This window comes from Rhopalosiphum maidis, chromosome 1, assembly GCF_003676215.2.
Source record: "Rhopalosiphum maidis isolate BTI-1 chromosome 1, ASM367621v3, whole genome shotgun sequence".
NCBI classification, from domain to species: Eukaryota; Metazoa; Arthropoda; class Insecta; order Hemiptera; family Aphididae; genus Rhopalosiphum; species Rhopalosiphum maidis.
The window spans coordinates 14,071,778-14,334,647 of NC_040877.1; the positions used below are offsets into that span (position 1 = coordinate 14,071,778).

General features: G+C 27.5%; 24 protein-coding genes, 1 long non-coding RNA gene and 1 pseudogene across 40 annotated transcripts; 12 read left to right on the forward strand and 14 right to left on the reverse strand.

Annotated features, from left to right (window-relative positions):
• The first annotated feature begins 42,861 nt into the window (after positions 1–42,861).
• Positions 42,862–46,822, forward strand: LOC113548022 (MAP kinase-interacting serine/threonine-protein kinase 1). Its single transcript, XM_026948660.1, has 5 exons — positions 42,862–43,809; positions 43,904–44,014; positions 45,351–45,707; positions 45,780–46,135; positions 46,197–46,822. Exons 1-5 carry the CDS (start codon positions 43,755–43,757, stop codon positions 46,665–46,667), a joined length of 1,350 nt encoding a protein of 449 aa, XP_026804461.1. The 5' UTR covers positions 42,862–43,754; the 3' UTR covers positions 46,668–46,822.
• A 13,913-nt stretch (positions 46,823–60,735) lies between these two features.
• Positions 60,736–62,221, reverse strand: LOC113547916 (radical S-adenosyl methionine domain-containing protein 2-like). Its single transcript, XM_026948506.1, has one exon. It carries the CDS (start codon positions 62,213–62,215, stop codon positions 61,160–61,162), a length of 1,056 nt encoding a protein of 351 aa, XP_026804307.1. The 5' UTR covers positions 62,216–62,221; the 3' UTR covers positions 60,736–61,159.
• Positions 62,222–66,253: 4,032 nt separating this feature from the next.
• Positions 66,254–68,239, reverse strand: LOC113549825. Its single transcript, XR_003404970.1, has 6 exons — positions 68,010–68,239; positions 67,789–67,941; positions 66,840–66,941; positions 66,751–66,762; positions 66,493–66,659; positions 66,254–66,417 (listed from the first exon to the last, which is right to left on the reverse strand). It is a non-coding gene; the product is annotated as an uncharacterized LOC113549825 (long non-coding RNA).
• Positions 68,240–83,262: 15,023 nt separating this feature from the next.
• Positions 83,263–85,942, forward strand: LOC113550717 (chromobox protein homolog 1-like). Its single transcript, XM_026952737.1, has 2 exons — positions 83,263–83,502; positions 84,820–85,942. The coding sequence occupies exons 1-2, from the start codon at positions 83,492–83,494 to the stop codon at positions 85,526–85,528; spliced, it is 720 nt and encodes a 239-aa protein (XP_026808538.1). The 5' UTR covers positions 83,263–83,491; the 3' UTR covers positions 85,529–85,942.
• A 791-nt stretch (positions 85,943–86,733) lies between these two features.
• On the reverse strand, positions 86,734–92,209 carry LOC113550716 (tetraspanin-5). 4 transcript variants are annotated; one of them, XM_026952733.1, is made up of 11 exons: positions 92,066–92,209; positions 91,615–91,757; positions 91,430–91,550; positions 91,295–91,368; positions 91,124–91,198; positions 90,942–91,040; positions 90,553–90,681; positions 90,421–90,471; positions 89,187–89,336; positions 88,902–89,030; positions 86,734–87,673 (listed from the first exon to the last, which is right to left on the reverse strand). In XM_026952733.1, the coding sequence occupies exons 2-11, from the start codon at positions 91,705–91,707 to the stop codon at positions 87,605–87,607; spliced, it is 990 nt and encodes a 329-aa protein (XP_026808534.1). In that variant the 5' UTR covers positions 91,708–91,757; positions 92,066–92,209; the 3' UTR covers positions 86,734–87,604. The 4 variants fall into 4 exon arrangements, with proteins under 4 accessions (XP_026808534.1, XP_026808533.1, XP_026808535.1 ...); XM_026952732.1 differs by having other exon boundaries at positions 86,735–87,673; positions 91,876–92,209; XM_026952734.1 differs by lacking the exon at positions 88,902–89,030 and having other exon boundaries at positions 86,735–87,673; positions 91,876–92,209.
• A 246-nt stretch (positions 92,210–92,455) lies between these two features.
• LOC113560960 (putative uncharacterized protein DDB_G0274405) lies at positions 92,456–96,784 on the forward strand. Of its 2 annotated transcripts, none has more exons than XM_026967102.1 (6): positions 92,456–92,786; positions 93,416–94,511; positions 94,577–94,707; positions 94,790–94,897; positions 95,658–96,229; positions 96,291–96,784. In XM_026967102.1, the coding sequence occupies exons 2-6, from the start codon at positions 93,442–93,444 to the stop codon at positions 96,390–96,392; spliced, it is 1,983 nt and encodes a 660-aa protein (XP_026822903.1). In that variant the 5' UTR covers positions 92,456–92,786; positions 93,416–93,441; the 3' UTR covers positions 96,393–96,784. The 2 variants fall into 2 exon arrangements, with proteins under 2 accessions (XP_026822903.1, XP_026822904.1); XM_026967103.1 differs by having other exon boundaries at positions 92,456–92,641.
• Positions 96,785–96,955: 171 nt separating this feature from the next.
• On the reverse strand, positions 96,956–99,993 carry LOC113548123 (zinc finger protein 84-like). The gene is made up of 2 exons (XM_026948812.1): positions 99,620–99,993; positions 96,956–98,928 (listed from the first exon to the last, which is right to left on the reverse strand). Exon 2 carries the CDS (start codon positions 98,904–98,906, stop codon positions 97,185–97,187), a length of 1,722 nt encoding a protein of 573 aa, XP_026804613.1. The 5' UTR covers positions 98,907–98,928; positions 99,620–99,993; the 3' UTR covers positions 96,956–97,184.
• A 2,963-nt stretch (positions 99,994–102,956) lies between these two features.
• LOC113557962 lies at positions 102,957–103,687 on the reverse strand. The gene is made up of 3 exons (XM_026963528.1): positions 103,297–103,687; positions 103,116–103,226; positions 102,957–103,043 (listed from the first exon to the last, which is right to left on the reverse strand). Exons 1-3 carry the CDS (start codon positions 103,402–103,404, stop codon positions 102,957–102,959), a joined length of 306 nt encoding a protein of 101 aa, XP_026819329.1. The 5' UTR covers positions 103,405–103,687.
• Positions 103,688–112,988: 9,301 nt separating this feature from the next.
• On the forward strand, positions 112,989–115,237 carry LOC113549588. The gene is made up of 2 exons (XM_026950965.1): positions 112,989–113,392; positions 114,035–115,237. Exons 1-2 carry the CDS (start codon positions 112,989–112,991, stop codon positions 114,747–114,749), a joined length of 1,119 nt encoding a protein of 372 aa, XP_026806766.1. The 3' UTR covers positions 114,750–115,237.
• Positions 115,238–115,955: 718 nt separating this feature from the next.
• LOC113558240 lies at positions 115,956–116,819 on the reverse strand (annotated as a pseudogene).
• Positions 116,820–123,131: 6,312 nt separating this feature from the next.
• On the reverse strand, positions 123,132–126,955 carry LOC113548981 (zinc finger CCHC domain-containing protein 4-like). Its single transcript, XM_026950106.1, has 9 exons — positions 126,462–126,955; positions 125,828–126,017; positions 125,101–125,254; positions 124,815–125,012; positions 124,524–124,746; positions 124,346–124,459; positions 124,113–124,270; positions 123,413–123,535; positions 123,132–123,255 (listed from the first exon to the last, which is right to left on the reverse strand). The coding sequence occupies exons 1-9, from the start codon at positions 126,532–126,534 to the stop codon at positions 123,175–123,177; spliced, it is 1,314 nt and encodes a 437-aa protein (XP_026805907.1). The 5' UTR covers positions 126,535–126,955; the 3' UTR covers positions 123,132–123,174.
• A 278-nt stretch (positions 126,956–127,233) lies between these two features.
• LOC113558319 (leucine-rich repeat and WD repeat-containing protein 1-like) lies at positions 127,234–127,857 on the forward strand. The gene is made up of 3 exons (XM_026963803.1): positions 127,234–127,484; positions 127,619–127,758; positions 127,818–127,857. The coding sequence occupies exons 1-3, from the start codon at positions 127,401–127,403 to the stop codon at positions 127,855–127,857; spliced, it is 264 nt and encodes an 87-aa protein (XP_026819604.1). The 5' UTR covers positions 127,234–127,400.
• An 881-nt stretch (positions 127,858–128,738) lies between these two features.
• On the reverse strand, positions 128,739–129,377 carry LOC113558399. Its single transcript, XM_026963874.1, has 2 exons — positions 128,944–129,377; positions 128,739–128,882 (listed from the first exon to the last, which is right to left on the reverse strand). The coding sequence occupies exons 1-2, from the start codon at positions 129,058–129,060 to the stop codon at positions 128,739–128,741; spliced, it is 261 nt and encodes an 86-aa protein (XP_026819675.1). The 5' UTR covers positions 129,061–129,377.
• Positions 129,378–130,719: 1,342 nt separating this feature from the next.
• On the forward strand, positions 130,720–154,004 carry LOC113550149 (acyl-CoA Delta(11) desaturase-like). Of its 5 annotated transcripts, none has more exons than XM_026951829.1 (6): positions 130,720–130,804; positions 149,583–149,779; positions 149,848–149,978; positions 152,486–152,691; positions 153,035–153,220; positions 153,307–154,004. In XM_026951829.1, the coding sequence occupies exons 2-6, from the start codon at positions 149,599–149,601 to the stop codon at positions 153,632–153,634; spliced, it is 1,032 nt and encodes a 343-aa protein (XP_026807630.1). In that variant the 5' UTR covers positions 130,720–130,804; positions 149,583–149,598; the 3' UTR covers positions 153,635–154,004. The 5 variants fall into 5 exon arrangements, with proteins under 5 accessions (XP_026807630.1, XP_026807629.1, XP_026807628.1 ...); XM_026951828.1 differs by lacking the exon at positions 130,720–130,804 and adding an exon at positions 134,949–135,138; XM_026951827.1 differs by lacking the exon at positions 130,720–130,804 and adding an exon at positions 145,590–145,721.
• Positions 154,005–155,092: 1,088 nt separating this feature from the next.
• LOC113550148 (acyl-CoA Delta(11) desaturase-like) lies at positions 155,093–157,708 on the reverse strand. Its single transcript, XM_026951824.1, has 6 exons — positions 156,962–157,708; positions 156,653–156,833; positions 156,128–156,258; positions 155,851–156,056; positions 155,575–155,760; positions 155,093–155,514 (listed from the first exon to the last, which is right to left on the reverse strand). Exons 1-6 carry the CDS (start codon positions 157,025–157,027, stop codon positions 155,184–155,186), a joined length of 1,101 nt encoding a protein of 366 aa, XP_026807625.1. The 5' UTR covers positions 157,028–157,708; the 3' UTR covers positions 155,093–155,183.
• Positions 157,709–167,056: 9,348 nt separating this feature from the next.
• Positions 167,057–170,514, forward strand: LOC113561250 (acyl-CoA Delta(11) desaturase). Of its 2 annotated transcripts, none has more exons than XM_026967564.1 (6): positions 167,057–167,301; positions 167,419–167,669; positions 167,756–167,886; positions 167,952–168,157; positions 168,214–168,396; positions 170,167–170,514. In XM_026967564.1, exons 2-6 carry the CDS (start codon positions 167,534–167,536, stop codon positions 170,483–170,485), a joined length of 975 nt encoding a protein of 324 aa, XP_026823365.1. In that variant the 5' UTR covers positions 167,057–167,301; positions 167,419–167,533; the 3' UTR covers positions 170,486–170,514. The 2 variants fall into 2 exon arrangements, with proteins under 2 accessions (XP_026823365.1, XP_026823364.1); XM_026967563.1 differs by having other exon boundaries at positions 167,058–167,286.
• A 7,469-nt stretch (positions 170,515–177,983) lies between these two features.
• Positions 177,984–180,403, forward strand: LOC113549191 (dynein assembly factor 1, axonemal-like). Its single transcript, XM_026950375.1, has 6 exons — positions 177,984–178,074; positions 178,222–178,443; positions 178,512–178,654; positions 178,761–178,859; positions 179,061–179,125; positions 179,218–180,403. The coding sequence occupies exons 1-6, from the start codon at positions 177,984–177,986 to the stop codon at positions 180,401–180,403; spliced, it is 1,806 nt and encodes a 601-aa protein (XP_026806176.1).
• Positions 180,404–180,678: 275 nt separating this feature from the next.
• On the reverse strand, positions 180,679–185,828 carry LOC113549194 (the record flags this gene model as incomplete). Its single annotated transcript, XM_026950379.1, has 8 exons — positions 180,679–180,789; positions 181,669–181,767; positions 182,191–182,617; positions 182,718–182,815; positions 182,902–182,994; positions 183,286–183,356; positions 183,529–183,585; positions 185,804–185,828. Coding segments are annotated over 8 exons (927 nt in total), but the record flags the coding sequence as incomplete, so codon positions are not given.
• On the forward strand, positions 184,974–189,512 carry LOC113549193 (neuroblastoma suppressor of tumorigenicity 1-like). The gene is made up of 7 exons (XM_026950377.1): positions 184,974–185,059; positions 187,693–187,848; positions 187,956–188,180; positions 188,729–188,877; positions 188,954–189,041; positions 189,163–189,237; positions 189,362–189,512. Exons 2-7 carry the CDS (start codon positions 187,723–187,725, stop codon positions 189,470–189,472), a joined length of 774 nt encoding a protein of 257 aa, XP_026806178.1. The 5' UTR covers positions 184,974–185,059; positions 187,693–187,722; the 3' UTR covers positions 189,473–189,512.
• A 38-nt stretch (positions 189,513–189,550) lies between these two features.
• LOC113549192 (SET domain-containing protein SmydA-8-like) lies at positions 189,551–193,623 on the reverse strand. Its single transcript, XM_026950376.1, has 6 exons — positions 193,603–193,623; positions 192,514–192,780; positions 191,406–191,977; positions 190,216–190,589; positions 189,934–190,040; positions 189,551–189,801 (listed from the first exon to the last, which is right to left on the reverse strand). The coding sequence occupies exons 1-6, from the start codon at positions 193,621–193,623 to the stop codon at positions 189,643–189,645; spliced, it is 1,500 nt and encodes a 499-aa protein (XP_026806177.1). The 3' UTR covers positions 189,551–189,642.
• Positions 193,624–198,056: 4,433 nt separating this feature from the next.
• LOC113547779 (integrator complex subunit 5) lies at positions 198,057–202,896 on the reverse strand. Of its 3 annotated transcripts, none has more exons than XM_026948270.1 (15): positions 202,757–202,896; positions 202,352–202,573; positions 202,042–202,210; positions 201,789–201,959; positions 201,569–201,705; positions 201,397–201,489; positions 201,200–201,326; positions 200,775–200,984; positions 200,550–200,708; positions 200,278–200,479; positions 199,798–200,051; positions 199,517–199,737; positions 199,173–199,448; positions 198,805–199,110; positions 198,486–198,719 (listed from the first exon to the last, which is right to left on the reverse strand). In XM_026948270.1, the coding sequence occupies exons 2-15, from the start codon at positions 202,568–202,570 to the stop codon at positions 198,486–198,488; spliced, it is 2,778 nt and encodes a 925-aa protein (XP_026804071.1). In that variant the 5' UTR covers positions 202,571–202,573; positions 202,757–202,896. The 3 variants fall into 3 exon arrangements, with proteins under 3 accessions (XP_026804073.1, XP_026804071.1, XP_026804072.1); XM_026948271.1 differs by having other exon boundaries at positions 202,644–202,766; XM_026948272.1 differs by lacking the exon at positions 202,757–202,896 and having other exon boundaries at positions 198,057–198,719; positions 202,352–202,570.
• A 4,486-nt stretch (positions 202,897–207,382) lies between these two features.
• Positions 207,383–211,188, reverse strand: LOC113548006 (exonuclease 3'-5' domain-containing protein 2). Of its 2 annotated transcripts, XM_026948635.1 has the most exons (9): positions 211,170–211,188; positions 209,412–209,496; positions 209,192–209,348; positions 208,796–209,107; positions 208,491–208,741; positions 208,217–208,413; positions 208,006–208,151; positions 207,747–207,931; positions 207,383–207,626 (listed from the first exon to the last, which is right to left on the reverse strand). In XM_026948635.1, exons 2-9 carry the CDS (start codon positions 209,486–209,488, stop codon positions 207,461–207,463), a joined length of 1,491 nt encoding a protein of 496 aa, XP_026804436.1. In that variant the 5' UTR covers positions 209,489–209,496; positions 211,170–211,188; the 3' UTR covers positions 207,383–207,460. The 2 variants fall into 2 exon arrangements, with proteins under 2 accessions (XP_026804436.1, XP_026804435.1); XM_026948634.1 differs by lacking the exon at positions 211,170–211,188 and having other exon boundaries at positions 209,412–209,745.
• A 1,608-nt stretch (positions 211,189–212,796) lies between these two features.
• On the forward strand, positions 212,797–230,862 carry LOC113547822 (serine/threonine-protein kinase Warts). 2 transcript variants are annotated; one of them, XM_026948340.1, is made up of 7 exons: positions 212,797–213,287; positions 215,669–216,166; positions 226,713–226,827; positions 226,929–228,657; positions 228,729–228,904; positions 228,962–229,251; positions 229,319–230,862. In XM_026948340.1, the coding sequence occupies exons 2-7, from the start codon at positions 215,873–215,875 to the stop codon at positions 229,748–229,750; spliced, it is 3,036 nt and encodes a 1,011-aa protein (XP_026804141.1). In that variant the 5' UTR covers positions 212,797–213,287; positions 215,669–215,872; the 3' UTR covers positions 229,751–230,862. The 2 variants fall into 2 exon arrangements, with proteins under 2 accessions (XP_026804141.1, XP_026804142.1); XM_026948341.1 differs by lacking the exon at positions 212,797–213,287 and adding an exon at positions 213,343–213,361.
• Positions 230,863–230,957: 95 nt separating this feature from the next.
• On the reverse strand, positions 230,958–231,401 carry LOC113549745 (small lysine-rich protein 1). The gene has a single exon (XM_026951203.1). It carries the CDS (start codon positions 231,216–231,218, stop codon positions 230,958–230,960), a length of 261 nt encoding a protein of 86 aa, XP_026807004.1. The 5' UTR covers positions 231,219–231,401.
• A 743-nt stretch (positions 231,402–232,144) lies between these two features.
• On the forward strand, positions 232,145–235,665 carry LOC113560289 (mitochondrial folate transporter/carrier). Of its 3 annotated transcripts, none has more exons than XM_026966062.1 (7): positions 232,145–232,436; positions 232,652–232,882; positions 232,956–233,106; positions 233,172–233,418; positions 233,846–233,959; positions 234,088–234,233; positions 235,249–235,665. In XM_026966062.1, the coding sequence occupies exons 2-7, from the start codon at positions 232,675–232,677 to the stop codon at positions 235,379–235,381; spliced, it is 999 nt and encodes a 332-aa protein (XP_026821863.1). In that variant the 5' UTR covers positions 232,145–232,436; positions 232,652–232,674; the 3' UTR covers positions 235,382–235,665. The 3 variants fall into 3 exon arrangements, with proteins under 3 accessions (XP_026821863.1, XP_026821865.1, XP_026821864.1); XM_026966064.1 differs by having other exon boundaries at positions 232,695–232,882; XM_026966063.1 differs by having other exon boundaries at positions 234,088–234,363; positions 235,249–235,359.
• A 9,073-nt stretch (positions 235,666–244,738) lies between these two features.
• LOC113558521 (NPC intracellular cholesterol transporter 1) lies at positions 244,739–259,613 on the forward strand. Its single transcript, XM_026964006.1, has 21 exons — positions 244,739–244,807; positions 248,667–248,826; positions 253,179–253,367; positions 253,563–253,710; positions 253,865–253,988; positions 254,055–254,229; positions 254,334–254,450; positions 254,584–254,801; positions 254,864–254,962; positions 255,055–255,242; positions 256,323–256,523; positions 256,593–256,881; positions 256,975–257,277; positions 257,391–257,609; positions 257,678–257,841; positions 257,908–258,169; positions 258,273–258,451; positions 258,518–258,749; positions 258,821–258,934; positions 259,171–259,333; positions 259,411–259,613. The coding sequence occupies exons 1-21, from the start codon at positions 244,739–244,741 to the stop codon at positions 259,500–259,502; spliced, it is 3,705 nt and encodes a 1,234-aa protein (XP_026819807.1). The 3' UTR covers positions 259,503–259,613.
• Positions 259,614–262,870: the final 3,257 nt, after the last annotated feature.

The window sequence follows — 262,870 nt, forward strand, 5'->3', positions numbered from 1 at the left end:
GCCTACAAAGTATTATTATTATGTTGTACTCTGTAGTAACGCGCGTAATTGACCTATAGCCACTTTGAACTGCTGCGCGCGGAGGGGGATTTGTTATTGTTTTGTTTTTTTCGTTTTTAAACACCCCTCTCCAGCACCGACGAAACAACCGTCTCTTTCAAGTTTCCTCACTCACAGCGTATTTTAATACGCGTATAATATATTATGTAATTACACCGACAACGTCCTGTGGGGTAACTAGTTTCGTATTTACGTCGTAGGTATTTCAACCGAATCTCATTCAGTACATAGTATAATACTTTAATATACTAATTCTATGTGGAAGGTAAGTGTTAGGCTGTAGGTACCTCAACTATAGTCTCCGGATCTTCTGGAGCGCAGTACACAATAACACAATAATGGCGACGATGATAATAATAATAATATTGCAAAGAATTGGTTGTAGAAAAAAAACACAAAATAGTCGTGGTCGTCACGGTTCGTATGCAATGAAGAAAACATATTATACAATACCTGTATACGGTTGTATGTGCATAAGAATATTACAAACGAAATCGTGACGGAAGGGAGCTAGAGAATCTGTCACGCGACTACCCCCTATATTATACTCTATGGTTGTACAGGAAATGTGGAAATCGGTATCCGGAAATCCCACTACAAAACGTCGGGTTGTATAATATATCATGTATTCATGCAATTAGCACGTCGGGTTCGAGTTTTAAAATTTATCTCAACTTGAATATGCAAATACCCTCGTGCTCAGTAAAAATATTACGACTTACGCACTATTTTCATCATTTATTACAAGGTGTCCAGTAAAGATAAAGCTCACGAACAGTTTATTGTATAGTTATTATAGGGCAAAATTTCCTTCTTTTGTTTTTTTTTTTTCATAGATTTTTGTTACTTCGATATTACTTATGTATACACTGAATATTATTGATACGGCGTGATTTAATTTTATTTTATAGAGCTCGACAAAAGTATAAATAATATTTAAATAAATCACGAATATGTTAAAATATTGTGAGAGAATATACGCGCGAATTATCGGTTAAATTATTTTGTGTAATTTTTATATTTTTTATTTTTTATCATTTGACGTGTACGAACCTATTTGTCTTGAGCCAATATAGTACCAAAGTATATACTATACATATACGAATATTACGAGGTGTTTTTTTTTTTTTTAGTTTCCACATAAGCAGTATAAAAATTACCTTGTGACAGGATTTAACTGTATATTGACCACATCGTCAAAATATAACATAAATAATATCGATTATGTGTAACCCGAAGCGTCCAAAAAACGAAACACTTTTGCCCCACTACCACACAGCGGAACGTAGGCAATAGCCAATATGTATAATATACACAATATGTATGATATATCATATTACCCGGATTCGATCGCGACCGTCGCAAAACCTTAGCGCTTATTGCTTAGTGCTTACGTTAAAATATGTATTTCATAACAGAGTAAAGTAAAACACCGCCGTTGTACTATCATCTAAGACTCGGGAGTGTATCACTGTATCATAATGTGTCATGCACACGCGATATAACATTATACGGTGCATTGTGCATTATAAACTGCTATATGTCTATGTACTAGGTACGTGTAATCGTGTAAAGTATCTCGTGGTACCTAAATATCGTGTGTACGTACGCGCGTATTGTCTAAGCGCAGACGTGTGGAATAACACTGTAAAAGCTTATTAATCCACGGAATGATATACGAGTGATATACCTACCTACAATTTTACACGACAAATTTAACTTCATTTTAACAATGACGTATCATATTTATACATCGACGATAGTAATATACATTTACTATAATATTTTGTGTGTTATTGTCTTTGTCACGTTCAGAATTTTATTATTGTAATAACACTATCGCCAAAGTAGATTATTACGAAATCGTCCTATTATCGAACACCTAATGATTAAGGTGTACCCAATTATCCATAAATAATGATTAGGGACCCAACTCGGTTCCCATCATAGTTCTTTCAATTTCTTTGTTTTGTTTAAAAGCACGTTCAATTTGTTATGTTTAGATTACCTTACGTATTATTATACATTTATATTACACTATCATAGCATCATAATTTTTTTGTGCGTAAGTAAAATACTTTATTATAGTCAAAACGCGACAACAATTTCGAGATTTTTATTAATTTTTAACTATCAAAATACAATTTTTCTGTCAAACTACGTATTCTATAGACATGGACTGACATTTATCGCAGGAGACGCAAGTACAATAATTGTGTACACCCTCCCCCACTCCAACATATTTTCCCAAAACATTAATTCCTTACAATATAAATGTTCACAAAAAAAAATGGTATTTATATATTATATAATATCATATTACTATTAAAAATGATAATGCATATATAATTATATATTAACATTTCTATAAATATTAAAAATAGTATTTAATATTAACAAATAGTGGGTACTTAACAAAATATTTGTTATAATTCTTATCGTTTTTTGATATTTGGTTTTAATTTTTTGAACTTCCCAATTTATTGAAGTTAAAAGGTCTTACTCTACGAAAATCATTAACATAGAATTTAGTTTCTCTTGTTTCATATAACTCCTGAGTTCTTTTTTTACAATATTTAATTTTGAAAATTATCGCTTGCAGAAAAAGCTAGTATCCGATATACTTACACAATTGGATAGTGCCTTGAGTACATAAGGAAAACTCACTGCTTGTTAAGTTTTGCAACCAATTATGAATTATTTTGGTTATTGTTCCTTTTTTTTTTAAATGTTCCAGGGCCATTAAACTGGCCTATTTAATTTATCTTTATTTAAGTTTAATTATCTTGATAAAATACCTATGTCTAATGTGGTATACTTAAATTTAATTTTATGTCCATCTAAGTCAATGATATGTTTTATAAGTTTCTTGACTTAATCTGACTTTGAGACTATTTATTAGATAATTTAAAACTGTATTAAATATAAAGTATTGCATTTCTTTTTATTGTTAAAGCTAAAATGTTGATTTCTATATAATTGTCAATTTTACAAGATATCTTTCTTTTATTAACAGACTTCAATATGTTGTAAGTCACATACTTTAAGATTTTTTTTATTAGAGATTCATGTTGATTATAATCTGTTTTCAAGTAATTAACAGATTTTTTAATACATGTATTAGAGAGATGGACCCCAAAAGATTAAAATCTGTTTCTGCATTTTAAAACTAACTTTACTCATTTCTGTTAAAATAAGTTTTATCATGTATACTGTATACAGTATAAAAATAAAATTATGAATATTATTTTTTTTACTTATTCCTAATTAATAATTCTTTATATTTAAAATTTAAAATTTCAAATATTGACACTGACTCGCAGGATGTGCAGCTGATCACACAACGGCCAGCACATTCCGTAGCCTATGACGTATGGAGTCTGAGTCGTGGATACTTATGAGAACCCCTTCGACTGAGACAATTTTCTAAAACCATCCCAAAGTCAAAGATTAAGTTCAGGCTTAACTACTCAAATAAAAATAGCGCCTACATCCAATAGCCATTATGTGATCTTATCGGAATATCGAATGTACATTGCTGTGATAACAGCCAATAGTGATAAAAATCTGTTCGCTGGAGATGAGCAGATGGTCTCCGTCACACATATATAAATTAATACAAAGTATATCATCATAAATGTCAATAATATCGTTGTCGTCTTTAGGAAAGATGCGCAACAGTGCGCATAATGGATCGAGTATTTACAATAGGCGTCTAATTATTGTTGTATTTATTTTATTTGACAGGTAATAAACGATAATATAATAAATGATGCGACAACTGTAACCAAATTATGTGTTATGATCGCGTCGCTGTACCAACATTAAGTTGTTTATACCGTCCGTCAGCCTTTCATATCACGCACAAATCTCGTCACCGGTATCCTACTCTGTGTATATACGAAAGTCCCACTTGTTAATTTAATATATATATATATATATATATATATATGCATGTATACGCGTATGCGGACATACGGTCGACGAATTTATCGTGCGCGTAATATTAAACAGTGCATTGTACGCGGTCCGACCTTGGATCCCGACAAATTGTTTATAATTTGAATAATCGGTACACATAATGCACTTACGTTTAAACAACAAATACTACATATTATATATTTATACACAATATATTATAATGTACAGTTGTCACAATAATATGTCGATTATATACGCGTGTATAAATTAAATATATATATATGAATACGAGTTCAAGTATACAATTACACCGACAGAGACTTGCCTTTGAACTGTTGTAAATATATACACTCAAACCGAAATACACCAATACCTTCGTATTTTATATTTGATAATTTTTTCTCCGGGCAAAGTCAAGTGATACAGGTAGTATATATACAGAATGATTCATCAAGCATGCTTGTCCAATTTTTTTTCAATTATATTTTATTTATCCAAATTCTAAATTTCTGTGATTTTTAATTACACTTATAAGATCCATAATTATTTTAAATAATCGAAATTTTGCACTCTGTGAAAAAAATTAACAAAAATATTTTTTTTTTAATGAGAACCTACTTTTCACTGTAAATTAGGTAATATCATTTTTTTTTTAAATTTAAATTTATCTAATTAAAAATTCAAACGATTAGTTTCTGTGTCATTAAAATGTATACATATATAATAGTGTTCAAAAGTGTTTTTTCAATGGGTACTATAAAATAAATACAATAATATTTAATTAAATTTGTGATTATAAAAATAGGAAAATATTTATAAAATATAAAACTTTAATAGATTAATCATTTATATTCATTTATATAATTTTAAAATCATCACAGTCTTCAAATCTTTCAAACTTATTATCATGGACCTATTATCTTTAGTATACAAATTCAAACAACTCAAATATACTCATTTAAATTTAATTTTGGATACATTTACATTATCAATAAAACCATTTACTTTATAATTACTTTATAGTAAAAAGGTTCGTTCTTATATGAAAAAAATAAGTTTGTATCATTACTTTGTAAAAATACCTTCTTATGACGTGAACAATCAGAACTTAATAAATTTATTATAAATTTATAAAATGGAAAAATAGAGATGTGCATGCATAGTGAAACACTCTGTATAATATACGAGTACTAGCATGACAATGAAAAACATATTATATATTCGAATGTAACATCGCAACATCTCGTAGATGGGTAGATTTGCTTCTAGATATGAAAATCGATTGTCTGAAATCTCAATGTATGAATAAAATTAACGCATGTGTTGTCAATACAGGAACATATTATACACAGAATATATTATTTACATTATAATTTATAATAAACATGGTGGAAATCGAGTGGGGAAGCTTACAAGGGCTTACAGGGGCTTAGACCCCGCAAATAATTTATTCGAGACTAAAGCCTAAATTATTATTTTAGATTCTCAGTTAAAGAATCTATTGATTTTACAATGATATTTATTTCTTTTTATAGATTCTGGACGGAAAGATGAATGCATAATGATTTTACAATGATGTGTTTTTTTTTATCTTAGTGATTGTATTACTTTTTGGTTCAAATGCTTCAATTATTTTCAACTAAATTTTCTTACCTAACAGGTGATTGAGGAATCAAATAAATAGTAAGTTCTTTAGGGAGTGAAAAGTAAAAATAATACTACAAAATTTCTTTGATCATCGGAAAAAATTTAAAAAAATTATAAGAATTTTTACGCTAAATCATTTTTTAACAAAATTGATTTTTCTTTATTTTTCTATGATTCAAATACAACTAACTGTACAATTTTTACCTAGTATTTATATTATTATTTTATAGACATAATATAATTTTTAAAATACTTTATCTCTTTTTGAGTTGTTTATTGACAATTACAATTTTAGATTTTTTTTTTAAATATCAAAAAAAAAAAAAATAGTTGGGTCTTTTGATGACTAAACTTTTAGTTCCGTAAAATATTTTATTGATTCTATTCAGTTTGGTCGGTTTTATAAGTTTTACTAACATAACAAAAAGTTCAATAAAAAAATAAAATATTGTAACGATATGATAGAATGAGGGTATAATAGGGAGGCCCTCGTGGATCTGTTTGCTACCAAATACTTATACCTCCTCAAATATTTTACAAGATCACCGCCCTTGATAATTTATAATAATGTAGTTTTATGACTACAATTACACTATATTTTATATTTCTATTACGTATGACTATTGCAGAAAATAGTTGACTTTAGGTAAATCGTCGAAATTATTATAACTTTAGTTTATGGATTATTCCTCGTAATCGCAATCGGAAGGCAACTCACAGACTCAGAAATGGCGAACCCAATAAGAGTACAATAACAAGATTAATATTTATATATATATGTTAATATTGTATATTTTTTGTCTTACATGATAATATACGTATTTAAATTCAACAGCAAAATAATAAAATCGACTTCACCTATTTTTATTTATTTTAAATACTTGTTAAATGTATATTCCATTGTGAAAAAAAAAACAATAAAATGGTAATTAGTGGTATACACTTCAAGACAGGGCGTATACGACTTTATTGCTTATAAATTAATTGTAGATCCTAACAAAGACATGGTTTAGTACAAACTACAAACGCACATGCATAATATATGACATGTATTTATGTAGTGTTCTGTGGGCGGACAATAGAGATTTGAATGACTGTAGGTACGTACTACGTATATATTGATCGCTGTGATTTAAAAAATCTTAACAATTTTAAACTGTTTATTAGCTAATTTAAAACAAATAAAGCATCTACCATCAGCTATAGAATTTGATATATTAGACAAAAGTATCAATATGTCCATATGTATTAATCTGATTTGTACAGTAACTATTAATGATATACCTACCTAAAAATGGAGAAATAGTATATATTATAAATAACTTAAAATCCATTTAAATATTTCAAAACAGCAAATTTATCGATTTTCTTCTATCTTGAATACTTTTAATGCGTAATAAAATCAACTAGAAAAAATTGACACATTCATTTCATCTTTTGTATTAATTTTTATAATTTAATATTATAATTTATAGATTAAATAAAATGCTATGTTTGAATTTATTTTTCGTCGTAAACAGGAAATATAGTATCATATCTGGACAATGCGCAGATATATGGCATATTATATAGGTATATAAAATATAGATGTATTTATTTACATGACAAAATTGTAAAACGTAAATAAGTTGATATATTATATGGAATCGTTACCTATAAATAGTTTATTATTAAATATTATGTATTTAATAATAATAAATTATAGACAATCATTGAGTGTTATTTATCTGTTTCCAATACCGAGAAATATAATTTTTGAATCCAAATATTGATTATTATGTCCAATGTGTGCGCAGGTAAATATTTTCTTGAACATTTAAAAGTTGATTTCTAATAAGAATGATATAATTAAAAATGAAAAATATTATACAGTACAAACTTTAACCAATTATTATATAATTTGGTTGTAAACAATGTAAACCAATAATATGCTGATAAGTTATACCAAACTGGTTATAACCTTTATAATATGTATGTATATCTCTTTAGATGACAGTATAGTCGTTTGTTTTTTAGATGTCAATAAAATATTAAAATGTAATCTTATCACTTATAGTTCTATAGGATTCGGTACACTAATTGTTTCGATGTTATAAATATTATAGGGCATATATATGGAGATTTTGCAATTATGTTTTTTTATACTTTTCGGATCAAATATTGAGATATGGCATGTTAGGGGTAGTGTTTCCTTTCACTAATCCTTGGTTGACTGATGTACCCTACAATGGGATTGCCGATTGGTAAAGGTAAAAAATCCCTCCCTAAACTTATAAATATAATATAAAAACAATATTATTTTGGAGAATCACAACAACTCATCTAGTTTGCGACATTTATCATCAACCTTACCTTATTTATGCTGTATTTAATACTGGTCAATGGTTTTTGTAAGATCTGAACGTCAATAATAATATAAATATAGTTTATTACTGGGGATATTAAGTTACACTAGTTACAGCAAACTTTTTTATAATATTTTAGAAACAATATTTTGCCAGTTTTAAACATAACGCTAAATTATAAATATTAGGTAGGTATACAATATTATACATTGATTATTTGGTATTTGGAAATATTTTAATCCTAAATTAATCTGTATGCAAGCTATATTTAATATAATATCATCATGGTTAAAATTAAGTTTGACTTTATACAATACTAATTAGTAATTATTATTATTTTCCTGATTTTACAGTATAAATATCTATATAATTATCTTGCTGTGCATGTATATATTATATAATTAAAACATTAAAATGAGAAAAACAACAGTCAACAAGTCCACACACGTCACTGTGACTCGAAAAATAAAACCAAGGATATTTTCAAATAAAAAAACAAGGTGATGTGTTTTTGTACACCTTTTTTATACTTGCAGTCAAAACAAACAACCCAATTTAGATATGGTTTAGTATTTCAATATTTGATTTATAATAATAAACCTTATCAATTCCCTATAGCCTATAAAGTTAAGCGATTCAGTGATATTTTTCTGAATAACAATCCATCGTCATTATAGAAACCTTAGTAAACAAACAGATGAAGAATATGTCGTAATATTACAATAAAAAATAAAAACAAACCAGCCTAATCATATTTTTTATTTATATTTAGAGTACTATAGTTACTGTTTACAGGTGATTAATTTAATAATAAAAAAAAATTATTATATAATTTTAACCTGCCAACAGCCTACTTATATATTATAATAAGCTAACACATCTGTCCTCTACGTACAAATATTTAACTTAAAATAATCATTAGACATAATTCAACCATATTAAATCACACATCTAACTTATTTTTATTTTTGTATAAATAACGCTCGTATTTTTTAAAATCTTAAATCGTAGTAGTAAATCTATCAATAACATTCGTCATTCGATATTGCAATTCACTTCTTTCCAGAAATAGCATTGTGTGATTATTATAACGCATATGCTGCAGGACGTCATGCATTGTTGGATACGTTTTAAATGAATTTAATTTATATTCCCGAAGGATCTTCCAGACGCTGAGCTTCTGCGCTAAGTACGCTAGTACATGCACGTTAGCTTAAACCTCGCTCTTAAAGTTTCGACAACCATCTCACAATTTTAAATAATTATCCTATACTAAATATAAATATTAAAGTCAACGGCAAAATGTGCATTTAATTTTACGAATTGTAATATCATTGATTTCATAATAAGTTAAATAAACTATAATAAAGTCGATCGGATAATATATAATATAATATTTTATAACATATTATCATGTACGTTGTACCTGCCTAATACCACTGGTCGCTTTATAATGTCAATCGATCACTACACCATATGGATTCAATGCTTAAAAATATATCAGCGCATTAATTGTTTTTCTCTAGTCAATATGACCTCTCCCAAAACAGTAAATTTTCCAATTAAGATCAATTCCTTCTAATGTGAAAGTTAATAACACAAAATCGATTAATCTCTTAATTAAAATTTGTTATGTCACTCGTGATTCAGAGAGAGAGATAAAAATAGTTCGCTGACATCCTCTCGAGATAACAAAACTAAAAGTTTAACCAAATTAGGTGATATTATAAAATATAAGCGAAAATTAGAAGGAACTCTTGAAATGCATTTATGGGCGTTGATCCAATTTTTAAAATACCTTTAAGTTAGTTTTGATACAAGTTTTTTAATACAAATTGAATCGGCATCAAAACTTCCATCCCAATGACGCAATTGCACGTATCAAAAAAAAATTCTAAGATTCGAAAACGCCAGAAGAGACGTTTTTTATTTGTCCTCGACATGATCGTACGCATAATATAGTAGGCAGTATCTATAGAATTATATATCCATGATTGTATAAATTTATTATCATGATAGTTTTTCATTAATAAATTTGGTTTTTATTTTTTTGTTTACAAACAGCTAGAAATATTATATTGAAATGTAAAAACTATTAATTTGTATTCAATGCATATAAAATACTGTTATACTTATGCGTTTTTTTTTATTAAATTTGTAATGAGTAAAGATGAATAAAAATTCATAAGTATGCAAAAAGTATATTATAATAAATAGATTTAAGATTTTAGATTTAGTAGTTTATTTTATGACCTTTGAACGAATCCTTGAAGCAAAAAATATGAGAATAATAGCACTTTTTTGTTTAGAAAGCATTAAATATATGCTTAAAATAAAAATTTTAATTTAGATATTAAAAAATTCAATTAATAAACATTTTTCTTACATTCAAGATATCGATAAACTAGCATAAGTATTAAACACAGATAATAGGTATACAATTAAATGAATAAGAATAATCTAATACCTAAATATTCTAAAATATAGTCTGTTTTATTATTTTAATTTTTAATAAATCAATCTCTACCATCTATAACGTCAAATATATAGGTAGTTGTTTTTTTTTAAATAAACGACTTGATATTGCTTTTATGGGCTTCGAACTCAATATTTAGAACGTAATATGTGTTTATGCCAAAAACCAACAAATAAAATTTGGTAAATAAACAAAGGAATGATTTTAAGTTTCTCCGACCACATAATATAGTTGTAGCTCAAAACCCATTTGATTCACAAAAATAAAATAATTTAGTTATTTTTCCCATCTTATTCAAATGTAAATTTGAAAAAAATCCAATAACTTTCATTGCTGATGTTATTCGTATTAAAATAACTTTTAAAAATAGACTATTTGTAAATACCTACAAATTAATGAAAAACAGTTAAATACCATCAAAAGTGAAATTTATATTCTAAATTGAAATATTTAATGCATTTATCAACGAAATTAATGATTGAAACTCATAACAGAACAATTTGATCAAATATCTAAGAAATTGTTTTTTCTTAGGTTTCGAAGAAACTAAGACAATTATTCTAAAAACTAATTATTATGCAGGATTTTAATGTTGATAATAATTAAAATGTAGTGGATATAAAATGTAGTATTATAATCACTTATAAATTATAATATTAGGTTATTTTTTTACTAAAATGTTTCATGACACTCGAAGCCCCTTTAAATGTCATAAATCGATTCAAATAGTTACATGTCTTTAAAAGGGATTTTATAACTTTTTCAACAGTCTCTTTAAGCACGAGGGAAAATTACAAATAACAGAAATAAAATTTAAAGAAATAAACCCGTGTCTCAGAGTTTAATAGGTACCTTTTAATTTTTAACTATAAGTTCAAAGAATAATTATTTTTTGAAACACTCCGTATCTGTATATTATTCAATTCGGATTTTTATTATTGTAAATAATAATATTTCGATATATTGAAATAGGAATAATAGGAACATAACTGCGCAAATAATTAATTTAATATATTTATCATTGTAGTTTTAATCATCCTCACATTTATTATGTCATTTCTCAAACAATCGTTTTAATAATAATAATTTGATCATTTATTATTAATTTAAATGTATATTTTATAACTTTTTTAATATACATTTTTTTTTTAATGTAAATAATATGACGTATTAATATAGTTTAATAATAAAATAATTATAATTTAAAATTTCCTAAAAAAAAGTATGTACATTTCGTGATGTGCTTTGATATTAATTTGAAAGCAAAAGGGATATACACACGCAATTTCAGTATATTTGAATATTCTACATTCAAAAAACTATTTGAAATAAAGCTTATTGATTTTAAGCAAGCCGCATTTTCGATAACACCTATTTTGTTTATAAGTTTTTATTTCATGGCGCGTACTAATATTAAAACATGTACTTTTTTTTATAAATTACAATGATTATTCTGAACAACATTGACATAGGTCGTGTATAACCTATAAAGTAACTGAAACATAATTTAAAATTTTATTTTATTTTAATGTTTACAAGTTTTTAAGTTTTTGAGAAATGTATTTATTAATTTATTTTCTAAGTGGAGCGATGGCTTGTATTTTCGCCGATGTAGCACTGTGGCGTCCTCTTAATACCATTTAATAGCAATACATATAAATATATAATAAAATATCCTAAGAAACATAAGCTGACGTCTGACAGACTTGGATCATCTCAAAATCATTTCGTATACAATTCAAATTAATACATCCAATTATAAAATAGTAGCCCCCACAGAGCGACTGGTCCTTTTTTTTTTTATTAAAATAATATAACACATATTAGTATACACTAATTACTAAAATAATATAATATATAGAATGAAGGAGAAATATTTGTTTAAGTATTAGGTATATTAGGTATATTATAACCCCTTTGTCTATTTTATAATTTAATAAAAAAACATAATATATATTACATTAACATTATATAATATATTTACGCAAAAATGTGGAAGTGGGTACGAAAAATCGTAGAATTTTATGATGTACACATTAGGTATAAATAATATATGCCAATGTTATAATATTTGAAATTAATTAAAAATTAACATTAAAAAAAATGATTATTAATTTTTCGGTGGTTTGAAATTATTTTGCCAACATCCTGCAGTAAAAATCATAAAGCTGATATAATGTTTAGTTAACACATTTCTGTCCATTATAGTGTCGACGACCAACGTATATTATAGTATAATAAGCGCATAATACTGAAGTGTATTATTAAAGTAGGGGTTATGAAACTTTCCCTCTCTCAATCTTTTGCTCTGAAACTGAGCTTATATAATATATTAAGTATAATATTTTTAAAATATTATAATAATCATAATACAAATCAAAAATCAATAATCATAGTTGTATCCGTATATATTATTCTTGTTATTTGTTATTAGTTTAATAGTTCGACATCCCTTATAATTTCCTAGACACGACGACACTAATAGTTTTCCGAAAATCCATGAAAAATACTTAAGCTAAATTTTGGAAATGTTAATTCTTCAATATGGATAAAGGTTTAAGGGCAGGAATGCAGGATATCACGTTATTATTGGGAAATATTGACATCTCAACTTTGCAAAAGCCATGCAATGTTACATGTTGCATGTTTAGTTAAGCGCTCTGTATAAATATATATTTCTGTTTAAATGACTACCTAACAAATATAAGGTATATCGAATATTATATTATAAGTACCAGTGTTCGATGATAATATAAGTTTTGAGTGTTTTTCGCCCTTCCCACCCGCTGTTATCTATATGAAGTGGTGTTTATGTTTACACGCTCAAGGATTGTTTTTTTTTTTTATTATTTGCGTTTCGAGGTTATGTGGATTTTTGCATCAATTATCAATTATTACTACAGTTATACTCGTACTTGTTAATTTTGTTTATTTTTTCAAAATCTTTTATGAATTTAAAAAAATATAATTGTCATACCTACCAGTTTACCTTCAAAAATTATCAAATTGTATTATATTGGATAATTATGTAAAGGCGTTTACTGCACTGGCACCGTTTTCAAAAAAAAAAAAAAAATTAAACAGTTATTTTATAATATTGTGATATGTACCATTGTACATATCGGTTATTATTTATAATTAAGACAGGAGTATCTAATGGTTGAACTAGATAATTCGTAAAGTAATTTGATTTTTAATCTTTTTTTCGCTAAATTTTTGTGTTCTATAACTCTCCAAGTTCATATAAAAATATCGTGATTTTAACACTATTATTATACCTAGTAACATCATAATGATCAATTTTTATAATCGTCTATAACACAAATAAAAATGTTCATATTCATTTTAATATGTAGGAGGTGCTTACAAGTAAAAGTCTATTTTAATATACTAGGTATATAGTTACTATTTTTAATACAAAATATTTTAAACTATACAAAACAAAATAATAACAGTAATTTCAAACTTAATAGAAAAAAGAAACTGCTTGTATTAGATTCTAACAAGTAACTAAATGTAATGGAAATCGAAATCATAGTAAATGCATTTTTTACTCCAATTATTATTAGAGCCTATCTATGTATTATATTACATTAGGCCGTATTTCAGCGGAAATTTTTAAGAGAGACGGCCTGAGTTACAGCTTTCGAACAGTTTCGACATAATGGAAGATAACCCCGAAAATAACTTAAAAATTAGAGGAATAATTGGTATATACAGATTTACTTATATATTAAAATTCTCAAATAAACATTAATCATTTTATAATTAGATATTGTACATTTGAACTATAATACTACAATTTAACATATTATAAATTATAAATTATAAGCATGGTTTAAATTTACTATAGTCACAACTTGCATACAAAAAATATAAAAAAATATTGTAAAAATTTAAATGAAGGAAATAATTTTTTATTACAATGTTCTTATAGTTATTACACGATAAACGATGGTTCTGAAAAATGGAATATTAGTTTTTCGACAACTTGCAATAATGTACTTTATATATGCCTACTATACTATACTTAGGTACTATATGGTATAGAATACATAAATATTATTGTGTAGAGTACTCAACATTGTTTTATGTATTTTTATAATAGACATTTTTTTAAAAACTGACAATTCTCCTGTGATATAGGTTGTCCTATAATATTACGATATAGGTAATAATTAATAATAAAATATTTAAGGTTTGCCTATTGTTTTTTTTTAGTTTTTTATATTTTACTAAACTTTTAAAATGATTATTTATGAACACAATTAAAATATAGACACAAGGATCATCAGCCCTATCTTATATTTTGTTCAAATATAGCAACAGCGTTAAAAAAATAAACATATCCAAAACATATTTTAACGATAATAACAACAATATAGTTTGCCACAATTCTAATAATTAACAATAGCTGCAGTGTATATCTACCTAATAATTAATAATCGATGTGTCTGAAATAAAATCAATGAATTAATACTATAGGTCTATAGCATACGTTTAATAGTAATAAAGTATATTCAACCTTTTAAAAACTATAATTATATGACAGTAACAATAATACAATATCAAATCGGTAGATTCTCTTTAGTGTAGCCTCTAGACTGTAATGAATACACTACACTTTAACTTCTTAATAATTTTGTATACAGACAATCAACAACTTAATTTATAACTGTAATATAGGATATGGAAAGTGAATGTATTTAAATTCAAGATATACATTTCAAATTATTTAATTATGATCAATATAATACATTAATAATCATAATTAAATAATCTCAAATGCTAGGTAAATAAATATGTAAATTAATTATTATTCAATAAATAATACTAAGAATATACTACACAATACACGCGTGTTTAATGAAAATATAAATAAATTTATTAAAAAACAAATTATAGAGTTCCCTTACTCTACACTACATGAACACTCATAAACTACATGTCTATCTCTAATATAGCAATTATTGTTCTTTATAATTAATTTTTTTTAATTTAACTAAACTAAATAAACTATTTTAATAGTTTATTTAACTATATAAATATTTTTAATACTAATTATTTGTATTAAGTTAAATTCATATTAAAATTTAAAAAGAATATAGAATATTTTCATATTTTTCTATTTGTTATTGTAATTCATTATGAAATTTAAAAAAACAGTGCATGACCTTGTTTTAAAGTGTAGCCTATAATTTTATTATCACTAATAAAAATACGCCAATTAATAAATTGTTTTTTAAACAACTGCAGTTTGCATCAATAACAAGTTTAAATCATAATATTAATTACAGTTTTTTTTTTTAATATTAAATTTTAGTGCTTTGTTTATGTTGAAGAATACTACACGGAAAATTCTATTGAACGAAAAATAAACTTGGAATAGAAGTTACCGAATAAATAAAAATTATTTTAAACTTACAGTAGTTTCATACTTTTTAAACAAACTAACATTTTCATCCACAAAATATTATAGTCTAAATGTAATAAATAAATATTACTTGATATAATAATTTAATACAAAAACAATATACCTACTATTGTTTTAAAATAAAAGAAGGAGCAACTGTCTGTTTATAAAAAGATAGTTATTATAAGTATACTTATTTATTTTAAAAGACATTTTCAAATATTATTATTATAACTGGTATCTAAAATTCAATTTAAATTTTATTGATTTATATAAATTATATTTTCCAGTTCCTAAATTAAAATAATTTTCTCAGTGTTTGAAATCGCTTATGCCTAAGGCCTTACATGTTACAAATATTAAATTTATTTTAACCTACACAATTACACGAGCCTAATCAATTTACATACATTTTACTACCATTCGTTGATTCCAACCATAAACCTCTTTTAGTTAATTGTTTTCAAATGTAAACATATAAATCGTTTTTCATACTTAAATATTCATAATTCAGATGTAATCAAATATGTAGGTATATTGATATTATATTATTATTGATACTTGATGAATAGTAAATTTTCCTGCTCAAATATATCTATTGGCTTACTAAACTATATTATCGATATTACTTAAAATATTACTATTGTAATTTGTAATATATTACATTTGAAATATCTTGCACCACAAAAAGCAACAACCAACGACAAAGACAAGAGTTTCCCGTTCCATGACTTTTAGAATATGTTTAAACGTATTCAACGAATTCGCTACTATAAATTGTATCTATTATATGTTATTATATAATAATGATCAGGTATGTATGTTTTGTCAAACCATCTCAAGTTTTCTCCGAAAAATATTATTCATGAAAGATTCATTCATAATAATATATATTAAGAATGCTTATTGTGGATAGTATATAATGTCGTAGACTTATTATTGTTTGCCTAGTATACACATATTCCTTACACAAACAAATTGATCTGTATATATTCGACTAGTTAATGTATTCATCGATTCCATTCATCAACAACTCCCAAACGTTTCGATAACGTAAACTTCCGTCTAATTTAAATTTAAATTATTCGGCAAGGTTAAAGGCATTACATTTTTTTACTGAAAAGTTTGAATAAGTTTTCAATTAAAAGGTTTTTGACAATGCCATGCGAATGTACGAATCGCGTTTTAAAATCATAAATTGGGTACTGACCAAACCGACTTACCCATACATAATAATACGGGCGACAGCATAGTCATTAAGATAATCACTATATCGCATTATAGCAATCATGTTTTTATGATATTTTTGATGTTCGATCCGTTACATTTCTGCCTATGTACGTACTGCTACACTATACGCGCGGCTAAATTTATAAAATGACATATAATACATTTAACCACGACAAGATTTTTTTTTTTTTATCAGAGTGTCATTTCGCTAGCATTTGTTTGATCCCACTATCCGATGAACAATAACGGTGAAGGAAGGACGCGCGTACCACAAACTTTCACTCGCATCGGCAAGGACGGCGACGGCGTGAACAGACCGTTGTTGTGAATTCGCTCTGCGAAACATAAAAATGTATCTATATGTATTCCCCTCGCCTACCTCACATCTAAGGTCGTTAACCTGTTAAATCAAATATGATTACACCGTATACGCTAGTGCAAGTAATTATTAATCACATCGATTCACGAGAGAAAATCGGTCAGTGTATATAATGTGTATAATATGTTACTATGTGTACACTATACACGTCATAATATGACAAATAATAAAATAATAACTAGAAATAATAACGCATTGCTAAAAACCATTAAATCAGCTGATAGTTTGATGTTACCATGTGGTACATAGTATGCGCAATATTGTTCACAAAATTCTATGATAAATATAAAAACGCGTCTCGCGTTCTCGTCAACACATTTTTATATACCAGCCGTAGGTACATATAAATATTCGAGATTTTTATACTTTCTATTAGTAGTGAAACAAAGAGTATAACGAAGACAAATATCCGCAATACGTTATAATATGGTTTAGGTATCGGTGAACAATTTACAAAATTAATATCCATGTATTATACGGTTTTAGTATTACCAAAATTAAACGGCAAAAGTTTACATGCATTTGAAAAGATACAAGTTACAGCAGAACAAGCCATTTGTATTTTATGATATAAAAATTAAGCTTTTGTTCGTTTTAAAAACATTATTTTTTAAAATTCTAATTATTATTAGGAATTTGTTTTTTTACATTACAGACATTTCCTTTTTAAAGTATTTATGTTAATATTTGATTATTTTCAATTGTAATTATATTGTATAGAATTTAATACTATATTTTATGTTATATTTTTTTTATTAAATAAGTAGTTAAATCCTAGTACTAAATACATTTTCTACAATATCGATAATATATTATTTTTTGAATTTTACTATATTCTTATTTCGTACAATCTCGCCCACAAGTGTCGGTGAACTCTAAAATACTGATTAATTATTTTATACCAATAACTAGAAGATCTAGATAATATTATCTAACATGTTTTTATGCATTATGCCATTTTTATAAATTATGATTATTGTTCAACAATTCATGATTAGATAGCAATATCGAAAGCTGATGTAGTTTTATTTTAAACTGTGCACAAATCTTATTGTAGATCTCAAATTATAATATTTTTAAAGTTTCTATTTTGTATTTCTTTAGAATTAATAAATAAATAATAAAAACGCTTATTTTTTTACATAAAATTTTACTATACCCGGCATAGTAAGAATACCGCATTATATTATTATAGGTTTTAGGTATTAGGTAAACGATATATTTACCGAGTATCAGCTCAATTAAGCTACTTTATTTAATCCCTTAACGAAGTTTAAAGTTTGCTCATATAATCATATCCCGATATCCACGCATACATATACAATGAGTATACCGAAACAAAATTGTTTATTTGAATAGAAACTTTTTGAGTATTTTGCAGTAAAGCATCAGCCACTGTTTTCCTCACATCCTCAAATTATACAACTTATAGTAGATATAATAACAAATATCAATCAATTATGGGAATGCATCTGTTTAAAATAGTTAATTAAAAAAAATTTATATCGTTACTTGTAGATAAAAATGAAGCAAAATCTATGTATATTAAAAATTTTAATGTATGTATCATAGATAACTAGGTATAGTATGTGTAGAATATCTTTAGTTGTTAGATGTCTTATAATTTTATATTAAAGATTTATACATTTTTCGAATTAGAAAAAAACTACTTATTAGTTGTATATTTTGTCACCGATTTTATGTGCGGTATTTCATTACTTTATAGAATATAAAATAAGATATTTTTTATTTGTTGTACATAATTTTTATATGTTCTAATGGTAAAAAAATGGCAAGAGGTTTGTAAACGGAATATTTCATATAATAAAATAAAAATTATATATGATACAAGATATATCTAATTATGGTGATTTTTTTGATATATTAAATCAAAAAATAAAACAATTTTACAAAATTATATTTTTAAAACGCTATATATATCAATTATAATTACAGTTTACTGTAAATAAATACTCCGTGTTATTGAAATACAATTTTGACAACAGAAATATTTCATTTTAATTAAAACTATATGGTTTTTCTTTTGACATACAACAATCTGTTGTCAAAAGTATTACAATATATAAGAAGTTGTAATGCATGCGATTTTCGGTGAATAATGGCAGATGGATAAAGGTATAAATCATATACTAATATGCTATTAAGTTGTCATTGGATAATTATTAAACATAACAAAATGAGTCAAAACCTTTGAATATAGGTTTTCGAAGAACTTTAAAATACCTTGAAAACCATATGTGGCAAATATATTAATAATTATTTGCTAGTATACGTTTACAATAAAATTCTCACATAGAGTCGGTTATATACTTATGGTTTTTAAGAAAAATAATTTTTTTTGAAGTGTTGAATTTGAGTATAATTTTTAAGTACATAGCCAAACTAGTATATAAAAATTATTTATTTTAATTATGAATCATATTATGTTTAATTTAGTTGTATAGAACACGTTTGAAGTATCTGAAATAGTAAATAAATTGTATTTAAGTTCAAAGCTTATAGAAGTTATTTTATATATTAAAAAGCAAACCTATAATTACGAATATTTTATAATGATTTATAACTAATTAAAATGTCTAATATCAAAATATTATTCAGATTTAAAATTTAAAATAATAGGTATAATTTTTAGAGCTTTAAAATGTTAAATATGAAGTTGATATTGTTACCAAACACTGAAAGAGACTTTTACTGAAGAATTCATCTTATATCCTCGACACGACAGATTCACCATAAAATATGAATATACATAGATAAAAAATATACATCCACTTATATTTATTTACACTATTCATCTTTTAAATAATAATTTTGTACCACTCACTAGTCACTTTCATTTTAAAGCAAAATATTATAAGTATCCTTCTTCAATGATTCTACTATTTCATATTTATATAGTTATCGATTTAAATTATACATAATATTATAAACTATTAAAATTTTTAAATAATTATAATAAAAATTTAAAACGTATTTTTTATAAGATATTTTAAACAATACCTATGTTTCTATTCAGAATCACGTTTCATCATGTACAAGGTTTTTATTAAATTCAATTTTGACATATCGTTTACAGTATAGTACCCAATGATGATAGATACACTTTAACCTACTATACAACAAGTAAAGTTCCCCAATTTTTAAATTTTTAAATTTCCTTTCCAAATCTCATACCTGAACCTGACTAATCAAATCAATTAAAGTATAATATACTCATATATAGGTAATAAAAATGGTTTGAAACTTAAATTAATAGTTATATTGTTAAATTATTACCTACATAATTTCGATTAATAACAAATTAAATACAATTAAACACACAATTACTATATAACCTGTTACGATGAACAATAAATACAATTTATAAAACAATCAAATTTATGTACAAATCTAAAACAGCTGTCTCAGAAGAATTATTGACATAAAAATGATAAAAGTCATTGGTTTATAGTAGGTGTTGTATTATTAAACTTTATTCTACTCTTTACTTGTAATCTTTATTGACCACTAATAATTGATTATCATACAAAATATTAATATATATATGTACTAAGTTATGCTTCAGTAATAAATTTTATCAATTTAACAATAATAAATAGCTTATAAATGTAGAACACAATATGAAAATAATCACTATTGATCTATGATAATTTTCGCGGTGATAATTGCAAACGAACACGGTGAATACATTTAAATTTTCTGCTATGAAAAAAATTGCAAATCTATAAGTTTATTCCTTTTTATATATAGTACGCATACGCATGATTTGAACCAAATGTAATTCAGCTTCACGAAAAGTGCGACTTTACTAAAATTTACATCTTTAGAGTTAAGACGCCTTCTCCTACGTTCCACCGAGCTTTTAATTTGCTATTTATAACCGTTGTATTAGTGTGGATGTGTGATAATAATGAAACTATCGTATGTGTTTATTGTATATACGCGGTGTCGGTGTGTATGATAATGTGTATTGTGTACTTATATATACTGTGCAAAGCCAGTGTGTAACCTTGGCGGAATAAAAATAAGAGTGTTCGGTTGTTCACTGCGTATATTTTATAATATTATTATACTACTATAGATACTCTGTCCTCCGTGAACCGGCATCCATAGTGTGGTTTTTACGAAATACGTACCTAACCTATAGCTAATCCGCAGTCGGCACTCGACGTATACGATTTCCTAGTGAAAAAATATTAGAAAAACGTGTATAGGTACCCACATAATATTATGATATTCGTAATAGCTAATTATAATATTATCTATGGTTTGAACAGACAAAAAATATATTTACCACAGTTTTGGTAGATAAGTAAAAAAACTGTTGAGAAATTAGGAGTTTCACGTGACATCCAAGAAATTGGCCAACATCTAGTTTAAAACTTAATTTTCTTGTAGCAATGTGACTATACTGATTTGCTAATTTTTAAAAACCAACTTGCAATTATTTGCTATTTTTGAAATGCCTTTAACGTCTCTATTGGCTAAAGTGGATAGGCCAAGTCCGTGTACTTTATCTTGAGTGTAAGACCCGTAGTCCTAAATGTGTCTGGAATAAGGCAAATACCCAAAATATTTAATTATCCATCAGATGAACACAGGAACATAAAGTTTACACGCAGTATATTTATAGGTAGGTATCTATAAATAATTATATAATATATAATAAATAATACACATATAATTATAATATCCCATGCTCTATATTTAATAAAGGTGGCGAAGCTCATGTGCCAACATTTTATAATCTACAAAATTTTAAATAAATCATATACAGCCAGTATTAAGTACATATAAATATTTTTTCCTAGGAGATTTTCAGTTGTTTATTGCTATTTTGTTAGTTTCAAATGTTTTGATGAAACACGAGCATTATTAACTTCATCCAACAATTTAATATTTCTCAATAATTATTAAAAATAATTGTTGGAAAATAAACTTTTACATATTATTATGTATGTTAAATTAAATATTAAGTTTATTATGAATAAGTCACTTTTGTTCCAAGTACACTATGTATATCTAGAAGTAGTTTATGACCTTATTATTATTATTATTATTAAATGCAATAATGCAAATAAAAATGAAAAAAAATATTTTTGAGTGCCGTGAGAATTTGGCAGACGTGCCACCTTCGGCATTCGTGCCAGTAGATCATAATCCCTGGCCTATAGATATGCTTCAATGAGCGATGTTTAAACGACGAATACCTACAATGAGATTTATGTTTTTTTATATTATATTATTTTTCACGATAATCTTCTATAACTATTTACGTATTGTTATTACTTTTGAAAATTTAAAACCATTACTTATTTTAAATGGACGTCAAACCATAATATATTTTTACCATAATTGTCTCACATACCCCTAATATAGAAAAAACAAGTTCACACAATTCAGTTAAATATTATTAATTGTAGAGATATAATTTTAGAATTAATACTATTGTATTTAAAGTTAGAAAAACAATATTATTAATAAAGCATTTTACTATGTGACCTTTTTTTATTATATTGAAATATGTAAAGAATTTTAATTTTAATTTGTTTATTTTCTTCCGTTTTTTATATAGGTACTATAGTTATATAATTATATTATCATATTTACATAATTTATGAATTATAAAATGATGATATTTATCCGTACTTGATGATTAAACAATTAAACGTTGATTAAACGCTGCAAGTACCAAAAATAATAAATTGTTAATTTTTTATAATTAATAAACCTTGACCTACCATCCAGGCATCCAGCTAAATTTGAATAGACAAAAAAATGATGGTATGATATTATGAGTTGTAAATTGTGAGCTTCCTTATGTACCTAAGTCTCACTAGTCTCAGTTAAAGTTACGTATTTTCAAACTGATGCGTATATAATTTGTGCCAAAAACTTCCAAAATATTTTTTGAAAAATAACTTAATATTATGACACTCAAGAGGATTTCAATTTTTGCCAAATTAAAGATACCATAAAATATTTAATTGAAAAACATTTCTAACAAATTCTAACAAAACAAAAAAAAGGAAGTCACTCTGCTGTGTATTAGGTTCCAAATATGCCTCGTCATTGTAATGGATTTGTTAAATTTAAATTCAATCGATAATAAAACAATTCTAAGCGGATATGGTCTGTATTTCTGAAAGCCATATTTTGTTATATAATATAGTTATATCACTATAAATAAATAATTTTTCTATTGTTAACACGATAGGTAGAACTTATTTTTTTCAAAAACAAATTGCATAATATGTTATAAAGTAACTAATATAAAATACATTATTAAATATATTAACTTCTAAATCAATATTGGTGTTATTTTGTTTAAGTATCCAAATTTGTCAACATTTGAACTTAATACTTAACCAATGTCTATCAAAAATGTTGTGCATGTATTTTTAAGAGTATTAAGTTTCTATAAGAACAGCTTATGATAAATTTTATAATATTGCATTTTTAAGCTTTTGCGACTGAGCTAAAAAAAATGTTATCAAGACTTACAAAAAAAAACTAAAAATTTTCAAATATCTAAGATCAGCACAAAACTATTTTAAAAATTATAAACTGTATAGTAAATTATAAAAATTATATTTTTACATATTTTTTTTCAGGATAGTTTAAAATTATGCTAATTTGCTACTAAAAACCACCATTTTAGTTAATACTTGAAGTATTTTTACTGTCCCAAAAGATGTTAATGTACATAGAAAAAAAATATACATCATTGTAAAACCAATACATACACATGCTCCAGCGTTTAAAATAACTATAGAAAACATTAAAACACGTAATTCACATTATCTGATGCAATTTAATATGTATTTTAAATAATGTTTCGGCTGATACTATCAATAAATTTGTATAAATTTTCAGCTTAATCTGTTATATCGTATTATAATCATGATATTATTATGGCAATGGCAGGTCATCTGAGTAAACATGTGATTTATAACATTATATTAATATTGAACCAGTATTTATATATTTCAAGGATAAAAGTATACCTACGTGACTTCGTTTTTGTATCTACAATTTCGTCGCTAAATTATGTAATCAACAAAAATGAACATTTTTAAAAGGTTGCATGTACCTAGATCATAAATAAATTAACTAGGTTATTTAACAACTATGACACTAAATGTTTAATATTATAATTACATTCGGATTGAAAATGAATTATTAAAATACAATAAATACATCTTAAACTAATTTTGTACTATACCTACCTCATCAATTATACCTATAATTCTAATATATTTAAATTATTTTTATAACAGCCATTTGCTTGTGAACATTTTATTTAAAAGATTATGTTATTCATACCTGAAAAATGCCCAACTATAATCAATTTTAATATTTTAATATTTTAACACTTGATAAACATTAGGTACGTAGGTGAACAGTAAAAAACATGAAAATACATCATTTTTAGGAATAAAATTATTTAAAATACGTTTATAATGTTATTTTTTATTTTATTAAAAATAATATATAAAACCAATAAATTTTATGTCGGCAATTTGGCATTAATTAGTATTTAAAAATTCAAATACAATCTTTAATTTGATATAACTAGTAATATTTTCACAAATGTCAAATAATAAACGTCAAATATTTTACATACTATGTTTGTTAATAGGTAATTCAAATCATACGTGTATACGTTATATTGGTCATTTTACTTTTGTCTTCAGTATTCAATAAGATTTAAATTTTAAAGTATTACTATACTATTGACGTCATTAAATAATTTTAATCATAATGTGACTTTATCAATGTTTAATATAAATTAATAAGCAACAAAGGTTACGACTTTATTTCAATACGTTTTGTATTAAATGAATTTTTTATTTATAATCTAGAAGCATGTTGTCCCAAAACGTGAACTTTAAAAGAAGGTCATTAAAAACCATTATAAAAGTATGTGAGGTTTGTGTTTGGGTACCGATCACTAATGATATATTTATAATTTATATGTATAATAAACAATAGTATCCATCATTAACAAAAAATGCACAATAAGTACATTTTAAAGTTTATGACGTACAGAAAATAATAATAATAAATTAACTTTATTAAGTCGTATTAATTTCATATTAAACTTAGACACTAGTTATATAAGTAGTTTTCTTAGCAATTTTCCAAAAGTAATAATAACATTCATAACCATCTGAATTGTTTATATACAGACAAGTTATAATCTTGGATTCTTAGGAGTTATTACTATAAACGTCATCACTCAACAATTAACAATGATAAAAAATAGTATATTTATATGATAAATGTTAGCATGAGCATTCGTGGTTGTGTCTCTAATCTCAGGGAATAGGTGTAATATAACTATAATAATTACCTAAGTAAAAATAATAAGGTCATGTATTTAATACTCAAATATCTAGTTGAACGTCAAAGTTTGATATTATGTGAATAATAATAAATATTCTGTATGTAAATAATTTAATATCTAACCTTTAATATTTAGCAAAAAATATTAAAGGTTCTGTTTAACTGATACAAATAATACTAGTTTAATTGAGACCTTCATAAATAACAATCTACAGATAAATTATATTTAAATGTACACATTAATATATTCTATCTATATTCTTTCTACTTTAACAAACTATCTCAAACGTTTTAAGATTTATTTAGTCAGTTATATCTAGAGTAGGTATGTCTTTATTTCTTATCGTATTAAGTATTAACTACCTACATTATTATTTATTAGATGCCTAACGCCGGAGTATAATAAATTGTTGTATATTATTGCCAGAATACTGGATAATAATGTTTATTAGTTTATAAAAAATTTTTGTATTTGTTATAAATTATACACAATCTATACCAGTAGACACAATAAGAGTATGATCTATGTGAAAAAAAAAACATGAACAATTTGAATGAAGAAGCCACCCATTGATGACACTTTGTCAAAGTTTATAAAATATAGATACATTTTTGTTATACATTTTTTTTTTATTTTTATTTTGCAAAAAGTTTTAATTGTATTATTTAAAAACGCGTCTGCAACATTCGTCGTTTAACTCAGCGTATACAACGAAAGAAATCAAATTTTTAAACAAATAAGCTAAAAAATAAAAACTATAGAAAATACTTGCAGGCTTAAGTTTATCAAAAAATAATTTATTTATGTATGAAATTTATTATATACCAGCGTAATTATCATACAAATAATTAAATACTATATTAATTATTGAGTATCGGGTAACTACTATAGTAAATTAAACCAAAAGAATTTTGAAATAATCATGGTTATATAATTATATTAAAAAAAAAAAATCGTTACTTCATAATATTACGTACTATTATAATAATCGTATATTTTTTATTTAAATTACGTACACCTAGTCGATACAATTACCTAAATTGTATAGGCTAATGGTTAATATAGTTGTAAACTTTTTTATTAATGATGATTGAATTAATTTAATTTAAATAAATATAAATTAAATATCTAACTAATAGCTTTGTTTATTCAATATTCTTATAAATCAGTGGTTCCCAGCCAGGGGAGGAATTCCCCCCAGGGAGAAATTTAGTGATGATAGAATTACGAAAATAATTATGTTATTTTACAATGTTTTTATTTCAATATTTTTTTCTTATACTTACTTATTATTATTACTTCGTAAGTTTATTTATAATACATTTTTAAAACGATGAAAATAATTAAAGTAAATAGTTATTAGTTGTATATTGTATGATATATAGTTATTTTGTATAATTTATTTGTAACGTTCACAAAAAAAAATTTCGCCTAAACTTTAATTAAAAAGGGGGGAATGAAATTTTAGTAAATTTACAAGGGGGCATAGAATGAAAAAAGTTGGAAACTATTGTTATAAATCATCATTTCAGAAACGATATACCAATGACAGAAAAAATAATAAAACATGAAAATTCCGCTTAAAAAAAATTAGTTTATTACGAAAAACTAATACATTTTTTAAAATATCAAAATTAAAATTTGATGATTTTTTCCTGTATTCAATAATTTTAAAATTAATATACCTAGCATCTAACAACAGTAAAAACTCAACTTAAATTTGTATACTTATTTTAAAATACCTAAATTTACCATATAATATTACTTCCAAAACAAATACAATAAGCACAAGATATCCATATTATCAGCTCTTCTAAATGTTTCAACTAAACCTACTTAATTGTTTATCAGTAAGTTGAAATAACAAAAGTAAGTAAAATTGTATTTATAAAAAAAAACATTGGGTGTGATTATGTCTCAATGATTAAAAATATAAAAATATACTAATACTACACAGCAAATATCAAATAAATGTATTGAAGTTAATACTAATATACGTATGTTTAGAACATGATAAAATATATTAAACTTACGTAAATTTCGTTAAAATGTATTGATCTTATAATAATTCAAATACAATTGCACAACGAATGCATCAACTATTGCAGCAGGTCTATTGAAAATAGTACGTTTAAAATGTTTGATAAATTTAATTATAATCGATTACAATATTTTAACTTTATGTTATAAGCTAACAATCAACTTGACACATAAATAAACTCGTAAGAATCAACTTGAACGCTATACCTAAACCTCACGACTAATACTTAATGATACAATTAAAAATAAATAATTATCAATAAACACATCAAAACAGAAACCCAGGAAATGGGCCACTCTTAACCTTTTTTTCAAAAAGGTATACGGTTATTAGGGCACTACTTTCAACAATTTTTATTATTGTACCCGGTAATTGGGCCAGATAGTAATGACAACCAATTTACATGATAAGTATTGCAACTATAGACGACAGATATATATTATTTAACCGTGGCAACTATAAAAAAAATCAAATATTATTATGTTTATTAATCAAGGGTCGAATTAAAAAAGTCAATAGAAACAGTTATAACAATTAATATTTATCTCTAGTGTCGATAAAATAACTAAAAACTAATTAGATTAGGTTACAACTTCATAGTTGTTCATAAAATAGTTCACATACTTCACACAATTTTATAATATTTTATTGCAAAAATGCATAAAACAACTTTGTAGTTATATGTTATATGTTAGCAGTAGATACAGTTCAAATTATTTATTATATAAACTTAAAATTAGGACAATTTATAAAGGTTAACAGTTATTTTTTCTTAAGTAATAATTGTCATTACTAATAAGTAAAAAGTATCTTTTAACCACTATACATTTTTACAAATAATATTGAAACATAAATATTACAAATATTTATATTTATAAAACAATTAAATAATTTAATCAATAATATTAAATATTAATCAATCACACTGTGTTCGTACAATATGTATTCCCTATTAATTATTTCAAAACTTAATTTAATCCATGAAGATTTTACACGTGTTCTATTTACTAATCATTTTCTAATACTTTTAAACGTAAATATAGGCTATAACCTTCAAAACATTATTGTTTTATGCACATATGTATTGTGTTTTTTTATTGACTATATAGACATTTTCTTGATTACATAACAAGTAACTTTAAAACTAACTTTCATACAGAGTACAGACATACAGCATGTCTGTAATCTGCAGTGGCGTATTTTGGGGGTGTGTTCACGGTGTCTGGATACCCCCCAAACCAAAAAAAAAATTCAATATTTAATGTCGATAAATTTTGAAGGGAATTTGGCAAACAATAATATGTGATATGTTATTAACTAGTTTAATATTATATTAAGTCATAAGCTAATTCGGAAGGAAAATAAATTTAGTTTTAAACAATGTACTTATTATCCTATTATATTTTTAATTATTTATATAACTGTTATTCTTGTAGCATCACTGGTATCGAATGTAACAAACAAAATATATAGTAATAATTAATAAATTATTGTGACCGATGATGTTAACTAATGTGTATTAATATGTCTTAATAATATTATATTATTATATTAAGTACCTATATTATATTATATTTGCTTTTATTTTTAAATTAAAATTATGTTTACAGTAGGTATTTTATACCTGTATGATTTAAATTACATAAAAATTACTATTTTTAATTGAATAAATAAAAAATGTTTCATTACAATATTTGATGAGTATATTATGAGCTGAGTGGTAGTAGATGTAAAACAGAAATATTGCAACCAATTAACAAATAAGTAAATACTTATATTATCTGGACAACCCCCCCCTCCCCCCCCAAAAAAAAAACATACAAAATACGCCACTGGTAATCTATATAACTATTGTAATTACTTGGCTAATATTAAGCTTATATCAAAATATTACGTATTAATAATTAATTAAAACAATCAAAAATTAAAAATTATCAATTTATAAAAAAATACTATAAAACCTTATACTCGTATTTAAAATTTAATTAATGTGTAAAAGATGATTAAAGTTGATTTAGAATAAAATGTATCTATTTGTCAATTTAACATGAAAATATTATCAACTTATTATTATAGTTTATTATAATTAATAATACTTAATTTTTATTTAATTTGTACCTACGAGTATATTAGGTACCTATACACCAAATACTTAGAGCAAAAATACATATTTCAATATTTGCAATACAATTTACAAGGAATTAAGTTAGTTGCAGAATTAATTCAAATATAATGGATTTACAATAGATATTAGATACCATTTGTTATGTGAGTATATAATCTTTATCTTTTATTGATTAAAAAAATTCACTATCTGTATCTGTTTGTTATAAGTTAAAACATAAGGAAAATTTTATATTAATCAGTAAATTACCATAGAATCTTACGAAAAAATCCAACATATTATTTATTTGTCACACAAATTTAATTAAATAAACATAAAACTATGTTTTTTCGAAATTGAAAAGCTGCATAGAAACAATAAGGAAGCTACTATTACGTACTCAATTTTTGCGCATTTTAAATTATTTATAGTTTTATCGGGCTTTATTAGACATTGTTGTTTTTAATTGTTTTTTGATATAAAATATCTTTAATATAGAAGAAACAATAAATTCAATGGTGACCTTTATTTATTCGTGGGTTCAATATCTAGTAGGTTTTTTAAATTGTTCATAGTTGAAAATTATTTTAAATCAAAATTATAAGTATTAAATATCGCATTTAATACATATTTATAATAATTGTAAACCAGTAAAATCTATTTTTATGTAAATACAAAAAATATTATAAAAATATTTTTTAAATTACATTGTGTAGGTAATAGATATATAATAAAAAAATATAACTTAAGTTATATCGAAGTGTTTCAAGATTTGTGATTAATATTTTTTAAACTACAACAAAATAACCAAAATCGTTTGAGTTTATGTTTGAATTACCAATTACATAAACATTTGAACTTCTAACACTTACAAAAAATATAATAATATGGTATTTTTTAACTACTGTAGCTTGTAAGTTACAAGTTACAATCTGCAACGTATAAATTATCAAGCATTTTGATCAATAAAATGAGTTATATAAATTGAAAAATGTCTGTATAGCTAAATAACTCAACAACAGCCAAAATATTCTTTACTGGTATACTGGTATATTATTGTAAATGTCTATTCTCAGGTATATTTCTTCAATAGGTATATCATGATTAGAAAATGCTAATATAAATATTTAGAAATATTTAAGTGTCTACAAATATTCCTTTTTAAATTACAAACAATTAAAAAAAAATGATTTTACTATAAACTGTTGCTGCATAAATATTTCCGTTTCCCTATATTTTTTTAAGTTACAACTTAATATCAACTTAAGTATCAAATTTTCTAACAGAAACCACCCTTAAAGTTGAATGTAAAACATATCACCATCATGAAGCCAATACTTTATAATCTAAAAAAATCTATTTAAAAAATATTTAATTCTATTTTTACAGATTAAAATAAATTATTATCATTATTATCATGTTTATGAACCATAGAAATTCAATTTTCTAATTTTTAATTTTAAAATAAATTATCGTTTTAATTTCTATAAGAATGTATAATTATAATTAATTGAATGATTAATTATTATTAATTAAAAATTATACAATTTATCCTATAAATTATCGAAACACGTGATTTTTAATGATTCAAAAACGGTTGAACCTATTAATTTTGCTGACATAAGTTGTCAATCATTAATTTAAATGACTGATATGTGGATAATTTTTCAGCTGGTTTAAAAAAAAATTATCTTAAACAAATAGATTTTTTGGAAAAACGTCAAACTTAAATCCCATTGTAATGCATTGATTTTTCCACCGCTCATTATAACATTGACAAATTGAAAAATTATTTTACAGTTAAAATTTAAATCATTACTAATAAGTCAAATAAGTCAAATAAATATAATATAAAATATCCTCAGAAATAAAGCCGTAACACTTGATCAGAATTATTTTTTGCATACAATTATTATTTTCATTTAATTCATATTTATTACATTTGCTTCTGTGACCTATATTAAATGACAAAATATGTTCAAGAACCTACTATACAGCAAAGCTAGTTCCATAACTTTTTTCTTGCTTATTTTTTATAAATCTGTCAATTTATCTACAAAAAAAAATGTATTATTATTATTATTCTGAAACAAATGACTTTTAAATAGGGCTGGTTTTTAGTCTCAAAAACAATAACTTTAAATTTATAAGAATTCTTCCAATCAATACCCACAATATAAGTTATCGACACTAAATTGTTTTGTATGATATTATTTTGCTAAAATATTAATTATTAGTCCATCTTTATCATTCAGCATTTTCGCCGACCAAGCGCGATAAATAACGTTTGGTTCAACAACGACGCAATATTTTAATATATTATCGATGTAAAATTATTAATTATCTAAAAAAATTATCGTAAAAATATTTTTCGCGCCGTTAACAGTAATTAAATATCAACAACAGACAGTAATAAATATTTGATACACGACCTGAGTCATCTGACACGGATACAACCTACTCATCAGACCTGCAATGAAAACAAAAGCGTATCACAATAACACATGTGCCTAATGTGTGGGTATTGTAATATCTATCGCAGTATCGCAGTATCGCACAGTAACCTATCATTGATACTGACACGTGTTGTCTTACAAACAAAAAATTTCCAATTTTTAAATGCTCATAATTTATAATAAAATTAGAATATCAAAAAAACCTTATGTAAGCCCTATATAATATACTAGACTTTATGATAATAGGTACTGATAAATGATACTACAAGTACAACATATTGTAATTAGAAATAATAAAGTTAATGCTTTAATGGATTATTCTGAATGTAAAATGTAATTTATTATGTTTTATATTTTTACGGAGACATTGCATACGAATACAATGTTCTCCTTAACTGTGGGTTTGTGGTATAGCGAAATTCTCTTTGCCCAAATACAATATTATTTATTTATTTGTTCCCAGTTTATTATATTGAATTTTATTAAAATATTATAGTAGTATATAAGCATTAAATTATATTTCTATAGCAATAGTCAAATGAAGTATCCTCGTGTTTAGTGTAAATATTTCGTACAAAAAATATTATATACCAATGGTGTATGTTAATATTGTTAATAGTTTAATACGCATATGGGCCAGGGGGAGCCTCATCCAACTCTCGACTGACTTTCAAAAATTTAGTCCTAGATTTGTCAAACTGTATACATCGATATTGTTCAGCAAGTATCGTGCATACTGTGCACTACACGTCAAAGTTGAAAAAATATGTGCGATTTTCGCAACGAGAAATGTATTTATAAATACCAATGCAATACTAAACGTCTTGAACTGTGGCGAGGACGAAAAATGTTGACGACCCCTGGCCGATAATATACGAATGTTCTAGAAGGCTTACAAAAACGTTCCGCACGGCGCGCGGCAATCGGCATGCGCCGATGCCGTATTCACCGCGCTACAGCGGCACCGCTGCGAGTCCATCTAAACAAAGTGACCCTAGTCCCTCTCCCTACTACCCTAAAACGGCTAAAACCCGAGGGTTGTATACACGCATCCCACTGACAGCAAAACCCTAGACCTACTCAACGTGTTTTTTCACGATTTCATTAATTCAATTCATTGTGTCGATTTTATTTCCGCATCGACATAGAAATAAATAAGGAATTTTGAAAATCCTCAAAAACGGTGTGCCATGCGTTTGGTTAAGGATTTTGGAATAATGAACCCTAACAATTTCGAATAAATGCTATTAAATGATTAATAATAATATTGATTTTAGAACATTTCCTAGAATCAATGATAATATCATCACGATGACTATAGTCTAAATTTCTATAATGTAAAATATTAGATTTGCCTAACCTAACATAATTGTACGCACTTCAATAAACACGTTGTTGAAATTATACTATGACGGATTTTCAACAAGATAAAATGCCCTGCATGGTGTGTAAGGTCCCCACAAGGGAGAGGGGGGTCAGGAAAACCCATGGTACTGGGGCCCGGACTTTCGAGGGGCCCGTCGTTCGTGCCGGGCTAATAATAATTACTTCAAAATATATTGGAAAAATGTTTTAAATACTTAAATTTTTTTCAAGATTCAAGTATAAATTATTTTAGGACTTTTGTAATTAACTCGAAAATCATATGCGAGATCTATAGCTTATGATCATATTCTAAATATTATGATATCACACCACTATTGATAACTTAAAAACAATTGATCGCCTATAAAATTTTTCCTTCTCTTTCCTTAACTAGTAACCAAAGTTGGTTTATTTATAAATGTATATACGTGGTATTTTTGTTCGTAATAATTTAGTTGTGTCATATTAATTGAATAATATTTTTCTAGATATAAATGTTAGTTTATATTTATATATTATATCGTTATGTTATATTATTGTCGTATATTTATTTTCTGAAACATGCAGTTCTACACATAGACATATTAGATATTAAAACATTTATTAATTTATTAATATGTCTATGATTCTTCATTGTCCCACAAAAATAGTGGTTATGTCTACGGTGTTCATCATAACTAATGTATAAATAAATATGATACGAACAAAATTTATAATCCGAAATGTAAGCAATATTTATATTTATACAATAACTGATAATTGGTTTCATTTTAGTTTTTACTACAACCGCGTATCATATAGGCACGTCATACGTTCGTAAAATCGTAAATATTATAATGTCTTCAATTTATAAGATACCTATAAATTTGTTGATATTTTATTTTTTAATTATATCTACTCCTATAATTTATACTTAAAACTAATATTTAAGGTTAAAGGTATATTCATGTCGAAAAATGTATTGTTATTTAAGAGAGGCCCGGATTTAGTTGTGTACCCGGGCCAAAAATATTATGTGGGGGGCCTGGTCGGTGTGGGTCGGTTGCATAGTTAATAGGTTGGTAAGATAAACCCTAGTAACCCAAAGGTAATAACCCTAATGGGCATTAGGCCACGATAAAAAATAAAAAATTCAAAAGCCATAATAATATTAAAACACAAATTACAATAATTTACACTTAAAATGTATAATGCGCAATAACACAATGCTGTAAATAAAATTCAAAAATGAATAACAGACGAAAATAAGTGAGACATTTTAATCTTGAAAATACTAGTTTATATCTTTTATAAAATAGTGATTACCGATAAATAAAATATTTTAGCATGATACCTAATACTTTTTTACGATTTTACATATTATATTATGATATATTTATACAACTTAATTTATTTTAAGTATACACACTAAAATGATCTAAACTAAAACGACAAACAAAAAATCTAAAACCTTTTCTTATATTAAGAACTCAAATGAAAATATACAAAAAAATAAATATCAAATAAAATAATTAGTTATTTAAATTGCTATAAAACACATTTAAACTAAAGCTAAATAATTCAAAATTGTTTCTAACTACTATGAAATTACACAAAAACAAAAAAATATTTTATAAACACTGACTACGCGTAGTACACCTCCGGTTAACAAAAATACGAAGTCGATATAACTTCCTCGTAGTCTACATCAGTGGACAGTGCAGTATCTAGGGGTGGCTGAAGGGGCTTCTGTCTAAGGAAAGTATAACAATACTTTCAGATTTATATAACAAATACATATTTATATTAAAATTATAATTTGTTTAAAAGTTACTGAAAGTCTAAAATGTTATATACCCACAGAATCGACATACCAATCGTAAGAAAGAACCGATCAATCTTTCCCCGTATAATAAGTTTTCAGCGCCACTCGGGGGGGCCCTTCACTCAAAGCAAAATCTTATACCACCGATCCGTAATTTAGCTACGGCTTACAACATCATTGAAATGAAAATAAATACTAGTAACACAGAATAAATAACAATAATATAATATAATAATTTGTTTTACTTGATAGTAACTTCAATTCGTAAGTAATCGCTTGGAGTAGGAAACGTATATTATAGTTTATCGATAGAAGAATAATAAAAGCGTGACAATATTACGTGTATTTAAGTTAAGAGCATGAATACAATTTTTAAAGTGTTCACAGTATATCCCTATATGAAAATTATAGTATTATAATTGCATGTGAAAATATAACCGTCTGGAATGACGGTGGTATTTGATTATTATTGTTAATATTGTGTTTACATTTTCCGTCTTAGAGAAAAACACTCTCCCCTCCCCCTGATCATCGAGACCACAAGCCGAGGCCCCAAAATTACTGATCTGTGCACACCACATTATCGAACAGAATACACACACTTTGATTGTCGTTATATAACACGCATCGTGTACGATACATGCTCTGTACGTGTGTTGTTTTTTTTTTCGGTTTTCTGTCTAACGTGTGAGCGTGGAGGGGGGAGCACCGGTGCGTGCGCAATCGCTGCTGCGTAGTTTCGGGTTGCCGGCCGGCCGGTCCGTCTGCCTGCCGGCGCTTACGCTCTACGTAGACGCCGGCTTGGCGGTTGCGTCGGCGGCGTAGGGAGCGCGGGACTGGACGACAGGTTCGGAATAATAACCACGACGAACAACGCCAAAACTAACTATATTAATAATATATTAATAGTAATGATTTCGGTAGCATAACAATATGCTATTCGACGTTTCGATAACAATAATTATTAGTATTTTATATAGGCACGCTGTTTTGTTGCCGTTTAATTTTTTTTTTCCACGACGACTGATAATTTTATATCGTTCGAACGCGGCAACACCGTCGCGACGACACCGCGTCGTGGTAACACGTGGTACGCGCGGCGATTACGTGTTGGTCAGGTGTGCCGCCGCCGTGCGCGCGACGCGGAGAAACGATCGCTGCGTTGGCCGCCCGGGCGACTAGAAAATAATATAATATAGATAGAAACAATAATAAATGATGAACGGTCTCGGTGTAATATTTTGTACAAGTGGCGAGTGTACAATTATTATACTATAGGTATTTTAGACAATATTATTATTATATAATGTCCTTACGACAGTATAGCACAGTACAATTAAGGGATCACAGATAAATAATAGAAAAAAAACAGCAACGCAATTTAATTTGTTCGCGTTTCAAAAGTAACGCGAGTATTTTTTTATAAAAAAACAACACCCATGTCTACATTAGTTTTTTCTGAGCCACTAGCAAGTAACAACTATACTTGTGTATCTCTTCAGTCCTCATTTATCATCGCAATTATGTTAGGTGTGTATCATTGGATCAATTTAATTTTATTAAAATGGTGTTAGTGGTAAACATGCGTAATAATAACAGACATGCTAGCAAAACAACAATATTGTATTAAGTCATTAAGATTAACTCAACAGAGTATTTGATAGTTTATACTTTACAATATTGTTATTTATCATCAATAAATGATCACAATATACCTCAATATAATATTATAATATTGTAGTATTTATAAAACAATTTTGAAATTTGATTGACGTACAAAAACGGTACCTACTCAAAAATAGGGATCGGATACAGCAAGAATGAACGAATACCCAACTTTTCTTTATATACTTAACTCGTTACGTTAAAATTTTACAATTTATTCGCCGACGACTGTTTATTTCAGTCGTTGCAATTAATCGTGTAATCGTTTACAAGTACAACAGACGCGCAATACAAGCTGCAAATTGCAATAGCAGTAAACGTGGTCGATAAAGTTAGAAAGAGAGGCCGTTTTCCGTTCGTACCGTATCGCAATTATTATTATTACCAATAGGTATTTAATGTATTTTATTATCGTGGTTAGTACATAAATGATTTTTAAAATCGATTTTAGTCGTTTTTGTGTTTATACGTACTTAATGTGTTTATGGCTCATCTACATTTCATAATTTTAATTTGTGGGAGGTAAATTAAATAATATCGACACGACGAAACGTTCTATTTCGGCAAATCGTCCTATTGCTTAACTCAACCGTCGCAGCGACGCAGCCCACAGATCGCGTCCTTACTATTGAATATATTATTACCATTTACCACGATAACTGCCGATAATTAGTGTTATAAATAAAACATCCAAATGTGAATCGACTGACCGTATCTATACATGGCTATATATTTATATAAATAAATATAATAATAATAACCTGATTTCGTAACTCTGAACCCATATTGAAAGCTATGTCGCCTACGTGTATAGGTATGCCACTAACCGACAGGTGTGGGTAATTTCTCTCGATATTCCGGTATCGGGTACAATATTTTGAACTTTCGATGTTCGAATGCAAACCATGTGCGAAAAAATTCCTCCTAGTCTATTTATACTACGCGTGTTCTAAGAATACGTCCAATGCAAGTCGCTTATATTTCAGCTTTATATGTAAAAAGCGGTCGATATTTTTTTAATGATATTGGCATAAACGCCTCTCCGAATTTTCAGAAACCGTGCAATTATAATTTGTACAATCAATTACGTAAAATAATAATACAATATAAATTATAATAATATTATGATACATGTACGATTAATAATTACACTCAACGTTAATTTTAAAACCAACAAATATATTTTTAATGGATTTGAACTTAATGATAATGATTTGTATTAATTTTAGGTATTTCAAAAAAATAACATAAGTTTTTAGATTTAAAGTTTATGTATTGATGTCTATAGATGCTGCCCATACTATATAGTAATATATATATAATAATATATATATATATAGTAATAAATAATAATATTTTTCAGCGATAAACCATTGTATGTACATTATTCACTTGATTATTAAATTATTATATTTTTCCATTAGATATTAATCCTATGATATCGATATTTATCAATGCGAGAAATTAAAGATTTCAAATTATTTAGTATATTATGTATTTATTAGTTTTTACTGTGTGTTTATACTTGAACGTCATACGGAGTTGTACAGTAACCCGTTATACCTCAAAGGTTACCTATATTTCGTTAGACACGACTTGAATCTGTAGTTATTTTATTAAATTGCTATACGAGGTCATCACAAAACATCAAATAATTTGTTCAATAAACCAACATTTGTGAATGCAACAATTTTAAATGACTGTATAAATATCCAAGGACTAGAATAACTTTTTTTATTTCAGAATAAAATAGATATCTAGTCTATATTACCTTTAAATACGAAAAATATAATCTATGATAAAATTTACTAAGGGCGTAATTTGAATATAAGAACAAAATATATAATGTGTTATATAGTATTAGGTACAGTTGTACACGTTTTTTATGCGTATACAATGTATACAAATTATATTATAATAATATAATATAATATATTATTATTATTATAATTATTATTATTTTGCATTTCCAAATTTTTACCATATTATAATATTCAGTTATATAACGTATTTTGCACAAATAAAATAATATTGTTTACTGATATCATATATTAGATAAATGTATTTTTCATTATGATTTATAACCCACTTAACTCAACATATTTTATTAAATTAAGTAGGTATTTATTTGTATTTATGAACAATCTAATTACTTACCAATTACTATTTATGTTTTATTAATTTTCTTCGAATTTTATTATTTTTAAAATTTCAAATTAAGTTTTTATAACTAAAACCAAAAATAAATAAATGTAAACCAATAGCTAACCTATATGAATTGATTATTGATTACTATGTATTATACATACGAATAAAAAATAATACAAAATATACACATATTAAACTTAATTATCGTGTTATATATACAATATATACGTTCTGTATAATACTATAATGTGATCATATAGAATTGCAATCAAAACAAATAAGTTACAATTACAAATAGTTATAATACCGCTATTATCCCTTAAAAACATTTAAAATTTAAAATTATTACACAACCATTAGTTTAAAAATATGGTATATTATCAAATAATACTTAACGCAAACTATTGAATATCAAAGTACCTAGCATTAAAACTCTGTATTTTTACTTGTTCTTTTAAGACCAACACATTTTATAATTAAGGTTTGTAAACCAAAAAGCTTAAAAATTCAGAATTTACTACAATATATAGGCATGATTACATAATATATGTATTTAACATTAAATACAATTTAAACTATTTTGTGTACTTGTACGAGTAAATCACTACACATTACGACTCGTGTTATAATATTACGTTATAAAAATGTAACACGTGTAGGTAATTTAATCATTTATATTTTATAATATTGCTTATTATTAATTAATAATAATATATAATTATTTATTATATACACTATAAATTGGCGTTTGACGATAACATTTTCCTTTGATTTAATAATTAAAATATTTAATAACAATACACAGTGATTAATAAAAAACCAATGCACAATACTACAATAGTTAAATAAAATAAAATAAAAATCAATTTAAATTTATGTTACAATGTATATTTATAATTACAATTTCTATCTAGTTTTAAGATAAATTTATATGTTTTTTTTCAAAAAATTCTTTTATCAAATGATCAAAGTTTAATTGTTTGTATTATAAGATAATATTTAATATACTATATGAATATAAATTTTATAAGCTAATAATTTCATATATGAACTAATAAATATCTACCGTCTACTATTGAGTTTTCATTGTTTTCAATTAGTCAAAATATACAATAAAACATTTAATTTTTGTAATATAAATGCATGCTCATTTATTTATTAAAAATAAAAATTTAATTTTAAAAATGTAAAATTAAAGAAGATAAAAATGTTTTTGAAAACAAAACTGCAGTGATGCAATTTATCAATGTATTTTAAATTATAATATACAGTTTCAAATGCTTTGAACGATCATGAACTCGTGTTGTGTATGAATAATATATGAAATACGCTAACAACTATATAATACAACTATAATACTACAATATTATAGTTAGTGGTTACCGTAGGTAGGTACTAGGTAGGTGGGTGAGTACTGAGTACACTATTAATAATGTGTAAGAGATACAATTCCGAATCATTCTTCGTTGTGATAAAAATATATACAACAAAATTAATACGACTAATACGAGTAAATACCTATGTATGTATTAGATATACTCGTATATGACAATGACAATGTTGTAATAGCATATTATACTAATTAGGAATGTCACTATGTAAACTCACTAAATTTTACGGGTAAAAGTAAATTCACGCAAATTTTTTATAATTGTTTTTACTCTACTAAAAACATTTTAAATGTTTTTCAAACATATAATAACAATTATTTAGAAACCTACTCACGTACTATTTCGATAGTCATAACTCATAAGAATACGAATACAGACGTACTGTATGGTTTTTTTACACCTTTTGAAAAGGTAAATGCTGTAAACAATAATATCATTACTCATTAAGTATTTATTTACATACGGTTTGAATTTTAGATAGTGGCGTATTTGAGGAGGGCTGATCAATTTTTGTAAAATATAATTTAAGATTTTTGTAGCAATTTTCATAGACCATAAAAAATTAAAATAATTTTTTCAATTTTCTTGATATTTTGAGGGGGCTGCAGCCTGCCTCCCCCTCATCCCTCCCCCTGGCTACGCCACTGATTTTAGAATATATTCAATATGTAATATTTTATTATTATACATTTTATACTACCTGTATCTTATATTTTAATATTTACTTATTCGTTTATGTAAAACCATAGTTATTTATTTTATCAGTTACAAATGTCATCAATTCATCATATATGGAATAAATTATAACCATTAATTTTAATATTCGTGTGACGCGTGAACAATTTTGGGAATAGGTTTTAGATAGGTAAAATTACAAAAAAATCATTTAAACATTTTTGAAATTTACCGAATTTTATGTAAATTTGACCGGTAAATTCCATGTCTTTACTACGACTGTTGACTAACACAGACTTACTATGTTATACTTTATATTGTTATGTATAGTGTCATATTATCATTATGTGTCATCCTCGTGCTAGACACGGTAATGTGTGGCATATACTACACAGTCCTAAAATTTATACGTTCAATAACAACACGCGTATAACGCCTATGCCGGGTTTCGTGTATTATAATATACAGTAGGTTGTATAAATGTAATGCGTAGTACGGCGGGCCCCAACCGAAGTCGTGTGCACATCTGAATGATGGCACCATAACATTAACAAAATTGGAGGGCGATATTTTTTTTTTCATCCATAACACTACAACGGGTTTACGCTCTGGACGCCGAGAACAGCATATTAATTATCAAATTATTTCACTCGGATTAGCTACAACATTTTAGAAATCACTAGACGCGGTAGACGCGCATACACGATGTTTTACGTGTACCATATATTATTTTAATCAGACTACGATTTATGGGAGCGTAAGAACATTACTAGTTATTACTGATTACTTATTACAGTAGTACAGTACCAATGACGACCAGCCCCTTTCCCTCACCGTGACTATCACGACCATAGTAATCGGAATAATAATAAAAAAAAAAACGATATAATACCTACGTCAGACGACGCGCTTACGAGGTGGTATTATAATTTTTTAATTTATTTAAATAATAAAAAAAAACCAATGCCGCGATGGGAGGGTAAAAGACGCTCTACGCCGCAGCAATATTACTACGGACACGTAATATTATTATTATTATTATTATCATCATCATCACTGTAATGTGTGTTCCCTCTCCGAAGATAAAAATGTGACGTCAACGCAATTGAAGACGAGTGAAAAGGAGAAAAAAAAAATTGAATAGAGTTCTCAGTCGGCCGAAAAACAACAATAAAAGCGACGGCGGCGGCGACGATGACGACGACGACGACGACCACCACAACGTCGAGCGTTTCCGTACGGCGCTGGGAACACGCGGCGGACAGAGGCGGTCGGTAGGTCGGTGTGTACGCCGCCTAAATAAAACGTGCCGGGGCCGCGGACCGGAGGGCGGGACGCGCGGTGTCGCGTATAAAAGGGGACGCGACGGTCGGCCGCGCCGGTAGTGTCGTCGTGCGCCGGTTTCCATCAACACTGCACAACAAGAGCGGTAAGCGCGTTTTGGTGTGTGTATGACGAGTGCGTGAGCGTGTGTGTGCGAGAGAGCGAACAACAACAACAACAGCAGCAGCAGCAGCAGCAGGCCGGTCCGCCGTTACCTTGTGGCGTGTTCAGTTCAGCCAGTCAGTCAGTCGAGAGTCGCGCCCGTGTCCGTTTCGCCGTTGGCTTTGAGCGTCTGTCCCGTTCGCGTTTGCATGTCTTGTGGTGTGTTGGCGTTCGCGCGGTGTGTAGTACAACAGCGACAGAAGACAAATTACATAACAGTCGTCTTAGCCGCAACCGTTTGTTGTTGTTGTCGTCGTGTACCGTCGGGAACGTGTGTCTGTGTAGTCAACAACTGTGTGCGACCGTAACAACGCTCCCGGGATCGAGCGAAATAATAGTAATAATATATTTTATATCGCCGGTCGTTCAAAAGTATTACACGTCGTCCTACGCGTCCCGGTTTTTGTAAATTATTCGTTATTTATTTAGTATTTCGATTTATTATCTTGTGCCCCGTATAAATACCGAGAAAAAACCCGCTGATAATTCGGGGAAAGAAAAAAAAAAGAAACAAGTTGATAAAAGATAATATTATATTTATAGTCATATTTGTTACACGGGCGAAGGAGCGTAATATTATACTACCAATTTTATTTTAATATTACGTTCGTCGACAGATAATATTATTAAGTGCTGTGATATATTGTTTTTTTTAAGTTTAAAATAAATATTTATTCGTTACTAAATTATTTTGTGATCGCGCCGTTAACAAACGTGTATACTATTCACTCCCATAAGTATTATCCACCGATCTTACGCAACGCCGTCATCAACCAAAATGGTCGAGAGTATCATTGAAGAAGAAACCCCCGGACAAACTGAGAGCACCCAAAGTAAGTATATTTTGCTCCTCGGTTACCATGCATAGAAGCACAATGTGTGTATTAAGATTTTAGTTCTAACGTGCATTCCAATTTTTATTGACAGATGTCCAAGATGAAAAAAAGAATGAATCGCTGTCGTTGAGAAAAGAAGAGGCTCGTAACAAGCGCAAGAAGAAGAAGATCACCAACAGCCTCGTGACATCTTGTTTCCAAGGTATGTATGCTCTATGATATGTTGGTATATTGTTCGTTATGATAAAAATTACTAAACAATATTTATTTTCTCAAAATGGTGTTAATTGTTTACCTGACAACCATTTGTAGGTCATTCTCTTTTAATAGTTTTTGTTACGGTTAATAAAACGACTGTACATTTGCCAACATTTTAACGCACAATGACTTGGCCAACCAGTGACTAACAAGAATAAGTTGCTGAGTTTGGTATTTCCTGTAATAAACACTTAATGCTTAAATTTCTATTATTTTTGTTGACGTCTGATTCAATTTGATATTTTGCTTTTATTATAATTTAGTACAAATTAATAAGCTATTAAAACTATACCTAATTGAAAAGTACTGAAGGTTAAAATGTCATCGTTATCTTATTGTTTCATACAGTATCATTTTCTTACTTAAATATTATGCATTTTAAAAATAGCACATTTTACTCCAGAAATAAAATAATATTTATCTTAGTCATTTTGGATTGTAGATTTTTTAAGATAAATAATAACAATAACTACCCAAGTTATTATAAATGTAAATTATCAAATCTTTAAACCTTTGTATTCTCCTGAATTTAATCTGTAATTAATGCGAGTTTAATAATAAGTAGTCAATACTTAATAATTTAATGATGAAATATTGTAATATCATAATATAATGTAAATTAATGATAACTAAATAATATTTTATTTGTTTCTAAACACCATAGCATTTTATATGATAAAAACATTTTTAACTTACAATTTCTATTTCAAAATAAAGAAAAATTATTCTGAAACTAAAATTGTTTAAGCTTTAAAATATAAAAATATATATATTATAATTTGATACAATTTTTTTTATTAAAATCTAATTTTTTTTCAAAACATTTATATTAAAAACACAGTACATTTAAATTTTTTTTTTATTAAACAGAAAATTCATTTTCATAGATATTACCCACGTGTTAATGATAAATAAGTTTTTTGTAACTATTAGATTAATAAAATTGAGTTAATCATAATACATTTATAAATATTATCAGCTGTTGGTTATTTATTATGTATAGAACAATTTATTTATTGATAAATACTTATATTTTATTATGTGATCAACATATTTCAGAGTGCGCATAAAATATTTAATCAAATAGGCATTCAAATTTATAAATTAATCTATGAACTGATAAAAAATACATTTTAAATTGTGTTAAGTACTTGATTCTTATAATATGGTTACTGCCAATTATCAATTCATTTTGTTTTCCCAGATTATATACCTAATTTATTAAATTTTGTTTGTTTATTATTAAATTATTAATAATGTATTATATTTTATTTATTTAGATGCTTATAAATTAACTGGCGAAGTGTTGGGTCAAGGTGCTTATGCATCTGTTCAAACATGCGTAAGTGTGTTAACTGGCTTAGAATTTGCTGTTAAAGTGATTGATAAAATTGCCGAACATGCTCGAGCACGTGTATTCCGGGAAGTTGAAACATTCTACCATTGCCAAGGCCACCCAAACATCATTCAAATGCTTGAATTCTTTGAGGCTGATGACAAATTTTACATGGTGTTTGAAAAGGTGGTAGGTGGACAACTACTTGATAGAATACAACAACGAAAGAGATTCACAGAATGTGAAGCTAGTCTTATTGTCAAAGATTTGGCGAGTGCATTAAATTTTCTACATCAAAAAGGTACTATATAAAATAATAATTTTTGTTTGATTTGTTAAATGTAATTAAATATAATTTTAATTTATTATACAGGCATAGCGCATCGTGATTTGAAACCTGAAAATATACTTTGTGTCGATCCTGTAGCGTTAACTCCTGTTAAGTTATGCGATTTTGATCTTGGATCTGGTATCAAGTTAAATCCAGTTGATGGCAGTGCAACGCCACAATTGTTGACTCCAGTAGGAAGTGCTGATTTCATGGCTCCTGAAGTAGTAGATGCATTTGTTGGGAGTCCAGACTCAAATTACCATTATTATGATAAGCGTTGTGACTTGTGGTCACTTGGAGTAGTGGCATACATACTACTTTGTGGCTATCCACCGTTTTATGGGAATTGTGGCTCCAATTGTGGATGGGAATCAGGAAATGCTTGTCCAGAATGTCAAGTAAGACTATCATAGAATGATGTTAAATAAACAAATTTTTAATGATTAATATTTGTTTTAGGGTTTGCTTTTTATTAGCATTCACGAGGGTCGTTATGAATTTCCAGACCGTGAATGGGCAGACATATCAAGTGAAGCCAAAGATTTGATCAGCAAATTGCTGGTTAAAGAAGCTAGTGCTCGTCCAAGTGCTGCTGAGGTCTTAAATCATCCATGGGTGTTCAGACTACAACAAGAAAAACCCAAAGATCACGAACTAAATACACCAGGTGTTATAAGACGCAACAATAGTGCTCGTGCTCTATCTACATTTGCAGAGTCTGCTATGTCGGCTAATCGAGTGTTCCTGCAGCATTTCAGTTTGTTTTCATCAACTGATGTACCTCTTGCTGCTGCTAAAAGACTTTCACCGCCATCGCATTCCATGATTGTACAGCGTAGGTCACTTGGTAAACCACAATGTTCCAACGAATCAACTGGTGGTAACCGAGCTCCTGCTCAATTACCAATCATTGCATCTCCTAGCGGCTAGAGTTTAACAGGCCACCTCCATTCATTACCTCTCCACTTTTTTATACTAATTAAAATCATTAGAAAACAAAAATTTGGAAATTATTTAAATACAAAATATGAATTGACAATTTTTTTTTTTTTTTTTTAACTAAATAGTCATGTATCTGGTTTTTTTTATAAAGACTAAAATATGCAATAAATATTATAAGATAACAACTTAATGTTTATGTTATAACATAATATATATAAATACAGACTTATTTTTGTACTTTGAAAAAGCTCATAGTCTTCAAAAAAAAAAAAGTAATAATTAAAATTTGTGATAATTCCAATGTTTGGCAACACGTTTTGTATTATGGTGCCATTAATATGTAAACTTTCGGGTATGGTTAACAAAATCAATAAGTTTGTTATTTTTTTTTTCTTATAGAAAACCAACAAGGTACCTATATTAATATATTATATAATTAGACATAGGTTAGTCCGCAAAATATGCGAACATTTACACCAAAACTAATGTCTTATCTAGAATATAGCTCATCAGGTGCCATTTGTTTTTTTTTTTTTTTTTGTTAGTAATGGTATAGAGAAAAAAAAGGCTGTCATGCATAGAGTTTAAGTTAAAAACTTTTGTGTATTTTTTTATGAGAAGTATGGAATGTTTTTTTAAGTAAATTATTTATACAAGCAATGCACGTTAAAAACTATTGTTAATAAAAAAAATTGATTTTTTTTAATATTGTGAAATAAAAACATATTTTTGAAAACCTTTTTACTTAATGCAAAATTGATTTTTTAAAAATTTATATACATAAATGTTTCATTGTGATACTATTGAATTTGAATACATGTCAGCAATTAATGTTAAAAAACTAAATATAAATCGAACCGTTATAATTCCAAAACTGAAAAACTGAAAATAAAACAATTTACAATTTAATTGATTTATGTCTAACTATTATATGAGTAGCTATTATTACTAAATCAAATATTGTCCTATTGGATAATTTTTAACTCATTGATTAGTTGTATTGAACACTATTTCAATCACCTTGTGATTGTAAATTATTGAAATAATAAACCGTATAACTAAATTATTTGTGTACCTTGACATCATATTACAAGAAGAACTTTGAGAAAGTTTGAGAATTAATTTTGATTTATCAAATTATTTAAATTTGACAATGGATAACATATAAGTTCAACTGAAAGTATGATAATATTAATGATGACGTGTCAAGTGATACAGTAAATGATTAGAGTATGAGCAGTCAAAATACATTGACTGATGTCAATCTCAATACATTTAATAATAGTTAAAAATGTATTGAAAATATAAAGGTTTAAATTATACTAAAGCAGTAAAAAAAATTTTTCTAAAAATATATCCTAATCCTAAATAAGATATATAATGAGCCTGTTTGCTTTTAATATATTAATTATATATAATTGCGCCTATGCGCTTAAATATTCTGAGCAGATGAACAGGTTAAAAAGTTAAAAAGCTATACCTACCTACTTCATTATAGTCGTATAATGTATGTGCATGCAGTCAAAATCGTTCTGTACAATTTATACCTAGTTCATTTTTTGCATAGAGCGCAGATTTAAGTCTTATTAAAATCTTATGTCATTCGATTTAAAAATTAATAATTACCTTTACCTATTTACCTACTGTTGTTGGTTCAGTTTTATTAGAATTAAAAATCAATCAAAAATGCTTAGTAGGTAGGTATACTTAACATGTGATATTGAAAAAAATCAATACACGATTGTTTAGACAATATTTTAATTGAATGGATACATTTTATGACAAACGTTCTGTTCAGAATTCTGAATAGCCTAAAATATCTGGGTAAGCACTTGCCAATATTTCCCATGGCTTTCCAGATTAAAATGATTTGCACTTTGCAATCATTATGAAAACAAAAACAAAGTGTTCAGATCTGGGCATCTACAAAAAAACCATTTTACAAATTAATAATAATTATTTATTATTTTACCGTAATATTGATTAATAAATAAGTTATCAACGTGAAATGACTTCCGATCAAGACAAAGTTATATTTTCATTTGTTCTTATTGTTATTTTTTTTTTTTTAATAAACAATATTCCGTTCTGTATATATTTTTTTTTCTGAATCGTAAATATTTCAATAAATAATGAAGAATATAGGTGCATTCAGAATGTATTATAGTTACTATCGGAAAACTTTCACTTAAACTGTATACATTATTCTTCTTTTTTTTTATTAATATTTAAATTTTTATGTTTCGTCAAAAAACTTGACTATTTAATTCAGTGATGGGCAAAGTACGGCCCGCGAAAGTATTTAATCCGGCCCGCCGAGGGTCGAGGGTCCATCGATATGGATAGTATATGGCCTGTATAGTATAGAAGTATAGTATTATATGATATAATTCTGGCCCTCCTCTAGAATTTCTTAAGCTTTGTGACCCCCCATTAAAAAAGTTTGCCCACCACTAATTTAATTGAACATCCCATATATATTTTTTCTTTTAGCAGTTTGAAAAAAAAACTTGAAAAATATTTCGTAGGTAATTAAAAAACAAAAGTATATATGGTTATTATATAATATTAAATATTTAACATTTACAGTTGTAAAGGTTTTAATGCCTAAGGGGAGAAAGGTTAAAGGAGGCTATACGTATATAAATTATAAACAAATTACAAAGGATGTGTACACATTTATAATTTTTTTTTTAAAGTGTTCTACTTTTATATTAAAGTTGTATTACGTATTTACGTACTAATTATAATATCTTCTTTCCTCACAAAATTTAAATTATATAGAGCGGCAAGAATACGTATATCCCCGGCTAGTTTTAGAGCCGAAAATATACGTTAGGTTTGTCTAACCTAACCTAGTAAAGTAGTAAAAATTGAAATTTTCGAAATTTCTTTTTTAGAAATATAAAGAATGCGGTACGGGCGCACGGCCATGAATATGCTAGCTTAATTTTGAAATTCACACTAATGCTCTACAAAATTATCTTTCGTAAAATGACTTAGAATAAAAAATATGTGGAAACGATCAGCAATAGATATAGACCCATATCGATTTTAAAAATTAACTTTTAAGAAATCTTTTTCTTAGCAAATATAAAGCACTCACCTTTACCGTAAACATACATGTCTAAATTTTAAAATTAGCAAGACATTCTTTCCCCTCAAAATTACACGGAGTGGACAGCAATACGTATTTCCAGTCCTATCACTCCTATCCAGTGGTGTATCCAAGATTTATTTTACGGAGATGTTTTAAAATTGAATAGACTTATGGTAGGAGGGGGCAAGTTCATCAATAACCTCTGCTCTATATATAGGTATATCTCTATGGATATCCATTAATGCTATGCCGTTCACTATTCAGCCCGTTTTCTCCAACGGTATTTCTCAAATAACTTAAGTCTATGGAGTGTTGGATAAGGAGCGTACACTCTCAGATGTAGTGCCAAGGATCTACCGATATAACCAATAGCCTGTGAATCGTAGGGAAAATAATAGAACTACAATTTATTATAAATGGTTATTTTTTGCACTTGTATAGAGAAAATTACACTGAGTAAGTTTAGAAATTAACTAGAAAGTTAGTAGATATAACAAAATAGGGGGGTGTTCAAACACCCATATCACCCCCTCCCCCCTAAAAACGCCCTTTCTCTTATCCTATAAATAATTAATAATTGCGCAAATGTATGTCATGAACTACTATATTTTCCGTATTATTATATGTGTGGATGTGTGGATGTGTGATGTGTCTTAGTGTCTATATATGCACACGTTAAGTATTATAGAGCACGTGCAATGGTTAATGGTAAAAAAACACTTATTAAATGTGGAAAACAGGTAGGTACCTACACAATATTATATAAATAAACTTGAGTGTATAAATGTATAATCACTTATCAGAAAATTGTTATTCAGTAGTTATTCCAAAAAACAACACTGTTTACGCTCGAAACATTTCTTACACAATTATTATACATTTAGTCATTTACAAATAACCCCTTAAAAATGATGTGTTCTGGTTATAAATAAAAAATTGGCAAACTGCAAACATGCGTGTGTGTCTGGCGGGCTACGGCGCTGAAATACATTTCGCAGAAGCAGATCGGCGGCAAAAATATGTACGATAGAACAACAAAAAATATGAATAACTTTAAATACCTGTCATGACTATTTAATCTAATCGCAATGATATTAATAAATGTATCATGGACCAGTAGTTCGTGTACTTATGACTTATCGACTTGTGCAGCTATGTAAGTACTGTAAGTATAATGTAAATTATTATACTTACTCGTATTATGATACAACAATAATTGTTGATCAACGATCCGTTAAAAAAAATGAATATAATACAAAATCATATTAGTTTTTATATCATACCATCAGGTGGTACGGGGGACGTCGTCCCTCCCCGTGTGTTAGCTATAATAAGTTGAATTTATTAGCAATATTAGCATTTTTAAACTTTTTAAATTTTGAGGATTTCCCACTTCCCTGGTGCGATGGCGGCGGCGGCAATGCGGAATCGGCGTATCCGGTGCGATGGCGTTTTAAAATAAATGATTACGGCCACGCCATCTAGCAAGTGAAGCGAGCGGCAGTCGTAGACGGTCGGTTCGCTCACGACAAAGAAAACGATTTCACGTAGACGGCGTTGCAGTTTTATAACACGCCCGGACGTACAAACCAAAAATGTATGGTTATAGAGTTCTACGCGTGGACGACATTAAACATAAACGCACGCGACCTACAAGACGCAAATAGACGACGACGGAGGGGATAGCTGATATTCAATGTCTTCCTGTGTGATAGTATTATGTTCCGCACACACGACACTCGAATTGATCAACAAACGAATGGTCCGAGTGGCGGCGCGCGATTAACATGCATTGTTTTGGCGCTCCAAAGTCCACGTCCCCGAGTCGCGTTGCCGTAAATCATTAAATCAATGTGATTAATTATAGCGGTTCGATAATAAAAATGATCAAATTAATAGATTTTATCGGAACGGTTGTTTGTATTTATTTGCTTATTGGTTTTGTGTACATTTCACAAAATAAATAACAGTCAAATGAGCCGCAATCAGTTTCTATTCCTGTGCGGCACGGCTGTTGTTTATTGAGGACATTTTTGCGCTGTTGGAAACACATTTTCGTGTTGATAACGTTATAATGATATTACCGGGCGAGGAGGTTGGTGAAATGGTTCGAAATGGTTTGATTTTTCAAAAACCACCTATTCCGTAATTCCGTGGGAATTACACGTATGTCAGTGGAGTGATTTTCAGATTTTAAACATTGCTCATTCAATTATTATACCAGTTATAGGTACTATTTTAAAGATTATTTTTCGGAAATGGATTACCTTTACCCATACGTGTTGCTTACATCGAACATAATAATATGGTTGCCAGCTTTTATGATTTCAACAAAAACTGGACACACCTATTGAAAACCTTTTTTCTTTTTTTTATTCTAAGCCGTTTGATATAACTTGGCAAATACATTTGACGTCCGATCGAAAGGTATAACTAAGGCACTATAAAGGTCTCTAGTGCTCTAGTATAACTGTACATGCACTAGACAGTGGTCAGGTACAACTGCCCTATGCCCGTACATCTGAAGTCTGAACTGTACAGGTAAAACCTTTCCCATGAACCTGTAGTATCCTGTACACGATGTAGGCAAAACCTGCATAAAACCTGTGCAGGTTTTACCTACATTGTGGTCCTGTACTATTCGGTATAATATACTATTTATATGTATATGCGGGCCTTAATTTCTTTCCATTCAATTCTACCGATAGTTATTTCACAAATCGTCGGCTACTCGAATCTACTCTTTATAATGGAATATTTGAAGTACAATATTAGATTGTATTGTAATTAAACGTATTAATTCAATTTTCTGTCGTTCTATACAATATTGTAGTTCATAAAATTGACTTATATATTCTATATTTCATAGTGAACACTGAACTGCAATAATAATAATTTATTGTTCCCACAAAACATATATCTAAATACAATTTGACGACCGTTTTTGCTGATCAAAATAACATAAAATTGAGGACATTTGAACATTTCGAATAAAATTGATTTACCTATAAAAGAAAAATGTTAAAATCTAACTTTAAATCCGTCCATATATTTTATAAACGAGTTAATAGCATTTAAATTATATTATTAAAATACCTAAAATCTCAGAATCTATTGAAAAGTAATATTATTTATTTTTTAAATAAAACAAGGGAGGGGGCTGATGGACCTTGAGTACAGAGGCCCGGCTATTTTAAAAGCTGGTGGGCCCATTGAAATTTATTTGTAATTTTTAAAAAGTTTTATATAGGCCCTGCCTATATTAAACGTTTGATTAACATCGATAATTTAATCTTATTTTAATATCATTCGATTAATAATACAAAAATATCTATTAGTTATTAGTACTTATAACAATTTATTTCGTGTGGAAATCAATCTGTTTGTTTTATTTATGGCTGACAATGATTTAATTTACATAGACATTCATAACAACAAGTGTGATTTTTCAAATATTTTCAAGTTTGCGGTTCAAAGAATAAATATTTCAATAAATATTTATGATTTGAAAACTATATTATACTTATGTAAATATACAATTATTGAATTATATCTTGACTCACACATGTAGCTTGTAGACACTATGTAAAGCGCTACACAAGTGTGTTACATTTTTCACTTAGCATAGATACATTTACCTAAAACCTATACACGGCCTGTCAGGCTAGCCATGAGCGCAACTAGGGTAAAATGTATGGGAGTGCTACAACCTATAGTACAACATGAGTGCCCCCCCCATTATTTATGATAAATAAAATTATTATACACAAAACAAAATTTAATATAGTATAGCATATAATATCATAATACTCATATATTGTTATAATAAATTCATTTTTCTGTTATTAGTTAATGCAAATTTCTTTAAAATGTTTTCAGTATTAAAATTATGTTATTAAATTCTCTTTCAATACATATTCAAGCTATATTTTTAAAACGATTTTGTTGCATTCTTGTTAGAAGCCAATTTTTTACTCTTCGCATTACAGAAAAAGATCTTTAACAGGCAATTGTTAACTGCAAGGATCTAACAGTTATGATCATTTTAAAATGTACAGTTTCAAAAAGATCATAACTTACTTAAAAATAATAATATCATTAAAAAGCTACGTGGAGCCCTGGATTATAATCCTACCTTTAAATTGTATAATAGGTATAGGTAAATTCACTCTAATATCAAAACTAACAGTACAATACTGAAACTGGTGAATGTAAATTTGCCATGTCGACATGTCGTACGTGTGTAAGACGGAGACAACACATGCGGGTACTACGTCCTCTAAAATATAAAACCTATTGATTCTACGTATTTGTGTATACTGTATGCCTTACAGCCTACAATAATAAACGCAATTGAAGTTTCCATTTATAATATTTTGATAAATTATCAATTTTACTGGTCAATACTCGTAAATTATTAATTATCAAATCAGAAATCTTACAAATATTATAAAAAAACAGTAAAGAAAATTTGGGAATGCTAAGCACTCCCAAGCTCCCCTCTAATTGCGCCCATGGGCCTAACTAGCTAGCTATAACAATTGTTATGCTGTAGAAATTCACATCACAGCGAAAAATGATTCCCAAATACAGTACTTGACTACTTCTAATACAATTTGTTCAGATTAGAATATAGCTGAAGAACATTTTAAAAAATATGCATATTTATCAGTACAGGCACGTATCCAGGAGGATTTGAGTGTTCAAACATCCTCCGAAATACTTTCAAAAAATACTTATTTTTCGACATAGCTATGTAAAATACAATTTCGAATTCGTTTTATTAATTATATTGTGTAAGATCTGACTAATGACGTTCATGTTCCACATAACACATGTATTTAGAATCCTTATACTTAATTAGTTTATATCCTTGCTGTTTACCGTATCTGTCCGAATTATATTTACAATTAATAAAATTCACCGTTTTAAATGTATAGTATAGTACGATGACTACGATGTTTCAACAATTTATTGATACATTATAAAATACGTATTTGGTATTTATAGCGCATACAAGTCGATTCATCGACCATGAACATGCTTATATAACTCTATGTCTCTATGTACAAAAACGAATCATCTGTTAAGTATACATAAATATTATACATTAAAGATTTTATCAGTCGACAGTCATTATTTCGTTAATTAGGTAATACATCATGAAATATTATATTCTTGAAAATATAAAAAAAAGAAGAAGCAATATTCTTTTGTATAAACAACGCATTTTATTAACATTTTTAACAAATAAAAAAAACCTGGCTTACTGACTCACGCAGAAAAATACATTTTCCGTCCCACGTTTAAGAATCAAAGGATCAAAGAATCGCCGTCTGATGTAATAGTATTATATTGCATGATAATGAATAGTTATAGTTGTACGAAAAATTTATGTTTAATACTTTTAGAAGGAAAGAAATGAAAGAATAATATGTTAGACGCGTACCTATTCTTCGTAACAATAACACTACAGTAATGAATAAACTGTGCGACAGAAACAAATATTATGCATTTCAACGCTATACACATAGTTGTCAATAGCAGCAGTAACCAGCAATAGATGTTTATAGTTATCGTAGCCGAAATACATTTGAATTCTAATAGAATAGAAGCTCGATTAATCGCCAGTATCAGGACTAGAGTCTTGACGGATAATCGAAAAGACGGTTTAACGAGAAACAAACATTTCTTTTAAACATACAGCATACATATTATCAATTATCAGTGGCGCCGATCCTTTTTTGAATCCTGTTTGAAGGAACCACTTACCCACCCACCAAAGCCTGATTAAAGGAGAGGGGTATAAGATATCTTCTCTACATCGTGCCTGCTTACTGCGTTAAATGTATTTTGCTTATCTGTTGTCTACTTCTTTGTATTTACTACTTAGTATTTACAAACTACAATTATATCAAATATATTTATCAAAAAAAATTACTCACGACCCATTAAAAAGTTTTAGGGTATTTACTCCACTTGCCATATGTGATCGGCGCCCACTGTCAATTATCATAATTTATTATACATGTATAATCAATGATATTATTTATCTATTTTTGAAATGAGATAATTCATTCTTACATATTTCCATAATCGTTTTTTTAGTTGGTAGTCAATTTAATTTACTCATTAATTATGTAAATCTATACTATATTAAGTAAATTAATAATAATAATAATAATATAAATAATAACCATTCAAACCATTATTACTTGATAACTTGGTATGGTATTACTATTCATACAACTCTCAAAATAGTTGATAAAGCAATATAAATAATGAAACTCATTTTTATTTTCATTATATATTCTAATATGAATTATAAGTTTAAATTTTTACATCACTATGAAATGTAATTAAATATAAATCTGTGTGCTGTCATATTGCCTAAAAACCTTTGTCAATAAAAGCATATTGACATTTCCTAAATAATATTCTTACCTTTAAATTTGATAATAGGTAAATTTACTCTAATATTAGGGCTATCATTAAACATTAAGTTGCTAAAATTAAATGTATGATTATATTATTATATTATATTATATTAAATATATATAGATGATGACAATAAATTAAGATTCAAAGTAACATATAATAGGTAATATAAGTATAAATGCTTGCTGATTATTGTTATTTATTTAAAGAAATAGAATTATTATGAAAGAACTTCCTAATTATAGATTTGATTTGAATAGAAATAATAATAGCTGTGTCTTATATTCTTATCGTTAAGTTAGCTGAACAGCGAAACTAGTTACCTAATTTTAAGTACCTATTACAATTATTGTGAAGTGAACCTTAAACTATACGAAATGGAAATAAGAACTTTAATTAGGTATGTATAAAATATTGTCAGTTTGAAATAGATACGTATTTATTATTTTATAATTGAAATCACTTTAATCACTAATGAGAAACAATACATTTTTATTGAATTATTATGTGAATTTACATATAAAATACCTGTTATCAAAAATTAAAAGCTTTTAATCTTAACTGGAAGAGTGCTTCACTAATAATTATATATTAAAAGATTGGCATAATAAAAATCAGCGTTCCAATCGAGATTGATTAAATAACGCAAGTCAGGTAACATACTAACATACTAATTTTTATTCTAAGAAATTAAAAAAAAATATTATTTGCTCTAACTTAGTCAATTTTCATTAAATTTTTTTTTAACTATTTAAAAAACATTTTTGAAATTTTTGAAAAAAAAAAATTTAAAACTAATGCCATTCAATCAGAATTTTCATACTCATTATACAGTAAAAAAAAAAAACCGCATTTAAATAAATTGATTTTCCACGGAGATACTAAGGATGATACGGGACTTTTGGGTCATACTATATTACTATATTATAACGGAATGTCGTCCCATCTTTTAAAACAGTAATATATTTTATTATTTTTACTACCTACCTAATTAATATTAGTCTTCTTTAAGTTTTGGTTCTATTTAATTTTACCCTTCATAGAAAACTTTTATATTTTTATACATCGTACCAACAACCGACAGATGACAATAATATACCAAAAAAAAAATTGAATTGTTTATAATAATTATTAAGGATTATGCTATTTTAGATTTATAGAATTCATAATTTTATTCGTATTAGGTGGGATTCTCTCGATTTGTTTACTTGCCACGTATCAAAAATTACAATAGTGGTACTATACTGAATACTAGTAGCAGTGGCGCCGATCCTTTTTTAAACCACAGGGGTAAACCCTGTTTGAGGGTACCACTTACCCACCCACTCGAGCCTGATTAAGGGAGGAGGGTATAAGATATCTTTTCTACATCGTGTCTGCTTAATGCATTAAATGCATTTTGCTTATCTGTTATCTACTTCTTTGTATTTACTACTAAGTATTTACAAACTACAATTATATCAAAAAAAATTACTCACAACCCATTAAAAAGTTCTGGGGTATTTACCCCACCCCACTTGCCATACGTGATCGGCGCCACTCACTAGTAGGTACGACACGACCACAATACCATATACGAGTCACAGACCCAATACATGTATCAGTGACCAAAATCTTAACAGTATAGTCTCAATAGGTAACTCCCTCCGCCCATGTGATGCTCGTCAGATTTATATCAATGAGGTAATAACAATAAATTGTTTGTACTTAACAACAGAGGTACCACATTATGCTATTATGTGTTTATGTCTTTATCGTTATAATATAGTATCCTTTCATCAGATATATGAATGTAATGCAAGCCACAACGCATTTTAAGTGAAGTAAAAATTACGAGGCACAACCGTTCGCGTTGTTCTTTTGTAAAATATTATTTTTTAACATAATTTTGTTGCATACTAAAATTAGATATTTTAAATAAGAATGGAATACATAATGAAAAAAAGTTATGGTCTAAATAACAAACAATACAAAAAAAGTAGAACCTTAACACACAAACCTATACAGTAGATATATAGATCTATAACCGACAACTGATAATAATGAATAAAATTCACTCACTGCAGCAGCACCTCTAAATAATGCTGAAAAAAAATAATTATCTAATATATTGATACATAACTCAAAAATACTTATCTACTAGTTATATCTTATATACTATTACAAATTACAATGTCTTGGTGTATTTTACTTCAAAGCATTACCGGACGAAACTATATTTATAATGCATAAACGTACTTTCAAGTATATGTTATACTAATAGCGCTTACCATACGTATCTACGAGTGTAGTCAGTCATATTATATATTCCAGTGGGTCTTTGGTCTTATTTTTGTATTACATTCATAGTTATATACTTATAAGGATCGCATAAGCGTAGGCGCATAGTCAAAACGTAACTTCACTACCTATCAATCTTAATGGTAAGACAATTGTTTGTTTTGTCATGAGTTTGTTTTAATTGTTCAGAAATTTGTTCAAAAATTAAAATATTGCAATTAACTCACCAGAAAACTATAAATGATGCTTATGTTATGTATTGTACGCATATTAAACATGAAATGAACATTGATGAATGGAGATACCTTCAAGGCTTCTAATTTTATAATAAGTCAATAATTCACTCTATTTTTAAAAATTACTACACAACATTTTAAATTTTAAATAGTAATTCGGTGTATTGTAGGTTTATAAGACGGAGACTACACACACGGATACGTGATAAATAAAATAAATAATACAATATTGAATACATACTTTGCATACGGAACCCATCCCTTTTATGTTATAGGGATACACCAATAAAATGTTAAACATAACTTTATTATTCAATGCAATATCATTTAACTATGGACTGAGTATGGAGTGAAATATAGAAGTATTTATTATAAAAATAATATACATACTCATAAAACTGTACTTATTGTATTCGTACACGTATGATAACATAAAGAATATAATTTGTATAATGCCACACAAAAATGCATTTATTATAAAAATATATCAATACATACATAGTAGGTAGCAGATCTAAATGTAAATAGTAGTCTATGGGTTTTTTAATAAATATTTAATAATAATAAATTGTATACCACATTTCTACCAAACACCTCAATTGGCTGATTGGAGCACAATCCTATAAACATTATAATGGGTACATTGCGTATCGATTATTAATTTAATTCGTCTGTGTAGTGTTAAAGCATAAGTTACAAGCGTTGAATGTATTGCGTTTACAACGATGTATTTTTTTTAATGCCTTAATATACATAAATATGTGATTAAAATTGTCTATTCAATCAATAAAAATTAACCAGTTTTTTATGATAAGCAATTATACATTATATTCAAATATTTTGTTCCTCCTCACTACAAATTGCATTAAGGACGCTTTTGCCTAGAAAACCTAATATGTCCGCATGCATATTATTACACCATAATGAAAATTGCCTGAAAAATATGTTTACTGAATTATAATTTTCGTGCTTATACGATTTTCCCAGTTATTTTTGTTTGTACATTTTTAATGTTTATTTTTTAACGATCAATTAAGCATAATATGATATAGCAGCCTTTTAAATGTATTTTCAATAATAACTAATCTGCTATTTAAATATATAATGTTATTATTTTATCGTAACAGTAACGGTTGAATTTAAGCTTGAAAAAAAAACACAGTGTAACACTATAACGACTTAAGATAAATTATGTTGTGATTGTCTGGTTCATTAGAGGTTTTCAATTGTTTAGTTATTTTGTCAGGAACAATTATTATAAAATAATCAAAGTATAAAATATTATATGATTCTCTAAGTTTAGTAGATAGGCGTCTTAAAACAATAAATACAACATGTAATTACTTTCCAGTTGGTATTTTTTTTTTAAGTATTTCTAATTTTAATCATGCGCGTAATATAACGAATGTAAATATTGAATAATAATCTTATACGAATGCAACTTTTTGAGATATTTTAATTTATAACATTCTTAGCGGTGTAAAAAAGTATCCATTTAGATTATACTCCTATAATAGTGAATACGAATTGCTAGACTGAATTTTATAAAGTATTTAAAATTCAGAACAATGAGATAATTATTATAGTATTCATCAATGTTTTCAATTTCAAATGACATTAACGTTTTTCAACAGTACAATTTTCAATAATTTATATCATATTTGTAATTTTTTTTTGCAACAATTAAAAATAGGGCTACACTTCTTACTCTCTTCGATTAATAATGTCGTGCAAAAGGTTTCTAGAAAACTAATTTAACTAGCACTCCGAGTGTAATTATTTAATTGTATGATTAAATGTTTTTACTTTAAAACATTAAATATATCAATAAATGAATGTTATAAAAAGTTAAAATATTATATGTATTTATTTTATGTAAATATATAATATAACAAAATTATTTGACACAGTAAAAATGTACTTCAAAAATTTAAAATTATTTATTGTTACTTATTAATTATAAATAAAATTATTGTTTACTGTAAGATATTACCCTATGTTTATAAATATTTTGTTAAACGTACTGGAATAGTATCTATAAAATATAAACATTTTTAAATTAAGACCAACTGTAATTGATATCGTTATACGCACTTAAATCCGCGAGGTTATTAATGTTTTTAATTATTGTACTCGTATATCAGTATCTCCTTCCGTCAATATATATACTTGTGAAAATTGGCATGATTTTTAAGCCTATCATATTTTATAAGACTGTTCTAAAGTATATATATAAATATATTATATTCCGAATGATTTAAACCGACTGACCGGTAGTGACTTGAAGAATGACACCACACAACAAATATAAAATTAAGCGCAGGATACAGATGCGCCTGTGCACGTGCATTGCATTAAGTGTATAATAATAATAATAATAATAATAAGATGAAGTGCAGCGGCGAGAGAAAAAAATATTTGGCCGATCACCACTCGAGCTCGGCTTCGGACAGTTGCTGTTTACTCCACACGTAAATGCCGCCCCGCTCCAGGAAAGCCTTTTCGTCGAAACCGGAACCGCGGAGCGCTTGCTGGACGCCAACGTCGAGCAGGGACGCGGACGGCTCCTTCTTGCCGTTGCGGCAGTTGAGAAACCGCATGTACTCGTCCAGGATCAGGTAGCTGTCCCGCATCGCGTCGTTGTTCTCCGGCACCAGCGTCCGGACCTCGGCGTGCCGGCGCAAGAACCCGTCGAACTGTTCGTCGGTGACGTAGAACCGGGCGGCGTCGCGCATCGCGCCCTCGCCCGCGTTCTCGCCCTCCAGCAACAGGCATTGGAACACCTTCCACCGGACCGGCCGCAGCCGTTCGATGTGTTCGGTGAACACCTCGTTCACGTTGTACGTGTTCACCACCGTGTTGATCTTGAACGCGATCTTGTACTGTCCGCACCACTCGCGCACCTCGTACAGCTTCGCCACGTGATCCGTTCGGCCGCCCTGCCGGCGGCCGATCTCCCGGTTCGTGTCGGCGTCGAACGAGTCGCACGACACGGCCAGCATGTCTACGTACTCGCCGTACCGGATCATCCATTTCTCCCGGATCAGGCTACCGTTGCTCACTATGGACACGCTGATGCCCGCCCACCGCAGCTCCGTCTTACAGTACCGGATGAGTTCGCCCATGAACCGGCCGCCGTCCCGGACGAACGGCTCGCCTCCCGAAAAGTTCAGCTTCTTCATGCCGGCCGCCGCCAGCATTTTCAGCCCGCGCTTCGCCTCGTCCAGCGACAGCACGAACGACGTCTTGGCCGTGTGAAAGCAAAAGCCGCAGCTGTAGTTGCACTGGCGCGTGAAGTGATAGTTTACGCTGAGCGGCACCGCGGGATCGGCCGCGCCCGCGTCCCCGTTGCACGCGACGGCCGGAGTCGCGACCACGGACGCCAAAGCCCGGCGCACCGCGGACGCCAAAGCCCGGCGCACCGCGTCCCACGTGTACCTCAGCGTGTTGACAAACTGCAGTTTCGACGCGACAAAGGCCATCGTACGTGCGTGTGGTTCGTCGCTGCAGTGAATGATCGAGAACGTTCTCGAGTGCAGCCGAACGCTGTACGAATACCATAGACCACAGTTCTCAATGATTGTCGTCGGCGTGAGAAGTAGTCGAGCAATGAGTGGGGAGCAGCGGCCGCAGATTAATCACGTTCTCACGGAACGATTTCATCGATGACGGCGGATGGAGAAAGGGAAAGGAAGGGTTCACCAGTAAAATTGTAAATACGTATACAATGAACAGTGGCGTATTTAGCATTTTGTCAAGGGGGGGGATATACGTTGGCAAATATATATTTCCTCGACAGGGTACAACCACTGTTTCTCAAAAATGTCAAACATTTATATACATTTTATCAATAAGTACCTATACATAAATGTATAAATCTGTTCTTTTGTTTTGAACATTTATTACTTATAGGTAATTATTTTTTTATAAAATGGAGTAAACTATGAGAATACAATATATATGTATAGTACATATTGATAAATATACAAATTTATACGAGTATGTAAGACGAAATCAGTAAAAAATAGTTTACCTGTCAGTGCTCCGAACTTAAGGGTCTCAGGGTCTCCTCAATGCATCTACTAAAGAAGGGCCCTTATTTTGGTACTTAACCCGGAGCCTAGGCCAAGTAAAGGCCGTTTAAAAAAATAGTTTGCCTAGGTGGAAGTTTGGTACTGGCACTAGCGCGAGTGTTCAACTATAATGAGTAGTGAATTATTATGCTGGATTAAAAATAAAATGTAAAACTCGTATTTTATTGTTCAAGATTGATTATTATTTCATACTTGTATTTCATTTAATTATTGGAATTTATTGTTTAGAATTCCTATTTATATATGCATGCATTCGCCCTGCAATTTGTTTTGAAACAGCGACCAAAAGCAAACGCTTATTATTAATCATGATAATAGCCGGATCGTCATTGACAATAATAACGATTTATGAATTAGGATACGAATTGTTTTCAATCATTTACATATTTAGGCATTTAGCAGTGTCGTTTATGGACTACGGGCATCAACCATAATATTTCCAAGTTCTTAATATATTAATATTCAATATTATAATAAAGTGTAGCGTTTTCAATAATTTTATTCTGTATTTCTATAATATACCTATGAAATTATTAAACCTACCAGTAAAAAAGAGACCGAGGGGGGGACCTATCCCCCCATATCCCTCCCACCGTAAATACGCCACTGACAATGAATAAGTGTAATTAAGTTATAGTAGTTCCTTCTTTAACGCCACCTGATGGGAAACTTGAGAAATGACTGCCAGCTGATTAGGAACATTTTGATATTTCTAACTTAAGCAACAATAATACCGTAGTTTTGTCAACACATCATCGTGGTATGAATGGAATGACTATATTATATTATATTATATTATATTATATACTATAGAATAGTTTATTTTAATTACGTTTAATATTCAGCTATATTTGAAAAAGATTTTTTTTTTCATATTGTTTTATTGGACTCAAAAATTTAAAAACTTTCAGATTCGAAGCAATAAATCAATAAATGCATTAGTTTTATGATGATGCACGACGTGTTTTTTACTTTTGTGCATGAAGGAACTTTTTGTAGAAAAAAGCTATTATTTTTATCTTTGAAGGTGTCTTGTGGTTTCAGGTAGAAAATTGGATCAAGTTGGTACTTTGGGGGCTTAATGGTAAAAATTCATGGTACATTTTTTTTTGTTATTTTAAAAAATTTAAAAAAAAAGGATTTTAACGCAAAATAAATTTTCGACAAAATTGACTTTATTTTTTACTCGAATACGAATAACTAATAAACTATATACTTGAAATTATCATCAAATATATAATATGTATCATATATATTATATTCTTTGTCTATTAAACATTTTGAGTATTTTTGAACTATTTATAGACATGAGAAATTTTCAATTTTTAATTTTTTTATGCCAACTTCCTCATAATAAGTTATTTATTTCTCAATTAAAATTATCAAAAATGTATAGTCATAATATATTTTTTTTATAAGCATTTAAAGTTTAATTTTAATAAAATTCATATATTTAGCGAAAATTGGCAAATTATTTTGTAGTTAGAAATTCATTTATAATTTTGTTTATACGGCTAAGATTTTATAATTTAATATAGGTATATCCCGTATATCAACCTAAATATAAAAATAAAATCTATATATATCCAATTTAGATTTTTAGAGCATTTTAAGTTAAAATAATTATTTCTCCTCAAACAGATTTTGATATTTTACTATATTAAAAAAAAAAATAACAGTAAATACTTAAAATTTTCACCAAATGATTATAAATATTATAATATTATCATTTTCATTATAGGTACGATAAAATTTTCAACATTTTTAAACTTATTAACCCATATTTATAGCAGAAGAAATTATTTTAAGTTTTGGTTTAATTTACTTAACGATAAAAAAATGTTGACTGGGTAAGAAAATCCAATACATCCCATAAAAATTGCTTTTATACATATCTGTATAAAAATATTGAAAATACATAATAACAATAAGCAAACTTTTTTTTATTTGCATTTGATATTATATAATATGTATTTTGACGAAATTACTTATCTAAACGATAAAGAACGATGTTAATTATTTAATTTTAACATCTTGAGAATTTAAGACTTTATATTCGTATTTATGAATTTACTATTAATTATTAAATTGCTCAACGTTTTTGATTTATTTTAAGATAATAATTATATTTTATACTATATGAACTTATTTTTACTCTCTTATGGTATTTACATAAATCTTGTATTATTCATTAATACTAAATATAAATAATTAATAAAGTAATAACCATTAATATTCAGGTTAATATTAATAAATATGGTTGTTTAGTTTTAGTATATTAATATAACAAAACTTATGAGTTTAAGAGTCCTGTCTTACAAATTGTTTATCTCCTCCCATAAAAAAAAATAATAATAAAAGTGAAAATTTCACTCTGAAATATTTATATATTTATGATGAAATATCAATTCTTAACACGAATGCGCAACAGATTTCGAAAAGTTCCGCTTTTTAAAAAAATAAATAAATAAACTAAGAAAATTGGAATGAGATTAACAGTTTTATTAAAGGCATTCGAGTCCTTATCATTTAATATTATACAATATATCTACATATTTATCTACATATACATTTTATAAATCTCTTCATTATACTTATCTATTATTATTTTAAAATAGCAATTCATGGCAGTATAGTCACAACAAACAATAAAATATGATATTTTAAATATTTGGTCATTGTATAACATTATCTATATAGCTGTTACTAGACCATAACCTTGATATTTAATTTAATGTTATTGGCTATTCTAAATATTTTAGGATTTATTTTTATAATAGTTAACTATAATTATAATTTTAAGAAATAATGTATAATTAGACAATTCAAAAAATCAAATGATATAATTGGATTTTATTTTAAGAAAATACTTATGGTATTTAGTATTTACTTACCTATTAATTGGTTATAAAATGAATATTTAATAGTATTGTTATTATTAAACAACAATAGTTAAAACTCAGGATTTGTATATAATATACGTAAATAATGGATATTTAAAAGTGCCAAGTAGGAAAACAATAACTTATGCATTTATCCAATAGACATAACATATTTAATAATTTTTGATTTTATTGGTTTTAGTTAATCAAGAAAATACATTTTTTTTATACTTTACATTACTACATTTTATTTTACAGAACATTACATACTTTATAAATTTAAAATGCATGAAATTACACCTTCTTATTGTACTTAATGTACTATTGTCTTTTATATATTATGAGAAAATAAATTATAAATTTAATTCTATTAAATTAACCAGACACAATCATCTATTTTTTTCTTTTATCGAGCTTTCACTGTGAATTTTTAGAATACAAAAGTATATCACTATCTGCAATAACACTAATAATTAAAAATCAAAATACTACACTAGATTATTTAACATACACAAACCTCTTCGTGTATTACACTTTACACGTATCAATAAATGTACTAATAACTAATACATAAAAAAAAACACTATTGATATGTTTATAAAATGATTTGCCTAAGAAATATAAAATAAATTAAATCTATAAACAAATAACTGTATTAGATAAAGAAACAGTGTCCAATTGAAACTGACAGTCGGTGGTGTTCATTGCCTAAAAATTATATAATTGTTAGAATTATAATTCTCGTTAACAAACATTTTAAACTCGAATTACTTATTTACTTACATCATCGTCCCGGGATTTGACTTATAGAACACAGTGGCCACATTTACAAATCCCAAAATTTGAGCCACTGTGTCGACGATAGGCTGTTCGCATTGTTTTTCTTCTATTGCTTACTCTTCTTTAGGCAGTGGTGGCAACGCCTGGTATCCGCCTTTCTGGCTCGGTGGCTAGAAAATAGAAATACATAAATTATTAAAAAATGCTCAACGTTCATTATCAAATAAATATGTAGTGGTGCACAGTGTGACCCTGACTTACACTGGTAACATCCTGAAACATAAATTATACGTTATTCCTTTTCATAATAATTAATATATATTAGTTAACATTTATTTTCATTTACTTACGTCAACGATTTTTATTTTTAGCAACTTTGCCCTAATGGACATTACGAACACGGTGTTTTGGTAATTCATTTGTTATTTGATTCTGATCAATTACTTTGAGTTCTAAAACAAATAAAAGTTATAATTTAATACTTGATCTTTTGCAAACCATATAATATAATGTGGTATAAGGCCGTATTCCTTCCGTGGTTAAGTTTCGATATTTAACTCTGAAAATGGTTGCTGGTGATAAATTTAATCTAGTTGATATTTTGAGTGGTCGAAAGTAAAAATTCTCCAATAGTTTTCATAATAAAAAATAATTGTGAAAAACGGAAAAAAAATAAGGAAAATCCTGATTTTTACATTGCATCAGTTTTTGACAAAATTAGTAGTATATCTTTGAATATTCACAGCACTTTTCAGCAGGAAGATTTAAAAAATGTGAGCGAGTAACTCTTCCTCAACACTATTATTTTTATGCTTAATACAAAATCATAATAATTCTAAATCTACATCTTACTCAAACTTGTTCACACCTTTTTCCAAAATTATCATAGTTTTGTATTGCACGGGAAAATAAATGGTGTTGAGTGGGATATACTACCTAAAATTTTTAAATTCTCCCTGCTGGAAAGTTCTGTGAACATATAATACAACACTAAAATTGATTTATTTATTTTATTAAAAGTCAAAAACGAAATAACAACAGAAATTTGAGATTATCACAATATTCACGAAGTGATATCATTATCGTTATCTAAACATAATAAAATTATTTCAAAATAATTTGACTCCTTTTTTTTAAATCAATTGAAAATTGTTAATTTACTTTTAAATATTTTTTAAATGTTAATAAAAATGTATTATTGAGTAAAAATACTTGAAAATTTAATACGAAGTTTTCAATAAACTATTTATCAATTAAAAATATAAAAAATGTATACAATATTATATTTAATTTACTTACGTCGGCTGCTTTTATTTTTGGTAACTTCGCTTCTCTGGACATTACGAATATTGTTTTGTGTCAATGTATCAGAATACACTTGAATACTGCAGTTTTAATAGACAGTATTTAATCTTGTATTTACTACATTCAGATTTTTCACTTCCATATTTTCTAAAACAAATAAAAATGATTAATATTAATTGATATACCTACAGTGGACCAAATAATAATAATAATACGGTATAAATGTATAATATACGGTCTTCCTTGGTAAGTTTCCATAAAAGAATATGCGTTACACAAACGTACCAACTGTACACGTCGTATCGGCTAAAAACGTATTAGTTAATATGCACATTAATATAAATATTATGGCGAGAGGGTTTTTAAATACTAATATACTATTATAGGTTACCAAAAACATTTGTAAATTTTAAACAGAGTGATAAATGTATTAATATACAATGAGTCTTCAAGAGTGGCTTGTCAAACTTTAAAGGTGCCTTAACTTAGTAAAAACCAACTATTTGTAAATAATTAATTAAAAGTAAAAATGTATAGAAGTATTTTTATCTGAATTGGAAAATATATTATTTTCTTTGTTTATTTTTATTGAAATTTAATTTGTAAGAGGCCACAAAATCTAAAATCTATAAATATTTATTTAATGGAAATATTAATTTAGTAATTTGGACGACGATCGACAAACTGCCGTCCGACAGATTCAATTGTAACATGTTATCGTTAAATGGACGGAGGGGGCAAGGGAGAATATACCGCGTATTATAGACACTATTAAAACTGAAACTGAGTTTATGATAATAATAATATATAATGTCGTGTCGCCTCACGACCTAACCTAACCTTTATTAATGAATAAAAAAAATTACCTTCATGCAAATTAATAATTTGTTTTTATATGTGAATAATTCAAACTGTGTTATTCGCGCGTAGAAGGATTCGCTTATACGACATGACTAATTATTTTTGGAACGCAATATATTTTCTAATTAGAACAAAAATGTAGCCATTCATCGATAAATCTATTTTTAATTAGTTCATTATAAGGTAGTAGGAAGTTGGTACTATAAATTTGAGGAAAATACGTCTATCGATCTGTGAGCAAGCCAGTTCTCAAAAAATTATGTCAGGGAAATTATCACATGCAAGTAATGAAGAGATAGTTTAAAGTATTAATTAGAATTAAAAAAATATTGATTAAATTTAAATAAAATTATATTAATTTTGTATAATAATTATTGTTGACACATCGATTCGTTTTTCTTCATGATTCCGAACCGCTACAATTGTTTCTTATTAATAATTATTTATTTTATTTGAATAAATACTCACGTAATTCAGTAATTACGTGGTCCAAACAGCACGGCAGTCGACGAAAAAATGAATGAGGAATCAGAAATTCAGAAATGACAAAACAAGACTGATAAACTGTTAATAGTGTAAACTACACAGATTTTAAAATAAACTACATAAGTTATCAATATGTTCGATGTTCGGCTCACGGTTTAAGACTTAAACTTCCTTTACATTGACCCAGTACATTTTTAATATTTACATTTTTTATAAATATAAGAATGTTTTAATTTAAAATAATTTCGATTGTTTTTAACCATTAATAATTTATTCAAAATTGTAAATATTAAAAATCTATCCGGTCAATGCACAGGAAATATTCTCCTTTATAAAATATATAATAGGTGACCTTTATCCAAAACTGAACCAAAGAGCCGTAACACTCGTAACTCGTAATAGTGGAAACACGGAATATCTTTGTTCCTATAATTATTATGTAGGAGATAGACAGAGAAAGAGGTCACAGAGTAAATAAATGTTGGTGTTACGGCCCCTTAATACAATAAATAAAATATATTTTATTTAAACCAAGTACGTTAGAATCGCTGATATCGCGTATTTATTAAAATCTATTCATTAAATACAATGAATAATAATTGTTATTTAATTTCATAATTATAAAAAAAAAATTCATATTATTTTGTTCCCATTTATGTATATAATAGTATAAGATTTTATGCGTTAGAAATTCTAATCACAATACATGCTCTTACAAAAAAATGACCGACACACCTAAACTAAATAGCAGTTTTAGTATCTATTCAATTATATATATTATATACTATTGGTACAGTTTGATTAATGATAAGGTTTATGCATGCATACTAAAATTAATGGTATAAAAACAAACATTTAGAACAAATATAGACAATATAGTTTGTACTTTTCGACATATTTTAGTATCAACTGTATTTGCACAATGCACAATAAGAAAACCTAATTTATACCTATTCGTATAATATAATATTAATATCTATATTTGTACCTGTGTAGTGTGTAAACTATGTTGTACATTAAATTTAGGTGTTTAAATTTAAAATTAGTAATATTAGTATTTTTAATAACGAGAAATATTCTGTTAGAAATGTTTGAATTGCTATATTTCAATATTTGATGTACTATGAATATTGAATGTTGTTTTATTTGAAGTTCGTTATCGACTTGTAAATATTCAGCTCATTCAGGTTACTATATAACATACAAGGCGTAAGACTTTTATTGAGTTTTATATACTTATCGTATAAAAACTTCATAATTTAAAAATTAAAATTAAATATAATAAGACCACTGATTATCGAGAGTGCCAAATGTTTTATATTTTTTTGGATTTAAACAAAATTTTCATGAATATGTAAGCATTGTAAGCGTACCTATTATACACACTACACAGTGCATAATACATTTTTTAAAATTGGAAAAGTAGGTCTACTGTATATTGATCTGCTCTATATACTATATAATAAATAAATAAATAATTTATAACTCTTGAGAATGACATCGAAAATAGAATGTCTTTATGTCGGAGAAACATACATGCAATTACTGCTAGTCAAAGTGTTAACTTTTAGTTCCATAACATGTACCTACTGTAAAACGGTTTATAATGTATAAATAGCTTCTAATTAGTTTAAAATATTTTGATGTTATAGTGTAATGACAAAAAGTATTAATTCTTTGTATCTTTTGAATTATATTAAATCGTTAGTGTCATAACTTTAAATGTACATAAAAAATGTATGTGACTTTCAGTTACTTTATTTTTTAAATTCCAATAAAAATAATTTATGAAAAATCCTCTATTAAATTGTAATGTCTAGCTGTTCAAATTAAAAATGTCATAAATTGAATAAAGCAGAAAGCCGAAAAGTTATATTTTGTTAAAAGCGCACAGGTTATAACTTATTAGTTATTACTGTTATTAGGTATGTAAAGCACTATTATTTTTACAACAGGATTTTTACGGTAAAATCCTTCAGTAAGCTGTATTATTTGAAGTAAGAAACTTTGTATTTTGGTAAAAATGTTAATGTTTGACCACAAACTAGGATAATATAGAGTACTGGACAAGAGGACAGATAACATTTCGCTAAAATCATGTACACCAGTGGAGAAACGAGAGGGTTTCACAGTAATATTATCTGCCAGTCAACCACATGAAAACAATGCCGTAGTTAGCTAGTTCTAGACTTCCAACTTTTGAGTTTCATCTATTATTGTAGAACTAGCGCTATTTGCTGGCTTGATCACTGATCGTCGATCGATGACGGGAGCGCTATTGATATAAAATGAGAAAAACCTGTAACTCCACACACTACCATTTTACCCACAATACTGTGAGTTGTGAGTACTTATGACCAATTCACGTTCACCATAATCTTAGTTCGTATGTTCGATAATATTATTTTATTCTGCGCCACTAAACAGTTTTCGATACTTATATTATTATTGTATTCATAACCATCCCGATCCCGTGTATAATAACGGCAGTACCGCACAATTTGTCAAAACTGGTTTTTCTATTGCATCCGCGTATATAGTTTATAAATACTACTAGTAAATATCAAAATAATTGTAGACACGCTAAAAATAATATAATATAATATTGGGAATGAAAATTATTTAATTTTATTAGAATTTTAAATTGTAGGATAATTTTCGATAAATTAAGTAATTTTATTTTCGACAAAAAAAATTTAATTGAAATCAGTATAATTATTAATAGTATAAGTAACTAATAAGTATATAATAAAAATTCTAAACAAAATCGTTGATTTTTGTGGGACTATTTTTATGATTATATTTATATTTTTCAGATTGGTGTGAAATTGAATAATTATAGTATTTGATTATAGGTTTAGACAGTATAGTATGAAGATGAATTCATCTAACCATTTTTGTAAATTATCTATATTCTATACTGCTAAACATAAATTCATATATCAATATTATGACTTTCTATTAAAATCAAACATAATTCGAATAATCAATAAAAAACAATCAAGTGACGTATTCGCGTATATTAACTTCGGTTATAGGTTATCAGTGGAAATCTAACCTATTACCTATACATAAATAAAAATAAACATTTTAAGAGATTTAAAATGTAAAAAAAAAACAAAAAGTATAGAATTAGGATTTAAATCATTTAAAAACTATCAAAACATTTCTCTACAAAATAACTTAAAATTATTGCAAAAAAATCGGAAATTTCATTGATTTTTTAAATCTTAGTGTGAAGTATTTAAAAATTATAACTTAAATTTATATATATATATATTTATACAATTATTGTTAAATGTTATTAAAACTAACTTAATTTTATGCGAATTTAATCTGTCTTAAAGAAATGTATTAAAAGTCTGGAATATCTAAATATTATAAAACAATGTAGGTACTTACAACTTATGTAGGTAACTAATCATAATGTTTTATTTTTACAATTTTTTTTTTTTTTTAATCTTTTGTTCTTGATAAACTCGATGATGATGAAACCAATGATATTATTTACATAAAAGCAAACCAACTAATGAACTAACTAAGCAGTATTCTTGGGATATTATATTATTATGTAAATATGTTTTTAACATAACATAAATATAAAATTATAAAACAAATTATAATATTTATAATACTGCAATGAATGGTCATAATAAAGAAGATAAATACTAAAATACATAATAATGTAGTCATCATAGGAACAATTATTATTTATGTTCCGTATTTTAAATGAAGAATAATTCAAATTCAATGCATTTTGTCAATAGTGAATAATACGAAATGAATACAGTACGCTAATAATAGTTCAAAAAAAGTTTGTTTGGCTTATTCCGCGGTGGCTAAGGCTATCGTGACCAGAAAGGTAAAGCGGTGCGTGACCAAGCTCGACAGCGGCCATGGTTGTGTCATTCGGGCTGACGTGTCGGAGACGATGCTCAAGTCCTAGATGCCAACCTACAACAAGTCGTACGCTCCACGACCGTCCACCTAGTCCAAGTTGCGGGCCAGCAGGACCCACCGACAACGCGTGTCCACATCTGCGTCTCGCGGCAACCACTCGTAGTGTTATGGCTGTATCAAGTATCCTTGCAGGTGGAGCGACGATAACGTCCAAACTTACATGGAGTTGATGAACGCGTAGGAGTTGCAGGATAAACTGCTTTCACGTACGAAAAATTCAAAGATGAATGCCAGAACGTCCGAAAAACACGATCTCAGTGTCCAGCATAAAAACCGCCATATTCGTTTAAAGCTGTTAAGTAAACGCAAGACGAAAATCGCGCCGGAGCAAAAGACTGGTAAGTCCATCACCGACGAAATCGCGGTGATAAGGAAGGTGGTCTATACAGTGCAAGGTATCTCTACTGTACACTATACAGTATAGGTGTCGTAGTACAAGGGTCACTATAACGGGTATCGTATTTTTGAATTCAATGATTTATTATATCGTTCCGTATACGAAAAACTATTCTGAACGGAGATACCTGAACAGTCAACCTATTATATTAATGAAATATATAATATTATTTCATGGTGTGTTTTTTTTTATATTCCTGTCGAAGTAATTTATTTTAATTTAATTTTTGCCGAAAACATTGCATTTATTATATTATTGATACTTAATTATTAATTATTATAATAGTATTTATTTATATCATATATTCATATTATATATTATATTAATATATTGTTATTAACTTTTGAGTTAATATTGTAAAACCTTAAACCTTATTGTAAAACAATGTGAATAGGTTCATGGTTTAAATATAGGCAATAGCTTTAAATTAATCTGCATATTTTGAAAATTGCCATTGTGTATAATATCTTACAGTACAATAAGGTTTCTCATAAGTTTTTCTTAACATAGTTAAAAATTATCGTAAATAGATTCATATACTTTATAGTCTCCATTTTTTTTTTTATAATAGGCAAAAATTTATTTTCTTACGAAATAATATGATGCGTATTATGCACGATTTGTTTTTGCGAAAATTAGTTCAATCCATAGATGGAATTTGAGTTTTAAATTTTGGGGGGTATTATAGTTTGCATGTATGTACTATATGTGCCATTTGAACTTAATTCTACTTAGTACTGTACTATAGGTAATCTGCATATTTTAAATAAAAATTGTCATTGTGTATATCTTACATATATAAAAATGGATGTTGGTTTATCCACGATCCGTCCTAGATTAACATAGACTCAGGAACTGTTGACCGATTTTCACGGTTTGTTTGCAAAATGGTTCGCGTTGTCCGGAAAACGTTTATAGCCATTGTTATTCTTCAATAGCCCATTGCGATCCTCAAAAGCATAGTTTTTATGTACCTATTGAAATAAATATAAACATAATTAGTCTTGTTGGTTTGTAGGCTACCTTGGTAACACAGATGAAAAAAACGATTATTAATAATTATTATCATAAATTAGTATTTAAATTAATATATATATATATATATATGTTTCGAATATAGATGCAATTTGTACTACAGCAAAATACAACTAATCTCTGTATGGGAGCCTCATTTCGTCTAGAATTATTGTTTATACATTCGCCTTACACTAAATGTTTAGCATTATAGGCAACTATATTGAACACTGATACATTTTTACACGCAATTAAGTACACAGGAACATGCAGCTAATAAAATAAATAATAATATTCATAAAAGTTTCAACTCTCTACAAAAATATAATTGAACTTAGTCAATATTTAAAATTCGAATTCATATACAATTAAATGCGCATAAAACTTATGAGGAATCTTCCATTAAATTTTTAAGCGTTTAGATACAGAGAAATTTGTTTATCGACAATAATTTAAATAAATACCTAGTTACCTATATCTTTTATTTGAATAAATATCTTGATAATTAATACAAGGTTTTTCATAAGTTTTTCTTACTACAGTTAAAAATTATAGTAAATAGATTCATAGTATTTATATTTTATAGTCTCCATTTTTTTTTTTTTTTTAATAGGCAAACATTTATTTTCTTATAAAATAATATGATGAATATTTACGATTTGCTTTTGCGAAAATAAGTTCAACCTACTGTTGTAGTACTGTATTATTATTAGCAGATGACACTGGAAAGTAGATAATAACAACATCAAATAATAATAATTAATGTAAGACTAGAAGTCTAAATACTAAAATCTAGTGATTATTATTTATTTCGCAATAAACAAAAAATTGTTTGGGGTGCACTTGGGTCCTGTATACCATGCGGTATTCTAGGATCATTCCATACAACTCCAAAATTGCTATCGTTATATTCGTATAAAGCGGGGTGGAAAAAAAAGATGGTCACTCTCATTCATCATTTTACTCGTACTCAACATACCTAGCTTGATGATAATATTTTATATTGCAATTAACAGATGGTTTTGATGCGAAACGTAAGATGCGGTACTAGCTCCACCAATAAGGTCCTTTGCACCGGCGTGATTTTTGTCCTGCGGTTTTTTTAAACGAATATGATGGTTTTTATGCAGGATACTGAAATCGTGTTTTTCGGAGTTCTAGCAATCATCTTTACATTTTTCGTACATGAGAGCAATTTATCCTGCACGTCCTTCACGCTAATCAAATCTATGTAAGTGTGGATGTTATCGTCGCTCAACAAGGGATACTGAAAACAGCCATAACGCAAGTGGTGACCACGTGACGCACATGTGGACAAACGTTGTTGGTGGGTCATATATATTATGTTATCAATGGTGTTCCCATTAATTTTTTTGAGAGTATACTATATCATCAAATACGCATGTATTACTATGGGTATACGCAGTATACCCATAATAATGAAAAAAAATCTTGAGAGTATATGGTGTATATGTAGTATACTTTATGGGAACACCCCTATTTGTAGAAGTTTCCAAACACCATACACTCTAAAAAGGCTCAAAATTAGTTTTATTTTCAAAAACCTGTCAACTAGTGACCGTGGGTCATAAAAGAGAAAAAAAATGTTACTTTTTTACGTATGAATATGTTTATATTGTTTCTGTAATGACTGCAACACACCTCATTGTAGATGTGAAGTTTCGACATTCAAAACCAACAAAACCTATTCCATAGCCCAAATAATGCATATAATGTATAGATACCTTACAAACTACAGTTAATTATAAGCGTTGTACTTCTTTTTTAATTAATTGCTTATATTATGGTATTGCCTATAACTACGGTCATGTCTTCATTGTACTTTATACATCATTTATAAATATTCCTATTATCCACACTCTTTTAAACGAGCTTCAGAATTACCTCTGTACAGGCTGTACATAATGCCACAGTATACCACCAACAACGCGGGAACGCTATAACTCTGATTACACTGAACCAAGAATATTGTTTCTCACTTTGCTCATTAAAATTTTAGAATCGTCAATCGTTGTTGACAATTAATGTCAGTGACGATTGGCTTTTGCGTTTATCGTAAATAGATGACGGTTAATGCTATAATGTGATACATCATATTTAATTTTATAAAACTATTTGATATCTATTATGAGCTTTAGTTTTTTATTTCAGCTATTTTTCGAGTTGGTACTGAATTTATGTAATAGTTATACTACATATATATTAGTACACAATTCGCTGTATTGCCAAGTCATTTATAATTAGATAAATGGATGCCCGTTAAAATGTCAAAAACAGAATTAAATAGGATTTTTAAAATATGAGAATATATAGTAAATTACTATTTAGGTATTTAAATATCATAATAGTTTTAGTTTTAATTACTTTATATTTATATTGAAGCTGGTGGGTAATACATTTTTTAATTTATAGGTAAAAACATATAGCAGGATGAGTTTGATTATTAAAAATAAAAATTTCTGGATTCTACTATTTTAGGAAGTACAATCATTGATTATAAATACAATTATATACAAATTTACAATCATTTAAAATCAATGGTAATGAATAATGATAAATACATGCATTGTTCTGCTAAAATAAAACTATAATTATACTTGGAACTCATTTTGCAATTTGGTACATCGGTGATCTTGTATCCGAAAATGTGGACCTCGAAGCCTAATTTATAAACTATAAATGTTATATTTTAAGTGATTCATTTGACATTTAACGACTCAATCGTCTCAATAGAAGTATTTTTAAGGATCACGAAAAATGAATATTTTTTGAAATTAACCTTCTTTACGCAGGGTAGTGAGGAAAAAAAAAGCGAACGGGCGGCCGTACGAACGCAAACACGGACATGTCGTTGTGCACAGCCGCGGATTGTCGTAGCTGTATTTTGTAAACATGGGTTGTGTCATTAAGCGACAGTATTTTTGGTTGGGTTATTAAACAAAGAATACTCAACAATAATATTAATGAGATAAATATTTAGATAAAAACGGAATGATCGTCCGAGATAATTTCATACGGTCGTCGGGGCGGCGGTGCGAAGCGTATCAGTACGTCATATACATAATATCACATAATAATAATAATAATATTACGTATTATAATTTCTTTTCTTTCTTTATTATCCTCATTACCCCATTCTATCCATGCCTTACTTTCTTTTTCACTCACTCAGTGAGTACCGTTCAAAAGAAGTTTAACTTCCCGCGCGCGTACTGGTAACACACACACGAGTTTTTGTTCGTATAGGGTTGCTCAGAGTTGCTATTGGTTACATAAAATAAAATAGTTATGATAATTGTATATAATTTTTAACCTATATTTGGTTAAAACTCAAAATTACCCAAATTTATTTCTGTGTTAAAATATGTGTAATTCACATTTAACAGAATTTAAAATAGGGTAAATTCACAGGCATTTAATTAATTCTGGACAACACTGTGCAGAATCAACTAGTTAATATTTTAATAATATTGGTTTCGTAAATTATCATTTTACTAGGGATTTTTCTCATACTACTCGCGGCTATTCTCTCCAAGTGAATTGTTATAACTTGATAAGTGCAACTAGTTTCAAATTTTTGTAGGGTGGCTATACTGTTACAGATGGGTAACTCAAATATTGTGCAATGTAAACAATTTCACAATAACTCAAGAGTAGTACCACACCCCAAGGGTTTCGGCCGATTCTGACAGACGCCGCCCGATTACAGTCGCCGATGGCCCGATATCGATGGGAATGTTATGGCTGGGGTTGGGATTTTATAGCATTTGCATATTTCTTATGAGATGCTTAAAAAAATAGCAGAGTAAGCTAAAAATTTTGTTTTGCTTTTTTTGCATATTTTCTGATTTTTAGTTTTTAGTGCTTTTTTTGGACTTTTTGAAACTTTTTTGCAATTTTACATGTTATTGAATCAAAATCAGTGGTATTTTATGAAATTATATTTTAGTAAACGTGTTTTTAAATTTTTTGTCAATCGAATTATTACGATAATTTCGTATTAGGTATTTGGTTCAAATCTTTTTTTCTGCTGATTTTGTCGGGTTTTTTGTCGATTACTACTTACTGCAATTATTAATCGCCGATTATCAATGAATGAGTGTTAAATGAGTTGTATATTCAATTTATTTTATACAGTCCACATTCGTCTTTTTTTATTTACAGCCCTTCAGGATTCTAATCAGAGTGACTAAATTATTGATATGAATAATTTGTAAGTGATTAAAACGTTATTAATTTTTTTGCATATTTTGTTGCATACTTTTAGCGCATATTTAGCGATATATAAGGTAATATTATAGAGCATATTTATGTAATTTTAAGTGCTATAAAATCCCAACTTTGGTAATGGCTGGGTGATGTACGGTAATGCACAAAACTGGCCGAATTTTATTCGGCCTTGGCGTGTCTTTTTGCTGGACAGAGAAAGCATGACAAAATATATTTATTTTTATTGAGTTTATTATACACTAATAATAATAACATTATATTCGGCCACAAAAAAAAAAGTTTAAGTTGATCCAAATAAACTTAACAAATTCCGGTACTGGTTTGTTCTAGTCCCGCCACAGCGAGTGTAAACTTTATAGCTCCGCCATCCATATAACAATTAATACATCGTATATATATGAAATAATGAGTTTATTTATTAATATTAATCTAATCATTCAATGATAGATAATATTATATTGATATAGTATAAAAAAATTAAAATTAAAAAATGGAATAATAATACTTTTAAAACAATGGTAAATTAAAAATGTATACAAATGTTTATAATGTTAAAAATTATGGTTTCTGTGATTCCTAAAATTCTGCTATATCTTTTAAAAGATGGTGTCCAAAGATCACTATTGTTTAGTTTTGATTGTCACATAAATTCCATCATGTAAGAGGCTAAAATTTTCTGTCAGTACATCTACGTTTTTTGTTGCCCCATTTGGCTACATCTTTCGACATTTTGTGTGTGGACTCCTGAATTAGGGTCCACGAAATTAAACCTATAGTTAACTTGATTGTCTTGATTATGTTGAAATCTAGGTTGTATCAAATTAGCATAAACTTTCCAGCTGTCAGAAAAAATTGTAGAACTATGACTAATATATCGGTTAATGATAAGTATCAATGTATCTATTTATTGTTGAATGGAGGGGGCTCTAAAGTTTTCACTCGCCGTGGTGGGGCTATAACAAACCAGTACCCAAATTCCAAGCAAATTTTACTTGAATAATTTGTTAGTAATTTTTGTATATTGTATTATAATAGACATATAGTTGCAGATGTAGAACAGTCAATAGTTGGTAAAAATGTGAAACAAAAATGATTGGCTTTTATGCAGAGTAAATACTAAAAACAGTCTAAACAATTATAATATGATGTTATCTTTTTACATTAGCGGCGCTGATTTAATTAATTCTGTATAGGTTTATTACAGATGACGACTCGAATAGGGTTATTCTCTTTTGGTTGGTATAGGTATGACGTATGAATGATAATGGGCGTCGTGTTTTTTTAATTAATATATCATAGATTTGTATGATTCAGAATTGGCTGTTTGTATTTTTAAACGATCTGAGATGGATTTACAATACAAACTGTCAACCCCAATAAGCTCAATTATGGCTTCACACGTTTTCGAAAATTCAATTACGCCATTTACAAAAATCTAGACTCAGCTCAAGTGTTTAAACACTTTTAGGCAAGTTTGAGTTTGGCCGCCCCTTACATGTATAAATACTATGAAAAATACTGATCTAGGCGTAGGCTTATGTCGTCTACCCCTTGAATCGGACCTGCTGAAAAATCGGTGATGGTGGTTTAATTTGACTGACGATATTACTGATATTAGGTGTTTCTGGAGTGTAAGATGCTTTCGAGTTAGAAACTGCAATAGTCGGGTTAACAGGTTCGGTTTGTACAAGCACTTCGTAGTGATTAGCCGTTATAAATTTTTATTATTTTTTATATTTAAAGTAGGTCCAGGAAAATTTGGTTTGGATGAATCTAAATGGTTTCTTTTATTGAATGTTTGTGTCTAAGGTATAACAGACATCCTAATTATTATATGTGTTATCATATTTGGGTGTAAATCTTGAATCTGAAGAGTTTATTATAGAATTATTTGTTTATTTGTTGCATTGTTAATTAGGCGATCTACCTGTATAATGTTGTTGATTTTAATTTAAATACGTTATGTTTACTATTTGCTTTCGACGATGTCAGTGTGTTGGGAGGTCACGGCATGTTATCTAAAAGGCAACAATCGCGTACTGATGTTCGTTTAGCGATAGTGTGACGGTCATTAAACACATATTTAAAAAATTTGTTTAACACACTTAAACCCTGCATATAATGCCTAGAGAAATTATTGTTTTTTTATTATTATAATCCAAGTAGTGAATCTTATAAATAATTACAATACTGTTTTTTTAAGACTGTCCTTGATTGAATTGTAATGTTTTCAAGAATATACGACTTTTAGATAAAAACTTAAAATACATATATATATATATATATCAATAAAATAATATTAATGCATGCGTGTTATCACGACGAATTACCGACAAAATATCACCGGTAAAATATAATAGCAATTATAATATAATGTATAAAACACAAATATGTAAGTAGTACAAATAAAATATGTGTACTAATTAATGTAAGTAAATATTAAATGTATTACCTTGACGGTATGTATATGCTAAAACAACATAATATATGTGAAGGATTTAACAATGAATTTGCTCATTTATTTTCTGATCAACATTCAACATCCTTTAATCCATAAATGTATAAATGATTTGATGTCTAACATCAACAGAACATAATAAATTAAATTAAAATAAGTCAAAGTAGGTATAGTAGAAGTAGAGAATCTAAATATCCCAAGAAATAAAAATAACAAGGCTATGGAAAAAGTAAAAAAAGTAGTTAGAGATTATCCAAATCGAGAGTGATTATATTCAAGGTACCAGCCACTACCAGATTATGATTAATATCATACATTCATATTTACATTAATTAGTAATATTAGTATACATATTTTATTTTTACTATTTACATCAATAGTATTTACTATTATACTATGTTCTGTGATACTATTATACTTATTATACATATTTCTTCATTATTTTTATCAATACTATATTATTTATATAATATACAGAATGTCCCGTGAGGATTTGCTCAAAGCGATATTACTTGAAATAAGGGAGATATCATAATTTTGATTTGTTAATAAGATTCACAGGGACAAGAACTACAAATATTTCATGATTTTATTTAATGGTTTGGTAAAAAAGTTAAAAAATATATTTTTTTATTAACTATTTAAAAAAAAATTGAAGATAGCCTTTTTGTAGAGTTCATTTTTCTGAAAATATTGACGTTTCAACATTTAAAATTTCATTTATCTCCTGGTTTTTAATATTTTTTCTACTTTCAAAAAGAACTGTTAATTATTTAATACGATAGTGGTATCATTGAATCAAACATATGGTCCGCGTGTTTGTGCTCGAGAACGCTTTCAGTGTGACTCGCAATAAACATATTATTTCATTGATTTAATGTAGTTGAAATTTTAAATAAAAATAAATAATTAATGTACACAATTTCAATACGTGTACCTTTGTTATACCTAGTATTAAATATGGTTATATTATAAATTATAATAATACTATTACAAGTATTTATAACCAATAGCACCACTACATGGTTTTAAATAATTCGCAGTTTTTCTCAGATACATTACTACATTAATCAGTGGCATATTCAGGATTTATTTTACGGGGGTGTTTTAAAATTTAATAGACTTATGGTAGACGAGGGGCTTTGCTCCCACACCCACCGTATTAGTGTATTACATTAACAAATACCATGTATTGATATAAATTATTACATTAATGAAAATTGATTATATTAAGACAGTATGTGTAAGATCTACAAATTGTATAAAACATTTATACTATAACTAAAATAATAACTTTTATCACATAAAAAAAAATAGTACACTATAATACTAAACCAACAACTACAACCTATAGTATTAAAAAAAACATGAAATTGAATAGATTGAACAGAATAAATATAATGACACATATTATAATGAATACTTATTTAAATTATAAGCGACGGCATTGGAGAGCAAGTTCATCAATAACCTCTGCTGTAAATAATATCTCTATGGATACCTATTCATTAATTCTAAGCCATTCAGCCTGTTTTCTCCAACGGTATTTCTTAAATAACTTTTAAGTCTACAGAGATTTGAAAAAGAGGGTTCATTCTTAGATGTAGTGACAAGGACCGTTGCCAATATGACCAATAGCCTGCTGTGAATTGTAGGAAAAATAATAGAACTAAAATTATGAATGGTTATTTCTTGCACTTCATGAACAAGCTTGGAGTTTGGTCAAATAAAACAAAATACAGCAGATGAGGGTGTTCTAATACCCATATCGACCCCCTAAATACGCCCTTGAGTTATTAGTAACATCATACCTAGGATATTTGAAGGTTTAGCTTATTATACATTATGTTGTATGCCTGTATTTATGCGTCAATGATAGGTAGTTTCCACAGTGCACGAAAACGAAATACGACTGTTATGCATATACATGTTAGTGTTAGACAGTCTAGCCAGTGGTCGTTGGCATGCATACCACTTTTTTCCCTTTTTGGCAACAGTTGTTGTTAGTACCTACCACCACTATCGTCAACGTTACTTATTCTCGTCCATTCAACGTCGTTGTTTAGTCGCTGTAGTTCTCAGTCGTCTGTTGTTCGATGGTTCGCGTTCGCTGTTAGTCTTAGGTGACTGTTAAAATACCGCATTGCCGCCATAGTAATCATTCCAGTGGTTAGTCCACGGTTTTCACTTTTTTTTTGTTCCCACCATTTGGTCGAATTATCTTGACGCCGTACGTTGATTTCTGGTGATTTCATTCACAAGTCTTCGATATGAATCCGAGGTGAGTAACAACTAATATATTATTATACACATGCATGCACCGGCCTCCAATATCTCAACAAATTTTACCCGCCGTTTTCATTGTTTGCACACGTTTTCCTACATCAACGGTGCGTGACCGAGATTTGTGACTCTTGCGCGAAATAAAATTATTATACAAATTATTATATTATTATATATTTTACGTATTCCATACACCATAGGTAATTTTGGCGATGCCGCCATCGTTCAATTTTATTGTGATTATTACAAAACGTATAAATAAAAATATTAAGTCACTTAAACCATGGTATTTGACGAATGATGGATGAGCAATGTTTCGATCGAGAGGCGCTCGACGGTGTTGGGTGTTTTGTCTTACTCTTGTCTGTGATGTCTTAAGCAGAATATGCAATACATACACATTACCGACGCCAACCTGTTTACGCGCGTCCATTGTATTCGTTGCCGCCCGCTCACAATGGTTTTCGGATTTATTTTACTTACGCTTTTTTTCGTTGGTGTCAACTTGCAGGATAGACCAATTGGTACACCGGTCGATTTTGATTATATTTAACTATCAAGCAATAATAAAAATTAATTTTTTTTTCCAAAATTGTTGTGACTTGGTTGTTTTCTAAACAGCGAGTTGCAAGTGTTGCAGCTAGTCGGAATGCATTCTTTGTTGGTTTTTAATAGATGTACACCTATTACGCATTTACGCGCATATTAGTTTTCATGTTTCCCCATTAGTAGTATGGTGGTTCTGCCTTCTTTTTATACACTACTTAACATTATAATAATTTTGTAGAATGGAAATTATCGAATTCCTGTTCATTTGAAAAACTTATTCTTACTATAATTAGATAAGGTATTTATTTTATTATATACAAATTTATGATTTTAATTTTTTTTTTTTTTTTTTTGATACTTATATATTAAGCATTGGTAACAAAAATGGTGTAATCAATAATCAAAAGCACATTATTTCATCCTTAGTATAAATTGTATCATATAATAATATTCATGATTTAAAATATTATGAGCACTTTAAAAAAAAAAAAAAACATTATTTTAATTGATTTAACAATGTTTGCTGTGGTTTATATTTTTCCATGTGTAATTAAATTGTTTTTTTTTTAACTGTTCTTAATGTTTTAAAATAAGAATATTTTATGTATAATTTCAACACTTGTATGGAATTATGCCTAGAAGTTATGCGTTTTAAAAAATTAAACTCACATGTTGGTCATGTGCAGCAAACATATTTAAAATAAATGATAAATCTGTTTTGATGTATTGTTATCAACATGTTAATATATTTTTATTTTTATTTCAGAAAAGAAAATGAAAAACGCGTAGATTCTAGTTCCGATGCCGAAGAACAAGAAGAGGAATATTCTGTAGAAAGGATTTTAGACAAGCGTACAAGAAATGGCAAGGTTGAATACTTTCTCAAGTGGAATGGTTACAATGATTCAGATAATACTTGGGAACCTGAAGAGAATCTGGATTGTGAGGAGTTGATTAAGGATTTTGAAGAAAAATTAAAACAAAAAGATAATAAGGATAAAAAAAAAAAGGATCAACCTGAGCGTGGTCGTAAACGCACACTATCTAATTCAACAGTTACGAGTTGTGCATCGTCAGATGCTGGTCCTTCTAAAGAACGTAGAAAGTCTTCTCCTTTACCAAAAAAGAAGGCTGCTGATAAAGCTGATAAGTCAGATAAATCTGACAAATCAGACAAGTCTGATGAAACCGAAGAAAATGATATTGAAAAGATTGATGATGGAGATACCAGTCTGTCAGAGGAAAAAGAAAACGATATTACTGATCCTGCCGCTCCACCTGAAAAAGTAGCAGAAAAAATTATTGGTGCTACTGATTCTAGTGGCCAGTTGATGTTTTTACTAAAGTGGAAAGGAATTGAAGAAGCTGATTTAATCGCAGCTAAAGAGGCCAATTTAATGTGCCCACAAATCGTTATTAAGTTCTACGAAGAAAGACTTACATGGCATGCTCCTGAAAATAAAAATGGCATTTAACTATTATCATTTGGAAAAGGATGACAAATGTTCAAAAAGGGACTTTTATTTTATATCGTATCTTATTGTAAATGTCTTCAATTATTTTATTTTATTATTATATGTGGCAGGTATGCCTTACAGATAAAATTATTAGTTCTTCAATTATTAAATATTTAAATGTTAGTAATTAAATACTTTCATAAAATGGTAATTTTTTTTTTATTTCAGTGATACAGTATAGTGTTCTCTTAAAATTTGTTTTTATATATCAGTTTATATTTTTAAAAAACTTATTGGTTTTGAAAAATTATATCTTAAATGCAAAAATATGTTAATTTAAGTTAATTTAGTTAGTATTTATTTGTTCAAATGTTGGGTTTAAACATTCAATACTTGTTTGATTTTAATAATTAAAAACATTTTTTCACCATATTTTACCTTTTATTATATACAGAACTATAGTACCATTTAAAATCATCTATTTTATTTGAATATGTTTTTTATTATACATCATATTTCTTTTATATTATCAAGTTCAACAATTTTATATAAATATTTTTACACATACAAGTTTCAATTATGTGTAAATTATAGATATGCTGCCACTTGAAAAAATAATTTTAATAACATCTAAGAAAATTGTGCAGAATTATTTAATTCATTATAAGCCCTTGAATTTGTCTCTTGAAAGTCCCATAAACATTAAAAAATACCTATATTGGAATAAGCTCAGCTATGTAACCTTTATTTTATGTTAATTTAATAATTCTAGTTTCTAAATTTAAATCTATGCATGTAGTTTTCCTTTAATTTGATGAAAATTAAAAATATTCAATTACTGTTAAGTAAGTTATTTGCTTACATGTATAAGTGTATAACTATTTACGAACAATATAATAAAGTTGTTTTATTATAAGATGCATTCAATTTATTTAGTAACAATCAAATAGCTTAATTTGTTGTATCATCTTTTTTAATAATAAATCGATTAAGCTTTTGAAATAAAAATTGGTGGGGTTGATTTTAAATTTCAACAGTATAAATATTGATAAAGAATCACGATACCATTATGGTATGTTGGATGTATAATTGCTTAGTTTATGTAACTGAAAGTAAAACAATATTAAAAAACTACAGATCATTTATTCATTGTAATAATATTTTTTAATTTTTTTTTTACAAAATAATGTATATTTATTATATTATGGAATGTAGATTAAATTTGTTAGTAGAGTTAGTAATACATGTGTTTAAATAATTATTAATTAGTATACTTGTGAAGTTAAGCATCATTCAATTTTAGATTATGTAAGTAGTACTAGTAGGAACTTAACTTAGAAAAATACATTGAAAATAAACTGCATATTAATACTACAATTTGTTTGGCACAAATCTAATACAATTTACATACCTTTATAAAATAATACTTTAAGATATTTTGAGCAAAATTAAAAATTAAATTGTATTACAATGACAAATTCCCCCCAAAAAAGAGATCTAAGTTTGGTAAATAAAGAAATAATACAGATATAACAAAAGGGTAGTTAATTTGGGTCACTACAAAATATATTTTTAAAAATGTTAAAAAGTTAGAAGGATAGATAACCAAGAAAAATGTTTATAGGGATAAAGAAACCGAATTGTAAAAATTTCAGTATCATTGCTGTGCGTTTACATTGTAGGTAATTTGATCACGGTCATTAACATGTGTATTTTACAAGAGAGTTCAAGATAAAATACATATTCATATATATATGAATAATTAGTATTTTTTTTAAATAATAAAGGTGTCTATAATCTAATTTAGTTTTGTGTGAGAGTGTGATGTAAAATAAGGTATTAATAATAATTTGTTATGAAAATGGTCAATCAAACTTAATCAAGAACCTAAAAATCAGATAAAAAATTCATGGAAGCATGTTCACACCACAGACTTCTAATTAGTATAGAAGTTTGCGGTTCACACTAAAGAGTTGGACTACAATCTTTTTTATCACTATTTTAGGTATGAAAAAATATTGACACGGTTAAAAACCTCTTAAAAAGTATATATATTTATAATCTTGTTTGTTCATGTCTTAAGATGAATTCCATCTAGTGCCACTTGCCTTTTTGTGCAAATATGTCAGCACGTAGATTTTGAGCAAAGCATATGCCTAAAATCTGAAATTAAAAAAAAATAACATTAACATGAAAATTAATTTAAAAATGAGAGTGCAATACATTGAACTTATAGTAAATTCAAAACATTTAAATAACATTTTGTCTAAAAACATGCATAAACTTGAAAATTTATATTATTTTTGTACCAAAATTACTATAATCAAATTTTTGCGCAAATAACTATACAATTAGTGAAATATCTAATAAAATTGATAAATTTAAAAGAAAGTCAAAACAAGCCTGAAATTTTTAAAGTAGAAACAAAAACTAACTATGAACTTTTTGTACAGTATTGTACACCTACAATTTATTTTGGGAATTTGTACATTTTCTAATTTCCCACTAGTCATTACATGTTATCTTAGATTTTAGAAAATGACAAACATATATGTTATTTATTATATTTAATAATTTATTATCATTTAAAAAATAATAGAATAATCCCTCCCTCCTGAAAATTGATCCTGAATACATGCTTGAGGCAAGAGATTTTGAAGTAATTTATGTTTAATTAAAACTAGAGAATAATAAAAAATGTAATGATTACATCACCACTGTCAATAATCAGAAAATTGATGAACAAAATTCTAGACAAATTTATATGGAGTATATCACCATTGATTATAGAATAGTCTATTATTTTATAAACAATGATATTACTTTCACTAACTGCACAGTGATTTAAATTTAACTCAAGTTAAAGAATGCAATTATTACAAACAAATCATATTATTAGAATGTCATAATGTGAGAGTACTTTATAATGTTTTGTTTGAATTAAAAAAAAAAATATATTATAAAACCATTAATTTTTATGATATAATTAATTTTTAGTCATAGGTGAAATTATTATTTTGTTACATTTTCAAATAAACTGTAAAACTATACATCCTTATCTTCATTTTCATAAAATTATAATATGTTTTTACTAATTTATAATTAAAAAAAACAAGTATTAAAGTGACATTTTTATTAACAGTGGTGTAGACTAACACTAAATTATTTAGTATATTCTCTGAGTCATAAATGTAATACAGGTATTTTAAGTGCCTTAGGAGTTAGGAATGTTTAATACAAGTACCATGTACATTATTTTATATTCAATAAGGAAATAAAATATTAATTTTAAGTGATTGAACAGTATTGTCTTACCTAATTTATCTTCAGTTATGTTATTTAAAGGATATATTGTTTTAATACTAAAACAATTTTAATTAATCTAACTCACCTTACAAAATGCTGATATAAGACAAACAGTAGCTATAAAAAGCATGTTTCTTTCTAACCATTCTTCTCCAGATTGCAAACATCCTTTTTCATTAATGATGAGATCCACTCGTTTTCCGACATCGTCGGTCTATATACAATGACACACAAGCAATGTAAAAAAAAAAAAATAATAAAAAAATAATACAAATTACTAAAAAAATGCAAAACTAAACATGCAAATAATAAATATACACCAAATATCAAAAACAGAGTACATGCCTAGTTAGTGAGAAATACCTAATACCTGTAATATGGTGACAGTCATAACTGTTGTTAAAACTCCAATAAAATTATCCTCAACCCATTCCTCAGCAGCCCGCATGCAACCTCTTTCATAGATATTTCTTTCACCTGTTTGCGTTGGTAAATTTAAGCTTGTCCATTTTTCAGCATACTATAATCGCCATAATACGATAGTATTAAGAGTTGTTAAATGTTAATAGTTATTAAAAGCTTTTATTTAATTATATTAGATCAGTGCCGCCAGTGTTAAAAAAATATTATAATAATGTATAAAAAAAGGAGTCATAGTTACTTAGGTAATATACTTATTAATTAATTACCTATCCAAAGACCCCCCTGCAATTCTCCCAATTTCAATCAATAGTGACCACTAGGGGCTAATTATTCATTGTTATACTTATTCCTATGTCATATTTATTTATCTTTATAGGTACTAATTCTGGATCCAAAGCCTAGCCCCAGTGGCCCAAGGTTGGTTTACTATCTATAAAATCTCAATATCTGCAATAGATAAATAAGATGATCGGCGCCACTGTTCTAAATTATATGTTTTTTTAGAAATGTATTAAGTATATTAATTGTATGATTCATATTAATTAGCAGGGTTTCAACTTAATCTAGTCAGGCACGGATACAAGGAGGGAACTATGAGTGACAACCCCCCTCAAATTTCCAAAAAATTGAATTATATATTATTATAACATTTACTTCAAACAATAATAAAAAATTATGTAATTGAGTTTTTATGTACATAATATTTTACAATATATACAACATATTGCAAATAATTCTAACTAGAAGTCGGTAATTTCTAATCATGCTGACTAACAATATGATGACACGAATCATCATTCTTGTCATAGTTACCAGTAGTTTTATTTTTATTTGTAACTTTGTAAGAGTATACGTTAGACGAGTATCTTCAAAAATGGTGGGCATACTTTATATTTTAATAAATATTTTGATAAATTAGTTTAAGTTATTGACAGGTTTTCAAAAACCAAAAAAAAAAATTAGATTTTGACTTATAATTTTGGATTTGTATATTTTTATGAGTACCTAATATTTTAAATTCAGTAATTTAAATAAAGTGTTTTATTTTAATGTAAAATAAATAGGTGACAATGTAGTTTAAAAGTTTTATTTTAATTCTATAACGTGGCATTCATAATATAAAAGCCCTCCACCATAAAACCCCTGGATCCGTACAAAAATATAAAAATATTTATACTTACAAATCCTTCTTTTCTCACATCATATCCACATTGTTTGTTTTCTACTATTTCCTACAAATAATTTTTGAATTAATTTAATAAGTGTATGGACTATAAGAGTTAAGATTGATATACTCATAAATAATAGCTTACATTTAGTTTACGTTTGCAACAAGAAAAAGGTACTCCACATGCTTCTCGACTACCAACTTTTTGTGAAGAGCAGTTAAAATAATTGTTTAAATCCCAATCTTCTGGACCTTTGATTCCACAACATTGTAACTAAAATTTAAAAAATAATACATATTATTTAATTATAATTTATCATGAATAAAGACAGACACAGATACAAAGTGGGGGGGGATATGGGGGCTGAAGCTCTTCCCTTAGGCACCCACTTAAAATATTTCAAAATTTAAACTTAATGCCTATACTTTTATGGGCTTGAAGTAATTTTTTTAAATAGTAACCCTCCCCTTATTTAATTTCTATATCTATGCCTGCATATAGATAATATAACCGTATAAAACAATATAAGATACCCAGTCTTCTTGTATCCAATCGATAAGATTTTGCTGATCAGGGTCTTCCCTGTAATGAACAATGAATGTTTGAAGTCCTTCAGTGGCTTGCGATTTAATCTATTTTTTATTAATTTATTATTATAATAGGTTTAAATATTTATATAAAACTAATTTGTTATAAAAGTAAAAAGTAAACTTACGGAATCTTTAAAAACAAATGTTAATACTCCTGCAGTTAACTCAAGTATCAAAATTACAGCTAAGAGAACTGCATACTAAAATAAAATAAAACTTATATTATTATTATAAATTGTAAATAAATAAAAACAAAATATGCAGCCATTTACTATACAATAATTTAAAATTCTTACACTTCCAAGTAAACACGTGTTTTCACGCAATGCTCCAATACAACCAGTGAAACCTATTATAAAAGTAATTCCACCTGAAAATATTCAAAATATTGTACGAAATCTGAATTCCTGTGAGATAAATGTATAACTTACCAATTAAAATTAATGCAAAAGCTGGATCTAGTGCTAAATGTGTGAGTTTACTGAGATTATTAAATGCATTTTTTTCTGTCCATGCCCAAACACCCACTGCCATCACAGATAAACCAAACATCTAAAATTGTAAAATTAAAATAATGAAACATGATTTTAAGAAAAAAGTTTCTTTTTAATCTTACCCAAAATAACACATTAAAGCTGAATATAATGTACTTTAGGCAACAACTAACTTCACTAACTTCTTCTCTTCTATATTTCTGTTGAACAGCCATATCGACCCACTTCGACTAGATTATGCAGATATGAATAAAAAAAACTACAACTGAAACATATACAGTTATACAGTTATGCATACATATTACCAGTTAATATAATACAAATTGTACATTGTTGTATACAATGGATATAAAATGTTTTTTTTATTGTGATGAATTATTTACCAAAAATGCACCAACTACTAATTTGTAGATTAAATAACCATTAGCAATTAAATGAAATGCACTGCAAGGCGATCAGGTTTAATGCTGACGAATTATTCATTTTAGTAAGCATTTATAAATATTTATTGAAATTAATGTACAACTGATTTAAGTTTTAAAAGAATCTAGAAAAAAGTTATTGGATTCATACATAGCGATTTGATGGTTGGCTACAAACAAAAGTAAACAGTAAACACTGGACCACTGACTGGACACGATATCAAGCTTCAAAGCAAGTTGAGAGCCACTCAACAGTCTCAACTTGCTATGTAGTGAGCTTGAGACTTGTGAGTTGGTTGTTTAATAATGATAAGAACAATACTAATTAATAATCATATTGTTATTGTGATTGTGTTTATGAGGTCGGAATCAGTGTGACCGTGCAAGTATATGCACCTATTTGACACGCGAAGTTGGTGAACTGGGAATTGATGTGATAACCACCACGTTTTAAGATAATGTCTCGGATCAAATAAAATTTATATATATTTATATATAAAAAAAACCGCGATAGTCACATAGATAATAGTGATAATACACAATGTCTGCTGATTGTGGTTCGTAAACACGTGCTTAGGTTTTCAATGCTTTTGTACATTTAAAAAATAATACTAATAATAGTAACAACACTACGAACTACGATTTCTACTGAGCCACTGAGGACTGAGTACCGACTACCGATTGTTAAAGCGATTGCCAGTCACAAATACACAATTTTAAATTCCAAGTTGGTTTTTTCTCCTGTTTGATATAAAAATAAAAAAAATTCACAAGTGATAAATTTAATACGCGTTTCTAAATTAATAATAAGGAACGGTGTATTTAAAAAACAACTACATGCATTGCACGGTGATTTTATTGTCAAGCTACTGGTATTTTTCCTTTAAATTACATTAATATAAATTTAAGTTTTAAATACTTTTAAAAAATATTCGATATTGCTATGTTTACAAAATTATTGTAGTATTCTTAACCAGGTTAAGTTAACCTTATATCTAGAAATAATTTCTTCAAAATTGGTTGTAAAGTTAGGTCATAAACTACATTAATGATATGGTACAAGCATTTTTTTCACATGATTATGAGTGAATAAATTTCTAGTGTATGGCGATAAAATTTACATATTTTCAATTTTGTATCCTGTTAGTAACCAATCAAACTTGTCGTCTGTTATGAGTTCTATTGTGATACAAACTGGTATTTATAGTTTACTAAGTTTGAGATTATCTTTTGATTTTTATTGGGATTGATTTTTAGATAAGTTATGCTTAAATATTTTAGTTTTTTAGTTTTTAGATTGAGTGATTAGTTTAAATTAGTATTATCTGATTATAATATTAATCTATACTAAACATTCAAAATTTGTTTTATGTACCTATATAAATCTTCATTTTTATGGTATGAAAAATATAGTTTACAAAAAAATATATTACCATTGTAGTTGTAACTAATGTTAATTAAATTTAAATATTAATAGTATTTTATTTGTATTTTATTTCAGAAATCTTTGAATTATATTCTTCCATTATGTATCGTCCAAATGGTCAATCAACTTACTCACCAAATGGACCCAATCAACAATCACAGTCATATCACTCTCCTAGATCTTTTCAGCAGCAACAGTTTGGTCCAAGATTTCAATCACCTCCACAACAGTTTACACCACCAGGATCTTTTTATCAACCTTCCCGACAACATCATGACCGTTCAATACCTGCATACCAAGTTCCTAATACTGCATTACCTCCACCTTTTTATCAACCTGCTAATTCCAATTTTGATCAAACAACAAAACCACTATATCAACATCCAGGCCAAAATCACTTACCAATTCAACATCCACCTCAGTCTGCTGGTCCTTGTTTCAACCAACTATCAGTACCTCCATTTAGAACACCTGGACCAACATATATACCTCCTATCCAAAATTTTAATCAACCTCCTCCTATTCAAAATTATAATAATTGTCCTCCAATTCAAAACTACAACCAACCTCCTCCAATCCAAAATTTTAACCATTCAATTACACCACCCCCATTTCAGCCTATACATTTAAATTGTAATCAACCAGTCGGCTCTTCATACCAGTCTCCAAGTCCTGGTATTAACACAACATCAAATAATTCATATCAACCTCAAGTACAGAATCCTGAATTGTTGAAACAACCATACAATTTACCAACAGATCAATGTTATCCACAACAGCAGTCTTCATTTAATTTACCTAGACATGAATTCAACCAAAGGCCTTCATTTAGGCCTTCAGGACAACAAAGATTTCCTTTTAATAAACAAAATCCAAGATTTCAACAATCGCAGCATGGTAATAGATTTCAATTTCAACCTAGACAGCAATATCAAAATTATCGCCCTAGACTAGGACCTCCTCCTAGTTTCAATAACCAGAGTAAAGGAAATTTTGTACCTAAAAAAGATAAAAATCAAGTGGCATGCGAATTAGGCGATTGTGACTTTGTGGGGCATGCTAGTGCTGTTAGAGAACATCAAAATATGCATCATCGATTAGGACTGCACAAAAAAGTGTTGTATAGTAATAACTCGGATGCTGTTAAAAATTGGATTGAGGAAAGAAAAAAGTGAGTATCATAGTTTATACTAGAACACAGTATGTTACAATATTTGTAACATATAATATTTGCAGAAAATGGCCAACTAAAGAAACCATTCAAACAAAAGCAGACGTAGAGGATGAAAAAAATAAAAGAGGGGAACGTATAGCAGATGAAGATTTCCATAGGTTTAATAATAAAAATAATAAATCTAACAATTCTGGTAAGTAATAAATTATCCATAATGATAAGGTAATGAAATTGTTTATTTCTGATTGTATAATTATTGTATGTTTTGCGTTTAGGAAATAAACGGTTTAATAATAGAAAACGACCTAAGTTTAATGGTGAATTTACAGAACCTGTTGAAGAACCAATGAACGGAAACTTAAAACGCTTTGCTGGAATAGTTGGTAATTTATTTTATATTTACAAACCTTGCATAAACAACTAAGATTACATTCTATTTAAGTTAAGAAACATAGTTTGCATCAATATTTTGTGTGATTAGACTATAGAGCATGATTAAACTAGGTCAGACATATAAATGTTTGACTTAGTGGAAAGGACGAATGGATGTTGCCTTACGTCAACCAAACAAAAATTGGTCACTGCCAACTTTTTTTTTTAACTTGATTAGAGTATAGACTTATAACTTTATTAATACTATTTAAGATGATTAATTAATATTCTAAAATAATGACCTAATTCACTACAAAAGTAATTAAATTAAATAAATATAAATAAGTAATATAAAATATTATTTTATTTATGTTTTAAGACAAACATTTTTAGTACATCAAGTTTTTTTTTTGGTTAATCTTGAAATTATACAAATTACTATAAATATTTTTTTTTATGTATATATTTATAAATAGAACAATATAGCGATATAATAATTCCAAAAATATTTCTAAGTTTTTGATTATTGATACTGACAGCAATATTAAAATGCAATTAATAAATTATGTATAGGATTGTTTTAAAAATGAAATTATGATATTTAAACTTTTTCTTCAATCAAATTTAAAATCTGTTTATAATTAGTTTCCTGGTTTTTATATTAAAGTATTGTAAGTCATTAATTTTATTTGCATAGCAATTTATCACTATCAATGTGTAAAACATGTAATATATTATATGTTAAATATTGTTTTATTTTTTTCCATGTAGGTATCATTAAGGATGAACAATTAGATGAGATCAATAAACCAGTTGCTTTAAAACTATTAGAGGAATATGATCAATCTAGTGATAATCAAAGTGACAACGAACCACCTGAAGAAATGCCTATAGTTAAAACATCAGGGTCATTAGAAAATAAAAATGTATTAGAACAAAATGAGAAACCATGTTCCACATCAGTAATAGAAGCTTTAATAGCAGAGAAAAATGAAGAACCAGGTTCTACTTCAATAACAGGGAAAAATGAAGAACCAGGTTCTACTCAAATAATAGAAGCTTTAACAACAGAAAAACAAAGTTCTATTTTAGTCACTGAAAACAAAGAAGTAGATTCCACTTTATTAATTGATCATGACAGTGAAGTAGTTAATACCAATAATACTGATGTGAAAATTGATATATGTTCTAAAATAAATGATAAATGTGAGAAAACCACTAATGAACGTGGTCAAAAGCGTAAGAACACTTCCAAAAAAGAATCTAAACCAGTCAAAAAAATGCCACCAATGAAGACACCACGAACTGAAGTTGTTGAAAGGAAGGGTGCCCTATTGGAAGCTGTAAGTTGATATTTAAATCTCACATGTATAATGTATTACAAAAATATTTTACTGATTTTAGTTGATGGGAGATTTAATGCGCAGTGAACGAAACACTATCACTCAGTGTATTTGTTACATCAGAAACAATATGAATCGTTTTTGTAAAATTCAAGTCTCTTAAGAATTAACATTTTATTCTCGTTTGTTTTTCTATTGAAGCAACAAACAAGAATAAAATAATATGTGTTTTATATGCAATATTATTATGAATTTATTTGTACTCGAATGTGGAGATTATTTGCGTAAAAACTACACTGGTAGTATTACTCTATAATATTATAATAATTATGTTTTAATATTTACATATTACAACATTATTGACCAAAAATCGCGTATTTGGATATTACAAAAAGTAAATCCGACCGTATCACAATAATTACAAAATATTGTAATTATATTGCCTTTTATATGTTTGACATCAATGTTTTGATTTTAAATAAATAAAATGTAATATGTTGGACAACATTTATAAGGTAAAAAAAAACCAATAAACGTATAATATAATACATTAACTCTTGGAACTTTGAATACTAAAACATAGTTTGATCTTGAAGTTATTTTATTAAATTTTTATGTGTATTATTGTACAAAAGAATTTATAAAAGAACATCACATTATAAATTATGAAAGTTATAAAAATGATATATTGTTAAATTTACTTATAAATAATAAAGTTTTATACAATTAAGAATACATTTTGAATTATAACTACATAACAATCATATAAATCAATAAATATTAAGATAACGTTTGTATAAATAAAAAGGATTCCCTTGATACATATCCCAGATTTAGATATTTCCTGGCTGAGGCAGTTAGGACTAGAATTAAAATGTGTATAAATATACACGTTAATTGGCTTTTTAATTGTTATACATATATGTTGATAAAAAATATTTTCATTAAACTGTCATCATTGATTTTCAACCTCTATATTAATATTATGTGTGGACATATGAATTGTTAAATTGTCTCTTCTAGAAAATAATTTCTTACACACCTCACATTGAAATGGTTTCTCCCCAGTGTGTATTCTTATATGACAATCAAGACCAGATCGTTGCGAAAACCTTTTTTGACACACATGACAAATGAATGGTTTTTCTCCAGTGTGCGTTCTCATATGTCTAATGAGATATTGTTTCATAGAAAATTGTTTTTCACAATAATCACAAACAAACTGTTTTTCTCCTGTATGAATTCTAATATGATTACTAAGTATATCTTTACGGCGAAATGATTCATTACAAAGCTCACAATTAAACGGTTTCTCACCAGTGTGAGTCCTTATGTGTGATATAAGGTGATGTTTTAATGAAAATAATTTCAGACATATTTCACATTTAAAAGGTTTTTCACCAGTGTGTATTCTATAATGAGTATCAAAATGGTATTTTCTTGTAAAAGATTTCTCACAAACTTTACATTTATATTTATCCATCTTATGATTAGTTATGTGAGCATCAAAACGATACTTATAGAAAAACGATTTCTTACAAATTGTACACGTATATGGTTGTTTTGTAGTATGACTTCTTATGTGAGAATCAAGATTTTGTTTATTAGAAAATAATTGCTGACACATGTGACATTTATATGGCTTTTCTTTAAACTCTACACTACAGAATGTTTCAAGGCATTTTACATCAGATTGAAATTCTTTAGTGTTATTCAGCATTTCATCATAGGGTTGATATGTTAACATGTTTGATTCAGGTATAAGAATCTTTGTCTCATTGTCAATACTTTCTATGTTATTTTCATATTTTATGTCAACGAGGTCTGTTGCTTCAATACATTTGTCATTGTCAAACATTTCTAAGTCAAAGTCAAGATTTTGATTAATGTTAATGTTGTTCACAATATTTGACTGAGGCTCGATTTGTTGACACAAATGACAAAAGTATTGTTTCTCTCCAGTGTATGTTTTCATAGAAAATTGTTTATGACATTTTACACAGGTTGAAAGTTGTTCACCTATGTGAGTTCTAACATGCTTGCTCAGAATGTCTTTGCGGGTAAATGATTCATTACACATGTCACAAGTGTAAGGCTTTTCACCCGTATGAGTTCTGATATGAGAAAGGAGATGATGTTTCATTGAAAATAATTTCTCACATAGTTCACATTTATATGGTTTTTCGCCTGTATGTGTTCTATTATGGATGCTAATATGATATTTACGCGTGAAAGATTTATCACAAATTTTACATTTATATTTTTGTTTTTCAACATTGTGACTTTGTATATGAGCATCGTATCGGTATTTATAATGAAATAATTTTTGACAAACAGTACATGTATAGGACTGTTTAATAGGCGATTGAATTTCAAGGTGAGTATTAAGATTTAGTTTATTTAAGGACATTTGTTGACTTTTTTTACATTTAAGTTTAAGTTTCTTTGATTTATCATTACTAACATCTAAATTATCTTTTTTCGATTTGTTGTGAGTGTCTGTTGGAATATATTTTTGATCACTATATGAATCTGATAGTATTACTTCATTCTCAGTAGTATTTAATCTAATATTTGTTTCATTGAAAAATAAACCATCAACAATAATATTTGATCCAAGTGTAATTTGTTGAATGCTGCATGTGTCCATTTTTGAAAGTTCTGTACAGGCAAGCATATTTCTTTTATACAAATAGCAACTGAAAATAAAAATATGGTAAATGATAAGTAATAACAAACTTAGATAATACTTATATATTAATTATTTATTTTTTTAACCATCAGTCAACAATTTAGTATAATAAGCACAAGTGATATACAAGATTTACAAAGACTTGGGTAGATTGCAAATTCATATAATGTTGATTAATTAAAATTATACACCCAAAGTACTTATAGGCTCTACTACATAACCTACATCTATATTTCAACTAACTACTAAGAAATGAAAATCAATAAAAGAAAAGGCAAAATTTCAGTTTACTCTAAATATTTCTATAAACTACTAGATGTGTGTCACGTAAATAAAATGTGTCTTTATTTTAAATCATTGGGTTTAATGGATCTATTTGTTTCTAAAAATCACAATTGTAATCAATGAAATTCTGTTATTATATCAAATTGTTCAATGTTCAACGGCCCATTCCCTGTTTATCATTATAATTAATAATGTTTTCTAACAATAAATTAACTATTTTAATGAAAAGTAATAACCCAAAGCGGATTAAAAGGGGTAACAATGTTTTGAAGTGTTGTGAGAAAAAAGTAGCAGTCATGTAAGATCTAAGGTCGGTTTCAAATAGGTATATCAATAATATGATCTGCAATAAACAAACAAAACAAACAAACAAACGCTCACACACAAAATGTACATGATACACGGGTACTTACTCTCAAGTCTCAGCTTAATGTGATTAGATTACCTACAGATGTGAGTGTTATTTCTAGTGATGGCACATAGGAAAAACGAAATGGATAACCAACGGACCCATGTATGAAATTAGTTGGATTTTTTTCGTAAAATCATTTACATTTTAAGAAACAAGACAAACGTAGTCCGTAGTTGTAACCCAGTCGGACGGGTAAAATCGAAACGACTTGCATTACCGACTACCGTCGCCGTACACCGTTCTAGTTTTCACTTTTCAACTACAGAATTAACAGATGACGGAAAATTAATCGTAGGTAAACACTAGACAGGTAGGTTACCCACAATGGTCATAATAATAATAATAATAATAATAATAATAGAGGACATAGCGGTAGCCGCGGGTGGGCTGGTTGGTGGTTTTAAGGTGGGAAGCGGGTGGATGCCGTTCGTACTGCCGTGTTGGGCGCTAGCTTCACAACTCACACAACTCAAGTCTCAACTTACTTTATTATCGTTATCAGTTCTATGTCCGTAGTAAACAGTGTTATCACTTATCCATCGTGGTATAAGGCATAATATTATATATATATTCATAATTCATAGCTAAGTATATATAATATGTATATTATTTATAATAATAATGATATTGTCTATGAAATAAAGTCACGTTTAAACGCCATCTAGGTTTCACCACCGTTGTTTGTCAGTCGGCTCGTTTTTCCCATAGAGTGTAGTTACCCATAGTTTTTTTTTAGGTATCCTGAAATAATAATTTGTAGGCAATAGGCATTAAAGTAGCCACTGCTCATTAGCTGTCATTCAGTCATCGTTACTACTAGACATATAAATACAACCAGTGTGCTTAGTAATCAGTACGGGCAGTAGGTACTTTACTAATTTGTAGTGAAGACGTGAATGTGATTCGTGAATGTTTAATTAAAATACTATTATTCTTTTAAAAATAATATCTTTGTGATTATGTGTATAATAATACTTTTGGGAAGACGTTTCAACAACTAACAAGACTTGCAAGGTGTTGATGAGTAACTAAATGAAGGTACATCGTTTTTGTGGTCGATCATTTTTTCCAGTAAGATACCTGCATCTTTCTAGGATGGCTTAAAATGTAAAAATGAAATCAGTTACCCGTACAAGTGCACGATTTTCTGAACACTGATACCGAAAATTCATATCAGACGTTATGTTTATTTCAGACCTTCTATCCCGTGGGGTGGGGTATCGTACATTTTCAGGGGGGTATGCTTTAAGATTTTAAGAATAAATAATAAAGAAATGTAAAAATATCGTACACATCGGTTTCACAAATTTCGAAGAAGAATTAATACAATTTAAAAGCATTGTAAAAAATTTTCCATCAGAAGGAAAATTATCATTTCCTTCATTACATAAATTAATTATTACATCGTCTTTAGCAACATCGTGTTTCCAAATTTAGAAATAATGTTAAGAATTATTTGTTCTCTTCCTTCTTCAAATACAAGTGGTGAAAAATCGTTTTCTGTATTAAAACGTGCTAAAAATTATTTGCGATTATCTTTAATCCACGAAAAAATGTCAAATTTGTCAATATTATGTATTGAATCTGATATGGTTAAAGACATGAAGTGGGTAGAATTAAAACATCAATTTGCTACAACGAAATCCAAAAAAATAAATATTTAAATATCTATGAAATAATTTAATTTTTTTTTTCAATTATTATAAATCATAAGACAATTATAAACGATTTTGACTACATTGTAAATTTACATTATTATTATTATTTAACTTATTAATGTTTACTTGTATTGTATTTTCAATTAGAGTTAAATCTCTTTTTAAAAATTATTTATATATGTGTATTTAATATTTATGAATAGGTAAAATATACTACCAAAAAATTTGTGTAGAAACTAACATATATAGGTACCTGGTTTTTACCGTGTAGGAACGTATGTAATTATTTATCTACTACTCTCGTGTAGAAACTTACTATTTCCCGTTAGCAGTGTAAGCATAGACTTATTAACTAGTTTACTTTATAGTTAATAGGTGTATGGGTGTCAGGGCCATCATCAGAATTTGCGAGGCCCAGGGCAAAAATACTTCTAACACCTTTTTGTTGAACTTACATCGTTATTTTGATATAATTTTTGATATTTACCAATAAAACATACAATTTAAATGCTACGAAAATTAAACAATTTTTAAAACTAATTTTACTACTTTTTTCAAACGCGAAGCCCCAAATTTAAGCAAAATGCGCGAGGCCCTGGGCTTGGGCCCTGTTCATCCCCAAACTTACATGTATGGAAGATAAATAAGTAAAATTAAAATATTAACATATTTTTTAGTTAAACCGTGAATATATTATTATATATTAAATAATTATATCGTTGATCGCACAACTATTTAAATGTCCAGTAGTAAGAAACTAAATTGAATTTTTGTATAGGAATATTTACTTTAAATGTATAGTATTATATATTTATATATTTAAGAGGTATATCTTCGTAATTTGATTATTGAATAATAAATATAAGGTATTCATTTGCAAAATAACTGTTTGATATTTTACTATAGTCGTAAAATCAACGATTAAATAACTAATAAGTTTTACACGTTGAATCGTGTGATAATTTAATTAACAACTTACCTACGCTACACACATGCATGTATACAAAAAAAAAAATTCGGGGGGTTTACTAAATGTAGCAATACAAATTGGGTCGCAACATAATAAAACAATTTTTTTCCTCATTATTAGAAAATAATTCGCGGGTTGGGGGGTTGACCCCCCAGTATACGTGATTGGCTACACGCAAAATACAGGGTGGTTCTTATTTTAACATAATCATTGTATCATAACAAGCTCCTTTCATATTATTAACCTGTTTTGAAAATGTATTTGTAAAATATATATTTTATATTTCCTCTTATTTTATTTCACTCTTATTAATTTTTTATTACTTGTGAGTTGTGATGCACAGTGATAATCCATTTGACTCAAAATGCTAACGTTTTTTAAAATATGTTTTTATTTAATTTTAAGTCGTTATAAAACAACATTTTTGGAAAAATATATATTTTTACTATTTTTTAATATTATAATTTGTTATTCTCTTGAATGTTAACAAAGTACGTGCATTTTTAATTTCGTAAACCATAAAATAATAATATATTTATGTTAAAATTGGTTTTAATTGGTATTATCTTAAATTTATAAATTAATATTATTCAATTATTGGTATCCCGAAATAAAATATTTAAAAAAAATTTAATTAGATTAGGCTGTATACGAGTTGATTCTCGGGTACCTGTTTACCTACACCAATGCCGTTGTTGATTTCGGGTTCATTATATATTTTTTTCAATATTTAGACAAATATTCAGCATATTAACGTAATCCAAGAGTATTTTAAATATGAATATTGTTGTAGGCTCCTATATAGGTTTAAAATTTAACTTGTTTTTACTGTATAGTCAGTTTGTTAATAAAAGTGAGTACTGATATACCAAATTGGCTCCTCGTTCCCGATCACATTTCCTCTGTATTGCTTCAGTTCTTTTTTTAATTTCTCGCATTTTCGCTTCATTAATCACTTTTTGATCTATTAAAACATCAATCTAAAAAACATAAAATAATAACTATAGTTACTACCAATATTTTAATAAATAGTTCTTATACGTATACAACTTGAAAAACAGATGGATATGGCATATAAAATTCAAACCGAAGTTGACTGTGGTATGATTCAGCACCGTTAGTCGTTCTTTTTGTTCCATTAGGTTCTTCAGCCCACATTGAAGGAGGAAATTGTTCCGTGTTAATATAATTTTCAACTTTTCAAGTACATAATTAGCAAACGCCGTGCATTTTGTATGTTTCGGAGCTTCAGATAGGCTATATTTTTATTGGCTTTTCATAAACATTTTCAATTGCTTTAAGTTTAATGGCTGTACGAATTTTTTTTAGTTCTTTTTTTGTTCATTATTGTCTTCATCATGTTGATGATCTTTTATATTACTGCGAACTAAAACCGTTTTTTCATTGTGGATGATAATAGTTTAACCATATATTTTTCATATACACCGCCAAACAATATCACCCGAACTTTTATTAATTCTAAAATAACGAAAGTTATAGTTGTCAAAATGAATGGAACTATTTTCACGATTTATTTGTAAATACTTTAAAAATTATTTTGATTTGATTTTAAAAATCACGTGCGATGGTTTAAACACTGAAAGACGACTAAAAACTCACTACAAATGTGTACACTGTAGATACCATCTTTTACAGATAACGTTTAATAACGTCATTATAGATTATTGTCGATAAGCGCGATAATCGTCCAAAATATATGTGTGCGATACTGGAATATCCAGTATTTTAAAATCTGTGTACGGTTTTGTCCCATGTGTATTTTACGAGTTTGTGCGGTAATGGGTGACGCTCCAATAGACCTAGTATAATATGTACATAATGTCTCATGACATACCTATACTCTATAGTGTATACACCAATTAATTTTGATCAGTTTAGATCGACTTAATTTTTAGTGAAAAGTAGATTATTCAATTATTTATACAAATTCTGAAATTGTACAAGATAGAATGCCAAGTGCCCGAATGACCAACAATTGTTATTACTTAATATGATGTTAGTGTAATGACTGTAATCACTAAACTGAAAATGCGTTATTTTTTTCGATTTGTTTGAAGAGTTGATGAGTCATACTCTTTTGTTATGCACTTTACTCGCACTGTATTTACAAATTTTTCTAAATAACGTATACTTTAAATATTATAATATACAAAAAGTGGTTTCATTGCATTCTATTATTTGAAAAAAGTAAGAGGGCTAAGCCGTCGAGGGTCAGAAATTTAGAATACTATAAAACCGTCACTTGTCGTTTAGTTGTTACTAATTAATTGCTTGTGGTTATAAATATTTTGGCACACTGTCACAATGGCAAATTTCTCTGTTCTCTTAGAGAATATAATTTGAGCCAACTTATGCGTATAAATGTATAATATGTACTGCCTATTATAATGGCAAAATTAAAAGTCATAATGAAGTTATATCATTATGTGACAGACTGACAGCGCGCAAAAAAATGTAGTACAAAACTTTGCAGTACTATTTCACTTATTAATAACCTATATTGGCTATATTAACTGGACGACGGTGATAATCGAAACTAATTACATTAAATTTATCAGAAAATATATGTATAATGTATCTATACATGTTTTGTATTTGTATGTAGGTACTTTAGTACTTAACTTGTTGGTTATACGACTTATACACTGTTTATCTATAATTTATGTGTGTACATCACACGCTAAACTGTATATGATCAACTTATATGTATAGATCACTATTAGTGGTCTAATCCTTTTACAAATAAATTGTGATAAATGTTTTTATTGTTGTTTTTGTTTTTATTCAATATACTTGTGTGTAGTTATATTGAAATTCTTACAACCTAACCTCTGTCATATAGCTGTTTATTCAATTGATGTCTGGCAAGAAATTTGTTTTGTAAGTTATTGTTATTTTATATTTATCGTTGGAAATATATAAGTATTAATAAAATTATAAATTTGTTTATACAAACCATTTATTGTAAAAATATAATAACTACAACAGTAGATAGAAGTGAGCAATACTAAAAATTGCAGACTGTTTTTTATTATTTATATTTAAAAAAAAATAGCAAATTATTCAAATAGTTACCGAGTTAATTTGTAATACAATTTTATTATTATTATTTTTTTGTGGGGGTGAGGGCGGCGTGCTTGACCGCAATTATCCTAATCAATCTTCATAAGATGAATTATCAATAAATTCTGCTGAGTTTAGGCTTTTAAAAATTAAAGGGTTAAAGTTTCGATTGTCCTCCTCCTAACTGACATCATTATAGTTATATATTCATTATTTATGTATAACTATTTCTAACCCTTCGCTGTATTCAAGGACGTTTAAGGCTGTTTTGTATTACCGGAAATTGAATACAAGGGCCCAGAACGAAATGATTTCAAACATTTTTTGATCGCTTTGCTCGCAGTACATTTACAAAACAAGTCTATATAATTCTTACTCTGATATTATTTTATTTTAATATAAAACTATTCAATCATAATTATTAATACACTAATTTTTTTTTTAATACATCACTTTATGTAGCCACCTTAACAATAATATCATTAGGGTTAATTTTAGTTAACATTTGTTTTTCAATACTCATTAACATTAAACTTTTTAAATGCTCATGTGACATTGAATGTCTTAAATAGTTTTTTACATACTCAAGAAAAAAAATCCAATTATTTTATTGCACTTTTTTTTTTTTTTTTTATTATTATTAGAAAATTTACAATCTGTATTACATGACACAATAAGTAAAATGGATGACTGATATAACACTATATACATAATAAAATACACATGAAGCACATGATGAGGGAAATCATCCAGCGATGGTACCCTCTAGTAATTTATTTTTTCTTCATTAATTAATTTAATAGATCACGACACCAATTTCTTTTAAGTTGACGTGGAGGGTTGTCAGGAAGATTATGTGATGCTAGGTGAATGACTAAAGGATTGAAGTGATGTTGCAGTTTGGAGTGAAATCTGTTGTAGTATAATTTAGCTAGTTGGTTGACTGTTGGAATTCTTAAATCGTTGTGCAGGGTTTCATTTGTTACGTACCAAGGAGCCGAGGCTATTAACCTGAGAGTGATGGACTGGGAAGCTTGGATAGTGCGGACTTGAGAAGGTTTGGCACATCCCCAGATTTGCATACCGTACGCCCAGATGGGTCTGAGTAGAGATTTGTACAATGTGGACTTTGTGTGTATTGACAGTTTGGATTTAAGAATCGGCCTGAGTAGATGAAGGCGGTGGTTTAGGATTTTACGTTTGGACTTGAGATGAGGTTCCCATGTCAATCTTTTGTCTAGTAAAATTCCCAAGTATTTTACCTGGTTCGATGAAGGAATCTCGACTCCTTGAAGTTGGAGCGAGGGGAGATTGTGTTTACGCAGAGTAAATGGCACTTGGAAAGATTTATCGGGATTTATTAGAATTTTCCACTTGGTTCCCCAGGTGTTTATTAAATTGAGGTGATTTTGGAGATAGTTTGAAGATAGAATAGGGTCTGAATTGGAGGACAGTATAGCAGTATCATTTGCATAAGTTGCAATGGTTGTGTTATCTGTTTTCGGAATATCTGATGTATATATGTTGAATAAATCGGGTGATAAGTCACTTCCTTGTGGAACACCGGCAGAGATTAGAAAGTAGGAGGATATTGAGTCGCCCTGTCGAACTGCAAATGTACGATCATAGAGGTAGGATTGGATTATTAGATAGTAGGGAGCTGGGAGGAATAATTTTAACTTGTATAGGAGGCCCTCGTGCCACACTCTATCGAAGGCTTGGGCCACATCTAGAAAAACTCCTGGGCAGTATTCTTTATTTTCGAACGAAGTTTGAATTTTATCAGTAATTCTATGTATTTGATGTACTGTCGAGTGGGATGTCCTGAAACCAAATTGTGTGTCTGGTATTATATTGTTTGAATGAATGAGTGGTCTAATTCTTTTAAGGATAATTTTCTCGAACAATTTGGCTAAAACTGGTAGTAGACTTATAGGTCTAAAGGATGACGGTAAGTGTTTGGGTTTACCAGGTTTATGTATAAGTATTACTATAGAAAATTTCCAGATTTGGGGGAAGTGAGAGAGTCTTAACATGGAATTGTAAATAAATGTGAGAAGTAATAGAGTTTTATTGGGTAAGTGTTGTAATAATTTGTTTGTAATTAAGTCATATCCAGGTGACTTCCTTGGCTTTAGTTTGCTAATTAAGTATTTGATTTCATTTGGGGTTGTGTGTTTAGCTGGGAGAGACATTGGTAAAGGACTATTAAGAAATCTTGTAATGTTGTCGAGGTGTGCGGATTCGGGATTAACATTAGAATGTGGTGTAAATATATTTGAGAGATGGGTTCCAAAAAGTTCCGCTTTGTCTTTGTCAGAGATCGCTAGCTCTCCATTTGGACCACTGAGCGGTGTAGCTTGTTCTTTGATTTTGAGTATATTTTTGGTAGTTCTCCATAGAGAGCCGTCATTGGAATTTAGTGATTGAAATTTTTCTTGGAAAAAGTTGGATTTGTGTTTTGAAATGAGTTTTTTGATCAAATTTGATAGATTATTTAATAGCCGTTTATCAGAAGGCAGGTTGGATCTTTGCCACAACGAGCGAACCCTTCTTTTTTTTACTATTAATTTTTGGATTTGGGGAGGAAGGATATTATCCTTTGAGTTTTCGGGTGTATTTTTGACATACGATGCATTATAAACGGCGGTTTGAATTGAGGTCGTTAGGTTTTGCGCGGCTTCATCGATTTGTTCGGTTGATTTGAGTGAGATTTTTAGGTTAGTGGCATTTTCTAGATTTTTTGAAAAGGAACTCCAATTGACTGGTCCTTTCGCTAAGGAAAGACGGGGAGGATTGTAGTAAATCTCACAATTCAAATTGAGAAGAACTGGACTATGGTCACATGCTGGATCTGCTAGATTTTTTATGGAATGAGTAATGTGTCTCGGGATTGTGGTTAGAAAATAATCTAAAATATCGGGGTGCCGATTTTGGTGGGAAGGCTAGTAAGAAGGTCCTAGAGGAGATATGAATGTTATTCTTGTGTTCAGTATAATATTTTGAAGCAACCGACCCCTAGTGTTATCGGTTCGACAGCCCCATTGCGAGTGTTTGGCATTGAGGTCACCGCCTATAAGAAATGAGCGGTCAAGTGAGTTCAGAAACTGGGAGAGATGTTCAGGTGATATTGCAGGCCTTGGAGGACAATAAACTGCGGTTATAGTTGTGGGGATATGATTCAGAGTAATTAGGATGTTTGTGGCTTGAATAGTGTTAGTTTTGTAATTCAGTAACGGTTGACATTGTATTTTTTTTGAAATTATAATGGCCGAGCCCCCATGAGCAGAGTCATCAGGGTGGTCGGCTCGATAAATGTTGTACCCGGGGAAAAAGTTTTTAGAAGTTGAAGTGCAGTGAGTTTCTGCGATAAGTGCAATGTCTATATGTTTTTCAGTGAATAGGTTGAGCAGTTCGGGTTCATGACGTTTAAGACCGTTTGCGTTCCAAAGAAAAATTCTAAGGGAGTTTACGTTCGCTTGTTTATTTAACATCTTTTAGGACTAGTTTATTTATGACAGTAGTGAGAAGTTGGATTAAAGGATTTATTACTAATTTTAATTCTGATAAGAATGAGGAAAATTGAGAGGTTAGATTGTTATCGGGTTGAGTATTAAACATATTTGAATTGTAATGATTTTTTTTGTAGTAATTTGATTTGTCTTTGCTATCTTGTGGGTGAGACACGTTTGTCGGAAGGCTTGGGAATTCCTTGGTATTATTTAAATTGAGATTGGGTTGACCAGAGAGTGTTCCATCGCTAGTGGTTTTACCCCCATTTACATTATAATTTAAATTAACATTTTGTTTAGTTGTAGCTTTGGAATTATTGTAAAGTTTCTGTAAGTCTTTGTGAACGGAACATCCGCGGTAGTTCGCCGGATGACTTCCTCCACAGAGAGCACACGTTGGAGATTGATCACGTTGGTGCAAGATGAAGATGTGTGAAATTCAGCGCAGCGGACGCAGCGAGGTGAGTGTGAGCAATAGCTTTTGGAGTGGCCGTATTTCTGGCAGTTTTGGCATTGAATTACATCCCGACGTTTATGTGGTTCTTCGATTCGAACTTTGGTGTGAAGAATGGATGTTACTTGGAATATTTCTTTGTTAATCTCAGCAGGTTCAAGATCGACAAAGAGGAGAGGCAAATTTTTTTTTGTTGTTTTGTGACGGATATTAGCAACTTGACGCACTGTGAAGCCAATTTCTTGAATGGCGATTTCGACCTCATTTAAAGAGATGGAAGGATGAATATTACGTACAACAACACGAAAAGCTTTGTTCTCACGTTGTTGATAGGTATGATACTCGGCTTTATTTTCAATTAAATACTTTATCACAGCTCTATAAGAGTCGGAGTTTTTAGTCAGGATTTTTAAATCATTAGTGGATGATTTGAATAAGAAATTTTCAGCACCAAGCAATTTGAGAAAATCGTTGCGAAGCGCAACAAAATCAAGTACGCCATGAACCATAATTGGCGGTGGAGATGGTGGAGGTTTGGCGGGTTCACTAATGTCGTCTGATACTTCATTTGATGGATTTTGAGATGGGAACGCTATCTCTGGGTTGTCCTCAACTGCAAGGCAGGAGTATCTATTTGTTGTTAAAAATATACTTTTTTGGGTCGTCTTAGCTATTTTGCTTGTGGAAAATTCGCCAGAGGATGAAAGATTCCTACTGGTTTTACTAGACTTTTTGTTGGTAACGTCTATGTCCATGTCAGAATTTTCGAACACATCACTTGATGCACTCTGTATACGACTGGACGACGCAGAGTTTGTTTTATTTTTATTTGAGATTTTATTCTTCGAATCAGTAGTATTTGTATTATTATTGCGGTTCATTGTGCGTGTTATCGTTATCGCGACTTTGGTTAGATTAGATAAATAGCTGCCGCCGGCAACGCCGGGGAGCGTGGACGACAATTAATTACGTAGATACCGTTTAGACGTAGTATAGTAATTATATTACCAGTTTTTGGATGATTTGGGCTTGAGAGGTTGAAATACCGTGGCGATGACAGCAGTGGTAAACACAGGCCGATATCCGGATTTTTTTGACACCATTCACAATTAAATTGGTTAGGTTGGACTTGAGAAACAAAAGAAACTGCGTGCATGGATAACTGATACGTGTGTTGCGGACAACAGTCACGGAGCGAATGTCTGTGATTTCTAAAAACCTTTCATTGGGGGTCCATGTTCTACAAAATGTTAAGAACCGCTGATATAGAGTGATTATATAAGTTTTATTTAAAATATTCTAAATTGTACTTTTTTTCTGGAACTTTTTACTACCATCCTGTGCTAGGTACACTTGCCCCTTTTTACACATCTTTACTAACTTTTATATGTAATAAATGTAATAGAATTTGAAAAATGACTTTTACGACTAAGTTTTGTATAATTTAGAAATAACTTATCCTGATTACATAAAATTTTATTAACCAATTTTAAATTTCATACTATTACATAAGTGATGGTAAATCAAAACAAATATTTTTATTGTTGCATTTTAGAAAACTTTTTCAAAACCGTCATAATCGTAGAGAAGAAATTGAAGCTCAACTGCGTAGAGCACAAATTGAAGATCAGTATAGCACTGAAGATTCTAGTACTGAAGATGAGTTATCTGAAGGTGAATCAGAAGACGAAGTGATTCATGATGAGTCAATGGGTAGTGAATTAGAAGAAGTAATAAATGAAGATGAATCAGAAGAAGAATATGATGAATCTGAAAAGGAAGATGATGAATCAGAAAAAGAAGAAAGTGAATTAAAAGAAGAAGATGAAGATGAATTAGTAGAAGAAGAAGTTGATGAAGAAGAGTACAATTTGAGTTTAAGTAAAAATAGCTTAACTAATGGCTGTGGTAGTCACAATAAATCTAATAATATGTCTTTGAATTCAATAGAAGTTACAGTTGATGATAGGTAAAAAATGTTAAACATTGATTTTTTTTTACGATAAATTAAAATTTTAATTTTTTTCTAGTGAAATATCTGATATCTATGATAAATCTGATATATTTTTGAAAACTAATCTGAATTCTTTATAATGTCTACTTGAGATTGGTCAGTTCACATTTTAAGATTTCTGATTTATATTCTGAATAATTAACGTTTGAAAATGCTGAAATTTTAAAATATTCAAACTAAATTTTTAGTTGTTAAGGGGGTGAAATTGAAGAAATAGATTGACCGATCTCAAGTAGATATAATAACAAATTCAAATCAGTTTAAAAAGTATTATCGCATTACTACATCGATTAGTATGATGGAATAAAAATTGGATGTTTTGGCTAAAATAACTGTCCGCCACCCATCTCCTTAAATATTATATTATATCACAGGACACAGATTACATATTAGATTTAATCCATGATTAATTATTATATTGTATAAAAATTAAATCATATTAATCTGAAGTGAAGTTTGATGTTTTAACATGAACAATTTTGCTTATACATTAATTTAGTTGTTCTTAATATTTATACTATATCCAACGGAAAAACGCGCTACGGCCTGATAATAATAGGATTTCTGTGCATACCCCCACTCGACCAAATTTGATTCGATGTCCGAGATGTCGAGATAAGTTCAACTTTAGTGAGGTATCATGTGCAGCTTATTGACTTGAAAAAAATGTAATAGTTTATCAACGCAATTAAATTTAAATAAGTATAAATATTATATAAATGACAAACAAAATCGTATTAAAATTTCATGCGGCGCCTTGGGTATATGATATTGATACATGCGTGCGTATATTTTTAATGGGTACCGTCACATTTATAATTATAATATTATTCTACCGCAGAATAGATAAATTAGTTTAATCTACTCTGTGATTCTATTTTAGTTTTTAATCATACGTATGTATTTCTGATAATATATTACCTATCCGGTAAGGAGACGATTAAAGTCTAGAGAAGCGAAAGCCAATACACTATAGCTTATAGGCATGAGAATAAATGAATAATGACATTTTCAAAATATTATTTAGACTAATTTTAATAAGCTGCTTACGCCATATTTAATCGACACTTGCATTTTCACACCATAATACACGATATGTCGATATATCTATATCTGTCTATAATAAATTAATAACTAATTATTAAATAACAATAACAATCAACAAAATAATATGAAATAATACTATAATTACTATCATACCTATACAGTTTATTTCATGTATTTTGAAATAATAAGTTCAATCCACTGTATAAATAATGGAAAAATGAATAATTAATTATTATAGCATAATATAATTAAATAGCAATAGTGCAATTTCCCTGACTTTTAGCATACCGTGAGCATTATCAAAATAAAAGGTTCATAAGTATATTATAGTTATTTTTAATTTATTATTTATTTTTACTATGAAAATATTAAAAAAAAAAAAAATATTCAAAGGTCGGATTCACTAAATTTGGTGTTTATACATGAAAAAGTTTTGATTTTTTTTTTCCATGATAATTATGTGTAATGTAATATTATATATTGTGCTTTCTATAATACTGGTTTATAAAAAATACAAATGTCCCTAACAATATTCAAAACAAATAAACATATTTTATAATTGTTTAAAAAAATTTGAAATAATATTCATTATAAATCGTATATTTGTTCAGTGTACATTATTTCAATATCAATGTATCACAATATGATTCAAGCTGTGATTTTTTTAATTTCGATCACTGCAGTTGCGTCGATTAATGTCGGTACAGCGTTATACAATCACGTCGATAATATGTACGATACGCAGTGGACTAAAATAGATATGTTGATGTTGCACAGTCGGATGCTAATTGAAAATTTAATCCCTAAAAACGTAATTGACGGAAATACATTCCTCGGCTACACAAAGTTAATCATCAAAACATCGGAGACAATCGCCAATGACCAGACCAGAAGAATCGCCATGATTTCGGTGGCTGATGCGATTGGGGGATACTTGCACGGGGTTATGCTACCGCGTGTAAACCAAGAGTATTATAAAGGGCACGAAAGCTATAAAGTCACCAATGAGCTGCACGCGTTGTTACGGAAAATCAAGTGAGTGATATACGCAGATAAATTATAATGTTATGTACTTAATTATACGAGTAAATACCATTCATCATAATTTATTTTTACAGTCTCGTTTAGCCCATATTTCTAGATGTATATAATTTATTGGGTATAGCTATATGTATAGTCGTCAGTGTCGGAACCTTGGTAGGCCAGGTATGAGGAACTACGCTTTAAAATAAATTGCTACCTACTTATAATTAATTTGGTGCATTGATTGTTTTTTTTCAATATTTGAAAAAAATGAAGGTTGATTTAAAAAAGAAAAAATTTTAGAGATAAAACTGAGTTTTTTAAGTTAAACGGATAAGTGGGTATTTTCTTAAAATAAGTACATTTTTCCTTGACCATCATTGAATATTTTTAATAATTTATACGTATAATGTAGGTATACGTTACAAAGCTAGAAAATCTACCCAGGTCATCGAACTTAAAAATAAAATAAAAATAAAAGAACGTCCCTAAAATAAATGGTCTATTTTACCCCCTTATCACCACTCGCCAGTTAAATACATCGCGGTACTGAAGTATAACTGGTGACAGTATAGTCCGTTTAGAAAGGTCTTGGATCGTTATGGTCCGGTTTTTACATGTCGTTACATAAAGAACGTGCGTGTTTTCGCCCAGGTTCATTTTGGACACGGACGGACGTGGTTGGATGACGCCCGTAGACACGGGACGGTCGATCACGACCACCGCCGACGAGGACGACGACCTCATCGACGAGGAGACAGATAACCCGTGCGCGGCACTACTGCTATCCGGCGTACCGTCTGATGACGGACGACCGGCCGCCGTACCGATGCCGGCGTTCGACGACAACTTGAATCCGGGTTCGTTGGCGTTTCCGTTCACTGTCGGCAAGCGGCTGTTCGCCGTGGACAGGCCGTGGACGGCGTCCGACGACCGCCGTCCGCTGCTCGTCCGGTATTACCGGCTGGCCGCCGGCTGCACGTCGTCGGCGCCGGACCAGTTCCGAGCGGACTTAAATCGTTGGCTGGACGAAGTGGTGGTGCCGCTCTTGGCGAACCGCCGGCGGTGGTATCCAGTCCTGGCCGGTGCGTCTCGCGTCGTCCTGGCCGCGGCCAAGGCAGCCAGCAATGGCACTGCGCCTGTGGATGGCCGACCAAAATGCGGGGCGGCGGCGTGGACAACGACTACTGCAGCGGCGTCTACCAACGACAACGATATGATGCGCAGGTCGTGTGACGACGGCCCCGACAGCCGAGTACCCAACTCGAACGTTCCGCTAGCTGTGATTCTTGTGTCGTTGGTGCTCGTCTGGATAGTGTACGCCTGTGTATTCGGAAAGAAACAACAATCGCAGACCTTCACTGTATAATCGTATTGTATTATATCATATAATATGGCGATTCTTCGGGTCTCAAAGCTTTCGTACCCCTTGTAATATTCATGGTTCACATGCGGTAGCATCACTCCATGCCCATATCCCCCAATCGCGTCAGCCACAGAAACCATGGCGATTCTTCGGGTCTGGTCACTGACGGTTGTCTCCGATGTTTTAATGACGATCAACTTTATGTAGTTGAGGAATGCATTTCCGTCGACTACGCTTCTGGGGATTAAATTCTCAATCAACATCCGACTGTGCAACATCAACATATCTCTTTTAGTCCACTGCGTATCGTACATATTATCGACGTGGTTGAATAAAACTGTACCGACGTTAAGCTACGCTTGAATTATATTGCCCCTGTATCACCACAAATTCGTACTATTAGTAAGATACATTACCAGTCATGCTTAGGATGAAGAATGTGTAAATATGTACTGTGTATTGTAATGTGTTATGTGTTTTGTTGTATAAATAAAAGCTGTTGAAAATAAAATAAAAAAATCATTATTTATTTATTTATTACCGATTTATTTGGATATTATGTGTTTTGGCTATGAAATGTTTAACCAGTAGTTTATTGTTATAATAAAAAGCCATAAAGGTGTTATTACAGTGACGCTTAAAATATGTTCGTATTTGATTGTTTCCAGCTTGTATTTTTATAGTAGGTAAGACGCATAGCGAATCTGTGACACCATTTATGTAGGTATATATTTTATATTATATTGTAAACAATCTGTATCAATCTGTATAGACGTATAGTAGGTGTTAAAATATGGTATTATATAACTTGATCTTTTCTACGCTAAAATTGTATACAATGGTTAATAATGATCTATAGTTAATTAAAAATGTAGGTAAGTTAAAATTAAATGAATACAATACATTAACATAACAATAACATCATAGGTACTATTACAATTTAGATTTATAATGATGAGATGCAGTTTTGATAGATTGCATCATCGTAGTATTTTAATTTTTTAATGAATAACAAAATAATGGTTTTTAAGTATTGTTGGCGTATTTTTTTAGGTTATTAAAGGATTATTAGTGCTGTTTAATTTTAAATGAATGTTGGACTTTGTTGAATTGTTATATTAATTTATCGTTGTCAGTGTATTTCCATTATATTTTTGTTACTACAGTTATATGAATAATACATAAATTGTATTAACTAAATAATTATAGTTAACATAAGTTTTAATATGAAAAACGGTCTGTTGTGTTTTTGTTTTTGACGATGACAAATTCATTAACTTCTATGTTTTCGTAATGCAAACACTGACCAACTTCATGATCCACTTGGCAGTGTGGCAGTCTTTATTGTATTTTGATTTGAAGCAGTATTTATATTGCTGACCGATTGAAAATGTTCATCCTAATACACTGGTAGTGTGGTAGTTTTCGAAAATATAGTATAACATTTCATTTTTCAAATTTTTGCCTTCCTATGTCTTTAATATTTTCGTAATAATGAATTTGAAGCATTTGTGACTCTAATGACATATTCTGGAAAACATAATTAACTTTATGCTACTAAGGCTGAATCGTGTAAAATTATATTTGTTAAATGATAAACTTTGATTGAACTTTCGATGTTTTGAAACAAATTGTCGGTAATACCTCTAACTGTTAACCAGTCTAATTTGTCTAGACCACAATCAATATGCGGGATAGCTAGTTTTTTAACACCATGTTCTACAATAAGATCACGTAATTTTGTAATGGCCATAGTTATTGAACAATTGTTTGCTGATTTAAAATACTTGAAAATGTAATACAAAGTTCCTTATAAGTTGGTCTTATAGCAATTTAAAAATGATCAACGAAAATGTTTAGGTACAATTTTTTCTTAGTATTAACATTTGAAGTTCAAATATTGACCAAATAAAGATGGGGTATGTATGTAACATTTTTTTTTTTTTTTTTTTTTAATGAAATTATATAGATTAAATATTTTAATTCTTTGTTTATATCAAGGAAAATTAAGTTCTAAATTATATTTGGTGGTTGTTACATAACAGATTTATTCGATTCTACTTCTTTCATCATTAGGACTTTAGGAAATAGAATTCAATTAGTATCATTAGGATATGTATCATATATATTATATATTACTTAAGGAGCTAATTATTATTTGTTTATTTTATAATAAAAAACATATTATATTATTACAGTGAAACCTCTACATAGTGGAAATTTGCGAGAAATTACTAAATGTGCACTATAGGAAGACGCTATAGAGAATCGGTTATAGTATACATAATATACATACATTGAAATTGGTATATATTGAAATAATAGTTTATTTATGATATATATATGTATAATATGTATGTAGTAAAAAGTGGGTATAAAAATGTTTTATACTTACAATTAAAAAATTTTTTTTTGCGTGTATTTGTTCTGCTCTTTATAATGAATTTGTAAATTGGCTATCATTGATAATAAAATCTCATCTTACCTAACACATAACCAAACCATTTGTTATATTTCAAATAGGAAAACCATTAAGATAAGATTAAATATGAACAAAATGCATAAAATATAAATATAGTATTTTTATTATTTAAACATTTTCAATATGCACAAATATTGTATCCATTTATGAGAGGTTTTATTTTGGTACCAGTTTTTAGTGTCCATGTCCATTATTAGAGGTTTCATTGTATATTTATTTCAGTTACCTATGTAAATTAATTATTTATTTTTGTTACATTAAAAAAAAACAAAATTGTACCCAACCGGAGAGTTAAATGATTTACCTTTTACATCAAAATTAATAATAAATGTATAAATATAGATACACTTGCAAGTATGAGATACCTAACTAAAATGATGTTTCTGTTTTCTTTAAAACTAGGTTTCATATAAATAAAAAGTCAAGTTTTTGTTAAAAAATAAAAAAATTACTTTAAATATGATTGTTTTGTTGTTTACAAATTCAAAATCCTAAAATATGTTTGAAGCTTACAACACAGGGACCTAAACTGGCCAAATCTTTTTCTTTGATGAGGTTGGATTTTCAATGGTGCCCTTCACCTTTCTGAAAAAAGATTAATCAATGAATTAGAAGTACCTTTTTAGTATTTTAACATAATGATAATATCTATATATTATTGTTTAGATTCACACATATCAAGTATAAAATATAAAATATATGTTTGATAGGTACTTATGTTTAATATATATGCTTATTTGAATTAATCAAATCAAAATCATTAAATATAACATTTAGGTATTAGGTGTTATGTATATATTTATTATTATTAATGTTATGTTAGGTGAACTTAGAATTAATGTTATAGGTGTATTATAAGATTAAGAATTAATGTTTTATTTACTAAAAATATTTATTATTCATGATAAAAACATAATTTTGCTGAAAACCAAACACAATATTATTATTATTAAGAATTTGTTGTTTTATTTATTTGTCTTAATTATTTTATTATAATAATGCTAATGTATATTTAGTAAGTTTAATTCAAAGAGCCTAAAAAATATCAAAATATATACATGTGGTGTACTAATGGTAAATAATATGTTAATTTGAATAAATAAAATAAACATTGAATAACGGTTAGGATCAGTGGTGTTCCCATTAATTTTTTTAAGAGTATACAGTATACTTTATCATCAAATATAAACATTTAATACAATAATAATATTTTCTTATGGTCTATAGGAATAAAGCCGGTAAAGAGCGTGTCAGTAATATGGAAAAAAAAATTGAGAGCAGTATACCTATAATATTGAAAAAAAATCTTGCGAGTAAATGGCGTATATGTAGTATACTCTATGGAACACCCCTGGTTAGGATTAATGATAATAATATGTTAATTATAAATATATTTATTAGGCATGTAGTTGTTTATTAATGTTATAAAATAAATATTAAATAAACTTATTTGAATTAAGGTTATAAAATAATATAAAGTATATAAATATCATACCCATATATAGCATCATACCCGGGTTTACACGGCCTTTGATTCGTACCCATTTTTTTTGCACGTAAACAAACTGTAATAAATTATAATTAAATGTTTTAATTTTGGTGCATTATATTAACTAAAGTTGAATAAATCATTTAACTTACTAATTTTTTTTGTTTGCTGCGGCTGCGGCTGTGGCTGGTACATTATTGCAGGCAACTCCAAATCGTATGGTGCTGTAGGCCTGTACATCTAAAATAATTTATTACATTAATAAAAAAAAAACCCAGGAAGCAGATATCGAGTGGAAATGTACTAACAAAAGTCTGGCAAAAGAAAATCCGGTATGTTTATTATATACAGTCGAGTATCGATAACTCAAAGTTGAAGGGAGATAAAAATTTGTTTCAAGATATCTAATTCGAATTTACATTGATTTCTATATAATTTATATTTCTAGGGGAATAAAAATAAATTTGAATTGTCAAGTCACTAAGAATATACTAAGAATATATACATATATTATACGATAATTATCTAAAGCATATAGTAGAATGTAGAATATATATAATATAGAAAATTGTTACCTAACTTATCTAATTATTACTATTTATAAATATTTATCTAACTAAATCTCAACATAATAATCTTGAAAAATGGTTTTAAAAAACTTAAAAATAGAGGTAACTATGTAAGCAATATTTAATCTAGTAATCGACTACGCTCATTGGTATTCGAAAGAGGATTTTCTAGTAGTTGCTTTCAAAATTATGCATGGCTTGTATAATTATATATTATATATATAAACATATTATGTAGTATTGTAGTTTTTATCTCGATGCTACATTTTATTTTTGACTATTGTTACCAGTTGTTTACATTTGGCAGTGAGAAATGAGAATTAAGAAGATACAAGGACAGTCACTGGGTTTTGTAATTGGAAAAAGGTAAGTAACCATATATAATATACTTACAACTAAAGTAATCAATGTGAAAAAATATTAATTATAAAGATGTTTATTTTTAGCTTACAAATAAAATTAAAAATTATTCATTAACAATAATTCATTTAACTTGTATGAGTAGGATGAATGCTTAAAATCTTCCAAAAAATCTGGTTGAGTTATGTGTCAAATTTCTATTAGGTACCCAAAATACGAGTAGTCAAAAACAAAAATATGAGAAATATATAATAAAACAGAAAATTGATATAACTTTATTTTTAGCTAAGCAAGGAATTGTATGATTTTTTTTTTATAATAGATAAACGCATATTTATTTGTTTGATTAATTATTTGTCTATTTTAATTCAGATAATTTTAAAAATGCATGTAAGCTTGTCGCCAAATGTAATTTAAATTTTGATTCATTATACAGCATAGAAATTTTACATACTAGCTGGATGATACAAATTAAATTAATTTGTGAAGAACATACTAAAACAACCATCATTAATGAAGTAAAATCTACAGGGATTGTGGCAATAATGGTTGATGAAGTTAGGTAGGTAATTAAATAGCAATATAGTTAAATACCTAAATTAAATGTTATAATGTTATCATAATATTTTATATTTAGGTCATATAAAGAAGAACAGTTATCAATAATATGTATAAGATGTATGTTTAGATGTCTGTAAACGTTTCTTGTCTTTTATTGAGGTTTCAAGTAGCCAAAAGGCAATTGGTATTGTTGCTTCTATACTTATATTTTTAGAACAATCAAGTATGAAATAATTGAAACATGTTAAGGTAATAGCCTAATCATATAGCAGGGCTAGTGTTATGTCGGTCCTGCATAGTGGTGTACAAATTTTAATGAAAGAGTATTATCCTTATGTCATATTTTATGTACCATTGATTGAATTTAATTGTAGTAGATGCTTGTAAAAGTATAAAATAAGTTATTTCTTAAAAAAACTTAATATATTTAATTTGTATGACATTTCAGAATACAAGAAATATGTTTAATGTATTGGAATCAATTTATATATATTTTTTTTCATCCTAAAAACAAATAATATAATAATATATTTATATAGTGTTGGACTAGGCCACCGGGCCAGTATATTTAAAAATGAAAATATCCCTCGATTTGCTATGCAACACCACCCCAAGTAAGCCTAGTCAACTTACATAAATCAAATTTTTAAGAATGATGGTCCAAAAACAAATTGGGGAAAAACATTTGTTTTTAAATTATTGCCACATGAAGTTCACGATTATACGTGTTCGCACAATGCTTTATTTACTCATTATACACGGAGTACAATATATAAAAATTAAAAAAGAAAAGGGAATAAATATCAATATACAATAATGTACTGATAACAGTGTCCTATTGGGTATTGAGTTATTTAACATATTTACAACATCAAAGTGTTATAACTCAAAAACTAAATTTGACCGCTCAATTCTGATTGCATCATTGTTCTCAGCGTAAAAAACCTCATCAATGAGGTAGAAAAAAATTAGAAAACTGCGTGGGCGCTAAACTAAATTTATACCAAAACATTTTAAATCTAACCTACATTTCTCTACGGTCGTCGTTCAATGTGTCCTTTAAACTATAATTTAAACCTTAGAACCGGTTGGCTGTTCAACTTGGAATTTAAAAATAAATGTATATTGCTTTTTTTAATCGTAACCTCGAATTTTAATTTATCTTTAATCGTGGTTGTAACCACGATCTCTACTTAGAAGATAACTTTAAGACCGCGATAGTAATGAAGAGCGGGAAAAATTATATTTTAAACGAATAATATATTTGGTTGTAATTTATTCGAATGGGCGGAATGATTTTCAAATTTTCAAATTGAAACTAATAATTTTATTATTTTTTAGTCATAAATTATTTAAATAATTAAATTTTAAACGAATTATGTTATTCAATAGTATAAATTATTTGTACTCACTATTAATAATATTATACACAAAAATAAACATACAGTACTATAGAAAAATAAATTAATTGTAACTAGTTACAATTTGTAAGTATCCATTTTGGGTACAGTTGTTGCATTTAAAAATTAAAAATATAGTAGATAACTGGTTAGCATTATATTTAATTAAATTGAAAAAATACCTAATTTAAAGTTAAACGTACAACTTGACTAACAAATAAATAATAAGTTATCAATAGTAAGTTAGCATTTCATTATATTGTAATATAAATTTAATACATACCGTTGTCAAATTAATATTCAACTGCAAAGATGACAGTAAATATCTACGTTAAATAATGTTGAGCTCTTATTCAATATTAATTAAAATGAATAGATTAAAAAAGAAAAACATTAATACTTTTAAAAAATATTAAATATATATATGAAAATCAATGAAATATTTCAAAATACAAAATAAGTTTACAAATTTGCAATGTTTGCTTTTTGAATTATTGATATTTTAACTCACTATTTTCCAATATGTACTGTAAATTTAAAAAGTGAATTCATTATTAACCGTAACAGTACCTTGGTTATTTTTTTAGATTTAATAGGTAACCCATCTATCACATATTTCATGTCATCATTATTCATCAGTCGAGTTGTCTTAATCTGTGGTTGAAATCATTTAAGATAACACCCAGTATTGATTTAAATAAATTGTGCTTAATGCTTAAATACTCCATACTCCATCTATATTATTTTCTTATGTCCTTGTTTTTAGATTTTTTAATACAACTTTACCTCAGGCCGATCATAATCATTTATTATTTTATAAAAATAAAGCCATCAAAAATAAATTTGTTTTAATAATTTCAATTTTAAAAATATTAAATGAATATCTCAAAAAAAAAAAAAAAAACACATGGGTAGATAAACTTAAAGAAACCAACAGATTCTTTTATATAGTATTACAATCATCAATTCTGTTATTATCTGAAATATATTGATTTATTTATATATGTTTTCTTTTCCCCTAAATACTCTTGTAATTTTCTTATATATTTAAAATGTAATTGGAATTTATTTATTCTATATTAAACAATATTATTATTATTATTATAACACAACCAAATTATAGATCACCAATGTACTATAAGTAATAATTGGCTATTTGTACTATGTATTCGAGTTCAAAGTAGTTCAAGTGAGTGGTAGAAAAATGAAATGAAATGCTATTCTGTGAGAACCCCTCGGTCATTCATAACTCAATTCGAGCTTTTGTATTCCAAGTTATATTTAAATTTTATTTCTAAAGATGTTGACATGAATGAGATCAAAACACTAATGGCGCTGAATGAAACAATATTAACTACAAATAATAATTAATTAATCAGGGAATTTTCTATACTTGACAATTGACTAAACCCAACTTGTATTGGAAATTTTTAGTATTTACTAGGTATTTAAGACTCTATTTCTGTTAATTTAGCATCCAAATTGAATTCTTAATAAAATATATAGTTATATTTATTCTAAATAATTTAATTAAATATAAACAGTATTTAATACATATTTTAATAATTTAATCCATAACATTATATTTTTTTATGCTTTTGCCCTTTGACAACATATGCTTTTTACGTGATTTGTCCTTCATTTTACCCTATAACAAACAAATATAGTTAAAATAAAAATATATTAAGTTGATTAAAAAAAAATTGGGGATAATATCATATCAGCTGAGAAAATGTGTATACTGCACAACAAGGTAAATTTACCATTTGTAAACATTTTTAAATAATTAAAACAATTATACTAACCTTAGTCGGAAATCTCATACAACTGTGCTCTATTAAACAGCATTTGTTACATTGTTTGCAATGTTTCCATGTTCTTTTCACACACTTCTTACATAAATTACAGTGTATGTATTCACGACCATTCTGCAAAATTAATGATTTAAATAAGTATAGATGTCATAGATTATATTAAATGAATAACAAAAATGATTATACACTTAGTTAATTAATCTAATCTTCCCTAGGAAGACTGTTTTACTATTTTTTCACAATAGAATAAAAATAAAAAAATAACTTTTCTGTCATACCATTTTTTTGTTTGCTATTAATTAATAATTAATCAGTATCTTAAAAATAAAAACACTATGACATATTTTTTTTAAGAATTGTCAACATTTGGTGAAGATATTGTGAATACTGTATAAATTTGTTCTTCACAAAACCTTTTATAATACGATTTTTTAACTTTAATATTTTTGAAATTTATTCTTAAGGTTATCAAAATTAATACATTATATTAGCACAAATTATGAACATATAAACTAATAAAAAATATCCACGGAAAAAAACATTTAAATACCAATATTCTTAAATTTATTTTGAATCTAAGAAAATGAACTATTTTCTTGATTATAACACTATTCAAAAGTTTAAAATACACAATGAGTATTTCAAGAAAATATAAATTTAACTTTTTTTATATTAATAAAAATACATTTACCTTTGATGTACAACTATTGCACTTGTAACAGTGTACATTTTCTGAGCAAACCCATCGATTACATAGATCACAAAATCTATAATTTTTTTCAACTGGTAAAGATATCTTGCATTGATCTACATTAGTGAATATTCTAATTGGAGATCCTTTATTTCTACCTAATTATAAAATAAAATAAATGCATTTTAGTATTACAGAAAAAAACAACTTAACAACTTTAAAAAAATACAAACCAGAACTATTAAACTTTTTATGATTTATGTAGTCAATTTTATAACCTATCATTGACATCCCAGGCAAGCAGTTGACTACAAAACGTTCCATAAAATAAGGTAACACTAGAAACTCTGAAAATTAATTTATCTATTTAAAATCAATTTAAATTCAACGAGAAAGATCAAATATACTTACTTGATAATATGCTTTTGTTGTTTTTTTTCCTAATTTGATCAAGTCTTTCTAGTGTATATGCTAATGGTTCAAGTCTGCCGCCAAATGGAGGGTCAATGAATACAGCAGTAGAATCTCCTTGGGTCAAAATATCTTCCAACACAAAATCTGTGTCACATTCTTCAAGTATATGACAGTTATACATATTAAACCATCTGAAATGGTCAGTATCATAAAATTGCAACTGAAAAAAATATAAGTATAAACTTTTTATAGTTAAGTCAAATAACAAACAAATATTATTTCACATACATATCTATGATCAATGTCAAGTAAAACACTATTCATCTCGGGTACATCAAATAATATTTTTTCATGTATTGTGGGAGCACCGATACAAATAATATTAGTTGTACCAACAGAACGAAACATTTTGACTAACATTTCAATAGTGTTTTCAGTAAAGAAATACTGAGATTCACTTTTTGATTCTTGTAATGGTCTAAACAATTAAAATAATGTTCACATATTTAAAATCACAATAATCATTAACACAATATAAAAATTAAAATATTTATAATTATAATAACATTAGTACCTGTGAAGGGTGAGATAGTTTTAAATCATTTATATTTTCTACTAACAATTCACAATGGTCCGAATGCAAATCTTGTTGAGTTTTAGAAAATAATTCACCACATTTTGGACAGAAACATCTTTCTTCTGGGGTTAATTTTTTTATATGATCATACCTAAAATATTCAAAACAGTTAGTTATAAAAAATTTTATATTCTACTTATATTATATAAGATAACTAAAACTTCATTTTCTACAGTCATTTTTGAAGTTTAAGATCTTCCAGCTTCTTAAAAAAAATATTGATTTTTTACTGATAAATATTTAAATTAAATAAACATGACTCTTTTTAGACACATTATTAATTGTAAAATATTATACATTTTATAATAGATTTTTTTTATAAAAGAGGTGAAAACAAATATCATGGTGATTTGAATAACCCTAAAAACCTCTAATAATCCAGAAAACACTGTGTTTGAATTTGTCTGGACTATGTAATACCATTGTCTACCTCAAACAATAATTCTAAGATGTCTCATTGAGTTTGATAATTATATTTAACTATATACATAGTCACAACACTTTTATATAATAGTATGATACATAGATTTTTAGTTCAAAATCTATTGCAAAATAGGTAGATAAGAAATGTTAACTGTTATTAACAACCTAATAAAAGTAACATTAAAATCATATTTGTATGAAAAAAATGTTAAAAATAATTAAGTAAATTAATGATTTTTACCTGGATTGTAATTTATATCTTATCATTTTTGTAACAATGAGATCTCTTTCATATTGTTCCATATATTTTTGTCCAATTGTTTCAATTTGATTTTCCCACACAAAAAAAGAACATTTTTTTCTATCTCTATATGCTGAGCAAGAGTAAAACTTTTTATTGTCAGATCCTCGAGAAAACAACAATGTTGGTCCTTAAAATAAAAAAATAAAAGTTATTATATATAGTCAATTAATGATAACTAATTCCTAATTATATTACAGAACAAATTGTCACCTTAAATTAAAAAAAAAAAATAGAAAATTTTAAATTTAGTTTATAAGTTTGTAATTATAACAGACAATTCGGTATTAGTTAAATTACTGTTAATAGATTATGAATCAATAACTATAAATATTTGGTATTTGCTATTAGTATTTGATTATTTATTCCATATTCTATACAGCTTAAAATAATGCGTTTACTGCAACTATTTTATTCCCACCTTTGTAAGTCACATAATACTCAAATTGTATGCAAAACGGACATGAATTAGTTGTCAAACTTTTGACAACCGACTGGAATTACTGGAATACATGACCACTATGACTCATTCACACCACAATATCAATAAATAATAACAAACAACAATAATTACCGTGAGAGCAATAGGGATGTGTGCTCAAATTTTCCATGTGAACGGCCACTGTTTTAATGTACTCCTCCACCATGTTTGCGTAGGCTGGCAGAATAAATGGCGGTTAATGCTAAACTTTGTAGTTGGTCAAACGGTAATTATTCAAAGGTATTATAAAATAGAAGTTAGTTCGCAAACAAAATCTAATAATATGAACACTGCACAACCGACACTGAATACTTGATTGGTTGACTGACAAATTGACGAGTGAGTACTGGCTATGCTATGGTATTATCCACTGGGCACCGAAGTGCTTCTAGGCCAGTATTGACCACAGTAGAAAAGCGGCACTTGTGGTAGCCGTCAAACACTATAGTGTGCCACTACAGCACAGCATAGACAGTGACTTATGGCAGTATATGACACCAAAATGTAGCTTCATGTATTATTAAAGTTAGTGAAGACTAAATAATGAGTAACGAGTGACGACTCCACGAGTGAATGAACGATTACTGATAATATTATTTATTGTACCGCAATGTGATAGTACTATGTACAGCTGCTGTGGTCTCGCCGGCTTGCTTTTGCAATCAAGTGATAATAACGAAAAGAGTTTAGATGTGAAAATGGAGGGAAATTCAGCAAATCATGAAATCAAAATTTGTCATAATATAATATTATACCTATATCATTACTATTTACTGTTATAGTAAATATCATATTAAGAACTCATAACTATAATAATATATTTTACAGTATTTGAAACGTATTAACTATAGCACTCATTTCTGCCGAGTAACTTACTACTTAATATACTACTTTATTAATGATATTTTAATCCGCAGTGTTTGATTCGCTTGAACCGTTCCGAATTTCAGAATTATTCCCTGGTGAGCCGGGTGATATTTACACTGCATCAATCGTCCATTTTCTAGTCTGTCTGTCTGTCACCCCTCTATTATGAGTAAATGTGAATTTGTTGTGCACTATTTCCTCAGATGTCATTCAAGGACCGACAATGATTCAGCAGACGTGTCCACACAGGTAACATTAATGGGTAATAATTAATAAGTAATAATTGATTGAACTTTTGTTATTTAGCACAGTCCTACAACACTCAGGACACAATAATTTTGTTGTACATGATGTATTAATGTATAGTTTTCTGTTGGTTAAAGGTGTGGTATGCTGCTTTTGATCCGTCTAAAAAGTCTTACTTGGTTGCCACTTGCGGTGGAAATAAGGTCTGTGTTATCGATGTGAAGACTGGAGTGGTCCAGTATAGATGTATAGTATTATATATTTATATATTTAAGAGGTATATCTTCGTAATTTGATTATTGAATAATAAATATAAGGTATTCATTTGCAAAATAGCTGTTTGATATTTTACTATAGTCGTAAAATCAACGATTAAATAACTAATAAGTTTTACACGTTGAATCGTGTGATAATTTAATTAACAACTTACCTACGCTACACACATGCATGTATACAAAAAAAAAAATTCGGGGGGTTTACCAAATGTAGCAATACAAATTGGGTCGTAACATAATAAAACAATTTTTTTCCTCATTATTAGAAAATAATTCGCGGGTTGGGGGGTTGACCCCCCAGTAAACGTGATTGGCTACACGCAAAATACAGGGTGGTTCTTATTTTAACATAATCATTGTATCATAACAAGCTCCTTTCATATTATTAACCTGTTTTGAAAATGTATTTGTAAAATATATATTTTATATTTCCTCTTATTTTATTTCACTCTTATTAATTTTTTATTACTTGTGAGTTGTGATGCACAGTGATGATCCATTTGACTCAAAATGCTAACGTTTTTTAAAATATGTTTTTATTTAATTTTAAGTCGTTATAAAACAACATTTTTGGAAAAATATATATTTTTACTATTTTTTAATATTATAATTTGTTATTCTCTTGAATGTTAACAAAGTACATGCATTTTTAATTTCGTAAACCATAAAATAATAATATATTTATGTTAAAATTGGTTTTAATTGGTATTATCTTAAATTTATAAATTAATATTATTCAATTATTGGTATCCTGAAATAAAATATTTAAAAAAAATTTAATTAGATTAGGCTGTATAGGAGTTGATTCTCGGGTACCTGTTTACCTACACCAATGCCGTTGTTGATTTCGGGTTCATTATATATTTTTTTCAATATTTAGACAAATATTCAGCATATTAACGTAATCCAAGAGTATTTTAAATATGAATATTGTTGTAGGCACCTATATAGGTTTAAAATTTAACTTGTTTTTACTGTATAGTCAGTTTGTTAATAAAAGTGAGTACTGATATACCAAATTGGCTCCTCGTTCCCGATCACATTTCCTCTGTATTGCTTCAGTTCTTTTTTTAATTTCTCGCATTTTCGCTTCATTAATCACTTTTTGATCTATTAAAACATCAATCTAAAAAACATAAAATAATAACTATAGTTACTACCAATATTTTAATAAATAGTTCTTATACGTATACAACTTGAAAAACAGATGGATATGGCATATAAAATTCAAACCGAAGTTGACTGTGGTATGATTCAGCACCGTTAGTCGTTCTTTTTGTACCATTAGGTTCTTCAGCCCACATTGAAGGAGGAAATTGTTCCGTGTTAATATAATTTTCAACTTTTCAAGTACATAATTAGCAAACGCCGTGCATTTTGTATGTTTCGGAGCTTCAGATAGGCTATATTTTTATTGGCTTTTCATAAACATTTTCAATTGCTTTAAGTTTAATGGCTGTACGAATTTTTTTTTAGTTCTTTTTTTGTTCATCATTGTCTTCATCATGTTGATGATCTTTTATATTACTGCGAACTAAAACCGTTTTTTCATTGTGGATGATAATAGTTTAACTATATATTTTTCATATACACCGCCAAACAATATCACCCGAACTTTTATTAATTCTAAAATAACGAAAGTTATAGTTGTCAAAATGAATGGAACTATTTTCACGATTTATTTGTAAATACTTTAAAAATTATTTTGATTTGATTTTAAAAATCACGTGCGATGGTTTAAACACTGAAAGACGACTAAAAACTCACTACAAATGTGTACACTGTAGATACCATCTTTTACAGATAACGTTTAATAACGTCATTATAGATTATTGTCGATAAGCGCGATAATCGTCCAAAATATATGTGTGCGATACTGGAATATCCAGTATTTTAAAATCTGTGTACGGTTTTGTCCCATGTGTATTTTACGAGTTTGTGCGGTAATGGGTGACGCTCCAATAGACCTAGTATAATATGTACATAATGTCTCATGACATACCTATACTCTATAGTGTATACACCAATTAATTTTGATCAGTTTAGATCGACTTAATTTTTAGTGAAAAGTAGATTATTCAATTATTTATACAAATTCTGAAATTGTACAAGATAGAATGCCAAGTGCCCGAATGACCAACAATTGTTATTACTTAATATGATGTTAGTGTAATGACTGTAATCACTAAACTGAAAATGCGTTATTTTTTTCGATTTGTTTGAAGAGTTGATGAGTCATACTCTTTTGTTATGCACTTTACTCGCACTGTATTTACAAATTTTTCTAAATAACGTATACTTTAAATATTATAATATACAAAAAGTGGTTTCATTGCATTCTATTATTTGAAAAAAGTAAGAGGGCTAAGCCGTCGAGGGTCAGAAATTTAGAATACTATAAAACCGTCACTTGTCGTTTAGTTGTTACTAATTAATTGCTTGTGGTTATAAATATTTTGGCACACTGTCACAATGGCAAATTTCTCTGTTCTCTTAGAGAATATAATTTGAGCCAACTTATGCGTATAAATGTATAATATGTACTGCCTATTATAATGGCAAAATTAAAAGTCATAATGAAGTTATATCATTATGTGACAGACTGACAGCGCGCAAAAAAATGTAGTACAAAACTTTGCAGTACTATTTCACTTATTAATAACCTATATTGGCTATATTAACTGGACGACGGTGATAATCGAAACTAATTACATTAAATTTATCAGAAAATATATGTATAATGTATCTATACATGTTTTGTATTTGTATGTAGGTACTTTAGTACTTAACTTGTTGGTTATACGACTTATACACTGTTTATCTATAATTTATGTGTGTACATCACACGCTAAACTGTATATGATCAACTTATATGTATAGATCACTATTAGTGGTCTAATCCTTTTACAAATAAATTGTGATAAATGTTTTTATTGTTGTTTTTGTTTTTATTCAATATACTTGTGTGTAGCTATATTGAAATTCTTACAACCTAACCTCTGTCATATAGCTGTTTATTCAATTGATGTCTGGCAAGAAATTTGTTTTGTAAGTTATTGTTATTTTATATTTATCGTTGGAAATATATAAGTATTAATAAAATTATAAATTTGTTTATACAAACCATTTATTGTAAAAATATAATAACTACAACAGTAGATAGAAGTGAGCAATACTAAAAATTGCAGACTGTTTTTTATTATTTATATTTAAAAAAAAATAGCAAATTATTCAAATAGTTACCGAGTTAATTTGTAATACAATTTTATTATTATTATTTTTTTGTGGGGGTGAGGGCGGCGTGCTTGACCGCAATTATCCTAATCAATCTTCATAAGATGAATTATCAATAAATTCTGCTGAGTTTAGGCTTTTAAAAATTAAAGGGTTAAAGTTTCGATTGTCCTCCTCCTAACTGACATCATTATAGTTATATATTCATTATTTATGTATAACTATTTCTAACCCTTCGCTGTATTCAAGGACGTTTAAGGCTGTTTTGTATTACCGGAAATTGAATACAAGGGCCCAGAACGAAATGATTTCAAACATTTTTTGATCGCTTTGCTCGCAGTACATTTACAAAACAAGTCTATATAATTCTTACTCTGATATTATTTTATTTTAATATAAAACTATTCAATCATAATTATTAATACACTAATTTTTTTTTTAATACATCACTTTATGTAGCCACCTTAACAATAATATCATTAGGGTTAATTTTAGTTAACATTTGTTTTTCAATACTCATTAACATTAAACTTTTTAAATGCTCATGTGACATTGAATGTCTTAAATAATTTTTTACATACTCAAGAAAAAAAAATCCAATTATTTTATTGCACTTAGAAGTGCTCGGCATTAAAATATCATTCTTGTTATTTTTTCTTTTCTGAGCACCGGTGCACCACTCATACATACGAATCATACGATACATTATAATAGTTAATAGTAATATAATTAATTATCCATAATGTACATAGAAAACGGGCATCGGCCAATTGCGCCTAAAACAAAATGTTCGTTTAGGGTCAGTATACCAATTGTGCTTGTATAATATATACTAAAATGCTTGCAAATTAAAATTTATTTGTTGATCAATTGATTACTGATTTAAATGACTGGGTATTTTGCAGTAACAGTATCGGGAATTTTATGAAATGAGTTACAGTGGAACCTTGATAACTCGAAAATTCGAAAATTCGACTTATAGAGGTTCCATTGTATAATGCAATATAACTTTAACTGAACTGGTATTTAATTTTGAATAATTAACAATCAAAAAATAACTTGTACAATGCGAAAAAAATTATTTATTAATTTATTTTACTTATTATTATAGGGCATAAGGTCCAAGGTGCAATTATGTATTAATACTATAATACAATACATATAATAAATAATCGGTTAGTGTTATCATTTATTATACAATAATAATAATAATCATTAAATATAATAATTATAAGTTATAATTTATAACTAGGGCCAATACTTGTATGCATTTGCATATTTTTATTGGTTGGTCAAAAAAATAGCTAGTTTATACCAAAATTTGTTTCATAACCTAAATATGATGTACACGAAATTTTATTTTGCATATTTTTGCATTTTTTGGCCATATTCTAGAATTTAGTATATTTTTGCAGCATATTATTTAAGATCTTAATAATTCGTTAAAGACTCAATTAAACTAATATAGAAACTGCGTGAAGTAAAATATGTGAAGTTAGTAGTACAAATGGCACAGATATTGATAAAAAATGTGAAGATGTTTTTAAAAAAAATAATGGTTTTCATATTCTTACGAAAATTTCTAAAGTAGGTATTATCCGGTGATATCTCCATGGTAGAAGGTATCCTAGAACATTTAATAAGATAAATATACGCACCTATTACATCCGTTGATGTAGAACGTTCTTTTTCACGCTACAAAAATTTGTTAACGGGCAATCGGCACTCAAAGCTGTTTGAAAACTCATCCAATTCATTAATTGTTCAATGCAATAAGATCAAGAAAAAATTAAAATGTTTATCATTTGATTAATGTTTTTGTTTAACTTATTATTTATTAATTATTACTTTAATTTTAATTTTTAATATTTTTTAATAGCACACATTTTTGTAAATCATTGGCAATAATTGCATTATAGTATAATACATTAAAAAAAAATTAATCATTTAATCATTTTTACGATAACATTTTTTTTAGAGCATATTTAAGGGCATATTTTATAATTTTTAGAGTAAACTCAATAACTGTATACATATTTTATAGATTTTTAGGGCATATAATTGTTGGCCTTATTTATAACTAACTAATATAATATTTTCCTTAGGTATTGTAAAATGTTTAGAGCGCAATTGGTAAACTGCCTAGAAAACATACTAAATATGTCTTTATATGTACACAATGTAATGTATTATTAACGTAAATGCAAAAGTATTTATTACATTTTTAATTATAAGCCTAATACCAATAAAATAAACTTAATAAACTGTTTCCAAATTGATATAGTTCGATATTATTATTATATTATTCCCGATAGGCTTATCTGCCCCTGGCTAAATTTTAATATTTTTTAAATTAATATGATAAAATAATATCTCAGATTTTCACCTATATAATACACATTGCATAGTATATGTGCTTCAAATGGACATCCTAAGAGGCAAAGATAAATAATTTAAAAAAATATCATCACATATAAAATACACGTTGAAAATTGTCCATTATTACAAAGTACAAGACATTAGGTAACTAGAGAGCTAGTTATTATCAGAAATATTCATCTTACTCTTTAAACGTTTATATATCTAATATTATTAAACTATTAAAACTAATACATTTCTTTAATTTTAAATATTGTATTTGTTAATCATGATGATGAATTGTTTGAACAGATGTTTAGATTGGTTACTAATGTCAATGATATTTATAATTATAATTGATTTATAATGATTGAACAAATATTATAGTTGAAATAACCGGATGTCCATACTATAATATGTTCATAAATTAAAAATTAAACTGTGTATCTAAAAAGATACACAATATAGGTATCAATAAATAGAGTAAGTTACACTGCTGTAGTTCATTATTTAATATTTCGATGTATGCATATCACTTTTATATATTATTAACTTAAGTCTCTAAAACTAAGTGATACATTAATTTTATTAATAACATATTTTTTAAATATATATATTATATTCTAATATATTGTATAATTCAATAACTAAAATATTATATTTTTATTAAACTACTTTTTTTTTCAATCGTCTAATTTAAATACTCAAATAAATAAAATAATAATACAGTACCTATTTAATATGTATTTATAAAATAAATAAATGTAACGAATATAATATTATACAAAGGGGTATCTTGGGTAAAATGTAATAGGAATACTGGTTAGTAGTCTGAATTTTTTCTCCAAAACTCTGCTCCTGATCAATGATTATTATCACAAATAGACATGATTAATAAATTATGAGTTATGCAATTATCATGTTATATTATATAAAAACAACGTATAAGTTTTTTTATTCGTGTTATTTACCAAAAACAAAAATCCTAGATTTAAGTTAGTAGATTTAAATTCTAAACAAGTACATGGAAATTTTGAATAAAATTATTGTTTTTTACGTTACCTACTGGCTACTAGTTAGGTCACTACAGTGCCGTACAGCTAGGATATTTTTTATTGGGGGGGGGGGCACTTCATTTTTTTTTTAATTTATGCAATGCTAGAATATGAATAAATGCTATACTTAATACTTATCACCTATTACTTTTGTAAATAAATTGTTTACTACACGTCTACTTTTTTATGATTACTATTATGTTATAACAAACTATGGTTCCAATACATTTAACATATAACAATGTATTAATATTATTGTAATTGTAAACCTAAACCATAGATTAATGTGTTAGCCAATATAACTATATTAATATCATTTATCGTTATCATGGATTTTCCTTGAATTAAATATATATATATATATATTAATGATATAACTTATAAAAATATCTTTGGCTCTGTGTAAGATACTAGTACACTGTGGCTAAAAAAAAAAGATTTCGGGGGCACGTGCTCCCAGTGCCCCCACCCCTTGACTACGGCATTGGGTCACAATATTATAATCACCAATCATAGTATAGTCAGTTCTCGTGTGAACACCCGTTGATTCACACCACGGCTGTCATTATTTATATTACTCTCATGTTTATTCAATTGTTGATAATCTTAATAATCTTGATGCAATTTTAATGTAATCCATATAAATCTTCGTGCATAATTTAGAGTTTAGATCATACAACAACTCTGTGTTTACCAAGTAGAGTTATACAGGCCTTTGAAACTAATCGAAAGAAAGTAAGTGATATATTATTTGTTACTAAAATGAAAACTATGACATTACTATATTCTTTTTTATCAATATATCTATAGATATAAGAAATATACGCATACAAATTTGGAGTTGTTTTAACTACAACGTTTGTCAATGTTTTACAAATTCGAACGTCGATTTTGAGCTAAGGCTGTCTTGTAGTTGAATTGACATCAATGTCGGGATTAAATTCATATGTAAAATGTACCAAGAATTTGAGAAATTATTGACTATTATCGGGGTTATTTTAACATTAAGACAAGTTACACATACAAAAAACTGTGAAGTTGTTTTAACCACTGAATAAGTCAATTCCATCATGCGATCGTTAAATTTCGCTTGAGACTTAAGGAGTGTTGATTTAACTATGCTATGTAGTTAATAGTAACTACTCGGACTTGGTTTAACTTATCTATATGTTAGCTAAAATAACTAAAAGTTTCAGTTCAACTATATCACTAATGTTATCTCAACTATTTTAAGGAGTTAAAATCAATTTTATTTTGTACATTTAAAGCAAAAATTAAAGGAGCCCGGGGGTACGTATTTAAACTACAGAAGGGGGTGTTATCTAATGTTTCCTAACCTAACGCCTAACTTACTGAGCCACTACCTAATTTACTTACGCAAATGGAAACACTGTTATCTAAGTATAGACATATTTACAATATTTATCTATGTAACTAAGATATTATAAAAAACATTTTGTAATTGACTACTAAGGTAAAATAAAATTAATTGTTTCTCAATGTATAATAGGCACCTTAAATTGTATCGTTAGCAACACGAATAATTGAGATATATACAGGATACAAAACGAACGTGTGATAAAACTTGTCTAAATTATAATTCTTATACCTACTTATTTGACATAATTGTTGACGGGCTTAGTAAATATTTTGACATTTATTGAAAAATATATAACTATTAAAATAGTATAATATTATAATTAATGATATACCATATACGTAATTAGTAAAAATAACTTTCAAACCATAGCAGTCAAATCAGCTATAGATGGCTTTTCACAACAGCGTTCGTTGATATTTATGTTAAGTGTAAAAATAATTCAGAATAACTCATAAACTTGTAGTCATTTTACCATAGCATGGAGTTAAAACAACTATCCCATTCCTATGTAAAAATAACGTCATAAACTCATAAATTATAATGGAATAACATTTTTTTTATTTAAATAACTTTGGAGTTAAATCAACACTTTTTTGGTCTTATAAAGTTTTATCTACTGACTACTTATTATTGGAATAGTTAAAATAATGTGATTATTCATCTGTAAAATTTACTATTTCTTTATGTTTAAAATGATGTTCGGTGCTGTTAAATTAAAGTTATTTTGGTAATCAAATATACTAACTATGGTAGTTATAATTAAATTATTATAATATTATAGATTGACTCTTATACATATTTTATACCAACACACGAGAGTTTGTTTGTTTGAAACAATAAAGTTTCTTAACTTATGCTTAATTATAGTTATGATAATTCATAATAATTGTCAAGCGATGACTCCCCAAAAAGTGTTATCATGAGTAGAACTAACTATTAACTTGACATTTTACTTTTAACTCCCATATTTATTGTAGATTTAACTCCGAAATGTCTATGTGTATTTTGTGTATTATGTGTGTTTTGTATACAAAATTAAAATTTTAAAAGGTGCTTAATAAGTCATGAGTCTAGGGTTTGGAAGTTAATGACCTTAAAAACATAAAAAAATAACCTTATAAAAATGCAAATATGACATAAAAATAACAAAAAATGTACCTTAAAAAACGACCTAAAAAATTTACAAATATTTGTTTTAAATTAGTAAAAATAAATTTTTTTTAAAATTGTACTCTTTTTTACTATAAAATTCTGTATACATTTATCAAAGCTTACAAATTACTCAAAATATTAAATAAAAATGACAAAAAAATGTCCCTAAAAATTATATAAAAAAATTACAAATATAGTAGACGTAGACGAGCATTAACCGACATTTTAATTTTCGATATTTTGAAAATATTACGAAAAAATAATAAAATTTAGGTACAATAATATCCACTACAACACAACAACGACGACTGTAATGGGTAAGATAAAATAGGATAGTTACCAATCTTAGTCCGTGGTAATTTCAAGGTTTTAAGTAAGTTATCGGCATAATGGCAATCGACAAGAAACAGTAAGAAGTGAACTAATTTGAAATCAGTAAAATTTACTGAAAATGTGGGAAAATGACCTAAACATTTCAAAAAATGATTTAAAAAGTAATAAACTTCAAAAAATGCAAAATAAAAATTAGTTCATCAGATTCACATGTTAATGAAACATATTTGTAGCCAGGAGAGCATTGTCTAAAAAGTTCCAAAAAAAAATGCAAATTGCATCAACTTCTGAGCCTTAGCTCATGAAGTCATAACATAGGTACAAGAGAAAAAACCCTGTAGATGTATCCATATCGCGGCATTTTCAACTAATATGTAATTAATAATTTAATAATTTGAGATATAATATCATAATCGTTTGGATTAAATAAACAAACAGCAAATAAAAAAACTTTTATATGCGAAAGTGTATTTAATTACATTATAATACATTAGATCGTCTAACTACATATATAGGCCCAACTAAAGTTCAATTATTGGGGGTGCTGAGGACAAATAAATCCGTGAAGATTATTTCCCCAACACTCCTAAACACCATTTCAATATTTATTTTTAAATGTATCTTAAATATACATACACAGGCTAATATTTTATTATATTATAAACAGAAACATAACCATTTTTTTTTTAAATCATAATATCATGAATGTCTATAAGAGGACGTCGCACCCGCATGTGTTGTCTCTGTAGTCTTACACACGTACGACATAGTACATTTTCGTTCACCAGTTTCAATAGTGTGCTTTTAGTTTTAATATTAGAGTGAATTGACTTATTATCAAACTTTTAGATAAGAACATTATATGTGTTCTCTTGTTGGATTTTTACGATATTTTAATTTTTAAGTGAATTATGAGCATTTTAAAGTATTTATATTTTTAATTTAATTATCAATAATAAACGGCTACTTAAAAGTAAAAAATTAAATAACTTAATAAAATTTAAAATTTATAGTGATATTAATTATATGGAAATTTAATGAAAAAATAGTTGTAATTTATGGATTTTATCATTGATGGAGTTAACGTGTTTTTTAGATCAAAATAAAAGTATTGGTGAAATTTATACATGTTGTAAATCGAACCCAAAATCGAATACCTGTAATCGGTGAAATTTACAATTGTCCACATTTTAGGTGCATAAGTCAGTATATCATCAAAAAAAAATGCCCGAGTGGGAAATGTCCGTAGTCCGTACTTATAGCATTTTTTGACAATTATTGACAGCTTAAGTTTTTTTTCATAGATCTAAATTCCCCTCCTTGTCACATAAAAGTTACACTACTGATTTATTGAGTAAAATAATAATTAATTAATTTTTATCCTTACATTTTAATTTTTTGTAAACTAATAAAATAATATTTAATTATGATGATTATTTTTGAAATTATATTATTACTACCTGAATTTTTTCTTATTAATGTTAAATCGTATGTTGTCAAAGTGTCTACGTCTTGTGTAAGGTGGCTATGAATAATTTTACTCGGCTTCTCATTAATATCATCAACAACTTTACGTTTCACTTAATTACTTATAGTCTGTCTGTTTAATGTTTCATCACTATCTTTTTGTGGTTTTTATGATTTAAAACTTTTTTAATAATTACGTTATTATTTAAATGAATATATGCTGTATACATTTTTTAGTACAGCAATATCGATCATTATTATTTTTTAAATTTTTTTTGAAAACTAAATTTATAACCATCGATTACAAATAAAGTGTGATTTTTTTCACTCAAAATTTCATTCGACATTATAAATAAATAAAACAGAAGAATTATTATATTGGAACGTTCTTGGCGGTAGTAAAGCGACGACTAAGGTGTACTTATTAGTATCTACATTATACTGTGATTATATTTTATCAGTCAATATTAAATTATCTAGAATTTGAAAAACCCAGGCCGCAACTCATCTGTACCCAAAATAAACTCGGGCCGCAATTCGAATTAGACCTTTTTTGTAGTTATCTTCTGGACGCAACTAGTAATATGCAGCCATGAGTCAATATATTATATGCGTGTGGGTGTAATACCCAATACAATACGTTCATTTTAATTAGGTATTTTAAGTATTTGTGTTTAATCACTCACGAGCCTATGTAGTTCAAACTTAATTTACTTGTGTTTTCTATTACGAACAATTCAATAATTTATTGAATTTATTAAAGATGCACAACATAACTTGACATTATACATACTTAAAATGTAATACTGTAGTGGAAATATGTACATAATATAGTATATTTTGTACACGATAATACGGGATCAACATTCAAACATGTCACTCCTAACCGATTTTAAAAATCCGATAAAAAATATAACGTTTTCTATTTTTACCTCTTATATCTATTTTAACCTCCTTAGGAGTTGAATTTCACAAGAAATAATGAACATCTCCTACCTTTATACTTTCTACTTACCAAATTTCAGCTTCATAGGTCAAGTAAATTTTGAGATTTAATGTTTAATTGAAAATACTACTTTTTTATATATATATATATATAGAGAGAGAGAGAGAGAGATATAGATAGATAATAATTAAAAGCTATAGTACGCTATAATGGGGTCTAGGACTTTTCGGCGATAAAGACAAAATACAAGCAAAAGTGTTATTTAATAACATAAATGCAGGAATTTATTTAGAAAAAAAAAATTTCTAAAAAATAATAATAATAAAATAAACTAATATAGATTTAAAAAAAAACCAGTTTAAAAATGTTAGAATTTTAGTCAATATTTTATTTTAATACTATATTATTAGATATTACCCCGATCTTGATACATTTGGTAATATAATTTTTAACATATCTATCGACTATTTAAAATAAATTTGTCCATGTCTCTAACTTTTTTTTAACTTTTTCCATGAACTATTACCCGTAACCAAATGTTCGTACTGTGTACTGTGTTCCTGCTTGTAATTTATTAATTTAACACAAACTGGTTTTTTTTTTTAAATTTATAGTATTTAATTTTATTATTTTTTTTTTTTAGAAGTTATTTTTATCTAAATAAATTCATGCATTTATTCTGTTTGAAATGTTATTAAACTAACTTAACCAACCATAGATATTTAATTTTCGCTTTAGCTTGTATTTTGTTTTTATCGCCGAATTGGCAGCTCCGAAAAGCCCATTCTCGCCTTCCTCATGTAAAACATAGCAAAATAGCAAAAATTATTTAGCGTGGGATAATTGCAGTAATAGCACTCAAACTGAAGTGATAGTTAAGACTCCAAATTGATACACAATATAGTTGAGAACATTATCTGTGAATATCATTTTTATTTTTTTTATTTTTTATAGTTCCGATATCGAAAAAATAAAAACCATATTTCACAGTCAAAATTTTCTTTTTTTATGTGGTAACCTTCTCAGTTAAGTATTTCCCATGAAGAACAGTTTTTACCATGTTTTGCATTTGTAAGACGGAGACAACACATGCAAGTGTAGCGTCCTTAAAAGAATAAATGCAATATTTTTGTTAAAAATTATATTCATCTACCGATTGGTGAAACTCAAGAGCGCAAATTGTCTATTTTTTTTGATAGACTAAAAGTGCAAAAATAAATTGCATTAGATGATACAAAATTGTAACCGTTGGCCGTTACACTATATAGTCTATAATAGTTTCACAAGCAACAATTTATAATTGTATTGAAGTGCTTAAAGAACACTAGGTAGAAGTTTACTTAAAAATTCAGTCAAATAGACGAAAAATTACAAATCACAGCTCTAAAGTCAACTCTAATATAAAAGCATGAAATTTGACGAACTTGTACATAGAAAAAAAATTTCCAGATTGGACTACTTAAAAACTGTGGACTTCAAAGTTCAAACTTAATTTTAGGGTACTCATTATAATAATACTAATAATTATAACCACTAATATGTTTTTTTAATTTTAAATTGTTTAACTCATTTTAATATCATGATTATAAAAGCTGAATTAATAACTATACGATTTTAAAATTGTATATGGGTACGTTATTATTTCATAATAGGATTGTTGTAAAATGTATAACGTGTGACTACGAACTTTCAACCCCTATTTCAACCAATTTAAGTCTTTTTTCTGTACGACGAAATTAGCTTATGTCTTTTCAAAGGTCTATTTTTGTATCAAATTTCATATATTCATTACAGTTGGTTCAGAGATTTTGGCGTTAAAGTGTAACAAACATGCAGTTATTTTTGCATTTATAATAATATATAGTAGGGATTCATAAATTCATTTGATAACGTAATACTATTTGTGTTATATAATCGAATCGTATTTGATGAATACCTGATTCTTTTTTCATTTAATAAATAAATACGTAGCAGTATTCCTAAAAATGTATAAATCTTACAAAATTATAGGTATTCATTTATTGTGGCTTACATAATATATTAATATGGTTATGTTTATTATTATTTATTAATAATACATCATTGATTATATAAAAAAAAAATTATTATTAATTTATAAATATTTTTTTTAATGTATCTATATGTATACAATTAATTACAGTCTAAAAAAGTGTATTTAATTACGGTGTGTGAATATTCTATGTATACTCTTTTCACATACGTGAGCATATACGTTAATTCATTCTTATCCATATCAGTATACTACGCTAAAAATTAATTGTACACATGTTTATGCTATAATTATTTTATCATCGATATACGCATAATGTAAGTTTTAATTTAAAAGACAACATAATATTACAATTATAATTTAAAGTAGTTGAATTATAATATCATTTTGGCAATTACATAAGATTGATTTTACGAGCTAATTATAATAAATGATTGTAATTATTATTTATTGCTATTGTGGAGTAATACAATTATAAACGTCACATATAATATTTTTAGTTATTTAAATTCAACACAACAATTAAACGTTTTAAATTTTACCTCATTTTTTTTTTTAGAATTCTTTCTAAAGTCGTAAATAATTAGCTACTAATATCAATCATAATATAGTTATTAGTAGTACCTAAATTTACATCTATCATTTAATAATTAACATTTAAAAATATATTTATTAAGTATAATAACAACTCGTTATCACAATAATAAATACCTAAAATTTTGTTGTGGGTATACCTACTGTAAAACGAAATAAAAATTTAAAAATTAGAGTAGTATTACTGTTTTTTTTTTTTACTTAATAATAAGTTTATTTTTTAAATAGATACAATATTATAATATTTATCTACTATATCTAATGATACTACTATATGCAATGGTTTAATACTTTTGTTTGGTGAAGGTTATGATAAAATTAATTGCCTACATCAAATGACCCAGTATGCTGCTAAGTTATTTTTGAAGGGATGACATTGAACTTATAGTGAGTAGTAACAACTAAAATAACAAAGTAGCTAGGTACAATACTACAATGTATATTTTTTACAAACGTCTAAAATAGCCAACAACAGTTACGTAATACACTATAATACCAATATATTTTAGATTCTATGTATATCGATAATAATTAATAAGTGATTCAAAAACGGTATTATAAGTAGTATTATTGCAATAATGCAATATCACATCATCTTATATTGTTATAAATCGAAAATATATTTATAGTAGATAACTTATTAAGTATAAGATATGTGATATATGAGTTTCGCTCAGAATCTAAAAGATTTAAAATAAACAAATTAATTATAAGTAGAAACAGCTAGAATATTAGTAAATCAGAAAATACTAAATAGTATAACTACCTATTGATTACTTAAGTACGGTGTACTAGGTATATAAGTTAAAAGTACGTAAATATATACACACGTTATTGGTGTAAGGCTGGGATTTATATGTAAATACATATTTTTACTGTGACTTGATAAATTAATTTAAGTGAGTGATAAATTCGTTTCAAGGGATTTCCAATGAAATTAACTATATTTTATTTTACATATTTTGCTAAAAGTACATGTTTTTACATATTTCTCAATAATTCCATTTTGTCCTACATATTTTGACAATTTGTTCATTTACGATTTTTTAATAATTATTAATTATGTACGATTGTATTTTTCAATACAAACAATTTGCCATATTTCCAAAAGTACAAAATAGTAACAAAATAATACCAATTATTGAACTTAATCTACGGTAAATATAACTTACTCCTTCAGACATAGTCATAATGCAATACTATTTGTCTATCCAATAACATCAGTGGAAGCCGAAAGATCATTTAGTCGGTATAAGGCAATTTTACGACCAAATCAAAGATCTTTTGAATTTAAAAATTCAAAAATGGCTGTTATCATAGATTGTAATCAAGATAATTTAAATTTTTATTTTTTTTCAGCTTTTTTTATTTATATTTTATAATTTGTAACAACTTATTTTAAATAATTTTACTATTTAAAATATAATTTGTTTCATTAGAAACTCATATGGATATAATATTATAATGTATAATTAAATATTAATAAATATATCATATTAGTAAAATACATATTTTGATATTTTTAGCATATATTTATATACATAATTTGCTAACGTAAATACATCTTTTGGTTTTATAAATACATATAAATCCGAGCCCTAGTGATAAGTTTAGAGAATATAATAAGTAACAACTAATAATCATCATAGATACATTAATATATGACGTAATATTTTCATTTTTCTCAGCAACATACTCTTTTTATTCATTCGATTTTGATATAAATCTATATACATTATTGTGTTATACTATAATACATTATATTTATTAAAATAAATTATTATATTATAGGTACATGCTTACATAATAAGTGCCTATATGATTAAAATAAGTCAAGATTAAGTATAAATGTGTAATATATATAATATATATGTATGTTATCGTTATATGCATTATTTAATTGACTTGTAACCTTTTAACCCTTAAAAATAATGTAAAATAAAAGGATATTTTCTAAGGTTATTGTTTTACGGTTCATAAAAGTAAATATAATTTTTCTATATTTTAACAAGTAAATACTGTAATTTAAACTTGAAATTCTTTGTAATTTTTAAAATAATTTTTAGGTAAAACTTTAATTAAAAACTATTTATAAATAACTGTCGTACTCAAAAAATAACAGTCAGATTAATATTGTAGACTATATTAATGTCAATTGACGTAATCGAGTGTTTAATGCGTTATAGTATATTGTGTATACGTAAACAGCCAATACAAATTTTCTCAATATTTACTAGTTCAAATAAACAGTATATACCTAATATATTATTAATGTCACTATGTTATTTTATAGTGGGTTAATTTCAACAAAACTACGAATAGAAATGTTAAAATACTGTTTTTCATTCATAATGAAATATCCAAAAATACTTTGGTTTTCATAACTCGTTACAATTATTTTCATTTTCAAAATTTTAAGATTAACAATTACAATGTAGAGGTTTCTTCATATTTATATATTTATACAAAAACATCCTCGATCGGTCAAGTGCGAAAAGGTAATAATGGTAATATACTAATATAGTCTATATTTCCAAACTTTGTGTTACGTGTTGCCGTAATGAGAGAGAATAATTAATTTTACTCGCGTAAAAAATATATTATTTTGTAAAAGCGACGCGGTGGTTGCTAATTATCTTAGGGTTTTAGTATCACAGAACGTGTATAGTATTTACAGTTGAAATGATGAATTCTGAAGGCAGTTCTTATAATTGAATAGATCGAGAAAAAAGTGTCCTTGAACATGGCCACATCGGTCGAGTAAGTGTAGCAGGCTATCAGCTGTAAATTGTAATATGTTTATGATTGGTTATTTTATGATCGCCTGTTTTATTGATTTATAATCCGTGTTCATCTTACGTCAACTCATTTTGGTGCTATAAATTATAATAATAGTACCTATTCATAGGCGGATAGGCCATTTTTGGCCTACCGGGAAATTTTAAATAGGACCCCCACATGAAAAAACAAGTCTAAAAAGGGCCCCATTACCGAAATACGAAGGGGGCCCACCGGGCATTTCCCGGTGTCCCGGTAGGCCTATTCGCCCATGTACCTATTTCCATACAACAAAAAGTTGCACAAAATGTATTATATTATATTGGTACTTATATAGTATCTATATGTTTAAATGTTATAGGACTTTGCCACTTCGGAGTGCATGTGTTTGTAGGTACACATGATAGGTAACGGAGAAAAAATTAGATTGTTAGTTACACATAGATAACTTGGCTAAAGTATCATTGTTGTATTTAGATTAATCATTGTTTACATTTCATAGCACAGGTATAACACCTGCACTTTGTAGGAGTGTCTCTTTATAATAGACTGTTATTACTATATTATTACTTATAGTTACGGTTGTTATGGCGTATGTGCGACCGTTCAATTGATCATTATGAAAGAACTAAGAAATCGTGTACCACCGTAGCTTCGTAAGTTCAACTATAATATAATTGTCTTTGCCAAAAAGTACGTGACATTATTATATTATAAATACATATTATAACTTAAGCTGAGAAATCGGAATAATAACCTAACGCGTATTATAATACCGTTTTTACGAAACGTAAAATAATTCGAACATTTTCCCTTACCCGTTACCGTAATTTACCGATATGCATTGACGTAATAATTATAATAAAACTTAATGATGGTACGGTAAACAATATGCCAATAATATGTAATAACATAATGTGTCATATTGTGTGCCTACTGCCTACGTTCGCTCGTACGCCTGTTAGTTTTGCTATCGCGTCACGCCGCCGACAATGGCCAATCAAACTTCATAGTAGGTACCTATATTTTATACGTAATAACGTCGATATTCATTTATATTATACTAGCTATATTCCCAGGATTCGTTCGTGCACAATTTTAACCTAAAATACAATTATTTATATAATATATACTATAATTTTTATAGTTTAATAACTTTGTAAAAAATAGTTGTAAAATTATTCAAATGGGTGACGTAGGGATAATTGGGGAAGTATTTGGATTTTTTATGAAAAAATTAAATTGTATCGTCAAAAACTTTGTACAAAAAAAGGCCTGTTTTTTTTTTTATAAAAATATATTTACAACACAATTATATTTACGCGTTTGAAATGATTGTATTTTATGCTCAGACGCTCAGTACGTGTAAGACATAATTAGTGTGTGCGCGTGACATACACCTTTCAGGAAAACACGTCCAGCAATTCACAAGACTCCAGTAATATCGCTATGACATGACTGCATCTCCCCTCCTCCACAAACACAAATTATGATTTTCACACATACTTTAAATTTTAACATCACTATAATTCACAATGAATTAAGCGAACAAATTCTCAACTGTATTCAAAGTTCAAGTTCAAACAAGATATCATAATATAATAATAATGTGTGTGGGGCTTAGGGGCAATTGTGAACCCCATCCGCAATTTATATGGGTACGTCTACGCGATTACAAGATCGGTCATCTCGGCCAGAATGTCGCACCGAAGTCCGCAACGTGAAGAAAAATCGCTAAAAGCCTGTCGATTCGCCACCGATTGCGACGATGTCACATAAAAACAAAAATCGCGCTCATTATTTTCGGCCAGCAGATGAGTCACAGTCATCGTCGCGACGGCGTCGGCGCACCCACCGACTCAACCACCGGCACACCGCTTGATTTTGAATACAACCGGGCGCCGGGTGGCGCATTTGGCGCAAATAATTCGTTCGGCCGCTACCGGCGGCAGCACAAGCGGCCCAAACTGTATCGGTTCTCCCGGCAGAATTATTAAATCCGTATCGCACGGAGGGATCCGATGCCGCCGCCGCGACTCGGGACCGCCTCGCCCGGCCTCGGTACGATATCGCTGTATCAGCAGTACGAGTTTTCTCGCGTCTTCCGTCGGTAGCGCCCCCATTTGCGTTTGCGACGTCGCCGCCGCCGCCAAATTGCATTCGTGGTCTTTCAACCGTCCGTCCATCGTACCGTTTTAACATTGTCGTTTAATTCTGATTTTCTCTCGACCGTTATCGTTCCACCCAAGTCCGCGAATAGGTGTACCCGCTGTCCGGCCGGCAAGATATCCGGACGTCTGGCCCGGTGGTGTCCCGTCGCGTGCACCCCGTCCCCAACGGGAAATCTGTCGTTGTCGTCGTCGTGTGATGAACGTCGTCGTTGTCCAGTCGTAGGGTGTACATTGTTACAGGTATGTACAGACGTGTTTATGACGTTTACGTGTATCGCGCGAGCAAAACCCTCGCCGTCCACCGGCCGGTGAGCGAGCGAGCTCGTGCGCGCGCGCGCGCACCCGGCCGTCCGACCGACCGACCGTACACGTGACACGGAGGTCTGTTGTAGCCGCCCGCCCGCCGCTGTAGAGCCTACAACAAGTGTTCAACCGCTGCCGCCGTCACCGCTTGTGCGACTCTCGTGTTGCGACCTTGGGCACGTGTTGTTCGCCGAAATGGCAACGGCGTTCGTGTCGAGTGTGTTGCGGTGGCGGCGGTCTTCGTCGTAGGTGCCCACTCGTTGTGTCGTTGTCACGATAAGAAAATAAAAAATGTATAATGGTTATCTAATTTCTTTGACTTTTCTCACCCTAATCGCCCCTCGGCGCAGAATAAATTTCGAACTGTCGACGTTTTTCTTCTATTTATTTATTTTTAATCGTTCCTTCGGGTTGATTCGTTTGCGCCACCCCACCCCATCACTTATCCACCAATCGACATTTCCGTACGTCGTGCGCTCTGCGAGCGTACCCGCGTAGAATTCATCCATTCGAATTTTGAATTCTCACCGAATGAATATTATAGTTATGTTTAGATTTTGTGGTGAGAGTGAGCGGTGTTCGTAGTCCGTTTCTCGATAACCACCTGCAGTTACTAATTCCCGCGCAACGGAATGATAATAATAATAACTATAAGCCTTATATATTTTATAAATTGAAGGGGGGTCGAAGTGCTAAAATCTTTTGATAGCGAAATAAGGGGGAGGGGGTTAGAGTCATCGTCTCACAGCTATAATACTATTGCATAAATTTGTTTTCAATGTTTTCATAAAGTATAATAGCCAATAGGTATTTTTATATTTGTGCAACAAACATTAAGTACCTAGACAATATTATTCAAAGTACACTTTTATCTAAATAATTTGGAGTGGGCTTCAAACAATTATAGTACAGAGCTTAAATTCTTAACCTTTATTATAAGACCAACAAAATGTGTAGCCCACACATAGTCTAATCTTTGCTGATCTAATATTATTTTGTCACTTCTTAGACGCTATTATAGTTGGTTATTGTTATAAACAAAATCAGAACTTATTGTTATCACTCATATATTTTATTGTGATTATTTGTCCAATTCTCGATTATTTTCAAAATTCATGAATTCACGAAATTGACATTGTAGAAAAAAGTTGTCAAGAACCATATATATTTTGCCAAACTTGGTTTTAGTCATAAAATTGTTCAATTTTTTTTATAAAAAAAGCAGTAATGGAGACTTTTTTCACAATTGTGACAGTTTACAATTGAATATTTCTTATATGTTAATACAATAATATGTGATTTATTTAATATAGATATCAGCATGACATTCTGTCACGTCATAGATGTTATATAATTAATAATTAGTTTTATCTAAAACCTATTATACTTCTCAGAATATATTTTTAAATACGATGATTTGTTAAATATTAAAGTTACCAAGCAGCAATTATTTTTTATTTAAAATAATCATAATAAATTAATATTTAATGAAAAAAAAAGAATTAAATTCTGACATATATATTAATAAATAATGTTATTAAAACCTTTGATATTTATTTTGGTTAAAAATTATTTTATAAATCTAAATAATATACGCGTAGACATTTTTTTCTTTGTATTTCTTTGTAATAACTAACTTATAACTAAATAAATATACAAAATAAATACATACAGTATGGTTCACGAGTTCAGGATGTAAGACTGTTAGTTTACAATTAAATATTTAAAATATTGAGATATTAATTGTCAATAAATGTTAAACTTTGTTCTTATATATTGTAAGTTGTGTAGTTTATACTTCAGTAACTAGCATACTAATATACTAGTGACTAGGTAGTTATTTAAATAAATTAATAAAAATATTTTAAATGCATATTTAATTTTAATGTAATATGGACTAAAAAATTCCATAAGAATATTAATTTATAATCTGATATAAAATACTACTTAACCTATCTACTATTCAGTTTGATATACATTTTTTTTTATATAATATACATTATGTTTGGTTTTATTTTGATTCAAATTTAGTATTATTTACAGATAATAAAATCAAACTATGGACGAATCCAAAGAAATTACCTATAATGGGACAACACATCTTACCCAACCAAATAGTAAACGACATCATCAAGCAATTGTATGGCGCAATGTCATGTTGTTTGGTTACCTTCATTTGGCTGCTCTTTATGGTGTGCTACTAATGTTTACCTCTGCTAAAATTGCCACAACTATTTTTGGTATGTTTAACAACTTACATATTAAATATAACCTATTAAAATATTTATGTTTATTTTTTTTTATTTAGCAATATTGATGTATCAAGTATCTTCAATTGGCATTACAGCTGGAGCTCATAGACTTTGGTCACATCGGGCGTATAAAGCCAAATGGCCATTGCGTGTGATATTAATTATATTCAATACAATAGCTTTTCAGGTATTTTTTGTTGTTATTATTATTATTTATTAACCATTACTTATTTTAAATAAGTATTGAAAATAATAATTGAGTTATGTTTTACTCATGAAATTTGTTTTGATTTAAATCATTTTTGTCCCACTGATCTGAAATCTGAATTTATATAATTTGTTTTTCTCCTAAGTTACAAACTGTATATTTTAATAAGTAGAAGACCTACACAATTAAAAAAAAAAAAAATACAAATAAAATTATTATTTAATATATTTGTTAAAATATGCTGTGACAAGTATAATACCTATAAATTAAATATACTCAACTTTACACAACATGGTGCTATATAAACCTGGTTTTAATCTGGAAATATATTATGTATTGATGTTAAATATTAATCATTTTAATTTTGTTTGAAACATTATATAAATATGCTTTATTTGGCTAATTTTATATGTGTACTCAATATAATTAAAAGATTAAAATAATTTACATAATTTAAATAAAATATTAGTTGTTAACTTATATTTATAACATTAACAAAGCAGTTTATTATTTTATTGAGTTTAATGATGAACTTATTTACAATTTCAATGAATAATACTACATTATTTTTAGTGCAATTTGATAGATTTGGTGTATCAGGACCCAAATTGAATACAATGATTATTTATGGTTTTACTTCCATACATTAATTTAGACTAATTGATTTTATAAAAAATATTTAATTAAATTTGAGATATCTTTATCTGCTTTAAAAAACTGAAGGTACTATTGTCTGTAATAAAATAACATTTTAACCATCGACATCTGGTTGTAAGTAATTTTCTCATTTTAATTAAGTTTTGGTTTTTATTATCTTACTTAAACCTGTATTAAATCCCTAATCATTTTTAACTACCATTTAGTTATAAACCTATGTTTTTTTTATTCAAATTATCTTATTATTTAATTGGAAATAAAATAAAATATAAATATACGATTCATATATTATACATTGTAATATGTTAAACAATTTATTCATTGTTTTGTGGTTTTTGCTAAAAAATCCTTCAAATTACATTATTAAAGTATCTTGTGTAAACCTAGGTTATTAGGTTATATTATAAATTTTACATTTATGATACTATATTATTTATCTTCAGTTCATTAAGTTTAAAATATAAATAAAACAATTCTTTTTCATCTTTTAATTCATTTCTTTTAGACTGTATTTTATGTCGGTGAAAGTGCTCATCTTTATCAGATTAGGCACAGAATATGGAATATTTAAATATAAGTATGTCCTCTTAAGCATTTTTAGTAATAGATGAGTGAATTAGAGCCAATAGTTTAATTTCTAAATTACTCACGTATAAAACGTGTCTTATACTTATTGCATTTATTTTAATATTTTATTACCTTTAGTAATAGTACTTATACACAAATTAATACAATTATCATCCATTATGGTTACTATTTTAATAATATATCTTTCATGTATATATTGCTTTTTATAATATTAATATTTTAATTGGAAACTGATTGCTTCTGTTATAGTTAAAGCATTTATGTAAATGTTATTTATATGCTTACTTTAATTGTTTGTTGACATCTTTTGTCAAATAAATATTTCTTGCAGTAAATAACAAAAGATTAAAATAATAACCATTTGATGAATCTCATTGCTTTTGTATAGATAGTTTCAGAGAGTGTATTTTTTTATCAAAAAATTATACCTATTATTTATAAAATATTTAATTTTTTAGTGAACAGATATTACAAAAAAAGATGTTCTTATGATAGCACAATCTTTAATCTAACACATATAGTTGTTATATCAATAGTCTTTTAGTAAAAATTTGTTGAAGACAAACAACAAAAATTCAAAAGCATTTTTACGCTATAACAGTGATTCTCAATCTTTTTAGTCTTTGACTCATCATAATTTCATATTTCTGAAAATCCTTTTATGATACTAACTATTTTATATATAGCAATTCCCAGATTGAGGATCACTGCTCTATAAATCATAACAAAAAAATATATATATATATATATATATTAATTTAAATCTATACTTTTCAAAGGGTTAATAATTAATGTTTGTTTTGTTTCTTTTAATTACAATTAATTATTATATATTAAATAAAATATTTACATACCTACATTAAAAATCTACAAATCAAAGAAAGTAGATCATATCTTTAGCAAGTACATTCTTTTTTTTTTAAATTAAGTTGTATATATAACTTACTACGGTTAACTATTATAATTCAAATAAATATTATTAATTTTGTTAATTTTTTTTTTAATGTAGTTAGATTATTTAAATAATATTTGTACAATAGTTTTTCTCAATTGTAACATTTTACTACATTTATTATTTTGCTTTATGTAATTTTTTGATTTTAGAATAGGTTATATTTATAATATAATAAATATTATAATTTATAAAACTATCTGTAGTTATTAGTTATTCACAAATATTTTATTAAATTATGTATATCATGGGAATTTATTTTGGTTTTAACAATATGCTTATATTTTAGAACCATGTGTATGAATGGGCTCGTGACCATAGACTACACCACAAGTACAGTGAAACAAATGCAGACCCGCATAATGCAAACCGAGGATTTTTTTTTTCTCATGTTGGTTGGTTGTTATGCCGTAAACACCCAGAAATTTTGGAAAAAGGACGTGGTATTGATATGACTGATTTACTAGCTGATCCAATTGTTTCTTTCCAAAAAAAGTAATGTTTTTATTAAAATTTAACTATTATACAATTATTATTAACTTACTTTGTATAAGCACTGCTAATATTAATCATCAAACATTTATAATGCATAAATTATCATATTATTGATCTATTTTGATATATATCTGTAATTATAATAATTTGTTTACTTAAAATTATTGAATTTTGAAAAAAAGAGTGGACAGTACTGTGTAATCAAAAATTATTTTTATGTAATATAAGTACGTATTATGTACTTGTAAGTTAATCTTTTATGTTTAATATGTTTATAACTTGGGGCAGCAGCAGCCTATATTTTCAAACATGAATATTAATTATTATTAATTATAAATTACAGATATTACAAGTTCCTGATGCCGTTGTTGTGCTTTATATTACCTACAATGCTACCTGTATATTGTTGGGGCGAAAGTTGGGCAAATTCTTGGTTTGTGGCCACTATGTTTCGATATACTTTCTCGCTTAATGTCACATGGTTAGTAAATAGTGCTGCACATATGTGGGGTGGAAGACCATATGACAGGTAATGATTAAGTTATTATTGTAATTTAATAACTAATGAGGTGACATTGAACTTTATGTAAATTAATCTTTTATTATTTATTTTAGGTTTATAAATCCTTCTGAAAATATAGCTGTAGCTTTATTGGCATTGGGAGAGGGTTGGCACAACTACCACCATGTATTCCCGTGGGATTACAAGGCGGCAGAATTGGGTGATTATAAACTCAATATGACAACTGCATTCATTGATTTCTTTGCAAAAATTGGATGGGCATATGACCTGAAAACCGTATCAGCCGATACTGTACGTAAACGTGTGGAACGTACTGGAATAAGTGGACGAGCAGATACTCAATTATCATGGGGTTGGGACGACAAAGATTTGCCACAATCTGATCGCGAAGCTGCTACAATTATTAACAAGCAAGGATGAATGAATTAAACTAAATTATGTATTTTAAATTTGTATTATGTATCAGTTAACTGTAATCTGAGTGCCACCGTGTGTATTATGTTGTATATATTAATATTATGTTTACCACGATTAAAGTTTATTTGTTTATACATAATCATTATGGTTTATATTTTATAGCCATACATCGTAGTATTAATGTATTATATGGTAACAATATCTGATATCTTTTTTTATGGACTAAAATTTAATTTGTTTGTTGTCAACACATTCATCACCAAGAAGATAATGGCTCATTTTAAATTCACGACAATTGCATTGTTTATTAGACATGTTTTAAGTTTCACCATTTGTAATTATTAATAATTGTCTCTAAATTGTATTATTTTTATGACAATGTGACAATTATTTAAATTATTTATATACACTAATATAGCGTGTCCTATACAAAAACCCATCAGTAGAATATTGGAGTAAATTTTTAATGTTTAATAAGATATGAATTACTCATCACATTTAATTACATCCTGTATATTATGATAATACTTAATTGGTTAAACCGTCCTTAATCTTTATAAGTAAAACATTTTATTTATCATGATTTAAAACAATCTATTATAGATATTTTAACTGTGATGGAAATTAAAATTATTTAAAATATAATATTTAAATATAAATAATTATTAGGCTTAAATCTTACAAACTTTTTTTTCTAATTACAAAGAAAATACATATTATTATTGATATAAACATATTAAAATTAATATTCATAATATACAGTAAAACCTTGATAAGACGAAATCGCTTGGGACCATGCAATTTTTCCATTTTGACAAGGTTCAAATAAATGAAATTTGAAAAAAAGCACCAAAGAAATTTTCCGTATTACCGGGGTTTCCAATTTACCGAAGTTTTACTGTAATAAAAAAAAAAAAATATGACAATCATATCGGATCTTGAGGTCTGGTAATGTTACATTATAATTGTTGTTTAAAACCGACTCGTATGTATAGTGTTTCTATAATTTAAATTTATCTAGTTGTTTTTGGTAAATATGTATTACTAATTATATTTACGCCCAAACACTAAAGAACAATCACCGCTTTTCTGAATAGAAACATCTAGTTTTAGTCTTCTGTTACAAATCAACAATATTTCTAGAAGTCATATACCTTAACTATACTTAATTTTATATTATAATTTTTTTGGAGACCATCACGATAATTTAAGTGTAGTGATGGTTACTTGATGCTCAGATATGGGCAATAATAATCATTATTGAGTTCACACTTAACAGGATAAATTGAAATAAACACTAGTAATAATACATATAATTTAAACGCACTTTGTGTTTATTTTTACTTAAAAAAAACACAATTTTATACACATACAATTTTAATATTAATGTGATTAAAGTAACTTAAAAAGTCATTTATAATATAAAAAGAGATTTGAAATATACGTATATAATTAATATAAATACAATAATATAAATTGAAAATTATAAGTTACATTTTATAATAATAAAGGCTAGGCGCCAGAAGGTATAAAAATAACTTGACTATTTTTTTTAATCATCTTTCTTATTAATGACAGTTGTTAATTTTCGATCTTCAATTGAAATGTTAGAATCATCCCATCCCCAAATTCCATCTCCATCAGGATGTGAACCATCTCCTGTCCTGTTGGCTCGTTTTAAAACCATATCATTTGAGACAGTTTTCATATCATATGCCCAACCAATAAGTGAGAAAAAGTCTATAAATGCAGTAGTCAAATTTGCTCTGTAATTTCCAAGTTCAGCCGCTTTGTAATCCCATGGAAAAACATGATGATAATTGTGCCATCCTTCGCCTAAAGCTCCAAGGGACACAGATAGATTTTCAGACGGATTAATGGATCTAAAAAGTTAGAAAAATAATAAATATAGATACAAATAGAAGCAAGTATTAATAACTTACGCATCATAGGGACGTTTACCCCAGATATGAGCAGCACTGTTGACTAACCATGTCATGTTTAAAGTGAAAATATAACGTAGCATCGTTGAAGTAAAAAATGCATTAACATAGCTTTCGTTCCAAAAATAAACAGGAATTACTGTGGGAAGGATAAAGCAAAACAATAATAGTAATGGAACATAAAATCTGAAACATATAAGTTTTGAATTTTTGATTATTACAAATTACACGATTATTATTTAGTCATAAATGCAACTATTAAGAATTGGATCTTACGTTTTTTGAAACATAACAATAGAATCCTTTTTTAAATCTGACATATCAATTTTTAAACATTTATCATAATAATCTGGGTGTCTACGAACTACAAGCCATCCAACATGTGAGAAAAAAAATCCTCTCTTAGCATTATGTGGATCTGAATTTGTATCTGTGTATTTGTGATGAATTCGGTGATCCATACACCACTCGTAAATATGATTCTAAAAATTAAAAATAAACAAATAATTATGATAGGTAATTTTTTTTATTTTTCCATTAAATTTATATTAACCTCAAATGCCATGGTACTCATCAACATTAAAATAAATCGTAAAGGCCATTTTGCTTTGTATGACTTATGTGACCATAAACGATGAAGTCCAGCAGTTACACCTAATCCTGATAATATCCATGAAAATAATCCTAAACAATATAATTAAAATATATTATTATAATAACTAAAAATATAAATTGTAAGTATTATGCAATCTACTTGTAATTTATATAATATAAACTTAAATCATTAAATTGCCAAAAATTTTGAATATAAATAATATTTACAGATAGTAATTCATTATATTTGTAATATCTTAAGTTAAATTTAAGTGTAATACGTTTTTAAATTACAGTATAAAAAACAATATAATGCTTCATTTATATTAAATAGTACAAAAACTTAAATGGAAATATTGAAAAAAAAATTTCAATTTAAATAAAATAATTATTTAAAATTTTAAAATTAGGACAAAAAAAAATTAAGTTAGAACCTAATAATTAAAAAGTTTGAAAATTAGTATTTATAAAAATATAAACATACCAAATATTGTTGTGAGTAATGATGTTGATGTAAATGCTAAGTATAATCCATAAATAGCTGACAAATGACCAGCAACAAAGAATAATACAATTCCCCATATAATATTAATTTTTACTGGTTCGAGAGAACTCAAATCATTCACCCTGTCTTGTTTATTTTTGTCTACTGAATTGAGATCGGTCTAAAAAAAAAAACAAGTATTATAAAACTATTCAACATAGAACAGAAAAACAACTATAACACGTTGAATAAATCAACCCAGGTGCAATTTTCAAAAATATAATATTAAGTTTCTTCTAAGCAATTTACCTCCATCATCGTGTTAGCCGCGGAGTCCACGTCTGCGGGGGCTACCATATCTCCGGCAGTGTTCATCCTCTCACTGGTTGCGGTGAATTTACCTGAACTAATGATCAGTTGAGTACCGCAATTGATTTTATATACCTTAAGGAAGTTCGAAAATTCAGATTATGGTCAGGTCAAAGGTGGTTGTCGGCAGACAAAATGCATCTTTGGAACGCAGACGAAAATATAAACAAGATTATTAAGACTACAGTGCAGCTGTCTTAGTCCAAACATCACAACTGGTCTCGCGTTTTCGTGAAATACGCAGTGAGTCACTAACTCACATTATTATACTATATTGTATTTATAAAATATGTGACGCATTTTCTTTAGCGTTCAGTCCAATATAATAATTACACCGGTACCACGCTTTACTAATAATTAGCTTTCTATACAAATGTTTATTTAGGCAATTTTCGTTATTCTCTTGGCCTCGTGTGGAATTTGGAATAAAAAATATTTGCATAAGTGCCTTAATTGTGACTACATCAATAATATTCATATTATACTTTATTATGTAACTAGTAGGTATAATTGTTATAGTACTTGTTATATTATCGGCGAACACACTTCTTTGAGATTCGAGTCCGCGAATCGTATTTAGACAATATAATTCGTAGTTCGTAGTCATAATTTATGGCTGTATACGACACAATATGAAAACAATTTTTATTTTATTTCTATAGAAGTATTTATGGTAGTATGGTACGAGTGTACAACAGCTAACAATGATAAAATGGTACCGACTACCGGGCACCGGCGACCGGAATACCGGATGGCGGACCTGTAGTTGTTGACGCCTCGCAATCATAACCATTGTTAAAGATTTAATATAATTTAAAGTTTGTGCCGTGAAGTAACCGAATACGTTGGTATCAATGCAGCGGCGATTCGGCAAATACAGTTATCTGAAATCCTGTATTTTAAATTTTTTGATTTTCGTAAATAGGTTTTAATAAATTGTACTTGTTTCTACTTTCTATCATACATATTTTTTAATCCTGTTTTGTGAAAATTCCTAAATTCGTATTGAACTGGGGAAGAAATTTGAAATATCTATGATGATAACTTATTTAAACCATGAACATTTTTTTTATATTATGATGGAAGATAGTTTAATAATTGTGTATCTATGGTAATATAATATTATTACAGCTCTATCGCTCTGGAGAACAGTTTTGTACTAAAGCAACCTTAGAGTTTGAAATAAAAGGGTTTGTTTATACAATACAAAAAATAGCATTAAAAGCTTATGTTGTAATAAATATTCATTGTCTTGAGAGTTGAGGTCTGTAAATGTACCTATAACGTTTCCTATTAATTTTTTTTTTGATTTTCTCATTAGATAATTTAAGAAATTAATTCGAAAAAATTTGTCATATTCACTTCAAAGTTCAAATTATTAGTTATATTTTATAAATATTGTTCGCCATCCAAATGTAAGGTATATTTATTATTTAAATTAATCCAAGCATATTTGGTAATAAATATTATGCTATATTATGTTTAAGCGCAAACTCGAACTAATTCTTAAAGAACAATCACCACTTAATTATTTATTTTTTAATTAACAATTATTTACCAGTCTTTGATTGCAAAGGAACCACTTCTGTAGCCTGTAGTTAAGGGACAATTATTATTTTTTTTTTATAAATATATAATTGTAATACAATTTATTTAATTATCTTAATGACAATATTTAATAAGTGTGGTGATGATTACAGTTGATGCACATATTATAGAGCCGTAAAGCTGTAAGTAAAGAAATTATCATGTTTACATTTAAAGTTTAAGGGAACATCAGACCCGCATTGTAGTATTTATCAACACATAGACAACCAAGACCGTAACTGCGGGGAGGGTTCAGGGGTTCGAACCCTCCTCCCCCGACATTTTTAAAAGTAGAAACATTTTAGTGGTGAATATAGCTTATTGACTATAAAATTGTAGTATTTATATTTAAAAAAAAATGTTGGGCCCCCATCCGACATTTTTTTTCAGTTACGGCCTTGTAGACATCATAGGTACCAAAATACCTTTATTTAACTTAAAAGTATAAACATTATTATTTTTTTTTTTTTTATTATTAAAAAAAATAACCCTCGGCAACATGGCCATTGGGATAATGTACATTTTTTTTTTTAAAAGGTGTTACATAATAAAAAAGCTTAAATAATAATACATGTCTAAATTATATGAGAAATTATAATGATATATATAAAGGAAGTTAAATAAGTTTGTCCAATCCTGTTTCTTGGAGAAATACGAATATGTCCGGTGATTGGAGAACTGGCCCCAGTATGTCGTATAAGTCGCTGGATAGGTGGTTCCGATTTCTTGCGTCGAGGTATGCAAGACATTCCGTGAGAATATGTCTTACGGTTAATTTGGTCCCGCATGTCCTACACACGGGAGGCTCATCTCGGGACATTAGGTAACCATGTGTTATTCTAGTGTGGCCTATTCTTAGTCTGTTGATGATAGTTTCCTTTTTCTTATCAGGAAAAGAGTTAGGCCAGCGAAGAACGGTTGATTTAATTTCGTTCAGTTTTGTTTTTTTGTAACATTATTATTGTCTTGTAAGTTTTTTTAATATTTTAATTTCTAAGCGAGTAGTGAGGATTTTAAAATTTTCATATTTTTCTCACTCATAACTTACTTAAAAATTATGATATTGTAAAATAATAATGAGAGAACACACATATTGTTCTTATTTTTTAATTTAATAATAAGAAAATTTACTATACTTTTTAATCGAAACTCAAAATTTATTTTTTTATAAATTAAAAATATTGATACTATTTTAACAAAATATAAATGATTAACGTCATAGATTTTTTTTTGGACTGTTGTAGTGTTAAAAGTCTGCTGCATTTGCCACTTTTATATTGTCTACAAAAAAAAAAAAAAATTAAATATATAAAAATGAATAATTGAGTAGATTAAATTAATTGACGATATATAAATATTTTATTTTATATATCTACCTAGACTAATTAAAAAAGTTTAGAGAATCTTATAGTAATAATGATTTAATATTATATGACATAGGTGTTCACGATAAATTGTTATTAACAATGATCGTATACTATCATACGAAACACAATTTGAAAAAGGTATTTTTTTCCTAAACAGCTATATTTTCAAACGTTTAACCGTAATACAGTAACAATAGTAAAGTTATATATACATAATATTATTATTATATTATGTAATAATTAAAATTTTCTATTCCTAATTATTTAACAACTAAGGTGTAAAATATTAATTTGTAAAAAAAATAATAAATTAAACATTATATATGTAATATACTAATGTCTAATATGTTCAACCCCTTGACTGCTGCAATAAAATATAGGGAATAATTTACAAATTTTCACGATTTTAATGAATTTTGTAAAAATTTTAATTAAACGCTTATAAAAAATGTTGTCTTTGATATTTTTAATTGAGAATTTAATAACTTACGAGGAGCTTTGTATTCAGTTTTCAATCAGCATTTTTTCCTACCAAATAATTTTTAGTTGACATTTATATAAAAAAAAAAAACTAAATAAATGAAAAAACATCTATATTACAAATAGACAATACTTCAAAAATAGTTGAATTATTTTAAAAGTGTTATCGTAAATAAAAAACAACAATAAAAACATTTAGTGAAAATTTCAAATATCTACTATAATTCCTTTTTGAGTAAATAAAACAAAATCGATTTTATCAACAATTTTTTTCTCGATTATAAAAAAGTATTATTTTACCTCTTTAAAGTACTTACTTAAGAATATTCAGTTTGCTATCCAAAACCATTCTCGAAGTTGAGAATTGAAGCACTTTATCGACTGTTTAATGATGTATGAATAGAAATTATAGAGATGATAATCGAATGAATATTATATTATAATTTATACAGTATTTGCCCAAATTAATATCTTTTTTATTTATATTTTTCTATGATATGAGTTTTGTATTACAACATTTTTTAATGCTATTAAGTTACTTTACTTGATTATTTAAGTATGTTTTCGTATATTTATAATTTGTAAGTTATCAGTAGGTGTGTTTTGTGCTGTTTTAAGGTCAAATGAATATCAATAGACTTTAACTGCCATATGATGACTGATGCTACTTGCTGCAATACCTACTTACATAATTTGTAATAAATATCATAAAATGTTATATGAATATAATAACTAGATATCAAATTTTTAAACAAAATCATGATGTAGTTATATATCATTATCAGTTTAAAAGGTGGTAGTCTATTTCATTTTCAAAACATTCAAATTTAATTAATAATAATAGGTTAATTTATAACTAGGAATAAAAAGTACAATAGCCATTAATTATTATTATATAAAAAAAAATTACAACTTTATCTGAGAATTTATAGTGGATGAAATATTCATTTAAAATATTACAAATACCTATTAATAAATTTGTATTGCATGTAAGTGGATACGTATCTTGTTTAATGTACAATATGGAGTTCACACTATCTAAAATAGTGTAACTAGGTATTACTTAATTATAGATTGATTTTTAAATTTATGCAATTTGTAATCGTCAAATTTATCGTAATTTTCTTTTTTTTATACACGATCCTCTGTGCAAAATTCAATCTCTGAGATGTAACATAGAGATCCCAATGAGTTATGAGAGGTTGTGTTTTTGTGCTCAATGACCACCCAAAGATGTAGTTGGCACGCTTAATGCCCAGTTTTGCGAAGTTACTGCATGCGATGTCGCATGCCAATGTTCTATGTTACATCACATTGTAACTTTCATATGTAGTCAGGTTGAGACTACCCATTTTCATCGCACTGACTTCGCATAGAGTGAACATATAAAATGAATGTCAATATTTAAAAAACAAAAATATAATAAATAAAAAAATATTTTTCCATTATGATTTTAGAGAACCATAACATTGTACATAAGTAAATCTGAACTTAGATTGAAAAAAATATTTCCCTTTTCTCAAGATTTTTATAGTATTATTAATTATTACATTTCATATTTTTTTTTTTAACTGTTATAGTTTTTTGTCAATTAAACTGACAGTTTAATTTCTGAATGTAGGCAAGATTTAATTGCTAATTAATCAAAATATATTATATGTATATTTAATATTTATATTATACATAACTATCTCATAATTCAATAATTATGATTTAAGCTTTAAGCTGCATAAATATACAAGTACAATTAGTTATTACTATAGGCACATAGTAATATAAAATAAAATTATACATTTACGCGGTATGTTAAACAAGGATAGACACACCGAAAGTATTCGCTATCTCTTTTTAACACGCTCGGGAAACACTGCATGGTGAGCGTTCCAGTTATCATAATATAGTTCAATGCGCCTAACCTACTGGGACATGCTACTGAGATACATTCATGATGGCATTGTAGAGTATTTAGAGTGTTAAGATTCGTATAATGTAATCAGTATCGGACTGCCTCAAAAATATCTACCGTGCATTTTAGTTTGAAAGGCCCTCATTTTATACACTTAAAGTCACACTACATTTTGTAGAATGGTTGAAAGGTAACTTTTTAAATTGATCTTTATTGACAACTGTAGCTTTATTCTCAATCAATCTGTGGACTTTGTTGTTCTCTGTAGTATAGAAAAGTATCTTCAAATACTTATTATATACCTAGGTCCTATAATACGCATTCTAAATACATTTGAAAAAAGTATTTAGACACAGTAGGTATATAGGTAGGTTCTAAATATATTCTGTTTTCAAATAATTTTTTCTAATGTATTTTTTATATTTGTATATTTTTTTAAAGTTAGACAGACTATCTATAAAGTTTTTGAAACCATACATTTTATGATAATAATAAATAAAAGAAATAGGTAGGTAGGTAGGTAAATATATAATTAAATTTTGTTCGAAAACGTTAGTTACAACCTGATTTACTTTAGTTATCTATTTATATATTTAAAATTCATTTTTCTTTCGGATTTTTGTGATGCTTATGCGACTTCTTGGAGAGATATAATGATTAATATTAAACTATGTAACTTCTATATAAAGTCACACAAATATTATCTCAGAGATTTTTTATCGCGAGTTCTTTGGGACTTCAAAAATTATTTATAATCATCTGTAGTCTATTTAACGGTATATAGAAGTTCAAATGTGCACTGACGTTTTTTACCACTTGGTGACTTCGCATGGATGTGAACCTCGCATTATTACACATAGGGGAGTTTACTGCATGCACATTTTTAGCAATGTATCGACGTAGTATTATTTATAATTTTTTGTTAGTTTGCTTCTTATAAGTTTTATCGATTATCAGTAAAAGTAATACAATTTCAGTTGGAATATAAACTGTCTTAGATTGTATGATTCAAATGCCATAGCCAGATGATATTATATATTCATACAGGAAAAGAATTATTTTAATATTATTTATTATTATCTGTGAAAACCTCTATATAATAAATAGCAAATATTATGTACGTTACAAATATGCAATTATATACAATTATTATCTAATAAACATTTTTTTATTCCAATGTAATTTTAATTTTAAGTGTATAATACGGAACATTAGAGTATTGTACCTGATGAACCTTTACAATACATTTATAAACAACAATTTCCTATTTTTATTTGTTTCATTTTAATTGAGTTTTATGCATTATAAGAAATTACAATTGACTTGTTTACTAATAAATAAATTAGGTATATTAAATTGCAGTTGTGGTTTTGGTTGTATTTTTTTAGTGAAACGACTTATGAATCATTCCCTCTACCTTTATAACAAAAATTAAACTTTACAATAATGGAATTTAAAAACACAAAAATAAATATAATATATATATGTATAAATAATATACATAAATAACAATAACAATATTATATGTTTTGTTGTTTAACGTGCTTCAGATTCTAGCTGATCATAATACCACATTTATTTTTAGTACACAGAGCCACAGGGGCGCGATGTAAAACGAGCCTCGCAGTGATCATTGTGCATGCGAAATTCTGCTTATTTAACAGTATAGCTTACATTCGCGTGGGTATGTAATTTATGTACACAAGTACAAACTTAGAGGTGACGTTAAACGGTTGCCGCTGTCTGAAATATCAGCGTTTGTTTACGTTATAATTATTTCGTAAATTATTTCTTATCTGTATATCGCTATTTTTGGTAATAAACATGGAATTATATACAATATAATAAAAATGATAATTCATATTATTAAGATATTTTGATGATCAAAGTTTAATTGGTAATAAGATGAAACAAAAATGTTGATATAATTCGTAATTTGTAATTAGTATTTATATACTACAGACTACAGTCTACAATATTAATACTGACGTTTGAAAATGCAGTGTTATATCTAGGGAGTAGGGTCATTGGGAGAATATTTTAGATAGGTCACTGTAATCGATGCGTTAAATTTGAATTAAAATGATAAATATTAGTAAACAATACTCAGCGGTAACACACGTCACTGTGCCAGTATATATGATATTCATATAGATTTTTATAATTGAATTATAAAACTATTAGTAATTAATAATTATAGTATTATTGTTATATAAGTCTTATAAGTTTATATCAACATTATCAACGTTCTTTAGAACAGCGTGAATAGGTTTGTGGAATAAATATTTTAAAATTAAATTTTATATTGAAAATAATAATAATAATAATGTAGATAATGGTAATAGTGCAAAGTCCCTATGAATAATATTTTAGATTCTGGGTGAAGCGTTAACCACTATTAATGTACTAATTTTAAAACGATGTTTTTTCTCTTATAACATTTTTATAGTAGAAAAAATATTCATACTTGGGATACCTAAATAAAATGTTAAGATTAACAATACTGAAATAAACATAAACTGGTAATAATGACAATGGTGTACTGGTGGTGAACTTTGATTAACAGACAACAGTTGTCCCTTTATATATTATAATATTATATGACTAGTACATTTATATATTATTCTAGTATTGTATTTAAATATAAAATAATATAATATATAGTAATCACTGACTATACTACTCGATACTAGTGAGTAATGTAAAGAACAATAATTTTATTCAGATCCTTCACAGTTTTGTTAAAAAATTTAAAACTTAAATTAAGAATATTGTCACCTCTCAAGTCTCAGTAATAATAATAATCGCGATTACTATAATGCTTACCAAGTATACATGAGTCATGTGGGACAAGCTTTAATCTGTATTGCTTTATTTATAATCTAACACTATTTTTGTTAAATGAAACAAACGTTGTTGCATAAAAGCAATTAATTTTTTTTTTCAAATGACGATAATTATTCTGTTACTTTATTTACACATAATAAACTTGTCAATACAGTTAATAGGAAAAAACATTGTGTAAAATATTACATGCGGATTTAGAAAAAGCTGCACATATTGCAGTTTTTGAGAGTTTTCAGCTGTATAAAATAGTATGTTGTAAATTCCATTTAGCAATTCCATTTCTAAATATAATTTTTATATTCGTGTGATATACAAAGATATACAAATTTACAAAAAAAAAAATAAAAATATTTTAATTGTTTTTTGAAAAAAATTCAAAAATTCAAGAAAATGCGAAAAGGTGTCATGATCAACTGGTTGGCCACCCCTGCAATAGTCAATTGTATACCCCCCACCCACTTATTCACAAAGTTATTAAAATATTAATGGAAATTCAAGTCAATACTGATTCAAAAATTAGTTCATTAAAAAAAATAAAGAAATACCCGTAAACACGTAATATTAAAAAAAAAATTATATGAAAAAAATATACTTTGATTATAAATTAAATAAATTAATTTAAATTGATATTTTAACATATTTAATGCAAACGTGTACCAATATATAATAAATATATATGTACTATTTGAACTTATTTTTAATATGTATTATTTTAAGAACTAAATTGTAAAAATATTATTGTAATTGCAATTAAAATTATTTTTTTTTTAATTAAAAAAATTTTAAATAACGATAGCTTATTAATCATTAGGAAGCTATGTTAAATTAAATAATTCAAACAGCATTTTTAAGCTCGCCAGTTTATGATACCAGAATATGATAAGACAGAGATTCCTAAATCTTATAAAGGTAAAGGAAAATTTTAATTTTAGGAATAATTTTCCACCTTCACTAATGACCAATACTGTGGATTTAATGTATTTGAATGTTATTTTTATTTTTCAGAGTATATTTTGCCTGTTTTCAATGCAAAAATATATACATACATTTAACATTTGTTTAGTGCATTAAATGCACAGCCCTGCTAATAACCAAATCGAAAATTTGGAGGTACGTATGGGGCTTATGTATACCTTATATGTGGGTAAATTTCTTTAGAAAAATGTTTTCTATCTATAAGGATATTGTTCATATATTATAGTTGTATTATAACACATGCAAAGTAAAATTCAGACTTTGATGTTAACGATTAATTAACATACATCGATTGCTTTCATTAAAAGGCGTAAAATTTTAATGAGTTCATTAGAATTCCAAATACGTTAATTATCAAATAACGATTGTCGATTCAACATTATATTTTATTGTTATACATTGTTAAATTCGTATGGCATCGGTAGGCTGTGGCTTTTTTCGTCGCGTGAATATTGTTATATAGAAACGCTTAATTACATTAGTGCAATAATATCATTTTTCGTCATATCGACTTAAAACTACAAATGCACTAATAAATACATAATGTTTGTGTACAAATAATAACACTACTTACATATACAAACCAAAACTGGATCTCTATGTAACAATAATTGCAATGAAAAGGTACTGTGCAGTTTTAAGTTAATATCTGTGCTTGTACTTTTATCTTTTATAATTACTTGTTGTAATAGCATTATGAACATATTTTTTTAGAAATGTAAGACTAAGACTAACGGGTAAATATTATGTATAATTTTATGTACAGTATAGTGTACAGTACAGGATTTCCGGAATACATTGATTTCATTTATTATTACAGTCGTTTGGTTAATCATTATCACTCGACAACGTAGGTACATAGGTAATATGCGCATTATTTGGATAAACTATTGTTTAACCTAAATAACAAGTACAATAAATGAAATAAGCACGCATAATAATTATTATGCGACAAACGTAGACGCCATACTATAAATCTATTCTATCAAATCATATGTATGTAAAGCCAACAGGTCGACGAATACGATTGACCTTCAAAAGGTGCATACGTTCGTACAGTCGTTCGCCGGACTTCGACGAAGAGTTTTTCAACATCAAGACAAGTACGTTTATTTATGGTAAATCAATAAATTATACTCTATACAAATAACGCATAACATTTGGGACATGATATATTTTATAGATATCAATTTTTGTAATAAATTTAATTATACCAAATTTTAATTTTTTTGCAGAAATGCGTAGCTGAATTCATAAATGAAACACATCGATCTCAATATATATTTTAAATAAACGGACGTTCATAAATAAAAATTTTAAAATCTGTCAATTTGGTTAAACTTATTTATAATGACGGACAAGGACATAAAAATACCGAGAGAAACGCGATGGCCAAGTGTTCTTTATTATTTATACCTTCATTTTTCTGCTTTGGTCGGACTTTACCTCGCAGTTTTTCAAGCTAAATGGACTACTATATTGTATAGTAATTATTCATATTTTTATTTATTCACTACTAGTATACTACTTATGATACCTATTTTAAAAAGTAAATTGTAATTATTTTTATAGCAATATGTCTTATCCACGTGTCTGTCCTTGGCTTAACTGCCGGAGCTCATCGATTATGGGCACATATAAGTTTCAAAGCCAGTATCGTACTCAAAGTATTCTTAGCATTTGCACAGACCTTGATATGTCAAGTATATGCAAATCATCAAAGAGTTTTAGAGTATAAAATATCCTAATACAATAATATTATTTTCAGGGATCACTTTACGACTGGGTGTTAGAACACCGATTGCATCATGAGCATTTTGGTACAGAAAAAGATCCATTTAACCCAAATCGAGGATTTTTCTATGCATATTTTACAAACAAATTTGTCACAAGTCATCCTGACCACGAGAAAATTTTAAAAACTATCGACACTAAAGATTTAGAGCAAGATCCTATTGTAATGTGGCAAAAAAGGTAAACCTTTTCCATTTAATTTTCATTAATTATTCAATTTTTATGTTTCACTTTAGACTTTACTGGTTGTTAGCTCCATTGTTGTTGATGGTCACTGTGTTTTTGCCATCTCAACTCTGGGATGAGTCACTTCTTTGTTCAATTTTCATTGTTGGATTCTTTAGAGTTACAGTATCGTTACATTACAGTTGGATTTTAAATGCGGCTACGATCATTTGGGGACTAGAACCACTTAACAAGTAATTTTTTAAATACATTTCGTTCTAATATTATATTAAAAAAAGCTAAAAAACTATTTTGATAAATCTACTCATTTACCTAATTTATTAAAATATAAATAGTTAAAATTCATATAATATCGTATGTAATATTTATACATAAGGTATAGAATTTATAACTTTTAAGTTACAACTGTAAACATTTTACCTAACTATAAAAAAAATAGTAATAATAGGTGTATAGTAAATTATCTTAGAGTTAGTGAGAACTTTGTCCTTGGGTTAGAATTCTTGAGGAACTGCGTAAAAATTATAAATAATTATTTGCATATTACTTAATCACATTTTATTTTTCAATTATTTTTTTTAGAACTTTTAAACTAAATGTATGCAAATAGTATACAATTTATTTTTTAAGTACTTCTGTTGCTTATAAAATATACTTTTTACACTACTAGCAACGGTCACTAAAACAGAAAGAGATTTTTAATAAGCTTGGAAACTAATTAAAAACATAACAAAGAGCTTTGACTGTTAAAGACATCATAATTACCTTGGTATCTTAACAACTGAAAATAAGCTTGCTTTAACTAGTTCGATCAAATTACTTAAAATGTACATAGAAAAAGCTAAGAAAAACATTCAGTCTGTATATCTGTACCTATATATTTTAATCAAATAGAATTATTATATATATATTTTTACTAGACTGTTGTCTGTTATTATACTTGTAATAATAACATCTAATGTATGTTTTATTTAAATATAATATCGAATAAAACTACTTCAGTTACAAGTAAGATAAATAAATAAGTATAAATCATCTTTAATAGATAGTAAATCATATAATTATGCCTGGTATAGAAATATTTTAAGTTTTACAAATGTTTTATCTAATTTTTTTATGTGAAAAATATATGTATAAATTAGGGTTTCAATTCGTTATAGTATAGGGCCTACATTGTACATAGTATTGGGGGCGGGAGTTGAGAACTAATAATTAATGAGCAATGTTCATTATTATTTGTAAATATATTTAAATATTTACTATCGCATTGGTGTTATAAGAAGAAAATATTATTTACTAACTTAAATTCAAAACATAATTTCAAAGAGGGTTATAAATAAATGTAAGTAATTAAATTAAATATGTAAACTATTTTAACATTATAATATATAATTTTATTATTAAAAAATAAGAAACAAATATTTGTTTCATTTATATAAAATATATTGTTTTTATACGTTCGGAGAGATTTTAGCTAAATATTATTTTTCTTTCGACGATTATGGTTAGGAAGACATGACGGGGCATGTGTGTTGCTAAAATTCCTAGATGGTCACCCATCCGGGATCTATAGTAACCATATAGAATATTATATTAATAAGTCAAATAAGTGTATAATTTTCACAAGAATAGTAAAATTTTTTATTATAAACAATATTTCCCAACCAACATATAAAATATAGGTAATAATATATAATTTTTAAAATTATAAAATTAATTTTATAAGTTAAAAATATAAGTTTATTAATTATAAATTATAAAGTATTTATGTTAACTGTTGACTAAAAAGTTATACCGATAAAAATCTTATGATAATGTCCAGCAAAAAAACTTAAGTGGTTATTGGTTTAAAATGTTTAAATAATTCGATGTACTATCTATGCATTATCGCTTAAAATCTTTTAATAAGTATTAAGAAAACTTTTATCAATATTATTTGAGTTAATGAAAAATATACGGTTAAACTAATTAGATTTTAATTACAATAATTTTGTTCGATTCAGGTATTCCATTCAAACAAACTTGGTATTTGTCATAAATAAAAGCCTTTGGCCTCAATACCATTACACTTTACCGTGGGATTATCAATGTGGTGAATACGGTAATTATAACCACGGGTGCATCACGGCTCACATAAGAGTGTGGGCGGCATTACGATTAGTGACAAATCTGAGAACAATAGATTCCAATGGAATGAGAAAAGCTATGATTGAAGCAGCTAGCACAGGACTAAAATTCAACCAATGTGCAGAAAAATATGCGTTTGATCCAAATCTTCTCAAAATAAAATGTGAATTAGATTTAGAAAGGATACCTTCTTGATTTCAATTAATAAATATTATTATACTTTATCATTTGTACATCTATAATAATCCTAATTATCACAAAAACGTAATTAAATGATGTATTTTCATAGGTTAAGAAAAGTGTACCTATTTGCTACCATTGATTATAAAAATTCTAATTTATAAATAAGGATGATTCATTGTCAGTAAAACTTATTAAATAATATTGAGTAAAATAATAACTATAATCTATAATTAATGGTATTAAGTAGGTACTGACCTATGTGATTCTGAACAAAACAATTGTTGTAAATTAGTTTTGATAATAATATAATATATGTTACTAATATTGTGTAACACCATAGCTTGAGAGCTGAGTATTTTTATTAACATATAAAAAAAATAAATTTCCTGTTTTTCTATAGTTAACATTGCATGAATTAAGAAATTGCACATGAATGCATCATGATGTTTAATCAAAATCATTTTGCAGTATACCTGTCTAATAAATAATAATACAATTTAATCATCAAATTAAATGCATAATATTTGAAATAATGAATTGTGAAAATATGATATTAATATATTATTATTATTTATTGTTATTATATTATATATGCATGTAAATATTTAAAGGTAGGAATACTAAATTTAATAAATACCTGTTTAGATATTAGGATTCTTATATTTCATTGATACGGATAACGGGATAATATGTATAGAATTATATTATAATACTATAAGACGTTAAATTATAAATTACAATAATAATTTTATCAAATAATGATAAATCAGTGAACATTAAATTATATAATAATAAATATAAACTTAATTTCTAACAACTATTGTCCTTACAAATATATTATTTTTTTATTCATAGAATTATATTTAGGTTTTCGATATAATTGATTTAATATCATAGGCTATTATGTATATGATTTTATTTTAGTACAAACTATTAGAAATAGTTAAGTATTTAAAAATTCACCGTATATTATATCTGCATTTCAGTACTCCAAATTTGAATAAAAATATACTTTAAATCAAAATCTATCTTTACATGACCAATCACACAACAACCAAGAAAATAATTCGTATTTATAGTAACAATTTATATTTGGGTATACTACAAGTTAGTATTTCGAAGTAAGTAATGATAAATTAACAATAATTAATAATTTATGATTATATGAACCACAGTAAAATATTAGCCATGAATCATAAAATGTATAGATAACTTATATCTATATTGTACAATATTATAGATACTCTATAAATTCTATAAAATTTACACTTAATGATAATACACTAATATTGCTTATTTAATGCTTATACAGCATCAACGAAGTGTAAGTATTATTGTATTAACAAATAGTTATTGCTTAATAATTGTTTAATATTGCATTCAAATTTTTAAATTATTACTATAGAATATTGTAATTGCCGTTATTATGATAAGTATTTACTATTTAGATATGTTTACTGCGGAATTCGTTTAAAAGTAATTGTAGTTATTACAAATTACAATAATACGATTGAGATAACATTACATAATATTTTATATTGGTAATGGTTAATCGACCATTAAATTTAGATTAATTATTTTAATTATTGTATCTACTCAATTACTATCTAACCTATACGCACGAATAACAGAATATTTGCATACTGACGAAAAAAATAATAAAATATACAATAAATCAGATTTTACATTGCAGTATAATTTTTAAATTGCATTACTCACTAAAATTATATGTTTTTGGTAACTTAATAAAATTATAACCATACAAGTTTGGAGAACACTATAACTGTATAGAAATCAAGAAAAATATCAAAACTATATAAGTTCCTACTACCTAGATAGATTTAATTCGTAAAAAATACAGTTTGTTTTCGTTCAAAAGCTATTAATTTACGAGCATGACACAGAAATTAAAGAGTTCAAGTAATATTCATGTACGTGGTACACAGATATAATATGATTCAGATGAAACTACTAATTAATTATATTATTTAGAATTATCTATTGACCTTTAACTAAACTTTTTATCGATGTTTAACGATGATCATTTTCGTTTTTATTTTCAAGATCAACTAATTAAATTGTAAATACTTCCATTACACGTTTTTTTTAATTAAATAAAGACGATAGTATTCTGTTAAATTGTTTTGATACAAGTAATAGCTAATATATATGTATATTCTTATATATATATATTATATATTATACCTTTATTGTATGACGTCCTATACATTATACTTAATCAAAATATATTGTTGTTAAATCAGTATTAAACTATATAAAAGGGTTAAAAAAACGAAAAAAAGTACGAAAACATAATTTCTACCTATTTTATGAAAACGTAAGATTATTATAGCGTTTCTTTAAATATTATTTTGTTGGAATTGTGAAGGCAGTATTGTTATATTCTGTGGTAGAATGGTTTAAAATATTTAAATATAGTATATAATAATATACATATATTATATAAATTGAATTTTTTTTCGTTACATTTAATATGTCAATAAAATAAGTATTGGAAACACTTTCGTGAAAAATATTCGAGCATTACCATTTTTACAAATACATAGGTTAATAAAATATCCATTATCTATTCTAAATATATTATTAATATATATTCTTTGGAAAACTGCTTATAACTTATTCAAGTTAATATAGTTATACTTTCACATTTCCCATCGATAAGTCGAATGTGAAATTACAGGAATTTCAAAAATATAGTCAAAATATTTTGAAAATTGAAAATGATATCGTAAATAAAAAACAATACTATAAACATTTTGTGAAAAATTCAAATAACTATACGGTTATTTGTTTTTGAGTTACACAAAAAAATTGGTACTAGATATTTTGTGTTTAACCTCTCTAAAGTCAATCTACTAATTGGATCCAATTTTATATTCTAATAAACAACCCACATTTTTGAAAATTCAAGCATTTAATCGACAACTTATGTACTCATCCCCAAAAAAAAACCATGTGATTAAATCAATACATTCATTTGAACATTTAGAATCTAAAATATGTAAAACTAAGAAGTTTCTTCAATCTGTAATTTCTGTGCTACATATTATTGTATTAATTAAGCTTTTCTTCATATTGTTCAAACAACTCACTTGAATAAAGAATTTTAATAAAAAATATATATTATATATTTACTTCTACATTTTTATCCTATGTATTTGTTGGCAGCTCAATATTTTTTTTTATTTAAATAACTAGGTACCTAACAGTTTTTATTTTTACCGAAATAGTTTTATAATTTATAATAATATACATGCATTATTTATCTACATTATTATAAATTATGTTTATGTTTATGTTTAACAAAATTGTGTTTTTCGCCTATCCCTCTCTTGGAGTAAAATATTCTCAGTGTATTTCAAAACGATTGGGACAAGCAAAATAAATTACATAACAACACATTTATTTAAATTTTAGGACTAATTTTATTCTATATCAAGAATCATGATTAATAATCCTATGTGGTTCAATGTACGAGGTAGTAGATAATTACATAATATAAGTTAATAATTATTAATATGATACAATACATTTGATATTTACGATATTGAAAGTTTTATTTAATGATTTTTTTAAATTTAGAGTTGCTTACCTGTCTATCCCTCGGTGATATCATTTCAGTTTTTTTAATAACAGTGCCAAAATTCAAAAATTTATCTTTCTATTTATTATAGCACCTAAATACATTATGTATACAATATGTGGATAGAATAAGTTATACATTTAATATTTTGATAAATTAAAAAAATGGAAAATTTGAAGTTAAAAATAATTTTTGTTATGCTTACCAATATTATAAATCTTTATATAATAAATATATGTCTTATTATACCTCTGTGTATAATATATTATACGCACTATTGTTTTTAACGACCATCGTTTGAATATTTTAGGAAAGTTCAATAATTTAAGACAAAGGAAAAAATAGGAGTGCCAATGTACACCTTCCCCTCCAAATGTCACCCTTGTTCATTTTAAATCAATTAGATAGATACTATACTTTCATTATTTATTATTTTTGTCTTCGATATCGATACAATTATGGACTATGATAAATTATGATGTTTGTGAAATGTTATCTATTCAATATAAAATTATATGCTACTGGTAATAGTGTAATTCAATAATTGTACAAAAAAAAATATGTTTAAGTACTTTTGAATGCAGGATATAATAATTTTTGTTTTGATTTCAAATTATTCATTGTGATGAATATGGAGTAGAAGTTGGAAGAAGGCATAATCTCCACGTAATTTTTGTTAATAATATTATTGGGAACTTCAGTCCAACTTTTTCCAAAAAATAAAAATGCCAACTATTTGTATATTTCACCCATGTTCATTGCAAAATTACTTTAAAAATATTTTTATAAATAAATTAACAGATGTTTAATTTTTAGAAAACCATCGTTATAAGTTTTAACCATACAAACCTACGCATTATAATATATTTATAAACTACGTAACTATGTACGTTGTTGTTTAATGAATATTATTTTCTATAGAAACGGATATGTTTCATTTACCAGCTACCTATGATATTATCACTTATCAGTTATCACTATGGATACAGACGTAGCTTGTAGTTATTATCGACTAAAATATAAAGTTCACTCTCAATTCTAGAAATTAACTGAATTTAAAAAGTACTGTGAAAATAACACAAGCAAAAATCATAGGTATTTTAGGAAAAATGGAAAAAATTGATGAAATGAAAGATGGTTTTCATAAAAATCTTGCGCCTGGGTACGTTACAAAGTCGTTCATATTATATTGTATTATATTGTATTGTATTTGATTGTGATTAAACTATTAGATTACTATAAAAGACCATAAAAATAACTTGCTAAATCAACGAACTTATAAATTGCACATTGACATTGCGGTTTTTATAATAATAAACGCTATTAGTTATTACCTACGTGGCTATGTAATATCCGGTGATTATTTTTATCACGAATCACTTATTATTTCAAAAACTGTTAATATTTTTTTAAACATTTCTTTTATAATATGATTTACAGTCGAAAAAAAGCAACGATTTTTAAATTATTTTTTTTTTTAATGTATGTTGCTATTCAAAAAAGTAAAAATTAAAAATAATGATAAAAAATATATATAAAATAAAATGTTTATTTTGACTGTAAATTGTCGGAAAAATATTTTCTAAAACTTTAATGGTTTTTGAAATAATGAGTGTTTTGTGATAAAAGAACTTCCCTGTAGATATATTATATATAATAATATTCTACTCGTGAGCTTTTTTTAGTACATACAGGTGTGTTGTGTTGTTTTACAATTTCATGAATTAGACCATCGTGAAAAACACAAGTACTCCTCACCACCCACCCTTTTTTAAGTATGCGTAGTTATGATAACTGTAAAATGTAAATAGTATATTAGATACCTATTAATGATATAATATAATATACTTTTAGTGTAACACTTATTATCTTATAGCAACAGCTGTAAATTTGTACAAATAAAAAAATAATAATTTATATCTATATACTATTATATAAGGAGAAGTCGTTTTTTGGCGTTGTTAGGGATATCTCTGGATCTACTGAACTGATTTTAAAAATTCTTTTACTAATAGAAAACCACATTCTTTGTGAGTGTCACAGGCATAAATTTAGTCCGATAAAGTTAATTATTAATTACAAAATTAATATAATTAAAATAAACGTGTAAATTGTATACATGTATAGGGCACGGCGGCCCGTGGATTTTCGTGGCAACCTGACCTTTTTTTTTTTAAAAAAAAAACGAAAGAAATATAAACATACACATAAATATTTATGTGTATGGACTATAGAAAGAATGAATTACTTAAAAGTACAATTTAAAAATACCTAACTAATATATCTACATAAAAATTTGGTGTACGACAGGTATGATGTTCTTGATGCATTCCAAAACTGCTCAACTGATTTTGATGAAATTATGATCAATGTGTGTAATTTTGTTTCCGTCATAAGAGAGGATAATTTTTATCCCGATTAATGATCTCAATATTATATTACCTCTTTATTATGTAATTAGGGCTGTGCGATTATTTGAATAATAGATTGTTTTTAAATGATACATATAATCGGTTAATCGATCGAAAAAATGCAATGCTGGGGCGGGACAGTTATGTTAAGTTGATATATCGGAAATATCATCTATACATCAAGTCAGAAAATCAAAAATAGTTTTTATCCTTAAATGTTAGTATTAGGCAACCAAACCTAACTTGGATGCATTTTTTACGGGCAATAAAGTACACGGGGACAGCTAGTATCTTATAAAATAAAGCTGTAGTTATACAAATATTTTCTATAGTTATTAATTTTATCAACTTAATAATTTTAAATAACTATAGACCCTATATAAATATATAATACTATTCAAACAATTAAATACCCATATCTTTACTCAGTTGGAGCTTAATTTAATCTTGCCCTCTATCTGTATATAGTCTGCAAATAGTGCACAACCACTATTGATGCTATGATAGCATATATTTTATAAATTATATAGGTAAGTAATATGTAGAGTTAATGTGTGTATGTGTTATACTATACTACATTTATACAATTTACTATATTAGTAGAAGTATTACTGCATTTACTATTTAGTTATTATTTTCTATTGAAAAATTATATCTTTGGACTGACAATATACGTAATTATATAATCATATTTACTTATAGTTATATTATAAATAATTTATGATTGTATGTATTAAAAATTAATATATTTCATTATTATTAAATTTTTATTATACTAATCCATGTATTAAATATTTTAATAATAATAAAAAAAGATATTTAATATTATATTAAAAAAGTGTTAGAGAATCGCAATACAATTATTGGAATAAGAATGTAAGATGATGGTACACAGTGTGTCCCACAAGTTTTGAGACTATGCTTCTAAATCTATAATATACTAACCTAATCTATCTTAATGAGATTCTGAGTTGTTAGTATAACTTTGGTACACACTGCAGCAATTAACAGCCAGATTCCGATAAAAAAATTGGTTCCGATGATCAGCCACCTCCCGTACTCCCTAGATTTTAATCCACCTGACTATTTTCATTTTCCAAAACTAAATATGAAGTTGAAAGGAAATTATTTTGCAACTATTGAAGAAATTCTAGAAGCCGTAATGAGGAAGTTGAACACAATTCTAAAAGAAGAATTTTCAAGGGCTATGGAAAAATTGAAAGAACGTCCCACAATAAGTGTATACGATGTAACGGGATTAATTTGAATAAAAAATGTATTGAAAAAATGTTTGCAATTTTTTGCACGTTCTGTAACCACGTTCTCAAAACTTATTGGACGCACTGTTTAAATATATATACTAGCATAATACTACAATGGCTATGATATACTATATCTAGGAATGTATAGTTTACCCTAAATGGAACTATAATTTAATTTTTATTCTAAGTCAAAATATTAATCAACAAAATTGGATACAAATGTGATTTTCAGAATGACGAAAGAAAGGCTCAGAGAAATATGCAAGCAAAATAAATTGTACATTATCCCTCGTCACAATGATGTTTTATATCTCCATTTTAAAGGTGTGTCAAAAATATGCGTATATTGCGTAGTTCTATCTAAATGCATTATAATAATTATTTGAACTGAGAGTTCTGCTTAAATCTTAAAGAAATCTACAGATTAGTTATGTGTAACTAATTAATATACCTATCGAATGTTATTTCAAGGATTTTCAAAGATTGAAAACTTGGAAGAATATACTGGGCTAAAATGTCTGTGGATAGAAAATAATTGCCTTACAAACATTTCTGGACTCGAAAATCAAACAGAGCTTGTCGGTTTGTACATGCACAACAACGCCATCTCCAAAATCGAAAATCTTGATTGCTTGATTAAACTTAACACGTTAAATTTGAGCCATAATTTTGTTAAAATTATTGAAAACTTAGGTATGTACTGCAACAGTTTTGTTTAATTAAAAAAAATTGATTATTATTCATTTTTAAATAAATTTTAGATCACTTGCGGGACCTTAATTCGTTGATTATGTCTCACAACAAACTTTCTACAGCGAGCGATATTGCTCATTTGGCCAGCTGTAAAACCTTGTCTATACTTGATCTTTCATATAACTACTTAGACGATCCAGAAATCGTCGATGTAAGTTGATATCTATAGCTAACTACTAAGTACTAAGTATTAACTTTTTATAGCGGGTAATAGGTATGTATAATTTTCGTTACATTTTTGTTTGTAAATTTTATAGGTATTTACTAACATGGAATCTTTGCGTGTTTTGTCTTTAACTGGAAATAGTGTGATTTCAAAAATAAAAAATTATCGAAAAACATTAACTGTAAAATGTGTAAGTCTTAAAGTTATGTTAAAAACTAAATAGTATATCATTCTACTTGTTTGTAGTGGTACTACTCCATGTCTCCATGTTTTTTATGTTTTTGTCATAATAATAAACGTTTTCATGCTTATATCGTCTTTTGTTATTTAAAATAAATAAAATTTTGTATATTTTATATAAGTAAGTCAAATATTGTGTTTATTTTTACAGAAAGAACTTCGTAATCTGGACGAAAGACCAATATTCAAAAAGGACCGTTTGTGCGCAGAAGCTTGGTGAGAATTGATTATAATTTTAGTTGATAGAAATTCCCTATACCGAAGTAACCTATTTAGATAGGTAGTGAAATACATTTTTATATTTTAAGGAGTACGGGCGGGATCGAAGCGGAACAAGCCATGAGAACCAAATTAAACCAAGACGAACAAAAAGTTATTTCGGATTCCGTACGTGCGATAATGAGTATGCGTCGAAATAGGAATGTACAAATTACTCCATCGGCCTCTGGGGACAGCGGCTATCAGGAAGGTGTCGACGGGAGAGATTCTACGGACAGCCTGATCGTGTCTAAAGACTATTACGACGAATGCGATTCTTCGGACGACGATTCTGCCGACGATGGATCGCCCACCAAAGCCGCACTTCCGTTGGTATGCGAAATCGTCGATAATAACAACGGCGGAGATGACTCTACCGACAATTTTTTGACACGCGATAACAGTACCGATAACGATGGTTTAAGCGATCTTGAAAGTGATGTAGTAGATCGTCAGTGTGATCGAATAGAAGAATCGAGTACTTGCACTGCCACAGTAGACAATGGCAGCGGAAGCCAAGAAGACATCGATGGTTGCTATCCCTCGATTATCGGTATTGTAAACGATAGTAACGAATCTGCAGAACGATTGGACGAAAAATGCGAACACTCCGTTGACAGTAAAGTCGACACGTTTGATAGCGAAGTGGTGAATATCGCCGTAGCAAACAATACTGAACCATCTCTCAAACAGTGTACCGATGACCTTTTAAGTTCAAACGATTCGACCGATTTGGTCATTGAACGTACCAAAAACGAGTTTGCTTCTGTAGAGACAATTCACGTCAATGCCGAAATAAATTCAGACGAAAATGAAAAATGTGTAAAGACAAATTTGGATTTCAACGATGACAAAAATAGTAACGAAAACTACAATAATAATAACGTAATAAATAATCATTATCGAAGTTTCGGTGGATCAATCGAAATTAACAAAACATTAACGGTTAACATCAACAAAAATTCTGAAACATTTAAAAGCAATTTAAAAAAAGGCATCGAAGGTTTACCTACATTATGTTCGGAGCAAAGTATTAACACTTCGCAAATTTTATGCGCAAAAAAGCTGTATACCCTTGATATAATTGATCATAATAGTGCCGAAGAAGAATCGGGTTCATCTACAACCTGCAAATCTGATCAAAATCAAATTCAAGAAACTTCAATTCGACTTCCATGGCTGTTACCATCTCAAACTACAGAAGAAGAGTATTATATTAAAAAAAGTTCTGAATAAAATAATCACAAGCTGAAGAAAAATATGCAAATTTTTTTTTATAGTTTATTACAATTATATATTGGTTCTAGAGCTTTGATTAATTTTGTGGTTACTAAAATATTTTATTTGTATATGGTTATCTCATGCTGCGTATATAATGAACACTGACTTATTGCTATACCTACTTACCTACCTAGCTATTACTTAAAAGTGCAAGTCTTGTGATTTCAATATTATGAGTTGTTGTTAAACTTTATTATTTAAAAAATTCAATCAACAGAAAAATTTGTTTTCCTCGTCAACATTGTCTACATGTTACTTTAACAATTTTAAATGCAAATCAATCGTCATAGTCTTGATCTTCCTTCATTTCCAATGATTCCGTGAATTTCTTTCAATTGTTTCTATAAATTAGGTTCATTATTATTATTATTATTTTAATGAAACTGTATCAATATAATAAATATTTATTAGAAATATAATAAGAATGATATGTACGGTTATACATATCTATTAATATGTGACATTTTTTAAAAGAAAGTAAAAATTTTAACTTTTATATCCAACAGTTTAAAAAAAGACATTATACATAGGTAGGTACCTACCTACAGTTGTCTGTGAGGAATTACCCATTGCAATATCCCCTAAAATAATGAAGATACCTATCATAATTTTTTTTTTTTTTTATGAGACTTATAGGGATAAGGACTAAAAGAATTTCATATTATAATTAACGTTTTGATAAAAAAGTTAAAAAATAATTTTTTATATAATTATTTAAAAAAAATCAAAGACTACCATTTAGTAAAGTTTATTTTTTTGAAATATTTATTTTTCAACCTTTTATTTTCATTAATCTCGTGATTTTAATATTTTTTCTAGTTTTGAGAAAAATTGTGAATTATTTATTACCATCTAAGTGCCAGTGTTATCAAACACTGGGCCCGTATAATAATATAACTAAAAAAATAACGATGTTAATAAAAATAAAATGTTCAGAAAAATAAACTTCACAAAATAACTCTTCAATTTTTATGAAAATAATTAAATAAAAAAATTATTTTTTTAACTTTTTACCAAAACATTAAATTAAATTGAAATATGAAATACTTTTACTTGAAGTCCTTGTTCCTGTGAGTTTTTTTAAGAAAACTTAACTATCATATCTTCATTACTTCAGAAGATATTACAATGGGTAAATTCTCACAGGACACCTTTGTATTATATATTATTATATAATAATTATAACACAATAACACATAGTATTCATAGATATTACTCACAACTAATATTAAAACAATTTCTTTTTGGTTCTCGTTTGGCACTAATAACTGATTATTTTCATTCTCCAATTGTTTTATGTACGATAAGATCATTGATAACTGTAACATTATAGTAATTTTGATACTTTAATACCAAGTAGATACTTATTAATTTTTTCGATATTTATTGCTACCATTTGGACATACTATTTGATAAGTTTATATAATAGTACGTATACTGTATATTGAAATGTATTGGATGTGCAATTGTATGTTATAAATTATAATTTATGCGTCGCAAACTTGCAAAATTATTGTTTTTATGTAATTAAAAAAAAATTATTAGTTTTCAAAAAATTCAACTGTAGATTAAGACAATTAATTAAGCAACCGTGTTGTCCGCCTATTACATAATATTAACTTACATACAAATATATTATACAATAACGAATTTAATATAGACAAAAAGTGTGCAAATTGCATCATCATTATATCGATTTTCGACGTCAGTTAATAATAAATGTAAATTATAATATCGTATACCATATCGGAAATGTACTTTTCGACGCGTTTTAGTAATTTCTGATAGAAATCAATGCTAAGCTGTTGATCGGCGGTGCGCTTTTCCAACTCATCGACTTCTTTCGTTTTAATATCCACGTACGCATTTAACTGGTCGATTTCACTCGTGTGGTTACTGGTCTGCTCGGTAAAGTGCCATTGATTTTCGGTTATTTGCAAATTATACTGGTTTTTCATATACTCGGACAACTCCATTATCTCCGTCATGATTTTTTTATTGTCACACGCCTCTTCAATAGCGGCCTCCAAACCGTTTACTATCACTTTGAATCGGTTGATGTGACTATGGATTCCCGCCATTTTGTCAAATATGGTTTTAAAACATACATTATTTTCCAATTCTTTTTTTATTTTTCTGTTGCGTATTTCTTCCATTTCATTTTTAACTCTATATTTAAATAAAGGCAATGAAAACTTAATAATTTAAATAATTATTAAATTTATATGAATCAGATAGGAGATGCATTTATTGGTACTATTGTATATACTTGTCCGTTTCAACTTTGATCTGTGTTATCTGATTATTTCTAAACTTGTATCTGTTGGTAATTAAATGAACTTTATTCGTAATGAACTCGTTTTGTATCTAAAAATATTGTTTATTATAAAATATCTATTATTTGTTCTATAAACTTAACGAAACCCAAGGATGACACGTGCGCAGTAAATAACCTTTAAACCTTCGAACTCTTTTTCGATCGTTTCTAATTGTATTTCATTCTCGTGGTTCAATTTTAGTCCGTCGCCACCATCGACCATTGTCCACTACATAACGACAGAAAAATAAAATAAAAACACACGAACAAAAATATATTTAAAGTGTTGCACAATTATTCTGCAGAGTAGTTTAAAATCTATATAGTTTCCTGTTCCTATGTATACTTTCTATATAAGTTTTAAAAGTATTTTATAACAATATCAAACAATAAATTAAATTCAGATTTTCGTTGTACAGATAAAGCGAGTAGGTAAGTAAGTTTAACATCGATATTTATTTTATGATATTCGACTAATCTAAATTGAAATCTATATGAATTTATAGAACAGTTTTCGTACCGGCACTTCTTTTAAAGCATCTGGAACATCACTAATATCAGCGATTTTTCCGTTATCGTAAAGCTCTTTCACTAAAACAAGTAATAAAATACAGAATATATTATTATAATAATTATAGTATTACCTAATATTTAATAATGTATAATATTAGTCGTATAGATAATTACATAAACATAAATCAGTTTTAAGTCCACAAACTTATATAATAATTTATAATAAATAATATTTAAACGGAAAGTTTACTTTTAGTTTTATTGAGACAATCATCTGATTCGTCAGAATTTTCTGTATATTTTTCAGCTATAGAAACACTTAACATTTTTGTATTAAAAATATGTGTTTTTTTGTGTATTATTCGTTTCTTTATCACAGAAGTTGAAATTCTAATAAAATAAATATTCAGTAAAGAAATAATTATAGATACAGGTAAAATTATTTAAAAATGTATACTAAAATAGAACAATAAATATTAAATATATTTTAAATTGTAATCATAAATGATAATCACAACCATCAGGTTAATGCTACGTAAGTTGCTTCGTTATTAAAATAATTTTTAAGTATTATTCTCAATGTTTTTAAAAGGTAACAATGTAGAACATAAAATAAATATACATTTGCAAACATATCGTTTATTTCTTACCATTGACAGATCTATACAGTTACAAATAACAGTGGTTCATCAAACAGTAAGAACATAAACTGTATTTATTCAAATTCAAAAGTAAATATTTATAAATTACATTTTATTATTTTATTGATATGAATTTTCGTCGTTATATAACCACAATCGTGTATATTCTAAACAGATAATATGTATTTACATTTAACTGCATCAATAATTCTAAGAAAAAACCCGAATCTCTTTGACATTTATTACTTAGAAATCTCAATCGATGCTCTACGCACTTAAGTCTCTATGGGATTGTAAATAGATATTACGTCATTTACGTCATTTACTGTATAAATTATGCAATGATGATGTATATCATCTAAAATAATTCAAATTCATTAAAATAAACAATATTTTGTCAAAAGGAGTGTGCCTTTTTTATATGAGATAATATATATATACGAATTATAATAACGATCAAATAATACTTATATAAGCTGACATTAAAAAAAAAAAATGTATAAATATTAATATCGAAAATTGCGCGTTAAGTATACCTACCTAATAAAAATTACTATTATATGTGTTAAAACCAGCTTTCCTCAGTAAAGACTATTATTAATGTCTTATATAATAATACAATTACATGCATAATATATTATAATTTTAACATAAGTAGGTATGGGTTCAAAATAGTATAGTACTGTATTATAAAACTTCTTACATGTACTTATACTACCTACTTAACTATATATAATAACGTTTCTCAGATGTTTTTTATTTTACTTGTAAGTTCTGGGTTCATATGCATAAATTATGCGTATAAGGTAAAATTATGTATAAATATAATTTTGATAATTCTGCAGATTCTGGTAAATTTGACAATAATTGCACATTTAGATCATATTGTTTAATCTTATTGTTAATTCTCCATGTACAGGATGTACATGTATTTATATTTATATAATAAAATAATGAATATTAAAATGGTAATGAAATTAGCAGCAGGTCACTCGGTTAGCAACATGTTTAGTAGTTATATACCCCCACTGTTCAGCAACAGAAGTTTTTTTTACGTGTAGACAAGGAAATGATGGCGATTCAGCCAGTTTGTGAACTCAATTGAGCTGGTGTATAGTTCTCGGAAAATTAGTGTTTTTCGTAAGTATATACAATATTATTAATTAATGTTATAAAATTTAAATTATGTAGGCATCAGATGTTGCTTTTATTTTATTTTAAGACAATAATATTTATTAGGATTAATATATATATATTATTAATTATAATGCATAGTAACATACTTAAAATATGTATTTAATTCACATAATTTTTATTACTTAATTACTTATAAACTAATAATAATATTTATTAAACTTTAATTTTTCAATCTAAAGTGAAATTTGTCTCTGTCAACATATTTTTTTTAAATTTATTTTCAAGTTGCAACAAAATACCTATAATATAAAAATCTGAATTAATGTATCTAAAATAGAAAAAAAAGTCGTTAGTAATATTATTTATACAACGATACCAAATTATTTTTTGTACGCTTTATTATTTTAATTTATTACTATTTTTTTTATAATTTCATGTAATTCTTATGAGCAATCATATTTTTATAAGAAAAATTTAAATACTTAAAAATATATATATATTATACTTGTTTAAAATAGGATAATATTTAAAAATTTACATATTGTCAATTTGAAGTATAGGTATAACAATCGATCATAATATTTTAATATAAAGTGAAATATTTTAACAAAAAATTCATATTCCTATTTTTAATAATGTGGTAATGTATCTAATAATTTAAATTTTTGATAACTAGCTGTTAGTTATTAGCTGGAGTATGGACGAAATAAAGATATCTTGCTCGTTATTCAATTTTTTTTCATATACAAATTGGATTATTTATTACTATTTTTTCATTCATTTTTACTTAATATCGACTTATATAATATATCTATTAGACGTCAACGACAGATCCAAAAGAGGAGGGGACTAAGCTTCAGAGATCAACCATATACATTATACATACATGATCTTATTTTATCATAGAATTGTATAGACGTATAGATTAATATAGATTAATTATTTAATTATTTATGTACATAAATTATTGTTAAATAATAATAAGCGCAAGTGATAGGTTTGAGGTTTATTTAAAAATGTACAAAATTATTTGCGTGACGTTGTTTATCCCCTGCTCTACATCTATCATTTGAGATCCATGATTGGTAGATGTACATTAAGTATCTAACCAAATTTTTTTTCACTTTAAAACTGTAAAAATATTTCTATTAATGAACACGCTTAAAATTGCTTTATACTTTCGTGAAAATATAAATAAATGCATACGTATAAGAAAAAATATTATTGTCCAATGTTTCCGTCTAGACGACTCGACAAAACGTTGATTTTTTTTTTGTTGCGATTTTGGATTATTATCACTCTAAGTTCCTAAGATACAGCTAGGAGTGGGTATATAATATGTGCACGACGCTGTCGTTGAAATAACACGGTTTAAATAAATATGCCCAGGAGTAACGATTAATCATTGGTAAGATTAAAATCGTGTATGCTAATCAGTAAGCAAACCGGTTGGTCTGTGCTTATGACGGTAAACAGTGCCGGGGGAGCTTAAACCGTGTCCGTCACCTTTCCTCCGGTCGTAATTAGTTGCAATCGTCATGAATGGAACAATTTCTCGAGAAAAGACTGGACGGTTGCCAAAAGTAGATTTACTCCAGGTCGATGATCCCCGGCATAACCGGCTTGTATATATTTTTATTAATTCGTTTCGAGTGTGAAATAATTATGTAAAATAAAAGCAAATTTCCGTTTGTATGGACATCATAATTATAATGTACCTTGTATATACTTACCTAAACCTACACGCGTTTTTTAAATATTTAAATATTGCTGTGATATTCGATGCTGGGCTTTGCCGCAAATATCACAAGTCGTTTAGATCGATTCCGTGAGCCGTAGTAGTATTTTATTTATAATAAGTATATAATGTTTACACATATATATACACACGGTGTCTATACATAATATATATATACCTAGTGTCGAGATTCGGTTCATTCATTGGACCTCCCGTTCTCGCAATTAATATTATCCTACCTCAACCTAAGGCACGTCGTTTTCCTCGTGGCTACCTGCCAAAATATTATGTGAATGATACGATGTAGCAGTCTTCCGATGCACTATACTCGTAACTATATAGATGAATGATAATCTATACGGGAAACTGTAAGAATGTGAGGTTGTATTCGCGAGGTATCGTCTTGTATGTTGATATCGAATGGTGGTTTGTATACTTATTATAATAAATTACCTAATAATATAATGAATTAAATTTTGACTAATGACCTAGAAGTAGACGCGCCTATAAATGTATAATAATAATAAAAAATTAAAATTGTTACGATAACATGAAACATTTTATGGAAACTTTCACGGTATATAATATACATACAATGTATATATATATATATACTTTCAAGCGGCCGAGGACTGCAAAAGAGCAGATGGTAATCTATCGGTAAATAGTAATAAAGATAATATCATAAATGGTTACATGCTGTTACCACAAACAGCTTCACGTGCATTGAATCTCACGGTTTATATACTATTCAAATTTTTGCTCGGTATAGATAATATTATATAAATAAGCAGTTAGCTGTGATCTACATTTTGCAGCAATACACGAACCGCATTAATTATGCAATCAAAACCAAACACCATAAATTAATTTTGAATTTTTTGTTTTTATTTGGCAGGTATATTTAAAAAGATAAATCGTTTTTCAAATGATTCCGAATTCTTTAAATGTCAAAGTTATCATCATGAATTATTTGCTGTATACATTTGCATTGGTGTTTGGCGTACGAGTGTCTGAAGCCGGGTCGACAAATTATACTCTCAGACGACACAAGGTGCGTAGGGTACCGTGTAACAACTATACCTATACACGAATTGACGCCAAATTTTTATAATAAATAACAGTACTTGGCCTGCGAACGATACAATTATTAAATTATAGGTCCACAATATAGTTTTGTATCCTGACAAGCATTCGTGGTGCACGAGCACGCCCATTAAACAAGTTATATCCGACATCGATTGCGATCCCGTAGAGATTGACAACCTCGTTTGCTTGGGTGCTTGTTTCAGTTATTCCATACCAAGAACGATTCCGACCAACAACGGCGATGAAGTTAACTCATATTGTGACTCGTGCCAACCTGTAAACACACTATGGATTCCTGTTAGTATGACGAGCAACATGATAATTATTATATAACCATACAGGCAATATGCAGTAGGCAGTACGTACTTTCTGTTGCAATATAACATGTACCATTACTGTTTATAGGGTCATGTTTTAACTACTCATTATTTCAACAACTATAAATGTTTTTAAAAATTTTCTAAAGTAAAATAAAACTGTAGCTAGTAGTTTAAGTAGTAAAAATAAGTATAAAGTTATTAGTATTTACAGTTTAAATGAGTGCGCGAGTTGTAATAGTAGACCAACATTTTTCGGGGTAGGTTATACGTACTATACTTTAACCCACTCAGTTAAATTTTAATAACATTTAAATTATAAGGTAAAAATGATTATAGCTTCTCGTTTTTAATCCAATTATTATGTATCAAAAAAATATAATGTTTTGGAATACTAAATTAAAAATTGACTTTAATATTAAAAAAATTATAACTAGTTCTGCCCGGTGCCTGTGTTCATACACTATATTTATTACCCCCGATGAACTCGTCATTTGTTATCTATTATTATAACCTATATGGCTGTAGGTAAAACTGAAGTGCAGCGACGGATTGAATCACACGAAACGCGTACAGCTGATCAAAGAGTGCCGGTGTTCGTCCTGTAGCCGACACTGGGAACTGGAAAATCCACCGACGGACATCGTTGACGATGGACCATCCATACAGACATCGAGGTGAGCTAGTTGGGCGATTGCCGTTTGTTATAACTATATACCGATTAACTCAATGATCAGTAATAGAATGATTCAGATATATGCAACTGATGAAACTTGAACAAAACGAAAATGCCGAAGACGAACAGAACTCTACGGACGCGGTTTCGAGTGCTGTGGATGACGTTAGTACATTATATATTATATTATTAGTTATTGCAGTAAAAAGTTGAAAATCAGATAATACACGATTCTTCACTTGCGTGTTGGCAATTATTAATGTATCGTTATCACGTGGGTGTTTAGATACTTGACGCTGTAAACTTGACTAGACTGGCTTACGAGAAAAATATTTGGATCCGAGGTCCGCATCATTCGAAGGTGAGTGTAAAACGAAACAAATACATTTAGGTATTGTACTTGAACCTGATATTAAATAAATAAGTGTATTATATATAGTACGTAGCTACTATTATGATTACTTATAACAAACTCGGGTTTTCAGGTGTTATTAAGAAAAGAAAATATGATGAGCGCGCCGAACGTCGCGGCCAATGACGACATTGCCCAACAATATTTGGGAGAAGACACTGTCGATAAGAATAATAAACTTTAACACGGATTTTTAGCTATTTTATATAATTATATAGTTTTATTTTATTATTTGAATCGAATAATCAATTATAAATATAATAATAAATAATATTATTTATGTTGAATTTACAATAATATCATGCAATTTTGATGTTTAAAAAAGTCTCTTTAAAAATCTTCAAAAAACAATCATTACATGGGTACACTGCCAATCGATTCGTGTAATTTTTTTAGCAATAAGTCCAAATCTATCGCATTTTGTTTGCACTGGGCAGCCATTTGACCTTCGGGTAATTCTTTGGGTTCGTATTTCAACAAATTGTCAGCTTGTTCCAGATAAAACTTGGACCTCTGTAGAAAAAATAAATACATTAAGACTATATGATATTTAATATTAATATACATTATATGTAGTATGACCTATGCATAATAATTTATTATAAATCGCGCGTGGTCAAAACCCGAACTCGCACAAAAACTCACCAATAGAGCCTCCATTACGACATTGGTGTCTTGCTGGGATCTCCTGGCGTCTTCTGCCATTATGGCGTGCAACTCGAACATCAGGGCGCCCCGTATTCGGCATTCGGCTATCGATTCAAAAACAATAATACTGATTAATAAGCAGATACTTATAATATATATATATATATATATATATACTTAAAAAAATTATTCTTTTACTTGTACTTATACTTTCTACTCTTGTACAACAACGATATATACAACCTATAATAGTACTTAAAAACAATTTTCAAATCTCACCAGGAAACAACACGTCCGCTACTTTCAAGACTTTTAGACACAGTTCTCGCTTGTGACTTAGTTGTTCCGTGGACAGCGTGTCCAGTGGATGCCCTTCCAGCTGCCCGTAGAGTTGCGCCAGATTCAGACGGACTTCAGTGAAGTAATAGTGGTTGGGGTGCAAGTTTCCGGCCGATACGTAGTGGTCAAGAAACATACAACAATGATTCGGGTCGCGGCGGTTCATCGCTGCCATATCTCGGCCCACGTGGGACAGCGTGAGTTCGATCTGGTTCGGATCTGCAACCGTGGAGCAAAAGTTGCATGACCATTCGACGTCGAACGGGTCGTCGGTAGACGGATGTACATTTGGCAACGCGTAGCCCATACAGTCCCTGAAAAGGCAAATGCTTATAATATATTATATGCTTGTAATGCCCATGATATATTTTACATATTAACGATACAATCGCTTAAAAAGTATACAGATACTTATTTATATATACATATCACATACATAATATTATCGATAGCAAAAGAAAATGATCTTATTTAAATCGTATTTTACACATAATTGTTTATCATGGTGATGTTTTTTAAAATATTTATCATTTTTCAGTTATTTAGTTAGCGCTTATTTGTTTACCTATATGATAGTGTGTGTTTAAACTTTAAACAATCAGAAGTCAAGTCATTACACTCGTGGTTCTGAAATTTAGTGCATATATAAGTAATCGTATACAAGAGAATGAGCACCTAGAAACCACGTTTTAAAATTTTGAATCTTAAAGAAAGGCTTACACATGATTTATTTTGTAATAACTGTAATATATTCATTATTTATTCGTCGACTTACAAAAAACAAATAAAAAAATTTGTTTTTATAAGATTGCCCAATGCCCACTGGTCATAGAAATTAAAATGTGATTGGTATTTTAGACCTGTATTTCATTATTTTGGTAAAAAAATAACCTAAATAACGATGTTAAAAACCTGTGTCGCTTACATTTAATAGAGTTTAAGAAGGTGTAAACCTACGGTCATTTAATTTGTCCATGCAACGCCGTGCAGGATAAGCTAGTGTTCTGCAATAATTTATAAACCCTCTATGTATCGATTACAATGTATTATAATGTATATGTATGTATACCATATAAGTATTATCAATCCGACGAATGTTGGGTTATTAGATCGGTTATAAATAAACTCACTCAGTTGCGCACTTGACTCCGCTAAAGTACGTTCCGAGTTCCGTGGGGTCGGAACACCTGGGACACTTGCAGACGAAGAACTTCGTGTCAGCGAGATGGGCAAGCCGCTGCGCGGTGCCCCAAAGTACATCCGTGTACGATATGGACAGGTGTCCGCCACTCTCGACGGCCGCGGCCGCGGTCCTGATCAACAGATGACCGTCGCGCGTGAACGTCTTGGAGCAGTTAGGCACACAGCTGTGCTCCAGCATCGATCCTGTGTCGTAGATGGCCACGTACGGAGGATCGGTGAGAGGCACTTCGTGCCCGTTGACCTGCACGATCCCGCACACCCGTAGTATCTCTTCGACCGGCCACTCTTCCGGGTCCAGTTTGAAAAACCTACGCAAGTAGTCCGCAATCCATACGCGGTCCGCCTCGTATTTGGACCCGCCGCGACGACTGGCGCAGTGTGATTCCAGTTTGGTCAACTTGGCCCAGACTTCCGGGTTGTTGTGCTTCTGGTACAGGCACCGGATCACCGTGATCGACTGATAGCTGGGATGCGGATTCGTGAAGTCTTTGATCTCCACCTACAGCGGGACAGTTTACACGTATATTGACAGAGACATATTTTAGAGGCGTTGGAATACCCGCGGGGGCATTGGCTTCGGGCGCACGTTCCAAGAGGTTGTCAAAATCTTGAGATATCGCAGAATAGTGATTGTACGTATGATATTGTCATGATGATATAGCATAGATTTTTTCGTGATAATTATTATGATATAATAACTCATATACAGATATAATATGCGATTCACACCGTTTTCTTTTTACAGCTTACACGTACGCGCTTCTTTATGTGTTATTTGCTGATTGTTATCTACTATTATTGTTCCGCACGTTTTTTAGTCGTAAAAACTAAAAAATATTTAAATTTATTTTTAAACGGATCTTCAATCGTATTAACACATAGGCTATAGGCATACTATATACAAAATAGAAAAACGTAAAGATGTTGTTGATGAATTTATTTCTAATTCAGAACGGTGAATTTCTGCTGTTTTACCTAATCCCACCGACAGTATAAAACGTGTCCTACACATCACGTATAATATCCCATACTCACCTTCTGTTTCCTCCGCAACACGGTCCAGTCACATTCGGCCTTGTGCCATTCGTCGTCCGAACACTTGCTGTCCGAGCACATCGGCCAACCACACCGTTCGCACATCACCGCCGAGTCGGCGGTAATCGATTTCAGGCATCCCAGACATACGGGCCCGGTGACCTGCGATGGGCCACGAATCAGCGGCCGCTCGACCAGCGCCACTTGCCACGCGGCCAAGTCCACGTTGGCGGCCACATATCTACCGACCGTAGGGTCTTCCGCCACCTAAGTATAACCACGACGATATTAATCGTGGGTGACAAAATAATGACTTTTTAACCGCATTTGCAATTATTCGAATCTCGATTTTTATAATCACCTATCGAGAGGTATACACTTCTAAAATATTCTAACATCTTTTTATGGGGTTCAAGCGTTTAAGCCGCAAATATAAAATGTCCTTTGAAATATTTTAAGAATACAAAGAGACCAAACTTCGCGGAATCGAAAACTACCTATATTTGTTTAAATTTCGATTTGGCCTGATGTCGTTTCCGAAACAATTGACCAAATTTTAAACGAAAATTAGTTAAAAAATTGGAGTCATATTACACTAAAGAATAAAAAAATATTTAAAAAATCACAATTCAGCCATGTCCAAAAAATCACTCCATACAAATATTATTGTGCAGACGATTTGAAATATTTGGCTTGTTGGTATTGTCTCACGTACAGTCATACTCTCCTTATAAGTATAACCTTATGTATACCAAGGTATAAACTATAAGTTATAACTAGGTATTACTAGGTAGGTATAACTGTATGTTAATAAAAAAAAAAGTTAAAATAAGAATCTCAGATAGGGGTTCATGCCGTTCATGGCTTTTTGAGGATTAATTGATTTAATCTGAGTATGGCGAAAATTTATATGGAAGTATTTTACGAACGACACACAAGAGCTTATAAAATAATCTTATTTAGGTAGGCGGCGTTTTCTATTCGGTATGGTGTCAGCAAGGTAACGAGATATAGATGATACCTATTATACGGCTATAACTACTTTGTTTTAATAAACACAATAATATTATAAATCTCGTGTTCTCTTACCTTAATCAATTGTTTAACCATGGTGGTAGTGCAGATGGTTGCGGCTTACTAGAACGTACGAACACGGTGCATATCGCATCTAGACATACATTTATAAATAGAAATATATGGAACGCCATTATACGAGAAAATTGTGGCGGGAGAACGTGTATTATATTATAAGTATTTAAAAATAGGATTGATCCAAACAAAATTGGATCACGACGCCGAATGCAATATGATGATTATATAAGTATCGTGGACTTAAGAAATTGTCTGTTAGGTATTCTACCACTTAAACCCATACTACAATCATAAGCAGGTACGACACCAGAATTTTATAGGGGTTGGTTAAAGGCAAGTATAATTTTAATATAATTTCAAAATAAATTGTTGAGTTTTGAAAGCTGAATTTTTATTATTTGGAAACGATTAGATTTAATATTATAATTTATATACTTTATTTATTTTAGTTAATGATCATGAATTTACTAGAATAATAATTCAATAAAATTCACATTCTGTATAATGATTTATTAGATATATTATTATATCATCTATAATTTTAGTGCAACACCTTATACAGCTAATGGCGAATATATAGGTACACCCTGCCTACTTTATAATTAACAGTCGTAATAGAGATGATCATGTTGAAGTGTAATACAAATTGAGATGTAAAAATAATAAATACTATAATACCTTGTATCTGGTGATTGTCGTGAAAGAAAGGTGAGGACGGAGAAGAGAATGAATACCACTTGATGATAAGTAGGAATGGGACCAAAATCAACCTTTATCGTTTCGATCAAAGCCATTGTAGTCGTTTTAAAATTAAATTGTCGATAGTTTGTAAATTGTTAATAATAATTAATACACCATAATTTTTACTAAAAAATTGTATGTTTGTGAATTTTACGCCTACTTCTGAATATTGATTTTTAATTACTTAAAAATTATTTTAGGTTAAATTATTAGTAAGTGAAATGTTTTCTAATAACGTTTTTAAAATATTTTTTTTTTATGTAGTCACGTAAATATTTTCAGCAGTTTTTTGTTTATGTTAATTATAATTGTGAAGCTGGTCAGTGTTTAAAATATATTTTTTATTCGTCACTTTAGAATTGGACTGAATGAGTAAAGTACGCCAATAAGTTTCATATTTTCATTTGTTCTTACATTTTTCGAAATTAAATTGTACTTATATTTATTAAAAACCACTATGCCTTTATGTCGCTTTCTTTTTATTAATATAAGCAATATAGCTATAGTTAAGATGTCAAGAAATATTGACTTAAGCAAATATTTTAAAATAAAATTGTCAAAACTCGAAACTTGATTACTAGCGACAACTAACTTATACGTCATGTACAGTGGCGTACTCACGGGGGGGTTCATGGGGTTTGAACCCCCTCCCATTGGCCGTATTTTTTTTTTTAATTATTTCATATGCGTATCACAATATGATATTTTTTATCAAAAATATCACGATTATTGATTAAATTAATATAATGAATAAAAGTAAAATTAATAATTGATTATTGATTTTATTGATTATAATATAGTAGTTAATACTTCATTAGTAACCAGTACTACGATTGTCAACACACGTTTTAATTTAATAATTTGGTTTTATTGTGTATTGTGAATTAAATGATTTTGTTACACTTTCTATTTTAGACTCTGAACGGAGTGATGAATGTATTGATTCCACAAAGATGTGTGTTTTTTTTTTTATTTTTGTGTCGGTCATCACGTTTTGGAGTAGAAATAATGCTTGGACTTTTGACTTCAGCCTCTTTTTGAAAAGGAGAACTCATCTAGTTGGTACTTTGTAGGGGAGGGGGAGTCAAAAGTAAAAAATTTGCAGTAGTTTTTAAAAGCGTCAAAACCCTGAAAAAATAACGGAAAAACGGGAATTTTTACGCATAACCACTTTTCGACAAAATCGATTTTTTGATTTTGCTGTAATTCAAAAACAAATCATTGTAAATACTTGAAATTTACACCAAATACATTAGCGTTATCTAATTACGATTACATTTTCAAAACATTTAGAATTTTTTTAAACTGTTTATAAACCATTGAAATTTTTGATTTTTCTAAATTTTTTTTCTTAAAATACCGATTAAAAAAATTTGGCTTTCCAAAAAATCTTTAAAATTTAATACAAGGTTTATTACAAATTATACTTATGGTAATAAAAAAAAAAATAAAAAATCGTTGGTCACAATTTTTGTTTATAAGCATTTAAAGTTCAAATGTTTACGAAATATATCAAATCCGTGAAAATTTGCAAGGAATTTAGAAGTTGAATATTCATACAATTTTTGTGATTTATACCTAAGGTTAAAAACCAAATACAAGGTTATCTTTAAGTTTTTCATCAAGTGTAAAAAACATTCCAGCATCAATACAGAAAAATTTTTATGAGCGTATGAAATTTAATTTTTTACGAAATCGCGTAAAATAACGATTTATTACAATTTAAATATAGGTACCTAATAATATAATATATCCTACTAATAATCATTGACAGTCCAATCATCTCCGTTCAGAATCGTTTTTCGTATACAATGATACCTACTCTGCATCTTTACTATACAGTAGAGTGATACTCACTTGCCTACTTTTTTTTTATATTTTATACCTAACTATTATCAATAATTTCTTTAATTCTACTAAATATAAAGTATTTTCTGCTTTTTAGTATTTTAAAAATCACAATAAACACGAATACCATAGAGCATCTTTAATTAAAGGTGAAAATTTTTCAAAACTATTTTTAACTAATAAACCAAGTATAATTGATCTTTTGGATGATGACAGGGTAACCTACCTATAATAATATAATAAATATGAAACTTTAATGATCTAATTCTAATATAATTTGATAATATTTAGAATAAAACAGAAAAGCAAAATAGGTTGATGCTAATACCCATTATTGAATGTGTCATGCTATGTGGTAGACAAGGGCTTGCTTTACGTGGTCATAGAGACTCTGGTCCTATTTTTTTTTAAAGTCAGTATTTTAAGAAGATAACCTACACTATTAGAAACTTTTTATTATAATGTGATGCTAATAAATAAATAATTTTTTTAAATAGAACAAAATTTGTAATTATTATGACTACGGGGGGTGTGAGGGCAGAGCCCCCCACTTTTGTATTTTAGTAAATTTTCAGAGCCCCCCTCATTGAAAATTCCTGAAAACGCCAATGGTCATATAAGTAATAAAGTAACTATATTAATGAAAATTTCGTCATAATTATCGACTATCATATCATTAATTTAATAGCGAGATATAACGGTATATATAGGAAGAATGAAAATAATGTGATTGCAAATTCGCAACATTCGCAATTTCAAGTCTCTAAAATATTGTATTTAGCATTTAGCCTCCTCGTGATTTTCTCTAGATAACGATAAATGAAACTCAAATAGGTATTATTTAAAAACTATTGCCTACTTAAGAGGACGTCATACCCGCTGTGTTGTCTCTGTCTTACGAATGTAAGACAGCAAATTTGCATTCAGCAGAATCAATTTACATATTGGCTATTATCAAGCTAAAGATAATAAAATTATCTAGGGCACCTCATAGGCTTTTATTGATATTTTAATTTTTAAGCGAGTTACAAACATTTTAAAGTTTTAATATTTTACATAACTATAACTTAAGTAAACATTAAGATATCAATCAAAATTAAAAGCCTATGAGATACCCTAAATAATATTATTACCTTTGAGTTTAATAATAGGTAAATTGAATCTAATATTAAAGCTAACAGCATAAAATTGATTTTGCTAAACGAAAATTTGCTATGTTTTACATTTGTAAGACGAAGATAACACATGCGTGTATGACGTTCTTTTAATTTTAAGTCGACTAAAATTTTTAGCCAAAACGGGAAAAGTTGATTTTGGGCAAAAGAGACTACACCCGGTAGTAGCTAGGTCGTTAGGTGAAACAATATTTAACAACGAATAAAATGAATCTAATTATTTTAAAATTAAGTGTTTTTTTTTAATTATATGTCTAAACAATTTAAAGTAAAAAAAAAAAAATGCTTTGATTTAAAATTTCAATATCTTTTGATAGAAAAGAAAATATTTGGGAAATCAAAATTAAAAATTCTAGTTGCTTTTTAAAATAATAAAAAAATAAACATTTTTTTGAACAAGTGAAAATATTTACACAAAATCAGTATTTAACAAAATCAATTTTCCTGTAATTAAAAATAAAAATTACTATACTTGAATTTTTCACCAAATGTTTATATAAGAATTTTCTATAAAATCATACATGGTATAATACAAGGTTTCTTGTAAGTTGTAATAAGCCTATTTATCCCACAAAGCTATTCACAGAAAATCGGTATGAACTCAAAAGTATTGTAATAGTAATAGTAATAATAAAAAATGATATAAATATATACTATTATATAGTTAAATATTAAAAATACAATTAATGTTTTTGACAAAAATTAATTTAATCTTCTGTATTACTAATAGTAAAATAAATTGATATAGTAGCAATATAATTAATAAGCCATAAAATGTAATTAGGAACATAGCCTATTGGCCAATTGTCTTCGCTCAGAATTGTTTTTCTTACAATGATTTATTATTGAATTTAAATTTAACAATTTCATTACAATAACTTACTCAATGAAAAGTTACACTCCACACACTAAAGCAGTTATCTACTTTACCCCTTTTCAAATATAAGTCATAATTTTCTAAAATTTTTATATTAAATAATTATATACAGTTGTCACTATAGAAAGATGTAACAATATAAAAATGTTATAATATTATTAATCATTGACAAGTAAAAAAGCTTTTATATAATACAGGTATACATAATGCACAAATAGTAGTTTGATATATAGTAATTATTACGTTTCTGTAGGTTGTTGTTTATTATTAGTAAATAATCTAGCATATAAATCACCAAATTGTGATATATTTTCAATCATAGTGAGCCTTAAAGAATCCGAGTATGGTTTTGGCACAATGACAGCTGTTGTATCCCTCCACATACCGCCAATATTATTTCGTAAAAAAAGAGCTGGTGCAGGAATATGATCTCTAGTGTATGTCCAAACGCAATCACGTAATACTATCAGTATCTATGATTTTAAACAATAATTAATGCTTATATGATACTAATAAACTTAATAATATATTATTATATAATTAATAATAATGTTTTACTTGTTGTGGTGTGAGTTCTGGAACAATAACACCTAAGACATCTAAAGGTTTAGGTAAAAGTTGACCTAGTGACATAGTGTTTAATAGTTTCACAGTATCATCTAATAATTGCCGATTGTCCTTGGACTTTCCTTTAGTATGGTTAACTGCCCCCCAATGGTTTATCAAACATGCACAGACAGCTCGTAACAGAACTGAACAATAGCAAAGTGCTGGGCGATGACCAGCCAATATTCCAAGTATCGTCCATAATATTGGTTTAGTAGTGATTGTGTGGTAAATATGAACATCTCTTTCTATAGTAACCTAAAAAGTGAAAAATAAAGGTATTAATTATTATCCAATACTATCAATTTTAATTATTTTACTTTTGTAAAATCTTCATCAGGCCAGGGCAAACCATTGTACATTACATCTGGTGATACAAACTGAACAACTAATAGTGCCAAAGATACTACTGTGTCCAATGTTGGTTCGAATGAATAACATTCATCAGACGAATAACAAGACCGTAAAAATGAAACAAGACGCTGTTCATTAAAACGTACACTTTTAGCATCAAAAACAGGTGTTTTATATTTTGGATGCAATTCATCTTTGTCAAATTTAATACCAATTTTTTCACCAAATATTGAATTGTATTCCTTTATACAATAGAAAAAAACCAATAATAATACAACCAAAATTCAATTAAAAAATTATAATTGTATACCTGTTGAAGGAATGATCCCATTAATGAAGTTTTTTCAAGCGGCTGAATTATATAATCATTACGTCGATTATCAGGCATGACAAATAACAATGAAAATGGTTCTTTCAGTACACCATCCAAAATATATTTCATAGCAGCTGTTCTAGCTATTGATGACCGATAACTAACAGTATTGACAAATTTATTCATTCGGAGACATGCTTTCAGCTTAAACATCTCATCTGCAATAACATTATAATACAATGTAAATAATAACATATCACAAGAAGTTGTAAACAAACCTTTTTCTTTAAATAGACAAGTGAAGAAATATAATACAGCTGCTTTTACACAATATAAAACTTTTGGTACAGACATTTCTTTCATGCATAACTTTGCAGCAATTTTAGATAATATCGATGACAATAAATGAGCATTCTGCATATCTCCACTGTGACAACATTCAATCATTGATCGGCAAATCTTGTCCAAATGAGAGACTACAGCTAATGAAACACCATATAGTGAAATACCCTCTGGTGGATCAGATTCCAAACTGAAATTAGAGTTAGAGTACTTTTCTATTACATAAGATAAACACTCAAGACTACCTCTATTATTGCAACTACCGCAATCTTAATAATATCCATTAGATAACAAGATTGTGATGATTCACAAAACAAGGTATTCTTGTTTAACAGGAAAATACCAAAGTTAGTTGTATAAAAGTTAAATGATATACTAATACATTGGTATGATGCAATAACTATATTATAATTTACCTGAGTAAAGTATTTATGTTATTCCAAACATTAGACAAAGAAACATCAGTTTTAACCAGAGCGTAAACTAAGCCACCATCAAAATGAGCCATGTTGACACCAAACGATAGAATTTCGACTAGTGTCTCCAGTTGTGTGCTGTTTTCACATTCAATTAACATTGTTGCTATGTATGGTAACAAACACTCTTGGTCCCTAATTGCTAAAATAAAATACATTTTGGTATAAAGAATTTAAGAACAATCATTTAGAACTATATTAGCATTACTAACCAATACAACTTAAGAGCCTTGCAGCTGGCTGAGCAACATCTACATTTGTTGATAATAAATATAATTTGACTGTATGTAAGTTTGTTACAAGTGCTTTAACTATGGGAGGTGTAGTGCGGTTTGTTCTCAGTGAATATTCAAGTTCAGCAAGAAACAATTCTTTATATAAAATACAAATAATGATTAAAATTAATTCACTAATAATATAATATTAATTATCAATACCAAATAATGTCTGGGCACCAGTTTTTAGAGTTTTTAATTTTGGATCTTCACAATCAATTAATTGAAATATTAAATTTAACACATGCTTGATTCCTCGATCAGCATTTAATAATACTTGTACCATAATATCCAACAAACTGCATTTTTCATCAAAATATTTTTTCCACTGTGGATATAATGGTAATAATTTATTTAATACCTCTGGAGTGACTGAAACAATTTATTGAATACATAATAATCAACCGTAGTAATATGATCCAAAAGGCACAAAACTACGAAAGTATTATATAATTAAAACACATTGAACAAAAAATTATATTTTGTGTTGGTACAATAAATTCTACTGACAATAATGTATTTTAATAATTTTGTAATCATACATAATCTTATATTTATTTATAAAAAGGTAATAATTAAACACATACTTTGAGTTAAATTTTCACATAACATTGACTTAAGTAATGTTGAAGAGCACATAGCCATGTGTAAAAGAAAAGGAACTATAGCAACATTTTCAACAGTCATTTTTTGGTGTTCTTCTCCAAGACTTAGCTACATATAAAAATAATTTATTGTTTAAATAAGTTAAATACTAAAATTCAATAATCTAGTGTCAACAAACCTTGAATAATTCGAACACAACATCTTTTATGTTGTTAAAGTATGTTATCGAAAGATGATCAAGAATTCTAATAAATGAATTTAGCTTCTCAGTCTGAACAAAAAAAAAATTTTTATTTTATAACATATCAATTACATTAAAATAGAATATTAAAGTTATATGTATAATTTACATGTTTGAATTTCTTAGTAGTGCACATCTCTTTAATACCACATAGCAACATATCCATAATGACTAATGATGGGAAACTATCGCCAATTTGAGCTAATACCCATTCAAAACTTGAACTTTTATACCCTAACATAGTTTCTAAAATAATAAATATTAAATTTTAAATTATTCAATATAAAAATAATTATTATGTATTAAAAAAACAATTTATAAATGCTTACCTATCATGGAATCAACTGATCGTTCTCCTTCTGCTTTCATCATTTTAGCAATTGTTTTGTTATTAATATCTACTAGAATATAAGCAACTGAACACTGGGACCAAAATCGAAGCATATCTCCCAAAGGCATTCTAGCAAATTCATGCATATTGTAGTGTTTGGATATTTTTCCTAAGTAATCATAATTATATTTAATTTTGTGTTCATGATCAAAATTATTTTATCAATTAAATATTATATATTTAATACTTACCTAACAACTTATAAGACCAATGTAGTACAACAGGAGCCCAAACCAAATGATCTTCTTCAACTAGCCTCAAAAGAACATCTCTTATATTGGTCACATTTTCAATGATTTCTGGTGGTATGATTGGAGGCTCAAGTCGAGATGATGTACTTGACGATTCAACCCACGATGGCTATACGAAAATGTTCTTATAAGTATATTGTATACCAGCAATGTTGTTATGCCATGGGTAATTTTTTTATATATATATTAATATTTGTTGTTTTAAACAATTTAACTACAATGTTATTTACAATCAATATAAACATAATACCTGAACTTTAAGTTGTTTTAAATATGTAGAAATAGCATAATCAAAAAACTTTCCATAATACTCAAAAACAGCATCCTGTGCAGCTGGTAGTAGTTTGAGTAATTCCATTGCACAAGTAATTTGAGAAGTTTGAACATTGATAAAAGGTTGTTTAGTTTCACTGAGAAACACTGCTAATTTAGCAAACTGATCTTCTTGATGTTTCTTCATCTCCATCATGATCTATTATTTGAAATAAAAAAGGAATACAAAAAATGTACCAGAAAAATATAGTAAGAACCAAATATCATACAATTTTAATTCACTACAACACTTCATAAATAATTTATGTAGTTTTACCATCAATAAAGAAATAGCGTAGTTAAATGTTGTAATATTTAAACAAATAAGAGAACTTAAATTTACCTATTTAGTCTATGTTTTACTAGTGTATTACAACCTAAAAGTCTTGATAATTAAATTATGATTTATATCTGTAAATTGTAATTATTAATTACAAGACAATATATACTATGTAGTAATAATAGTATTAATATTATTAGTATTTTATTTTTTATATTACTTGTGTTTTAATTTTAAAGGGTACTTTAAATTTTTAAGTTCTAACTACATTTTTTGATAACACATATCGGAAATTTAGAACCATTGGACCACTACTTTTTGTTCCATAAGATAATTGCTCTAAAGTCAACTAGTTCGAATTCAATAAATATCCAAATGTACATTTATTACAACGTTTATTTGTTCTAAAATTCCAATTAACCAAATGTTCTACAGTCTATTTATTCTAATGTTAGTTTATACCAAATTTTTATTAATATGTAATAATATAATATTACAATAAAATAATAATTAATAATATACATATTATAATATTATTATTACTTATTATATATTATTATATTTTTTAACTTTGGAACAACTGTTCTTTAGAATCAGTATCACGATTAAAAGTTAGTCTTCGTCTAAAACTAATAGCACACTGTTGAAAACTTGAAACTAATGAACAAAAATGCATACGACTTGATTAATTTTAACCTTTCCAGTTTCCCGTTTGGCCCAGATACCCGTTTCGATATAAAAGTAATTTTAATTGTTTTTAAATAAAGTTGATAAGTAATGGTTTACAAATTTACAATACATTATTATTTTTTGTAAAAATTAATCGCGAAAGTTTATAAAAAATTCATGTTTAATTATATAACAAATTTATTTTTTAAGAATTTTTAGTCGACAAAATAAAAATTCTCAAATTAAATAGTCAATGATTATAAAATTATTTCATGCTCATCCCTCATAATTATTAAAAATAGATAAAAATGCTAGAAATAAATGGCAAAACTTTATGAAAAAAATTATGGTTTATCTAAAAGAAGATATAATATTAAATTTTAAAGGTAATTTAATTATTAACGTTTTTAATATTTATGTAATAATAATGATCACTTATTTTACTATTTGTATTCTATAAAGTATAAACTGTATAGGTATATATTACAAAATTATACTTAAGCTTATTAATATATTATACTATTTTTCAAAAAACTTTTTGATGAATGGATGATTTTTATATGTTAGTCAATTTTACATTTATTGTTTTATATGTATAAGAATTATTTTAACTTATTTTCTCATATTTTACAATAATAAATACTTATTGTATTTGTATTATTTTTTTTACATTGTATAAAAATAAAGTTAACTGGGAGACATTTAAATATTTAATGACACCTAATGACCTAATTTACGACTTTAAAAAATGCACTAATTATTAGTTATAACTTATAAATTATAATACAAATTAAAAATTATTATTGTTTACTAAAAATTATTAATAATAAGCAATACACAATATATGAATATAATATATTATTATTTTTAATACGTTTTTTGTTATATTCTTGTTTTTCCTTTATTTTTTCTTCTTTTTTTTTGAAATTTCAACGCAATTCATTTTGATATAAGTTTCTGTCTTAATGCCTGATGGCATTATGCATAATATTCAATCAATTTATGATTGGTAAAAAAATCAAAAATTCAGAATAGAAGTTTTTTATTAACACACAACTATACAAGTGAAATGATTCAGTCAATTTTATTCAGCTTTAAACATTAAACGCAAATACTATGCATATGTTTGAATGTTTCATTTTTTTTAATATGTAAACTCCACCATAATTATTATAATTGACCATCATGCCATTAATTTGATAACGAGATAAAAAGGTACCTATGTGTAATATATTATTGTTATTGGAAGATTGTATTATAGAACATTATAGTATAGTGGCATCTAGCGGTCGGGTATAGTCATCCATTATCGTTAAATTTAGAATTAACGATCGTTTAATCTACCACGCGATAGTTCCAGTAGTACGTAAAGCTTTATATATTATCAGTCGGCTATGTATCGTCGTGGGGGCTTGTTAGATTGCTGAAGAAGCAGTACCGCGTTGAAATGGATGAGAGGGACGCCGCCATGTGTGTTGGGTCCTTGCCTCGGCAGCTGACGGAAATCCACTAAGTATCTTGCAGTGCCACCCGTATATTTTTTTTGAAAATTGTATATATTTTAAAAAACAATTTTGACCGTTTTTTCAATATATTTTAAAAATTAAAACCATTATTCTTTTAAAAACAACATTAAACTTTTACTTAATTATCATTAATAATAAATTATTTATGGATCTCATATCAAATTTTCAATCATTTTAATTCAATTTTAGCTCATCTTTTTTAATAAAAAATTATCAACATACGTATGGTACTTTTAAATAAAAAAAACTAGATATGAACAGTCTAGGAATATCTATCTTCTGTATAAAAGATATCATGCACTCGTGTATAATTCGTAAATCGACAAAATGTTAATTCATAGAAGCAATTCACAGTGGACACTGGTTAATATTCCGCATTAAAGACCTCACGATTTAAGCCCCCTCTAAGGACCGAAATACTTGACTACCCGTAACTATCTACAAGTCAATATACATTGCAAGTATGAGGGATATTTATTTCTGTTTTACTCTAATAGTACATTAATACCCAGAATTTTAACGTTCTTATTATCATTTTCTGTCCGGATCCAGTTTCTTCGACGAAAGTGTCTTTCTATTAAACACTTGTTGTAAATTTGTAACAGTTTTTAGTTGTCACTCCACTATCATTAAACATTTTTCGTTAATGATTTCGTCTATGAATGCAAAAATATTATTCCTAAGTGATTCAGCTAATTTGATTAAGTAGTTCTTTCTGTTCAATCATTGAATGTTCTGTATTGTCAGATAGCCAAAATTTTCTCAGTCTCACTAAGGATTTTCGGGAAAAATTTTATTATTAATGATTTAAAATTTAGCATTCTGGTTTAGGCTGAGTGTAGCTCCCAGTCAGTTTATAATCTATTTATTAGATCAAAGATATGTTTTGTGAACGTTCATTGTTAACTTGTCTGTTTAACAGTGACAGTGAGTATTCAAATCTCATTTTAGTCATATGATCCTGTATTACAACTTATAGTAAGAAGCACATAAACGGTATTTTCTACAGACTCATTGAAAAGTCTGAAATTCTTCTTTCACAAGCAAAGTTACTTTATCACTAACAACTTAACAAGAACTACAGATTAATGATACATAGAAAACAATTATTTTAGCTTTGCAATAGTGTGAAACAAGTGTAGAATTTAAAATAAAAACTTCATGGTTTATACCACTCGGAATGAACATTAATAACCTTCATAAACAAATATCATAACCAATAATCCCCTTTTAATGTATTTACAAAAATGTAAAAACAAAAAACCTTGCCTCTACCCTTCAATTATTTTTCACAAATGTTATATTAATTTATGAACAATCAAATTCTGTATAATTTTTCATTTATACTACATACATCAAGAACAGATTAATAGTAAATAAAAATATAGCAATTAGCAATTTAATTTAATTGAAACTAAAATTATGTAATTTTTACTGCCTTTAACATAGTTTAAGAGTCTTTGTTTTATCACCCAATATATTTTAATAGACCTTGAATTAATTGTTTTTATTTTATATAACTTGTCATTATTAATTTAAGTATTTTAATATTATCTTTGAAAATATCAAGATAAAATCTTTTCCAAATCAGCAATATACACTTACATTACCGTACAAGCATAATTTATATTTTTAGCGATTCATTGTCCCAATGCTTAATTCAATAATTTACACTTAAACATTTTAGACTTTAAATGCTCTGTAACATTAACATCATTATGTTTAGAACTTTTTTCTACATTAGCTTATGCGTATTGAGATTTACAAAAATCTTAAAAAATAACATACAAATAGGTACCTTGAAATTTAAAGTACTAAAATAAATATACAATAACACAATAAAAGGTAAATATATCCAAGTAGGCAAAGTATAAAATAGTAATATGTATGTTTCTGTTTCATGCTATGATAATTTGTAGTACATTTCAGTATAATGATACTCCTCGACTAGTACAGGTGATAACATTAAAAAAAATATGAATTTGTTCACTATATATCATATTTATCTATTTTCAATGTATAAATAAATAGTAACAATATAAAAATTATAAAGATTTAATAAGGTACTACATAAAACATTTGGATAACCCTTACCTATTCCAACTAAAATGTGTATACTAAAAAAAATAAAATTCATTATAAAATTATTTTATTAATTTAATTAAAACATATAACTTGACTTTTTATTTAAGAATGTATTATAATTTAAAATGAACAAAATTGAAGAAAATAAAGACAAGATTTACAATGAAGAATCCCCCATTGAAGACACTTGGAGTTAATAATAAATAATAATATATAATTATTTAGTTATCTCAGTGGGTAGATATCTTTTTATGTCATGATAATCAAAATTACTAATTAATATAATAGTATAAGTAGAAAAGGTGTGAGCTTATATGAGAAACAAAAATTGGGAAGATAAGTAGCTGAATTATCTTTTGCATATTTCTTATATAAAAAAATAATCTAAAAAAATAAACTGTAAAACCAATTAAAATGTAAAATAATACAATTTATATTTTTTTATATTTAAATTATTAACATTATCTTCAGTTTTGTATAATTTCTTTTACCCGTCATAATGAACTGACCATAAAGGAGGTAAATGTTTTGGTTTCATTGTATCAAGGAAATGCTGTCTCCACATTGCTTTAAATTCACTTATTGCATTTCGTTCCAAAAAATGTTTTACTACTTTTTCTGCAGCACTGTTATGTTGGCAGTCATTTTCATACCTTAAACACCATCAATTTAATAAGTTTTTATGAAATATATATTTAATTTAATTTTTCAAGACTTTCAAGGTTCTCAATAAAAATGTATTTATTAAATAATTAAATTATTCTAAAACTGACTTTAAGGATTTGATGGTAAGTAAAGATTCAAGAAATGTATCAAACACTCGATTCGGCTTCATATTATACGTTTCTGCAATTTCTAGTCTTAATTCATTCGCTATTTTATCTGGTATTGAATGTCGAGATTTTAGAAGAGTTTTAGCAAGACTTTTTGATCTCATTATTTTTACATATGTTGGAATCTAAAATAAATAAATATATTGAGTTTCCAACATTTTTTAGTGTTTAAAAACAATTTTTGGTTTAATAAAATTACTTTTTGGTTTTCATGAGGATTTAGTTCTTCTATTTGGCAAATATTAAATATTTTTTTACGAATTATTAAATCAAAAGCATTTGATTTAATATGACACCAATAACACAATAGCAATGTATCATGAGGTATATGGCTTTTGTGTTCAGCTAAAACAAAAATTTTACTCATGTCAGATTTAAAACTAACAATACAATTTGAAAATAATACATACTTGGCATGTGTCGAACAAATTCCTTTGGTATGATACTTTTCTTACGGAAATGTTCAGAACGACCACAAACTGTGCAAATATTTTCTCGAGGTAGAACTGAAAAATTGTCTTTTTTATTTTTCAAATCAGCTGGAAAGTTAAGACGTATAGTTTTTGGATCATCATTAATCAATTTAGCTAAACCTTGAGATATATACCTATATAGAATAATGCAAAAGGTATAAATATCAACTGTACACAATGACTTCTTATAATAATTACTACTATACTTAACCAATCAACTTTTTTATGACTACAGGTTGACATCACAGTTCCATCAACATTTTCTATCAAACAATTATCATATACTTGAGCAGATTTTATTGTTGAAGTTGAATATGATCGAACATTAGATTTTTGTTTAAATTTAGTGTTTCCATTAGTTCGAACATTTTGATATGGTAGATCTTTATAATTTGAGTAAAATTCAGTAACGGTATCCCATTTTTGTTTGTCTGATAAGAGTAACCAGTTCCACCATGATATCTATTTAAAATAAACATACATGCATTGTTTTAAATATTGTTTAATATAAATTACTTTTTTATTTCTCAGTTGCTCAAAAATCTTGACAGCTACATAAGCATCCAATGCCGCATATTCAGTTTGTCGATCATTCAATTCTTCAGCTTCCCAATCACTAGCTCGAACATGCCAATCCTTATCTAATTTACATCCCAGCAATTTATCTGCAAGAGCTGCCAAACTTCTTTCTTCTAAACAACATTCTTTAGCTAAATATCTTAAATCAATGCATCCAGATACATTTATATTGTAATCACTCATCAGTAAATGAGCATCATCCAAAATAGCAACACCGACTTTAATTATATTTGAGTTGCTCAGAATGTCCTAAGTAAGTATTTAATTATATTGATCAATTAGGTATAATGAGAAATATAAATGTTATTGTACAGGATAAAATATTATACCTACAGATAAAGATGATGGAATAGTTTTCAACTTAGACAATCTAATCAAAGAACACATTCCATTGTTGTCAGAAATTTGTAACAACGCCACAGGATGACGAATTCCATTTTGTGTCACCCACTCACAATCTAGTCCAAGAATTGGCAGGTAAGTGATTGATCTAATTATGAATTTTTATTAAATAAATAGGTAATATAATTAGTTAGGTAATGTTAAGACTTACTTTTCAAATTTGACGGCTATCTGTTCACATTGTTCAACGGTATCCACAATATCAATTTGTCGAGCTCGCAATTTCATATATGATCCTAGTAATGGTACTTTTGTAATTATTTTGATCATTATTAATTTAATTACAGAAAAGAACATTTTCACAGTTACATGGCTATAAGCCCATAACTATTTGAATTAATAAAAGTTGGTAAATTAAAATTTGCTTTGCAGATGGCTGAAGCCTAAAATTCTGATACCAATAGATAAGTATATTATAAAAAAGTAGCATGAGCTATGAAAGCTGATGAATACCAATATCAACCATCAATATTTTTATTTTTAACGGTTATCATAGAAATATCTTGTGTTATGATAGTATAAATACACCTTGTCACCTTGATACGGACAATTATGATAATAATATTACAATATGTTCTGAATTATGTAGGTAGTCATCAGGGAGTACGGACCAAGATGGTTGACCGTTGTAAGTGGTATTTACTATTCATTATAGGTATTACAATTATTATATTTTATTTTTATAATTTTATTTCATCCTTTGACTTTAAGCCATCACCTATGGACCTATGGTAGCTGGTAGATACTCAATGGTAGTCATGACTCACAAATGTAACTTACAAAAAGTCACAATAAGAACCAATTGAACACGATAAAACAATTGTTTTTGTCATTTTTTTGACAACTAAAAATTACTTAATTTGAATGCCAGCTTAAAGCATTGAAAAATAACATTTTTTCGTTCAGTCGACAATAAATGATTTTTTTCTGTAAAGCTGCTGTCCAGATTAATATACATAAAACAATCATGAAAGTTTTGAAACGTTTTGACTTTTGGTAAATATATCAAATACTAGCTGATATATACCAATATAGGTGGGTTATTCTTATTCATCCTGTGATGCCATGCTGGTCTATGAAACAATTTGGCAAACCTAGATAAGGGCGCCGTATCTTTTTTACGGTCATACCTAGAAGACGTGAGCATTGAGCATCAATTTATACAATTTAGTACAATCGGTAGATATATGCGAGATGAAAACAATAAGCAATTTGGTTGCGTGGGCCACCCATTAGTGATACTTGACTATGAGTTAATTTAATTAGGAGAGACCATCTCCGTTTAAGCCTATGGTGAGAATTTCCTGGGAGTGCAAGGATATATAACCCTTTTATTAATGGATCATCGTGATTTTTAATCTAGAAAAAAACTACTGCATGTTTGTTCCTCAATTGTTTTAATTCTTAGGTCATGAACCATGGTATTATAGTAAATTGCCTGGTTATAGGGCGGATAATTTGTAATCTGGCAAAGTGTGATGTTTTGGAACGACTGAATTTTATTTAAGTTCGAATTCTTAGCCGAGCCCCTAAGTTAAATCCGAATAATCCCATACGTCTATAATGGTATATTCGGTTGCCTCAAAAACAGATTTTTGTACCAAACTGAGAATGCTAGGCTCAAACGCCTCAAACCACTCGACACTATGATGTGATTGATGAAAATGTTTTTTATTAGTGACCAAAATAATTTGCTTTGACTTTTTTTATTTTAGTTCGTTAAATGGAATGGATACATTATAATTTATATTATAAAATCGTATTGTTGCTTAAAAGTTATAACGAATAACTTTTTGTGCAGGTATTAATCAATTAATATATTAATTATACGTACAGTATTAGGTATATTGGGTGTTCATTAATTTATACGACATAATATTGTTATAAATTATTATCATGTCGTTTTTACCTATTACCTATATGAATTGCGCGCGGCCGCTTGGTGTTGCCGTGACGACGCCACCACGAGATGGGCTCAACTGTTGCGCCAGGGCTTATCGCGATTGCGACGGCGGTCACGTGCGTTTCGCCATTAGCCGGCGGCAAGACCGCGCCGAAATTTCGCCATTTCGAGTGACGGCGGTGGCGATTGTGAGATGTTCGCGCTCGGTCTAGTTTAAAAAATAAGATATTAATATATACCTCTGTATATATTTCTTTTACCTCTCTCCCGTATATTTTATTTCCCAGTTTCTCACTGGTCGCGCTCTCATCAATAAACACTACACACGTATAAATATATAATACATTAATATAATATTAAATTTGTATACCTACTACTATTATGCATATAAATTTATTATAATATTTATATTCATAAGATATGTTCTGGGGCCGAGTGCGTTTGTATGGATGTGCGCGTGTGTTCGCGTTGTCGTTGTGTACGAACGCAGACTTAGAGACGGGAGCAATGCATACGAGTATATACGACTATATACGAGAGCCGAGAGGTTGCACAATATAATAATAATAATATTTCGTATATATCGTACGTTGGTTTCACGTCAACATTCCCGTCGCAGCCGCCGGCATTCCGAACATTCCTCGACATACATATACATATTATAATACGAGGCGGAGCTCGCGCCGTAACAAAACATTTTAATATATTATAATATATATATATACGAACGTTCGTACGGCGACGATCCGAGCGAGCTATCGTCCGAGTGCATAATAATAATAATGATAATAATCGTAATACCGTGGTGATACACTGATACACACTTATAGCGGATCGGACTCGACGGACTCGAGATCCGGTTCTCTAGAGCCAGTAATCGCACAACGAACTAAAATAAATATTATAGGTATTGCATTGGATGTGTAAGACGATATTATTTCTATTATTATCATTATTAGGAATCATAGCATACGCGAATACACAACATTATACCCAAATCTATACATAATAAGGTAATGTCACGGTGAGACTGTATCTGGCCAGGATTCCATTATCTCAAGTCTTAGGTTTAGCCGTTTAAGTATGTAGTACCATAATATTTGATCAGTAAACACTAAACGGTAGTTCCCGTCCCTTATTGCAGGTGCTCAGGAGAAGTAATTACTAATTCCCAGATGGGCCAGATGAAATCGAGAAAAATAATTACGTTTTCGCGTAGTAATAATATATATGGTCGTGTGTACACCCTACCTGGGCTACCTGCCTACTCAAAAAACAAAAAATGTTTTTTTTTTTCATTTTTCCATTATTTTGTTCACTACGTTTGAGCGTTTTTAAATGGATTGTTAACCGTTTCGATTTGAAAATAAAAAAAATACGCGCCTCTCTTAGTCGAAAATTTTCCGACTCCCGTTCGTGGTTCGGGACTCGTAGCAGTCGTAGCCCGTAGGCGACACCGTCATACCGACGCTGCGGGTACGTACACGCCGCACGGTGCACCACTCACCATACACACACACACACACACACACACACACTCGCTCAGCCGCTGACATCGCCGTATGATATTGTTGTTGTTGGATTTTTTTTTTTTTGGTAATAAAAATACGAATTTATTAATATATTAAAACGATAAAGAAAATACCGAAAAAGGTCGGGACGTGAGAAATGAACAGAAAAATATGAAAGAAGATTTATTTACGATCGTTCTTGTGTATTTGTGTTAATTAACCGTGCAGTTATTTTTCGACTAGTTTTAATTATCTCCCGTTGGTGGGGGGGACATCGGAATGTTGTAGCAATATGGCGGCGGCCATGATAATGGCACATTCGACAACGTAGACTCTTTGTTTTCGTTTCTCGATAATAGTGTTTTATAATACTTTTTATTTTTTTCGTCGCACCCGCGCCCGCCAATTCCACGCCCGACGATTGCCTTTGCGCGAGTCCCGCTCGTGTGTGTTTCATCCCGTGGAAAAGCCGATCCGCATTCGTTCTAAATGTGCGAAAAGTGTCGCGAGTTCTCTGTTCATCGTCCAAAGGCTGCATTGGTGGGTACGTGCACTGAACACGGACACCGAAGACCCTCCAATGACGGGTTAACGATACGCTACCGGTCCTGAGGTCAGTACCTACACGACAATTCGTAGACGGGTACCAATTTTAAGGGTCCGTACATGACGGGGTGTCCTGCTATGGTAATTTGTGCTATTCCCATTTTGTCTTGAGTCACAGTAGGTCCATCTGATATTTCAAAAGTATTAGGTACTTGTTACTATCATTAGCCTTATGCGATTTATAGATTTATGTCATACAGTTGACAAATGCATGCATCAATGGTATACATTAGAAAACATTGATGGTCAATTGACAAGCATCTTATTTATCGATCAAATTTTGTGAATGTTCTTATGATTAATTGGGAAAGGAAATTTAATATTGTATATTGGATAGGTCTTTAGTATCAATTATAATATATCTGTATGTAGTTAATTTTTGTTTGTATTAATTTGTATACGTTTTTTTAAGTTTTTTGTTTTCATTTGTACGTTGAGTCTTCGTATATTTATTGAATTTAAAAATTATATATACATTATTATCTACTCAACTTATTAAGTGTTTTTCTTATCCTGTCATCATAAATTTGATAAATGCAATTAAAACATTTATAATGTCATGTGGAAGATCACCACCAGTTAGTGGTGTTGTAAGCATTAATGAATTACCTAACTTGTATATATACTAAAAATTACTACGAGCAGAATCAATAATATTTAAATCAACATGAGAATCAATATTATTTCAAGTGATATTTAAAAATAATAGTTTTTGATTTTGAATTTGAAATTTACTAATTGAATACATTTTACCCTCAATTTTACCCTTGTAAAATATATTGTTACCTACTAGGTACATTTATTAAAAATTTTAAGTGGGAGATATTTTTTAAATTATTTAAAACAAAATATTCAAAAATTGAAGAGAAATAAAATCATTTATACATAAGTTGTGTTCTTGCAAATTGCAATAGGTCTTTAACATAAATTATTTTTTCATTGTCAAAATATATGTTGCTGTTATCATGAAAATTAATTATTTATGAAATAAATTTAAGTTTATGAATTCAGATATTACTACATATTATGTTTATAATATTTTTTATGGTATGGTCATTGAGATAGTTGGTAATTAATAATTAGTCTGTTATAAGTGTGTTATTTTAGGTATCTTGTCTACTTATTTATTTATACCTATAGGTACTTAAGTATAGGTATGTTACATATTATTACCATAATATTGATTGTATAAAACTCAGTGTTACTATTGTTTAATCACTAGTATCACTTAGTGGTATAATCTATTATTTAATATTAATATCACTAAAATATTAAAAGATCAACATTTTAATTTCTTTATTTTATGCAATAATTGAATTTATCAAATATTTAAATCAAATTTTGTTATTAAGAATTTAATATAATTTTGAATTGTGTTGTTTTATTTAATTATTACAAATTATCATGTTAATAAAATATTAAGTGGTAGTAATAGACAAAAGTATCTTTTACTTATCATTGAATTTATCAATAAATTAACAATATTATATAATTTAATGCTATCCCTGATGAATTCTATATAAAAAATATTATATTAAATATTTTTATTGATTAATTTTACTATTTAAACGATATATACCTAAAATAATTAATTTATTTTTTATAGAATTTTAATTTCATATTTCATTAAAATCATATATTCAAATAATTAATTTTATATTAAAAAAATAGTAACTCACTTAATTAAGATGTTTTTATACAGAATTTTATATATATTGAATATTTTTTAGGTAATACCTATATCAAACAAAATATTTTAACTGCAAGATATGTTCAATTTTTAAATATTATAAATATTATTTTATTATTGCTTAAAAAGTAGTAAAATATAACTTGATATTTAAAGCAACAAATGAGAAATAAGAAAGTATAGGTATTTAACTATTTTACTTAAATACATTTTTATAGATTAATTACATTCAAGAGTTAATACTTAAAATATTAATCCTGACTTATTTCTGGTTTTAATTCTAGAATACATTATTACAATTATTAGTAGGGTATGTAATTATTATGTTTTGAGATACTTAAATATAGTTTTAGTTTGTAAGGGATTTGAATATAATATTCTTGATTTTTCTCTTGGTTTGGTTGCATGGGGCTCTTAGATTTGAAGATAAAAAATTAATAATTTACTAATAGGTGTATAAACTACTTTTTTTTACCTACTTAAATAATTTTTTACATTTTTTTGTTTTAATGACACAATTTTAATCTTATAGAGTACAAGTTGTACTTATTTATTTTTTAATTGGAAGTTTGCTTCTATTATATAATGTTATATTATTATGAATATTATGAAAAATTATATTTTAGAAAAAGGCATTCTTGAAAATTGTATTATTTAAAACTCCAGCAGTTACTTTTATAATTGTTTTTATATTTCAGGTGTTTATTTTCAACTGTAAAGATTTGGATTTTTTACTTTTAATTAAGCAACTTCAGTTGCTTGTATCAACCATGTGATTGCTATATAAGTTGATCTATATACCAACACATGTTGTGTTCAAAATTGCCATGTGTGTGAGTGCGTAGTCTGTGTGTCCTCGGCCCCCAGTTAGTCATGGGCCGCCCGAGGAAGCCGTCGCCAGCATGAACTCTGCGGCGCCTGCATCGGGCAAACCATCTACCCGATCATCATCTTCGGGCTACCGCCAAAAGGCATTGGCAGAAATCCGCAATTCATTATTGCCCTTTGCAAATATTGGTGGCTGCGACAGCAGCGCTGCCAGCTGCGTGTCAAGCATTTCAAGTGCTTCAGGATCAGCCACCTCTGGCATTGGGTCTGTATCTGGCCTTAGTTCTCTTTCGAATAACTGTGTCGACAAAGAGCTTAACGCATTACGGCAGACACTTACTCAATTGATTGCAATGGGGTACACTGAAGTAAGAATTATTTGAATTATTAATTTAATACTTTAAAAGAAATTTTATTAAAAATTACTAAGAAATATAATATTATCATTAATTTATAACAAGCATAGCTATATGTTAAAATGAATATATTAAATCTATTCAATTTATTGAATAATATTTAAATCTATTTAAAGATTTGAACAAGTTATAGATGTATATTATTTATATTATTGCATATCTATATTAAATCGTTTTAGTGAGTCATCGATAAATAAATTTTATTTTGGAACATGATTACTGAATAGTTTAATATTGCTGATCATAATTTAAATATAAAATCTAAACAATAAAGCTCAAACTTTATCACATTTAAAAGTGACTAAAATGTATTTTGTTATTGCTCTAAAAATATCTTTAAATTGTATTAAAAATGTCCTGTTTATTAAATATACAATAAAATTGAATTTAAAAATATAATTTAAGTTTATTAAACAATAGTTTAAAAGAATATGTTCTATAGCAAATTTAATAAAAAAATTATCTTAATTGTCTGTTACATTGTATTAAGAATAATTTTTTCAAGTTTTTGAAAAAAAATCTCTGTGGTACATTATAACCCATCTTTTTCCTTTCAAAATATCACAACTTAAATATTTTTAAAAATTTTAAATCTATAATTTTTGTTTTTGTGTTACAACTTAGTATGTTGTATGTGCATCAATTATTAAATTATATTTATTATATTATACAACATAGTATGAGACAAGTTGCCACCAAATGTCACTGCTTGTTACAAAAAATGAATCCTCCAACAAGATGTGACTAAAAAATATTTAAAGATATTACTATAAAAAGTAAAATTTACAAAAGCAATAAATTTTGAGTCTTACTATTTAATATTTTCTGAAAATAATCGTTTTAAAATGTTTCTAAATTAATTAAAATCGGTTAACTGAATATAGTTTGTACAAAAAATAAACCACCACAAGTTATATTTTAATTTATAATAGAAATAATTAAACAATAGACATTTTTTTATTTTAGTTTTATGATATAATATTCTAGTACTAATTATTCGAGTAATTATTAGAATTAGTAAAAAGTTATAATATTATAATTATATTATTTACTACATAATGTTTATATTTAAGCATTATTTAATATTTGAATAAATAACATTTTAATGTTTAAATAGGTACTATAATTTTTAATTTGTTTATGAATTATGTGTATAATCATTTTGAAAACGATATTGACAATGTTACTGATCTAGTTATTTATATTTTTAACTATATCATACCACTCAGTAATTTTTTCTCACTCTGTATAGTATAATATACCATGAAATAGCTGTATCTATTGTTTAGCTACATGTATTACAGATTTTATATAATTAATTTTCGTTTAACATAGTAGGTATCTTTTATTAGGTATTATTGTTTATTTATTGTAAAACTATTAATTAAATAGTTATTGGCTATTTCTAATAAGATCACATAGTGCACTGTACAACATTTCAAGAAAAGACCAGTTGTCATTATTTGTAATAAAAAGGGTTCAGATTTAAAAGCTATATAATTAATAAAAAAGCATTTAAAATGTGAAAAAAAGTATTTATTTAAAAACAAAAAGCATTTACAAAATTAATTAAAAAATTAAATAGTTTGTTTATTGTATATTTTAACTAGTTTGTATTAAAAAACAAATGTGGACTGATGAACAATTTTGAATCTAGTATATCAACGCATTATGAACATATTTTAATCTATAGATAAGTAGTATGGATACTTTTATAAACATTAAATTAACTGGCCACTCGATAAAGTATTTAGCGATATCAATAAATATCACCAATAAAGGAACCCATTAAAAATAATTGACAAGCTTCAATGTACCGTCTTCAGAAGATTTTATCGTTTTGTATCGTTAAAACGCATGTTATGTATAAATAAACTAGTAAATCAATTGAAAATTAAACACAAAAGAAGCATTTATAATCAAAAATTAATATTAAGTAAAAAAGACAAAAAAAAAATGTATTCATTGTCTTAAATAATAAATGACACATTTTTATATAAAAATTATTTTTCTATTATTATTATTATTATAAAACAGGTTTTGTCTTCAAATCCGAACCTTAGTAATAAATAATAATATTATAAATGGTCTTTATGATTTAATATTTATAGTATCTAACAACAACCAAGTTGTTATTAAAAATAAAATTTTCTTGTGATAGAATGGCTATAGTTTGTCTCTCGAAAGAAAGATACCATTTTGTGTGTATGTTGACTAAGTTACAAATCAGTTGTGCTTATAGACGTGCGCACAGGGGGTACCAAGTGTGCCCAGGCACTCCACGACATGTAATTGGGGGCCCCAAAATTTAAGTTCTATAACATATATGGATCCATATTTTAACTAATGTTACTAGAATAAAATAATTATTTTTTCTAAAATAGGTTAGGTATTACCAAATCTTAAGGGACAAAAAGTTTTTTTTCATTATAGTGAGTTTTCTTAGTAACAAGGGTTTTGTAAAAGAACAACATTTTACTGATACAAAAATTATACTTAAATATATTTTATTATTCATCGTTTTTTTATTTTTTTATTTTATTTTACATATGCAACAATTATTAAAAATAGTCTGTCATTTTTGTTTGAACATGTTTGAAACTTTTCTATGAATTTTGTCTATATCCTGGGATTAGTTAGTATCATGTTTGTGAAATAATAAATATTTTTGTAATATATTAATTTGTTATGGAAAATGAACTAATAACCAACCATTATTAAGAACATTTTACATTATAAAAGAGTTTTGTTATAGAGTTTTAACTGTAATTTAAACTGTAGATAAGAGAATTTACTATCATTGTTAATTGTTGTATTCTATTCATCTAAACTATATAATAAATACCTGATTTAATAAATAAAACTATTCATTAATTTATACGTGATAATTTTAGGAAAGTATTCTGTTTCAAATTATGAAGTTACTAATATGGTTGTGATTTTAAAATTAAAAGATGATATTGATTTCACCAGGATTAAAAACATTTGTCAGTATGGCCTGAATTATAAAAATAGGAGCATAGAAAAACTTATTCGGGAGATCCTTACTGACTTATTAAATTAAATCAACAGATACTTAATTTAATCGGTGGTTAAATCTAATCTAGTTTTAAAACTTTTTTGAATACCATGTTTATAAATAAATTAGGCACACATGTATTGTATAAATATTAAATATATATCTAATATTTTAAAAAACTATTTCCTATGTTGAAAAAATATTAACATTATCCTATAACTCATAACAAAGCATAAGTAAAGTAAAACTAGTCAAAAACTATTGAAAATTAAATTAAATTGCTTAACAAAAACAAAAAGTATTTTTTAGAAAAATAAGTAAAAATTTATTTTAAAATTATTCATTCAAATATTATTATAACATTTTTGTGTCTTAAATAAACGCTTAAATCTTTTAACCATAATTCCTTGGTAAAATTATATCTTAAATATTAAATTTAGGTACCAATCTGGGTACCAATAAAATAACAAGATAAAACATAATATTAGAAATCACACTGATTCTTTCATTTTAATTCTTTTGAGAAAATATCTTAAAGGCGAGGTTAAAGGTTAATGGAGTTTCATTAATAATTGAATTAATATTATTAAATTATGTTATTTTTAATATGTAATAGTCATAAACCATCCAACCTTTTCAGACATTTGTATTCTTTTTTGAGCAGAAAACAATCTTTAATTTGTGTAAGGCATGTATAAGTATAATTAAGTTTGAACATCAGACTTAACAAATACTAATTTTGAGCAAATATTGTAATTGTACACTTAGATCTTAATACTGTATAATAAGTTGTAGACTGATATATGATTATAAAAAGTTAAGATTTTGAATTAGTGGAAGGGTTCAACAACATAAAAATTTGCTGGGAGGCCAATAGGGTGTCACTATTGTGATATTTTTTAATATTATAGCAGGCATATTACTAATAAATATTTAACAGTTATAGGTAATTGTATTAACAAAATTTCCTAAAAACTTCCTTTTTTAATTTTAATAGGAACCAGTAATTTAATTAGTCTTATTATCATTATATACCCTTATTTTGTCTCAGTCTTACTAATGCAGAACTTGGTAATTCTTATGTTCAAAATAATCTTTGTTATTTTTAATATTAAAGTAAATTGATTTATTGGCTACTAGCTGTCCCTGTACATTTCGTTGCTCGTACAAAATGCATCCATGTTAAGTTTGGTTGCCTAATGCTAATATTTAGCATGAGAATAAAAACTATTTTTGGTTTTCTGATTTGGTTTGTAGATGATATTTTCAACATATGAACTTTACATGACTGTCCTGCCCAGCATCGCATTTTTTTAACCGATTATGTATCATTCGTTAAAAATAATCTATTATTCAATTATTATTTTTATTATTATTATTATTTATTTCTATTATTTATCGCATAGGATTAAACATAATAAAGATGTAATATATTGAGGTCATTATTTCGGATAAAAACTATCCTATCTTATGACGGAGACAAAATTACAACACTTTGATCATAATTTTATCAAAATCAGTTGAGTAGTTTTGTAATGCATCGAGAACGTATAATGTCGCACCCCAAATTTTTATATAGCGATATATCTATATTTATATATATATCTAAAATTCCAGTCGACAGTCGACCCTAAATAATAATTTTATAATTTTATGACCACAAAGGAAAAACATATTCTCATTTCTTATAACTTTATCAAAAGTTTGGCCTACCCTGGAATCTAAAGTAATCTATTTACTTTTTTTTTTTTTTTAGTTACCTATTTATTTATCTATTTAGTAATTCACTCATCAACGCCCAGACCGAACCGCTGGGTCTAGAGACTTGAAATTTTGTACAGAGGTTCCTTAAGCAATGTAAGGGCGCATTAAGAATGACTTTTTCAAAATTCGACCTTTAAAGGGGTAAAGGAGGTTTTTAATATAGCTATATAAAATTAAACATATAGTATCTTTTAATTGTTTAATAACTGTTATTTCTAAAAATATGTCTAATTATTTTAGATAATGTTTTTTTTTGTTTTGATTTAATTTTTTTGAATTAATTTTGTAATTAATAATTAACTTTATCGGATTAAATTTATGCCTATGACACTCACAAAGAATGTGGCTTTCTATTGGTAAAAGAATTTTCAAAATCGGTTCAGTAGATCCAAAGATTACCTCTAATATCGTCAAAAAACGACTTCTCTTTATATAATAGTTTAGAATGCTTAGATTATCAAATTTAAAGATACGTATAGGCCACGGGTATGTTTTTAAATTTTAAATTTACATTGCTCAGAATTTGCTTTTAAATTAAAATATAAAAAAATAATAGGTTATTAGGTCAATTCACTCTTGATATTAAAAATAACATGAGTTAAATGGATTATATTTTAGTATATTATTACGTTTGTAAAATAGAAGCCGCATGCGGGTATCATTATCACATCATTAATATTAACTAATAATCCAATATTCTAAAAATAAATTTCCTTATTTATTTCCCCGTCTATTTTTGACAGAGTGATTAAATAATAATTTTACAGTATTATATTATTATTAAAGTTTTTATCGTTATTTTATTATTTAATGTTTTATGAATCATGATACTAACTACAGCTTTCATCTAGTCATATGTAGAAATCATACAAAACCACCAAAGGAAAAATTAGAGCCTTACATTATATAGTATATAATATTCTATATGCTGTATACTAGATACGAGTTTACCTCATCAATGAGTTAGTCTTCTTTTTCTCGGCTTAATTATTTTTTAAGGGTTTATTCGTCACAATAATATCGTGATATGTACCACTTTTATCTGTCTCGAACAATTGCATTTCATTCGTCTATTCCCATTGTTTTCAAATTCTCCGTCAATTCCCTTTTTCTGAATAGTCAACGTGATTTTTTTCCTAGAAGTTCCCAATTGAAAACTGCTCTTCATTGTCTCCTCTTTGGATATCACCTTACCGTTGAAATCTGATGAAGCTTGTTACTGTACTAAGTCCACTATATTTACTGCAGTTCCCTATTCGCCAACTTTCTATCTTTGTTGAACACATGAGCTATAGTTTTTTTACCGATTACCGAACTGTAGTTAACTGCATATAGTTAATATATTTTAGAAATAATTGTCGATATGACAAAGATATAAATTTTTTTATCGGAAATTATTAAAACATATATCAAATGTCTATTAATAGCGAGATTAATAGTTAAAAGGTACAGAATATTTTGAAAATTATACCATGTATAAAAAATGCTAATGTATTGAAAATTTCTTCAGTTATTCGCTTTTGAATTACAACAAATTAAAAAAATATTTTTTTATCAAAAACTACATTTGCATAAAAATTCCCGGTTTTCTATTTTTTTTATCATTTATTAAGTAAAAGTACTAAGATATTTTACTTTGACTCTTCAAAGTACCATCTAGATTCGCAATTTCAAGTTGAATATTGAAATATTTTTCTACAGTAAAAAGTAATTATAAAATCAACAACATTTCTCTTTCCGTACAGGATTTAAAATTCTAATTATTTACACTATGAATTAATTATATGAAAATATTACTAAAATAAATCAATTACCTATTAGTACTTATAAGTTATAAGGTTCTAAAATTTAACATTTAAAGTATATGGATTTTAACAAGATCAAAATATTTTATCTTCTGACTCAAAATTAGTAACTTATAGTCTAAATAATATAAAAAATAAAAAATAAATATATGCTTAATAATTTGTTATATTATATAACTTATGCAATCATTGAATAATTCCTATCTTTTTTTATAATTTGTATTTTGTTGATTTTTATTTTTCATATAATATTTATCAATAAATACTGATTTTTTGCTTTGAACTAAAACATTAAGAGGTCTAACACCTAATAATTATTTATTTAGTCGAAAAAATATATACATATATATATATACATTTCCAGTTTGTTTGTTTTAACTTAAAAATGTAGGAATGTAGAAAGTAACCTAACCTAATCTACGAATTTACCAATTCATATAATAGATATTAGTTTTATGGATTCATTCTATCTTTCATTACTTTAGTAACCACTGTCGCATGATTGCATAGACATATGTATCTGGAATGTAAGATCTTATTAAAAGGTGTAAGTGACCTTGTCCCAATCCTCTGGGGTGATGTCTGCCTTTCGAACATAAAAATATTTGAACGAATCATAATCTTAAGAAATAATTTTCTAAATCCTTAAAAAGTTATAGCAATATGTTTTTAATTTATTTAGCAAGTATTATCTCACATAAATTATTTTTTTATTTCGCTGCATTTTAAGATACAATTAACAATATTTGTATACTTATACTTATTTGATACATCTAACATCTAAGCACAAAAATATTTGGAATCATGTTTTTTTTTTAATATAAAATATTTAAGTATACTGAAGTAATGAAAATGGTAAAATATAAACTTGATTGAAAATTATTGTAATTTATATAAATGCATTACTAATTGTGCACTTGGTGAAAAATGCAAATGTATAAACCCCGTTAAGAGTTTAAGATTAAACAGGTTTAATGAATTTTTATATTGTAAAATAAAAATAAAACATTAGATTATAGCTTAGATTGTTTATGTATATTAAGGAACCCCGGTAAGGTAATTATATTCCCATGAATTTGTACTTTGTATAAAAGTATGTATATAGTATTATCCTTGTTATTCTTATGATTGATCGAGTAAGAAAGATATACGAAACCGGTCCGTGTAATTGCAAAAGTATAGACACGTTTTTCGAGTTTAATTACATTTAATTAAAAAAATATATCTCTGTGTGTGTGTGTGTGTGTGTGTGTGTGTGAAATTGGGTATTTTTATATGTATTTTTAGTTCTAGATTAGAGCTGCTTATTATTTATTATTACGCGACATGTGCTGAAATGATACGGGAAAAATAATTCTGATTTAAATTGAAATTAATTTTTTTTTAGATCAAGTAGAGGGACCAACCCAATATTAGCGTGCTACTTTCACTAGACATCATTATATATTCATTAATACTTTTGGTTAACTCGATGAACAAACCCCATCTTGATGCTAAAATAAGGCCAGTTTAAATTATTGTTCTCATCAAATTCTAATTGTAACTGTATGGGTTTAAATTAAAAAAATATATCATGATTGATAATAATATCATTTAGTAATTTCGACACAAATGCGTTTGAAAACTTGGAACACCGCTTTGGAATATCGGTTGTAATATTATTTTATTAATTTTAAACTTCTTAGAAACTTTATTGGATAACACCTATTTATAACTAATGATATTTTTATCTCTTAATTACCTATTGTCTTTCCTATATTTTTTATGTTCAATATAAAAGATATAATCAATTTTAAAAAACCTTTTATTTTGAACAAAAAATATTACACTGGTAATATTTAACTTTAAATACTATATATTATAAATAATATTTGTTTATTCCTTTGATCTCGTATACATTTTGGAGAAATGTGATCGCGCACGTTTATAGTTCTAAATATCAGATGTTAAGCCGTGGTCACACGATGAGAATTATTTGGTATAATAATACAGGGTGATTATTTTATCATTGTATACTCATTATTTCAAAAAGTATTCATGTTATTGAAAACATTTTTTTACATGGTTCAAGTTGTTAAAAAACAACGTTTTTATTAAAAAGTTATATTCTTAAATATATTTTTTTAAATTTTTTACTTTTTTGAATGACAGCATAGTTTTAATTTTATATTCCAAAGCAGAATAATTTTATGAGTATTTTGATACATAAAAATCGAATTTAGGACGAGTTGTTTGTGAGTTATACATATTTAAAGTTTTGATTCGTTGAGTGGAAGTGGTACGGGCGGGGTACCCTGCAAAATGTTTGTCCATTATTCCGCTTGTCTAAACTTTAAATACGCATAACTCACAAACTACTCGTCCTAAATTCGATTTTTATGTATCAAAATACTCATAAAATTATTCTGCTTTGGAATATAAAATTAAAATTATGTTGTCATTCAAAAAAGTAAAAAACTTAAAAAAAATATAAGGATAAAAAATATTTAAAAATATAATTTTTAATAAGAACGTTGTTTTTTAACAACTTGAACCATGTAAAAAAATGTTTCCAAAAAAATGAATACTTTTTGAAATAATGAGTGTCTTGTGCTAAAAGAATCGCCCTGTATAACTGTGTAATAATTACTGTTACACTGTAATGTATTTTTTTCATACGTTTAATGTCTGTGGTGAGTAAATTGTGATAGAACTATAGAAGGTAAAAAACTGGTAAAATACAAAAAAAAATGTTAACACATGCAATTATACTACCCAAATTATTAACTGCAATAGTAAAAAGTTAGCATGGTGTGTTAACTGATTATAATTATTAAATTAATTATCATGCATGATAATATGATATGCACACTTCATGCATGAAAATTAAGTAAAATTTACAGCACGGACATAATATATACTAGTCCGTAGTTTTTTGTTTATTTTGTAACCAATGATAATAACATATATAAACATTTTACATTTTAAAATAAGGTTATCCATCCCTATTAAGCTATTGCCAGTGTTGGGTAAACATAGTGCTTATGTTAGTATTAGTTCTTATCGCATTTTCATTGTGTGACTGTTGCTTAACATGATATTAATTGATATTAATATTTTTTCTTCATCTCAAAATATTTACTTTTTTATGTAAGATTTCTAAACAAACAATTTTTATGGTCAAATTTGAATGTTTAAAATTGTTTTTATTTTTATTTTAATGCTAAATATTACTTCATATTGTAGTAACAACGTCTCGTTTATATTTTACAAGGTGGTTATTAATAATAGTTTGGTTTACAATTTAAAATATATCCTATGCTTAAATTTTTTTTTTTTAATAATAATTTAAATAGTATCAAAAAAGCATTGTTGTAACTTTTATGTATGGTAGTGTAATTAAGATTAATTATGCAACAGAAACCTATTTTAATCAGGCATGAAGCAGTTTCCTATTTTAGGTATGACATTCTATAGCCTAAAATAGTAATAAAAAAAATAATCAGCTGTCTGTTAATTTTATTTAACATAATAAGAATAGTTGATAGTGTATGATACAAGAGCAAGGTAAAATAATGCTTAGCCGTTACAATTAAAATTTCTGTTATAAAGTTATTCCAAGAAAATATGAAGTATTACTTAACTTTTAGTTAATAAACTATAATTTAATGTTTATAAGACATTTTGTATCAGCTGCTTACTGAATAATTAAATAATCAGTTAAACTTTTAAATATTTATTAATTATTTAAAAATAATTTAAAAAAATAAAAAAGTTTTTTTATTGTAAGTTATAGAAATTAATTTAAATTAAAAACTATGTCACATTTTTTGTTTACCTTAGATTGGTTCCATTATACTTTTTAATTTTGGTATTATATATTATATTTATTTCATTTAACTAATTATTATTATTATTTATTTTTTTTTAGGAAGCATCATTAAGAGCACTTAAAGTATCTGGAGGACGGTGTGAAGGAGCTCTAGATTTTCTAGCTAAACAACAGCAATGTGATTTGTCTAATGGATGCAGCAAATCTTCATCTGGTAATTATTATTATATTTTTATATTTTTTTATGAGCATAATAAATAATATTATAATTTATAATATCTAATATTTAGTTATATGCATATTATTATTTTACAGGATTATGTAGTAGTAATAAATTGATCAGAAAATCAAGTTTAGAAAGAAGTGGAGTTGGTCCAAGGAGTAGTCCTGGTCAAGATAGTGGTGCAGGAAGCTCAAGGTCAGATAGCCCAAGACAACCTGATCTAGTCATCCACTCTCATCCACCTTTATCTCGTCAATATTCTCCTTCTGCATATTCAGAAACTCCTCCACCACCTCCACCTAGAAATAATAGTACCCCACCACCTCCTCATGTACCAACACACATGCAACAGTTGCTTAAGCGCATGTCACCAGCTCCTGCTGTTCCTTCACGGCCACCAGCACCTACGCCAGGAACTTCATGTAGTTCTAATCAAAGAGGTACTTCACCAATGGTTGTTCAAAATGGTCCACAAGCACAGCAACAATTATCTCAACAGATGCAAGCCTTAAGTATGACTACTGCTGAACCCCCGCCTCCTTATCCAATAGTTGGAGCTCCACCACCACCACCCTCATACTCTGTTTCAATTCAAGAATACCGAAAATCACCGTCTTCTGGAGTGTTTTCAAATGCAGGGTCATCCAGTCCTGTATCTGGATCAACAAATGGAAGTATGTCATCTTTAACTCGACCTACACCATTGCAAGCTTGGGGAGCTAGACAAACTAAGACTCAGTCACCAATTATAATGCAGTCTGTACGAAGTACTTTAGTCCAAAAACCTATACTTCAAACTGCTGTTGCACCGCAAGCTCCAGTACCTACTTCTCCATCCCCAGTTCCACCTCCATCTTATGCATCATCTATTCAACATAAACAACAAGCTCAAAAAGCAGTTCAACAACCTCAACAAGCGTCATTGTCTTCACCCCCATCAGTTGTGCCAACAACTGAACCTCCTAGCTATGCAAGTACTATGCAAGCGCTGGCTGCCCAACGAGTAATTACTAATCCATTGCCACCACCACCACCGTATGCTGAGGATCATCAACATAGGAAGCCTACTCCTCCATTACCGCCTATTCCATCATCATCTGTTGCTAAAAACAAAATGATGAATTGCATTAATTATCATCATCCTTTTAATAATAATAATAATAATAATAATAATGGCATTACCAATGGACATGATGATGAAGATGATAGTCAGTCGAAAATAGATCACCAGTCTCCTATTCCAGAGCGAAAACTTATTAGTAAAGAGAAAGAAGAAGAAAGACGGGAATGTAAAGTAAAAAATTATTCTCCTCAAGCATTTAAATTCTTTATGGAACAACATGTAGAAAATGTTATAAAGTCACATAAACAAAGAGTGTTTAGACGTGTTCAGCTTGAGACCGAAATGGCTAAAATAGGTTTGAGTGATGAAGCTCAGTGTCAAATGAGAAAAATGTTATCCCAAAAAGAATCAAATTACATACGTCTTAAACGAGCAAAAATGGACAAATCAATGTTCACAAAAATCAAACCGATTGGAGTTGGTGCTTTTGGTGAAGTTACATTAGTTAGGAAAATTGATACAAACCATTTATATGCCATGAAAACATTAAAAAAAGCACATGTACTTAAGCGTAATCAAGTTGCCCATGTAAAAGCTGAAAGAGATATACTAGCAGAAGCTGATAATGAGTGGGTTGTTAAACTATATTATTCGTTTCAAGATAAAGATCATTTATACTTTGTTATGGATTATATACCTGGTGGAGATTTGATGTCATTGCTAATCAAATTGGGAATATTTGAAGAACATTTGGCAAGGTGAGTTGCTTTATTTTAATTTACTATGTTTTATTTTATACTTATTAACTAAATAATAAAAATGTTTTTAGGTTTTATATTGCTGAATTGACTTGTGCTGTAGAGAGTGTACATAAAATGGGTTTCATCCATCGAGACATCAAGCCAGATAATATATTGATTGACAGAGATGGTCACATCAAACTAACTGACTTTGGATTATGCACTGGATTCAGATGGACTCATAATTCAAAATATTATCAAGATGGTAAATATTTTTCATATATTAAAAAATCAAAATTCTTATTAACCATGAATATTTTAGGTGAGCACTGTAGACAAGACTCCATGGGTGGTGGTGAAGAATGGAGTGTAAATGGTGCAGAATGTCGATGTCACCAGTTAAAACCTTTAGAGAGGCGACGTCGACGAGAACATCAAAGGTGTGAAGCCCATTCATTGGTTGGAACACCGAACTATATAGCCCCTGAAGTATTACTTCGAACCGGCTACACACAATTATGTGATTGGTGGAGTGTTGGAGTCATCCTTTATGAAATGTTGGTCGGATCGCCTCCATTTCTTGCTAACACCCCTGCAGAGACTCAATACAAGGTACATAAATCATTTTTTACTAATTATGAAGTGATAATTTACAATTATTTGAATTCATTTGTTGCAGGTTATACATTGGGAAAATACTCTACAAATACCAACATCTGCTAATCTATCACCGGAAGGTGCTGATCTTATACTAAAGTTATGTACTAGTAAAGAAAACCGCTTAGGTAAGAATGCTGATGAAATCAAAAATCATCCATTCTTCCAAGAAATAGATTTTGAAAGAGGAATGAGACGTCATAATCCTCCACATGTACCACGCATTCAGTTTTCAACTGATACATCTAACTTTGATCCTATCGATCCAGAACGTCTTCAGAACTCGGATTCTTCTGATCCTGATAATAGGAGTTCTGATTCTGATGGTAACCGTCCATTCCATGGATTCTTTGAGTTTACCTTTAGACGTTTTTTTGATGATGGCGGTGGACCATCTTTCCATACTAGAATTAGTTTGGATGATAATGATGGACAAGGCGCTGTATATGTTTGATCTTAGTAAATTCTGTGATGGTTAAATTTTGGTATATGTGGGGACATTAATGAATGCTCAATTAAAGCCATTTTAATAGTTTAAATAAAGCATTCATAGTGTATAAGTAAAGAAATAAATTTATAAAAATGTCATTAATATAAAATCCAATTTTTTTAATCATGATGAAAACTAGAAATAAGGTGATAAATAAAAAAAAAATAAAATAATAGAATAATGTTCATTAAACAATAAGATATGCCACATATTGTACTGAGTATAGCTTGTTTTCAGCTTTTCTATTGCAACACAATTATTTGTGGCAAAAAGCTCAGTTTGAGGTGTTAACCTCCCTTAGAACATAAGCTTTATTTAGTTACCAAAATTGTCTTTGTATTTTAATATTTTAGTTCCCTGCTATTCATAAATTAATACCCTTTTCCAAATTCTAACTCCCCTTTTTTCCTGTTGTATTTATATCTTTTAAAATTAAACTATTTTTAAGTTTATTTTAGGATTTAATGTGTTTCATCATTCATCTTATTATTATTATCTTTAGAAAAATGAACCAATTATGGGCTGTGCAAAATGACAGGGATTAAATTACTGAGCTTAAAAACGAATTTAACTTATATTTATATAAATTTATATATTTAAACAAAATTATCATCTTTCTATGCAGTTACCAAATTTATTTAAAAAAAAAAAAAATAATAATAACTAATTTTTTTGTAATTTTAAATAACTTAAGATACCTGCTCTCTTTATTTCTCTCTGATTATTATTAATACTACTACTATTATAATTATTATTATTATTATTATTTTTGTTTGTTTGTTTTAATGATCTAGTTGAATTTGCTCATTTCAATAATGTTTCGGCGTCATTTTAGTTGACTTGTCTGTGATAAACAATTATTTAGAGAAAATAAAATCTAAAAACAATTCGGCCAAAATGACGCCAGGCTTGTTTATTACAGATCTGCTTAGTGTTTTTTTTTTTTATTATTATTATTTATAAGTAATATTGAATTCATTGTATTATATTACTCATGTGTATTGTACAAGTTGATTTAAAGTTATACTTTTGTCACAGTGTATATTTTTATTATTATTTTTTTTTTTTTTTTAGGAAAAGTGATATGTAAACATAAATGTAATGTATATTTTTTTATTACAAAAAGTCAATAACATATTTTTATTGCATTTTTACTGATCCATTTTTATTCTTATTTGCCCTTTTTGCCACCTTTCTTTTTCTTCTTCTTTTGTGCCTGTGGCCATGGAAAGCCTCGACATTTCAGTAGATCTTGTACATTGTGACATGTATGGTAAGCATTATCCATAGCACATTCATTGAACACATCCACCAAGTTTCTTGATTTTTTACCCTCTTTCCGTGTTTTTATTGTTGTTGGTGTCTGCTTCTTTGATTTTTTGTCATCTTTAGAATTTATTTCTTTTTTCTTTTCACTTCCTTGTTTACTCATCTTTTTCTAAAATTCATTCAGTTTAACATCTAGTGTATAGTGTTTACATTTAAGTTAAACTATTCATTTTAAATTAGCTGTTAGTTCATATCCTGTATAAAATTATTGATCAAACATCTAGTTCCATAGAAACCATATTGCTTCACATCAGGGCACGACGTATAAAATCAATAATGAAGGCCCTCACCTACTCACCTAATAATATTCTTATTACCCTAAGTTTAATGGATATCTAAATCAAAATATTTTTAAAAGGTTAATATTTTTTGAGCTATGGTTAGAATAATAAAACTGCAGTAGTGCAGTATAAATTTACACCAGTGTCCAATTACTTTGAGCCACAGCACTGACCAACTTGGTACTAAGGAGTAACAATGTAAAATAACATATTTACTTTTTATTTAGGCAATTCTGACCATTCATTTTTTAAGAAGTACTCCAGATTTATATAGATAACTTTTACTTAACAATTTAAGTATGTATAACTAAAACTTAGCTTAAGAAGACGTTATACCCGCATGTGTTGTCTGTCTTACTAACATATACATCGTGGCAAATTTGCGCTAAGCAGAACACACTTTGTAAATTTACCCATCATTAAATTTAAAGGTAAGAATATTATCCAAAAAATGTCATATGCATTTATTAATATTTGATATTATCATTTAAAAGTTAGTTATAGCCAGGGACTTAGATATATATCTTAATCCGTGGTTATAGCTATGTAAAATACTACATTTACAACTTAAAAATTAACATAACTCACTTTAATATTAATTCTATAGTTGTACCATAGTACAACATTAATGTGCTATGCTTATATTGTGGAAACCGCTGTTAACCCGCATTGCCAACAGATAAATTGGGGAAATTGTATGATCTGAAAGTACGGTTGCACTGGTGTCGCTGGCCTTGTGATAAAAATAATCTGACGAAATCAATTTTCTCTTTTGTTCCCTCTAATAAAAGTTAAAACGTCTTTCTTAAGTCTATTCGGTGTGCGGTTAAGTTTCGTGTTCGATTAATAAATTCGTTTCTGAAGCTCTTCAATTAGAATAATGTGGACGTCATTCAAACCAGAAAGTTTTTTCGATCGGTAGAACACAAGAACTGGTGGAAGGCATCGAGTACCTTCACCCTATACTTCAACGTACACGACATGTCGTCGAACAAAATCCTATGTGATAGTCAATTGTGATAAATACCTAATATCTATAAGTTAGTTAATTTAATTATTTACGATATATATTTATTTTGTTAATATATATTATGCATTAGTATATATTATGTATATAAATAAACATATTCCATTAATTAAGTGTTTGAAGAGTTTAATTTAATTTAGTACACAGTAGTTTTTTTTTTTATCAATTTATTTCTTTATTATACAACTATTCTATACAATTTCTTGAATCGTCCGTGTGTATTAAAAGTTTGGCCGTATAGCGGTGTGACAATGAACGTTCTTGGCTCTAGAACAGCAACAACAGTCAATCGTGTACCTGATATGGGACAACCAACCAAGCCGCTGACTAACAGTCCACCAGTAACAAAATCAATGTTTCCACATGTAAAATTAGAACATTTGGTGGCTGGCTTTTCAGGCGGTGTCGCATCTACACTCATACTTCATCCCCTAGATTTATTGAAAATTCGATTTGCTGGTAAGTAATTGATATTATTTTCATCACTATTCAATTTAAACTTAAATCTATTAATATGTATTATGTCTTATAGTCAATGATGGAAGAAATGCAATACCAAATTATGCTGGATTGGGAAATGCTGTCACTACAATATTTAGACAAGAAGGAATTAAAGGACTTTATAAAGGAGTTACACCAAATGTTTGGGGATCAGGAAGCGCATGGGGTTTTTATTTCCTATTGTAAACAAATGTAGTATTATTAATTAAAATAAGTATAACTAAAAGTCTACAATTTGTATTTTTAGTTACAATTCAATTAAAGCTTGGATTCAAGGTGACAATACTAAAAAACCTTTGGGTCCAGCATTACATATGACTGCTGCAGCAGAAGCAGGAATTCTCACATTAATGATAACCAATCCTGTATGGGTAGTCAAGACTCGTTTGTGTTTGCAGTTTGATAAGCCCATTGACCCAAGCAAGTCGTACAGTGGCATGTGGGATGCATTTCGCAAGATCTATGGTGCCGAGGGTGTACGAGGCCTGTACAAGGTATTCTATAATACCTGACAGTTTGATTGATGAATGAATTAAAAAATATTTGTTGTGTGGGCTAGATTTATATAATTTGTTCTTTGTACATTTCATTTAAATTAAAGATAAAAAAACATTAGATAAAATTTAATATTAAAGTCATGGAAGTAATATAAAAGAAAAATTAAAAAAAAATTGAAAACTAGGGAATTATTTAAAAAAATGAAGGTAAATTGTATAATGCATACTCACTGTTTATTTTAAATTTTTTAAATACATATTTTAAATAAACTTCCAAAGTACATTTTAATTTATAATCTAATTCCACACGCTTTGATTAATGACGGGTATATTATTTTTGTTTTGGTTTAAGTAATAAATAATAAATAGGTGTAATAGATACCCTTTCCCAAAAAAAAGTAGTTGGTCATATACATTATTGTAGGGCTTTGTTCCTGGCATGTTTGGAGTATCTCATGGTGCCCTGCAGTTCATGACTTACGAGGAGATGAAGACTTTTTATAATGAATACAGAAGATTACCAATTGATGCTAAACTGGTAAGTTATAAATACAAGGTGATTGATTTAACATAAGTAGCTTAAATTTAAGTGTCTGTTAAATCAATCACGATGAATACTAAAATTGTAAATATTTTTTACTAATTACATTAAATTATCTATCATAGGAAACATCCGAATACATTGTATTTGCAGCGTTTTCAAAATTAATCGCAGCTGGTTTAACATATCCATACCAAGTAATTCGTGCGAGACTGCAAGATCAACATCGTGAATATCGAGGCACTTGGCATTGTATAACCCAAACATGGAGGTACGAAGGTGCTGGTGGATTCTATAAGGGATTATCGCCTTATTTATTACATGTGCTTCCAAATATTTGTCTTGTGTTGTTGATTTATGAGAAATTTACAAACACTTAATATTCTATTACATCAATATGAGTAAATATAAACAAAACCTATCAGTCCTGTGTTAGTTTTTTGATTCCAAGTATTTTTATTTTATTTATATTTAGTATTAATAAAATGTTTTATTCTTTTTGTTAAAAATAAAATTATTTGCGATATAAATAGGTATATATTATACACATCAATTGTGCAATATTCAAAATTATAATTCAAAAATTAATGACAGCTGAATAAGTTAATAAAAATTAACAATTATCAGTCTACATTTATTTCAATTTGATTTTTATTCACATAACATGATTATTGCCTTTTGACAAACTTGCCCCTGTCAAAACTATTTTTCTTGTAGACAGAATTATACTATGACAATACTCCTCTTAGTTGTATGTGTATTAATAGATATAATGTAATATATGTTATATTTCTTTGTTTTCAATATTTTTATTTCTTAACTATTAATCCTAGTCGCTCAAATTTATTTCACAATTGGTATTTTTAATTTTGTTTTGTTTTTAATATATTATACAATTTCAACAATGTGATGAAGTAGTATTATTTTAATTTTTTACCGTATTATGATAAAGTAATATTTTCCGAAAGTTAGTTTTTAAAGTTTGTTCTGTCGTCGCGATACACTGATAATTGCAGTTAAAATAAACTAAGTTTTAATATTTTTATTGTTTCATTTAATTTGGTTTACGTTAAAGAAATATTTTGTATAAATATATTCTTTTATATCATGTTCATTGTTATTAAACATGTAAAATATAGATCACGTGATTAATATATTTGTAGTTCGTTTTAACATGTCATTTAACAGTGTGTTGCGGTGCTGCCAGTAGCATAACAAAAAACTTGGTAAGATATTTTTGATTATGTATTAAATGTATTGATTTCAATAATTTTATTTTCTTTCAGGTATGAAAGCGTACGAGGATTTTATAAAGGAATTGGGCCTAATCTGTTGAGAGTTATACCGGCAACCATCATCACATTTGCAGTGTTTGAAAACTTATCTTCATATTTAATTAAGTTAAATAGCATACCTTAAATAGATAAATTTATTTTAAAATAGTTATGAGTTATTACCATACATTTTGTGATGATTTATTTTATAAGCCTCCTTAATAATACCAAACAATGTATACTAAATTAAGTTGGTAATTAGTAATTGTTGACAACTATAGTACTTTTTTTTTTTTTTGTGATTGAAATTGCCATGATAGGAGAGGTACTTCACCCTCGAGGGCCGTCCGTCTCTTCTATACTACTATAATACTTAATAATGTTAGTTTCAATTATATGTTTGAGTAAATTTACTTGAATTATAAAATTTGAGCAGTCTATTTAATCTACCTATTTATTCTATATCATACAATTTATTGAGTTTTTAATTCCTGATAAAATGTTACGTTACATTAGTCATTTAAAATAAAAAATGTTATTCATTTAATATTATAATTTATATAATATTGTATAATGTGATGTTTATAGTATATTCAATGCATTAATTTTGTTTTGGATTAGGTTATGTTAAGTCTAATAGTTTTATAAGTTTATAACCCTAGTGCATTGCAATATCTTTGTTCTTGTTACTACCAAACAATCAAGTTATTAAGACTATTTATTTTGGACAAAGTATGCGTATTGTTGCTTGTGTTATTAAGACTGTATTTATTTTGGACAAGGTATGTTTATTGTTGATTGTGTTATTAAGATGAGTTTTATAACTTAGGCGACTGGTGTTTATTTTCTTTTTAGCTAAAATACTGAAGTCAAATTTTTATTTAAAATATAAAAAAAAACCATACCAATATAAAATTATTATACTTTATAATAGTATTGCATACTTATGAAATAATGAATGTCTATCAAGAATTTCAAGATTGCAATAGCACTCTTACATAATATGCTATAATTTAAGATGTTTTCTTGATATGTGGAGTCTTTATTATTAATTATTTTATCTGGCATATAATCAGACCTAATCAGATCAATGATTTGTTAGGGTTAGATGCTGATAAAGTATGTGTCCTCGTCTGTCTATTCATAGTGAAGTAAGTGAATTGTTAAAACTAAATTCCTGTTAAGAAATCATGATATATTTTTATGCACGGGAAGGAATAGCATTAATTATAATATGTTGTTAGCTTTAATTTTTATAGTGAATTGACTTATTATCAAAGTTAAACATAAGATTAGTAAGCACATATAATATTTTTACCTTTATTAATAGGTCAATTCACTGTAATATTAAATCTAATAACAGACATTAGTTCAGCTGAATGTAAATTTTCTTTGTGTATGTTTATGTGATGGAGAAAACCAGAAAACACGTGTTGGAGGAAGGGTAGCGTTCTCTTAAATACTTATTGTCTTTCTAAAAAACTATGGAAGCTTCATAAAATTAAATCTTTAATAAATCTACGTAAATTTAAATTGTATAATATCTATACTACTTTAGTTACTACAGATTACTGCAGTGTTGGCTAGTGACATAACAAAAGTAACGACTATATTTGTATTTTATTACATTATTAGTTTTAGAATTGTTCCTACATATCTAATAAAAATATAATGGAATAATTTCTTTTAAAAAACTAATATTTATAGAGCGTCGTAGGTACCTACTATATCAGGGGTGGCTAAACCGCGGCTCGTGTCATAGACTTTTGCGGCTGGTATCTTATCGTAACATTCTTTTAATATGAATTTATGTATGACCTTTTATTCGACATTTTGGCTCTTCCATATTTATTAATATATTTAGTAGCTCACGAGTCTCTTCTCGCTGGCCACCCTTATACTATATTCGTAAATAACATTACCTGCTAGTTGCTTGGCTTCTTAGAAATAATAAAAATAAATAAAAATAGAAGCAAACATTTGGATTCATATTCGTATCGATAAAATGTATATCGAGCAATAAAAAAAATACCAAACTGAACAAATCTCTAGATTTGATTATGTACAAATTATGGCATTGAAAAATCAATAAATAATAAAAACATAAATATTAAATTATAAACATTATAAAATATAAATACACTTATCTTACATTTTAAAAAGAGTTGTAAGCCAAAATATTAAATAGCTAAATAAATAATAATAAGTAATAAAATATTTTCGGGCTTCAATAAGTAAGTTCACCTTCTCATGGTACGCATGCACCTTGGGTAACTGAATGAATTCGGAGACGTACTTAGACTACGTTAAAATATTACTATTTTTCTTGGGACGCACTCAAAACATGAAATAAGGATCATTTTGGTGACGGACGCACTCTCAAAACTCCCTTTCTATTTTAGCGCATTAGTGCATTACCGTTTACTCGTTTTGAGTATTGTGAATTAAAAAAATAAATAATAATATTATAAATGTTTGTAATATATTAATGTGGGTACAGTGTACAATTTATATTAATATTTATTTATTTATATATATAATTAAGTTTAACTTGTCACAATTCAGTTGTCAGTGGTTAATAAATTATAATTTTTAATTAATTTCTCTCGAAAGTCTTAGAACATTAGTCCAAGTGGTTCAACAACGAATGGTCTACAATTATTACCTACAAACTAAATGTATAATTTATGATATGTAGTTATTTCTTTTTTAAATAATATATAGGTATGAATACATAATTGTAATGAAATTTGTTATGGGCACCTGCTATTTGTGCGGATATAAGATCTTGGAACCTTCCATTAAATATACCTAAAAATCTCTAACTTTAATACCAATAATACCTATGGATGGAATTATGGAAAGTAAATAGGCGTTTCATTGTACGTATTGTAGATTAAGTACAGAGCCGTGCCGTTAAGATGTGGCGCAAAATTAAAAATATTCGCCTCCTATTTTATTTATCATTATGCAGTTCAATTTTTTGGCATCCTAGCTCCCCCCCCCCTCACGGCACGGCTCTAACTAAGTAGTAATTACTTCTGAAAATCTAGAAATAAAAAAAGAAAAATCAGAATCTAAAAATTCTGATGTTTGTCTTACATTTTCCGGCGACCCTTTGTCTAGAAAACGGGTTGTAACATTTTAGACGAATTAATATTAAAATGAAAATATTTTATAAGCAATTAAGACATTAAGTAAATTCATTAGTTCTTGAATAAATATCTACGTAATAACTAATAAATTGAACATTTTATTATTGATTTTTATTTTTTAGTGTTTAACTCCGAATATAAAATATATTATTCTGAAGTAAATAGTTATAATAGTTATTAACAAATGATAATAATGTTCATTTTTTATTACCTATATTATACATGTATTATATTTGTACATATAGAAACTATTAGATAACTAAGTTATTTTTCCAAATATAGATCAAGTGATCTAGAAATTTCTTTTAGTTGATATACATAGTTTGGAAATCGATTGCAAGTCATCAATCATTTTAGATTTATTGAATTTTGAATTTTCAAAAATCGGAAATCGATAGGTAGGTACCAACTGAATCACTGCAATTGTAACGGTATAGACCTATAGTATATCAATATTTCTTTAAAATGAATAGGTACCTACCTAGTTAAATAAATGAAAAAAAATAATTAGGCTGAGAGTCCAATCTGATTTATATCCTAATATTACCTATAATATATTATCGAAAACTTGTAACAACAAAACGTTTTGATGTTATATCAGTAATACGAAAATGTGTACTACCAAATAGGGAATGGAGATGATCTACGAGATGTAAAAATATGATTATTTTGTTTCGATTTATTCTACCTATCAGCTATCAGTAATCAATATAATGTTTAAAAGTGTTGTCGATTTAAAAACTCAAGGTTAAAAAATTCAGTAAAATCATAGCCATGATACTCAAAGACTGCAATAGGTAGGTACCTACCTCTAAGCCTTAAGGTATGTATCAATGTTTCTACAGAGACTAGTCACTATACACACTACATTTGTAGTCAAATACAATTGTATAATTTTATAATATCTGTATTATTGTGTTATAAATTATTTAAATTAAAATACATTTTTAAATGTTGATAGATATAGGGATTTTAATATTAATATTAGACTACATATTTATACATAATATAGGTATATAATAAATCATAAATTGTGAAATCGCATTCATATAAACATTTATTATTTAGTTACCTATAGCTTTATAGGTAACCTTTAAAAAAAAATTGTTTTATGTTGTTTATTTTAAAATTTTAAATCCATAACGGGCATCGGCTCTCTTAATATTTTGGTCCAAGGCTATATTTCTATTAAGTTATAGTAGTTAGTATAGAAATTAAAATTATGTATGAACCAATGAATCTATTGCTTACATTCCCTAGCAATTATACATTTATACCTATCCGAGGAATTTGACCTGAATTTGATAGAACATATAATGTAATTTCACAATTATTTTTGATGCAATTATATATACCTACCTATAATTATATTTAATTTGTTATTTACACTGCTAATTAGGTAGGTATGTAAGGTTTTTAGATCCGCAAAGAACACTAGTATCAAATATTTTAATTTATTAAACAAATATACCTACTGAGGTGTACATATTATTGTCGAATACAAAATTATACTTATTATACACGTCAACCCATGAATTTAAGTCAATTGACAATTGATATATTTGATTTTGATGATGAAACATTGAAAACGAAATGAAATAGACTTTAAATCTTTAAATTCAATAATACTGAATAATTCATTGATCGTATTATGTAAATTATTGGAAAATCCATTACGGAATTATTCGTAAAACACAAATCAATGTATAGACATAAAAAATGAATATTTTAATAGTCATAAATTGTCTGGAGAAAACAATCGTATACTGTATCTATAATCTCATCACTTCTATTAGAATTCACTTACTTATACTGATCTAAATAAAATAAATATGTTTTATTCATCACACAGCATAATACATAATGTCTTTATTTTTTGTTTTTACAAAAATAATAATATGATAAAATATACCTAATACTTATGTTTTAGTTTTACTTTTATCTAATAAAAGAATTTTGAGCAGGTTTCATATAGTACATATCTATTTTACATTTCTAATTTCTAAATGTGAATTTGTAAAGTTATAAAAATTACATACCAGAAGCATTTTTTTTTTAAAAGATATACAAGATATTTAATTATAAGTAATTTATAATGCTTTTTGTGTATATCTTCAATAACTAATGTGAATTATTACTTGTATAATTATTTAATTATTATTTATAAATTTGCTATGACATACAATTTGTTTACTGCAAATACTAATTAAATTTTAGTATCTATACCTAATATACACAAAATATACATGTATCAAATTATCTTACAAAACTTTAAAAACATAAATATAATGTATAATAGATTTTAATTCTAATATTTCTATTCTCTAAACATTATTGTATTTTTTACAAGTCTTTAATTGTTTTAATTATGCTTAGGAGAATTTAGTTTTTCTAGCTCTTCATAGTTCATACTATCAAAGTAAATATATTCTAACTTCCTCGCTCTTAAAATTTCCAATAGTAATCATAGGTTTTTTTAATTACTTTTTGTAATTATTTAAATATATTTATAAACACTAAACAGTCTATCCCAGAGGTCTTTTATCACTCTCGGTAACTCTGTGCCAAATTATAATACTAAAATGTGGGATTTTTAACTGTAATAATGAAGAAAATTCTAATTGAATAGCATAAAGTTTCAATTTTTTTTTCAATAATTCAAAAATTAAAAAAAAATGTTGTTCATTTTTATTTCTTACATTTTCAAGATAGTAATTTATTATTATATATTTTTAAACAATGTAAAAAAATATTAGAATTGAATGAAAATTTTAAGCTATTAAGCCATTCAATTAAAATGTTCTTATTCATTACTGTCTAGAAAAAACGCATTTAAATATATTGATTTGCCATAGAGATACTAAGAGTAATGCGAGACTTTCGCGGGATGTAGCATCTAGGTACCTACTGCATGTAATACTGTATAATATATAATTATTTTATAATATCGTATCAGATACATGATATATAAACTTTATTCATGTATTATCATAATATTTATTTAATAAACAGGTCATTCTTTATTCAAATTGTGTATTGCGAAATGGTGATGGTTAGGCTTATTACATTAGGTATTAAGTACATTAGTCATTATCGACTTATATGGTAATAGATATACATAAAATAATATAGGTACTATTATAATATTAGACATTTACATAATACGCTTTCATTATTTGTAATTTACTCATTAATTATTATCTAACAACTAGTTATTTTTTTGAAATTCAAAAAATAATATTTGTAGATACTCCGCAAGGTATAGATATATTTGAAACTTTCCGCCTGGATGTATTCGTTATTGTATACGTATTAATATTATATATTTATTTTTACTGAAGATTCTATAGCGCCAATATAATGTTCTTTAGATTGGGTTATGTTAATAATGTTGTTTAAAAAATGACGTGCTATTAATATTTTAAGTTTGACAACATTCAATTGACCGACAATTAGTATTCACCTAAATTTGTTTAAATTATAATAAATATAAATACAATTACATAACATTTATTGAAAACGTCCAACTTTCCAAGTGTAAATTAAATAATTAAAAATATTACTTTTAATGACTAAACGGCTATTAGAACATTTAAAAAATGTTTCTTATGAATAAATTACAAACATTTGAAAACATTTGAAAAAAATATCTTATTTTCACTTTGGTGGCTTAATATAGCTTTTGAGAACATAAATGACAAAGAAAGAATACATAGATATTATGTGACTTATTATTTGCAAAAATTAGTTCATCTTGTACTACTAAAATAGTAATATACTTAATAAAAACATATACTTAACCTAACATATAGGCAGGTCAAATAAGTGCATGCAGAATGAAATTCCAATTGGTGCAATATAGAAATTCAAAGGAGAGATTAATGTTTATTTTGGTATACCTTATAATTATCTCTATTCTAATACATCAATATACACCAGTATTACATCAAATTAACACTTTTTTTTAATTCAAAAATATTTTTTAATCTATATCATATTATGCCATATTATGCATAGTATTAAATTACATACTCTTAACAACACTCAGCGGGGCAATGACACTTTAAGCCACGCTTCCCCTGTTCAGCAGTTCCCTTAAAACAATAGGCTGACAAGACTTAATCATTACTTATTTTTATTGTATGCAACGATCGAATGATTTCATTTTATTGAATTCAAATTTAACACAATGATGAGGTAACATGACACTTACTATAGTTATAGCAAAGGTGACTCCCCATTTTTATATTTTATATTTATTGATTGTAAATTTTGTAACTAATAGAAAATCCGCAAAACTATTTGGAGTAGAAAATTTGTTCCCATTGCCAACATTGAGGAAAAATTAAAATTGTAATACAATGTTTCTCATAAGATGTAGGTATTAATAAGGGTACTTAAAAATTAAAATTTATTGATAACCCTTCGAATATTTTTATACATAAGTGTTTAAATTGCAGTTTAAAGTTCAAATATTGACAATATTGGATAATTAAACGAACGATAACGATTTTTCTCCAACAAGTTAAATTAGGCATTTTTAGTAAGTCAATTGATATTAACACTATTATTTTCAGTTTTTGTAACCTTGTATAATCGCGAACTTCGTGAGGCAGTAATTTAAAAACAAATGATTTTCGCCAATTTGTTTTTGGATCATCATTCTTAAAAAGTTGATTTACTTAAATTGACAAAGTTTACTTGGGTTGGTGTCGTGATGACGTGGTGTTGCATAGCAAATCGAGTGATATTTTCGTTTTTAATTATCCGAGCGAGCGAGTGCGCACCCCGCTTGGTGACTTGGTACAACAAAAATGCACTTTATTTATCTTGTGGCTAACTTGAGGAGGTGTTGCATAAAAAATTGAAGGATATTTTCATTTTTAAATGTACGATGAGCGCAAAAAAAATTAAAAATTCACATAAGTGCTATAGGTTATAAAAAAGTGCAGAAAATCAATTTTTGTATGAGGTAATCAACCCTGCTCATCAAGAAACGTAAGGTACTACTACACCACACTTGAAGTATCTCGATAATAAACATACTGGGTATAAGGATTATAATGTAAACTGAAAATTTTGATCAGCTGTAATTTTAAAACTATTGATTTCCGTTAATTTTTTTTTGCACCATTATTCTTAAAACGTTGATTTACCTAAGTTTCTAAAAAAAAAATTAAAAATTTGCGTGTACGCTAAACTAGATTTGTTTCAATATTTTTTTAAGTGTACATTAAATAATTCACGTCGATATATAGGAAACTGATTGATCGTCTTACTTTTATTTTGTCTGATAAAAATTTATTCATGACAACTTTTATCGATTGTGTTCATTAGTTCCTTTTCATTGTAATTTTCAAAAATTTCATCATTAAGGGATAGATAATTAAAAGAATACCTAGGTCCTAGGTACATGATAATACAACAAGACCACGGTTGAACTTGGTTTTTTAAAATTTAAACCGCAATGAAATCGAAATTTAAACCCATTTTTCTTTTTCACTCGACATACATAATATACTCACATGATATCGCGTTCGTAATTGCGTTTACGTAGTAAGTAGGAGTACCTAAGTAGTAAGTATTAAAAAATATTAATTGAGAATATAATATGTATGCTCAAACTCAATGCTATACACAGTAGTCTTGGGTTGAATTCAATGCTAGACCTTTAAAATGTGTGTCATTTTTGTAATGTACGCATTATCGATCAGCTTCGATCAGATCTTGGGAATCAACTCACTGCGCGATCAGCAAGAGGCTTGTTTTATATATTTTGATTTGTGCAGCCGTACAGATTGCAAATAGACTCGGCAATACCTTGATATTTTAGGTGATAGGTGGGTAAGTACATGATGGTAAGAGTTTTATTACAATGGTGATCATTGTAAAACATCAAAACACTAAAAACGCATCTTACGTCGTCGGGTCGGTCTCGCCACACACGGCGGGAGAACAGTCATTTTATTATTATTATTTACTATTGTTGTTGCTGCGTGCGTGTATAGTGTGTAATGTGTATACTCTGTGGTGTATATGTAGCATAACATTATGTATAGGTATAATACGACGTGGCCGTGCAGGTAGTACGTTTCCGATCGCTTCAGTCGAAATATTATTATCTCGGCGTACACCTGTCGTCGTTGCCCCGAGATGGCGGTACCTACTTGACGTTTGGTAAATCGCGCACCGCCCGACTAGCCGCCGCCGCCCGAAAACATTCGTGAACATCTCTCGACCAGTCGTGGGACCGGTTGATAGTCGCAGACCGCAGTCCCGTGTTCATTGTGCCGGTAGACGCTGTACCGGACGCAAGTCGTGTTGCTCGTAAACCCGTCTGCGCGATAATGTCGCCAATAATAATCACGACCATCGCCGTCCTGCTCGCGCTCTTGTCCATCATCCCGTCAACACGGGTGAGTATCTCGACACGCATCTGTAGTTTACCTTTTACGCACTGGTTAACGATTTATTTCTTTTAAATATTAACTTGAACTTATTTATTCGGAAAATCGTCGACTGTGCGTAGGTATGTTATACATCGTTTTCATAATATATTAGATATGCGCGTACACTATCTTTCGACGTGTTTCTGATCGCGCCTCCCTCGTGCCATGCTAGATTAGCTGCAGGTACACCTCTACCTGTCTACTGCACCGATTCTCAATCTATGGCTTGTTTGACCCGCTCTGCATACTTAATAAATAATAATTTAATTAGGAATTAGTTTTACTATTTTACTGCCAATAGCCATGTACGTATTATAATAAATACCTACACACACAATTAATGCAAACAAAACGCGATAATACAAGGTAATTACATACATAGGTGGTATCGTAGTTAGGATGATGCTGTACAGCATATACTCTAATTCTATAGATATTATAGATTGTTTATCTCAAGAATTTGTGATCGTATAGCTGTTGAGCATAATATTTTTAATTATCGATGAAACCACAAGGGTTTAAAGTCAATCGATTCGCTCTCAGCTTATTCATAATAACAATCGTCTCGTGCTTATTGATTTTAAATCCTTACGTTCTGGGTGTTCTGACCTAGGCCCTATAGAGGAAAGGCAAAAGCCTGTTAGCTATTCTTTTTCTCCTTTTAAAATGTTCTTAACTACTACTCGTATATTTAGTATAATATTTTTTTTAGGTACCTGCTATTCCTACACAGTTTAGGACATTTAGGTATTGTTTTGAATTCCATATTTGTTTAACTATTCACGTGTTATAGTTCTTTATTCATATGCACTTGCTATTATACGTATATAATCATATAAACGTTTATGGATAAATTTTAAAAGGTAATATTCACCGTTTATTCGACTACAAAAATTTAAAAATTGTTACCTTAGTTTATTATTGAATTCACTAAAATATGGTTAGGTATTCATGTAATCGTAAATTAATTGATTTATATTTCCATACAAATTTAAAACAATTAAATTCATAATTTTTTAAGATTTTTCTATTTATTTTTCTACATTTGTACAAAAATTTAATTTTAATTTTATAACAAAATGGTTATGCAAGTCAGTACCTACCTATCACCTATCCTATCATCAAATTTAATATCTCTATACCCATATGTATAAGTATAATATATTGTACATAATATAAATCTATATTATAATGTATATTTTATTTTATTATTGGGTTTAAATTTAAAAAACACAAATATGTATACAGTAACAATGTAATAAGTACATATGTCATGCATTCCTCATTTAATAAATCGGCAGTTATATTTTGATATCAAATTTAAAATTACCACATTTATATGCGATCTTTAAAAATTCTTACCCACTTAATGTTAACATTGTTAATTAATATAATTTTTGTAGACAATTAGGAGTTTAAAAAATATAAATTGTTTTAATTTGAAAATATTTATATGTGATTATTAAAATAATAAAGCCTAAAGTAATCTTGAAATCTTAAAAATGCTAGTTTTAATACACCAATCACAAATTTAATCCATCATTCGTATCATATTAGTTATTTAGATGTACCTACCCATTACATGTTGCATGTTATATTATTGTAAAGTACCTATTATACCTATCTAGTATCTTAAAATATATTCTAATAAAAAAAAACATTGGTATATTAACTCGGTTTTATAGAAAAATTGTTTATTAGTATTTTGAATAAGATCTTTGGTTCTTGAATAACTTGAATTTTTGATACCTTAATCAAAAAATAGAATATTCTGAGAATAGCGAAATGTCAACAATACAGTATACATTCTATATAGATTACTTTTTGTAAACAAATAATTATTATGCTTAAGAAATCAGTGTTGTTACTTGTTAACTCTGCAAAATGGTTTTAATATATGAAATGTATGTGTTTTTTTTTACGTTTTTGATAAAACCCATAATTGAATGTTTATTTTATATATTTTTTTTACAAAAATATTTATTATATAGTATATTAACGTAATAATCTTGTATAAGTATACTGGGTGATCTATTTAACATAAAACACTCATCTTATTTATTTTACATAATTTTAAGTATACATTTTTTACTTTTTTAAACGAAAACATGCATTTTTAATTGCTTATTCTAAAATAGAATAGGTTTTAAAATACTTATATATTGTAAAAAAAATCGAATTTCATATGCTTATAAGTTATAAGTATTTAAAATGTTAATAGGCAAAATATAAAATTATACAAAATTGGATTTTTATAAATTGAAATATTCTAATTAATATTCTGTTTCAGATATAAAATTAAAAATATATTTTGTTACCAAAAGTTATCAAAAAGCTTACAAAATGATAACGATAAAAATAGATAATAATAGAAAAATAATTTTTTCTTATTACGTTATTTTGTAACTTTGCAAGGAATTAAAATTATATAAAAAAATATTTTTAAAACATAAGTGTTTTATAAAATAATAATTATTTTTTTATATTAAAAAGATCACACCGTATAGTTTAACAAAACTATAATAATTCTGAATTCATAATAATATGAACGTGCGAATCTAAGAGCGTTTTAAATACCTACGTATCATTTAAATAATTTTGTGATCATTATTTATAATTTGTATTTTGTTTTATCTAAATTAAAATAAATTAAATCAATTGCATATTTTAATTGCATGTACTTTTTTTAATACTGCAAGGCGAAACTAGATATTTTTGTAATTGTTAATATAACATTAACTTTAACGGTGTTATAGAATTTTAAAATTATTGAAAGCATATTAAACAAAATGAGTTTTGTCTTAACAATGACCATTATTATAGGTTTTAAGGTATGGGTATTGCTGTATAGGCGTATTGTTTCTACAACTATATATAATATAGATATTATAGGTATCCACTATAATTATAAGATATATATTTTAAAATGGATATTTGTGTAATGATATTTGAATATTATTATTATTTACAAAACTAAATACCATATAATAGAATATAAATGCCGTGGAAAATATATGAGCTATAGTTTCTTTCCCTAAATCATGTATTCATGTGCTTACGTATTATGTTTGAACCTACAAAGAAAACTCATCATATTATTATGTAATTTAGTAGCTTATTTGGTAATTAAATATGTTTGCATGTAAACTTTTTTTAATTTTAAACTTAACATTTTTAGTACACCGAATTAAATGAATTAAATGTATATTATTTAGACATATACAGTGCTAACTACCTAGTTATTAATATTCAAAATTAAATGTATGAAACAAAGTTAAAAATTTAGAAATATGTAAACAATTTTAGTAATAATAATTAATAATTAACCAAAATAAATATTTATATATTATACTATATTTATAATATAATAGTCAATTACCTCAACTACACAATTCTAAAGAAGCAATTTACATATTAAAATGTTTATTGGTAATTTGAAAATTAAAACGGTATTGTGATAATCATTTACTATCCGATCATACTGTTATATGTTCAAAGTATAATTTTCATAAATTATATATGCTTTGTAATATTATTATAATCTATTTTTTTAAATTTATTTATGTTTTAAGCGTGTGCAATTAATTTTTGTAATGCATTGTATAGATTATTCATGGTTAAAACATTTTTATGAAAATATATAAAACAAATAAAAATATGATTTTGGTTGTAATTACTCACATTTTTAAAGATACAGATAATTTAAATTTCACTACACACCGTAATTATATTCTTCACTGTGGTATATTACGCACATTAGTTAGGGTGCATATGTATTTTATATTTTTATTTGGACTGTTTTTAAATATTTTTTTATATATATCAGGCTAATGATACTTGCATATGGTACGGTGAATGCGAAAAAATAGACGCATTCCGTGTACTTAATTGCCGTTATAATGGACCCCCAAAACCGATGACCGACCCCAATTCTATAGATGTTCTTAAAACGTGGTGCCCTGATTTCATACAAGATAATTCAAAAGGTAAGTGGATGTTTTCTAATTATTTTTATTTTTTTAAATATTTAATTTATTATTTGAATTTATTTACCAAAATTTGAATAACATTTATGCCATAATGTATTATTTAAATAATATTGTCATTTTTAATGTGTAAAATTGTAAATACCTACTTAAAAAATGATAGTTATATATATAGACGTCATAGATAATAATATTTTTCTAGGTAAACCATTTATATATAGGTAATGTGGTTGTTGTATTTACTGACAAAATAAAATAATACCTACGAAAAAAATTTTTCTTACAGTAAAAAAAATAAAAACGATTAAGAATATGCGAATAATAAAAAAACCTTGTAACAAATAACTTAAGTTCATATGTATAAAATAAAAGTATAAACAATGAGACAATTTTTATTTGTATTGTATGTATCTTATGTATGATTAATTTATTAGATTCTATCTTTATAGTTTATGCACAATCAAAAAAAAAAATGAATACTCACTTAAAAATATTTTTATCTAATTAATTACCTGTATATACTATATAATACATAAGTATTGATTTGTTTGAAGATTTTTTAATTAGCTATATTTTATATTTAAACAAAATAAAAATATCATTAAATAAATTATACTCAAATATTAGTTATTTTTAATGTGGGTATCTATATACTTCAATGAAATTAATGAATTTATGCAGTTAAGTAATACAATATTACTTAATGAGTAATGAGTAATGACCTATTAAATATTCAGGTTAGTTTTAAACACTTTTTTATTAAACCAGTTACTCTTTTATAATAATGAATAACTATACAGAGGTACCTAATTGAGTTATTTCATAATAAATTGAAAGTTTAAGGTAAATTAATGCTTTAAAAGGCTTAATTTAACAATTTTTTGCTTCGGTTTTATGCTTGTACAAATAAATATAAATAAGTTTGAAATTACTGCTGTACACTACAAATAAATTAAATAAAATATTGTTGTATTACGGAGTATACCTAGGTGGAACAACGTTGGTTGAAAAATATACCCTTTGTCCTCGGCAAATCCAATTATCATTAAATACCTCAAACTTGTTTAAAATTCATCTCGTACCCTTAAGAAAAAAAAAGTATTTTTATTTTATGGATATTATTAAACGGGTAGTCCAAAGTATAAGTAAAATATCATTTATATATATAAGTGGCCTTCAATAAAAACATGTATATTTTATTTTACTTTATTATAAAATATATAAGTGTAAGTATTAATTGAGTTAGGCCATTAGGGTTTTATTTTACATTTTTACATACAACATTAAACTATATATAATATTATTTAATATGTTCAAGATATGAATAGTAAAATTTATAAACCGATAAATTAATTTAATAAAATTACGAGGACTATTAAAAATCATTTGAATTTAAAGGTGTTAAACACTTTGTATTATTAAATTTTTTTTCAAATTTTATTGGTTGTATTTAATAAAAATCAATAATTAATTATTATTATTTTTAGTTCACTCGAGAATAAGCTTTATAAGAAAATATTTGTAAGCACTTTAGATTTTGAATTAAATTTAAAATTATAGTTTAAAGAACACGCTTGTCCCTAACTATAGGTAATTTATATATGGTCAGTTTAGAATGAAATAATTAAATCTTATTACAATAAAATTGTCTTGTATACCTATATAGTTTAAAATCGTATAGATTATATCATAAACCTTATATTTATTTAGTACATATGTCATTGTAAGTATTTAAATATGTATGTATAAAATATGTATTATATATAAAATGTATATTAAGTAGATAGGTTATACCTACCTATCGAATTTAATTTTTATATACTCACTTGTTGTTTATATGACATAAATACTGCAATATAAATCCTATCTATAATTCAAGGCTAACATTTAAGTATTTAACATATTTTAATATTTTAAAATAATTCAAATTGTATTATTACTATATAATATATATTATGCGTACCAATAACAAAATAATTTTCATTGTAGTCTACTAGTTTATGATCTTTCAAAATATACAAAAGAAAAAAATTGTGACAAATTCTAAAACATTTATTAGAATCACATAGTACTGACAATTCAGTATATTAAAATCATAAGTATACCTATTAATTTACTTTTACTTTAATCATGAAATTAAAAATCCTTAAAATACTTAAAATTGTTAACTCGATAATATTTACTGGATAAAGCAGAAATAGTTATTGCAATTTCAGACAAATAAAATTAAATATCTCGTATTTATTCTTGGAAATATAATTTATTAAAAATGTCGAGTTTGTAAATATATAGTTATACTTATAAACATTTATTATATATTAATATGCATATTAAAGTATTGTATTATTGTCTTTTCAAAATTTTCCATTGAAAACTATCTTATAATGATAAATGAATAAATTTTAACTAAAATAACCTATTTAAATGGTAATATATTATTATAATTGATGTTGAAAAATGTTTATAAAATTATTTTGATTATAACTGATTAAATCCTTGTTAATTAGTATATATGTACATAAATATCCAACTAAAGTAGGCGTCATAGAAATTGACACTCTACAATTAATTAACATCATAGGTTTTGTCTGTATGCAAACACTGGCCAGTACTGACTGTGCCATCTATAGACTTTATGGGACACGTGTTTGTTTATCAACATCGAGATACATGTCCACAAGGATTATAGACTCAAGTCGCAAGTCTACATAATAGTTATTCATAGGTAATGCATAATATGCTCAAGCACTTGTATTTTTTGATTAAAATACATAATTACATACCCAATGTCAATGTTATGTTTTAATTTATTTTGAATTTATGCATCGTTTAAATCGTATAATATTTAACTTAAAAAAAAAATAGAACGACTAACGAAAATACTTCTTAACAACATTAAAGTAAAATGTTATTATTGGAAAACATTATTAACTATTTTGAATTGGTTCTTTATTAAAAGGATAATCTAATTAGTTATTGTTTCGTTATATTTGTATTTTAAAATTTTTAACTGAAGTATGTATTAAATCATTAATGTTTTGATATTTGATAAATAGTAACTAGGATTATTATAAGAATCTTAAGATGTTATGGACGATATCTAAATATGTTTAATGATTATTGATTTATAACAAATATTAACACTGATTTAATTTGAGTACCTATACCTACTTATTTTTACGATCATAATATAAAATATATACTCGTACTTTATCGGCTTTAATGATTTATCCATATACTTGGATAGTTAATATTACGCAGTAAAATATTATAATCTTGGAACAAATGCCATTTTAGATTGTACCTATATTTTCCCTATTTTAAAATTGATTTACATAATTTGAAATTATTTCTAATTATTTTTAAAAATCAGTTTTTTTGTATTTGTCTATAATTAATAAAAATGTGATTTAACATTGATATATATTAATATGTTATATGGTCTCCATGGACTCATTTGTTGGGAGATGATCCGAAAATTGAAGAGACATACACTTATAAATTCTGTGTTATAAAATATTATAAAAAATATACTTTTATTTTTATTTATAAAAATATTTTAAAAGGATATCGTATACAGGACGATTCTTTAAACACGTACCACTCATTATTTCAAAATCTATGAACGTTTTTGAAAAAAAAAATTGATATAATTTCCAGTCAAAATAAAAATCTTTTTTTAAAAAAAATATTTGTATTTGTTATATTATTTTTTTAAGTTTCTTTTACTTTTTTGACGACAACGTACATTTTTAATTCCATATTTTAAGGGCGAATAAAAAAAAAATTAAATTATTATTTAATAATTTAAAAAAAAATTGTTTGAAGTATTACAATAAATAAAATCAAAATTTTGGACGATTCGTTTATAAAGTTTAGGTAGTCGGCAGGTAGTCTGAGTGGAATGGTATAGGAATACCCGGAAAATGTTAGACTAAAGTCTAACCTACTACTCCGATCATCTAAACTTTGAATACTAATAAAGTAATAACTAATAAATTACTCTAGTTCGAATTTCGATATTTATGTATCGAAATACTCTAAAAAATATAAATACTTTAGAATATGAAATTAAAAATATATGTTCTCATTCAAAAAATTAACAAACATAACCACCAGTTCATATCGCCTTAATTTCTCTGTTTATAAATCTCCCTGCACTTTCGATTAACGTTTTGTAATGTATTATTTTTGTCTTCGTTCTTGATTTAAATATAGTGGCATATATGTTATATATATTTATTTTTCACCAGTGGTGTGGCTATAATTTTTTTTTTTTTTTGATTATTTACATAACATATTATATTACTAGTTATAATTTATATTTTGTATTGTTTTAAATGTTTTAATAGACGGACAAACTCTTAATACATGTTGTGGGGTCGATCAGCTTTTAACATTGAGCTCAAGTATTGTACAGGCTGCAAACTTCTTACATAGATGTCCGTCGTGTATGAGAACGTTTGGAAGATTTATTTGTGAATTGGTTTGTTCGCCAATTCAGAGCCAATTTATGAACGTAACCAAATTGACGAAAACAGGTAAGTGCAGTTTTAAGATGATAACAATTTTCTTACCACAAAATTTTACATGAACTCATGAGTTGATCGTATAGATGTTGAATACAATTTTCATTGAATCTCAAAGATTGCGAAATTCGTCGTTGATTATTGTTATGAACAACAACTGCGCCATTTATGTTTCATAACCACGTATTATATAAATATTGTATCTAGGTACTTCGATACGAGAGTTGGATTTTTACATTTCCGATTCGTACATGCAAGGCGTTTACGATTCGTGTAAATCCGTGTCAAACCCGGCTACTGGTGAATTAGCAATGGATGTTATATGTTCAGGAGCAATAGGCTGTTCTGCACATAAGTAAGTGTGAATATAGTGGTACAAATTTTGGATAAACCAGCTTATTATAATACAAGCATCATAGCTATTCAATGTTTATTGAATGCTACGATAATATTGAGTTTATAAATTCCTGCTGCTTAGTGGTGTACATTATATATTTATATTTTTTAAGGTGGTTTCGATTCTTGGGAAAAAATCCATATCTAGGTTTCATCATAAATTACATACCAGTTGTAAAAACTGATAATCCTCAACAATTTGTAGGCCCAGTAATACCGTGTAATCAACCGGTCGATGTGAGTAATGTATAATTATTATACATTTATACATAATAACATGCTATTAAACATTTTAACTTTCAGAATAAAACTACTGCTTGTAGCTGTATGGACTGTGAAGAAAGTTGTCCATTGCCGGATAAAATTCAAGAAACTCAGAAATTAGTCAATGTAGCAGGTATTGAAATTATAACTATGTCATCGGCAATTTTATTTTGTTTCATAATGTCAATATTTACTGGATTCGTGTGTTTTAAAGGTAATTTTATGACCACCTATTAGCTATATTCTCAAAAAAACATATAAAATAATAAGAAAGAATTATTATTAATATAATTTTATGTTCATTTTCAAACGTTTCAGATGTACTAATGAACGGAAAGAAGAAAAAAAACGATAAACATAAATATATAGTTGCAGAACATACTAAAGCAAAACATAAAAATATATTGGAAACAGTTTTTTATAAAATTGGAAAATGTAAGTAAAAATAAATAACAGCGTATTTATAGTTACAATTTATTCACTTAAGTAAAATAATATAAGTTGTATTTAGAGTTATTTTTTAATTTTTTAAATTTGATTATTTGTAAATTACTTATTATAATTATAGACTTCGCGAATAGATCACATATTTCTCTTATGATGTCAGTGTGTCTGATAACCACATTAAGTCATGGTATTCACTACATAAAGATCACAATCGATCCAGTAGATTTATGGTCATCTCCGAATAGTCAATGTCGACAAGAGCGTGAATATTTCAATACAAATTTTAAGCCATTTTTCCGAACCACACAAGTCATTATCGTACCAAACGGAATTCGAGATGTAAATTTATTTCAAAAATCAACTTATCAATATTAAACAAACGAATGTATTTAATATTTTAGGTGCTCTATAATACCTCTGAAGGTTCGTATACATTTGGACCAGTGTTCAACCGTACATTCTTGCTGGAAGTTCTAAAATTACAACAGCAAATTGAAGCCGTAAGTTATTAGAATGACGTATTGACGTTAATATTATATCATGATATTGTATATACACATTTAATACATAATATTATATTTTTCATCAATAGTTAGGCAGCCCACATAACGGGCTAGAAAAAGTGTGTTTCGCACCACTTGTATCTAAATTCAAAGGTTCACCAAATGTTTCGGATTGTGTTGTTCAAAGTGTTTGGGGCTATTTTGGAAACAAACATTACAAACTCAACCGACCTCCTAACTCTGACAAATACCTTGATACATTAAAAATGTGTTTTCAGTAAGTGGAATATTTAGGTATTTTAATTATTAATAATTTTTTCGTTAATATGCTTTATTATCTACGTAATACATCTATAAAAAAAAAATATTTAATTCATGATATTTACATTTTTTATCTATTTGATAGTATTTGAAGTTATGTATGTATAAAAATAAACACCAAACTCATCTCATATAATATTTATTTTATCCCTTCTTAAAGAATTTTTTTTTAAATAGTTCTTCTATATAAGATATAACTCCATACTTCCAATTTCATTCGATTCCCGCTATTTATGTATGTTTTTGACTAATTTGGGATCATGATATTAAAGTAAAGCGTCTATAAGTTCGCCAAAGACGCAAATACCTCTACATTATTTTGAATACAAAATTTAAAGATCAGTTTTAAAAACAAATTAATTCTTCATATTTTTAAATGATCTTACGTATAGACACAATTAATGTTTGATATTTGAACGGGGAAAGCTATGCTTAGGTCCATACCCGGACTCTAATGAGGCTTTTCTGGTATTTATAAAAACCCCTAAAAAAATATTTTTAATGTTTAAATTCTTTAGGTTTTTTTTTAAGTGGAGGATTTTTTATATATGGGAGCATCAAAATCTGCAAATTTACAAAAAAATCTTATCTTTCTAATCAGTAACAACCCGCTTAATAAAAGGTGTAACTTCTTACGTTTCAAATAATGCTTTATATTTTACACTCATATTCGCATATAAACGTCATCTCTTAGATAGCGCCATCCATATACTCATAAAAAAAAAACAACACTGATAATTATTCCGCCCAGACGTTTAGCCTGTTGCCGGAGCAATTAGATATTTCTGATGATCAAACATAATTTTTAAAAAGTGTCACCGCTGAGTGACTTTATATTTTTTTCCCTAGTCAAACTGTAATAATAATTATTGGCACATACTCGTACGCTTATTGTAAAACATAACAATCTATATATATTATTACGAGTATAGTGTATTTTTAATTAAAAATTTCATACATCATTAATAGTTAAATTATTTATTAAATATATTATTCATTGATTAAAAAATAATCGTAATTATCATTATTTTTACAGGAATCCGTATAATCCCCTTTGTTTAGCACCTTACGGAGGTCCAGTTGATCCATCTGTTGCTCTGGGAGGTTTTTCCAATTCTAGTGAACCGATAACCAAAATATCTCCTTATGAAAAAGCGACATCGCTTTTATTAACATTTGTACTGAACAATCACAACAGCAAACCGTTGCTGAAAGATGCACTTGAATGGGAAAACAAGTATAGTGATCTGTATTATGTTATTGTAAAATTTCCAAAAATTGTGTGTAAAACGTGCGTATTTAATAGATTTTTGGATTTTATGAAGAACTGGACTAGAGTTTCGAAACCATCTTACATGGATGTAGCTTATTATTCAGAACGTTCGGTAGAAGATGAGTTGGACAGAGAATCTCATTCAGATGTGTCTACAATAGCCATAAGTTATTTAGTCATGTTCTTGTATATAGTTTTTACTCTTGGTTGGAGTAAAATCATATTAAGTTTTTTTGGAATAGTAATCGTTATATCATCTGTCGTTTGTTCGGTCGGTTTTTACGGTCTAATCGGTGTACCGCTGTCATTGATCGTACTAGAGGTAATATACTACATATATAATTATATTATTTGGTTATTTACGTTTTTATTAATTCTCGTATTAAAAAATATCTTATTGTGTTCATTTAATCAGGTCATACCTTTTATTGTTCTTGCTGTTGGAGTTGACAATATTTTCTTAATCATTCGAACATATCAACAAATGGATGTGAAAGAAGACGAACTGATTCCTGATTACATCGGTCGTGTTTTAAGCAAAATTGGACCGTCGATTTTCATCACTACTCTCGCAGAAATTACATGTTTCTTTATCGGCAGTTTGTCAGATATGCCTGTTGTTAGGTCTTTTGCATTATATGCCGCAATGGCTTTAGTGTTCAATTTTTTGTTACAGATGTCTTGTTTTGTAGGATTATTAGCATTGGATGCTAAACGAGTAAGTACCTACTTCATTTTAATAATATATAAGCCTTTATTACTGATTGATAATCGAATATTTTTCTAAGTTCTTGTACCTACTAATACGTGTTTATTATTTCGTGAATTTAGAAAACAGTTAAGCAAGAAATTAAAAAACAAAGTTTAGTGTATACTACGTTTCAAAAATTGTACGTTCCAACTTTAATGAACAAATGTGTTAGACCATTGATTGTATTATTATTTAGTGCTTGGCTTTGTATGAGTATTGTGGTTATTCCGAAAATTGACGTGGGTCTGGATATTGAACTAACTATGACCCATGATTCGTATGTGCTTAAATATTTCAAAGTAAAGTACCTGCTAACGTTAATTACTATGAACTAATAATTTAATTAAATATTTATTGTTTGTAATAGTTTATGAAACGTTACTTTTCAACTGGACCTCCTGTTTATTTTGTGGTCACCGACGGGTTGAATTTGACTGATGTCAATGACCAAAATCTTCTCTGTGGTGGTACTTATTGTGACCCGTATTCAATCACTAATCAAATCTACAGAGCTTCAAAGACGGCAAATTTGTAAATTATTAATGCAATTATTTAATTGGATATTGTCTAATTTAAATTTTATTAATTTTTATATAGAACTTATATAAACAGGCCTTCAACCTCGTGGATTGACGATTATTTCGATTGGGCTGATCTTTCGAGTTGCTGTAAAGTTACTGAGAATGATAGTTTTTGTCCGCACAATAGTGATGATATATTTAACTGTAGAAGCTGTAATATCATTAAAAATGATTGGGGTCGACCAAATGTTCAAAATTTTTCAAAGTTTTTACCATATTTCCTCCAAGATAGTCCAGATCGAACGTGTTCAAAAGCTGGGCATGCTGCTTATAGTGATGTAATTATATAATTATTTATTTATATAATGACAATATCTAATTATTAGTTCATTTTTTGTATTCATTAATCGTATTAATGCATTTATTTAACAAATATGTTAGGCTATTTCTTTGAAAAATAATTCAACTGGACCTAATTATTTTATGACTTTTCACACTGTATTAAAAACATCCAAAGATTATTATGAAGCAATGCGTTCTGCTAGATCAATAGCAAATAATATGACTAAAACAATCAGAAGCAAAAATCCAAACACAACCACTACTGTGTTCCCATATAGGTTAGTATTGGCTTATTATCAACATTTTTTATTATAATACCTATTAATTTATTATTATATTTACAGTGTTTTTTATGTGTTCTATGAACAATACTTAACTATATGGCAGGTGTGTGTTCAACATTTAGTTTTGTCATTAGTAATGGTAACATTTGTAATGTGGACGTTTACTAATTTAAAAAAATCTTCAGCTTTTATTCTTCTAATAATTAATACAATGATTACAGTAGACTTGTTAGCGTTTATGTACTATTTAGATATTTCTCTTAATGCGATATCATTGGTAAACATTGTAATGGTAAGTTGTATAGCAGCTTAAACATACCTAATCTAATTTAATATATTTTAAAATCATATCTTTATTTTTAGTCAATAGGAATAATGGTTGAATTTTGTGGACATATAATTTTTCATAATGCAAAATCAGTTATTTCTTGTCCAATTCAACGTGCCACTCATTCTTGTGTAGAAGTCGGAAGTTCGGTAAATACATAAATTATAAATTATATACCTATATCTCTAATCTACCTACCTACCTACTTTATGTATAATATACATTATATATAGGTACTATACATATATGTTTATGAACTATTTTTATGTATATTTAATGAGTAAAATGTGTTGTATTGAATATAAAAATGCTGAATATGTTAGATGTATATTATGTGAATTAATATAATCTATTTAGATTATAGATACATATTATTTATTAATAGGTGTTCTCCGGAATTACTTTAACAAAATTTGCTGGTCTTGCTGTACTTGGTTTTGCTAACACACCAGTGTTTAAAATTTTTTACTATAGAATGTACATGGGTATTGTTATTATTGCTGCCTTGCATAGTTTAGTTTTCCTACCAGTTTTACTGAGCTACAAAGGTATTTTGAACTAATTATTTATATTTTGTAATTTTTATAAATAAATTATACGTTTTAAATGTAATTTAATGTTTTAGGTGTACATTATGTTCTAGTAGAAAAGACTGATAGTTCTAAGAAAAAAACTAAAAGTTGTAAGTTGCAACTATTAGAAGTGAATGTGCTTTGATGAAAGAAAAATATCAAAATGTACCTAATCACTTGTTTATTTTTAAGTAGCTAAAAATCAGTACTACTTTTATTTTTTCTTATTTGTTGGTATTTTCAAGTTTTTTTTATTTAGTTGTCTATTATTGTTAATGAAAACTTGTGTTAAGTATTTATTATTATGTTTTTACAGATAATCAAAACATTTTAATTTACTGATGTTAAAAAAAAACAATCTGTGATAAATTTTTATAATTTTTTATTTTAGAATAATGCAATTTTAGGACTTGAAATGTTAACTGTGTTATAAATTAGTATATTATGTCTATGATCATCATCCATAACTTTATTTGATTTGTTTTAAATAGGAAATTTTTAGTTTGTTTATTATTAAATAATAATAATAATAAATAAATAAATTATTATTAAATCATATAATTTATTTAGTTTTAATCATGGTTATCTACATAGGATAATTATGATTCTAATATAATTAAATTATAATCTCATAACATTGCGTTTATTAATAACTTTATTAGTATTACAACTTGTATGATAAACTATTTTTGTATTCCTATAATAATATTAGACATAATTATTACAAAAAAAAAAAAACAATAACAAAAACTATGAAAATTTTAGTTTAAAATTATGAATTTCATATAAAATATGGCACTTATTAAAAAAAAAAAAAAGGATGTAAGTTTAAACAATGAACTATAGGAGTTAATCAAACTAAGTTAATTGTAATATTATATATCCTATTTGGATGAATTGTATATATATATTTAAATTATTTGGGAAAGCTTATTATTTATAATATATATGTCATATAAAGTATACTTATTTATTTATTATTATTTTTATTACATTAGTTTATATATAAATTTATTTTGTATCAACTGAAAAGGGATTGAAGTATAAAATATGTAAAAATATTTAATGTGATAGCTTGTTCCTATTGTGTCTTCTTCTTCATTGTGGGTTTCAAAATTGTATTTATAACTTTATAAGACGTAACAATTTAACTAGGAAAATGTAATATTTTTATTATACTTCTTTAAAAATAAATTATAGATCAAATTTGTGTATAAAATTTAATCAGTTTGTTTCTTTTTTTAAATTATAAATTAAAAATTGTCAAAGCTTAAAGAATGTTTTTGAAAAAAAAACTCTACTGTAAGTTATTTCTTATTACTCATAGTTTGAGTTAACAATTAGACGGACTAAACTTTATTTTACATACCTATCTGCAATAATGTTTTGAAAACATAATTTTTAAGAAAAACATGAAGAGATCAAAACCAAAAATGCTTCGTTTTAAAAATTATGTATGAATAATAAACTATAATGAATGAATACATTCTATTAACTTTGAGAACATGAATCAAGAGTTCACATTCCCTATAAATTTAAAAATACAGTATAGGTACTAAATTAATAATTTAAGAATACCAAAATCTTTACTAATATCTCCTAAAATAAAGTTTGAAATATTTTATAAAAATCAGGTATTCGGGAACACAAAACTCAGAAACAGTTTAGTCTGTTGCTTTTTAGAATAAAATAGGCAATTTTGTAGTATTAATAACTAACCTGACAAAAGGTCTAAGCACCTGGAAGTTGGAACAGTTCTTTTCTATCTTAGTTGTTTGTACTGACATTTTATATGTTTAACAGGCGCTTTGGATAGGCAATTTCTGGCTACATTTAAAAATATTCTATATTATATTATTAATTAGTGACGTTAGTGTAACTTTTAGTTGTTATACTATACATATATTTTAAAAAACCAATTGTTATCTATAGGCAATAATAAATATATTATTTTTATTTAAAGAATGTAAACTTCCCCATTAAATTTAACTAAATCATTGCCTATTAATTGTCCATAATATTAATATACATAATAAACAATAATTAATAATCTTATTGGTACTGCAACCATAAAAAACGTCTATTGCTATATGCAACATACCTACTTACATTATTATGTAAGTATCTAGTACGTGCTGTCTATTCATCAACTATATCATGATTATCTAAGAATGTCATTTTAATTCGTGTCTTTTTTAAATTGACTATTTTTATTTTTTCATAAATAATATTTTTTTTTTTTTTTTTTATTGGTCATGAAATTTATACAATTTCTGCTTCGACTACTAGGTCATTAGCATATTTTATAAATAATATTATAATATTCTATTGTATTTATATAGCTTAATGTATTATTTATACTATACTGGCAATTATTAAATCGTATGTACTAATGTTGGTACGTATATTTTATATGATGGTAAGAAAAAAAATATGTGAAAAATAAGTCTCGGGGGGGAAAAAAGTACAAATTAGAATATTTTAAATACAACTTATATCATCACTCTGTATATTGTATAATATGATAGTTTGGTGTAAAAAACCAAAAATAAAATGATAAAATCTACTATTCACTTAATATTATACATTTATAGACTTTATTTTATTTTATTAATTTTTTTGCGGTGTAAATTTTTTTATTTTGAAACGTATAATGTTTTCCTAACATAACTATATTTTGAATAATTTTTAACTATTATTTTTACTGTACTAGTTTTTTTTAGAAAACATTTGCGGTTTTACAGAGTGATTATATACGTTTAATTTAAAATATTCCAATTTGTACTTTTATTCCGCGAATTTTTTCTCCGAGCCTTTTTGTTGTTGTTATAATATCTATATATTTGAATAGGTAGGTAGGAGATATAACTAAATATTTTCTTTTATACATATTTAGATAATCATAAGTGGTTTTTTTTATGCAATAATGTAAATTGTAAATAGAAAATACCTTCACTAAATATTGTAATTTTTAAGGTTTTCCGTGCGTCAAACTAATAAAATAAAAAATATAGTCCATACCTATTAACTAGGTACTAACTATACTTCAAAGCCCATCTCTTAATTATGAACTAATATCAGTGGAAGTTTTGATTCGTGAGACAATAGTCAATGTCAATAGACATATCTATTTTAGTATTTACTACTTGTATTATATATATATATATATATAATACATACATACATTCTTACCATTTAACCAATATACAATATACCGATTAACTATATTTCATTATTTGAAATAAAATAATGTCATTAAAAATGAGGTGTAAATATTATACTAATATTTTATTTACAAGATTTAAAACATGAATCGATAGATTGACTAAAAATTCCAAAAACACCGTAAATATGTGGTCACTGGTCATCTTATGGGACATCATATTGAAAAAATAATGATCAAATTCCTATTAAATATGACAGACAAAAGTATTATGAACGCATATGAAATTATAATGAACTTGTATTTATAATTTTATTGTGTAAAAAGATAGGAAAAGAACCTAGGAGAAC

Bases quoted from the DNA above. Each gene is read 5' to 3' on its own strand.
- LOC113548022 (XM_026948660.1), top strand. From the start codon at position 43,755: ATGGTCGAGAGTATCATTGAAGAAGAAACCCCCGGACAAACTGAGAGC. The intron at 44,015-45,350 runs GTATGTATGCTC...TTATTTATTTAG, and splicing joins CGTGACATCTTGTTTCCAAG to ATGCTTATAAATTAACTGGC. The intron at 45,708-45,779 runs GTACTATATAAA...TTTATTATACAG, and splicing joins AAATTTTCTACATCAAAAAG to GCATAGCGCATCGTGATTTG.
- LOC113547916 (XM_026948506.1), bottom strand. From the start codon at position 62,215: ATGGCCTTTGTCGCGTCGAAACTGCAGTTTGTCAACACGCTGAGGTAC.
- LOC113550716 (XM_026952733.1), bottom strand. From the start codon at position 91,707: ATGGCTGTTCAACAGAAATATAGAAGAGAAGAAGTTAGTGAAGTTAGT. The intron at 90,472-90,552 runs GTAAGCTATTAT...AATTATTTGTAG, and splicing joins GTTGCAAACGTAAACTAAAT to GAAATAGTAGAAAACAAACA. The intron at 89,031-89,186 runs GTATTAGGTATT...CATTGTATATAG, and splicing joins TGACTGTCACCATATTACAG to ACCGACGATGTCGGAAAACG.
- LOC113560960 (XM_026967102.1), top strand. From the start codon at position 93,442: ATGTATCGTCCAAATGGTCAATCAACTTACTCACCAAATGGACCCAAT. The intron at 94,898-95,657 runs GTAATTTATTTT...TTTTCCATGTAG, and splicing joins ACGCTTTGCTGGAATAGTTG to GTATCATTAAGGATGAACAA. The intron at 96,230-96,290 runs GTAAGTTGATAT...TACTGATTTTAG, and splicing joins AGGGTGCCCTATTGGAAGCT to TTGATGGGAGATTTAATGCG.
- LOC113548123 (XM_026948812.1), bottom strand. From the start codon at position 98,906: ATGCTTGCCTGTACAGAACTTTCAAAAATGGACACATGCAGCATTCAA.
- LOC113557962 (XM_026963528.1), bottom strand. From the start codon at position 103,404: ATGTGGGCTGAAGAACCTAATGGAACAAAAAGAACGACTAACGGTGCT. The intron at 103,227-103,296 runs GTTGTATACGTA...TATGTTTTTTAG, and splicing joins CATATCCATCTGTTTTTCAA to ATTGATGTTTTAATAGATCA. The intron at 103,044-103,115 runs GTATATCAGTAC...AAACCTATATAG, and splicing joins GGGAACGAGGAGCCAATTTG to GAGCCTACAACAATATTCAT.
- LOC113549588 (XM_026950965.1), top strand. From the start codon at position 112,989: ATGTATCACAATATGATTCAAGCTGTGATTTTTTTAATTTCGATCACT. The intron at 113,393-114,034 runs GTGAGTGATATA...GTTTTCGCCCAG, and splicing joins GCGTTGTTACGGAAAATCAA to GTTCATTTTGGACACGGACG.
- LOC113548981 (XM_026950106.1), bottom strand. From the start codon at position 126,534: ATGGTGGAGGAGTACATTAAAACAGTGGCCGTTCACATGGAAAATTTG. The intron at 125,255-125,827 runs GTAAAAATCATT...TGAATATTTTAG, and splicing joins AGATATAAATTACAATCCAG to GTATGATCATATAAAAAAAT. The intron at 124,460-124,523 runs GTAAGTATATTT...ATTAATTTTCAG, and splicing joins CAACAAAAGCATATTATCAA to AGTTTCTAGTGTTACCTTAT.
- LOC113558319 (XM_026963803.1), top strand. From the start codon at position 127,401: ATGAGTAAATGTGAATTTGTTGTGCACTATTTCCTCAGATGTCATTCA. The intron at 127,485-127,618 runs GTAACATTAATG...TGTTGGTTAAAG, and splicing joins CAGCAGACGTGTCCACACAG to GTGTGGTATGCTGCTTTTGA. The intron at 127,759-127,817 runs GTATATCTTCGT...TTTGCAAAATAG, and splicing joins TATATTTATATATTTAAGAG to CTGTTTGATATTTTACTATA.
- LOC113558399 (XM_026963874.1), bottom strand. From the start codon at position 129,060: ATGTGGGCTGAAGAACCTAATGGTACAAAAAGAACGACTAACGGTGCT. The intron at 128,883-128,943 runs GTATAAGAACTA...TATGTTTTTTAG, and splicing joins CTGTTTTTCAAGTTGTATAC to ATTGATGTTTTAATAGATCA.
- LOC113550149 (XM_026951829.1), top strand. From the start codon at position 149,599: ATGGACGAATCCAAAGAAATTACCTATAATGGGACAACACATCTTACC. The intron at 152,692-153,034 runs GTAATGTTTTTA...TATAAATTACAG, and splicing joins ATTGTTTCTTTCCAAAAAAA to ATATTACAAGTTCCTGATGC. The intron at 153,221-153,306 runs GTAATGATTAAG...TATTTATTTTAG, and splicing joins GGTGGAAGACCATATGACAG to GTTTATAAATCCTTCTGAAA.
- LOC113550148 (XM_026951824.1), bottom strand. From the start codon at position 157,027: ATGAACACTGCCGGAGATATGGTAGCCCCCGCAGACGTGGACTCCGCG. The intron at 156,834-156,961 runs GTAAATTGCTTA...TTTTTTTTTTAG, and splicing joins CGGCTAACACGATGATGGAG to ACCGATCTCAATTCAGTAGA. The intron at 155,761-155,850 runs GTAAGATCCAAT...TATATGTTTCAG, and splicing joins ATTGTTATGTTTCAAAAAAC to ATTTTATGTTCCATTACTAT.
- LOC113561250 (XM_026967564.1), top strand. From the start codon at position 167,534: ATGACGGACAAGGACATAAAAATACCGAGAGAAACGCGATGGCCAAGT. The intron at 168,158-168,213 runs GTAAACCTTTTC...GTTTCACTTTAG, and splicing joins ATTGTAATGTGGCAAAAAAG to ACTTTACTGGTTGTTAGCTC. The intron at 168,397-170,166 runs GTAATTTTTTAA...TGTTCGATTCAG, and splicing joins GGACTAGAACCACTTAACAA to GTATTCCATTCAAACAAACT.
- LOC113549191 (XM_026950375.1), top strand. From the start codon at position 177,984: ATGACGAAAGAAAGGCTCAGAGAAATATGCAAGCAAAATAAATTGTAC. The intron at 178,075-178,221 runs GTGTGTCAAAAA...TGTTATTTCAAG, and splicing joins TTTATATCTCCATTTTAAAG to GATTTTCAAAGATTGAAAAC. The intron at 178,444-178,511 runs GTATGTACTGCA...AATAAATTTTAG, and splicing joins TAAAATTATTGAAAACTTAG to ATCACTTGCGGGACCTTAAT.
- LOC113549193 (XM_026950377.1), top strand. From the start codon at position 187,723: ATGATTCCGAATTCTTTAAATGTCAAAGTTATCATCATGAATTATTTG. The intron at 188,181-188,728 runs GTTAGTATGACG...ATATGGCTGTAG, and splicing joins TAAACACACTATGGATTCCT to GTAAAACTGAAGTGCAGCGA. The intron at 189,042-189,162 runs GTTAGTACATTA...GTGGGTGTTTAG, and splicing joins TTTCGAGTGCTGTGGATGAC to ATACTTGACGCTGTAAACTT.
- LOC113549192 (XM_026950376.1), bottom strand. From the start codon at position 193,623: ATGGTTAAACAATTGATTAAG. The intron at 192,781-193,602 runs GTAAGAGAACAC...GGTTATACTTAG, and splicing joins TGGTTAAACAATTGATTAAG to GTGGCGGAAGACCCTACGGT. The intron at 190,590-191,405 runs GTGAGTTTATTT...TTGCCTTTTCAG, and splicing joins GGAGTCAAGTGCGCAACTGA to GGACTGTATGGGCTACGCGT.
- LOC113547779 (XM_026948272.1), bottom strand. From the start codon at position 202,570: ATGATGGAGATGAAGAAACATCAAGAAGATCAGTTTGCTAAATTAGCA. The intron at 201,327-201,396 runs GTTTGTTGACAC...TTTTATATGTAG, and splicing joins TTGTGTTCGAATTATTCAAG to CTAAGTCTTGGAGAAGAACA. The intron at 199,738-199,797 runs GTTTGTTTACAA...ATGTTATTGCAG, and splicing joins TTGTCTATTTAAAGAAAAAG to ATGAGATGTTTAAGCTGAAA.
- LOC113548006 (XM_026948634.1), bottom strand. From the start codon at position 209,557: ATGTTCTTTTCTGTAATTAAATTAATAATGATCAAAATAATTACAAAA. The intron at 209,349-209,411 runs GTAAGTCTTAAC...ATTCATAATTAG, and splicing joins ATAGCCGTCAAATTTGAAAA to ATCAATCACTTACCTGCCAA. The intron at 208,414-208,490 runs GTTAAGTATAGT...TATTCTATATAG, and splicing joins AGTCATAAAAAAGTTGATTG to GTATATATCTCAAGGTTTAG.
- LOC113547822 (XM_026948340.1), top strand. From the start codon at position 215,873: ATGAACTCTGCGGCGCCTGCATCGGGCAAACCATCTACCCGATCATCA. The intron at 216,167-226,712 runs GTAAGAATTATT...ATTTTTTTTTAG, and splicing joins TTGCAATGGGGTACACTGAA to GAAGCATCATTAAGAGCACT. The intron at 228,905-228,961 runs GTAAATATTTTT...TGAATATTTTAG, and splicing joins TTCAAAATATTATCAAGATG to GTGAGCACTGTAGACAAGAC.
- LOC113549745 (XM_026951203.1), bottom strand. From the start codon at position 231,218: ATGAGTAAACAAGGAAGTGAAAAGAAAAAAGAAATAAATTCTAAAGAT.
- LOC113560289 (XM_026966062.1), top strand. From the start codon at position 232,675: ATGAACGTTCTTGGCTCTAGAACAGCAACAACAGTCAATCGTGTACCT. The intron at 232,883-232,955 runs GTAAGTAATTGA...TATGTCTTATAG, and splicing joins ATTGAAAATTCGATTTGCTG to TCAATGATGGAAGAAATGCA. The intron at 233,107-233,171 runs GTAAACAAATGT...TTGTATTTTTAG, and splicing joins TGGGGTTTTTATTTCCTATT to TTACAATTCAATTAAAGCTT.
- LOC113558521 (XM_026964006.1), top strand. From the start codon at position 244,739: ATGTCGCCAATAATAATCACGACCATCGCCGTCCTGCTCGCGCTCTTG. The intron at 254,963-255,054 runs GTAAGTTATTAG...TTTCATCAATAG, and splicing joins TACAACAGCAAATTGAAGCC to TTAGGCAGCCCACATAACGG. The intron at 257,842-257,907 runs GTAAATTATTAA...ATTTTTATATAG, and splicing joins GCTTCAAAGACGGCAAATTT to AACTTATATAAACAGGCCTT.